We start from the raw sequence: 288358 nt of genomic DNA, 5'->3' as shown, positions 1-288358 counted from the left end.
ACTGAGTTTAACCTGCTGAAGCCATTTGTAACAGTGGGTGATGATTAGCAGTTAACTTCAGTCTTCTAGCATTGGGAGTAAATCTTGTCTTAATGTCAAGAGAGAAAAAAAGAAAAAAAAATGGCCTTTGCTGCTTCACATGAGCTTTCCACATAGCAAAGAAAAACCTGAGATGCGTCGGGAAAAATTGTGTCAGGCCGCTTTATTTTAATGATTGCTTTCAATTCTTGACATTGCAGTTATATGGGGGCGGTGGAGGTGGGTCCTCACGACAAGGATTCCTGAGCGAAGTTTCCGCTGCCTCCGTGTGCTGCCTTGCACGTGTGGACGGGCTTCTCCTGGGCTGCAGCATCCGCGCAGCTTCAGTTCTGCTTCCAGTGTTAGGATTTGCCACTGACTGTGGAAAACGAGTGCTCTCTAGGCACGAGTTTCCCTGGGCAATGCTCAGCTTAGCATTTACAGCCTAATATGCCATGGTGCTTGGTGGGAGCCTCCTGTTGTCGTCCTGGGGAACTGGAGGTGCTGACACGTGTCATGGGATGGGCGATCCATGCTGGAGATCCCGCCTGTGTCTGTAGGAATAAAAAGGCAAAGCAACCAGGCAGCAGTAACGCCTAAATGCAGGTGGGGGCAGAGTCCTGCATGCAGACTGCTTACCTGCTTCTTGCTAATCAACACTTCGGGAGAAGAAGCTTTGATGGTGCTTTTAATTTGGAGCCAAGTGCAATTTCTTACTGTGTTTTGCATTACTGCTTTGAAAGCATCTCTTGTCATGGTTAAAGCATTGCAAAATGATAGCCTCCACCTGCCTTTATTTCTAATTTAGTTATTAGTGGATAACAAGCATAAGGATGTGACTGGCATTGAAATCAAGCATTCCCAAATAGGAAGAGGTACTAAAAATTAGGGTACTAAGAGTTGTACATGCATTTAAGCTCTTAGCTGGGTAGAATTCTTCAGACCTGTGAAAATAGTTGGGTTTTATTTTCTCAGTTAACTGTTTAGATGCTCCTTTATTTTTCAGGGAACAGCAGTGTTGTAGGTTTATATCTCTTTGGAATCCTGTTCAAGTGTCACTTGGTGCAACTTAGCCATTTTCCTGCACTTCCTCTTTACATTGAATATGTGCATGTGACTATACAGTGTGTACAGAATTTTCAAAAAGGGTTTGTAAAAACCGGGTTTTCTTCTTTTTTCGTGGACAATGTGGATGCTGGTAGTCTTTTTTGGGGATGTTCCACTTCTCTCCCTCTATCAGCAGAGGGCAGTGCAAGGCAGAGGATAGTCCTGAGCTGGCAGCTTCTGGACTTCCACTTTTCGGGTTTTCTACCAGCTTTCTGGTTAGCTTTTAAACTGCTGATAGCCCTGCAGTTTCCTAAATCTGTCCACACTCTCTCGGGTATTTAAAAACAGCCTGGCTGCCCATGCTTCTTATGAAGCTTTAAAGAAATTAAAAATGTTGCTTGCAGTACTTTTTTTTTTTTTTTTTTTTTGCTTATCACCTGCAAAAATGTCATCCCAAAGACATGGCCAAAAACAGGACAAGAAAGAAAAGTCAGACGTGGCAGTTGTACTAACAATGTTGCATTAAAAGCCTTAGGAGATCGTCTCCAGTTTTATTCACGAACAGAGCAAACGTGTGGCGTTCTTGTTTGTAATCCTTACTTGTCTAGGCATTTTGATGACTTCTAAGAATTTCTTTAACTGAAAGCTGTGGGTTTTTTGTGATATTTAAGACAACATGACTCAGAGTTTCAGGTTTAGTTAAGCAGTTGAGAAAACTGCCTGAAAATTGACACATTTAATATTTTAAAGATGATTTTAAGATTAATTTAATTCAATGTTTACCCACAGTATGAAGATCTCTTGTATTATCAAGTTGGTGTTATCAAACTGACTTATCTGAAAATATGATTACTTCAAAATTGGGTCCTATTCAAAAACGGCTTGAGTTCTGGTGGATTTTCTTTTAACTTGCATAATCAGTGTTAGATGATCTGCCTCTTGGGTACCTCGGTTCAGTTAAGCACGTGTTTAAAATTAGCCTGGCACCAGTTAAGAGTCAAGAAATCCTGAGATATTACAGATACTAGGAATTTGTTGCTGTTGATACTTATTTTTCCGTGAGCTTCAGTTTAAAATCCTGCGGCCTTCCTACCCACATTTTGCCACGCAGTTTGCCCGCCGGCATGTGCCGTGCTTCCCAGGGCCCTTGCAAGGGGATGCAGTTTTAGCAAAGCGAGTGCCTCGGAGCAGCGCGGTGCCTGGGTCGGTGTGTGCCCTCCTGAGGGCCGCGTGCCGTGCGCGGAGGGAGGCAGATCCGCGGCCTTGCCTGGAAAGGCGCGGCCTAGAGCGTGCGCAGTGTTTAATTTCACATTACAGAGTCCTTCAAACTAACACTGCCTTTTTTTTTTTTAATTGGCACATAAAATTATGCTTTTGTTCTGGTTTCCGAAACCCGTAAATAGCTTATTTTTTCCCTAGACTCTTCATAAAGCCGTGTAAGTGCGACGGGAGGAGCAGAAGCTGCCGGTTGCGGCTGCCTTCCGGAGAGCCTGCCCGGGGCGCGAGGGTGCCGAGGTTGCACCGCGGCAGGGCCGCTGCTGTGGGGACCCCCTCTGTGAAAGCGTTAATGTAAATATATAGGTGCAGTCATTGACCCTAACCCCTGCTAGGCAGTGTTTTGACCCCAGCTAAAAGAGCACATTGAAGCCCACAAGTAGAAGGCAAGCCTGTGTCGTAGGTCCTCCTGGAGAAATACTCTTACAGCTACCTGCACATGCCACCACAAATGGCGTCTTTATATGACAGTTTCCAAGTAATACATGGAAGACTAGCAACTGCTACTGTGACTGCTTCCAAAGAGTCCACATCCTCAGTTTGTGTTTTCCCAAAGTGGAGCCTTGCGGGATGCCTGGTGCAAGGGAGAGCAGCGAGGCCCTACAGAGCCTCAGCATTCGTATGTGGGGAGCTCTGCTCTTTTGGAGCTCTATCTGCTGCTTCACTTCTGAGAAAATACCAGGGAAGAGTCAGAGAAGCCTTGGAGGTTTCCTGATTGCCCTGGCCGTGCAATCCGTACTCCAGGCATCCAGGCCGAGCCTCAGGCCGTGTGGGAATACAACCCACGTGCAGAAACATGTGGATGTGGGCAAGAGGGCAGGGCGACATGTATAAATGTGCATGTATATGCATGCAGAAGATGCTTGTGAACTGAGTGTGCTGATATCACTCAAAAAAGAAAAAAAATGAAACCCTTGATCCTATGATTTAAACCACAGGCACCAGCACTTAAATTTGAACATTATGTTTTTATTGATGTGTACTTAGGATGTGTAAATAGTGTTTAGTCAGTCTGACTCAAACAGAAAAACAATTACCTGAAACAATTTCTTCTTTTTCTCTTGTTCTTAATACTGGCATGTTATGGATAACAAATCCTCATCGGGAGGAGGGAAGGAATGGAACAAAGGGAGGGAGGAGGGAACAGCAGGACTGCATTTCAGTTTGTATTTTGCATTTCTATATAAATAGAGGCATAGAAAACCAATCCAAAATTTCTGTTTTCAGGAAGTTTCATTCAAGCCAGGCCAAATCTGTAACTGAGCTGGAAGTTTCCTTTGCAAACTTTTATAATTGTTTAATTTTTCTATTGTACTGCTCTGTTTGGGGGTTTAGTTATGTATTATTATTATTATTTTATTTAACTGTAGAAAGCTTTCATTGCGTTCAGGATACAACTCAAGTCTTGTTGATGTTTCATTTATTTGTCTATCTGGGTATTAAATTACCAATGAGGAAAAAATTCCTCTGTAATTTTTTGATTTAATAATTACCTTTTATACTCTGATTTTTACATGGCCCTAAATGAGTGCCATGTGTGCGTATGTGCATACTTTATACCTTTCTAATTACCACAGTCATTTGACAAGTTGGAAAATAAAGATATTGGGCACAAGAACTCATCCACGTGTGTGTGGGTGGAGGAGGGAGCCAAAAAAAAAAAAATCTGAGACAGTTATCAGCAATTGTCCGACCATGGAACAGCTGAAAACATGGAAGCAATTTCCTCCCTAATTTGGGCAGATTGGAATGCATCCCCAAAATCCAAACGGAAATAGTAAAATTTAAAAACTTTTTATTAGTACCTAACCCAGCTGCACCTGGCTGGCCTAATTGCCTTCAACCTGGTCATTACTCAAAGGCATGAAGTTTAGCCACCAACAGCACTTATTAATGTATAATAGGAATTTACTTGTAAAACAGAATTATTGGAATGGTGTGATATCATAAAGACTGAGGTGCTGACATTTTAGATTGTTTTATATAGGGACGTTGAGTTATAATTTAAGAGTTGGATATTCTTTGGGTGATTAATCATTCTTAGGTATAATTTAAATGTCTGGTGGATGTACGTAGAATTAGTGTTTGTAATGACCCGCTCGTGAGCATACTTATGTGAATAAGGTCACGTTTTGTTTCTGGACAACCTACTTCTCTAGCATTTTACAAAAGGTTGGTGCCAAACCTAGAAATGCTGAGGCAGCAGATTAATGAAATGTTTCACCAAGACAGCCCCTCACTGATTTCTGTAAAGATGTCAAAGCCTAGGACCATAAAAGTGCCTGCAAATTCTCCCCTTCATATCAATGGTGTGAGAAACTGAATACATTAATTTTGTTGGACCTCAAACTTAGAATCTGTCAATATGATTCCAGTGATTAATGGTTACAGACTTTTACCTACCTCATAAATATAATGTGCCCTGATTACAGAGGCACTGTTAGTGCTGCTATAGTTAGTTATGTCAGCACTTCCATTGTAAACCCTGTTTCTTTAGGGGTTTATAACTCCATCATAAAAATTCACTCTGGGATGAAATTTATACTTCTTCTAGACTGTGAGCAGGTAATTTAAAATACAGATATACTAAACAGTCGGTGGAACAAAGACAAAGAACTTGCTAATTTTTTCATCTGTGCCTGGTATTTCTGTAGCTCAGAAATGGCTTTGCGTCAGAGATAAAAGGTTGCTACCTTTTGCTCCCTAGTGGAATTCAGGCTCTGTGTGTGTGTGAGCTACTGTCATAAATATTTTTAAAACATAGAATGTGTGTGCAATAACTTTAAAAAAAAAATTCTTGTAGTGTTAATACCATGAAGTTTTTATCCACAACATAAACCGACACTAAACACCAATTTATAGATAAAATATAATTGCTGCAATGGAGTGTGAAGGTCAGGGGGAAAGACATTAAAATATATTCAGTTAAATACAGGGATCTGGGCATGATCCTCACGTAGGCTAAGTTTTACTTCAGTAAACGTATACAGAATTCTCCTGGTAAAATACCACTGACCTCAAATGTGATCTTTTTTTAAAGAATCAATTTCTAAAGGCCTGTTTTAAATAGGATATAACATGCTATGTCAAAAAATATGATTACCAACTAGAAGTTTTAATATAATTACCTAGTTTCATATTTCTGGTGTCTAATACAATAGAGCAGACCTAGAAAGTTTTCTGTACTGTTGCTGGATTTTTAAAATTACAATATAGTTTTGAATGCTTTTTAATGGTAAGATTTTAGCGATTAATTCAATATTATTTTTTAAAAAATACATAAAAATATATTTTTTTCTTTTTTAATCACACATTTGAGGCTTGGGCTTTTTTATTCTTTTATGTGCTAGAGCTAGTGTGTGTTTTTCAAACTAAACTGTGGAAATGGCATATGTGGCATATCAAGATTGGTGTTTCTATATTCAAAGCAGACAATATAATAAATACCAATTGAACTATAATATATGAGACATCTTTCTAATATGAATGTACTTACAAATACCTTTTTTAGGCTTATTACCATGTGATTGATTAATGTGTTGTAAGTTTATAAAACTTTTCTTACTGTCCGTGTCACTGAGAAGCTTCTCTGCTTTTCAAAGACTACAGAAAAAAAGGAATAAAAAGTCACTGCTTCTTTCCTCTGTTCTTTCCCATTGTTACAAGTTTAAACAAAATGAAGATGTTTAGCTATTTCTCATTTTTATGAAATGAAGATAGAAATAGCTGGGGAAAAAAAAAGTTATAGGATACATGTTTCACTAAGTACTCAGATACCTTTAAAAAAATCCAGGTGAGGCTGAGATGGTGGTTGCTTCTATTGCTAGGAGTCCTGCTGCTTCAAATATTACCACTTTTGACAAAGAAGTGAGTTTAGCCTTTGTTTCTTCTAATATAAAATTTAACATCATCCAGAAGCCTTTATCTTTTCTTTTTAACTCTGAGTTGTGGCTCACTCTGCTGTTTTTCAGCAGATAATTTTTAGAGAGACTGCCATTTAGGAGCCTACAAGCTTTTGATTACAAGTAGAAGCTGTGAAGAATAGGTTGATTTTCCTCCTCTCTTGCTCCTTCCCCCATCCTATTTGCAAATAAAAAAGACCACTCATCCCCCAAAGCAGCTTGCATATATCAAAGAAGGAACCTGGAATCCTGAATAACTTTATTTATAAAAGGAGAGGGAGTGGGTGGTGGGAAGCTAGCACTAAAACCTTGGAGGGCAGGCATCCGGCTCTCACAGTTTACTTGGCTGGTTGGCTATCGTGAAAGCCTTAATTTAAAAGTCATCTTACAGTCCTTTTTAATTGGCTCCAAAGTAAGTAGTTGTGCATTTGGCCTGATAAGGAGGTTTTTGGCTCTACATGTGCCATAAAATCAGCAAAAAGAGGCATCTGTTTAATACAACAATGATGCTGGGATTTTTTGTTACAAGGGTTTACCCTAAACAGGATTTACCCCTTAAGGCAGCAGTAGCACACCATAAAAAGGCCATTCTTTTACTCTACAGCAGCAAGGTTTTAACTTTGGCTTTCAGATTTTTTTTTAATAGGCAGCAATAACAAGACTTGCATAGGGTGGTTTCTATAAGTACTGTATATGGTGTCTAAGATCAGAATACTTGGCCTACAACGTTTTATTGTCTTTGGTTTATATAGGCCTGGGAAAGAGCATCTAACAAACTTCAAGGTTCAGCTCTTGTTCCTGGAAACTTTTGTGAGTGGGGAGTGCTCAGAGATGGAAAAAAGACACAATCCGGTTTTGATGACTTTTAGATTTTGTTTCAAAATTCTCAGTCAAAACCTTCAGGTGTTTAGGTGGAGTTGAGTTCATCAGTACTTTGGCATTTACGTAGGCTTTTATATTTTATCGAGGGTTTTTGTTTGTTTGTTTTTGTTTTCTAAGGCAATCCCTAAACCCTGAAGACTATTTTGTGTTGTAACGATATTTTGTATTGTAACGAGAAACGAAATACTGAAAGCCAGAAAAATTATTTAAAAATATGGAATTAAATGCTTGGTCTTCTATGCACTATTAACTCTGTTGCTATAGAGATGTCAGCCTTTCTTTGCTCCTCCATATCTATTCATTAAGTAGCTGTGTTTTTATCCGAGGATTTGTTCCTGCTTCCCCGGGAACGTGAAACCCAGTTTACAGCTGTGCAGACACGAGTTGCTGTGTTGTGCCCTGCCCTCGGTTCTTTTCAGCGTCTGCCTTTGCACGAGGTGTTCAGTTTCCTCCTGACAAAGAGTCGACTTTGGCAGGCAGTGTGTAGCGCGCGTAGCGCCGGCCGGGGCCTGTGTAGGGTGACTATGGCGCACAGCTCCGTACAGCGCTGCGGCGTTCGGGGTTACGGGCTGGTGTGCACACAGATGATTTTATGGTGCTTATTCAGCAGGTTGGCTGTGCCTGTTAATTACTTACTCATTAAAATTCCCTTGATAAGCTATGTGCCTAATAAAGAATTAATGTTGTGAGTAGTATGGGTTTAAAACACCGAATTCTGCGATTTGTGCGGAGTTCTGCGGCGCTCCTGGCCCCGCTCGTGCTGCGGGTAGCCAGGTGAAGCGCCTCGAGACGCGGCGGCCGCGCGGGCCGCGCAGCCGGGTGCAGCCGCGCTCGCTCCTGGGCACGGGGGGACCTTTTCCGCTCCCGCTGTGTGAGCCGGACTGCACATGGTGCACTAGATGATACCAATAAAAAGGCAGCTATTTCAAAGGGAAAAGGGACATGTATGACAAAGCGGTCCTGACCCAAGGTCCCCTAGCTGCCGAATAATTCTTAGAAATATTTCCGTTTTCTGCAGGTTATAAGGAAAACATTCTAACTGAAGCTTATTCTTCCCCAGCCTTGTGAAATGTAATTTATAAGAGTGCCTGACTTGTGATGCTCACTTACCCTTCCAGTTTCTCCTGGTTCTTATGCATACTGAGTGATTCAGAAAATCTGACAGACTTTTTCTGAAGATTGAGCTGGGTCGGCTTACTGTCGTGAAGTTCTTTGGAAGGGAGGGTTTGGTTAGCTGAAAAGAAGGACACTGAAACTGGTGCACATGAAGCTATGCGATTTTCCCCTTCTCCAAGGGAAAATTATCCCTCCTTCCCTAACCCTCTTAAGTGTTTGTGCGTTTCCTTTCCTCGCACCGACTCGCAGCAGGGCTTACGCGTGGCTGTGTGGGAAGGGGTGGTTGCATTTATCCTCTGACCACACAACGGCCTTCTTAGGCAGAGGCATTTTGCTTGTACTGCCTGTGTTCTCGTCTCTTTGAAGTGACCTGTGTAACTGAAGGTGCCAGCTTCTCAGGAGAGCCTCTGGCTGCTTGTAGCAGCTCTGTAGGAGTCCTTGTAGCTACAAGGACTCCCCTCTAAGGCTCGGCCTATCTGCTGATAAACCTGCAAGACACCAGAATGAATAGTGCACTTTACTGCTCTGCTAGGGACGAGACGCTTTTTCTTTTACTTCTCTCGTTTTTTCCCCCTCTTCCTCACAGCAGTGTAATTCTGCTGCTGTATCTAGCAACAGAATGGCCTGTCAAAGTGTCTTCTGATGACACTTACTTCAAAAATCACTGCGACATTTGGCATGTAGTATTAACTGTGCGAATTTGAAGAGCGTATCTGAAAGGTCATTTAGATATCTAAACGTGTCAAATCTAATGATCTTTCAGATGATCGTCAGGGGCTCAAAGCATAGGTAGGGAGGTAACCTGGGTGCTCACGATCTTTACAAAGTGCCCAGCTCTGCTGGGGTTGCTTTAATGCCCCGCTTAACCAGGACACTGCGGCTCATTGCAGAACATGTACGTCACCTGGCTGGTGCTAAAACACAGGGGAGGGCTCCAGTGCCTGGAGACTTTTCTTTGTTCACCTTGGGAACGTAGTGTTTTACAGAAGGCAAATGTTTTATTAGCTTGATGTGCTCTTCTGCCATTCTCGACTCAAGAGACTCAAGAGTATATGTGCCCTTTTGCCTTCTCAAAGCTGTTCGTATGCAGTAGGTTCACCACTTTTTACACTCAGTGTTTTCTGGAAAAAAAAAAAAACACTTATTCTTAACATTAAAAGGAATGAGAAAGTTTGTGCCACAGTAAAATTTGGCATATATTGTCAAATGAATAGACAGCACTCTGGACAAAGCTTGTCATACTGCGGTGTCACTGTGTTAAAAAAAGGCAATCAGGAAAAAAATGTTCTCAATACTTTAGGTTTAATTCTGTAACCTGTGAGTCCAGTGCTGGATTTCATGATGAAATTTTCAGATTTCCAGATGATGCCAAGAAATGTTGCAAGTAACTCATGGTCTGGTCAAAGGTCTGCTCAAAGCGTGGGTTAAAGAGGTGAAGGTACAAGGGAGACCCAGGTTTTAATGTGCTAAAGCTACTGCTACTGCAGAGAATAATTAATTTGAGAATAATTTATTTTTATGCCTTTTGGAGAGGGCGACAAAAAGGAATAAGTCACTGCTGCAGAATGCATGGGAGGATACTTCCTGTTGGGGAACCAGCTGAGCACTGGAATAGATCTGGGCAATAGTCTGGGCAATTGATTTCCCATCATGGAATTTTTTTTAGGAGTGTGTTGCCGAACTTTGGTCAGAAGTGGCATCCGATACAGTTGATTCTGTCTGGATCAGGGATGGTCTGAATGATCTCTCAAAATCTCTTGCCATGCTCTGATTCTGGGAGAGCCACAATGTGGAGGCTCCTTGCAGAAGGAAGGGGATGCAAGTGACGGTGTAAATCTGCCCTCTTATGCTTTCTAGATTGGTACTTGAACATTAAAATCGCCCTGTTGCTCCAAGTGATTTTAATGCTGGAGGTAGCAGAGAAAATAATACTTTTTTTTTTTTTTCTTGTCCTGTGCTGCTCAAGGGAAGGACTTGGTTGTTTATTAGCTGTGATGTCTGGGACCAGGCGGGGTTGCAGTAATCCAGCTTGGAGGTGAAAATGTGGTGGCTGTGCTTTTCCTAAAAGCACAAACGCTTTTTAAAAAATTGGAAGATGGAATACTTCATTAAAAACACATCAAGCATGTGGATATTATATTGCAAGAATTTGTTAATGTATTTACCCAGGTACTGTGGACCATAAGAATGTTCCTTGCAATTCTGAAGAGCATTACTGTTCGTGGCACTTCTGAGAGTCAAGCATACTAGCTACTTTAATCGGGATAATAATTTAGAGTGTCAGAAGGCTAGTGTACCTTCTCAGCATTTCCATTTGGTATTATTTTACTCTTTTAATAGTACTTTATAGTCCCCAACCTTTCCTCAATTAGCAGTACTGACAGATGCTAGTTCAGCGTTTTACCTCTAGCCAGCAGGGCTTTCTTTAGAATAAATGTCAGTAATTTTATGTTGCTAATTTGAGGTGATATACCTACATGTAAAATTACATTTTAACTTTCTTGTTACACTTACAGTGAGAGATGGCAGCATAAAGAAATATAAGAGAATGCGCCTGAGAGCGAGCTCGGGACTAGGTTCATTACAGAACTTTTATGGCTCATTTTAAGGTGGCCACAGTTCTTGTTAACTCTTTCTTCCATTACCCATCTTTTTCTTTTGATACGTATCTTCCCTCTTCTGCCTTTTTAAATTTATTTATTTTAAAGCTACTTTATTTCTTCAGAGGTTTGGGAGAAGAGGGACTTGGCAGGGATTTATGAAGATCTTTAGGTGCCATTAATGCCAAATATTGATTCTTTAGTGAAAACAAGACATTTATTGAAAAAAAAAATCTGTATAAGTAGTGCTTATACAGGTAAAGTCAGGAAATTTGATGTTTCTTGAAGTCAAGCAGTCCTTGAGAAAGACTTTAAGAAAACTTGCCTCGATTAGGAGGAGGAAAGCAGAAGGAAGATGCTGGTGAGATGAAAGCTGCTGAGCAAGCACCCGAGTCCTGACAGAACTACTGCCTGGCACCAGCAGACCCCATCAAGAAGAGTCTGCACTTGTGCCTGCTCTCTAGCCACTCGCCCACCACAGGGAGTAACTGGGGAAATGCCGGGAGAAAGCAGAGCTGAAGTTCAAGAGGGAAAGAAATCGCAGTATTAGTTACTCATCAAATTAGTTGTCATTAGTTGTTACAGATTTTGTATTTTTCCTTGTGTAGGTTATGCTCAGTCCTGTCTGGAATGAGAGCTTTTCTCTCAGTTTAGCTTGTACTGCAGATTCTCTCAATTACTGAATTATAATTGTATCTATTTGATGAACAAAATCACCCTTCCCCCCCACCCCCCCCAACACGTACACACACAGCTTGGAAAGGGAGCTAATAATTGCTGCCTAGGAGGAAATAGATGCTTCCTACAGCAATTCAAAAGCCAATATGTCAGATAAAGAATTTGCTGTCTCTTTTTCAGTACATTGTTAGTGTTATACCTAAATAAAATTTTCTAAGGGGTAAAACTCAGAGCTTTATTATAGATAATGTAAAAAAAAAATGTTTTTGTGTTTGAAGCAGGCATGTAAAATTGTTCCCAAGTGTTGTTGTTATAAAGAGTTAACTGACACTGTCATCGCATCGCTGTTTGTACGTAGTCTTTGCTTTACTGTGTGCATGTGTTGACATCAAAGTAATTTTATCATTTCAAACCTTTTTTTTTTTTTTTTTAAGGAAAGCTTAATGCCCTCTCTAATCTACAACCATTCTATGCATGAGAAATTTTCTATAAATTTACCTAATTGACTGTAATTATAATTGAGTTATAGCTGCAAAAATAAACTGTGGTCCAATCTTGAATTCAGGAAGATAGTTATGTTCATAAAGATTTGATTAAAAATAGCAGTAGCATTTTTCACAGAAATGAAGGAAAGTGATTAAAACTTCTTTAATGCTATAATTAATTAGCAATATTTTTTCACACATCTTTCACTACGGATCCAAGAGTTTTAGTATCTTAGCCTGTTTGCATTTCTTTCCCTCATGTTCTTTCCATTTCTTCTCTCCCATTCTATCAAGGTTCTTATTTTTAATATTATGGGAAGGAGAACAGAAGTTAATATAAAAGTAGAAGGTTTTCTACTTGTATCAATTGTTACCGTGCTGAGGTTGAAAGGAACCACTGCTCACTTTTGGGTGGAATGACTGGCACTACCGGTGGTCGTCTAGTATAAAATGGAATTAAATCTGTTGTTTTCAGTAAAAGATGAGTGTTTCTTCCAAAACTGTTCTAGAGACTTTTTTTTAAAGCTAGCTACACAGGTATTTCTCCTCTTCTCTGCCTTGAACTTTTGGCCTTACCCTCAAGTATATGGGTGGTATCTGTTTTAAAATTGATATATTAATGCTGCATTTTTATTGTCACAGTTTCTGTTCGTGCGCCTTTCAAATCCTTCGTTTGTTTGTTTCTGAACTTTGGATGTATCGTAAAAATGTCACCATAGTGGCTGAACATTAAGCACCTTCCCTTTTTGCTCTGGGCCGTTGAAATAAATTTGGACCAGGTGCTCCTCTCATAATAGAGCTCCTTGATGTGCCCTGATAGCGAGGCGGCGAGCGGAAGCTGTCAGCCTTCAGCTGGCCTGAAGAATGCAATTAGAGCCGTTTAATACTGCGGAGGGACCCCATCCAACCAAAGCTGGCTGAGCTGAGCCAAGTCTAGGATCCTAGCCGGGTATTTTAAGCGTCTCAACTTTGTCTTTAGCCGGAATGGATCTGTCGTTCCCACACTTCTGTTTCTTTCTTTATTTTTTTCTTTCTTTCTTTCTTTTTTACTGCTAAAACTACTTCCATCCCTTACCAACTCGCAGTGTTATTTTATCTGTCGGCTTTGTGTTTATGGCATTGTTAATACTGAAGGTTCAAAGCATTAATTGTCAAATTAAGGCTTAAAATGCACTTTTTTAATGCCAGAGGTGCCTATGCCTTTAAACCCTTGATTAGGTAAATTCATAAGCAGTTCCTCACTAGCTTTTCCAGATTGTCCAGTGAAAGAAAAAGGAACATCAGTGTAGACCAGAAAGCATGCAGTATGTAGAAAATATCTAGAAAGTAGCAGATACTGCGACAAGGTGCTATTTTGACTGAAGACTTAGCTGAGAATGAGCTTCCAAAACCGGTGTTAAATGATTCATTAATAACAAAAGAATAAGGTCAGAAAAATTCTGAGTCCATCCTTTTTTCTTCTTCCTTTTTTAATTAGTATTCTTAAGATTGCTTGTTTGAACCCCCTGTTGCTTCCTCCATTTCTTAGTGCTAGGCTTGACTTCCTTGGAATTAATGCTTCCCTGAGGGATTACCCCTCAGCTGGAGTTTCATTTGTTCCCCAGATTTTCCATTGTTAGTGAAGTTGAGGGTCAGTTATCTGTTCTGAGCATCACCAGCTTGCAAAGCAGATAACAAAAGTAGGTAATAAAAATATTTTTTGTGAACCCTGTATATTAGGAATTGTTTTTGTTTGTTTAGTATGATATTGTGCATAGTGAGACTTTTAAGACCTGCATAATGCAAAAAACAACTGCCATCTGCTCTGCTGCTTCAATGGGAAGTTCTGTTTTTTCAGATAAAGGTAGGGAAGGACATGCCGGCAAGCATGGTTTGTGTGGGATTTGATAGACTAAATTGTGCTGATACCTCTTTGGTTACATCAGTGGTATTAGTGGCTTAAAAATGTAATTTTTTCATTACAGATTACAACTGATTAATATGAAAACTGCCAAAATGTAGCATTAACCTACAGCATAAAGGTATTTCCAAGACTTGGTTCTTTGTATACCTGATTGGAAAGTACATTGTGCTAAGTAATGCTCACCTGTTGCAGATATTTAGAAACTAATTTCTCATATATTCACAAATATATATGTTTTTTGATGCACATGTGTTTTTCTAATTGTTTGTTTTACACTGCAGTAAGAAGTGCACAGCAATAACCTTGTATTAACACACGATGGATGTTGCTTCATAGTGGTGTAGGTACACATGATATATTTTAGTGTGTCAAGAGTCAAGAGACACACTGTTTGAAACTGATATGTTTTATGTAAGGTTTTTGGCCTTTTGGCTTTTTTTTTAATATACTAATATTTAAATATGTTGAATATTTGCCCTCTAAGATAACAGATTATCCTTCTGCTATGCAAGAAATACTTGGTGGCGATGGCAGCAAAGAAGCAGAGAGGTAAATGATACAATGTTGTAGGGCTTCCCACAGATAACAAATGATAAACCTCAGATTGATGAGGTTTGGGGTGAGTTCGTGTTTAAGAAGCTCTCGGAATGATCCAGAGGGCCAAACAATTTTAATAGGATGTCTAGGAAAAGAGTGCCGGGAGATGCAAGTTCTCCAGTGAGCTCTTGTAATGGATTGGTAACAGCTTTTAACAGAGAAGTTGGGGATAGCACTTGAGAGAGGGGCTCATACTCTGAATTTCTAACCACAGGAAGGATACATGCAAAGGTAGAGGATAACAGAGGAGTTTGTGGTGGTCCTTGTGTTTCCATTTCTAAGAGGACGTTTTTTCTTAAGTGAGCTTTAGTAAAATTGAAGAGGGGCTGTCAGTCATTGGTGATGCTGGCTAGACTGGCAGCAGCAGCCCAAGCCCAGCAGCCCTGGTGCTCAGTGGGAGTGGAAAGCAGACGTACGCATGGTGCAAAGGCAGAGTGCTTGAAAGGCACAGTTCTTGCTTTAACAGTCTCTGTGTGCGTGGCAAGGGGGGTTGGTTGTTTACTCTTAAGAGCTCAGGCTAGAATTAGAAAGGAGTAGTTTAATAAATACTGAACCAGAGGTCTTTAATCTGGTTTAGCATTTGCAGAACTGGCTGAAGCGGTTTGAGAGTTAGTTATTTCTGGGAATTCGTGGAGGTGAACTTCTGAAAGACTAGAAGAAAGGCCAGCCTCCTGCCTGCTTCTTGAAAGGTTGAAAGGAGCAGTTACAGATGGGCTTTTTCAACTTCAGTTCCTCAGAAGATATTGGAACAAATGATTAAATAATAGGAAGACTAACAGCCGTTTTAGGGATTTATTTGTGACAAACATCTTCTTGCTCTCTGTGGGAAGAATCTCTCCTCCTTGGCTCTTTGGCTTGTCTTGCCCGTGCTAAGACTTTTGACACAGATTATGAGAGGTTGAGAGACATGGAGCAGGTAAAATACCATAAAAGGAAGGCCAAACTCCTTGACGTAGATGCCGAAGTGTAGGCTGGATTCTGCAGAACTTGGTTCTTGACCTAAGCCTTGTTACGTGTTTTCATTTATAATGTAGCAGGAGGTTTCATAATAAATATAGGAAAGAAATTAATAAACTCATTTCTACTATTAGTTCCTACTGTTGTCTTTGCCGTTGATTAATTGTTGACAGTGTCCAGTGTTTTTAGACAACACTGAACCCTGAGGGCTGCAAGCTTGCTGGAAGGCTGCATTTAAAATTCAAAAGGATCTTGACATATTGGGTCTCAAAAATCTTGGGTGCTATTCAGTACCAAAAAGTGAAAAAGGCCTGTGTGAATCAAATTCAAGATTCTGGAAAGGGAACTCTATATTAAGATATATTTTTCAGAAAACGGTCAGGGAGTTCATGGCTCCTCGACTGCACATGAATCAATTGGGTCTTGCCATTTTGAAAGAAGCAAAACTCTTAAGAGAACAGAAATATGCAGGTAGTCTGCAAAACAGTCCTCCTGCTGGTAGTGGTGCTGGGAAGGCCAGAACTGGGCTTGCGCCTCCAGTTTTGGGGACTGTAGTTGATGTCAAGCATGGGCCAAATGAGGCCACTCCAGCTCCTGGGAGAGCACTGAGTGTGTCAGGCAGGAGAAAGGTAGGTAAGGAGAAAAGCTGAAGGCCCTCAGGAAGAAGTTAGTGTCACTCTGCCCTCCCCCAATGCATATAGGATAAATGGTGATCAACTAAGCTAGAGCTGAGAAAGATCCAGACATGATGAGAACAACTTGAGACTGGTATCTCTGTTTCTGGAGGTTAGTCAAAGAGATGCTGGGAATGATAAGGCCGATCCTTCCAGCAGATGAATGGCATAGTTAACCACCTGAAGTCCCCTTTCATCCCATCTCCTGTTAAGCCATGATTCTGCCTATAATAAAAGACGTAAGCTCTCTGATGCTTAGGTGGTATCTAGGTCAGTAACTGGAAGTTGGCCGTGCTGCTTTTGCTCAGGGTGTCAGGGTGTTTTTGGGGAGTGTCTGTGTGTAACCTCCTTACCCTGGGAAAGCTTTTGCAGCTCTGCTCACTCTGCTTCTATTTCACTTTGATGTTTTTTTCGTTTTGTTTGGTCTTTCTTTTCCATCTTTTGGTCAGCTGTAATCAAGTTGGCCAATGGAGGGAAGAGGTCAGAGAGAGATGGCATTAAGGTTTCTGGGGACAGATGCGTTTTATGCCCCCAGGTGGTCGAGCGCCTATGCAGTGACCTGGCACCTTATTTTGACATCCTGTGTAATGGAGAGGTGCTGAGTGCTGCAAACATGGGGAGACTTCAGAAAGGGTTCAGTACCAAAAGGTTAAGTACCCAAAACCAGACAAGCGACATGCTCTCCATACGGATTATGCGCTGTTTGTTCCTCATGTTCACGTTTTAGACGAAACAGGAGAAGAGTCTGTGGGAATTTCTGAGTCTCCCTGCAGTTTGCGAAGCGAGAGCGCTCAGCTCTTCCTTGCAGGGCCCCTGTCCTCCACAAAAACGGCGCCTCGGGCTGCACCACAGCCTTGTCTTGACGCTGCCACGGCAGGCCTAGCGTGGGCAGCGCTGCGAGTGAGGTCACCAGGCCCTTTACAGCCCCTCTGGACTGGGCCTCACCTGGCGCAGGGCCTGGCACGTGTCTGCTGTAGCTCGCGATCCTGCTGTAGAGGTAGCTGTCGAAGCCAGCACGTTGCCCTTAGGCACGGTGCCTAGATCCAGCAAGTGCTATCAATTTCACACACACACACAAAAAAAGTCATGTATTAAAAGTTCATTACATCTCCCTAAAGCAATTATTTTTTAAAGTGTAGAAGTCAGAAATATTTTTTTGTGAGGCTAATATTATTTAAGCAAATATTAAATTAAAGAATGTGATGAATTTCAGACAAGAGTAATATCAAATTTATGCCTAGTTTCTGTGGAAGAAAAAATTACGTGCTGCATTTGACTTGACTTCCTTCACTCCAGTAATTACCGAGTATGTTAAATATGCAAGAGCCGTGTCACATCTGTAATTACAATTATTTGCTTTCTTGATGTATTGAGAATGGTAGAGGTAATGGCTTGACTGCAAATTTAAAGCAGGTTCTGCTGTTTAAGCTTTTTCATCCTCCATGTTGCAGATCTGTCCTTGGCAGCTGTCTGCTGTTTAAAACCAAGCATATTTTTGTCATCACCTGCAAACACTTTAATCGGCCCCAGTGCTATCACTGTGAATTAGGACATTTGCAATGCACGGCAGGCACAAAAGGAGAGGAAAGGGATTGCAGGAAAAAAAAATGGAAATGGTAGAAAAGTCAAAGTAGCTTTGACATGCCAAAATACCAGTTTTTCTGTGCTCTAAAGCAAACAAATTGATAGAGTTGTGTAGCCGGAGGCTCTGCAAACAGAGCAATACACTCAAATTCTGCTGTCAAAACTGTTTCTTAGCAGAAACTGATGGTTGCCAAACTTGTCTGATGCAGAGACAGGGGTGTCCTCCTGCATGGCAGAAAGGAAGAGGACGTCAGGGGAGGCAGGACCTCTGCACCTCCAGGCGAGCTGATGTAGGAAAGCAAAAGAAGAAGAGTTCCTGGCAGAACAGGACCCGCGGCTTGGGGCAGGTGGTGCCGGTCAGGAGGTGACGGGTGCTTACACAGGGCCTTGCTTCCGCGGCGGGGATGGCTCCCGTCCGGCCCACGTGCCCACGTGTGGCGCGGCTGCCTGTTCACTCTTTAATCCATTGCTGGGCTTGAAAGCAGGGAATAGTCTAAGCAGCACTGTGTTTTATGAAGGATATACAGCGAATTAATTACTTAACACTTAGTGCCTTTTCTGTAATAGCAGAAAGTCCTACCAAGCCTGTGGTGACAGCAGAGGTGCTGAGGCTGAGGATGCTCCTCTACCCTGAAGGAGACCAAGCCCAACCATGGGGCAGGCAGGGAAGCTTGTGAGATACAGGGCCAAGGAACCGGGGAGCATAGGATGGTAGGGATCTGAATGAGAGAGAGAAATTCTGGTGTTTGCAGGCAGATCCATATTCAAGTCAAACACTTGCACAGCTTAATGATTATTTTGTATGTAAAATATCAGGAACATGGAAAAAAAAAAAGGTATCAGTTACCAGGCCCAATTAATAAACCAATTAAAATATTAAAGCTTAGGTGTGTGATGCTGTCCTTTAAGCGAGCAGGTCAGCCTCCTCAGTTGCTAAGGAGACCGTTACTGAGAAAATTAGATTAGAATAATTCTCCTCCTATCATGAAATATGACAGGAAAGTAAATGAAAAATGCATAAGGTCAATAAAATGGGCAGGAACAGATGGAATGAGTAGCTGTTTAGAGGATGCTTCACTGAAAGTAATATTTGATAGCTGAGATGGGCCAAATTGTTGTTGTTTTTCTGGACAACCACTTCGACTTGGTTTCCTCTTGAAACGCTAAGATATTGAAATGGTCTTTTTCAGTCTTATTTAATAAAAAAAAGAGCATTTCAAGGAACATAAAGCTAGAGTAAGAGATTAAAAGATTACAAGAATGCATACAGTAAGAAGGTTGAAAAAATATATATTTGTATGTTGGCGATGTGTCGATGCTAAAGAGATGATATGTGATGTTGACAGATGCCACTGAAAAAGGTCAGGCAGTCGTTTTGTGAAAACTGTCAAGAAACTGATTTGAAAATCAGAGGCGTTTCAGGGGATTACATTAGTCATAATAAAATGTTTATTTCCATTTTTCAAAAGATAGACGTTAATTAAAGACATGTTTCTTTGTTACTTATTATAATAATCTGTCTACTTCAGAGTCTTGGAAGTCTCTAAAGTTATTTCAAAATATCAGGAAGTATCAGGCTTGTCAAGATGCATTAAGGTGATAAAGACACTTGAAAGAAATTCAGAAGGAAAGAAAGCCTCAGAGGCAATAAAAGCACAAACATTGGTAAAAGTCCAAATATAGATTGAATGGAGGTACATGTATAAGATCATCACAAGCATGTGTGGACGTGTGGTTTGGTTTGTGATCTACAAGTAAATGCTGTGAATTGGTGCAATCTATGGATTGCCCTTAATCGGAACTTTTGGTAAGCCTCCTAGCAGAAAATGAGATAAAAAGAGGAAAAGGAAACATATGTTGTAACCTTTCATGCAGAATTTACTGGTAGCTTTTACCTGGGAGGAAGTTCTCTAATGCAGAAGGAACAGAGTTGGGGGAGTAGAAAAATTCACTAAAAAGACAGATACTTGCTATCAAATTGTCAGTATTTTAGAGTACTTATTTAATTATTTATTTAAAAATACACTTGGGAGGACTAAAGATGGGTCATTAAGTTCTTGGGGTTTGTTCTGCTGGGTGAACACAACTGTATAAAGCTTCGCTAATAGGCAACCTCCTGCTAAACTACTTTGTTGTTATTTCACGTCTCTCTTGGACAAAAATCAGCTCCCTGTGATGTCTGTTTTTCATTGAGACATTTAGTAGTAATAACGTGTACCAGCTGACTGTCTGGTTTGAACCAGCTAGCTGCTTCTCTGGTGTCACCCATCCATTTTCACCTATTGGGATGGCAAGAATGATAGGGTGGGTATGGATAGGAGGCTTCTGCTTTTTAACCAAGCGTATGTATTCTAATGAAGCTATGAGATTGCTCAGGATTTTATGTAAAAAGCTTTTTGCTGTGGATTTTGGTGTGTGAAGATGGCCTATCATCCTTTGTTTAGACAGGTTTTTTTTGTATTTCACAGCTATCTCAGACTTCAATATTATCTCTATGGTATTGCAGAATCTGATCCTTTTGTTCTCTATGGTAGCACCTATTTCTTCTAAGGAGCTACTGTAGGTAAAGCATTTGGATTTTTTTTTTTTTTTTTTTTTTTTTTGCTGGATGCGGTTTGCACCCAAAATGCATTGTTTTCTTCATAGGTTTTTAGGCACTTTTTGGAGAGCTATTCTTTTTGGGCATAAAATTTCACCGGAGCCTGTATTTAAAACAAGGCTGTTATTCTTGGCTGCCAACTATCACGATTGAAACCCTAAGGGATATCTGGAAAGTGCTAGTCACAATTTCCAAGGTAATAGGATTCATAAATAAACATTTATATGCAGATAAGGACTTAACAAAAATCCATCACTTGAAGGAAAGCTTACTGTGCAGTTCTAAATTGGTGGATCTCAATAGCATGTAAAGGACTACAAAATGCACGTGCCCAGTTCCCCCTGAACAACTAGAAATCCTGATCAGGTTTGATGGGGTTTAGGATGAGAGGGCTGATAAGGCTGGAATGGCGACGTGTGATTGGGGTAGGGGGGAATGTGGCACAGAGTGAATTTTTTTTTTTTTTTTACCTGAAGGTGATGAGCACTTTCTGTGCCTCTTGGACTTCCATCAAAATAACTGTATGTAGCCCTCTGAGAATCAGACTTTAACCAAAATACACCCCCCACACACACACACACACATACACACAAACAAAAATTTTAAGCTTTGCCTAAATTTAAACTCCCATGGTTTTTGATCGTATTTAACTTGTAGATAAACATAAGCTTTCATGTAAGGACAGTACATAGCTAAAGTTGTAACGTTTTATTCTAAACTGCATACTGACTGCTGTAAGAGGGATATTGTAACATTGGGGGGAAAAAAAGATAACTAAGGGGGGACTACTAGAAACGCGGCGATAGAAGCTCGTTTGATCCCCTTGAGGAAAGGTGATGGAAGAAATAGATTCACGGTGCTCTTTTGCCAAGTTTTGCATGGAGAACATGGATACATTTAGTTGGATTCTTCAGCTTTGACAAAATGAGCACCATGAATATTGATTCTCTGCCTACCCAAAATATTGATCCAGAATTAGTCTCACAAGCAATATGCAATTACTTAGCTAAGTAGAAATGAATTGCTTTGGCTAGAAAAACTGATTTGCTGAAGGAAGAATACAGCAAGGTAATGACGTTGCTTGACATGCTAGTCTATGCTCAAGGAGAAAGGGCATCTCTCTGTGTGAGATGAGCCACAAAGGATGCTAAAAAGGTAAACAAAGTAAAAGAGGAAGAGGAGTATTGTTTTGAACTGTTGTCTACTTTAAAATATTTTTAGTGTGGTATGCTGTCTCTTCTCTGCAAGAGTATGCAGTGCTGTGATGTTTTTCAAAAATATATTGATAGCTCTATATACACAGTTGGAATGCATATAGCAAATAAAGCAAATTTTTCTTCCTGACAAAAGCATCATTTCAAAGGCCAAAATTCAGATGCCATCATTTTTGGTATGTTTTGCTTAATGACCCAGTGAGTGCATGAGTTGAGGATGGACTTATCCTTGAGGACACTGATAGAGACCTGCAATGTTTTAAAAACATTTCAGTGTTTTGTACCGCAGCCGTGCTTTGTGCTGCAAACACTGGGGTAGTGTTACAGCCATAAAAACAAGGTGCTCTTTTACTGAAAATAAATCAACGTAAGCTCCTCAAGCCACTGCAGAAAGCCAGTTCAGTGATCTGAATCGGGAGGGAGGTAGCTGGGCTGCTCTAATACCTGTCTTTGGTTGTTCTCTTAGAAGTAATAACCTTAACAGAAATTGCTCAGATTTTTTTCCTAAATATTTAGAAACTGTCTACATATATAAAATTCCAGATGTGTTATTTAATGGCTTTTAATGTATTGTGTGTATAAAAATGCACGTGTGTGTAAACATATTTATTTATTTATTACTTGGAGTTCCTGCTGACTGATAGAGCAGTACAGTTTTTTATTTGAGTTAGACAAAAATAAATGTACTTTAAGTAGCTAAAACACATGTATATTCTTTCAAATATTCCTTGGCATTATTTGGCATAAGTTCCACATATTTATTTATTTATGTATTTTCCTTCTTTGTCTGATCTGTGTCTGTCATTTCATGCTGAAGCCAAACTTTAGTTTAGTTTAGTTCTCTTGAGAGTTTTTTTTCTCTTATTCTGTTTGCCTGAAGTCTAGCTGCATTTGCAGCCCTTTCTGAACGAACATTTTCAAGTTGTTGCTTGCCCCCCCCCTTTTTTTTTTCTCTTTTCCCTCCTCTTCTTCCCTCCCCCCTTACCAAAGATGAATGGACATTGGGCAAAGGGATAACCTTAGCAATTCATTATATCATTTTAACACTGTGTACATCTGCAGTGACTATAAAGATCTCTCTAATTCGTAGGTTGATTTTGTGTGTGTGTGATTTGACTTATTTTGAAAATGTTTCAGCAACTTGTGTAGCATATTTAAACTTTTTCTAATTTTGTTGTACATTAGATATCCAATGCACAATATTTGTTGCAATTTGTAGTACTTAAATATTTATACTACAGAAAATTTTAATTTTATGCTTTACCATGCCAGTAAAATGTGTGTTCTTGCAAGTTCTTCCTTTCATGCTGCCACCGCACCTAAGCCTTGCAAAAATAAAAAACAAAAAACAAAAAAAAAACAATTTTCTTCTTGAATATTGACGCTGTCTTGAGAAGAGATTGTCAAATAGTTCAAATTCTGGCTTCGTTTGCCTGTGTAATCAGTGCTGGGTTTCTGCACTGCAGTCATGGAAGGAAGTTCCCTCCCTTCCTGCCTCTCCTGGATGCTGTCAGCGCAGGGATAACCACAATATTTGAAATACCAAACAAATCCCCCCACTCTGAGGGGCTGGAGGGGAAGGCCGTGATGTTTCAAGGCGGGATGTCCCACGTCCGTGTTCCTACCTGGCTCACGGTGTGGCTGGCCGAGGTTGAACGCAGCCACGCAGGACCTTGCTCGGGGCCTCTGCGTTAGGCTCTGCAGCATCCTGAATTTGTGCTCCATGTCGATAGGAGACGGAGGTGCCCTACAGGATAGCCCCTGTCTTCTGACCCAGTAGAATAAACTGCCTGCCACACGCAGGGCGGATTTCTTGTTCTCCGAAAAATCAAAGTGGATTAACAAGAACAGTGGTTTCATTTGTGTTAGCTAAAATAAGCATTCTTTGTGTGTGTGTGTGGTTTCTGGTATGCCATGTATGATTTCTGAGTAAGCAACTGTATAAACCTTAATTTTTAGATTTTCTCCTTTGCTCTTAAGTTTTAAAAATTATTTTTAACAGAGTATTATCATATATTATGTTTGTTTTTTAAATGGCGAGTCAAACTTTCATGATGTATTTGACCTATACTATTTTCCATATTAAAAAAAAAAGTTAGATTTCTATGTAATATTTTATTCTAAAAAGTCTCCTAATTGGTCAGCTCTCCCTTTTCCTCATGGGAATTGCAAAATTCCTATGTTCTAGGTGATAGTTCAACACTGGGTAAGGTAGGTTTGAAATCATGAGCCCTTGGTCTTTTTGGTATTATTACCGCTGCTCTAATTCCAGATCACAGATGCTGGCTTTTATTCAGTTTTTAATAAATTCACATTTGAAGTTTGATTTTATGGAACATCCTTACGGCCTGGTGAGGTGTATTCGGAAATGTAGACTTAACTTTTGGTGCGTTCCCTATGCCGTCACCTCCTGGTTTCTGGCTTTGGTCTGGGTCTGGCTCCTGGCTCCCTGTGGCCATGCACCCACCCGAGCGCTTGGAGCAGTCTCTGTGAGAAGGGAGGCGCTGTGAGACAACTAGGATCCTCTAAATTCACACCCAGTATGGTGGTTCGGCCTGCACAAGCTCAAAACTGGTATCTTTTATTTCCTTGGGAGGTATTTTCAGTCCATGACAACATATAGTTTGGACCCCATGTTTGAAGGATTGGTGCCTAGGGCTGAGGTGATTGTGGTTGCTCTTGCTTAATTTTATAGTTCCTGAATACTGATACTGGGAGATGAAGAAGAAAGAGCACAGACTTGCATGAAGTGTGGACGACTGGGAGCACTAATTTGAAGGAGGGTTTGGGACGACTTGTACATCCATAATGGCCATAATGCTTTGCCATGGGAAATCCCACCAGAAAAGCAACCGTCGGCCAGCGTTGATGAGTTGTATAGCATTAGCACTAACCTGCTCGCTATTCCAGAGGACGTGGTGACTTACCAGCTTCTAGCTGGGGTGTTTCTTCTCCCTAGGTAAGAAATACTTCCTATCCTGTGACAGAACAGGGCAAACCATGTTTATGGTTCACACATATTTCTCTCCTAAGGAAAAGAACAGACTGATGGTACTAGAAAACAGACACTGGTAAAACCCTTATTAGAAGTAGAAAGCAAGATATGAACCAGGACACCAATGGGAATATAGGTAATTTACAGATTGATGTAAATTGCCATATCCAAATGCGGGTTCCTTATCCATAAACCATATTGGTGTACTGAACAAGATTAAAGGAGTCTAATAATGAAATTACCCCTTTAACAAGCTGTATTTCAATATTAAATGACTCTCCCTTTTCTTTCCACTTCTCCTGAAGGTAAAATTAAAAAGGGTTGAACATTTTCGTTTATGAACAGCTAAATTGCCATAGATTACTGTTAAAGTTTGATATCAAGCCAAAATTCATTTTTTACTTGATGTCTAGTCTTTAAGAACAAGAGATGTCTGATGGGGGGTATCTACTCTTCCTTGAGTGCCTGCCAAATCTTGTATGTCAGCATTCCCTCTGATCTTTTAATGGGGGTTAAAAGGAAAAAACCAGGGTTTTATTACAAGTGGAAAGTAGTTTGCAATAGCGAGATTTAGTTTTCTTTTCGTTATTGTAATGATGGTAGTGCATCAAATACCATTTTATTTTTATAGGAGCTTTTCTCTTTTTTTCTTTTTTTTTTAATCTGAAATATTGTAAGATAAGAGGAAGAGGCAACATATCAGAATTTTTTTTTCTTTTTTTTTAGTTAATGAAAAACTTTATTCTTTGAAGTACAGGAATGAAGGTTAGCCTGAGCTTCACATTGTTTTGGGCTGCCATGGAGGGCAACAGTTGGGCACCTTTTATGAATGCGTTTCTTGGCTCTGGGAATGTGTTGTCTGGCATCCGAGTCCAGGATGTTCACGTGAGCTGCTTGAGCCCTTCAGTGGAACGCGCTGGGAAACGGCAAGTGAGGAGGAATTCAAACCCCTATCGCTGCCTCCTCCCCACTATGGGAAAGCCCTGGGCAGCTTCACAGGGCCTGTGTGTACGTACTAAAAATTGTTATCGTCATCCTGTGGTACTTAGCTCAGATTGCAATCTGGGATTTCGTTATGTGCTCATGGAAAATATAGGCGCCTGCATTATCAGAATGTGTAGTGTGTTTAAACAGCAGGTTTTTCAAAATTAGATCTGAAAAATTGTTTAACCTCAGGAAAAGGATTTACATGTGCCTAGGCTCCTGTGTATTTTGGAAAACATCCACAATTCATAATCATAACAATTATGAAAAAACAGGTGGATTTAAAGAAGTTTAGTTTTGGGGGAATAATTTTTAACTTATATTTTGCAAAGTTTGGGTTTTTTTTGGGGGGTGCTATTTTGGAGTTCATGAAGTTTTTTATTTTCTTTTATTTTTAGGTAAGGTAGGAAAAAATAGCCTGGAATAGCTGGGTTTCCTAAAAATACCATGTACATTGTCATTCTGGTGCATGTGGCTGAGAGCAAGCACGCCAGGTTGCTACAGGAGGGCAGTTCTCATGAGCGTTTTTCATGAGCTTTGGGTACTCCAGCATGGCACGTTGACGTAGGCATTAGATACTACAGGAAACCATTCTGCTAGTTCATCTCTGGTTAATCAGCTTGGACCATCCTTTCCTGTAAAATTTGTGGCTTTGAGAGGACAATATCTGTCATAAGAAGTCTCTTCTAAAATCACGTAGGGTAAGTAGAGAGACTACTAATTTTTCTGTGAACCTTATCAGTCCACGAGGATTAGGGATGCTAAAATACGCCTTCCTATATTTTATGCCTCTACTTAGTGCAATAAATACGCAGTGTAACTTGCATTATGAAAGAGCATGTAATGGTGCTGCTCCTTGATGTCAGGGTGTAGAAGGAGGGCAAGAAGTGAATGCGGGAAGTAAACAGGCGGAGCAGGCCTTGGAAATGCCTTCCTTGGAGGGAAAGGCGCTCCGTTCATTCAGGAGCGGGGCCGTAATTTCCCTAACTGACTATCTGCATGTCTAGCCAGAGTTCACAAAAAGCCTTTTCTGAATAAATAAATAAACAAATAAAAGCTTGGGAAACCTTTTCTTCTTTCCTGGCTCCCTCCGGCTGCCGCTGCGGGCTGGCAGCCCCTCCGGGGGCAGCAGCAGGCGGGCGCAGGCGCCTTTGCCCGTGATCCGCGGTCGCCTCCAAGGCATTCCTGGAAAAGCCGCTCTTCCCGCAGCCCTGCCGAGGAGGGAGGGATTTTCCCTCCCGAGGCAGTCGGGCAGCTGGATGTGGTTTTGCTGGCAGGGAGTGCGGGTGTCTCCCTTTGCTGGTGGATGCGCAGACGAGGGTAGTTTGTGGGGATGGAGAAGAAGACAGAAGCTGTATAAAGTGTGCGGGTGATGTAACATGGGTCAAACCCCTGCAGAAAGAGGTGGCAGAGATGTAATGTTGATTTTATGGGCCCTACTTTTTCTCTGGATGTTGTTCCCATTGTACGAGGTTGGGAGGAGGAGATGCCTAATTTCTAATACGAGCAGTTTACAGCCATTCACAGTTAAACAGTTTATAGGATTCTTGGTAACAAAAGGTGGTCTAATTACAGAGGAAAGGAAAACAATATAGTGAGGATATTTACAATGTGTGACCTATTTGAATTATGATCTTGTTAACTATACAAAAATGACAAAAAGCAGAACCATCACAGTGAATTCAACGTTTAGCCTTTCATTAATGAACTTTTTTAATATAGAAGATATGGAGGAGGTTAATTTTTTCCCCCTTAAGATCAAAAGAAGCTTGCACTTTGGGTGAACCTGTACTTTCTTAAGATTCAGCACACTAGATTTGAAGCTGGAAAAAAATGACAATATTTTTTCTTTACAACTAGCCCACACTAGAGTGTTTAGTTTCTGCCAATAAATCACATGCCAGGGTTTCTAATGCCCCTTTAAATCAATTGAGGGTGCGATTCCCTTCCCTGTGATTTTTGTTGAACTTTCCTTTTGTAGTTGATTTTAATTGTTCGTATTTGCAGGCTTTAAATGTTGATGGACTGTGTCATTTATAACCCTCTTTCATTGCACAGTGACCTTCATTGGGAAATTTCATATACGTTTTCATTGGACTTTGGTTGTGTTTTTTGTTTTATGTATAAAAGTGAAACTGGCAGTAAAAATTAGTATGCAGAAGTACGGCTTTCTGATTAAAGCAATGTTATAAAACATCTGGTTGCACTGTAGATAGAACCGTTTCAAAATGTTTTGCAAACCTATGCCAAAACTGCGCCTACAGAGTTTGCTGAAGGTAATACCTGCAATGAAGGAGGTTGTTTTTTGAAGCACCCCTGTTCCCTACTGCGGAGCCAATGCAACTAACTGAGTTTTGCCTGACTGCTGTGGCCTGACGTGTCACATAGTCACACAGCCACCGGCATCGTCTCACTGCGCCGCTTGGCAGAACCAGTTGCACTGTGTAGAAACTGAGGTGCAAAGAAACCTCGTATCCCAGGCTAGGGAATGTTTTGGTCACCCTGGGAATATAAACACGTTTCATCCAGGACACCCTGTCTCGCCAGTGAAGTTGCTGTCGAGCTGGCAGACGTTTTTCAAGTAGCTCATCTTCTGGTCACCAGATGCAAGCAGACGTGAGCTGGAAAAAAAGCAGATTTGGGCCTTCTGTACTGGATTTGGGGAACAGCTTTCTACCTATTTGGGAGAGAGGTTAACAACCAGCAAAGGGATATATATATATATATATATATATAATTAAAAAAGGACTGAGGGCAGGAAAAGAAAGGATGATGGAGAGAAGGGAATGGAGTTTGTTGCAGTTTGTTTGTTGGAGTTTGTTTGTTTGTCATCTAATCTGTGCAATTTTGGATCATGTAGTTGCACTGTAGGGATTTTCCAGTGAGTAAGGCAGATGGTGGGAAAGCTCCACCCCTTGGAGTAGAGCATTGTAACCAGTGCAAGATTTGTCCTCTTTGCTCAGAGTTGGTAACATCAGTGGCTCATCTCAGGGAAGAAGATGCACTGTCTCCTCTTCCAAAGATCCAATTCAACAGTTTCACGTTGGAAGAAACAGAAGCTAATTTGCTTAGCTCACTTAGGGCTGTACAATAATACAACTTTCTCATCTTAATCTTTCTTTGCTGTACTTCTTAGAAGGCCTTATGGTACAGAGGAACAGATTTCTCCTTTACTTCTAATATTCACAGAAGTCCTTTAGCTTCGCACTCCTCTTTCCCTCCCGGCCATGAGCAATGTTTTCTTTGTGGCAACTCCCATAAAAATCCCACAACATTTTCACTGAGAAAGTTCAATGCACTGCCTGACAATAAATCAGAAATACTGCGATAATTATGCTTTTGCTGCTGAATTTCACACAAAACTACCATGCCAGCAGAAGCCCAGTGCACAGAAGCAGGAACAGACTGCTTAGGCTGCACATTATAAAGAAGTTGTTTTGTTTCTCTCCATGGGCTCCAAACAGGTCTGATCGTGGGCTCCAGCAAGATGGCTGGAGTCGGTAATATTTATTTATGCTGTATAATATAGGATGAAAGACAGATTTTCGTGATTAGATTTAAAAAAAAAATCTGATTTTCTCATGAGGACAAGAAGGAGCTCAGTGAGTTTCAGTGCTTGGCAAAAAGCTACTCAGCAGTAGCAGAAAAAAATATGTGAATGTAAGGAATAAATCTTTGAATTTAAACATGCTTTTATAAGAGTTCTAGTGAAACTCATGGGGGGCTCTTTCCTGCATGTCCCATAGCAGAGTGCTCTCTGAAAGAGACTTCTTGCAGCCACTTTGCTACTGAACAGCTTTGCAGAAACCAATAGGTAGAAAAACACTAAGAATGAAACAAATCCTCCGAATTAAAAGGTCACTTATAAAACTACACTATGTACCATAGATCAGGAAGGGCATACATGTCATAGATCTGGAAATACTATCTGCTAGAGAATATGATGAACATGTACAGATTTGGGTGCTTTCTACCTCAGATTCTTAATTTGGAAGATAAAGGAGTTTTCCCGAAGTGTTAGGTTGGAATAGTTGGTTGAGTTTATTTTAAATGGAATTTCTTTTGCTGCATCCTATAGTGGTGGTGTAATGATACTAAACATGGTCCTACTGGAGAGCCTTTTATGAAACTCAGATTTTTACTGTGGAGTCTTGTACTTAAACTCCAGAACTAAATTGTTGAACCATTCGCAGAAATCACTTTTGCAAAATGTTGACTAGGTATTAGATTTGGACAGAAGATGAAAACCGTGAAATGGAGCTTAATTAGAATTCACTTTGCTGCTGCTTCATATTGAAATTTCTTTGTTTCACTTGTTCTTTGTCACCGCAGTCTGCTGGAGTAGACAAGACCTGAATTTTAAAAGTAGAGTGATGATTTCTCCCACAGCTTTCATCATTTATTTAAAGGATGTGGATAAGAGATTGGTATTTTTTTTCCTCAGCATATTGCTTCTAAAGCTGAAGTCTTAAGGAAGAGAATTGAAGCAGGGGAAAGCCCTGCTATGTCTTGTAGCATAAATAAAACTTCTCATGCAGTCTAGGTGTTCAGCTTCCCCTTCCCCCCAGGTAAGTACTTTTAAATTGTTCTTGTTTGGTGTCTTGATCTGGTGGCTGCCAGTGTCATTCTCTAACTGAAGGGAGCCGTGTGCATGCAGAGCTATGAGGGAATCATCTGCAGCCTCCTCACCTTGGCTTGGGTATCGTCCGGGTTTGTCCTCCCTCGGCAGTTCTGTGTTCCAGCTCCAAAAGGCTGCACTGTTACAAACACGCTGAAAGAAACAGTTGTCGTTTCATATGTCCTTGTTCTGAACTACAGGCGGTGGATGAGGTGCGGGATGAGGACGGGGTGAAAACCGATTAAAAAAAAAAAAAAGATATTATATGGAAGAATTTCTAAATTTTACTGTGGTTGAGCGTTTTGTCCTGTTACGTGTCGGAGCAGGGAGCGTGGCCATGTGCACTTCCACGTAGCCGAGGAACGCGAGCGCTGCCGCGTGCCCTGCCTCACGGGGCAGGCCGGCGCCGCGCAGAGACGCGCCACGGCGTCCCGGGAGGCCGGTCACGCTCCCGCCAACGCGCAGGGAACGAGAGGGGCAGGACAGGCTGTCACCAGCCCTAAGGTTTTGAACGCTGCTCTTTTTGTCTTAGCAGCTGCACTGCAGCAGGCTCTAGAAGGGAATGGAAGAGGGGAAGCCATGTCTGGGTCAAGTCAATATTGATCCTACATCTTCTATGGACCTTGTGGGTAGGGGCATTAATAACCATGGAGATGGTAATTTCCTATCTTGGAAAATGACTAGTAGTTGTTTATACTCTTAGGTTCATTAAAAACCAAATTTTAAGACCTCCAAGTCTCCATTTAATGGCTCTTGAATGTGTTGGATGGTATAAACTTCAATCTGACAGTGGGATGAACTCTCAAAGATGATGAGCGTCAAAGATGCTATTTTCTTTTTTTTTGTTAAGCAGTGAGGGCCTGGGGAGACTGTTGCCTCTGACTAAGTGCCAGGGAGAGCGTTTGGCTTTCCCGTTGTGGTGAGGTGCCTGGCATGCACGGAGTGGGGGAATGGGGCTGTGCCCAGGCCGCCAGTAGCGTGGATGGAGCTGGATATTTAAAGTGTTGGGTGTCTTGGGCCTATGTGTGGAAGCTGAGGACAGGCTATGAGGGACTTGGGGTGCAGGGACAGTGCGGGTTACTCTGCCAGGCAGGGTGGTTAGGCAAGTGGAGAGAAGAGGCGCAAACAACATGCAACAAATCCAAAGGAATCTGGGGCTTGGTTTCTCCAGAAAACAGTTTTCTAAGCTGACTTTTGGGATACAGTTGGGATTCAGGTCAGAGAGGTTTTATTCTAGAAAGAAGCTGTAGGGATACTTCTGAAAGATAATGATGAAAGGGGATGACCTTGGTCTTTGAAACAAAAAACGGGGGACACATTACGAATTTGAAGTACTGTGAAATTCTGCTATTGAGGGATAAAATTGTCCTGCTCAGCTTCGACATAGTACTTGGAAACAATTCATGGTGCTTTTCCCACATAATTGCTAGAGGTCTCTAAAGTAAGATTACTGGTTATATTATTTCTTTAATCAATAACAGAGCTACTGCTTTTTGATTTATAGTTCCCTGGTTCAGATTCCGTTGGAACTAGGCATCTCACCTTTATAGATTATAAGTAACCCGCTGGAGTGAAGTTGATAATTAGTTTTATAGAAGAGAATTTGCCAAGCAGTCTCTTGAGAAGTGCTGGAGTACGGACAGCTACAGAAAACCTGACTCTGTTTGGCCGAGTCCAGGTTTATGATAGCTCATGGGGCAGGTGTCATTGTGAATGTGTTTGTCAACTTCATCAGTGCAGCTGCTATTTCTTACCCTGTTGATATCTGAAGAGATAATGATATGTGATGCTGGTAGTTAGAGAGCTCAGGGCAAGGGAATGCAAAGCACTTCATTAAAACCTGCTGCGCTGATTGCTCTGCTCTTCTACGAGAAAAATGCATAAACGTTTTACTTGAAAATATTTCTTTAAAAAATATTAACTCCCTGAGGAGTGTTGGATGACAAAATTGAGCTGTGACAACTGCATCTATTATTTGACTGTTGAGTGTAGGCATTTCAGTTTAAAATGGCTTCAAATTGAATCCGAGCTACTTCTAGCTTTGCTCATGGTAATAACGGCATCTGACTCCTTCAGAACTTTTATGCAGCTGTTTTAAATAAAATAAATGCAGATTTCCTTTAATAGCCTTCCAATATATTTTACCACTATTAGACTTTTCTGAGGCTTCTTGATGGGAATTTCCCTTGCAGTATCATTAATATAATTGGAACAGGGAATTACAGTCTTTAGTGTTCCCTAAATTGTTTTAATAGCGTTGGAGTATGTGCTTGTTCTTCTCAAAGCTCCAGGTGCCCAAAGAAGGTAGAGATTCAAATCAAGGGAGACTTAATAGCCCTGTAAGTCTCTGCAGCATGATCCAAAGCTGATATAACAGTGCTTGCTGACCTGGGGTTTAAACCAGGCTGCTGATGGACAGCTTATTTTTGCCAGATGGTTTTGCTAGTGTTTTGTGCCTGTGTCATGGTAACAGGTATGAGATTACCTAGACTAGAAAGAGACTTTGCTTATTTGTTATTATAGCATCGTTTCTGAACTTGTTTATATTGCTATACTTTGTGTCACATAATATTTCAGAACAAAATACATCCTTTTGTCCCAGTAGTGTTATGCTTGTCCTCAGTGTGTTACAACTCGGTCTAAAACGATGAAGCTTTGTAATGTTAATGGAGTGAGAAGGGGGAGTGAACAAAGGGATATGGGAGGAAAAGACAGAGGAGAACTTGGTTTTGTGCCGTCTCTTTCTGTGGCTCTTAAAAGCAGATGTCTAACTTGATTTCTCCTTTGTCTGTGTTACGTTATGTCCTTTTAATGCCCTGTCTGCCCTGATTCAATTTGAAGTCTTGAGCTCTGATGTAGAGCAATGATTTTGAAAGAAACGCTAGTAAGAAGCTTTTAACTATTTGTCTGGGAATGTGCAACTTCTTTGAAAATGGAGATAATTTTACCCTTGGGCACTATCTAATACACTTAGGTAACTCTATTCTTTTCTTGAAGAAGAAACTATAATTCCTTTAGATAAGTACTGAGAAACATCATGTTATATGTGTCTGACATGGCTCCTACCACCATTAAATTACAACTCTGCAGCTGATAATATGCATTTCTTTATAACCTATACAGGACAGATTCTTTGGGTCCCCTGACTGTACACATGGCATGTTTCCTCTGCATCATGATTCCTAAAAATGAAGTCTGCTGAGCTTTCTGAAGGGCTGTCATTCCTTCCACGTAGCTGCTTGTGGTCTAGAAGTGGTTGTGTTTGCTCATTGCCAACTTCCTTGAAATGGGTATGTGAGGTATTAATCTTTAATAAAGCCTGATATAAAGAAAAAAGGTATTAATGTGTTATTACTACACATGACTTGGGAGAACAGTTAATGAACTTCTTCAGTATCTAAAACTTAATGAATATGTACATAAAATCACAAGTTATGAAGAACTTAAATATTTTTCTTAATAGTGTTATGAGTTACTGAAATTCAGTTTTTCCAATAATTTTGAGAATTCCATGGGTGTTTAGCTTGTAAATCATAGAAAAGAATTAAATGTGGGACAAGGAGGGAAAAAATATGGAAATAAAACGGGGAAGGCAATAAGCCATGAACCTAAAATAGTAGTTATTTTTTCTTTTAAAAATGTAAAATATGGACACTTATTCTCTGAAATGTTGCTTTTTCCCAAATAAGTGATTTTCAGTACATGTTCTAGCATCTCTAGGTCTAAGGCTGTCTGCCTTTTGAATTGTGTCCAAAAAAAAGTTAACCATTTGAACAATCTTCAATTCATTCCACAAGCTGCTTCATTGCCTTCCCCTCTGCCAAACTGCACCAAAGGTGCAAGCAGAGACTGCCCGATGGCCCCCAGCCGCAAACACGCGAGCTGAGTTGCACGTGCAACTCGCCACACGTGCCCTCTCGCTTCCGCAGAGCTGGTTCTGTTGAACATCTAGTAAGTCGGCAGAGGGGTAAGTATCAAAGCTGGGACAAGCACATCCTCTTTGTGCAGAAATCAAGACCGTGGTAGCTGGTAAGCTCCTAAGTGCTGTGGACGTGCTCCTGTATCTCCTGTAGTAGCCTGCTCTTGTCAGCAACCATTTCCCAACCAAATCATTTTGCTGTGCTGCTGATTTCCTGCTTCTCATAAGAAAACACTTTCTTGCAAGTCTCATCTGCATAACCCCTCACTGCATGTTGTGTAATCACTTAGCACAAATGTGAACAGAGATTAAAACTTTATTTTTCATGTTAGTTGAAGCTCTGAGTAAACTTGAACTCGGAAGCCTGTTCTTGGCAGTGCTGCCCCCCTGTCCTCTGTTAGCCACAATGGATGATGTATCAGAGGTCTTGTTTTTGCCTCATGAACTTTTCACAGAGCAAATTACCATTTATCCGAGGCTTTGCAGGGTACAGTTCCTGCACGCTTCATTTTATCCTAGTTGATAAACTCAGCGATGACAAATTAATTGCTTTCATTTTTGACTGCTTCAGTGGAGAGCTCTGACCCTGAAGTCCTCTCGTGTGACAGCAGTCATATTTTGAAAAGGAAGACCTGAGCTCTCATTCAGTACCTGTTGCCCCATGCAGTCTGCCTGCCTTCCATGAGGGCAGCTGTTTCAGCAGTTGAACTTTTACTACCCAGTTACTTACTCATAGGCTGCAGAGCCGCCTGGCTCGTGGCTGGTGGAGGGAACTGCCCCATTTCCCAGGGCAGCCTCCGTGTGTCCGTCACTCTGGCCGTGATTATTTCAGAGTGGGGCTATCTGGTATGGGCGGCCTCGAACGTCTTAGCCAGTTCGACTCCTCCATTTTCCAGGACTGTTTCCACTTTGGTATCTGTGTCTCTGAATTATTTCATCTCATGACTTACTCCTCAAAGGCAGTAAGATGAAGCTGTGTGAAGAAGGGTTGCAGATTTGAGCTGTTTTTTCTCCTAAGCTTCTGCCAGAGGCTATAGCACATAAACCAAATCCATCTTAATAACTATGTAAAATACAGGGAGGAATTGTTTTGTAAACATCTGCTTCTTTCTTGTATCTCTTACTGTTTGTTTTGCTTTTGAATAGTATTGCTGATCCTGTCACGTCTTAGGCAGGAACAGCAGCAAAAGCAGAGAGAGTTTTCCATGTGATGTGCAAAAATATATCCCTATATATAGCATGCTGTAAATTGAGCTTGCATAGTTACATTCTTTCCAAACTGGTGATGAGGAAAGTATCAAAATCTGAAGAGTTTTTCCATAATTCATTCTGCAGTTTTGAGTCAGCATGGCATACTCTGTGATTGCTTAAGTCATAAGGAGTGAAGGATAAAACCTTATGTTCAACACCAAATTACACACTTCTGTGAGTTTAATTTGGCTTTGCAAAATTATTAAATTTGGGAAACTTTCCCCTCCCACCTCCTTTCCCATTTGTGCTCTTATCTCAGCCTTCAGCTCGTGCAGACTATTCCTGCGCTTTTTGTTCCAGCAGCGCATTTGGTCTGGTTTATCTCCTGAGGAGAAACTGCTGGCCCAGCTGAACAGGAGAGCACTCTGTCCTGGCAGTATTTGAGAGCTAACTGTCTGGACTGCCTTTTGGGGAAGGAATACTGTCATCTGGCAGGTCAGATACAGACCTCAGTTCTGTTACTGCAGACAGTTGTTTTTTTGTTGGACTTGTTTTTTAAGTTATTTTGTCTCTTTTGTCTCCTATCAGTTTTGCTAAAAAAAAGGGCATTGCATTTGGTTTAAAAGGCATTCGGTTGATCTTGATTTGCAGAAGATGAATGAGTGTAGTTGATTTTGATGATAAAAAAGCACGAGATGAGATCAGAAAGCAGGCACATCTTGCTGCCCTTTTGGTCCTGCACTGATTGCTCTTGTCAGCTCTGTCCTTCAAGGAATATTTCAGAATTGTGTGCATAGAGGTGGCTGAAACTGGGTCTCGCAAATGACCAACTCAAGGAGCGCTCTACCAGCTAAAGGAAAAATGGTAGAAAGCCACGAGGGGAAGAGGAGATAAAAACTGATGGTGCAAGGAGCTGCCGTTGACTTGAACTGGGAAATTTTGAGCTGGGAAGAGCTTGGGGAGAGACTTTCAAGAGACTGGTTTCCATTAAATACATAAGGTGGGAAGTCCTCTGGAAGGTTATTCACTCCGCTCTTGCTTCAAAGTGCAGAGTGTATAAAGAAACAGGGTTAAGCAAATATTTGTAAGAGAAGAGTAGAAGGAAAGGCTCTGCTAGATAATATCTGCTTCTGCATTTTTGTTTTCAAGAGGCTCTTTTTTAATCAGTAACACTATTTGTTTATGACAGTTCTCTGTTCTATACCCATGTGACAAACCAATTTTGAAATGTAGAGCCACCTGACTCCCATAAAGCAAGGTGAGAGGAGCTCTCAGTGAGGATTTCCATTTTTTCATAACAAGAACTTTCTTGTTAATTTAGCTTCCATTTCTGAACCATACTTTAACATTTCATGTCATTTTTAAAGGAAATTAGAAAAAAATATGGCTTCCTAATGTTAGAAAAGAGTATCCTTCTTGTTGAGAAGATCTGGACTTTTGTTTTGGAACAAGTTTTGGAATTTAATAAAGGGCAAAGAGCAATCAATTCTATGAAAACCACTCATATGTGGCCAAGTTACCGGTCTCTGAAAATTCCTCATTAATTTTAATTTTGTGATGTTTGTTAGAGATTGTAAATAAACCATTTTTTAAGAAAAAAAAAAGTTTCAAAATTACCAAAAGTTTCTAAAAATTTCAGTTTGCTAAACTGACCTGTCTTCATCATAGGGATTGCAAGAGGACACACTTGCAACTTCACTTCCAGGCTGCTGGAGTCTCTTGGGCTCAGGTTATTGGAGCAGAGACTGTAGGTTTTCTTTTCTTGTTTTTCTGTTTTCATCTGACCAAACCATGCCCATAAATATGAACTGCCTTTATGGACTGCTGACAGGTGAGGAGTGAAGGAGAGGGAAAAAGGGGTTTCAAGCTTAAGTTTAAAGGCAAATGGATGCCGAAGGAACAAGTCAAGGTTTTAATTTAATATAATGCTTTTCAAACCATGATCTTTGACCTTTGTAGGTTCATGAATTTCCAAATGGTGACTGAGCAAGTCTCTGGACACAGTCTCAATCTGTGAAACTTGTAAAGTTGGCTTCACAGGGATAATAAATTTAGAAATCTATCATTTTTTCACTTAACTTTGATTTCTAGATCTGACAAATTGGGGTCAATAAATGAGCTGGGAGGCAATGGCAGAAGATCCTGGTCGGATTAATATTCCTTACTCCCAGCTGACTGCCTAGAAGCACCCAATCCCACCAGTGGTCAAATTAGCTTAAAAGGTCTGATGGTAGAAAAGTACTGATGACCTTGGAAAAGAGAAATATTTTGTGTGTTTGGAATTTATTTATTTATTCTTGCTTAGATGTTAAAGAGTTTGGGGTATTTAAACTCAAGTCCTTTATAAGGTAAGAGATTAAATGCCAAGGGCATATGCTCAGAGCTGTGAGAGACTAAAGTCTTATGCCAAGGAAAGCTTAGATGGTGTTAAGGCTGGAATTGCCACCCTACTGCATATGCATTTCTGGGGAGTTGGCCAGGGTGTGTAAACGTTACCCCCAAATGTTCTTTTACCAGAGATACTTTGTAGTCAGTAACTGCTATTTGCTGTTCCTTATTTGATTGGAATGGTAATTGTTTGGTCCTCTAGGAAACTGGAACATTTGTGGTAACAAATATGTCTATTTAGGAATTACAATTTTTACTAAAAATAGTAATTTAATAATCATAATCCATGATTGATTAGTTATTTTTAGAGGGGTAGCTTCTTTTAACTGAAATTTTGGATGCGTATATATATCTTAGTACAAAAATGAATATTTTTATGAAAATAATGACTTATTAATTTAATATCTGATATTTCTCACTAAAATAAAAAATAAAAATAGTGCCAGCTGCATGCCTTATGTTCCCAGGGTGGTATCAGTATAAAAACAGACTTAGAGCTTTGTCTGATAGTTGATTCCTGCAGTCCTAGGAATCCTTCCTCCACCCCTTTATGCATGCAGAGAGCTACGTGTGGAGCACAGTGCTATGTCTAGCTTGTATGTGCGTCAGGGTAGGAACTGTTAGGTCATCAACATCATGGAGCTCTTTAAAAAAAAAAAAAAAAAAAAGAAAGAAAAAAAAATCCTGCTGTAGTAATCACACAGTGATAGAAAATTAGTTTTTAGCACAGGAGTTCAGTTGACACAAAGAACACACAACGAGTTGCTTATCTGCCTATCTTGCATTCACTGCTTATCAAAGGCAGAATAGACCTTAAAATTCTGAGCAATATACAAACTAATTAAAAAAACCCCACACAACCAGCAGTTCATTTTTCAAAGTCTCCTAGTGTTACGATATTTAATTCTTCTGGTTTTACTTTAAACTCCTCCCTTGAAGGTATTTTTTTTTTCAGTCGGATGCAGTAGGAACACTTCGCAATTTCATGGCAGAGGAAAGTTTATAACATAAAATATAAATCTCCTTTTCCCCCCCAATACCAAATAAATGAAAACTGAAGGTTAGAAGCAATAACACCATTACTTATGCAGACGTATCCATAACAACTAGTACTTACCTCAGTGTTTTCTGCCCAAGGCTGATGAGCCTCTATATACACTGGTTTTTCTCATCAAGGCATACTGTATCCCCTGTGTTTTCATAAAGCACTGTAATTGGAAATAGTCTGACAGAAGCTTTCCAAGTCTTCATCTTGGCAATGAATCTGGCTGCAAAGTGATTCTAGTTGTATGGAGCATTTGAAACTGTTTATCTCTTGCTGCTGGTATTCATTGATTTGTTTGTATTTCTTCAGCGTCTCCTCTAGGTCTATAAAATTCTCTGCAGTGCTTCAGCAGACATTTTGCCAGGAACATGACAGTGAATTCAGACTGAGCCTTCTTTTTGATTATTTTCTGGACTTTTTTTTTTTTGTCTTTTTTCCCTGAATCTTTCTATATTGGGGGCTCTAAGAAGTGGTGGGTGGATTATTTAACATTTGGATGCTGTCGGTGTCTGCAGTTCCATATGTTCACAGGAGAGGATCTCTTGTGTTTTCTCCTCAAGTGTTGCACCTTATGGCTTGACTTCCTTGCATTTTATTTACAGTGGTACACTGTAAAGTATGACTGTCTTAACACTGCTGCTAATAATGTAGGCAGATGGCATTTTGTTTTTGTTGGAGCTGTGAAAAGAAATGTATTTATGGCAAGATCTTTCTTGCCATAAGTGCAGTTACTCTCATGTCCCCCTGTCTGCAGATACTCAGTTGTGCCAGCAAATATAAAGTAACATAAGGAATCTCGCTTTATTTGATGCACAGCAAGGAGAAAAGAGTGGCTGAGGATTAAAAAAATAAAGAAAAAACAAGCATAGAAGATGATTCTTGCAGCAAAACTGTCGATTGAGACTGGTTGTTATGTGAAAGTGCTGTCCCTCTGTTGCCACAGCACATGCCTGGTAATATGTGGCTTTGGGATGAATCTGGGGCATCACTGGTTCCTCTAATTTCAGACATTTTCCTTCTGCTCAGGCAAATGGTTTAAGTGGCAGTTATGGTCTTGGAAAACTAACTGGGCAAACAGATAGAGCAGACAAAAAGATGAAAAGGGAAGGGAGACTTGGTGAACTGAGGAAAAAAAGGAGTTTGTCAGGAGTGCTGAGCAGTTTGTGACTGAGCCGGAAATGGCACTTGTAGACCTTGACTTTTGCCAGTGCAAAACTTTCACTCTGTTTCTTTAAAATTTGGATCAAAATTAATGTTGGAACTTAAGAGTTTTTTTTAAGATGAGCTTTAGCATTAGTGATGCTAAGGTAAAATGATAGTTTGCATGCAATGTTTTTTCCCAGTTGCCTTGTGACAGTTCTTTGTCACCTTTAGTTTAAGCCTGGAGGAATTAAACTGTTCCCACTTACAGGAAGGTCTTTACATCTGGACAGAAAACAATGTCCAGAAAGTAACACTGGAGACCAGGATTGTGTCTGGACTTGCTCTAAGAATCAAAAAAGACATTGCATACTGTGTAATCTCCTAGTTCATTCAACCAAATCCATGAAACTCCCGCATCTGCTTTCCTTCCCTTCTCAGCAGTCCTGTCTTTGGGATATACAGCATAGGTTGATACCATCTCCATCTCCTGTTCCAGGCAATGTGCTAGCTTCAGTAGGCCTCCTTCCTTCCTTCCTTCCTTCCTTCGGTCCTTCTTCCTGTTGGTCATAGCTGGAGTAAGTCCTTGGAAATGGACTGAGTATGGATACTCAAATAAAACTAACTGTGGTTCTTAAACTAATGACATTCATTCAAATTCCATAACCCCTTCCACTTCCCACATTAATCAGTGTCCAAGTCTTAATGAAAGAGCTAATAGTTGCAGCACTTGGTCATTATCCCATGCAGAACCTGAGGAGTCTGCTATGGTCATGGCAAATACTGCAGTCTTCCCTCCCCTGGCCCTCCAAAACTGTACTTACTAACCAGGCCTTGCATAGAGCAGGGATGTAGTTTGTATGGATAACATGTAAGGGGAGCTACAACTGTTGTGAAGCAGTAGAATAAAGTGGGCTAATTCCTTTTTCTCTGATAAAGTGATCAGGTGGAGAATGAGAGACATTTTGGCCTCATGTCAAGAAATAAGATGTGGTCAGCAATAACTTGTCTCATGGCTATGTGAAGAAGAGCTGGGGTCTGAGCTCCCAAGAATATTCTAGTTAGCATGCCCATCCTTTTTAGAGATACTTTGAACTGTATCCCCACTGCTATCTTACCATATCTGCCTTCCCATTCTACTAATTCATGTCAATGCTCTTTAACCTAGGTTTTTACCCAAATGAAATAATAATAAAAAAGGTACATTTTATGCTCCCATTGTAAGGAACAGAGATAAAATCTTTCTTTTAAGAGCTGAATTTCTTCCTTATGGGTCTTACTGGCCTGATCTGTTAATTGAATCACTCAAAAAGGTCTTTCCCAGATCCTGTAACAAAAACTAGGCTTGAAGCAGCTATTCTGTGCCTGTTTAACATTATAGCAAAGTCTCACTGCTGCCTGATACTATTCAGAGGTTCTTTAAAAGGAATTTTTATCTGTTTGTTTTTTTTTTCCCCTCAGCTGCAGTGGCTTTTAATATTTATAATCTTAATATTTATAATCACTGATTTATAATGTTAGCTGTTAGCTACAGAGAGAAGGCCGCTTTTTGCATGGATAGGGAGAGTGCACTATTGTCTTTCCAGTACGCTCCCTCAGGCCCAGGCTGTAATGCAGAGGGCTCTAAGGAAACCTGCACCTCACCCCTGGCGCGCTGCTGATGCCGGCTGATGTTGGAGCGTGTTGTGCCTTTCTGCACCGTCCCTCCGCAGCCCGCTCCACCAGATTTCCATCCGGTCGAATGAAGTGAGATTGCAAGGGGTTGTTGGCGTGCTTGGGTCTCATCCTATCTTGGAATGCGGCCAGACATGCTCTCAGACCTGGAAGTTGTAAAGCAGTCTCTTTCAGTTATCCTCACAATAGGAAAACTTGCATTTGGGCAGCTTGTAATGAATTCTGCTTACCAAACCAATCACTGGGGGTGTTGACAGCTGTCAGTCTGTTGCATTTAATTGGTACTGAATTTAGTAATTTTCAAGCATATAATGATAGAGGTAGGTATACCTCTGCAGTGATATACCTTGCAATGATATACCTTGGTAGATACACCTTGCAATGATAGCAACCTCAGCAGAGTGGCAAGCTTGGTTTCTGAGTTGATGCACTGAAGAACCTTCGGTAAGTGGTGCCTGAAGCTTTTATGATTCAGGCAAATTGGATGACAGTGTTACCCTTTAAAATTTTTTTTTTAAATCCAGCATTTAAAATTAGCACTTGGCATGGGCATGTCCATCTAGCAGAAAAAGCAGATTTCTTTGGATTTCTTTTTAATTATTTGAATTTAGCCCCCCTCTCCCCCCCAATAAAAGGACAGAAAAAGCTATTAATGTTTCTGGCTTCAGAGATGGTGCTGACATGGGAACTCTGGAACAATACGCAGCTTTTTCTTTGTTACAGAGCTTTTCTGAGTTTCTTGTTTGGAGTACGTTGGCAGACAGTGTCAGTCTCCCACTGAGGTGCTTTGTTTAAGGTGTTTATTTCCATACTCTTAACTCATGCCACCTTCCCCACAGTTTTCTGTCATAGAAGATACTTGTCTTCATTTTGACTTCGTTATTAGGTTGCCTAATGACTGAAGGGAAAAGCTTTTGAGCTAGAATAAATTACAGAGGAGTTACTAGGCATTTTTCTTTGCTTCTCACTGCAAATCAATACCACTCCACAGAGCAAGGGGTGAACACAATGACACTGCATTAAGGAATTAATATTAAAAGCTCCTAAAATAGAATGGAATGGAGAGGGAGAGCTTTCACTTAGCTGTAGTAGAAGGATTTAGAACCAGAGCTAAGTAAAGGCATACAGGGAGGAGGAACTTCGGGGTTGGAAGGAGAGTATTCTCCCTGGTGGTCTTGATTTCTCTTGCAATCCAAATACCATGCTTATTTACTCCATGCTAGTCCTGAATACAAAAAGAGTTCAAAGCAACCTTAGTGAAATACCTTGAATTAATCTGAGCAGGAATGCATTTATATTGTCCTGAAGCCGATGTGCAGGTGTCTCTTGAACTAAGATAAAGACTTTGTTGCCAATTTTATTAGTTTGTTTTGAAGCAGCAAACTAAATTCTTTCTCTGAACAAGTATCCTTTTTAATAATCTTACTTTTTTTTAAAATTAAATAATCTATAAGAATGTAGCTGCTGTTAGATGTAGTAACACATTTAGAAAGCTGATGCTATTTTTTAATGTGCATGCAATTACACATGAATGATTATTACTGAAATACATTTTGAGAAAGAAGTACTATGTTTGAAATTGTCTTTCTGTAGATTAGTAACCCAGATTATTTAATACACCTGAGAGAATTTTCAAATTTGTTTAAAAATAATCATAATTTAATAATCCTAGTTAGTTATAATAATAATAAAAAAACAGAGCTAATATCACTGATACTTTGGCAATTCCAAATAATCCATTTTTTCCACACTACTGCTGCTCTGTCAATACAGGAAATTGAAAGAGCATTTTTTGAAAGAAAGCGGGATTAACCTTTTGAAGCTGTACTGAAGCGGGAATGAGGCAATGCCTTTCTGCATCTAATGGGACATCAGTATTACACAAGTCCATGTGTGCAAAAATGAGTAAATAGATTTTCTTCAGACATAGTTCAGTGCTAGGAGAAGATCTACTGTGTGTAGGACATGTTCATTTTTTGTATAATGTAACTGCATATTAACCTAATGTAAGTGACATAGGATTTGGGGGAAAAGGGGAGCATTTCTGTGTTTATGTTAGTGCTCAATCATTTTAGGTGTTTCTAAGCAGGAAATACTTTCTCTGACAAGAAACCCGAAATAGTTTATCTTCCACATAAAACTGTTCTATAGCCCGAGTGCAGCTTTGAGCTACCAACTGTAGTGGCCTGCTGTCGCTTTCTATTATATGGTAACAGTAAGGAAATGCAGAGACATCAGCATATGTGAATGTCAGGAAAAACTTCAGAAGCCAAGAAAACGAGTGGGATGTTTTGTCAGCATCTTTAGTGAAGTCTCCCTGTTGTTTTCATTGTAAATAGTCAGTGTGTTTTAATATATTCAGCAATTTAACTTAGTATTCATTGGCGCGACTATGTGAGTGACAACCCACTATTCAAATTATCCGTGGAGCCATAACGATTGCTATAAATTCAAAGGAACGGGCGACTTGTTCTCCTTTGCCTTAAGAAACATTGGTCGGGGCGGCCGGGAAATGGCGGCGGGAGCGCGGCCGCCGCCTCAGCCCGTCGCGCCGCGCGCGGCCGCCGGGTGTCGCCCTGGCACCGCCGCCGGCGCCGCAGCCCTGCCCGTCATGGCGGCGCTGCCGCCCGCCTCGGCCGGCGCTCGCCCTACAAGAACTGGGGGGCTGCTGTGCTCCCCCTGCGCCCGAGCGGCTCGTGAGGAGCAGGGCTCGCGGCCCAGTACTGCACGGAGACCGCGCGGAGCAGTGGCCCTCAGGATAGGCTTCCTATAGTAACCGTAATGAGCCCCAAGATAAGGATGCTTTAAAATTGCTTGTAATGCAACCCATGCTTCAAAAACAAACCCCAAAAAAGCAAACAAAAAAAACCCCACACCTCCCCCAGCCAGCTAACACAAAAAGCAGTGTTTGCACAGGAGTGAAGACACCATAAACAACTCCTGGTACAAGCCTTTCCTTTTTGATTCTGCTAAAGATGAAGAGGTTTAACTTGTGAAATAATAGCTGCCCTGCCTTAGGGATTTGTTCTAGAGATTCAAGCCAAAATTAGAAGTGGCCTGTTTTCAATGACACCTGAAAATTTAGTGTAATGCTGATGGTCTGAAATGAAGACCTTCTGACTTTGCAGATGAAATATGTGCCACCAAAGTTCAGTTGTGGTTTAGCTGGCCATGGAATTGGGGTATAATTATATTATTTTAACTCCTGGAGATCATTACTACTTTGGGAAATAAAACCCCAAGCATCAGAACTGTCAAGGTATATATTTTGAACTTTTATTTAAAAAGTAATGCTAGGTTTTATTTATTTTGGAATGTTTCACCAGGTTTTCATTATTAAAACTAGACTGGAACAAGGATTTGAGTATTTGAGCAATAATAATAAAGAAGAAAAACACAAACCTATAAATTTTCCCTTTTTTTTTAAATCTGAAAACTGTTTTGAAACAACTGTCTTATGCAAAACAGTTTATCCTAGAATATGGGTTTAAACATGGGCCCAGCTTTCATTCCTGATTTGAAAAAGCGGCTATCTTGTGGTTCTTTTTTGTTGTTTTTTCTTTTCTTTGTAAAAATTCCTCTTCTACCACTTCTACCTGGTCGTGCTCAAAAAAGACCAATGGATTTGCCTAGGCCACCCCACTCAGCTGAACCCTAAATCAGGCTGAGCCAACTAGCCAACCCCGAGAATAGTTTCCTCATAGTTTTTGGTTGCCTGAGCACCTAGACTATTCATTTCCAGGACAAGGTCTCTCTTGGAAAGCTCCCCCCGGCCCCATTTTCCCTTTCTCTCCAGCCTGTCGGTCCATGGAGAGAAAAATGCTTTCACCTGACAGACATCCCCATACCAGCTTGGCCCTGTGGTGGTCCCAGCTATGCTGGCAGTGCCTGGTGTGTCACTTGCAAGGTGACAACACAGCTATGTCAACAGAAGTCCTCCTGATGTGCAATTGCTGTGTCCCCATTAGAGGGCTCTGCCAAAGGACCTATGTTGTTAGAGCGGGTGCTGGGAGGTCCGTTCAGGACCCTTCAGTGATTAAAAACACCGTCACGCTGACCTGTGATGAGAGAGGAAGATGAAACAGAGTGAGTCGAAAAGCTTGGCTCCTCATTATTTCCAAACAGAATAATATCCCCAAATTATGAACTCTTTTTGTTGTTGTTGTTTTGGGGTGAAATTGGGGGATGCTTCACATTTGGGCCAGGTGAAATTGAGTGCCTTTCTACACTATGTGTTTTTCTAAAACTCTTAAACAAAAGAAATTTATCATAGTGTAGCAAGGAATAAAAATGTTCACTTCATCATTGAAATGTGATTATTTTAGAAAGTGCTAATATTTTGTGTTATGTTCTGTGTGCTTATTTGACTGTAAAGTGAGAATGGACCTCTTATTTTAACACTCTTCAGTGGCACCTCATGCGATTATTTGACTTGAATTAAATGCTGGAAATTTAGTGAAAATGGCACTCTAATTTTTCTGTATTTCAAGCTTCATTGAGTATATTTGCACTTAGAAGTTGCAAGCAAGATGTTAACATTTCAAATGCTTAAGAATGGAATACATTTCACCCTTAAAAAGTGAAATAAAATGCCGGCAGACTCATTTTCTATTCCATCCCGAAGGGACCTTTACAACACTGCACTGGTCTCTTGTTGATTTGATTAATGGATATTTTACACATCAGAAAGAAAAAACATTAATTATTGCGTTTGGTTGCAGCAATAATTATATGTTTCAAATAAAAACTAATTAATACATGGAAAAGCATCATAGCACACGAAGTGTGCTTGCAGTTCACTTCATCTAACAGATCACGAGTTGCCTTTCTGACATTTGTAGCTCTGCAGCTAGTTACCAGCAATTACGTTCCATTTGAAAAAAAATAAGTACCTGATTTACAGCATTAGCTATTATAATGTGAGACATGAGCTACTGAGACTATTATGCTGTAATCACAGTGGGTAGTAATACTCTTACATAGAGTCTACACAGCTCTTCAGTAGTTGTCACTGGAATTTTGGATTTTTTTTGAAAAGGAGATGCAAGGGAAATGCATTAAAATTGCATTAAAATTGAGGTAAAATAATTGCATTAAATGCATTAAAAATACATTAAAATTGGGGTGGTAAAGTGCCCTCACGCATGGGAGGGAGGCGCAACCCACGCTTCAGCCTGTGCTGTGGGCCTGAGGAGGGTTTTAGCATGTTCATTACTATCTAACCGTGGTTAATGCATATTTCTGGCCAGGAAAAACACTTAAGATTGTTGGTAATAAGGACCACAAGAGTAACACAGGAATATATTTTGAGGGAAAAAAATGAAGACATGACTAAGTTGATGAAATGTTTGGGTTGAGAACTTCTGTCCTGATTTTTGTTTGTGTGTTGTGTTATTTATAAATAATAGATGACCTGGAAAGTTGGGCACACTCTCATTTTTCACTTTAATTGCCTATTTGAAGACAATATGACAGATGCAAAGGTTGCTTTTAGCTATATAGTTACAACTAAGGAGCACTGTAGTCACTTCCCAGTGTGCAATAATTAACTTAATTGCAGAAATTTGAACTTTTTAAAACTATCAGAATCCATGATTGGACTCCATGCATTCTTTTTCTTTTCTGTTGTCTAAATCTCAAATTTCTTACAGTTATATTATAGGGGTTTTTTAATAAAAAAGATACTTTTAAGATTTGCAAATCTTTGTATTTATTTACATGGCAATTGGTTTTTATATTAAAACCTGAAAATGTCAGTTAATGTGCTCAGTTGTGTTGCTCAAATACTATTTTAATCATGAAATCCTTGACTTGATGTTATTGCTTGGTCCGATTCCTGCAAATTTTGTTGCTTTAATTACAATAGACTGTTTCCGAGCTAATATCTCCTCCTCTTCCCTCAGTCCTCCTTGCAGTGATACCCTGGTCTGTGCCTGAGCATTGCAGGTTCTTCAGTGATAACATTAAGTGAAGTAAAAATGCCGAAGTGGTGTCCTGGCTATAAGGGGTCTTTTACGCAAAGGCACTTTGCAGTTGTTAAGATTTTTATTGACTTTGTTGTGTCAGCAAGCCTTAGGAAAGTGCCACAGTTGTTGTATCCCTTGTATCTGTGCTGAGCTGTGTACTTGCATCCAGACACATCTGAATTCTCAGATGTTTTTACTACGCCAGAATTAACCACTAGGCCGCACATGGTTGCCATTAGGCCTGGGTTTTGCGTACATGGAGTCTTTGGCACAGTTTAGTTTTGGCTGTGACCTCTGCTGCCTTACCTGGGCCTTGGGGCTGCGTTACCCTCCTGCTGTGACGCAGCTATCGCCGTCGGTTGGTGGCCCAGTTGAAAGTATGTGCTCCAGGCCTGAGCACAAGGCTGCCCGAACTGCAATGTAAAGCTGTCTCCTGTGGAGGAAAGGACTGAAATTTCTTGCCCTTTCTGTAATGTTTATGTGGCCTGTGCCTTTCAGGGTCTTTTTTTTTTTTTTTTTTTTTTTTGTGGCTTCATGCAGTTACAAGCAATCTGACAGGGAAAATAAACTGTTGGCAGCTGAGAAGTTTTTGTGAGTCTTGAATAAATCAAATGGGGGGAGAATTTAGTGCTAAAAGAATAGTTTGGACCTACGGTATTTGTTGGAACGTAAAAGTTGAAATAGATGCAGTGTTTTCTTGTTTGAACTTGCTCCGCATGTCAATAGATGAATCTGTAAATGTGGAAGAGTCTGGTATCTAACCTGGCTTCCATGTTTTGATAAGTCCATCTCTGTGGCATTCAGCACCCTGATCTTGGAAAGAACTTAAACTATGCACAAGAATTAATGTATACTTGAAGACAGGTAGGTGTAAAACTTTTGTAGAATCATGGTAGGCATTTTACCTCTGATGTTTTGTCGTTGGGGTGCACCGTTTCCTGAGATAAAGGAAAAGGGCTCCTAGTGAATGGAGCCCATGGTGTGCAGCAGTCCCTGCCAGGTTCTGAGTGCACTCTTAAATAAGTAAACATGGAATGCATATGCCATAGTCTGAAAAGCTAAATAGACTTTTTTCTATCGATAATATTACTGTAGGATCATGTTAATTATCTGTAAAATCATAGTTGTCAGCTATCTTGAAATTCATAAGAAGACCAGAATAACACTGCATCTGGAATTAAAACTGTGAAATTCATAGTGGCTTCCTTGTAATGGAAATTCCAGGTTGGGGACTGTTTCCAGTAATGTTGAATTTATCTGTTTCTGGCTTTTTAAGCTACATCCATATAAGAACAATTGTGGACTTTGGAGGAAGCCAACAGAAATGTTTGCCTTGGCACCCTTTGTGAAGCAAGCTAGGTTCTAGGGAAATGTAGGGTTTAATTAATTAGCTGAGCTGACTTACATCTGCCAGTTTCTAAGGCCAAGGGAAATAGAGCACAGACACTTGGAGAACTTGGTGGTGGGTGAGAGGAATGTGTGTGTGAATGCAGTAATGAAGCACGTGGTGAATTCGAAGAACCTTTGTGTGTTGGTAGTTCAGCGCTGTGTCATTTTGTTTACACACACTGATTTTGCACAGAATGGTGAGATGATCATGAACATCTTCAGGTGACCAGAGAAAAGACAGTACTGAAAGACCTTGATCCTTGTGAATATGAGTTACACTGTGGGTGTTTTGTTACTCTTTTTAAGATTAAACAGGAAGAGGCAGGTAATGCGATTGGGATGGAAAGGGGATTTCTATTTTTTTGCTGTTGTTGCAACTCTTCTGCTTAATTAATGGTGTGGCTGATAGTAGATATATTTTTCAAACCCCAGTTTTTAGATAACGTATTGATCTTTTCTTTTTTTCTTTCCAGAAATGTAGTATCTACAACTTCAGTGAAATCTGTTGGAGTGTAACAGGTACCGAACAATCTTGAAAATCCAGTCACGTCATTTCTATGTGAACAGGGATTCAGATGCCCTTTTTGGGCAGTCTTGACATCAGCTTCTGCCTATTCAGTGGTAGTGCAGGGGGGTAGAGACAGTACTGGGTGCATCAGTCCTGATGGGCTGTTCAAGAGATTGCAGAGTGGTTTAAATTTTACCTCTTTTAAATTAAAATATTTTCTTGTTAGCTTCTCTTTACTGATGAGCACCTTTCTTGTGACTGTAAGAAAACTTGGCAGTTGTAAAAATTTGGTGGCACTTTGCTGCCTGTTCTTTATAGGTGAAAAGTGACTTTTCATTGTGAGTTAAATGCAGCACCTTTTATGTAAAAAAAAAAAAAAAACTATAATAATTTTCCTGCATAGTCATATGGCAAAACGAATATCTCCATATATTATAAGGAAGATATGGTGTGTGTTCTATACAGAAATCCTCATGCAAAAGAAAACTAGGGCATTACGGAGACAGTGCTTAAGCAGGATGAGTATTCTTTTTTGCTGTTGTCATTTTTTTTCCTTTAAAATAATTTGCCAGTTTAGGATTTGGCAGTATTCTCAAGTTGCAAGCTTTTTCTGTTTAGTGTGGTGCAATTTAGAAATATTTGTGTAGTTCAATAGCGATTCATTTTGTTAGAACACCACTGAAAATAGCTGGCTTCATCAGAACACTTCAAAAATGGCACAGTGCAGTTTCTAGTCTTAGTCTTAATTATTCATATTTCTTGTCTGGTTGTCAGTATGAAACATGGTGTGGATGTGAGAAATGGAAGCATGCCTAATCCTGTGGAGGATTAGTTGGGTAGTGGGAATGTTTACACCTACATTTTAGTAGTAACACAGGGGAGTGGGTACCCAAAACCCATAACCCATTCCATTCACATAGAATTCTATTCATCTAGAATATCTGAAATCTGAAAAGTCATTATTATAGCTCCTTTTGAAAAAAGGAGGGAAAAAATGCAGGTTTCCAATATTTAACATCATAGTAAAATAAGAGAGTAACTCAAAAAAAAGAAAAAAATCCCAGTGTTACAGAATGTACATAATGTTTTCTCTCTTTTCTTTGTAAAATAAACACATTGGAAGGTGATGATTAAAAAAAGAAACGAGTAGTGAAGGCAGCTAGTATACAGTGGGTGATGATGTGTTTTACTAGATTTAAGGTGATTCGATATATGGAAAAAATAATGAAGTAGTGAGTCTTAAATATCCCATGATAATTCAAGAAGGTAGTTTAACTTAGAAGTTAAATATCCCATTCTAGTTCAATAAATAGTTAATAAGTAATACGTTTGCAGAACCCACTGTTGATCAAAACAAAATCTATAGTTGTTTTGATGTGCACTGACTGTGGATATTTTTCTTCCCTTGTAAGACCAAGGGAGCCCAGCTCAGCCCTAGGTTGTGTTGCTTAAACCCTTTTCAAGGGGGAGATTTGTCATCTGTGGATATGTTTAATCCATTATAGGTGTCTATTTGGAAACTATTTAGGCTACTTGGGCTGACTTGACCATCTTTGAAGAAACAGTGAGCAAATCGTTTACAGAGCTATTTTTGGAGTCTGAGAAAAGATCAAAAGTTGTCTGATACCCCGCAGAGCAGGAAGTTATGCAGCATTTCTTTAAAAAAAAGTGCTTTTGGGTGCCATCAGCTACTTCAGAAACCGTGGCTTTGTGTGTCATTAAAACCCAGCTGTGTCTGTGGGGATGTCCTTAGGTTTGAGGGAGCAGTGCCCTGTCAGCCTAGGTTCAAAGATTCAGCATCAGGGAACAGGGCTACTTCGTCTCACCACGGGTACATCAACTGTCCTAAAAGAGACAATGTGCTGACTCTTTTTCTGTCTTGTTTTTTTTCCCCAAAAAAATGGTAGTGATCGCTAGTAGTTACCAGCAATGCACGTTTGCTCTGTGCTTGAAAGTGTGCTAACATCCAGAAAATTAAGTAGAGACTGTCTGAAATGAAGGCAAGATACGATGAGAAGAAAAACAAAAGTCAAGAGTAGCAGGGAAACTGGTGCGAAGGACAGTGGAGGGAAAAAGCTACGTGTGTGTACTCTGCAACACGGGGTGACCAAGTGGTTATGCACATCTCTGGTGTTTGACTTGTTTATATGTCAGGACATTTTGAGGCGAGGGCAGCAGGCTGGCTGACAGCAAGGGCAGGAGCGAAGGGCAAGGAAGGAAGGACAAGTAGAACAAAAGGCGTTTTGTGAGGGGCAGACGTGAAGGAAAGGACAGGAGAGGGAAGGGTCCTGGCTGAGGGTCGGCATACAAAGGTAGGATGAGCACAGAGAGGCAGGAAGGAACAAACTGGTGGCATTTTAAGAGGGTGACAGAAAAGCGGGTCGTGGTGAGCACCACCGCGAGGTGCTGAGCAGGAACAAGTCTCTTGTCAGAACAGGGAGGCACTAAGGAAAGTAACTGGAGTTTTCCTTCGAGTCCACTGAAATTTTTGAGGACCCCAAGTTTGAAAAATGAATGTGGGTTTGATCATCCTTACTGCCCTCTGTTGTCGAAGCTGGAAGCCTTCTGTATTTCTAGAAATCGAAAAAGCAAAAGTGTTTTTCAGGTTTAATGGGAATCCTTCACACCTGTTCGATGCGCACCGCATGAGTGGCCTCTGTGCCCTCCTCGTGGCAGCTTTCTGGGCCCGTGCGGGCTGGCACGCGTGTGGCTAGTGCCACTGCTGCTCCCAGTGCCCTCCTGTGCTGGCCTCGCAGCGTAACTGCTTCTTTGTGGTTTCTGAGCTTTCCTTTTCCACAGTGTCTGTGATGGAGAGAAGGCCGCGTCGCAGGCTGCCGTGGCTCCTCAGATGGCGCGATACTGGGTGCAGGCAGCCGTGGTGGTGCACGTGGGCGCGTGGTTCCTGCCAGCAAGGAGAGAGTCCTCTTGACCCCACTGAGAAAGGAGCCTGGGGCTGAACTGGCCTGCTGTGGTCCGCGGGGCTGTGGACCAGGAGCAGAGAGCCAGCAATGCCAGCGAGGGAGACTGGTGGTTATAGCTGGGGAAGAACATTAGCATCTCAGGTATTAGGTAGCTCCTTGTTGTGGTGCGAAAGGGAAGGCAACGTTCTCACGACTGGCAGCCCACAAGGTGGCTGCGTCAGGAAGAAAAACGTGTGAAGCATTTTGAGTGCTGAGTTCACGCTAGATTTCCTTGCCCATCTTCCTGGCTCATTTTTTGGTAGGCTGGGGGATGTGCCATGACTGACTTGCAGTCCAAGTGCAATCTGATATGTGGACGGGGGGATAGAGACCGAGTGTCAGACAGCACCGGCTGCAGGAGACGGAGGCGCCGCTTCGTGCAGGTGCCAGCTGACACAGACAGTGTCTCTGTGCTGTGACAACATCCTCCTCCGAGGAGCATGGGCTTCCCTAATGCTTGGCTGGCGCCGGGATGGGCTGCTAGGAGGCAGGAGGCTGCTGCGCTCTTCACATGAGCTTCCCCTTGGGCTCTGATGTAAACCAGGCCCAGCTTTGCCTCACTGGGTTGCAGAAACTATTCTTCATAGACGGAGGTTAATCCCATTTAAGAACTGGATTAGCAGAGACGTAGGCACTTAACCACAGAAGTGGCTGAAGCAGATAGTCCTGTCTGGGATTAATGCTCTGCAGACTTTCTGTGTCAGGCAGTTTCGTGTCAGGCCTTGCACCACGGCAGTGTGAATCTGTAACAGAGCTCCCACGATGGCCTGCTAAATGACTGCAGGCTTGGTAGAGACAAAGATGAGTAAAAGGTCTTTGTGTGGTGCAAACTGAGCTTCCTCCAAGAAGCAAATTATAAAGATAACGCAAAAGTCACCTGATGCTTTGCTAGCACTTACTGCAGATCTTCCTCGGGGACGGGAAAGGTCTGCGTCTCTGGAGGGTAACAGGCTTTGGGTTTTCATTTGTCTTGGTGCTTTGGGTTATCACTTGTCTTGGCACTTGGACTTTTATGGCTGTTCTCTGTACTTCCTTAAAGGTATTTATCTTTGTGTGGGCATATTGATAAGGCTTGGGAACAGCTCCTGCAGCCTGAGCTTCGTGGGAACAAATGCAGGAAGGAAGATGAGCTCTGTGTGGAACTGGGGGATGCTCCCTATAACGGCAGTACCCTGACTCCTGTACCTGCCCCAAGTCTGGTCCCCATTCACTCCAAATTAAAATCTTCCTTAAGGCAGGGCAGCAGGGGCAAGTTCCATAATTGTCTGGGATTTTTGTTTTCTTTTGCATTTTTAAAACAACTAATGACATCAAACAAATGTGGCTGTCAGGTTCATGAGCTTTTCACCCTTAACATTGGTTAAAGTTGTAGGATGAAGTCAGAGCAGTCTAAAATACAGATCTGACTGTGGGGTTTTTGCTTGTTGCTTTGTTCTTGGTTTGTCTTTGCCCCCAACTCAAAGTAGATGCATTCTCAGAAATAGAAGATGGATAACAGTAGTGCTATAGAGAGCCATTTATTAAAAAGTGTCTTTTTTATTCTTTATAGTTAAAAAGTAAAAGTTGCTCCCAGAATTCTTTTAAAGTCTTGCATAAAGTATGTAGTTAATGACTGTATAGTATTATGCACCTGCATGATACACATTTTCCATTGAGAGATTTTGAAAACTGTTTATAGTTAATGCTTAAAGGTGCATTTCTGTGATGTGGAGCTGCATTGTATTTGGAAGCCCAAGAAAATCCTATTTTTTGTATTTTTTAAAAAAATCTACTTAAATATAGTTATACTGCTCTGTTTTTGGCTTCAGAAACTTGAACTAAGTCTGCTTCTTTGCTAGATAAAAGCAAAAATTAACTGAGAAGGGATGAAGAAAAATAGGGATTTAAATCATGTTCTTTCACTTGAATGAGGAGGTTGGTACTAGAGGGAACTGGGCGATGTTTGCTTCAGGGCTTTCAGTAAGCAATGCTCTGCTGGGCAGGCATTTTGCTTCAGGTGTGTTTTTGTATGACTTTTCTGACTGAGAACTTCAAAAAAATAAGCTTTAGAGAAGGCAGGAAGCAAAAACTGAGATGCAGAAGAAAAATATCAAATCCCAAGCAAGGAGATTTAGTCACTCTTGATATGCCTCAGAACACGTCGACCCAATTTAGAAATTGCTACATTGAAAAAAGAAGAAAGCCTAATTCTTTTAACACTGTAAATCATGAGAACCAGTGAAAACTAATATTTATGAGAGAGATTGTCGAAGTTTGTGTGACAGTTGGAAATCATATCCCTATTGATGTTTGAAATTTCTGTGTAACGTAATGCAATGCTGTGTTTATGAATGAATGAATAAATGATTGTGCAGTGTTAAGCAGGTTCTGTTATTATAAACCTGGCTGAGCCATTTTATATCTCTTGTCTTGACTTAAGTTACTTTGCAGTATACAGTCCCATATATTTCAGTATGAATGCCAAAACCTCAAATATACTCATTTATTTTTATTCTTTGCAGATACAGACCCACGTGTATTAGAGAAACAAGAACTTCAACAGCCAACATATGTTGCTCTAAGTTATATTAACAGGTAAGCATGCTTTTTTTCAGGTGTAGCTGATCATGGTTTGCACAACCTGTATATAAATGCAGATATCAGAATGGTATGACCATGTGTGTTTTAGTTGTTTCATACTGTATGACACAGTGATGACACATGTTTCGCAAAGACAGCTGAATTAAAACCTGACTAAATTATTTGTCACTATTATAAAGGGCACAAGCAGCAGCTTAGTTGTGCTGCTCAGGCCCCTTGGGGATGAGATTTTACCCTTTTATGTTGCAACTAACTCTTTTGCAAAATGGGATAATTTGTCTTTGTGCTTTTGTGTGTGTGTGTTTTAACTTTCTTATAATGAAAGAGTTACTTTTATGGAACAATGCTGCTTCTTCAGACTTCTTTTTTTTATGGTCAAACCATGTTTTAATCCTCAATAAACATTACACTTGTAGTATAACTCACTCAAAATCTTCTTTTCTTCATCTAGGTAAATCAGCATGTTGCTGTTGTAGAGTTAATGTGCCTTCCTTTGCATACTATTTTTGATAGCTGTACTATGCTTGAATGTTACTCAGTTGCTTTCTGCAAATGGATTTATATGAAAATATTCCTGGTGAGGTTATTGGCTTTTATGCATGGAATGCCAATATGCTTTTGAAACTTTGTTCTAAAGGAGAAGACTCACAAACCCGGAAGATTAACACAAATTTAACTCAGAATAGCCTTAATTAATTTGAACTTTCATGAGTCATACATAGAATTTTTCATTTTAATTCTACTTCATGTTAAAAATGAAAAAAAAACCCACAAACTTTAATCCTCCATTGGTTTTGTGTCATATCCACTGTAGAAAAAGGGTTCCAGTGAGGAAGAAAATGATCTTGAGGCAAGAACTGATGTTCACTTGGTGAGGTAAATTTTCTCTGCTCTATGAGACCAAGTATGGTTGAGAAGAGCTGGTATTGACACGATCTCCTATTTGGCTGTAACAGTTGTTTTTCCTGGAGACGAAACCTCACCCTTGAAAGCATATTTGGAAATTAACACAACCCTTTTTAACACTTCTGTCTGTTGATCTCATCTAATGTGTGAAAAAAAAAGAAAATTGGCAATGTGCAGACATGGTATGTTATCATGGACATTGCTATGTTTCACTCTTTCCATTATATACTTGGACATTTTCTGTTGCTGCTTCTGTGATTTTTTTGAAGGCAAGGAAAGCTGCTTGAAAACGGGGGAAAAGCTCATGTAGGACAACAGCAAGACCCTCCAGATTTGTTTGGCTCAGAATTCAAAAGCTCTTTTAAAGCAGTTTGAAAGTGATGCCTTGTCTGGCTTTCAAGATTTTGGTGTCCTTTCTAATTTAATTCCATGTGATTGGAGCAGTTCTAGTCAGTTGCTATGTATTTTACCCAAACTTTATTCCCTTTTTAATTTTGAGAAACAAATCTGTGGAATTGATTTTATTTATTTATTTATTTTTTTAAGAAAAAGGGTTCAAACCAAAGTAAACAAAATCTTCAGCTGAAGATTTTATTTTCATCAATTTCAGTGATATTTTATTTAAACCAGCCTGCTGTATTTAATTGCTCTTTTAATAGTTTTTTAATTTTTTTCTGAAGTGCTTATGCCTTTCACTGAACCACCTGCTCTCCACAGCTCACGCTCTTGAGGCAGCAGCAATATCCATTACACTCTGTGCATGCCTTTCTATTTCCCACTACATATGCCAGAGCTTGAGTTCTGCTTTGTTGTCCCAGGCTATGAACTCAGATTTTGTAGCCTAATACATGTCATAAACATGTTGCATACTGTTAAGTATCAAACACCAGATACTGCTGCTCTTTTTTTAAACCCCTGCTTTTATGGTTTCCAAGTAGAACAGAACTGTAGCTTGGTTCCTGCTGTGAGTTCCAGACCTTAAAACAATCTTCCTCCACACTTTTGTGTATTCAATATGTTCTGTGTGAGCCGTACGTTCTCATGGAGTTGGGGAAAAGAGGGACTTCTGATTTTCAGCAATTGTCAAATTGGATGATAAGATACTTAATAATATAGATGTTATGATAGAGAAAAAAATACAGAATGATTAGGTAGAAATGCTTCATGCTGCACCCATTGCCCTGTAGCGCAGCGGCCGTTATGCACTAAAACAAAGCAACATAAATCTGGGTCATCTGGTTTGCTAACTGAGAGGATAAAGTGTCAGTAAACCAGATAGTAGGGAAAGAAAAGTATTTTTGATTCCAATCTGGAAACATGTTCTTGTTTCCATTTCCCATCTACTCACACATTTTCTCAGCCTTATTCATATGGCAATATCATGTATGCGCTGCAGTTCGGAAACAGCCCTCAAATTGTGGACATCTGAATCTTTAAGACTGAGTCTCTGTCTCTGCCGAAGATTTACTGCAATTACAGCCTTCAGTAACTACACACAGATGGAGTTTCCATAGTGTGTGATCCTCATGCAGACAGATAACATTCCTTTTTAAACCAATGGATGAAATATAAATTATAGCTCATAATGGTTTATGATCTCCACATCAAACACTTGTACCAGTGATTGGCAGAAGCGCAACAAATCCTTCCCTCAGCTTAGCACAGCCATAGCGCGCTTGCCAGTACCGCTGGTTGTTTCCTATTTACTTTGCTCCTTACTTATTTAGAAGTCAAAATTGGACTCAGTAGGGTAGAGCCCTGCCAAAGCAGATGCCGCTCATGTGCTCCCATCCTATAAACACAGGAGCAGTTTGTCTGCTCCATGTTCAGCAGTGCTACCCTGCAAATGGGGTTCTGCCTGCGGCCTGGCAGGAGCAGCTGGCCGGAGGGCTCATTTGCAACATCCTCCAGCACTTCTTGGAGATGTTTCCTTCGCGGAGGGATCGAGACACCTGTTTCCTATTGCTCGGAAATGCAGTGAATTCTGGCAGTAATTTACTTTGGTTATGTCTTGTATTTATAGCTTTAAGTTAATTAGCATTGTTACAAGTAAAGACCATTTTGCTTGGTCTTTATTGGAACATCCTCACTTACATAATGTTGTTAGTGCTCTGGGACTGTTAGGCCGGGACTTCGGTGGAGATGGCTCTTGAGTTTGCCATATCATTTTCTTTAAAAACAAAGTGAAACTCCCGGCATTATTAGAATATATGAAAAGACAGGTGAAAGCATACAAAAACACAAGAGTTCTCTGTGCCTAAAAAGACAGTGCAAATTAGGGCATTAAAAAAAAAAAGCTTCAATTTCAAAACTTAATTGTAAAGAATTTTCCCCTCATTTGTGGTATAAAGGAGGTATTCTTTTTCTTTGGGATGCAATGGATCAGCAATAGGAAGCCAATTAGGATGCACTTGCAACTGAAATAAAACTTTGTGAGTTGTATAGTGTTCTATTGCAAATCACATAAAGCTTGTATGGGGGAATTGTAAGCAAAGTTTAAAAATAAGTTTCAGAGGCTACCAAAATACTTTTAATATGCATTAACCCTTGCTTCTTTTAATGGTGATTTCCCGTTGGTTTCCCGTTGGATAACACAGTAAAGATTTCAATAAAAGAGTTTCTAACATAAATCTTGAAAGCATTTAGAGACCATTAAGATGAATATTTTTAGTGATGTCTCTGGGCTGTCTATGGATGAGGTTGTTGAATATCTTTAAAGTTTATTCCTGTGGAAACTGGAGCACGAATAAGACCTGTGATCAAACCTGAACATCATTCTTGGGTGAAAGATTTTCCTTTTTGTGTGTGTGCTTTATTTAAATTCCTGTTAACGAGGAAACACATCTCTCAGCAATTCTTGACATTTTTGCTCCTCTCTTCCTCTTTTAACTAGCAAGATTTTTGCCTCGCTGCTGCCATAAACTACAGTGGGCTCCAGGCTTCTTCTCCCCTTCTCTTCTCCTCTCAGTGACCATTTGACTTCTCAAAAACAATTTACCCAACTCAGCTTTCCTTGTAATATTGTTGGAAGCAAAATCAGTAATTTCCATGAACGTATGCATCTGTGAAAATAATTAATTGTATATAAAAGTAAAACTGCAGACTGTCCACATGTCTTATCTAGCTCACTAATTTTGCTTCTGCTGTTAATTGTTTTTCCAGAAGTAAAATTAATAGCTAATGTCACAGGACTTCATCGTGCTCATTTGAAAGTTATTTTTAAAAGTGGTAAGTATTTTGGTAGTGATATATTTAATATACAGTATGTTACTAATGGAATAACATGAAGAACGTTTGGGATTTGAAGGCGTTGGTTTGTGGACTATGTCTGCATGGTTTCTTAGCAGAGCACCCAAGCCCCCTGTACTTACGGGTCTTGTATTTCTTTGGCACTGCCCTTTACCTTTTTGTGAAGTTACTAGGCTTGGTGGTGGACAGAAATTTCAAGTGCTGCTGCTTCCAGTCTAAGGAGGACTTTTGCAGCCAGTCACCCACAGCCATATCCATTCTTTTGCTGCTTAGCAAGATCTTCAACTTTTCCAACACAGTGGGTATTTTTCTGTGTCCTGCTATGATGGATCTCTCTGCAGTAGGTTACCAGCATCCTGTCTTCTCAGTGGCAGTACAGAGCTCTCAGCAGCGCTATACGGCTTCTCTTGCACCCCACATCAGTACTGCCAGTGCGTTAACAGTGTCCTTATACTTGTACCTCAACATCCCACTAAAATAACTTACCCTATTGATATATTTTTACTCAAAGCTACCATAGCCATTTTGAATGACTAGCTGTCCCGAGCAATAGTGATGACAATAGGTAAATAAATTATATTTTATGTCACATTTCTGGCTTTCCCCTAAAACTTAACATCTTTGTTCTTCTGATACCAGCTGGTGACTTCTCCCTTTTTCTTAAAGCAATGCTGCCCTTCCTTCTGAATCAATATTTAAATTATCCAGAGGATAAAGAAAAAAGTGCCTTGGGAAAGGAGAGCAACTCATTTTTATCAGTCTGTTACTCCCTCTTAAGTATTATTTGAGTTCTGGCTTTATTTATTTAAATACGATGGTGTCAGGAGAAAGCCTAGGGGCGAGGGCTTGGCCGCGTAGAGGAATGACCTACCGCAGGCTTACTGAGAGCAGACGAAGCAGAGGGCCAAGTCCTGGAGATGGTTTTTACTCATGAACTTCGTGAAAAAACTGTTTTCTGTTGAGAACAAGACAAAAGCTGCTTCAGGGTCACCAAACTTGCTCCCAACTTGACTTTCTATTAAAATGCAACATTTTCTAAAGTATTTGTTTTATTTGGTAGCGTGTAATTTGGAAAGCTTTTTCAGAAAACATATGAAAAATGGAGCAATTCTGGAACAGTGCGCATACTTGCTCTAAAATAAATAACTGCTACAGCATTCAGTTGTTAAGCAGGAGAACAGACTTTAAATCGAGTCTTATTAATTCAGGCCTTAGGTTTCAACATTGCTGATATTATTGGTGGCGCTTTCTGGATGTGTGGTGGCATCCTGCAAGGAAATATATAAAAACACAGGAAAGCTGATTGCAGTCTGAAATTTTAAATGAAATTTGACTTTTTGAATGAAAAGGCAATTAGAAAGTGGAAGTAACTAAAAGATAAACTTTCCTTTGCTGTACCATCTGTTGAGATTTGTAACTTTTTCAGTGTTTAGCACCACAGGTTTTGTCCTTTGTGTTGTTTTTTTCCTTGTAACATAATGTTGTATTAAGTATCGCGGCTCTGCTGAGGTATGGTGATCCCATCAGAGTATTGATCCTCCCTGCATGGAAGCTGCCTGCCGAAGCTTCCAGTAGCTGCAGGACTGAATCCTTGTGACAGAATACAGAAACAAAGGGATCAAAGTAACATGTCACTTGGCAGATAATATTTTTCTGTCTCGGCGTATTTTTATGTTTGCAGTGCCCAAGTTGGTCATGTGTTTTTATTCATGTAGGCATATCTTTATGCTCTGCTGTTTGACTTGTTCTGGAGATGGAACAAGACAAACTTCAGATGATAATTCAAACAAGATGTGCAGAAATGAATTTTATTCGGGGTGAGGGGAATGCCTTTTGGTTTGGAAGGATTTACGCTTTTGGCTTTGTTTTCTCTCTCTCTTTTCATCAGTTTGAAGCTAAACGAAACTGAAGATTTATACAATGTACAGCTTTTTATTTCATGTCAGCAGTAAAGATCAAAAAGCGGATTGGCATTTTAAGGAAAAACTCAAATGCCATGCCCTGAAATAAAAGTTGTAAGATGAATTGAAATGCGTAGGGCACTGAAAGAATGCACCGAGGTTGGTGGGTTGGTTTTTGTTACTAATTGAGAGGTGACTAGCTCCCCTCCAAGCAATGCTCGTATGGAAAACTCGGAGACGGGGGGAGAAGAATACCAATCTTGTGAACTGGTTACGCACAAAAGTTGCGGATGACGGGAAAGCTGTCAGCTTGGCTGCCCTCCCTGGGAGCGCGTGCGTGCCCACCTGTACGTGTGTGCAGCTGGCTAAACACTACAGCCGTCGGGCTACAAGCCACGCAGGGGTCCCAGGATTCTTGTCTCTATCAGTATTTTGTTTTCCTCTTGTCAACATGGCAGCCAAAACCGAGCGGAAAAATCACCTCGTGCTTTTGGCACTGGCTTTGTCTTGGCAGCTTCCAGCTCAGTTCCCAGTTTTTTGCATGCATTTCCCATTACTCTCGCACAGGTCACTTCGTTTTGCAGGAAGAGAGGAGAAATTCTTCACTTTCCCTCCCACTATCAAATGGAAAAAATTATCTTCTTGCCTCTTAAAATAAGTGTGTTTAAATTTGCCTGTGAGCAGAGGAGTGGCACTTTCAGAAGGGCTGTATCTTTGCTGTAGGAAGAGTTTGTGTCCAGATATTTCATTGTCAGCTCTGTGGGGTATTAACCCTCGCAATAACATTTCTTCATCTGTTAGCTTAATGGGGCCCTAATTCATAGTACACTGCGGTGTAATAATGCCGTTAACTGCAGCATAAATAGGGAACTTGCCTTATTTAATGTACTCATGGAGCTACTTTAAAAAGACACTAAAGCACCAGTTTTATATCCTCTGCGGCAAGAAGTATTTGTGGAGACTTTTTTCCTTTGGTTTCAGAGTGAAGCTTTTACGCTGCTGTGTTAGTGTGTCTTCAAGTACAGTCTGAGATGAACTGGCCTGAACCCCATTTGCTCTTCCTGTCTGTATCAGCCGTGACGTGGCTGCTCTGCACAGCTCCCATCCTGGTACACCAGGCGTTTTGTTTGGTTTGTTTAAAGCGCCATGAATAACAGCAACAAAACGTGACATAGGAAGGGGAAATTACAGATTGCATCGATAACATTCTAGGAAGGTTCCTTTCTTTCCAAGGTTTTGCTAAAAGCTGGTCTTGACCATTTCAGCCAATATAACGATTTACAGATTAGGAAGTTTAGCACCCCTGGCATCCTGTGACTATCCAGTCCAGCCCCTTGGAGAACTCACTGGCTGCGACCTCACCTTTTCCTTTTTTTGTTTTGTTTTGTTTTTGTTTTTATAACATAAAGTTTGCTTACCGTAAAGTTTCCTTACCATATAAAGTGATAAATAACTGCTATCTTTTACAAGAGCTCTATTTCTACTTTAGTTGGTTTACTAAAAAATACCTGTCTTAAGGCCATGCTATCTAATTAGGTTTTGCTGTGAAAAGTCATGCGGGGCAGCCTGCAGTAAGACTAAAAATGAGATGTTCAAGTAAATCTAGTTGCTCAAAGTACAAAGTGTTGCATTACATATTTTCATACATATTTCATATATTAGGCTTAGATATGTCAATATGTTGCACTAATGAACTAATTTGTAATTTTTTGAAGAGTATCAAACTACTTTCCTGAATAATTCCTGACGTGTCTGTGAGTGCTTAATGTTTCCCTCCCCTGCGCCTCTACTCTTATTTTTGCATTTAATGCATCCCAGTGAGGACTCTTCATCTAGCACTCCCAGTCGGGTTAGTGTGTAACGGGGCACGGGGGCTCTTGGCATTAACAAGTTCCAGCAGAAGCGAGCTGTGAGGCAGCGTGTGTCTGTGCATGGGGCTGCACACATTGAGACGCGTGGCTGCAGCTGCTATGCAGACATTGCCCATGTCCTGCTCCAGGGCAGCCTAGGCTAGAGGTTAGGGGCACAGAAGGGAATATACTCGGTGGCAGACAGCTTGGTTCATGAGGGAGGGGATGTTGATGTCGTCTTCCGCTACATAAGATTTACTCGAAAAGCTCAGTTTCAGCCTTAATTTTTGTGGCATTTTTTCGTGGTTGGGAGTGACCTGTCAAGAAGGTTGCGTATCCTGCAAGGATGCGTTCAGTCCCTCGAAATGGAGAGCACGTGTAGAGCTGACAGAATTTGCTTCTTCCTTTGCATCACAGAGGGAGTTTGCAGGCCCCAGCTAAATGAGAGAACCAGAGAGGGTTCTCTGAGACCTGTGGCTGGAAGAGCAGAGGCTGTAGCAGGCACCAGACACCTTTAATACATAGCTCAAAGAAACCTTTGATGTGGACCGTAATCCCTGTGGCCTTGATGCCGTGGAAATACAAAGCAAAAGGTTAAAACTGAAGTCAACTGATGGATACAAATGTTAAAGAGAGAGCAATGGGAATATATATTATGGCAAGGAATTAGTGAAGCTTGGTTGTCTTGGTAGTATGTTCACAGTAAAGGAATGCTTAGTGTGATCAAAACACAGTTATTAGAAAGGCTTCTATATGACAGAATTTTCATTGACTTTGGATCTGCTCTCAGGAATGTCAAGGTGCTCCCAATGCTGAGAGGATGAAAGGAAGCCCTGGCACACTATCCTTGAAAGGAGTTTTTTTGGTCTCGTTATTTTGGGTACGATACTATGCTATAACTGATCAAAAAAGATTCTTTTCCATCAAGTTGAGACACATGAATATCATGGGATTAACTTTTTACCTGAATGCAAAACCAAGGAATTTACTGCTGTGACCTCACCCTTGTTGAGCTTCATTTTTTAAAGCTTCTTGCCCACATCCCAGCACCCTTCAGGGTATAAACGTGAACAATCTGCATGGAAAGCAGAAATGTGCTTCCAGAGCTGGAACCTAAAAAGCGAATATTTAAGTACTGCAGTTGAAATTTTCAAATGGATGTGCACATATGTACTCAGGTGCACGTACACAGGGCACACCTGCACAAGGGTATGTGTGAAAGGTGTCTGTGAATTCAGGTGGGCAGATATGAGTCTCTGGAAGTCTAAAATCTAATTCAATGCATTTTAGCAATAGCTGTTTTGTGTGTTGGAATTGCACATTGTTCAGGTGACCTGTGCGGGATTTTGGTGGCCTGAAACAGTTAGACAAATAGCTCGGTTCAGCAAGCAAACACTATTGAAAGGAGACTCTATTCGATTAACTTGGCTCAGCTACAGTGCAGTTAACCAGCCTGCTTTAATACTTCCACAATTCTGGTTTCCCTGAAACAAGTAATTTAAGGGTACTAGATTTCTTGTTCTAGTTTCCCAGAGAATTGAGAGAGCTTGTTGTTCTTGTTGTTGGGTTTTTGTTTCTCTCTTTAAATCAGACATCTTTTTTTTTTCCCAAAAAAGTGGCACATAAGGAAATGAGGAGACAGCAATAACTTGGTAGATGGAATTAGGTTGGTGTAAACACTCCTGTCCTCGATCTGCAGAGACACCATGGTAGGTTTGCCTTGTTCTGCAGTTTAATATCTAATAATATCTAGTCATCTCATTGCTAATTAGAAGACCTTGTGCAATGATGCTAAAGACACCATAACAGGGAAGGAGGTAGATGTAAATAAGTACACACTGTGTAGCAGTGGAATAGGCAACTGTGCCACCCTGGAGACGTCTTCTGGCAAGAGCAGCCTCAACATCCTGAGTTTGCAGCCCATGCAAACTCTCTCTCCTGTAATAGGTGACTTTTCTTTTTCGATATAACATATTTCTTTAGTAGCTGCTGCCGTGGTATGCCGCAGACAATATTGTGTTTTAATGGTCTTAGACTGAGATTTAGTTTGTGTTTTGAGGGTTTTCTAATTTGTTATGATTTCCTGTTCCTTTAGTCTTTTTTGGCCTTTCTTAAGGTCAGGCATGTTAATCTATATTTCTAATGAATAGCCCCAATATGCCTGCAGGATGTGTTATATCTAATAGCGAAGCCTGGCGGTCCTTAAAACTTTGCAGGCAGCTCTTGCTACCGCCATCCTCTCCGTTCCTCTTGCCCCAGCCTCTTGTGGCTTCTGTTATGGTTTCTTCTCCCTCTCTGCTGCTGGCTGGGACTGCCTCTGGGAATGAGCCGGGAGGTAGGGAGAATCCAGGTTGCCCTTACAGACTTGGTCTTTCCTTGCCACCTGTGGTGCAGCAGCAGCAGCAGGTTAATCCACACCTACAGAGGAAACACTGCTTTGACCCCATCAGTGTGGGGCTGGTGAGGGTCGACCTTGTATTCTGAATCTATGAGCTGCCCAACAACTTTGGGGCTGGGGGAATTTTGGGTTGTATACCCTGCTTTTGCAGTGTAGCTAGCAAGACAGCTCCTGCTAACAGAGGAGCTGTGGTCACCCCTAGCTCCTCTGGTGCTGGTGCATTCCCTGGCAGCTTGTGGTTGTAGGTTCCCCTGCTGCTACCTACAATGTAAAGTAATTTCAACAAAAATAAAGTTAACAAGCAATTTCCTTCCCCCACTAACCTTCAATGTGAAGCACTTTGAAGAAATGATGTTTTTTTTTTTTTTTTAAAAAAAAAAGCTCTCTTCAGGAAAGTGAGTCTTTGCATTTATTTGTGACCTCTTTTTCTGCTGTCTCTTATTTCATTTGCTCACTGTGCCATTTCTGTAACGTCTTTACCAAAAGTTGTTTGGCAGTTAACATAAGATCAGTTGGGTCACCCTTTTTGCAAAAGGGAGCTGGAGAGTTTCTGTCCCATGTATAGGTGATTATCAGGGTTTATGTGGACTTTGACTGCGGAGCTGGCATGCAAGAGCCTTACTTGAATGCTTCCAACACTGGAACTTTGAGCTCATTTTAACGTGGGCTTTGGGATCTAACTGAAGAAATACTATATCTTAGCTATGCTGGGAGCCTTGAAATGCCCTGAATTTTTACCCAGTGGCATTACAACAACTCCTCCATAAAAAGAAAAAATAGGAGTGTTACTATTTTAAATAATGAGAGAACATCTTTTGCTAAATATAATTCTGATCATATGCTAGGAATATCAATGAATGCCCTTTTTTGGTGAGGGGGAAGGGATTTGCAGTACATGGAAGGGAGTAGTTTGGTTTCCTACTCGCATTAGCTTTGACTTGGAAAATGTATTCTGATAGTTTTTATAATTTTCAGAATGAAAATGATTTCTCTTTCACAGTTTTCATTCATTATATACCCAGACATTGGCCACTATTTTATTATTCACTCTTTAATGTAGGAAGGTGGAAAAAATGTTTGTAGAAACCTACTGTGTGGTAATATGAAATACATGTATTATTCTATGAACTATTAGCGGAAATATACAATTAATAAGTAATGACTACTATTTTTTTTGATATGCTGCAGAGTGTAAGTGCACTTACTGTTACTGGTGTCCATGCACCTAATCAGTCCTTTGCATCATACGTTTTAGGGACCAGGGAAATGCTGCTGTGTCTGCTGAAGGCTGTGGGTTTAACCTGGTCCATGTGGTTCAGTGTAGCTGAAGCTCAGAGCACAGTCAGGTTTGAAATCGTACACAGGACCACTGCTGGAAACCAATGTATTTTCAGTAAATAACCATCTCCCATTCCAGGCCGTGTGGTGCTGCGATCACTTCAGGTGGATCAGCCTCGAAACCTGTGGCAGGCGGGTTGCACTTCTGGATCGACTTCCTCTGCAAATCACATCTGTGCGAGTGGGACTAACTTCACCAGTCGCAGCAGAGCTGCGCTGTGTGAGAGGGCAGAGCTGACTATCTTCTGTCTTCTGTAGTTTCTTTATGACTTGAGCCATTAGTATTTTGGTGCTTATTTTTTCTTTAACAATATTTTTATGCAGGGATTAAGCCATCCCCAACAGTGAGTATAGCAGATGTTTTGTGCTGATATCAGACTACAAATTTTACAAGATTTTGCCTGTTTGACGTAATATAAGAAAACAACCCACATCCCTTCCCAAATGTATAATAGGATTTTTTTATTGTTAGGAAAAGATCTTCTGTGTTCAATGAGCTAGTCAGTTAAGTGCATTTTGGCATTGCATCCATGCGATCCATGAAAGATGTTCAGAGCTTCCTCATTATTATTTTTCCTTTCCCAGTTTTTCCCTCAGTGATGTTTAATATAGAGGCAGAAAATACCGCTTGACCAAACTGGGCCAAAAATTAGTTGACGGTTTAGTTAGTTCGCATCTCAAATATCTAGAAAGCTTGCTGGGGCTTTTGTGCATGTGTTGTGATGAAAAGACTTAAAATTTATTGGTGAATGATTATGGTGTTTAGCAAAAAAAAAGTTAAAGCACAGAGGTATTTCATCCACATTTATTGAGTTTCTTGGCAAAAAAAAATAATAAAGTAGAAATCCATTAACTGCAAATGATTTTTGATTTGTAACAGCAGTAATTGTCTGCATACTGCTTGTAAGTGCATGTTCTCACATATGGTATAAAACTAAAACATTGCTATCTGAAAAGTTGCTCTTTTTTGCTGATGTCCTCATTCTGTTTGAGACCTTGTTTATTGGGGCAACATGTAGGGCACAGAAACTTTCACGATGAAACCTGAAACTGGATGAAACAAACCTGAAGGTTGGATCAAGTTCACAAGAACATTTACCGAGGTTTGTAAGTCTGGGAGGAATTTGCCGCCAATCTGTGCTCACTTACTGTGTTGAGAGAACCAGAAGGAATGTAGTGGTTTCATGTGCTCGCGGCCTCCACTCATTTCACACCACTGGTGACTTCAGTGAGACACAGACTTTGCTCGTTCTGAGCCCAAACGGAAGTGAGCTGAGTTCTGTCTGTAGCAGGTCAGGTTTGCCTTGTGGCTTGAGAGGAGCCGGGCAGGAAGGAGGAGGCAGAAGGCAGGGGCTGTTGCACAGCCGGTGTAGGCAGGATTCCCCGTCGTCCCTGAGAAACTCCCGCTTGGTTAGTGTTGGGCTGCAGTGCCGTGTCTGGCATTGGACGTTATGTGTAAGGTGGGTTTTGTTGGAAGATGAGGGAGGACAGGGAAAAGCCAGCTTAGAAAAGTGCAGATCATTTCCTTTCACAGAAACGAACGTGGAAATTCTCCTGTTTTGGCTCTTTAGCGGTCAGTGCAAGTGGCCCTGTGCTTCTCCTCGAAGGCTTATGTCTGGGTACTGGGTGTCAGTCAAGGTCTGGAAGCTGTTTTTGACTAAGCCTAGAGTAGAGGTCTCAAAGTTGAGTAGGATCAAATAAGTTACTGGTTGGACAAGAAGGACCCAAGTCAAGGTTTTCCGCATTGGTCAGGGAACGCTCTTAAGTGCTGTCTGGCAGCGCAGCTCTGAGGTGGCTTTGGCTGGTGGCAGTTTCAATAAAGCAGGTGTCCACTGGTTTTGCTGGTAATTTGTTTTCTGTTCGTAGCACTTAAAGCAAAAAGCCTCCTGTGGCCTTCTGCTTGGCAGTGTCTCAGTAAAACCTACAGCTACTGGTTAGCCCTAGAGCAACTGTGTGATTTTGTGATAACTCTGTGAGTACCTATGAGAGGTTCAGATCAGGGGCAGACGTAATGAACACCATGAGTCACAAGCAGTTCTAGAGAGACCTAATCATCGTGATTATCCAAGATCTCCCAAATTAAACCTTCCTATTCAGCCTGTTTGAGACCTGTGTCCCTGAAGGTCCTGGGTGCTGCAGACAAGAGCCCATAAAGTATGAGGAGCTGAAATTAGGACTGGGAACTTGCTGTGGCCTTGTCAGAGAATGGTATCAAAAAGGAGGAATTCCAGCACTCTGGAGCAGAGGGTCTTCAGAGCCATGTGTGCTTACGTCATTTCTAGCCAAAAAATTATGCTGGCTTACAAAAGCTTGTCCACAGTACTGGAAAGATGACCCCAGTTTGCAAAGCCCAAAGTGTATTTACTCAAAGAGGGCATATTGAGAAGCCACATGAGCACAACAGTTCAGAAAGTAGGATCTTCGTGATCACATCTGGAGAGAATAAAACCAGGTAGTTTTTCAGCAAAAGTGGCTCTCAGTTGTATGACCTGGCCACCATTAGCACTGTAGTTCTGCCCACTGTAGGCAGCCCAAACGCATACATGTATTTTTTTTTCTCCTCCTGATTTCTAGTGAAAATGAAATTAATGCAACTCAGGCTGTATCTCTGTATTATTTTTTTCTCTGTGTTCCTTTAGAGCCTGATACTTGCTTTTATTAGGTACAGCAAGGGGAAGGATTCTTAAGCCTGACAGTGTTCCTGCAAGCCTTGTGACGAAAGAGAAGAGTGTGTCTAATTGTACAAAAACTGCCATGTGCTTTTTAAAAAATTACCGGAGAATACATGTTCAGTGCATGCCCTGAACCTCAGAAAAGCTTCATGCTTTCTGAAACTTTCATGTTTTCTGAAATTCCAGAGTTGGACTGTTGTAAAATACGTATCCCAGTTACAAGATATGTGTCCAGTTGGTTTAGTTTGTTACCTGAACTCCATGTTCGTTCTTGGAGTAATAGCGGTGGTTGTTTCTTAGTGGTAGGTGCATGAATGTGATGCTGGAAATCCTTTGTTAATCTGTGAGTCAGGATAAAGCAAAATCATGGGAGAAGGGAACTTTATGTAATGGTTTACATTCATTTAATGACTGAAATGAGTAGAAGAGTATTATAGATAACTTGGGGCTGCTAGTATATCATAAACTTTTATATCATGGTTTAACAGCATCACTTGTTACGAGGCAAGTCCAGGTGCATTTTTTCATACCGTCTTTATTTCTTTTCTAGATGGTTGCCATTCCTAAGAACTGGCTGTCTGTAAGGTTAAGAACAATGCATAGATCCTCGCTGGCATCCATGCCCAGTCAGTGGCTTGGATGTAAAGCGTTCTCCTCTATCATCAATTCTCATGGCTGTGGGGAAATTTGGCCCTAAATCTTATAACAGTCTTGGTTTTAGGATTTATTTTTCTCAGGGTAAGCATTAAAGTGGTAGGAACAGAGCTGATGTCTCAGAGTTGATGTCAGAATTGGGGAGCTGATGTGTTGTGTCAGGATATTTAAGAGGAGGTGTTAGGGTATCATTAGGGTATCCTCACTGCAGGGAGGATGAACACAGGATCTTCCTGGAGAGGGGAAGAGAATGGAAGGAGAAGAGGTCTGAGGGAGGCCATGTTCATTCTTCACCCCTGTTTGTGCATTATAACTTTGAGACTGATAATATGTGTTTTTAGAGCTCTACAAGGTAAGCTGCAAAGGAAGGAATGTGGTTTGCATGAAATACCTTCTGTTGTACCTCTGTGTTTTGAAAACCCTCTTTAAATCACTGCTATTTTGTGATCTCAGGTGAGTCATTTTTCTGCTCTTGCGTCACTTCCTAATCTGCCTGATGCTCTTGCTGGATTTTGACAGATTTCTCCATAGCTTTGAGGAGCAGCACTTAATATCAGGCAGGTGGTGGTGTCAGCTGCATTTCTCTCGTCGCTGCCTGCTTCTGCAGCATATTGCGAATTACAGCTAATAAGCTCATCAGATACAAGTATGCTAAAGTAACATCTGCCTCACTGAAATTAAATTAAGTTCCTTAATGCATAACATAGAGATTAATTTTTCAACATTAGACAAGGTGGGCAATTTGGTGTGGATTAACTAGAGAAGTCTCCACAAACTTGTGTGAACACTGATGTGCTTTATAAGGCTTTGGTGAGCTGTTCTTCCTTCAACTGCAATTATCCTACGCATCTCTCCTGCTCTTGTGCTGTGGCTTAAACTGATACAAAATCAGGGAGGTTGCCTCGTCCAAGGCTGCTTCCGAGGAGCACCCTGCAGAGAAACAGGCAGTGCTGGCCACTCTCTGAAAATGTTTAGGAAGCCTGAAGTTGTTGGAATAAGCATAAGCCAACAAATTCCTAGGTGTTGTCTTCTTTTAAAGTACTGGATGGCTGATACAGCAATTGCTGTTTGAAGATTCAGATTGTAATTTAAAACATTGTCATTTGAATAAAATTGCTTGTATTTGGTATTCACGGAAAAAAGAGCTTAGATTTGTTGGCTTCCTGCACTTGCCTTTTGTCATAAAATGGGCATTTATGAACTTGAATGTATGATATTTATAAAATACAGCTAAAATTAGCCTAAAATTATACTCTAAGGAAATGCCAATGTTATTTTATAGTCTCTTCTGATCTTTCCATGGATTTTTTTTTCTTGTTACTTGATTATATACTTAATGGCCTTAAATACCATTGTCCATACTTAATATATACCTTTAGTTCTGTGGAATTGGTGGGTTTAAAATCGTACTGACAGTATTTTAGGCCAGATGGGCTCAGCTTTGTATAATTTACCTTTTAATTTACCTTGCCAGCTGGGACAACTTTGCTTTGGGTGACATTTGCATTGCATATTTGCTAGATATTTGCTACGCGCCTGGAAAGAAAAGTGTGAGCGAGTTATGGCTTCTGCTAATACTTTGCTAATGCACATGCTGCTGCTAAAGCAGCAACAGAGGAGAATTACACTTTTCACTTGTTCTCAGCAGCTAAATGAGTATAAAGATTAGAAAGTTTTCAGTGAGCTCTTCAGTACTGCTGAAGCAGGAAGTGCTTTAATTATGAAATGGGTTCACCTTGTTAAAAGACTGCAGTCCTTGTTGAACAAATTAAGTTGTAAAGTACTGAATATGTGAACCAGGCCTTTCCAGACTTCAAATAAATTTTCAGACAAAATAAACTAAAACTTTGTGGGAATTCACTTTTTAATGCTTGTTTTTATTCTAGTTCTGTTAGAGTAGTTTTAAAAGATTAGATTTTGCTGGTTCTAAAGCGGTGCCACGCTATTCTTGTAAATGTCCCAGTAACAACAATAATTAATATCCCCACATTTGCATTTTAAGTCACTCTATTTCCCCAGTCATCTATTACTTGGACGTAAAAATTCATTTCTAGTCAAAACTTGGCACACAACGTCAGAATTCCATACTTTTTACCAGATGTAAAAATAAAAGTGAAAGAATTCAACTTTTTTTTTCCCCAATTAAAGGGTTCAATAGTGTATGAATTTTTCCTTGTTTTGATAAATTGCTTTCAATTTTGAAATTTCAAAATAGCTCTGATTAAAAGAAAAAAAAGTAGGTGGGATCTGGCTCAAAATGCTGTAACAACGTGAAGGAAGATACTGTTGTTCAGCAGGCAGAACCCCCATAGTTTCTTGCTGCTTTCAGAGGAGCAATCACTTTATACAGCTGAAAACTGTAGGAAAACAGTCATCTATTCAGGGAGCCCTGGTCACCTTCTCCATTTGGCCCCTACTGAATGGGTCACAAAGTCTCAGCTTGTGTAGGGTGCTGCTAATCATCCCGGCTTGAAGTGGATACTGATTGCTTCAGAATAACATATGTTCTTGTCCGCTTTGAGAAAGCTACAAGATTTTTTCACCTATGTGTGTTTCTTAGGAAGCTTGTGGTTTACCCAAACCAGAACTTTCTACTGGACTTTCAAGAGGAAGCTTTCAGGTCCAGGCTGAAATTTCTGAATATTCAGAGAGAGATTCGCTAAATAAATGATCTAAGATTATCCTTCATAAGATGCAGGGGTTTATTCTCTATTGCTTTTGGTTCTTTAATTTTAGAAGGTCTCCTTTTCATTGGGAAAAGGTTGGAAATGTTGAGAATCTTCATTAAAAAGGCAAATGTTTTCCTGTTCGGGTTAGTGGCTCCAAAAAAGCCTACCAGAACCCTACACGATGACCTTGTGGAAGTGTGGTTGGGCGGTTGGCTCATGTAGAGCCAAGTAGCCTTTTTTTTTCCTTCCAGATTGGTAAAGCTTTGTTACTACTGAGGAATTATTAGTATAAGTGTTATCAGAGATGAAAAAATAGTATTATTATAAGATGAAGAAGTGAATGAACTCAAATACTCATTTTTCTCTTCAGTTACTGTCCATTTTCACCATCACCCGAAGCGGCTGGGACAAACAATTCTGTGCAACAACCAGGCCCCATTTGGAGCCTTCTCTCAGTCAAAGCAGTTTCTCGCACACATATCGAATTGGGGCTATTTTGGCCTTATTCCAAATGGAGGTGAGGTTTCAGGTGTATCTTTGAAAGTGGTATTTTTGAAAACCATAATCACATGGCCGTACTACCCATGGCATCTGTGGTAGGAAGAGCAGAGAGAAACAGGGTGTCATCGTGGGCTTCGGGAAGGACGTTTTCCCTGTGTGCGCTCTCTGCTTTGACAGTGGAAGAGAGCACAGGTCTGCCAGGGCTGTGTTATATTGGCACAGCCATAGCCAGAGTAAAATATTCATTAGCTTGAGTGGATGAGGGATTAGGCTGACACTGAGGGGAAAAAAAATCCCCCTAAATATGTAAATATTGGCATACAGGCATAGTCTCTTAAAATTTATCACAGAAGAGAGAGTAGTTTGCAAGGCGGTGCCCTGTCAGAATGACAAAAGAGCAGGCATGTTATGTAACTCGAACCTCAGGATTCCTTCCCATTTCTGTCTCCAGTGGTTAGAATTCTTCACTCTTGCTAGCTTACAAGTCCATGGGGACTTTTAAAACTACTTATTCAGACTTTACTGTTTTGGATGTACAAGAGTTAGTTGCATTAAGCTGTAGCTTGGAAAAAAAAATGAAACCATTTTTATAGGATTTTTAAAATAACTTTATTGAAGGATAGCATAAAAGATCACAGTTTCTCTGTTTTTACAGCTCTGCTTTGAAAAGATAATAAAGCTACTACATGGGACATGTAACAGAGAGAAACATTAATCACCAGCCTAATACAGCCCCAAATACTCTGACGCCTGCTGTAGATTGGCGTGAATGCAAACGTCACATAACGAAGCAGCCAGGGAGGAGTGCAGTGCAAGGGAAATCCTGCCCAGTAGCCTCTCCCTGGATAACATTTCACAGGTAGCAGCTCGGGCTGACTTTTTTTGCCTTCCTTATGGAGATCTCTCAATACTTATTAACACCAAAGAGGGGCACTGGATGGAGGAGTTGATAGAGCCAGACCTTGGCAGGGAGCTGCAGTTTGCGGCTTGCGGAAGACAATGGTGGAAGCTTTAAATTAATTCTTCAAGGACTTTGCAGCAGTCACAGTACTTTAAGAACTTGGCTATAAAATATGATCCAGCTTGCATATCTAAATAAATGTTGCCACTGGAAAGTTTGGCTTATCATGTGAGCATGCTGTTTGCTTCTGAACTGATACTCTTGTGACACAGAGTGTAGAAACGTGTTCATTTCTACATGCCCTGATTCTTCCTCGTGGATGGGCTTCAGCAAGTTTTGGGCAGTGCTTCTTGTTTGGTTCCGGATTTGTTTTCCTCCCAGTGTGTCTTTTCTGCAAGTGCCCAGTTGCAGGTCGGATTTGACATCTCCAAAGTTGAGCAGATCACTGTGGCCTGCTTCTGTTTCCTAAAATACTCTGAGGCCCAGTCTTTTGATCTAAAAACAGTGACTTGTGGAGCTCAGGGAAATGCTAAAACAACCTCACTTCCCTCCAAGGAGAGGGGGGTCTGTTCTCTTTTAGACTCACAGAATAATTTAAATTGGAAGGGATCCTGGCAGGCTTTATAGTGGGTTCCCTGCTCAAAGTAGGGTTAACCTCCAAGTTAGATGAGGTTGCTCAGGACTTTGTCTCCTTGGGCGGCCTTTTTCAGAGCTCAGTTGCCCTTATTGTGCATTTTTTTTTCTATATACCATTGAAGTTCCCTGTGCCACCAGTTCTGGCCATTGGCTTTTGTCCCTTAGCAGTGCACGTACCTCTGAGTACAGCCCTGCTTGACCTTCTAGGCCCATTGCCTTCCTCCCATCTCTCATGCCCCGACCCCTTAGCTATCCTGGCTGCCCTCTGCTGGGCACACTTCCATTTATCTCTTCCCCCTTTTTAGACATTGGAAAAATGGGCAGATTCCTCCAGCTCCATCCTTATGAGTGCTACACGGAGAGAAGTCCGTCTTTTTTCACCCTGCTGGCTACAGTCTGAATGCAGCCTGGGTCACGATAGCCTCCAGGGCCACGGATGCCGCTGGCTCATTTTCGTGTCCTCGGCCATGAGGCTCCCAAGGGTGCTTTCCTATCCAGTTAGCCCACAGCCTGTGAGTTAGCACAGGGCTAATCCGTGCCAGATGTCAGACTTTATGCGGAGCAGGGATGGCATTCCTGCCCCAGGATACCTGCTGCGCTCCAGGGAGGGGCAGGCTCTCCCAGGAGAAATCGCACCCTTTGGTGGAAGACAAGGCTATGGTTGTGTGAGAGGCTGTGATAGTGTTTTTATAAAAGTTCCCAAGTCCTGTGCTGCTGCAGAGGGTCTCCAAGCACAACTGCGGCTTTTCCGACTCTCACGGAAAGCTCTGCGTGCAGCAAAGGAAAGCTGTGACTTTCAGCTGGAGGTGGCTGCTGCAGGGCTGCGTTCGGCTCCCTTTTTCTGCTTGAAAGGAGGAGAATGTTGAATCTTACATAGTGCCAAGATGCTTCTGTTCCATTGTCAATTTTCTGCTGGGAAGGGGTGTTTTGGGGAGCCTTTCTCACTGCTGCGAGCTCTATAGTAGCACTGCTGGACTTCTACGGAATAAAACCTGGAAGCCCAGGCAGGGATGGGGCAGGGGTAGGTGCCGGGCTGTCTCTTGGATGTGGCTGCTCAGCACTGGCAGCCAGGCTGTTAGTTGCCACGTTTCCAGCTCTCTGCTAAGCCAGGGCTTGTGTGTGAGACATTTTGCTTTCGTGGCTACTGGAGTTTACTGTAAAGAACAGCTCAGGTAAATGTAGACTCATTAGGCTATCTAAATTAAGGATACAACAGCTAAATATTTTAATAAGTTTATCACTAACAGTTTAAAACTACAGGAGAAGAAGTGCCATGTGTTCCCTTAGGCTGTGAACTTAACAGCATTTTGCTATAAAAAATCTGTTTTTTTTTGTTTTGTTCGTAACCTGCTGCCGCCTCTCAGCAAAAGCGGGGTTCTGCAGAGCAGATCTGCCGGGGAGGTGTGTGGTCTGAAGCAGCACGGGAGGAGCAGGTCAAAGGCAAACTCACATCTGCGCTGCGCCAGGGTGGGGAAGGGAAGGGTAAAGCAGCAGAGGACGCTGCCCCTCTGGGTGCCCTTCTGCAGTCCCCCTGCGTCCCCCCTGCCCCTGCAAGAGGCCGGGGCAGCACGAGCTGCAGTCTGTGCGAGGGAGCCCTGGAGCAGGGCCCACGCTGCCGGGTTTGGTGCCTGAGGTGCATTACGTGGGGTACAACCACCACCACGCTGGCTGCATGCAGCATGCTGTGTGTAAAAACCTAAGGGAAGCAGTGAGAGGAACAGCATGGTGCTTTCTGGATGGATCAGCACTTGTAGATGCCAAGCGTGGTTGTGATAATCTCATCGTTCAGGAGTGCAGAGTGAAACCTGACTCAAGCCTAACCTGACAGTAGGGCCTATTTTAATTGATGCAGCTACAGTTTGCTGGGCGAACTTTGCACTTAGCTGTGTGGTGATATGCAAGGCATCTTCATCATTGCATATGAATGGGTAAATGCTTAAGCGAAAAAAGAGCAGGGCAGTACCCTTAGATCTTTGCTCATCTTGCAGATGGGTGTGCTTTCAGTGACAGTGTCAATGATGCCCAACTTCCATACATTTTTACATTGAATGGTTTTGTAGTCTCTCTTCTAATATTTTGGAGTCAACTATGCTGAACTATTATTACAGTAACTAGTTGGCCTCCAAAGAACAAAGAGTAATTCTGTTTTTATGCCAGAAGGCAAAATAACATGAATCTTCTAGGTGGTATTCAGCTTGATCTCTAATTTAAAGTGCGATGGTTGTGCTTGCTCACATCTACAGCTAGGGAACACAGCCAGGAGTTCAGACAATTAGACAACCATTAAAGAGCAAGTCAAGAACATTCTCTTTACAGGGAAACAACGAATACTTATAAAGGATGAGCACTAAAGGTTAAGTGCAGCCTGAAGGAAAATCGGGCCGTGTAGAACTTGTGAAACGCTTGATTTCAATATTTGCTATACTAATTTGACATCCTCTTGGCATAAACATCAGTTCATTACGCTGAACTCACTTATGAAGTAAGAAATAATATCGTGCTGAAATATCTTCCTCCAAAGCTTTTAATGTCTTTTTTTCAAAGGTTTTGGAGTCATTTCATTCCATATACAGCTGGGATTGCAATCTCCTTGCTTCATTTCAGAGTAGCAGCATGTCTGAAATATTCCTCTCTGCTGTGAGACTGTGTCAGAGGATATGTTACTGGAAGAATGTTATGCAACTTCATATAGACACTTGAATTTGTTCCATCTTCTTGATTTAGAAACTGACTCACTCCTCACAAGTTTTTCATATGTTGTAAGATAGACTAGTGTTTCTCAGCATTTGGAATCATTTAACTGAGCAAGGAACTTAACCTACAAAGCAGGATGGTCCTGGAGGCTAAGCTGTGTTGGACTGTATTTCAGTTTTTCTTCTTCAGTGTGAATGTCAGCTGTCAGTCCGTTATGATCTCTAATCCTGCAGCATGTTGTTTCTGTAAGTGCTTTATATGCTGAAGATTAAAAAATAGAGAACTTAGAGTTCCTCTACCATGGACACAGTGACAGTCAGAATATGGTTGAAGGAATATGTAACAAAATATGTATGTTTGCCTATCAGAGATTTTTCTTAAACTCACATGTTTATTGCCTTTTTTTCCCCACATATTTCATAGATTTCCTATATGCCCTGTAAGCTTTCTTTTCTCTTTCTCTCTGTTGTATATGGTAGGAAAAGAAACGATATTTTACCTTGTTGCCATTTACTTTGAAGTCAGTCCAAAGTATTCATTGATCTTTCACTTTATTCAAGAACGAGCGAATTTCATCCACTTCAGAGCAGCAAACGCCTTTTGGAGATTGGTTGGATAACACATGGTTAAACTGAGACACTTTTTTGCCCTTTTCATTTTTCTTCATGGTGCACGCTCCTTTTGCAGGAGCTGATGACACGGGAGTGCCGTTTGTCAGAGTTGCATGGAAGTATCTTCCCAGAGAGTAAGGCATGATCAGAGTTTAGCCCTTTTTTGCTGTTTAAACAGCCATTCCCTTGGTAACAAGTCTGTAGGAGCCCACAGCTCAGTGTGCACTCTCCAAAAAACGCTTGCTCCATGCAACTGAGAAAAGCCTAAGTACATTCTGTGCCTAAACTGAGCTTTTAGAGGTAAACTACGTTACCGAGCAAATATGCATCAACTTCTTAAATGACAGGGCTTTAATTGCTGCTGCCTCCTGCAGAGCCCGGTGCTTCTGCTCCTTTGCTTTTACCAACTGCAGCCAGCCAGAAGGTAGCTGGAATGGAGGGACTAGCAGACTTTTCCCATTTCAAATCTCTAGTGCAACATCTGTGAGTGTGTAAGCTTTCTGGATGACCTTCCAGTATTGGGGTCCTTCAAAAGGTCTGAGGGAGACTGAGTCGTCCCGCACAATTTTGAACTGATTCTCTCTGTTTGCTACTGGTTTGCCTTATTTGTGTGTGTATAATATTTTAATGGATTTTCTGCCAGCTGTGGTGGGCTGTGCAGGTTGGGAGCAGGATGGTCCTGGAGGCTAAGCTGTGTTTATCTACAAACTGCCTGTACGCACAGGCAGAAGCATCTTGCAGGATCTTAGTTCTGTTAGATAATCTCTGTGTTTTCCCTGCAGTTCTTTATGTCTGCCTCAGGACGTTGCCAAGGGTAGATATCCTACAGTCTGGATCCTGTTTTCACCTGTGGGATCTCAGTTCTGATTAAGGTTTATAGCAGGGAGTTTTGTGATGCTTTCATCTCATTGATGAGCTTCTATGGAGAGTGAAGGAGACTACTGTTGTGTATATATACATTTAATTTATATACATGCACACATCTAATTTATATGCATCTATAGTCTATGTGCATGCGTATAAAATAAATTCCCGCGTCTCTTGAAAAACAAATGATGAACATCATGCTGAAAAGGAAAAGCAGAGGCTGGAGACTCTCATCCCGCAGGTCAAACCCCCGTTGCTGTCCTCTTGGGCTGCCAAGGGGCTGCTAACCCGGCCACCCGCCTGACCTGGGGGTCCGGCAGCGGGGACGGTCAATAAGAGATATCCCAATTAACGGGGCCGGTTGATCTCCCACGGCCTGGAACTGCACGGGATAATTGTCTGGTAGTGGGAGCGCCGCCGTGCCGAGCTTTATCATTTTGTCAGTTTGCTAATAAAAGGTCACAGAAGGTATGGAGAATCGGAGATTTACATACGGCAGATAAGGAAGCACTATGGGAAGGCTGCTTTTGAGAGGGGCCTGGGCGTTTGTCGCCATTGACACCCATGCTGTGATTCCATAATTGACAAGAAAGGCTATTGCTAAGCGGATCTGCTGAGATAATTAGGATTCAGGGTTGCATTTTTAATCTGACTTGAGTCAGATAATTTATCACAGCAGTAGCAAGCTGTCAGGGTCACACAATAAATACTGATTACGGTTGAATAAAGATTAAGTGCAGCTTGCAAAAAATTAGGCCAAGTAGTACTTAAGAAACATTTTATTTCAATATTTACCATGCTAATTCAGTGTAATATTGGCAAAAACATCATGTCTCTAAAATTAGCTTATTTATGAAAGAAGATAATGCTGTGCAGGAGTGTCTGTACTCAGTTTCTGTTTAAGTCTTAGAAGTCTTAAGTTTCATTCCTAATTGATTGCAGAGAATTATTAATTTTGAAAAGCTGATTTACCATGACTGTTCCATTCCTATCACTACTGTCGTAATTTGACACTTTAAAGAGAGAAATGTTCTATCTTGAAGGCAGGCCTAATTTGTTAGCATTAGTAAGATACTGCACTTTTAATTTAACACAACCCTTGTTTTTGGTTCACACATGGACAGTTTGTGGCATTTTCATTTAATTAAAGAAACCCATTTATTAAAATATGTAACTTTTAAAAATGATTTTGAAAGCCACTTATAAACCAGGACATTAAGAATTCAGGCCACTTGTGTACTCACTTAGAGCTTCTTAAGGGTACAAAAACATCAGCTTCTATGAATATAGTATATTTTCTTGGAAAAAAAAAGCACAAAAGTTCTTTTTTTAGATTGGACTAACAGAATTAGATTGTATTGGAAAAACGATTTTCCAGAGCTGCTGAAATGCAGTGGCTACCTATAGAATATTTTTCTCCCAGGCAAGCATCTCATGCACAAAGCAGCTTTCGCAGCAGTGTTCAGGAGGTGCGTGCTGCTCATTATACTGCTTGCTTTTGCTCCAGGAAGACCTCAAGTTGCTATTTCTGTCTGTAAGAACTTCTTACCCAGATAGTGCATTACTGCTGAGTTAAACCAGTAAGCTGGGGAGAAAAAAAAAAAAGTTTTGAAATTCTCAAGCTTTTTTTTTTTTTTTTTTTTTTGTGACAGTGAAAATTCTAGGTAGGAGGCTGGTCTTTTCATTTTCCCTCAGCAGCATTCAAGGCAGACTCGTTATTTTGCTGGATACACAGTTTGTGGTTCTTTTTTGTGGTAGGACTCTAATATTCTTTGCTTTAAGAAGAACACTAAATACTCTAAAACTCCCCTGAGTGAAATTTTGAGATATTGATATTTTAATTTTTAAAATGTTACCAAATTGATGTATTTTGAGAGCCCCTGTAGTGAATGTAAAATATGTCTCTAGTTCCAGAAAGCAAAATGTTTTTTAATTGTTAAAAGTCTTACTGATCTTTAATGTTTTCTTTTAAAATTCATTATGTGTGATTTTTTTTGTTTGTTTGTTTTGGGGTTTTTTGGAAAGAGAATCTCTGCCCTTGGCTATAAAGAAGAGGGAAAGGGAGGTGTTACTGTTGCTGTGTTACTGCTTGGGAGCACTGCTTGGATTAGGGATCTATTCTGAAAAAAAAAAAAAAAAAAAAAAAAAGCTTGCAATATAGACTCTTAGGAATAGTTAGAAGTTTCCTCTTTGGTTTCCTCTTGATACCATGAAAATGAACATGGTTTTTGGTAGAACAGAACGGCGTGGCGCAGACGGCACTGATGTTGCTGCAGGCCGAGGCCTGCTCTCCTCAACAAGGCTGGGTAGACTTTCCCAGTGAGCTTTATTAATGTATTGTTAATTTGTATGTTAATAATGTTAAAAAAAAAAAAAATCCTGGGAAGGTGTGAGCTTAAACTCTCCGCGGTGCAAGAGCTGTGTTTGCAAGCAGGTTGGGAATCGTGTCTGCTCAGAGGGCATTATTTAGGAATTTGGTTTCCAATAGTGCCTTTCACACTCTAAGTACAAGGGACAGTGGCTGGAGTCGTGCCTGGAATAAAATCGGAAGGAGAAGGGAGGCGCCTCCCCGGGATCCTGGCAGAGCCGCGCGGGGCCGCGCGCCTGCGTTCACTGCCGAGGAGCCCGGCAGGCCGAGCGCGGCGCCGAGGCCTGCGCGGCGGGGGCCGGGTTCCGCTAGATCCCCAGGGAACCTTTGGGACCCCCTGCCCATCCTCGCTGTGCCCGGGGCAGGGGGCTCTGGATGCCCCAGTGCAGGGAGAGTCATCTCCCAGGACGGCCCGTGCGTCCGATGGTGGCGTCAGGCGCGCGGGCCTCCGCAGGGGCGGAGGCGGGCGCCTTGGGGCCTGTGCTGGGCATGGTCTCCATGCGAGCCGGGTTTGACAGCGGGACGTGTGGCAGCTGCCAAACTGGGCGACTCGCAGAACCTGTCCCATAGCAGTACGGGTGGAGGATGTGCTATCACCCCTTTCTGCAATGATTGTCTCTTCATAATGTGCTCCACGAATGCTGCTACGGCATTTGTGTGTCCATTGGTCCAAAGTGTTGCTTGGGTTATATCTTGTTCATTTACAAACAAGGAAAGAAAAATGGGTTTTGCTGGGTCAGGGGCAGAGGTGACATTTTTGTGTCTTCTGTCGTGGTCTCATGCTGATTAACTGGTTAAACCAGTTTCAGTGGGCTGAAACTTGCCCACTACCATGTGTTACGACAAATTAATTCCTTAAATAATAGGAGAACAAAATAAAAAACAACTTGAGCATTCTCATGGCCCTCCTGAGCAGGACCAGACCTTAAGCGTGTATGGTCTGGTTGCCCTACACTGTAGCATTTGATGCAAGTATGCAAGTCATAAAAAGGTCAAATGTGATGTGTTAGAAGAGGGATTTCCAGGAGGAGGAGGGAAATATTAATGCTGGTGCACTGGGTTTTGAGATACATTTATAGTTTCAGAGAGGCAGGAGAAGGCGCTATGTGTTTCTGGTCATCTACGCCTAAAGGAGAAGGTGTAACACCTCCAAGGAAAAGGCCGGTTCTCCACAGACAGCAAAGACGTGTATAGTGTATATGCAATATATATATAGAGAGAAAGAGAGCAAGAGAAGATTAGAAGAGTCCAATTTATTTCAAGACAAACAGAGGCTGAGAGAGCTCAGTTTAGTTTCTGTAAACACTGTATGGAAACCAAGCAGAAAGGAGAACTTCCCGAGTTCTGCAGTTAGCAGAGCAAATGGGTGCAAATTGTTCCTGGGTGTATTGGGGCTGGAAACTGGAGGAAAGCCCCTAGCTGCAAGAATTTTAGTAACCTTGATATTTCACTTATTAAGAAAATAGAACTTCTGCATTTGAGTAAACTTGTGTGCTCCAAAACTTCACCGACAGTGGCTTGGTTAGACAATATGTCACAATATTTTTAAATGCTCTTACAGAATCTCAGCTGTGCTGTATTTGAAATACAACACAACTTAATTATGGAGTGGAAAAATCAGGAGTATTAATGTATTTTGCAGTTGAACCCACGCCCTTTGATTCATACAGTACTGTCAGCTGTATGGAAACCTAAATGTGAATAAATATGTATTAGGATTTGCTTTGCCAACACTCAAGCCATGAAGAAATACTGTACTACAATTTTATATAATGCATGTTACAGCTGTATAAATATAAGGATGGAATCTGTAACATCTTGGGTAACTCTTGCAGTGTTTTAGATGGGCCTTAGGTGGTGCTGTTGCATTTTTTTGCTGTCAGCTGCTGCTGTTTTTAGACCTTCAATCATTTACATTCTGCTTTGCTTTTTAAACCATGCTAGGAAACTAGGAATAGTTTACTATATCAATATTTGTAAAATTTACCAAGGTGGAATACTAAAATGTAACCACTTGTAGGTGAATTTCATTTCCTAATTTGAAACAGTTTAGCACCTTTATATAAGAACCAAGTAATACTGAACTAAGCTTATAGCATAAGGAATATCTTGTTCTATGTATGTTATTTCACCTAACGGTGTATATAAGTGAGTATAAAAATAAATTAAAGACACAGGATTGAGTAAAGCCTCTCCGAAATTAAGCCCAACATGTGGAATTGATGCTGTTAGTTTGCAAGTCTTTCAACTTTCCATATGGCTAATTAAAATTTTAAAAAGTGGCTGATTTTTAGGAAAGAAATGTGTATGTCATATTGGCAACTCGCAGAGTGCCTCCTCTGTTAAAGGACCTATGCACAAGCTTTACATCCAATTTCCTGCCCTTATCTTCCTTATGCCAGCTCACAGTGTGGTTCATTGGGAAACAGTTTGCTTTTTTTTCTTTCCCCCCCTCTTTTTCTTTTTTTCACAACATAAAAAAAATTCCCATGAAGGTTTTTTCCACTACAACTGCCTACCCTTTATGTTCTGCAGTCTGCCAAGCTTGCCAAAACTCAGCAGGTAGCCCACATGGTATGCATGTCTGTGTGAGAACGCTCCCCTGATGTGGACAAGATGTTGGTTGTAAAATGAAGCCAACATCTTGTCCACAAGTGTGCAAAAAAATATCGTCAGTCTGGACAGACGTGTTTTTGTAGGCTGAATGCATTGGTTGTACTAATTCAAAGACTAAACCTTTTAAAAACAGCGAAAAATGATTATACAGTTACAGTACCAATAATCCTATCAGTAGTAGTAAACTGCAGACATATTTGTTCATCTGAGACCATTTGGTTAGACTTTTACTGTCCCTGTATTTACAGTAAATCTATTGGCATCCGTAACTTCGGGTTTTTTTAATCATTTCTATTTTTAATCTCCACAACCTGAGCAGCTAATGTAACCCCAGATTTTGTGCTAGCAAAGAAAAAATTATACTGCAAGTAAGTGGAGAGATGTCGTAGCTTCAGTCTGCAGTTAGCCCAGATTTCCTTTCTGGGCGGATATTTTTCCTTTGAAGGATGATGCCTTGATAGAAAGTGTAGTAGCAACAGATAATCTTAAACCAATTTCCCATGCTCCAAACTCTGACATAAATGCTTGAGGCAAAACTGGTTGCATAACCAAAATATAAACAAACAAACAAAATCCCTACAGGATTATTGAAGGAGGGGAGAAGGGACAGATAATGAGTTCTCCCTCAAACTGTGTATGCTTCATATTTTCCAAACTAAAATTGTCAAATTGTTTAGAACTTGGAAGTGTAAAAGTTAGGTTTTCTTATGTGAAAAAAGAAGATTTTTAGCCTGAGCTTTTGTGATTTCACTTATTTTAGGCTGAATGATGGCACAAGATAAGATTCAGTTTAGTTTTCGCTTAACCTTCTCAGTTCAGGTTGGTGATTTAAGCTTTTTTTTTTTTTGAGCTATCTGATTTTGAGTGTTTTTATAAGTTGAAGGTATTTTGAATACCCCAGTTCTATTTAAAACCCCAGTTCTGTTTAAAACTGTGTTTTTTCACTGGCCTATGCTATGAATTTCCTGCTACTTTCTCAGAAATTTCATACATCACACATTACATTACACTAAATGGTGCCCATTGTGATTAGGTTGCTTGTACGCTCCAAATCAAGACCAAAAGTGCTGCTGATCCGGATCCGTGCATCTTGCTTGCTGAGCCCCACAGGGTGGGAACCCCACAGGATGCTCTCTGTGCATTAAAAGGCATCTTTCCATATGGCTCAATAGCCCAAATCCACACACATCTCTACTCGTAGAGTAGCCCAAATTCACACATCTCTACCTGTGGGGTTTTACTTGCACCTGGATTATTCCAGGGCCCTGCCTTTGCAGAAAGCAGAACCAATGTGCTTCCCTTTGAGGTTCGTGCTGGAGCTTGGGGATATTTAGCATATCTGAGCGTTACCAGTAAGACAGTCTTGTCGCACTTATTTCAGTCATTTAATTTCAATTTAGCAAGGTGGCTAAAAAAAGTTACTCGCTTTTTTACCCGAAAAAGCATACATTGTGTGTTCTCCCGTGTTACTTAAAAATTAAATTTCAGCATAACTTTTTAGTGTGAAGACTAGTTTAGGTAGAAGATTGCTTTTCATTTATATATTAGGAATTTTTTTTTATGTTTAGTTTATGTCTAGGATGTGCAGATGTTCATTCTTTTAAAAGATCTTCCTTGATGCAGTATTACGAATTACTGCATACTAGCATTCAATATGCAAAAAAAAAAAATTATGGTGCATATACCCTTTTGTAAAGTTCTCCTTGATCTTGTCTGACATTGCACCATTTATGAACTCTGGCAACCAAGAGTAATCTGTATTTAAGCACATAATTGTTCTTGGCAGGCAGGTATTTCAAAACACAAAACTTCAACTTTCTCCTACTCTTGGTTTACAGAAAATTGTGTGCTGTGCTGATTCTCATGTTGGAAGAGGACTTTTTCATTTTTCTTCATAAATGTCAATTTTGAAGTTTCATTTCAGTGTATTACAGGTGAATGTGGCTCATAATTTATGTGTTACACTGACAGACTACAAATAATAATGTCTCTTGCAAGAACAAGTCAGAAAATCACTGAGCATATTAATTATAATAATCAGACGATGACTGTTCATAAATTTGATATCAAAGACCCAGGATTCTTAAAAAAAAGCATCTTAAAATACTTCATTAAGATTTTTGACCTTGAAATTGCATGCCTATAGTCTGTAGTAAAATACAGCAGCAATTTCCCCAGTAGAAAATAATCGTTTTAGATTTTAACTTTTTGTTACCCAACCAATACAAGAATTCTATACCTATGTGTTGATAACAATATATCATTGAAGTTCGCAGTTGAATTTGGTTATTCAGAAGCCTCTGAAAACCTTAACACGGCCAAGAAAAGGGCAGTGACTGGGTGAGCTCTACGTGGGGTGTATGGGCCGGGGTGGCTCAGACCTGGTGGCCTCTGCCCCTGTTTGCCTTCGCAACTCTGAGTGCCTTTGCAAAGGCCTCATTTCCAGGGAATAGCACTGTTTTCTGAAAATGAGGCCCCTTCCAGAGCTTTGAAAGTCAGTGTGGTATAGGGAGCATTTAAAGATTTGTCTGAGGTGCCAGTCATGAATGAATGGGCTATAAATGCAGTGACAGGATATATCACATTTAAATTTTGGTGTGGTAGAATTGGGCAGCGGTATCTAAGAATGAAGGTTGAAATGCAGAGTTATGGCAGTGAGCATCTGAGTACATGATGGGCAGGATGGGATGTGGTGGCAACTTGGGAAGCTGTGGGAGAAGCTGAGGGAGCAGCTTGTGAAATGGGTCACAGAAGAAAGGAAGGATGAGATGGGGGGGACTTGCAGAAGACACGGGAGGAGCTGGTGTTTACTGCAGTAGGAAGTCGTAAGGAAGTGGGCTGCATGTCCTCAGGAAATCCAGCCTCATTAGTTTTGATCTCTCCATAACTTCTTAATTAAAGCTGGATGGGTAGTGAACTCACAACTGGGGAATGACGTAGTTACAAACAGCTTTGGGGCTTTTGCACGCTTGAAGTCCCTTCCTTTTCTCCAGTGTATCTTAGAAAATGCTAACATGATGTACTCCCAGCCTGATGTCTGGATTAGTATATGGAAACAAGCAGTGGAAATGCTTTTCATGCCAGAGTTTTTTCTTTGTAGTATCTTTCTTTTCTGTCTCTGTGTTCAATAATGATAGTGTCACTGATTTCTGACATTTAATGTTGATAGCAGAATTCTTGACCTTACTTTTTAGTTTGGTTTGGTTTGTGCCACAAGAACAGTCCTTTGGCATTTACACTGGTCCGGACATCCATTAAAAGGGTTGGAGAGCTTGGAGCCCAGTTAAACCAGTGCACTGAGCTAATCTGTGGGAGCTGCGTGAAACTGACTCGGTTGTTCCCTGTGCGATTACCAGCATCAGGAGGAGATTGCTTTTAGCTTTTACTGAGAGAAATTAGATTAAAATAGGTAATGTGCTGTAAAAATCTGTTGTAGTATGTACAGATGTTATCTCTTACCTGGATTCGGGGTATACCTTTTGGCTTTTGTGAACGTGTGTGCGTATTAAACTTAGCATTAGCTTCGAAATGCAAACTTACCCTCTCATGATTTGGGATCCCAAACCTATTTCAGGGTTTTTCATGTTATTAACCAAGATGCAAAGACTCAAATGCACTAGAACAAGATACTAATCAAACTCGTAGTACAGTTAGTTTTCCTCATTATGTACTTTGACAGCAATGCACGATACAAATCACAGCACAGATATCTTCCCCTCTTTAGAAGACACGAGCTGACAACAGGTTGGAGTTACTGGTGGCACAACCGTTGACTATTGGAACCATTCTTATGTAAGGGAGAGTTTCCTGTGGCCTGGATGGTTTTTAGAAGAAATGGCCACACGTAACATCTGCAGGGATTGGATCTGGGACCTGGCAGGGCTTGAGATTTCATTAGTTTTGATTATCTCATTATGATTACGGGTGGAAGGCTATGGCAAAATCCTAAATCTCCATATATAACCTCGTGGAAACCTAAGAGTTAACAATATTAGTGTTGATTACATAGGCATGTAATTTTCCCATTTTATTTTTGGAAGACGAGGTAGCGAAGTGTGAGACTGGCTCTGGAAGTCTATCACCTGTTTTCAGCTCTTCTTGAGTGCCTTTTTGCAGGCTTTCTGCTGTGCTGTCTGCCAAGTAGATTGGCAATCATGAAGCGGCCTTGACCAGTAGCAAAGATGCTGAAGGAGAGGAGGAAACACCAACACTAACACAGTTCATAAAAATAGCTTTGTTCGGCCTGTTTTTCAGCCATATCCCCAAGTTGCATAGAGGTCTTTGAGAGCTGGGCAGCTGGTACTTGTTTATAGGATGTTCTTCAAGCTCTTCAGAAATGTAACTAAGAGGGAGAGGCAGAGACAGTCCGAGTTGTGCTGTCACCTTGCCCTCGTTCTTCCTCATGTGAATGGTTCCTTGTGACTAGTAAAGCTGCTTCTCCTTGTTCTTCCTGGAAATATTTGGGAGCCTGGAAAACCAGTTTGGGTTTGGCCAACCTGATGGCTGTGTGGCAGGGAGAGTGGTGCCGTGCTCTGGGTAGATGGAGGACCACGAGGACAACTCGAGGAGCAACCTGAGAACTGAAAAGGAAAATACCATTGCCCAGCTCCAGATGCGATTTATAACATATGAGAATAATCAAGTCCTGAAAGGGTAAAAGTAGAATGAGAGTTCTCCTCGCCTCCTTTATGGAAATCCGTTGTTAGTTTGGTCTTTAGTGTGTAAATAGCTGAGGGGTTCTAGCTGGGAAGCTCTCTACTTAAAAGCCAAATAAAATCTGTTGTATTGGATTAGGCTAAAATGTACTAAAAGCAGCCCCTGTTAGAATTATGTTTTATTTCTCATTAGAGTGTAAATTGTACAGGATTGCCAGCAATAAAATTGGAGTTAGCTTGATAAAAGGCATCTCCTACAACTTGTGAAATCTAATAAAATTCATTAATACGCCATGATTCAAGATTTCTGTAAAGGTTAAGTAAAATATGGCTAAACCTAAATAAAATATTATTAATCATGTGTTTATCCTAGACTTAAGCTATGTTAGCAATTATATTTTCACTTCATTGTTCAACAGTTTCAAACATACCAGAGAAATATTGGCAGAAGACTTCTGCTTAAGTGAAAACAGATAGCCTTAAACTTAAGAAAGACCTGAAGAAAAGTTCTTTAACTGTTAAATATATAAATAGTGCCATTAACATTAGGAAGAGAAGTCAAATGACTTTTTTTCAGACTGTTATGACCTTGCAATAAAATGTGTGATTTTAAAAACTACAGATAAACTGTTTTGTGCCTGCAAGAATCCTGGCTTGAAGGCCAAGGCTATATCTGAAAAAAGCATGTTATTTGGGCCTCAAGCTTGTTGCCATTAAAGGCTACAATGTTTTTGATGTGTATTTTGCCTTTTTGGCTTTCGAGAGAAATCTTTCTAGTTGTGTGTGTGTAGCTGCCGATCTCTAGAAGCAGAGCGCTCTACGGAAGAGCCACACAAAACCTAGAACTGTATGAATAAATGCTTGTTAGTTGTCTGCTTTGACAACAGCAGTGCGAAAGCCCATAGCCACCCCAGAAAAGCACCCGAGTGGGTTTTTACTGAAACAAACGGATGAAGCAGTGGGCATCCGTGAGGGGCGAGTGGGCTGGCTCGCGCCCGCAGCCTGCACTCGCTGCACTGCTGTGGAGCGTCGAATTAGCCGGCCTAAGACCAACGGGTAGGAAAGGTGGGTCTGGTCGCTCTCTTGCCCAAAGTAATAGCTGTAAGTAACTAAAGTAGGAACCAGCTTTGTTTCAAGCACCAGTGAGGGCGGTGGGAAGGGCTTCTCTAGTGAAAACCAAGTCAGCTGCTGTTTTCTCTGAGCTGGCATTTCTGCTGTGAGGGATGACCCTGTTTCGTTAGTGTGTGAGAAGAGAAACCAAGAATTTCCCAGACTCTGCTTAACCTCTACACCAAAACTTCAAACTAGTCTTTCCTTTTTTTTTTTTTTTTTTTCCTTCTCTCCTCAGAGTTTTGTGTCATGTTTTTAATTATTTTATTTTATTTTATTTATTTATGGTATCTCTTGAAGTGAAAGGTGGTGGTTATCCCAACAGAGAAACCAGTTGTTGGCTCTTTCATCAGTTCCTGGACTATAGTAATAGAGGAATGGGAAAAATACATTCCGATTCAGCTGTTTATTCCCACATGTAGTTACTAGTTTCTTAGTGATGTTGGTTTCCTTGACTGAGAATTGCAAAACGAAGAACAACAATGGTGAAAGAGCCAGAACATTTGAAAGCGCTTTATTCCAAAGCGGAAATATGTAAGACATGAACAGACCTAAATCTTTACAGTTCTTCCTGCAGATTGCTTTGATTAACCCCAGGTTTTTGATTAAAAAAAACCCTAAAACTCACATAATTACTTAAACGGGGCATGTTTTATAAAAGGCTAGCTTGTTACGTGTAGACATGTGAACAAAAAGAAAATGCATTGAAGAATGCATTGAAAATGTAAAGAGAACTGCAGTGTTGTTGTAGTTGCATCTTTTATGTTCTGCAATTTACCTTTTGGAATGAAAATTCTTACTGTATGTTTCTGGGGTAGAGCAATCTCACTGTGATTTGCTTGAAGAGGGAAAAAATAGGGCCTCTTCTTTCCAGTGATGCAGGTGCTGTTTGTGGGCTAGAGGGAATATACCAAGTGGCAAATTCTTGCTCTGAAGAGCTTACGCAGTATAAAGGACAGAAGGAGGTGTCATTTGTAGGTAAGCTAAGAATTTGCAGAAAAACTGTGGTTTCTGTCAGCTCCCTTGATCACTGACCCTTCTTTCGCCTGCAGAATTGAAGAGGTCTTTGTAAGGTTTTTTTGGTTGTGAAGGATGGATACGTTCATATTAGTTTGCCTCTGGAGCTTTAACATTAAAAAACCAATTCTCCATTCCCCTAGGAAAATGCTCCAGATTTCTCTTAGCAGAATTGTCAGACTAATCATTCCTTTTTGCTCTATAGAATTCTACTTTTTCCTGAGTATCTGATAGCAGGGAGATATTTGGAATATATCAAATGGAATAAGCCGCATCAAGCAACGTACGTTTTAGAGGCTGTCACATTGTAGACTTTAGCTATGGTGATACTTGCTGCTTTTTTTATGTATCTATAACATGATTTGGGAGCAGCACGGGCAAGGCCGTGCCCTTGCTGCGCTGTGCAGGAGTTTGCTGCTTGGCCGTGTGGATGGATATAGCCCAAGCTCTGTTGCCTGTAATTTGAAGCAGAGCATATGCTTTAGCAAAACATCCAGGATTGGTTTGAAGCCAAACGACAAACTGCTTCACTTGATAATTTTTCCTTACTGCTAACTCTTTTTTTTTTTTTTAATTTGAAGTCAGAATGTTTCCAATTCCTGTGCATTATTGTTATTCCTTTTTCTATTTAAATATAAGAGTGTTTATATATCTTAATAAGCCACAATGAATGGCTTCTTTAGTTAATTCTTGGAAAAGTTGAGAGTTATTTTATCAATGTATATTTTCAGATTCATTCTGTGGCTGTTGTGCTTGCATGCTCTGGAGAAGAGTCTTTTGTTTAATAGGTAAAAATTATGAAGAGTTATTTTCCAATTTCTGACTTGTTGCAATAGCCAAAGGCTTAAGGCGACAAGTCAACCACTGCATCAACTCTTGGAAAGGAAATCAGGAGAACATGTCTATCTGGTTTAGCACCAGGTTTTGGCAGCAAGGGAGCATTCTCAGTAATAAACCAATCAATATGGACGATAATCTTTAGCTCTTGGATAGATTTTTTTTTTCCTGTTTCTGGAGGGTTGCAAACCAAGAGTCATCAATTCATTGGTGAAATGAGCCCTTCAGCTTTCTGTTTCCATCTCTATTTCTGTTTTGTGCACTCGGATGATTGTTAATGTGATAATGACCAGATTGTGTTTGATAGCCTGATGTCATCGTTGATTGAACCGTCCGTTCTGTTCCTTCCATCAGCTCTCGTCTGCTCCTTAGTGCCAATGCGCAGACGGAGCAGCTTCCCTCCTTGGCTCCTCCACTGGTTGTGCGGGCTGGGGGACAGGACAGGGAGTGTTCAGGCCTTTCTAGTTCTTATTTTTATTTTATTTTTCTGTTTTCTCCTTGCCTCTTCTGAGAGAGTTTTAAATTTTATGCTTTTCGCGTGCGTGTTTCTGCCATTAAACCACGGCAGCGGCATGCAGCTATGCTGCAGCTGGGCACATTGTATTTTCTCTCGGTCCTTATCACCCATCCTCTCCTCTCCCTTATCCTGAAAGCAGGAAGCGTCGGCATGGTGGGGAACAGTGCCCCGGCGCAGAACAATTAAGCGGCAGCCCCTCCAGAAGGCTGGGGAGCTGTCTGGAAGTGCATCCAGGCCATCAGCCCCCCAACACGGCAGCCATGGGGAGCTCCAGGACGCTGACCCCCCAACACGGCAGCCATGGGGAGCTCCAGGACACTTAACCCCCCAACATGGCAGCGGCGGGGAGCTCCAGGATGCTGGTCCCCTTACACGGCAGCTGTGGGGTGCTCCAGGACACTGACCCCCCAACATGGCAGCCATAGGGAGCTCCAGGCCGTTAGCCCTCTAACACGGCAGCTGTGGGGTGCTCCAGGACACTAACCCCCCAACACGGCAGCCACGGGGAGCTCCAGGCCGTTAGCCCTCTGACATGGCAGCCGTGGGGAACTCCAGGACGCTGACCCCCTCACAGGGCAGCTGTGGGGAGCTCCAGGCCGTTAGCCCCCCAACACAGCAGCTGTGGGGAGCTCCAGGACGCTGACCCCCCAAAATGGCAGCCGCAGGGAGCTCCAGGACGCTGACCCCCCAACACAGCAGCTGTGGGGAGCTCCAGGACGCTGACCCCCCCAACACGGCAGCTGTGGGGAGCTCCTGGTCGTTAGCCCTCTAATGCGGCAGCCGTGGGGGGCTCCACGGCTCACATGCCCCACGCTGGGACAGGGTGTGGGCAGCGCTTCCCTCGCAGCTGCCCAGCGCTGTGTGGGCCCGCGCGTGAGCGGGAAGGGGTCACCAGAGCCACGCAGTGCCTGGCCAGAGGAGGTTCCCTTGGCGAGTTTATAGGCACATACAGACCCACCAGGGGCTGTTTTTAACTAGAGCATTGGGCAATGTCTTACTGATCTTGATGACTTGGGGACAGTTATATGAGGCTAGTTGTCTGGAATGAGAATGTCATTTTATCTCATTGTTTAATAGCATTGAGCTTCCACTGGAGTAGCAGTTGAGCTTTAACCAGCTCTCTTTTTCCATTAATTGCAAGTGATGACACCCAGCCTCGCAGTCCTGCTGTCCCTGAGCTCACTTCTGTTCTCTCCAGCCACGTTGTCACTTGCTGCTCCAAACTGCTGTGTACGAGGAGGTTCCTGAGGCCGTTCATGGCAGTGCTGCCGTCTCCCTCCCCTCGCCCTGGCTCGCAATCAGGACCTGTGGCAGCCCCCACGGTTTCGTTGTGCCACGCGCGGCACTCGCGGCATCCTGCTGGAGTTCACAAGCTGCTGAGCACCTCTTGCAAGTGGTTTCAATTAGGCAAGTGTCAGCGGGAGATGATAATCAAAATGGTGCTGAGCAGCTCCAGCGAGTTGCTGCTCTGCTGCCACGGCACATAGATCAGCCCGTAGCACTGCTCATTATCCAGGAGGCAAGGACTTGGATTTTGGTTGAAGGAGGAGGGAGTATTTCTCTAAGTGGTTTGGTGCCAAGTCTAAGTTTTTTTTTTTTTACTGCAAATACACCCTTCTCAATTTTTCTTCTTCATTTTTTGTCAACCTGAAGTGCTTTGCAGTTATTTACAGGAAAAGTAGATAAAAATGTTACATCTGCTTGGTCTGAGGACTCTGCTAGGGTAAAGAACACTGCTCTTCAGTAGCATGTTCAGTAGTGTACAACTTCATTTTGATGTGTTTAATCTGAAGATCTCATTTGGGTTATCAAGGTAGGGTCAAGTGTTTGACTGCTTTGCAATCACTCTGCAGCTCTTGAAAAATTCACTGAATCTGTAAGGTTTTAAGGGATGGTTTGGGCTTTCAGACTATACAGAAAATAAATTTACATTTTTCATAGTTAAGTGATAGTCTGAATCTTTTAATATTCAGAGCTTCATAGTTTCCATTAAAATTTGTATTTTTCATTAAATTCACATTTTACCTTTTTAAATTTCAGAACTGTTTTAATAAGGGTGGGATGCTCAATATAGTGTTTCACTATTCCTTCCTCTCAGTTTTAGTGTGCTTTGGACATTACTTATAATGAGAGAGAAAATAACTTATTTAAATATCATAATTTATATGTGAGCCATCACTTAGTACTCACATAGGAAAATACTATCACAGCAATTTCAAAATTCTTCCATTTGTAGAAAGAGCTCTATATCAAGGGTAAGCCTATTTAAGTGATCTTGAAAATGGCTTAAAATGGCTTAAAAATTATCAATTAAAATTGGCTGGAAAATGCTGTTCCTATATTGTTTAGTGGTGCCATGAGTTAATAATAAAGAAGTAGCAGTTCAAGTAAACATTAAGTTCCATGAAATTAAAAGTATTTTATAAAATTGTTTTTGATTAGAAAATCAGAGCGTAACTTTCTCGCACATCTTCATCACACATCATCAACAACATTCATCATACATCTTTTGCATTTACAGGTGAGAAACAAAAATCCTTTTTCCTTTGAAAGCACTTGAAGTGTCATTGTTTGCTTGACCTCTTCTACCTTTAAAAGATGGGTCGGAACTATTTTTCTAAATTTCTATGAAGTCAACTCCAAGAAATATTATGCAATGTAGTTTATTATAGTGGTATTTGAACATTCCGAATGTATTTCAAGATTAAACACTCTTGCCTGAAGATGTGCAACAGGCAGTGTTTTGTGCCAGTGCAGCATGGAAAATGAGAAGCATCCAAGGTAGCTGCTACTGCCCCGGGGATGCTGGCGGTGCCAAGGATGCTTCTGTGGAGTTTTTTCAGAGAAGGGTAGGGAGCAAAGGCCTTGCCCGGAGCCTGCCCACCAGGACCGTGGTTCTGCAGCGTCACAGCTCAGTGGTTCTCCAGCATCACGGCTCAGCAGTCCAGAATCAACACCCCTATTTTCCTCAACCCATAATGCACTGAATCTTTCCCTCCGCCCTCTAATGAAGTGCTGTTTAATATAATTTTGGAGACCATCAAGGAACCACTAAGCATAGCCCTGTGGGAACCACTGTGCTAGCGGACAAGGCCGGAGGTTTCATAACCTGGCAGTCAGTCAGGTCTGCTGTTAAAACGCAGCTAATGCCTATACAGAGGTTGTTGATGTGCTTTCAGATCTCTGTATGACAAGCAGAAATTTGAATTTAAAGCATTTCAATAGACTGTCTTTTTCAAACAGAAAGGAGTGTCAGTACTTACTGAAGGTAGTGTGGCTTCAGCACTGAGTGAAGAATGGAGATGGTTGATTGGGTTGGAGGCTGTGGCTGGAGTTGCCTTTTTATCACTGATAAAAGCGTTTTTCTGTAAGCAGAGAAGGGGGATGTTATGTCTGCATGGTAATGGGCCTCACTACTGACAACCTCAGAAACGCAAAATTCACATGATAACTGATTATTAGCTCTGATCTTTTCTAGAACAGTGGTAAGTGGAGATATTGGTGCAAATTAACCAAAAAAAGAAAATGCAGATGATTGAGAGAAAACTTTTGTTTAATTATCTTGACTTTCTCTTAGGGCAGTGTGATCTTACCACATCAGTAACCGGAAAGATCGAGAGAGTGGGTAAAGTATATGCCTTAGTGTGTGTGCGCCCGCACACACACACAAAATGGCACCAGCAATCCCTGGGTAATAGTTAGGAGTTTGAGATGAAGCAGACATAGCTTTATGTAGCATAAAAACATAAACATACATATTGGTGTTTTTTTGTGTGTGTAGGAAGATGCATTTTGTCTTTCAACATTTGCAAACAGCTGTGGGGAGGATGTAAAGAAGATGGCACCAAACTCTTCTTGGTAGTGGCCAGCATTAGGACAAAAGGTAATGAGTACAAACTGAAACACTAAGTTTCATCTCCTTGTGATGAAGAACTTCTTTACTGGGTAAAGAGTGCTCTGTGCACCCCAGACAGAGCCCTGCACTGTCTGGGGTGACAGAGCCCTGCAACAGGCTGCCCAAACAGGTTGTAGAATCTCCTTCTCTGGAGATCTTCAAAACCCGCCTGGATGCCCTCCTGTGCCATGTGCTCTAGGTGTCCCTGCTGGAGCAGGGGGTTGGACTAGAAGTCCAACAAGACTGGAGGTCCCTTCCAACCTCAACCATTCTGTGATTCTTTGAAGTAAGCGTTTGTCAGTGCTTCTGAACTTCTGCGCTACCTGGCCATGCCAGGTAGAACAGTTTTTCTGTTCTCGTTGTGGTGGTTGATGTTTCTGAAATGGGTTAGAATGTGAAATGGCTCATTGAGAATTAGGAGTCAGAAAGTTTTTAGGTTTTGTTCTATGTTACTGATGCAGCATTTGACACTGACAGAATTGTGCAGGGTCACATTATCTAGAGCTTCCTTCTCTTCTCTTCAGCTATGCATCAGCATGTTTTTATGGTGTGTGTTGACTGCCACGAGGAGCAAAGGCAGGAGAGGCCTATCAGGGATCGCCTAGAAGACCCAATCCTCTTCTCTCCTCTTCAACGGTCTCATAAATCCAGAGAGTGACCACTTCAGTGCATTGCCTTGCCTGTACTGGGTCTTGAACCAGCAGGCAGGGCGAATCTCCTCAGCGGAGGGTTAACGGGCCACTTTTTTTGGAGTACTCTGGGCTTAGGTCAGAGGAAGCGCCACACACCTTGGGAGGTGGCTGAGGAGCCGGTGGGACGGCAGAGGGCTCTGCTACACCGCGTTTGCCGGGCCGAATACGGTAGGTGGTGGAAGGGGGAAGGGAGCACAGGCCTGACGCGTCCAAGAGTCTGGCCTCGGTCTGGTAAACAGACCAGGAATTGTGGGCTAAGTCCTTTTCCTCAGGCTTTGCACCAAGCCTGAGATCAGATGACTCAGTCCGGACTCATTATTTTAATAGCCTACAGCTAGTTCACATAGCAGCAGGAGTCCACAAAAAAGGCATTTAATTGTTGAAACTCAAACTGGTACATTGTAACTGCAGATTATAGTATTCGGATTTAAGTGATTCAAGTAATTTATAAAGCTTTTGCACAAGCAAGCTGAAAGTTAAAATGCTGATATTGTAGTAAAAAGTAAATAAAACATACTTTTGTACATTAAGACCCAATTAAAGGGCATGATTTCATTTAACAAACTTAAAATGGGCAGGTGATATTTGCCAACATTACTACAGCTGTGTTTTACATTAGGAAATTAATTAAAATAGTCATTTATACTTTTTTTCCACCTATGAGTCTTAGACCTCTCTGTGTTACACCGCGTACTCTCTCCAGTCGCCGTGGAGCTTAGCAGGCTGCCTCTGCCTTGTCCTTGTCCTGGAACCCAGGAGAAAACTCCCTTTCCGCCAGAGCGCTGGAGGAGCCCATGAGACAGCGCTGAGGAGCCGTCCCCTCCGGCAGCCTCTCCACTGAGTAATGGGACATGGGAGTTACTCTTTATCCACAGGGACATTTCCTCCCCCCACCTAAACTACAAATGCAGTGATCATATAATGAGGGATTACATAATGTAGGTGCATCGCACATTGGTCCTTCAGGCAAATTAGCTTAGTGTGGAAAGTTGCCTTGGTAAAAGAGCATGCTGTTACGGAAATGTGAGTTTCCTCATCCTTCTGTATGAAAGAACAAAAAGGTATAGGTATACATTGGTCATCTCCTTCCTCCTTCTCCTTGCCGTGTCTACTGCCCTGAACTTCCTTGCCTTTTATCGGGAATCCTCCATGTCAGCCGCTTTAGAGATGAGTGACTCACTGGCAGCAGAGCACGAAGGGCCAGGGCGGCTCCGTGTGCCTTGCAGGGAGGCTGGCTCGCTAGGAAGTTGCTATCATCCTTCCAAACAACGCACGACGCCTGAAGATTCGGTTTATTAAGACCAGACATTTCACATTCCTAATGTTAAGATTGCTGCAATTTTCCGTTATAAGCTTCACCCCACCCAGTCCTCTGAATACAGCTTTATAAATCGGTTCTAAAAAATGTTTTTTCCAGCTAAGTCTTTGCTTATGCTTTAAGCTTGGGGGAGAGCATCTTTAGAACTGAATGTTCTTTACATTGGGAGTTTCTCGGTTGAGGGGCTCATGTTTTGGGTGGATGCAGGACCTTTCTCCAAGACAGATGCAAAGCTTGTTTAAAAATAAATCAAATGATAAATGCACAGACTCTGTAGTCTGTGCATTAAGAAGAGAATCAGCATTTAGCAGGATTTAAGAATTTATTTATTATGCAGGTTAATGCTGCTTTTTTGCCATATTTTTGTGAATGGGTCTTCCGCCATAGGAGCCAGGTAGACAGTGTGTGATGCATTTCTGAAAGAGTGGAAAATACGTTGGTTAACGTGTTTGACTAATACTACGTAAAATGTCAAAGATCTCCTTATTTGTGCAGGTTGATCCTGGGCACCCATGGAGTTAATAATCAATGCTTTGTGATAATGTCGGTATTCAAATTCTTGCTTGATGAATCTGTCTTTGGGTGTTGACTTAAATTCTCTAAAGAACTTGGTATGAAATGACACAAGAATACCCTGACATAAATGGAACATTACCGAAATAAAATATGTGACATTTCGGCTCCCTCCTTCTTAAAGTTAGAAATCCTTCAGGCCTCAATAAAAGCAAACCAAGGCCAACAATTAAAGTGGATGTCATGCATACACAGATCTGCTTCTGTGTGGGACTGAGCAAAAGAAATTGTTTTTATGTGAGTAGTTATAATAGGCTCTTCAAGAAGGAAAGAGGGCGGACAAGCAATGGAAAAAAATATGATATTTTAGGCTAAACACATCTGAAAGTAAACGTCCTACTGGAACTAGGCAATTTGACAATACTCAAGCCTGTGCAGAGAGCCAGAGCAGGGCTGGTACACTACTTAAGTTCCACATGAGAACTATTTTGAGCTTCAAGTCAAATTTAGGAGATATAGACCCTTTGTTTTTATGCTATGAGTGGATTGATTTTACCCTCTGCAAGGTGACTGGGAATTCAATAAAGTTTCCCCAAATAAAAACGCAAGTATAATTCAACTCCCCCACTCTTACCTCACAATAAAATAAATTTTAGAGTTATACTCTGCCTTTGAGAACTTTACACTTAGCTTGTGTTAAAGCACAGAGTATTCTAATAAGTCAACAAATGCTATGTGAAAATCAATAAAATACTTTAATATCTAATTTGTTAGAGTATTACTGAAAAGGTACTATCAGTACTATCATGAAGACTGTCTTCATGAGTGATGGTTTTTAGTCAACATAGCAACTTTTACACTAAGCAGATGAATTTGGGGCTTTTGTATATGTGATGCAAATTTGAACAATGATTTTTAAAACTGTTTAAAAATGATTTAAATGTACAAATATTATTTACTGAAAAACTCCTACTAATAGAAGATATTTTTTCACATTACTGAAATCTTAGTCTTCTTGAGTCTTAAGTCTTATTTTGAGTCTTATTTTAGGCTCTGTTACATTTTATTGCTGTGAACCATTACATTATTTGTGTGTATTAACAAGGATATGAGCCGAAATGTAAGGATTCATGAAGTTCTGCCCACCAATTAATTAAGCAGTATTCCATGCAGTATCTGTTGTAGCAGCAGGCAAGGACTGCTTTGTTCCTTAATGACCCTGAGCATGAATGAGCCAGCATAATTAGCATTTGGGTAGCATATGCTTGAAAGGATCATCACAGATTTGTGTATTCTTATTTATATATAATAGAGGTGACAGTAGCATGCCAAGAAGTGGTTGCCTTCCTGCAAAGTATGTCTTTAAACTGTCTCTCTTGCTTAACTATTGCCTGTTGTTCCAGGCAAATTATTACAGAATTGTGAAGGTGCAGAGAAGTTATAGTTCCTTTCCTGAGCTCACCCATTGCTTCAAAATGGGGAAGGAAAAAAATGAGAAGAGATTTGGGAGGAAGGAGAACTTAGAAATAAGTTTCTAATGGTTTGGAAATTAAAGTTGTTTTCTGTGAGCTCTGATTTTGTTTCTTTTAAATAAAGCAATACCATTTGTTTCTTTTACCTAGTCAAGAGGATAAGGGAGGGATTTTCATTACAAGTGGAACATGCCAAATAAGGCTGCATCTTCCCTGATTACATTATCGATCTAGTGCTTTCCATGTGGTGCACACTTTTTTCTGTCAATGTTTAAAAAAAGAAAATCAAGTCTTAGGTTCTGCAATCATTGCATGACCTACATGAACTCAAGGAAACACAACTCAAGGAAACACGAACTCAAGGAAAAGGCAAAAGTACCTTTTGAAAAATACATCTTGATAAGATTCAGAACATTTATTTTTAAGTAAATAGTTATTTTATGGTACTAGGCAATGCATACAACATATTGATTTAAATGATTAAAGACAACATTGGCACTGCGTGCAAGGAAATCAGGAAGCTGATACAGTAAAATAGGTCTTAGTGTGGTAGTTGCAGAATAGGACAAAAAAAAAACAGAAGAAATCTTTGTGGAACAGAAAATATTCGTGGAGGAAAATGGGAAGGTAGGGGTTTTGTCCAGTGTTGTGCACCCAAATGTGGCATGTAATTCACAATGAAGCTTTTATTTATGGATTCATGAAATTCAGAGAGAGACTAAATTCCTCCCCAGTACTTCTGATGCTTATTCATTGGTGAAAAATGAATAAACCTGTATGTGTTACTGTGGGCAAGTATGTGATTTGGGATACTTAGATAAATAGCTTTATTTGTTTTGAGTAATAATGGTTTACTTGGAGTGTCACCATCCATTGCCTCCACTTGCATATGTTTAAACATGAAATTACTCAATTTTCTGAATGATTTTTCCATGCTAGAAGCACAAAGCATCTATTTTGTAATTATTTTATTGTATCTTTTCAGAACGCATGGTGATCTGAGAATTGAAGAAACCCACTGAATTCTCGTTCATATTGAATAGGCTTGAAGTTGCACCCTTGAATTTACTGATATCAGTGTGAATGTGACTGCATGTTGTGTTCGAGTTTGTCACCGATGGGGCAGAAATGCAGTGTGGAGTCTGCTTAACTTTTAGTCTGCTCGTGTGTGTATCCTGGTCATCTTTAATACAATAGGAAGATGAACGCGTTCAGAAAAATGTGCGTGTTGGGTATTTGTATCTGATTTTGTGTTGATAATAATTTCTCGTCTTGAGAAAACACATTGAATAATAGAAATGAAAGAATTGTACCAACAGCAGCACTGGTCTTATTCTTAAGGCTAATGGTAAAATGAAATCTAACCCTGTTCCTCTGTGCCTGAGATGCTCCTCTGTTTGCCGTAAGGATTCTTATATAAGACGTTGTCAAGAGCATCAGTAGACTAATCTCAGTAAGACTGGTCCTGAGAAGGAACATTTGAGTTCCTTTGTTAGGCCTGATTTCCCAATTTCAGAAGAACTTGCCATGTTGAAGCCCAACTTACGTGCATGGTGTGCCTGGAAAAGTTCTTTCCAGAAGCTTAAAAATGCCTTTAATGATTTGTTTTGTCTGGTTCAGCCCTGTCATGAAATGTGATATAGGTTTTGGGAAACAATCAAGTGTGGGTTCTTATTTTGGAGTGTTTCTGCCATACTTGTTGGAGGGTTTTTTGTGAAAACAGAAAAAAAAAAAAAAGTGGAAGGAAGTTTGGTATAAATGGAATGTTTTAGCACTAAGCTAATACTCCATAATCTAAAGAGTGTGGGGAAGTGCATGTGGCTGTGCACACCTCTCTGCTGGGCGCTGGCCCACCCGCTTTCCATGCCGGAGCTCTGCTCACGTTCTGGGAAGTTCTCTAGAAAAGGGACCAACAGCTTCTGCACAGCAGCAGCAGCGACTCTGTCCGCGCGGCAGAGCTCCCTGCTTCCCCCCACTGCAGAGGAGGGCACGTGAAACCCCTCCAGGGTGTTCCGGGAGCGATTCCTGTTGGTGGTGGGTAGGAAACTTACTCATGGATTTCATTGCTCATTATCACATAAGGCATGGGGCAAGGCATGGCTGGGGGGACACTGACTGGCTTTGCTTTGACCCAGTTCTGTGAAGTTCAGAAGAATCTTTCACCCTGCCCAGGAGACGAGACTGCAGGCTGCTGAGCTCCACCAGATTATATTTCACCACATTTATACTTAACCCAGCAGTGACGCAACTTAATAGTTGTCTTTTCTGTCCAGGACCCAACCAAGTTGTTTTGCCTTGGCTTGTGAAGGCACCAAGGGAGAGGGTGATGTTTCTGGGTTGACAGAATCCTGAGCTGCCAAATTGGGATCCTGCCTTGAAAATGGATCTGCCACCATCCTCCTCAACACAGAGGCCGCCTGTGGCTTTCACATATTGTATAACTAGAGGTTAACTGCTAACCTAGTCTTTTGGTTTCCCTCCAAAAGCTGCTAATGTGATGAGGAAGTTTGGAAGCTAAACCTACCATCCCAAACACTTCTTCCTCTTGATGCAGAAGTGACAAAAAAAACATGTAGAAACATCTCAGCACAAAAGTGGAAGAAGGATTGGAAGGGGAAACAGATAAAACTAGCACTTTGCTCTGATAGTTGTACAGAGGAGCAGGAGAACAAATAGGTGGCTTTTAATATGTAGTTGAACTGCAAGTTGAAGTGCAAGTGGTGGAAGCTCATGCTTTGGAGTAGACGGCAGCCTTTTCTCTGCACAGCTTACCCAAATGAGGCTAACGTGAAGATGAGCTGGATGTCACTAGTGATGCTTTTCCACAGCCGTCCGTAGGATGGTGAGAAGAGGGGTCAGCATTCATTCTGCCGCCTTGTGGCCTGGCACCACTTGCCGGCATGAGCCCAAGGCCGTGGCATGTTGCTGCAAGGTAGTTGTCCCATTTTTGTAAGCCCACGCGCAAGTGGGCAGTGCTGGGAGCGACCCTGGACCTTGCAGCGCGTTCTGCAAGCTGAGGATAGTGCCCTTGCCCGCGCTGCCGAGGCGGGGGCAGTACGTGGCGAACGAGGCTTGCGGTTGCTACATCTCTCCTGTCGGCCTATGCTTTAGAGATTAGGTCATGAAGAGACCAAATGGAACAAATAAACATTGTGAGTCAACACGGAAGCAGCGACAGGCTCCTTTGGCTCTTTGCGCAAAGGTCTGTGCGCGTGAGGGTAGATGTGGCCACGCTGCCCTCGGCTGCTGCCTCAGCAAGCTGGAGCCGGCCGGACGCGGAAAGGCTCCTCCCACCCAGGTCTGGCTGCTCCCGTGTCTGGAGCTGCCGCGTGTTAGGCGGATATACAGATACATCCCTTTAATAAGAGCAGCTTCCTTGCTTGTGTTTTCTTCTTTTAAGCTAGTTCTCAAGTATAGCTTTTCAGTTCATTTGCAAATCTTTTTTTTTTTAATAACCAGCTAGCCCTCAATGTGGGTGCATGAGCGCAGACGTTTCTAGGGCGCTGCAAAGCTCTCGGAACTGCGTGTGATAGGAGTTTTATCATCAACTAACGCTGACATCACCATGGGAGTCACCCTGGGACACGATCCTGGGACAGTTGGTGCACGCCGGTTGGTTGTGGCAGTGTAGGGGAGTTGGGGGCGGGTGAGGAGAGGGGACACTCCGCTCCTCTTCCTTCTTGGTTCGTTCCAGTGTCCTTCTCCCTCCCTTTCTTTTATTTTAACCTACAATTTTTGCAACGGTTGCATTTTAAGAGACGTTTTAATTTGACCCTCACCTCTACGAGTTTTCGTGTGACTTTATGTTAGTAACAACAGTGAATGCTGTTTGTATTATATTACCACCTATATTGAAGGTTGTGCAACACTTTCCATTATAAGACTGTTTCAGTTGCTTATTATGTTGCCAACATTCAGCTGTTTGGGCTGAAATTTTCCATGCTGAGTGTCTCCTTCAGGCTGAATTTCTTGGGAAAGTTTCAATAAAAATATTTGAACCATTCCAGGGAATGAGAGGAGGGGGAAATACTATATTTTGCTCATGTTTATTAAAGTTGCTGCAAGCACTTGATTCAGAAATCATTGCACCTACGTGTTTTGGAGCAGGGAGCTCAACTATTGGGAAAGTGAAAGAAGGAGGAAAGAAAAAGTGGGGGTGGGAGAGGTGGAGAAGGTTTTTATTATTTTCGTTTTCATAATGGAATGGGCTCCTCCCCATCGTTATGAACGGGGCGCGAGGAAGCCCGCGGAGCTGTTGCAACAGGGCCAGGGAATGGCTGAGGCCCGACGGCTTCTCTCTGTTCTGCTGCATCCGCAGGACACGATGGGTGTGTGGAGAGGTTCAGTCCTCATTCCACCATGGCCATTGCTGAGACCTTGATGTTGCAACCAGAATGTACTTACAACAAGAAAATAAAAATCTTAGTCAGTGATGTTTTTCTGTACCCATCATCACATGCTCAAGGCGTAGGCTTGGAGAAACACCACCATCGTTTGGCACAGTTAAATTGAAATGATTTAAATCCCAATTTTCTGTTGAAGAGCATTACCCTGCCAAACATGTCGGGGACTATTTGTATGTGAAAAGGTTAATTTCATACTTCAGATCTCAGAAACCACGCTTGTCCAAAGAGTCCTCTTCCGTTTTCCTGGTGTTTCTGGTGCAGATCATAAGTGATATTTTGGAATATATCCAATGTGCTTAGCCCAAATGGGAGCGAGTTAATAGGACAAAGAGAAGTTTCAGCTATAACTTTGATTTTTCCTGTTTTTTTACAGGCTTCAACCAGACTGCTTATGGCTCAGTATTATTTTAACTCTGTTATTTGTGGCTGAGTTTATTAAATAGGAGTATTCATGCTGCTGCTGTTAACATCTCACGCTTCAGGTTATCATCCAAATTTTAAAGGTTTTTTTAATGTTGCCCTAATATTTTCTTAAGGAATAAGACTTCCTATCCAGGAACAAGCATACATAGCAATACAAATTCCAAAAATAAGTGAAGTAGAAGGTTCCTATTTAAAATAAATTTAAAAGAAATTTTAAAAAGAAAGTATGTGTTGGTTGTCCATTTTATAAAATACCTTTTACTTGCATTTTTCTTCAGTTAAATTTCTATCTGGGGAGGGTTTTGCCAATAATATCTATACCCTGGAGGCAGGAAACAGGGCTGTCTGTCTTACATCGCCATTCTGCAGACGCTGTGGCGTATGTTACATATATGAGACCTCCTGAGATCTGATGGGCACTGGCAGTGCCGAACTTGTCAGAGCATCCCTGTTTGGGGATGTTACGTTACCCCTCCTTGCACCTTTCTTCATTCTCTTTCTCCTTCCTTCCTTCCTTCCTTCCTTCCTTCCTTTCCTTCCTTTCCTTCCTTTCCTTCCTTTCCTTCCTTTCCTTCCTTTCCTTCCTTTCCTTCCTTTCCTTCCTTTCCTTCCTTTCCTTCCTTTCCTTCCTTTCCTTCCTTTCCTTCCTTTCCTTCCTTTCCTTCCTTCCTTCCTTCCTTCCTTCCTTCCTTCCTTCCTTCCTTCCTTCCTTCCTTCCTTCCTTCCTTCCTTCCTTCCTTCCTTCCTTCCTTCCTTCCTTCCTTCCTTCCTTCCTTCCTTCCTTCCTTCCTTCCTTCTTTTCCTTCCTTCTTTTCCTTCCTTCCTTCCTTCTTTTCCTTCTTTTCCTTCTTTCCTTCCTTCTTTTCCTTCTTTTCCTTCCTTCTTTTCCTTCCTTCTTTCCCCTTTTCTTTTTCTTTTCTCATATCATAAAAAGGACAGAAGAATCAGTTTCTCCAGGCTATGGCCTGTGCCTTTGAATAACATCAAGAGTTGAGTGTGACCCAGGTGGCAGGTCTCTACTGCCTCCTTTCCCCCACAATCTGCTCCTCTCCTCAGGAGCTGAACGCAGATCTACCAGCCCTGTATTAGGTGCTTTCTGGACACATATCGAGGGCTGGTGTCGAGTTAAGAGCTATGCAGGCTTCCTAGGGAGATGCATGTGTCCTTCACAATTTGTTGAGGCCCAAAATTTAAAGCTTGTGGCTTAGCTATAAAATCTGACTTACTCTGATCTAAGTTAGACAAGTGTCTGAGTACAACTAAAACGTTGTTTGCATTACATGTGCTAGCATGTACTGCCAGGTCAAATAAAAGCATGGAATAGTTTGTATTTGAAGGAGAGAAGACTGTCCAGGCAAGGAGATTTATTCCAGGTTGTGCTTTTCAGGAGTCTTTCTGATGAGTACTTGGACAGCAGAGAGGGAGAAGAAAGGCAGAGGAGGACTGAAATATCCTCTGAGGACTCGGTGCCTGGAGTCGGTGTCAAATGAGGGTTGATAGAGGTGCCAGCAGTGGTGCCTTGAAAGTCAATTATGTTAATGATTCTATTATTTTAAAAAAGAAAGAAAAAGAAAATAAATAGCTTCCTGTGAATATGTCTATTCTAGGGTTTTGCTGAAATGTGGGGTGCAGCGAGTGGGGTGAGGTTTGTCCATGCACGCTGTTCCTGGAGAGTTGTGTTGGATGGTGCAGCATGAGGTGCTCTGGTGTGGCCCTCCTTTACCACCAGTGTGGTCTTTTTCACTAAAATTGTTCTGGTTTTGAAGGGATAAAAGTAAAAATGAAAAAGGTTACTTTTATCCAAGTGAGAAATCCTCGAAAAAAGCGGCTTGGGTAGAATTCCTGCTATAATTCTTGCACCGTCCTAGCGAGATTTCCTCTTACCATCCCGCGGAGACGAACCTCGAGTTGTGCTGAGCCTTTGCCTACCCAAGTCCTGCTGAGAGGCGACATTTGGTTTTCAAGAACTGGGAGCTCCCGTTTGAGGAATTACAGTGTAATTGGACATCTCCTGTGACAGGCAACACTGCTTAAAAACCTTCAGAGCAAAGGTGTGATTATGCCAAGCTGGCAGGAATGCAGCCTGACGGTGTAATTCACATCACCTCTTTGATTGACCTTCAGATTCCATGTTTGCCACCAACATTTGTCTCCATTATAGCTACTCGACTGCCTTTTCCTGAAGGTTTGCAGTAGTTGCCATAACACCATTTGCACTGTTCAACTCTGGTTGGAGATTTAAAAAGTTTGTGTGCATGATGCAGTGGTCTAAAGTAAATTATCTCAAAATTGGAAGCAAATGCCCCAGATCTTGAACTCGATGTGAATAAGCTGTTGGTGGAGGAGTTTGTAATCTATATATGTGTGTTGCAGAGAGCTTGTCATAGCTGAGTTTGAAGCTCGCTTCAGTCCCTGAGAGCAAAAAATATTTATTGTGCCTTTACCTAAGCTTGCTTGCTGTCAGCGTGTCAGGCCTCTCATCCTTGTGATTGCCCTTGTTCTAGATTTATGACCGATGCAGCTCGACGCGAGCAGGAATCTTTGAAGAAAAAGATTCAGCCGAAACTCTCTCTGACTTTGTCAAGCACAGTGTCCCGTGGGAATGTATCTACTCCACCTCGCCACAGCAGTGGAAGCCTTACTCCCCCCGTCACCCCTCCAATCACTCCATCCTCTTCATTCCGCAGTAGCACACCTACAGGTAAGCACCGGCTCGCTCCTTCCTCCGGAAAGCCGCTCCGGCTTTGCTCTGCGCCTCTGGCGCGGTGGGAAGCGCTGGGAAGAACCGCTCTGGTGAGCAAAACAGCAAAGCTTGGGGCTTCTTCTGTTTACCTTTTGGTTTTTAACATCTAAAATGTGTTCGGGCGTTTGCGTCCAGACTGTTCCCCAAATTACAGTGAACATTAACTTTAAAGATGGAAGCTAAGATTATTAAGCAAGGAAATCGATCTTGAGAGAAAGCACTAAATATGGCAAGATCCCTGATATAAAAGTAATAGAGCTCCTGACGTGGTACAGTGCCAGGGTAAAATAAAGTCAAAAGTGCACTCCATTTTTTTTATTCTTTCCTTTTATTTTTTAACTGAATTCATAACTAGCTTTTTTCACAAAGGCTGTCGGATGAATAAATGTTGACCATTTTCATTTTCTCTTAATTGGCATTATTAACTTTCTGCTTAGTCTACCCAGTGGTTTTCATGAACTGTGAAGCCTTTACAATTTTGATTGAAGTTAGCCCAGAAATTTAATTTATCAGGAGTGCGTTGGGAGTAGCGTTCAACTCCTGACTTCCTAGAGGCTCAGTTTCCTTTAGGAAGCTAAGTTTAAAAAGATATACATACATACATACGTACATACATATATATATATATATATGGTCTGTATTTTGTTTAAAAACATCTTTTACTGGTTTTCCCAGGTATGAAAAGTACACATTTTTGCACTGATTAAAGAAATTGAAAATTGCCTTCTGTGTTGAACCAGATCTCTTGGCCCATGTACATCAGGCTGGCTTACATTAGGCAGAGATCTTGTCCATAAAGTCTGATGAACTTCAGATTAAATGCAGATACTTCCTTCTAAAAAGACAAATGCATATCTATGCTATTTTGTAATAAACGGACTCAATATATTCCTTTTAGTAGGAAATAATAACGTGAGCATCCCTGCCCTGATAAGCTGCAGTGCCATATGGTTTCCATAAGTTATTTAGTGTTCCGGAATTAGTGATGAAATGGAAAAGTTGGAGCTGTCCTTGTGACTGGCTGTCTGGAAGTTGTGCAGTGGGTAGACTGCTTGGTAGGACCCTGCCTATGACAAAGTGAAGCATGTGGAGGACACCTAAATGATAAAGTCCTAATGCAATAAGGCAAATTCTAGAAGTAAAATTTTCTCAATTATCTCATATTTGGAACAAATTACTTCCTGTGATAAAGATGTCAAGGAATTACTGCTTTTATTTATTTTATTTTATTTTACTTTATTTTATTTTACTTTATTTTACTTTACTTTTTGTTTGATCCCTACTGAGAAGGGCCTGGCTATGTACTAGTCAGGTACTATAACTTCACATCTCTGTCAAGAACACTGGTTAACTATCTACTCTTTGAAACACATTTCATCAAACTTTTTTTATTTTTAATGCAGTCTACTGAAATACTTTTATATATTTTTCAAACATTCAAAAATATTCAAAATGTTGTTTTACCTGTAGTTAGGAGGACCAGCTTTTTTTGGCTAGTTTCTGGGACTCCTGCTTGCCAGGTTATAAATAATACCAGCTTCCCCGTTCCACATTCTGAATTCTCTGTTTCAAGTTCCACATTCAGGCTGTATTCCAAGATCAGACTTTGTAACAACCGAGTAGCAAAATTCGTATATAAAACAGATCTTCTTTCTTGGAGAATTTTGTTATATTAACTCACAACTGAGTTACGTTTCAGCAGCCTCACCCCAGAATTTCCATATTTGTCATCCTAAAAGCTTTTCTGGATCTCAAGAAAGTGTTGAGATTCTTCTGATAACTACGGAAATATTGCCAGTGTTTGCTTGGCGTAGGATTTTGTTCTCCTTGATGACTATAACATATACAGAAGAGGTGCCGTGAGTCATGCAGTGGCTGCGTTTCTCTTTCTTTCCCTCTATGCACTGCCTGCAGCGGGAGCCCAGGAGAGCCAACAGGTTGATTGTAGATAGGCAGCCTATGTATGTATTTTTGCCTGACATGATACCTTGATGTACAAATGTATATGGTAATACCACTAGCAAGGTGATTTGTACCCCTAGCAAAGTGCTTGAAGTGCAAACAACTGGGTTGAGCTGATTTCAGAAGCTAAAGTGAATGTTTCTCCTTAGATTGTCTAAAAGAATGTAATGAGGGTTGATGTTAAATCCTTGCTTTAATTTCCAGTTCCCATGTGGTCTTTCTGAGCACACTGTGCCATATAGGGTGCACTAATGTAAAGAACCAATTTTCCCCAATCCCACTTTCTTCTTCATCTCTTACCTATATCTCTTGTTTCAATGTTAAATTTTCTTTTAACCTATTAATTCCTTCCTACATTTAAAATCATCATTTAGGCTGTTCTTTACTTGGACTCAAGGAGCACTAGTTCTTCAGTTGTGAGAATAAAAGCCAAAATATTTTAGTCCTCTGCTTAAAATAGATAAATGATTGTATATACATATATATATATATTTATAATGGATGTGTATACACATATGTGTGTAAATACACACACACACTTTTTTTGCACCATATCTGTCTTGTTATGTTGTGTTCCCAACCAAGAGCTTGATAGTTCCCCCTTCATCATCAGAATTTCTGTTCAGATATGACTGCGAGTTACTGGAAGGCACCTGCCTTGCTCCTCTTTCAGATTCAATAAACCATTCAAGCACCTCACTGGGAACTGAGCTTTGCTGTGGTTCTTTTTTCCTGTCTCCGCTGAGCATTTTTCCCAGCTGCCCTTCTTGCCTCTTCCTGAGCTTCAGAACAGATACATGCTCATTCCTTTTATCCAGTGTGTCTCCTTCCTCACCTTGATGAACTTTCCTATTCATACTTCTAGCAGTGCTTTTTGGTTTTTGTTCCATCAACTATCTGCAGTGTCAATCAGGATGCATTTATTTACGTACCTTTTTTTTTCACTTTTTTTTTTCTGTCCTATTCTCCATTAGTGCCATTTGCATAGCATTGACCAGTAGACAGAGGTGTGTTTGGGTAGCTGCCCTATTAGTTTCCTTTTTTGATTTTAGGCTTAGTACTGTGGAGTTCTGCAACGCACCCCCCTAAGTTTTATCTCGTGACCAGGCACTTAGTGACATTCAAGCTTTTGCTATGATTCTAAGCTCAAGCCTTCTGCTCTAGAAGGCCACATTCAGATAGAAAAGCCGACAAGAAGAGTGCTGGGGTCTGATCCCCATGAGTGCTTGGAGATTTGCAGTTGCTCCTTGCTCATTGCCAGAAGTCTGGCAATATTATTATGGAAACACACATAAGTAGCACAAGGTAGAAGTCCAGGGTGCTGCAGATTTAGATAGGAGAGAGCACATCTTATAAGCCATTGAGCCAGCATGCAAATAGAAATACAAAGTCTTGTATAAATATAAATACAAAGTCTTGTATAAATACAAATATCTTAGTGAAAGAATTCTGAAATCTCACAGCTCTTTAGGGTCCCATTTTTCATTTAACGTTCTCCATGGAAGTTTGCTGCGCTTCTCCTGGCTTTGTTAGGTATAGCAGCCCTATCTTGGGTGAGACCAGCAGCTGCCTGAATCCCAGTCATCTCTGTATGTCCTTAAAGCTGAGCCCTGCCCTTTCCTGATGCTCCAGAGCCACCGTCATCATTTTTCAGCAAAGCCTAATTTCATATAATCATCTCCCATCTACACATCGACCAGACTGGAACCCACTCAGCTTGTGAAATTTGATAAGAAACAGCTCGAGGTGGTTTGGCTGCCGAGCATGTTTGTTAGGTTTTTGTAGTAAAAATGTGTGCCAAAAGACTGCAGGCCAAGTGCGGAGACAGAGGCGAGCGGCTTCCAGACTGACACCCGTAACCGGCTGCAAACGCTGCGCGCGTGTGTGTGCTCAGCACCTTCTCTCTGCAAATGAGATTAGTCACCTAGAAGCAGACATAGTCTGCACAGAAGGGTGCTCTTCAGGGCTCTTCTCAGGTAATGAGGTGGACATATATTTATCTGAAAGCTCTGTATGTGCTAGGCCCCTGAAACGGCCCTTCTGTGGTTTTGGTGGGAAGCAGAAATCCAGCAGTTAATTTTCTCTGCCTCCCCGCTGTTCCCTCAGGGATGACTGGCATGTGCTCCCTGCGTGCATTTGGCTTGCTGCTCACGCTCTTGTAACAAGTCTTCTCTTCTGAAGACCTACATCCTCTAATAATTGCATAATTTCATATTTTAAAAAATGCGACTTTCTTTGCTTTAACAATAGCGTCTCCTCGGAGGCTGTGTTTAGTAGCCCTAAATGTGCTCATTAGAATTTGCAGGCAGGACTCAGCAGAAGAAATGACTTCCATCAGGAATGCAAAATCTTTAGAGTGATAGAGAAATGCAGCTGAGTAACGTCAGCACCGAACTTACTTTGGAAGGGCGTTAGCCTTCTACATACATTGAAATGACTCCTTATTTAAGGAGTGCTGAATTAAGACCCTAAAATATACGTGGCCTTTATTCTTAAACGTAAATTTTAAATCCACAAAGCTAATGAGCTCTGGTTATGGATAAAAATTGGGCTGACGTTGCATCTTTGACATGCGCTGTTAATTTTTTTAAACATTTTTAATGCATCTGTGTGGCTTGCAGATGAAATTTCCACTCCTAATTTCCAGGCGTTTGGGGTTAAGTCACAGCATTAACATTCCTTTGAAAATGATGATATCTCTTCATTCTGAAAAGCCTTTCAAAAGATTCGGTGATAGCAACTTATTGGCAAATCATTATTAAAATAACCTGGTCCCAATTTTGGTTAAGAAAATATTTCATAGTAATGATTCTCAGGCTTAAAAAATAAAAGAAAACCACTTTTACATTAAAGGAGTGCCAGAAATCATCTGAAACCACTGTTTTGTGTTTGTTTTGTTTTGTTTTTTTCTGTATTTTGACTTTTTTTAATAATTTCAAGTCTAGGATAGTAAATTTCAGCCCAGAGTGATTTTTTGGTCTTGTTATAAACCCTAAAGCAAGAGTTTAAAACTACTGACCTGCTTTTTAATGGCTCAACTCTACAGCTCTTTTTTTCATTCCTTTCTTCCCCTCCTCTTCGCCCTCTCCTCCGCTCCAAAAAAGGGCTGGAATATTTGAAAAACTCGAAATGAGCATTACACCTTGCTCTACAAAAACTAGCACTCAGACCTTCCTTCCCGTTTATTTTGATTTTAATAGATTACAAGTTACACAGTTCATGTAGGTTTATCGCCACAGGTGACCGCGCGGCAGCGGGGCCGCCAGGGCCAGCCGGGAGCTCCGCGGATGCCGCGGTGGGAAGAGCAGCTCCCTCTGCCCGTCCGCCCTTCCACTTGGAAAGGGAGTGAGAGGGTGAAACTTGCAAGATCAGTTTTCATCATTTAAATAGCTGGCTGGCATCTGGATTATCCATGGATTCGATACTGCATTCCCAAATGCATTCCCAAATGCAAAAAGTTACAAGAATGTAGGAGTGATGCCTTATTGACCAGCAGAAAACCGTTAATTTTTCAGCCTCCTCCATCTCAACGGATGTAGAAAAACCATTATTCTAAGTGCTTTGCTTTGTGTGTGTGTGTGTGTTTTGCTTTTTGTTTAATAAAACCTGCAAGTGATAATTAATTTTAACTTGGAGGTAGAATACTTTATAGAATTGCCCATAACATGTCAGGAGTCTAAGGTCTAAAGTGAAAGAGGTGCTACTGTAATCAAATATGCTTAAAAAATTCAGTACAGCAATATATAAATATTTTAATTCTTTAATATTTAAAGAAAGAAATCTCAGATTGAGGCTTTCGGATTAGTACCTTGATATAGAAATCATTGCATCTGCCATCTATGGGTGCCGTTTGAACAATGATTTAGTAGGTCTCTAGGAATTGAGTAGTCTGCAGAAATATCGAGCATATTTTAAAGTTGAAATCCAGACTGCTTTGTAGCTTTCTCAGTAATCCTGAAGCAGTTTCAGCCAGTTAGACCATATTGTGTGAAGTGAGTCAATTTTTTTGTAATAAATCACACCAGTGGTGAACCATGACTTTACATAATGTCATGTTTGATTTAAAGACAGAGAGCAAAATTTAATATATTTTTAGTTTTAAAAAATCAGTCTTCAGCTGGTGTGTATTTTGAGACCTTGTTGTAATTAAAAGTACTTTTGATACATAACATGACTGCATCTTCAGTCAGCACAATGCTTTAAAATGGGTTTGCTGTAGTTTTTAGATTGTTTTAAAAAGCATCGCATCATTACGGCATCTCTTTTAAGATTAAAATAGTATATATAAACTTACTCAGTAAAATAGATTCTTGCAACTCATACTGTTATTTTTCCCCTTATTCAGCTGGATTTTATTTGGTATTCAAATGCAACTACTGGCAAAGCAGAGACCAAAAAGTAATAGCTTCCTTCTCGTGTTACTGAGTATTTTTGCTACTGATGAAATCATCTAGAGCCGCGTTGTCCCCTCTTGGGGTGGCTGGTCTAAAGCGGAGGCCACTCTCTCCGTGCTACGGAGGGGGGCGGCTTTTCCTCCTCCTCCCGAAGGCTGTTGGGATTTGGACCTGGATCCACAAGGACCCGCCTTGCGTCTGGCCCGTGCAAAGGTGTCTGTGGTGAGAGCTTTGCTTTGGGGGAGATTCCCAAGCCCTGGGTGGGTTTGGGAGCTTCCCTAACAAACATTTTTATCAGCGACATGAGATATAATTCATATAATTCATATAATTCATGCATGGCATTTTTCTTCAGGAATAACTCGCGAGGGAATCCCAAGGGCCTTCCCTGCAACTGTTCTGTTTTCTCGATGGGGAAAGCAGCCGTTGCAGGCAAGCCACGCTCTGTTTGCTGGTAACAGCAATCAAAAACACAGCAGTAACCAGCCGTGAGAATGAGGCATTGAAATACAGTAACAGGCATGCCAGACACTAATGTACTTCAGATTCAAAATGCGTGTTGAGTTTTTGTTGCTTTAAATTGTTTAAAAAAATACGTTCCCTTTCAGTAATGCAAAAGCTCATTCCCCTTCCTAGGTATCAAAGCAGCTAACGTTTTAGTGCATTTTCCATATGTGATGCTTTCAACAATGAAGTAATGGTATGGCACAGGCAGCTGTTGTGCAGAGCACCCTAACAGCTCGGTAGAGAGAATCCAGCAAAAAAAAAGAAATCAGCTCCACAAAGCGACACTTCCATTGCCTACTTGAAATCTAAAACGTAAAACTACATTTTTTTTTCCCCCGGGTGAGTTAAGGGTTGAGAGGAGGGAGAACTAGGTGCTTATAGACTTTTTTGATTGTTTCTTTATGGATGTGCTTTCCAGCAGTAGCAGAATTAATCTGAATTTGTAGCAGAGCTGCTATTGATAGGAGAAGCGGGGTTTCTGTCAGCAGGTGGGATTTCTGTGCTCCGCGCTAGGTCGGATCCGAGGCGGCTGCGAACGCCATTGATCAGATGGGCTGCAGGAGCCCTCCCTCTGGGGGCCACCTCGGTATCGATGCGAGCAGAGAGCGCCTGCTTGTTTCTGATGGGCTCCTTTTTAGGAGCTAGGGCATTGCAAAATATCGTGTGACGGCGATTTTTAAGGATGCCTCAAATTAGCCATGAAAGCCAGGGCAGTTCAAGTCAGTGGAAACAAGGAGACGTTCGTCTTTTTTTAAATCTTGCCCCAGTTTCAGGCTATGTGAATATGTGAACGTCTGACTGAGCGCTTAAGTGTTTCCTCAGACTAAAAGAAGACTTGAGAGAGTTGCAGTTTGAAGAGCGTAGGGATGCGCAAAAACCTAATGGTAACCATCTGTTTTTTAAAAATCTTCACCTGCTTAAGTGCATTTAAAATGCTTAGGTTTAATTCTCACACCTTGTGTTCATGTAGAATAGTTTTGTGTAGATTGCATTGAAAAAAAGTAGAAATATGAGATTGAATCCTAGGGCTCTTTTATTACATCTGTGCTCAGAAGTGTTCTGAAAGTGCCACATTTTTATGTGTGTGACTTATGGGGTGTCTAGCACAGTAAAGCACCACTCAACCAAGTCCTACTGTAGCTCCAAAAAGTCACACTTTCAAATATGGGAGGAACTGTCTCATTAGTTCAGGTTGACACAAGCTTCTACTTGCTAATTGCCTGCTTGGTGACTGAAGAACTTGTATGCTATGTTTTTATTAAAAAAAATAAAAATGTAGACCAACTCCTGTATAAACAGTATGGGCAAATAAGTGAGCCATGCTTCCTAAAATGAGGACCAAATTCTGTTCCCAACATAACGAAAGCTTAAATGCTTTTGATATTTCAGGCCAGGAGGGTCTTGAGGCAACTCCATAAGGACTTTGCTAGTGCTAGTTTTCTATACATTTTCTATACAGATGACTGATTTTTGTTTATAGTGATTGCAGCCAAAATGGTTCTAATTGAAGGGCCAGGGGCCTGTGTTAGTACTGCATGTTAATTAATCTATACATGTGTTCACCCAGCATTTCCAGTCTGAGGAGGCCTCTATTCTAATAGAGCCCTGTGGGTGTTCTTGTAAAAATAAATACATAAATAATAATTGAAAAAATAATGAAGAGCATTGTTCTGCCATGGTACAAACAGTGGATCTGCACAGGAGTTAACGGAAATACCCATGTGTACTCGGAATCGGTACGAGATTTTAGGAGCTTTTGTCTGAGGTTGAGAGCGAGCAGGAATAACAAGCAAAATCTGTGGAAATTTCCAGTTTCTGCCTTAAGGAACAAAGTAATGGCAGGAGGTTTCCAATAACAATGAAAAATACGTGTGAGTGCGGTTATTTCCTCTAGCCGTTTTCTTAGCGTGGGTGGTGTTTATTCTCAGGCACAGCTAGAGGATAGTTTTTCAGTGCTGGACACCACGTTTCCCTGGGTGCCTGGGAGCCAGGCTTTACCTGCTCCCCCGGCCAGCTCCTGGCCAGGCAGCCGGAGTGGGAAGGGAGCACGTGCTCATCCCTGCGCTTGGCTGCGCGCTCCGGAAGCGGAGCCGCCTTTTCCAGCAGCCGTTTGCCGTCCATTGACCATCCGAGCTCCTCGGAGGTCCTTAGGTCTTGCACCGTGTGGGTTACTTCCTGACAAAACTCACCCAAAACAAGGAATTGCAGCCCCAGAAGTAACTTGGAAGATCTCTGGGGCAAAGATATCTGCTCTTGTGTGCTCAGCAGTAACGCTATTATCAAATGACTGTGTGGCAACCAATAACGAGTGATTTAGAGCTCCAATGTGAACAACTTGCAGTGTGGTGAAGACCAAGGGCATTGTTTTTGTCCAGCCTGCCTGGCTTAGCACAGGTTGGTGGCTCAGCCGTTTCCGAGAAGGCCTGTGCTGTACGGAAGCAGCTCCATCTGGATGCCCTCCTCCGGGGAGCACATCCCAGGACCGTTTGCATTGGTCTGAAAGTGTCTAGCAGTGGGTGGCATGTGCTAGTGCTATGAAAAACCTGTTCGTCTTCCATTTCTATCATTCCCATCCTTGGATGTTCTTTTTCCTTCTTCCCAGCTGCAGTTCAGTTCTTCCCCGCTCCAATTTTCTACTCTTTTGTCCTCCAAGAAGCAAGGCTGATCTCTGTAAGCACATAGCAAGGATGAGGGGCAGCTTCTCCATGGAACGAGAAGATGGGAATTCTCCTCAGCTTTCCCCAGGGACACAGATGATAACCATTCCTGTTTAGCCCTCTTTTAACTCGAATTAGCTAATGGGCTGTTCTACATACCTAAGATTATTTTAAATCGGTGTCTATAATAATTGAAGTGATTTTTCAGGAAGTTATAAATGTACATATAAGAAAGTCAGAATGAGGTAAATAGATGATGAGGGACAGTTGTGATACAGGAAAATAATTGAAGAGGTTTTTTTTTTTTTTAATCACAGTTCTCCTAGCTTTTCTCTGCATCTTCTGCTGTTGTTCTTCCCTCTCCTGCTTTTTGTGGATACATATCCCTTATAATTCAATTAAATTTCTCCTCTGCTCTTTAACATGGCCACAGAAACATGTTGAGGCCCATTCGCTATAAAAACACGTACTAGGAAACCAACAGATTGACTCAGTGTCTTCTCTAGAGGAACTCTGAGGAAATGCCTCAAAAATTTAACCTTACATGGTTGTACATCTTCTGTCTTCCTTCAGAGCATTCTCGTTTAGTACCAAGATAAAACACACCAGCAATTCCAAAGAAACTGCACTGTAAAATTTGTATTTAAGTTGCATATACTTACTATATAGCAATTAATTGCATAGGAATTTTCACAGTACTCTCCCCAAGGAGTAATTTCATTGAAAATTAACCATGGTGTCTAGACTGTAACAACTCATAAAGTCATCACTAGTTTTGATTGTTGAGCTACAAAGCAGCAGTAGCAACACAGCTGATTGATAGTTTCAAAGTCCTTCCAAGTGCAGGGATTGCTTTATAATCCCCATTTTAGTAATCTAACCTGGCTTTTTTTTTTTTTAATCAGAGTCCAGAACAGAAGATGTCCAAGCTAAAATAAAGCTTCTCTCTGTGTTAGTGTGCCACAGCACTGCGTGGTGTGGGAGCACCCCGCTGCACGCTCCCACGTGGGTGGCAGCTGGTGTGAGGTTGGGATAGTCCGAAGCTCAGGAGCGCCCGGCAGCGGCTCCGGGAACGGCGCAGGCGGCCGTGTTTGCTGGGAGCATCTGTGGTGCTGACGGTCACTGGCTTGCACAGTAACATGCTAGGCACATGGCAGATTACTGAAGGAAAGTACAAATGTTTTCCAGAAAGCTGATGGCGTTACTTGGGCCCATGGAGCTTTTAGGTGCTTATTTTAATCATATTTATATATATATATGAAATATATATATATTGATATATATATCCATGTAAGTTTTTGTATTATATGTGCACTGCAAAGCTGAATGGGATTTATTTGTATCATTGTAGGGTCTCAAGGCCTGAAACAAATCGGCCTCGGTAGACCAGTACTGCACGTCTGCGTATCAGAAACAGCCATGGTTTTCAAAAGGCTTAGTGCCTGTCAGAGAAAAACCTACTTCTTTAGGCCAGCACTGCAATGTGCCAAAGATGGTGAAACCTAACCAAATGTTGGAGTTTTCCTTGTGCTGTAGCCAAAGCAAATTACAAGTGAGAAAAAAAAAAAAAAAAAAAAAAAAAGGCAAGGACCATTTCACACTTGAGGATTTAAAACGCAGGGAGTTTTATTTGACAGGGGAAAAGTTGTGCCTTGAATTGATGTGAGCTAGTCCATGACGACTGAAATGATGTAAAATCCTAGGAAGGAAGACACTGTGGATTGCAACCGGGTGAGGCGGAGGCTACAAAACACTTGCTGGGTCCAAAACTACGTGTTTTTTTCTAGGCTTTGTAGGCTGGTGCACTTGCTGCTGAAGGTAAGGCCTGGTGCTTCGTCCGTGCTGGAATAGGCTCCTCCTTGCAAGGTTTTTCCACATATAGGCAAACACCACTTAGAGCAGTTTCTCAACACTTCTGCCCCTCCTGCCAAAGGATGCAAGAAGCCAAGGAGCACTGGAAAATAGCAGCTTGGAAAGTGCTCTCCTCTCAACAGCGGTCCCTGCTGTCACCCGCAGCAGCGCACACCTGGCAGCGGGTGTTGGAGACACCGAGGGAAGCTGGGATGGCCTCCCCGAGGGGCTCCTGACAACATACCTAGAGCAGTGCAGGGTTGGGTGTTGGGTTTTTTTTTAATCACAATCTTTCTTTTTAATAAGAGAGGAGACAGCTCCTAATGCATTCTTCTATTTGGATGTTAGAAAGGGTGTTTTCCTTTCTCAGAAATACAGTGTAAGATTAGTTTTGAACTGTAACGGTTCTTTCCTACAGAATTTGTGCATAGGCAGATGACAAAACCCGTAATCCCGCCTCATAAATCGGTAGATATCATTTTAGCCCATGCTGCTGATTCAGAATATTCTTGTCAGACTTATCTTGTGGGCGCCAGGTTTCAACCCGCGTGTGCCTGAGACCCTCAGGCGGAGCCCGGGATCATCCCGAAAATCCCCGCGTCGCTCAGCCCGCCTCAGTTCAAGGCACCCAACGGCCTGCACGGCCACAGCAACTTGCAGCCTGGCAATGCAGCATCCTCTTTGGGTTATAATAAATGCAAAGCAAATAACAGCAAGGACAGGTGAGTGCTACATGCATTACGAGTTTTATGGCCTGTGCTCTAAGTGGCTGAATGGCTTTTGTACAGCTGTAAAGCATGTTTAACCTGGTGTTATAAAACACGTCTCAAATGCATTTTCATAGCTTCATAAAGTGTAGTTCATTTGTGTAGGTACTTTTTATTGTAATCCTTTATCTTAAACATGAAACTGTTTCCTCGTAGTGTTGGTACTTTTTTTCCTTTTTTTATGAAAAAAAAGAAAAGTGGGGAGAAGACAAGAAAGACTGCCCTTTTGTTATATGCATCAGGAGAGTCCTTAAGTATAGTAATGGTGCCCTGAGCTTGTATTTTTGCCTTTCCATCCCCAGAATGCAGGCCAGCAACTAAGGAGCCAAAATAGCACTAATTGTGCGTGTTCTTCATCATGGTTTTTGGAGTTGAAGTCCGGAACAGATGTTGGGGGGGCGGAGAGGAAGGATGGATCGTTTCCTTTTTTCAGCCCCAACTGGTTTTAATTCTTGAACATTTTGAGAATATCTTTAAACATATGCCAGAGCTCAGTTAACATCCCGTGACTAAAGGTAGAAAATGTCCCACTTTGTTTTTCTTTAAACATATACCTGCTCATGCCACAGCCAGAGAAAGAAAGGATTCCAGCTGGCACAGGGTTTATGACTGTCAAATTAATTCTCAGGCTAAGCTTCAAGGTGGGAGGGGTCTGTGTGGGATTTATTTATTTACTTTTTTATTTTCATGATTTAAAAAAAATGCTGTGTAAAACACTGTCATTTAATGACAGGAAGCAAATGCTCTCTTTTTGGCGAGTGTTTCATAGCTTATTCTTGTTTATATGAAGTTGTAGAAATCTTGTTTTAAAATACGCTTAAAGTAGAGATTGTGTTCTTGGGTTTATCATGTTTTTCCTGTACTGTGTATACACAGAAGATTGTACATTATTGAAAGCCCTTTTTTTTTGTGGAAAACAGGATTGGGAAAAAGAGGTTTATGTAAGAATGCAAAATAACTTCCCGAGACTATTGGCACAGAGTGACCATAAAACCTCAACAGCACATTGTGCAGTGACATTGTAACAATTTGCTTTAGCACCTTTGCAGCCTTCTCAGAAAGCCCTGCTCCACAGAACACATGGCGTGGTATCAGTTGACTGTTTTTTTCCAGAATCAGTTCTTTACATGCATGTTTTTGTGATTAGCTGCTGTTGCACAATTAATTGAAACTGAAGATTTGCTTTGTATTTAGCTTTTTACGTGTATATTTTTGTCTGCATATATTTAATACATTCCAAAACTTAGAAAATTACAGTCTGCATGGGTGTGCAAGCTATTTGTTTTATAGCCTGTGCATTGGGATTCTCTGCATTTTAGTTTTAGCTGGTGTTCTTTTGATACACATTTACCAAGAGTCACTTGTGTCGAGGTAGGGAGCGGAGTGTACATGCTGCTAAGGAAGGGCAGAATCCAGCTGCGCTGCCCATTCCTTCACGGACCCTCGAGGATTTTTTCTTAGCTTTGATTTTGTTAGTTTTGATTCTCTTATAGCCCAGAATATCAAGCAGATCTAATGTGTAAGTAGTTCCTAATGTTGCTGACAGTGAGTAAGAATGCAAAATGCTTGATCTCATGTTGATGGTGCTCCCACGGTGCCCGGTGCTTCGTTCCATAGCTGGGTTAGCTCTGCCACAGGGCTGTGGGGATGATTTGCCATGTGGGTTTGCTCAGCCAAAATCCTTCTGCCAAAATACAGATTTTTAGTTCTGTGGTTTACCTATGGCATCAGCAGCCTCTCTGTGGTTTGTGAAGGGGATTCAACGACCCATCTCGGCTCAGGGTCCAGGCACAGGCAGTGGGAATCAGCAGCAGCTCCGGAGCAGCTCGGTGCTCCATGCTCGATCCTGGGTCGGTGTTGAAGAGGCCTCGGAGGCTTCTCCAGAGGTCGCTTTTCCGGCCCGATCCTGCCCTGACCAGCGTCTCACAGCGCCGTCCTTGGAGCGCCCGTCCTGGGAGCACCCGGCAGCGTGCAGCCCTAACCCTGCGTCCGTGGCCCTTCCGTCATCGTGGAGAGGGAGGAGGTCTCTGCCAGCCCCACAAGTGCCCCTTGGCCAACCGTAACCATCCCAGGCAGCTCCCTCCAGACACGCGGAGCTGCCAGGCATTCAGCTGCCTTGGAAAAGGGATTTGTGTTTCCTCCCTCAGGAGGGAGGTCCAGGGAGACGGACTGGAGTAAGGGAGAAAACTCCTGGCAGAGTTTCCTGTGCCCAGCGGCCGCAGAACGGGCTCAGCCCTTGCAGCGATGAGCCAGATACCCCAAGGAGTGCTCAGTGCTCACCCAGAGGTTCCTTTAGGGGCTAAAGCACAACCACTCCGTTAGGCTTTTTGTTTTTTTTTACTTTATATTGTCTGTGGATACAGGTTGTATAAATACTGTTTTAAATGAAAAAATGAATCTGAATGGACCCCTCGCTCAAAACAAGGAGACAAATTAAAAACCCCAGGATCTGGGATTTGTTGCCAGCGTTTCCCAAGCCCAGCAGGTTGTGCCACCCACAGCAGCTCCTGCTCGTGGCACATGCTGTTCAAGTGCTTGGTGCTTCACCGCTCCGAGCATCCATCTCCTGCGCTTTATACAGGGGAAGGATATTTCATTTTGAATGACTTGATGTGCCCTTGGGTCAGCAGTGAGCAAGAGCTGTGGGATCAGCCCCGTGCCTGCTGGCGAGGGCGGAGGAGAGCGTGTGCGGACACATCCCCGCGCCGGGAGAAGCTGCAATGAACCCGTGTGCGTGTCGCAGCGCTGCGCCCGCGCTCACACGGTACCAGTGATTCACTCGCTCGTTCTTCTGGTGTCAAGGAAGCCGTCGCAGTACATAGAGGGGCAAAATTCTTAACATAAGAAGTGCTCTCGTAAAACTGTTTTCATGAAATACAAACTGCTGTCCCACACGGGACAAAGTGTGAAGCTGGTTTTTTATGGGCGATCATTGGAACTACCGTGAACTTTGGGTGACACTGGCAGTGCCGGTTCCCACTGCAGGAGCTGATCCCTTTGCGCATTCACAGCGCGCCCGAACACGTGCGTTCTGGTCACAGAAATAACTGGCGAGGGTGTTTTGGGGTTTGGATTTACTTTCATGGGAGGAGAAAGGAAGAGCTCGTCATGTTCTTAATCGTAGTTCAAAATACTCCCTGTAATGGTACACGCAGCTCCTGGTGTTTCTAATCAGCCTTGTCCTTTCCATATTCCCAAGCACAGCATAGGAGGCTTTCGGCTTAGCAAGTTAAGTAACTGCTAATGATGTGCACCTGCTAGAACCGAGATTCATTTAAAGTTGAGGGGAAAAAAAAAATACTCTGCAGCTCTCATGGTGGAAGGAACTGCCTGCACCCACAGGGAGGAATGTGATCCCGCTTGCAGCGGCATGTGTGCAGCTCCAGACCTGCAGCAGTGTAACTGGGAAGTTGTCTGTCCTAGAATGTCAAACGATTAAGTAAGTCCCTGTAAAATGTTTCTGAGCTATTTGACTTGCTGCCTTAATCTGCTGGAAAAAGAAGAGGCAGTGGAGAAGTCAGATCCCCGCTTTGGGGCTCAGTGAGTTTCTCACTGACTTCACTAGCAAAACTGGCTGGAAAAAAGCAGTAGAAAAACTCCTTATGGTGCAACTTGGCTTTTTATCATGCCACAAAGACCTTTTAGTACTCAGGCAGCGATCGTAATCCCTTTCCATGCATGTGTTTTCTTTTGGCAAATACTGCTGTGATGCAGCCAGCCTGCTAACATGCGATGGCTCCTCTTCAGAGGCAGCAAAAAATGCAGAGAAGTGACTTGCCAGGTGCTTTTGTGACCTCGTGTGTCTTTGCTTGCCCGTTCTTTAACTGGCAGTTTGAGGTGACACGTGGATAGGTGACATAGGATGGTGTTTTCCATAGGGGATGAGCGTAGCGTTGTCCCTTTCCAGCGCATCCCTGCCTTGGAGCCCACCTTGCCCTTGAGGGCCAGGGCACGGGCTCTGCATGGAACATTCCCGGAGGACAGTGGAGAAACAGCTGGTGTTCTCTGCTTGCCTGTGTTTTATTTTGACTTTGAATCTACCGGGGCAGCATAGATGAAGTATGGCCTGCAAGGGCCATGCGGGTAAATGGTGTTTACCCCTTTGGAAGATACTGCCTGGACTCGAGGCCAGGCCAGGTGGAAGTGCATAGGGCCTGGGAATGAAAGCCAGATGATGAAACTGGATACGGCAAAAAGCCCTGAGCCAGCAAGGAGATGCAGGATAAACCGTCGTTGCCAACGGCGAGGGAGGTGAAGGCAGCACTCTGCAACTGCAGACCCCGTGTTGAGTTACAACCATAACAGCGCGTGTTTGTGCCACACCGTGCGGGGAGCGTGCGTTGCGCCAGGAGCCGTTCCCTTGCAGGGGCTGGGACACTTCATCTGAGGGAGGTGAGCCGAGCCTGGGGGACTCGGTATTGCTCTTCAGGCTTCTGAAGGCTCAGTCACATCTATACGTGTATGTGTATATATATATATTTAAAAAATACGTATTTTGTTTTTCCTTCTTCGCCTGGGTACCAATTGGGCAACCTGGGCGTGCTGGGAGCGCCCCGCGGGCTGCGCTCCGGGCTTTTCCCACCTTTCCTCCACGCGGACGGGGAGGCACCGCGCGGGCTGCTCCTGGGCACTGACAGCCCCGGAAATTAAACCCGGAAGGGGAACCGGTTAAAAGCCCGACTAAATCAATGTTGTTTTTCTATGGCAACTGAAACAACATAATTGTTTAAGGGATAAATTTTTATTGCTAATGATTTTTTTAAGACAGAAAGTTTTTACATTGTTTATACCGCAAGCCTTTTAAATGTATCTCTTTTTTTAAGGGAGCAGAAGCAGCTGAGCTCAGTTGAACGCGGTTAGAGGAGAGGAGCGATGGCCTCGGAACGCCCAGTCCGTATAAAGCAGCGTGTCCTTAACAGCATTACTGTTTTGCAGGAAGAGAAGTTTCTGTGGCCAGTCGTATCTGAAATAGTATTTACGAAATAGCAAGTGCACCCGGGGTTAGGAAGTGAAAAACGGACAAAAGCTGCTGTAGAGTTGGACCTTCTGGTGCAAAGTTATTAGAAGGATTTCAAAGGACACCTTCGAAGTAGAGGAACCCCTATGGAAATGTATAATTATAATGATTACATGCTCTCCCTACCACTCTAAGTATCTTTTTCCCTTATAAAACTTAATATGGAGTATGGCATAGAGAGCACGAATTGCTATCATAGCAAATCCTAAAATCCTAGGATCCTAAAAGTACGTGTATCCTTCGTGGCTGTTAAACAGCCTTAGATGATATTTTCTTGGGCGGGATACAGAGCTATTTGTGAGGGAGATTTGGGTTTCTTCTTTTTTGGGGGGTGATTGTGAGGGCAGAAATGTCTAGGATTCCTGGCCGTGTCTAGGATTCCTGTGTGTTTTGTCATCCAAGAAACGCATACGTGGAGTTACAGTGGGTTTTGCTATTGCGTTTGTTTAAAAAACAAAACAGGGCTGAAGGGCTTGCAAGGGGCAGCTTGAGGAATTTTTTCCACTGAGATACAATCAAGGGCAGGAAATCATGGAAGCGGAGCTGTGGTTTTGCCTCCATGTTTTCGTCAGTTAATTAATGGGTAGCAGCTCCTCTCTCCAGTGCAGGTTAGCCGTTCCCGGAGCTCGGGATCCTGTAAGAGGTCACTCGCGCTTCCTTTGGCCTGCGGTCATTCCGTGAGGATGGGAGCGCCGGGGATGCCGAGCCGCCTTCCCGGATGTCGCGTGGGAAACGGCCCGGCCTCCCGCTCGGCTGCAGAGCCGCCCGGAAGGACGGGAGCTGCCCCAGCGCTCCCGGCTCCGGCATCTTCCAGCGGGAAGGATCCAGCCGAGCAGAGCGGGGGACTCGGCTCGCGCTCCCCCAAGCAATCCCGCCCTCTCCCTCTGCGTCTGTATTTTCTTTTTAATCAGCCGGGGCTCTTCCCTCCCCTGCTTTTTTACTGTATTTTTATAGTTGGAATTCTGCTTTCCTAATTTCTCTTGTTTCACATTTAACTTCTTCAGAGAATTTCATTAATAGCTGTTGCAATTAAAAATCATAAATAAACTCAGCACCAGCTGCCCAAGTGGCTGGCGTGGTGTATCTGGAACATAATGTGGTCTGTTCAGGGCAGCAGCACAATGCAATTTATCCCCACACCTGAGGGAATGAATTTCACAACTATAATTGCCACAATATAATTCTTATTAATGTTGTGCTATAATTCCTATTAATTCCAAAGGGCTAGTAAATGCATTAGGACTTGTCAACATATTATTTTACACTGTTTATGGTCTGTAGAATTACGCTCTTCAGTATTGTATTGCATAAAGAAAAGCCTTAAAATTGCCTTTAATTGCAGGAGGGAAAAAAAAATAAACATTTTCTGTTCAGGCACTGCGAAAGAAGGAAGGATCCTGTTGTTTGAGGACCAATGAAATTGAATTTTAAATCAGTCCTTTGAACATTCTGCCACGCAACAAGCTGTTTATGAAAATATGTAAATGTCTGTCTTGGTCACTATAAAACGAACCACTGGTGTCTTTCTGTAGGAATAAATCACTGTAACCAAGACAGCTTTATACAATTAAAAATAACCGTCTTCCCACAAAGTAAGGCAAAAGTAGGGAAATTGCAACAAATACAGAATGTGTCGGCTTGCTGCACTCTTACTTTATCCTTGCCTTACGTCGCTACCCTGCTCTTCCAGGCAGTGAATATGATGAAGAGGAAGTAGACTATGAGGAGTCGGACAGCGACGAGTCCTGGACTACGGAAAGTGCCATCAGCTCCGAAGCCATCCTCAGTTCCATGTGCATGAACGGCGGGGATGAGAAACCTTTTGCCTGTCCTGTTCCTGGATGTAAAAAAAGATACAAGGTAAGCAGCCATGCAGAGCTACCCTGTCTCCAGCTGCTGCGCTGAGGGGAGGAAAAACAAGCCTCTAAAATCAATTTATGCCTTCCTCATTTAATAGACTTTCCACATGTATTTTTGTGGTATTTTAGTGTCATATGTGTTCTGCTCACTGTGTTCCTCTCAAGCACAGCCAAGATGAAAAGTTTTATGAAGAATGTCGTATTTTGCATCTCTGTCTGTCGAGAGAGGTTACAAATTGTGACTGTTTTAAGACGTTTGCCTGACGCATTTTAACGAGCTTTCCCCTATGCAGACAAATGAGCTGCAGAAGGCAGGCGGCTGCCGCAGCCGCAGTGACCTCGGCCCCATCCCGGAGCCGCGCGTCGCTCCCGAAGCGGGAATGTGCCCGTGGTACCTTCTTCTGGCAGAGCTGGTGGCTGGAAAATGGGGTTTCATGTTTGGAAAGCCCGAGGTGGCCTTGCCAAGGCCAAACCTTGCGAGATCCTGGCCCGGCTCCGCTCTGAGACCTGCACCGGTCTGTCCGGGCTGGAGCGCTGGGCTCGACCCCTCAGCTTGGACGGTCTGGGGGCTTGTATTAGCCTCCGTCCTGAAGGATTCTGCCCGCTTATGGGAGTGAAACCTCCTTGGCTTTGAGCCTCGAGGCGGCTCCGCGGAGCACTCGGGGCTGCTGCCGCACCGGAGCCAGCGTGGGCAAGAGAGAAATTGCAGTGTCCATCTCTGCAGTACTCCGGAGCCATGGAAATTTGGGATCTGAAGTAGCATATTGACCTTAGGGAACAAAAGGGAACCAAAATGTGAAAGAGAATTACAGGAAGACTAATAATGTTTGAGATGAATCAGTTGTGACAACAACAGACGGTTCATGGAAACGTGTGGTTGATGGGAACGTGCCTGAGAGGTCTCCTGCTCCTGCGCCAGGAGCACCGGAAAGGGTCGTGGAGATGGATTAGTGCTACAAGAGTCCCCTAAACCTGGGCAACGAAACGTGTCCGTGTGTGGAAGGGCCCCAAATCCCTTGTGCCGCGGCGAGGCCGGATCACAAGGAAGGCTGAGCGCAGCCTTGGGCAGAGGGAGAGGCTTTGGGGAATGGCTTTGGGCCACCCTGCTCGGATTGATGCTTTCCTCGCGTGCAGCAGGAGCTGCGTGGGAGGAAGGTACAGGGTGAAAGCTAAATCCCTAGCTGGGGAAGCAAGCAGGCCGTGGTGGGAGTTAGAAGTCCCTGTGCCCGCAGGGCACTGGGGCAGCGCAGAAAATGTTTGTTTAATGTGAAGGCTCCAAGGAGAAGCCTGTGATTTGCTGCATATCCTGCCTGTTCCTTGTGTGACCACCAGCCCCTCTACCTTTTATTGCCCCAATAACCCAGGCTGCTGCTGCCTGCGCTGCCTCCGTGCTGAGCGTGGGGCTGTCTGGGGACACCTTGTGAACCCCTGATGCCACAACAGCCACGTGGGGAATGGATCCGTGACCCACAGAGGGGCCGGCAGGCAGAGAGCAGCAGCAGAGAAAAAGGACCGTATCTTGCTGCGAGACTCGCCCTGTTCAGGCCAGATAGGAAAAGACATTTCCTTTAGCTCAGCCTCACCTCATCTCTCTTCTCAGTCACTTCTGTTTCCTCCCTTTTTTCAGTCTAATTTGTATGTGTATATGTATATTCTTTGTGTTTTTGTCTTTGTTTCCTTCCTGTTTGGTCGTATCTCGGCTGTGTTTCTTGTTTCCTGTTCACCTTCCCCCTCTTCGCCTGCGTGGGAGCCCCGGGATCTCCTGGTGGGCGCCGGGTGCTCGCGGCCCGGGCTCTGGAACCGGCTTTATTTTATTAACATACACAACCTCTCGCCTGCGAAAACGCGTCGGTGCCGAGCGCTCTGCATGGTGTGGCACGGATTTTTCTTGATGGGCCAAAGTTTCTGGAAGAAAAAGACTTACTTTTTTGTTTTTTAATGGCTTGTAAATGTGTTTGGGCTATTCAAAACCAGCTGAAATCTGGAGTACGCTGACGGGAGGCTTCAAACAGAGCTCTCTGAACTAATTTCTGGACCTTCCTTTATTTTTTTCCCTCTAATTATGGCTACTGAGAGCAAAAATGATAGGTATTTTGCAGTTCGCTATTTAAAGCTTTTGTTGTTGACATCGTTTGCATTAGAAGCCTTAAAGCTGATGTTTGGAGAACCACCCTTGTTACTCAAGGGACCTGAGATGCATTTTGCTTCTCACGAGCCTCCGGCAGCACGGTTGGGCCGTGCGGGTTCGCCCTGCGCCCCGCTCCGCGGGGAGCCCTCGCTGTCCTGTGGCAGTGAGGGGCGGCTCAGCAGGTCGGTGACAGGTCGCCGTGGGGTAAATACTGCCCCTTATTGAATCCGCCTGTTGTTGGGCTGTGTTGTGCAATGGGAGCCATGGGAGGAGGGCCCAGGTGTAGCTTCAGCACCAGTTTGCTTTGGCAGAGCCGTGGGCCGCCACCTCGGACACGCGGGAGCTGCCCTGTTTCCCCAACCGCCCCTTGACCAGTTAGTTCCACCCAGGTTTGTGTTTCAGAGCTTCCGTATCCTTATCTGCCTGGACTCCTCCCCCGCCAGGAGGGTGTTTTCCACACGTGAGGTCCTTCAGGATGCAGCAGTGTCGGTGTCACGATGGCCGGGGGGGGGAGCCCCTAACACCTGCTGTAGTCTGAGGGACCCCCAGAGCGATCGCTCCTAAAAACTAAGGGTCTAAACAGACTTCTGCTCAGACCTCCAGAATAAACACGGGTTTGGGGGAGCGGGGGGGTTACTTTATTTTTACAATTTCACTGCCGTGACAGCAGACTAGCAGCTCACCCCCTCCTGGAAGACCCGTGTCCCTGGCAGTGCTTGGATGTTGCCGAATGCCCTACGGCAAACGCAGTGACATCTCGTGTCACCTAGTGCCACCCCAGCAGCGACCGGCTAGTCCGTCGGGCGCGAGCGCTCCTGCACTGCCTGTGTGACAGCCGCGACGCGCGGCCCCAGGATCTCAGGTAACGGGCAGGGGTTTCCCCAGCAGCTCCGGAAGGTTCTCGAAGGCCACACTGCGGCCTCTCCCCACAGCACAACTTGCTACCACAACTTCGTTCTCAGCACCCTCAGCCGAGAAGCAGCCGGCGCTAAAGGCTCCTATTGGTCTGTGACCCGTGTTGGGGGCTCCACAGACTCATGTCCCACAGCTCCATGGGGCGGAGCAGGAACAGGGCCTGTGAGCAGTCACCAAACAGGCCGTGTCTGTCTGTGAGGAGGTGCAGCAGTCTGGGCTGCACCTTTGCCCTCGTGGCCCCCGAGTGCGCGAGTGATGAGCGACAGGGCTGGATTTTGCAGGGCAGGAGGGGAGCCTGGCGGCTGTGCAGGAGCTGGGGGTGGTTCCTGCAGTTCTGCCCATCCTGGGGCTCTGTGAGCTGCTCCCATTGCTGCCGCCCACGCCGTGGTGTGACCTGACGTGAGCGCAGACCTGGGTTGACACGAGCCGGGGACGCCATCTCAGGAGCCTGCAACAAAACTTGAGATTCTCTCTGAGTAAATCCCATCAGGAGATGGGGGAGAAGAAAAGGAGGCGTTTACCAGAGAGTGGTGTCGAACATGTGACGTTCAGGTCTTCTCTGAAGTTTCCTTTGTGGTGGAGGAAGAGTCTCCTGAGGGTGAAACGGTTGTCGCTGTGTGCACGTTGGGGAGGGTGGTTTTAGGTAGCACCTTGTCTGATTCCTCCGATGGCCTCAAGTCCTGGGGAGCTGCTGCTGCGGAACCTGCGGATCCCTGTGAGTGAAGGTGGAGCCGGCCGGGAGAGCCGGGCGCCCTGTGCTGGGAACAGCAGTGCTCGGCAAGGGCAGAACCCTGGAAACACCCTGAAAATAGAGTGGGTTAGGGTCACCCCTGTTAACCAGTTTTAATTGTTGTAGCTTAAAAACATGAGAGAGAAGTACCTAGAAGGTGCAGAGAGGACACGGCCGAGCCACAGAGCAGCTTTTTTGTTTGTTTTCCTGGAGAGCCCTGGAACAGGCTGCCCAGGGAGGCTGTGCAGTCTCCTTCTCTGGAGCTCTTCCAAACCCACGTGGATGCCACCCTGTGCCACGTGTCCCTGCTGGAGCAGGGCTGGGGTTGGACTAGGTGATCTCTAGAGGTCCCTTCTGGCCTCAACCGTTCTGTGATTCTGTGATTGCACTAGTGAAAGCCCTATCCTATTTATCCCCAAATCCAAACTGTTTGAACGAAAGCAACAAAATACTCTGGGAAGGAGACAGTAGTTGAGATGAATCTTAACGTCACTACGAGGTAGACCACAACACTTTGTTCCATTCTTGCCAGAAAAATGTGGAAAAAGGAGGAGAGTGGTAAGATTTGGACCCTGTGCAGTGCCATGGTGTTGGTCCATGTGCCAGAGCGTTGCTCGGTGACGGTGCTGGTGTCACCGTGGGGTCCTCAGAGCGCTGGCGCCTGCTCTCCCTCGCCCCGCTGCAGCAGAGCCGAGGTCATGTCTGATCCTGTTAAATGGTAATTTTGGAAGTGCGACACACAGGAACTAGAGGTGTTGCCACCTTGTCTCACGCTTAAGTAAGTAAGTAAAAAAAAAATCTTGCATGTCTAGCACAGAGCCAGTTTCTAACCAACACTGTCCATTTTGCCCATAATACTGTCAATTTTGGGGCACGCAGCAGAAGCCAGAGCGTTCCCAGCCGGCCTGCCAGCTCACGTGTCCCTTTCTTGCCCGCAGAATGTGAACGGTATCAAGTACCACGCCAAGAACGGCCACCGAACGCAGATCCGCGTACGCAAACCCTTCAAATGCCGCTGCGGGAAGAGTTACAAGACAGCTCAGGGCCTGCGGCACCACACAATCAATTTCCACCCCCCCGTGTCTGCCGAGATCATCAGGAAGATGCAGCAATAACAGGCTGGTCACAAACGTGCCAAGAAACCCTCACCAGCAGTTGCTGATTTTGAGAACAGCCACCTTTTTTTCAGGGGAAGCACTCAGCAACCCTTTAAAGAATTAAATGCATGCTTTAAAAATTTTCTGTAATTTTGGAATGATGTATCTTTGTAGAGTTAATGATTTTGTACATTTGCACATGTAATCATCATACCCATTTTCATTACTTCTTTGAGATTAAGGTGCTAAAGAAAAAAGAAAAAAAGAAAAAAAAAAAAAAAGCTATACGTTCTTCAGAACATTTTTCTCCAAAACAAAAACCGAGGCAGGGGGGGCGTCGCGTGTCTAGTTGTACCGAAGCGGTGACGAGGAGGAGAGCTTGGCACTGACCTGATTTCAAGATTGTAACGTCATGAAGACTTTCACTGCATCTGTCAATGCGTGTGCAAAACCAAAACGATCCCACCCTTGTCCGACTCTCGTGAACATGCCTTACATAACGGAGTTATCAGTGGGGTAGCAAGTCGTGTAGGTAATGGAAATATAAATAAGAAAGAATGTTTAACATAATATGCTAAAAATATTTTCATACTTAAATAACATACATAAAAAGTGTGCTTGCTGTATTTTATATTATCTTGCAAATCTTTTTTTTTTTTTCTCCTCTTGAAATGCTGAAACTCTTGCCATTTGAACTAGTAAACAATCACTTTAGTGTTAGGAATTTTTTTTTTTACAAGATGTCATATTACATTCATGCCCATCAAACTTTTGAGGACCAATATCCCAGTCCAACTAAACATCTCCCCCTGAACTATCAGAAAGACACTTGGAAAAACTTAAGTGCAAATTTGTGTGTGTGTGAGAAACAATTCTCTTCATCTCGGATGAAGGTTTAAAGCACTTTGTAGTTCTCTATTGCCAACAGATTTAATGTTGTATGTGTTGCCAACTCTTGCAACTTACTGTACGAGCATGTGCCTGTGGTTGCAAATAAAAATCAAGAATCCACCCGTGGTTTAAGGAGGTCCCTTATTTGCGCTGGGGCGTTTCTGCTGCCTCTCCTTCCTGCTCGCTGCGCTGCGAGCTTCACCTTTGTACTTTGCTGTTGCCTCTCGGGGCGGCCGCTGCCCTCCAGGGGCTGTGCTGGGAGCTCCGGCCCCAGCGGAGGCTCCGGCGCTGCCGCCTGGGCTGGCTCCTCTCCCCGGTGCCGGCCCTGCAGCTGGAGGCAGCCCCGGCCCTGCGCGACCCCCTCCTCAGCCCCTGCCCCCAACAACCCCCTTCTGCAGAAAGGGGGAGGGAGGAAGTCATGGTTTTAGGTACCATAATCAATGCTCATTAGTTCCTGTAATTACAAGAGCAAGCTCCTGTCTATGAGAAATAAGCTTTCCCTTTATTTTTTTCCTAAGGCTTTAAAAGAAAACTTTGTAAATATGACAATTACCTAGTCTCCAGCGGAGCAAAAAAATCTCTTTAAATTATTTGGGTCCTCCTAGGGTGTTTTTTTAAACACTTGGGTGTTTAGAGAGACCTCCACTTTTCCCAACCCTGGTGCGGTGCCAGTGGCTGCTCTGCACCACACGGGCAGCTGGGGTGAAGGATGATGCAGACAGGAGAGTTAGTGGCACCCAGAGGCGCCCCCTTCTCCCTGGTGCAGTTTTGGCAACAGATCTGGTAAGCGAAACACATTCTGGCTCTGCTCCTAGTGCAAGAAACTACGGGCTGGGTAAGTTAGTTCAACAGCTAAACAGTTGTAAAGTGTCATTGTTGCATGTGAAGCCCTTGCAGCTATAAAAACGAAATTCCAGTTTCTATTTACCTATTCCTTGTGACAGTATTATTAAACAGGTAAAGATGGGACTATTTTGTTATACTGTGTATAGTGAATGTATTGTACTGTGTCTGTGAAAAGTGTGCTTTAAATTATATTTTCATATGTTTTGTTGGGGACAAAGTACTTTAAGTTTGAAAGTGACAGAGGTTTGTTATAGAACTGAAGGCAACTTAATGAATTCCTGTCAAGAAAGCTGCTTATAAATGTAAATCAAATCACATTTAAAATAAACTGCCTCTGACCTAACCTGACTCCTCTTCACTTGTCACTAACCTGGGGCATTAAAAGTCCTGGTGCTGGGCAGGATCTTGGGTATTTCCCTTTGCTAGCAAACTCCTCCTAGTCAGTAACGAGCTGCAGTAACTTAACACATAGTTTACATGGGGCACTACAAAAGCAAAATCAGGTTTCACAGGTTGTTTCCATGCCCATCAGAGCCCAGTTCAGCCTGCTGACATGGACCTGATACTCATGGCCCGGAGCCCCTCCTGTAGTGGCAGGACATGAGCTTCCTCTTCGGGGTTTTCTAAAGGAGAAATCACTAAAACCAAGGTGTGGATTCCACCTTTGAGGCTATTTCACCAGAGGCAGCCAAAAGAAAGGACCACCGACTCCATGAATAATTCTGCTTTTAATGTAACAAGACTATTGTACAACAGGTGGAAAGCAAATTTACTTACTACATTTATTATAAAATATTTAGATATACACACATGTTACTGGAAAGAAATATGCAAAGTTAAAAAGCAAGTTTGAAAGCCCAAATCCGAAAGGAACACAATTCACTGCTGTGAAAAACGTAACCACGTTTTCTACTGAATGCAAGTGCAGCAAAACAGCAATGATTTTAAACAGTTATTTTCCAGGCATTCTAAGCAGAGCAGTTTCTTTCTACTCAAAAACACAGCCCTAAAGCGTAACGTACTTCAGGTTACTCCTTAAGGCAGGTGTCTCACGTGTGAAACGCAGGTGCCCGTCCTCCCTGCTGCATTTCAAAGTGAACTAGGAAACTACGTTCTCATGGGGTGGGTTATGTAACTTTGATTTAACTGTCACTCAAAGAAAAACTACACAAATTTACTGTGTGAAACATCTGCTTATTGCGATTTTAGTCATGCCTCAGTTAGTCAAGAGAAACCTCAGGAGATTTATTATTATATTTTTTTTACAGCTAAAAGCATCATGAAGCTGGTCTCATTGTGAGGCTAAGGTAATTCCTATGCCCTTAACAGATTCCACTAAATAAGGGAATAAATAGATACAGACACAACCAAGTCTTGAGCATAATGTTAGCTGAGGAGAGAGGACAACCCACTAGCAGCTTGCGGCCAAGATGTGTCACGGCTCCGTGAGGTGCAAGAGCTTTAATCCCAAGTCTGCCTTGTTCCAGGCAGGCTGCACTGTTTTTGTTCTACAGGTGGACTACTCATTTGAAGGTGCTTCTTTTTAAGCTACACTGCAAAACAAAGTATTTAATCAAAATTTAAAACATTCTGATCGAAGTGAGTCTGCACGTGCCTCTCAAATCCCTGCTGATCGTAGTCGGGTGGGAACTGCTCGCTGCACATGGGGCAGACCTTCCAGTGGCTCTCGACGTGCTCCTCAAACTTGCTCTGGTCGTAGTTGGGCGGGAACATCACGTCACAGAGAGGGCACTTCTTGTGCAAGTCAAAACTGCACGAGAGGAGGAGAAGAAAATTCAGTTCACTGAAGAGAAGCTTTACTATGAGTTTAAGTTTGAGCAGACCTTGGATATGTAGGAGAGTATCATGCTGTTAATTAAGTCTCAGCTGAAAATGAGCAATATCCTTAAAGCAGTTCTACTCAGCACTTTCTGAATAAGGCAGCGTTGAGGAAGCTGCATCATTTTGACATAATTCCAGCTACCACTGAACACAGATCTATACAGTCTTAATGGCCAAGGAGTTTCATGGGAAACCACGCTCCGTGCTCATAAATGCTTGCTCTTAGCAAACATAACACTTTATAAAAGCTCTAAACTTAGCTTCACAATTAGGTTGCAAAGAGGGAGGAAAAACTGAAGTTTTTCATTTGCTTTCTGAAAATATTGCCCACGGTCAGTCAAAATGAGCTACAGCACAGGGAGTCCCCCCAGTCCAAGCTAACTGTAAAGCAAACCCGCTCTGAGAACACTTCCCTCCTCACCCAACGCCCCAGCCCCACTCAGGGTGGCGCAGTCCAGCGTCCCAGGAACCCGTCTGGGCCGTTACACAGCAACAGGAGACAAACATTCACCTGGAGTCAAAGCAAAAACCTGTTCCACGTTCATGCAGAAGGAGACTCGGAGGATCAGGAGCAGAGGGCACGGTGTTGTCATCATCCTATCAAAAAGGACAAACCAAGGATGTTTAATACCAGCTAAGGACAGATTTTTCTCCCCGCGCGGCACCGCGGAGGCGCCCAGCGGCGCCCGCCCGCCGCCCGCTCCTGGCAAGGGCCTCAGTGCCACATCCCTGAGCTGGAAAACGAAGAAACCCCCAGTGGTTCTTTAGGCAGTAACAAACTGCATTTTACAGCGTCTGCGTTCTGCTCTGCAAACGGGTAGGACAGCACAAACCTACTCAGCAAAACTAGGGGCCAACAAGACCTTTGAAAATATCAACACTTGAGTTTCGTAGATCAGTTTGCTTCCTGTTGGAAGGAGGCAGCGCACACAGGAATTAGGGATGATTTAGCTGACGCACATCCATCAGAAACACGCAAGCATGTGCCAGGAGCCACGTGCACCAGCATCCGTACCATGGCTTATGCAGACAGCCAGTATATTCACACACATTTGGAGCTGGGGCTAACATGCTTTGGTCTTGTGAAGGGAGAACGGCCGCACAGGAACATCCCTCAGTGCTTCCCTTCTCCTGCCAACAGCTGTTTGGTCTCAACCATTTACAGCTGCATTAAGCAGCCAGCGGCCTCACTGTGACAGCTGCTGGCAACAGAGACTCCTGTCTGACCTGCTTGCTTTGCACCTGCAGCAAAGAGGGCACCTGGTTTTGAAATATGACTCATTTCTTCCATCGTGAAAGAGGAGGCAGGCATAAAGAGGAAAAACTGAAGTACTGGGGAGCTATAACATAGTAGTTCAGGCAGTACCAGAAACAGGACAAACTAGCTGGACTACCAGACCCTAAGCACATGTAGAACTAAGAAAATGAATGCACGTCCTTCTTCCAAAAACAGTTCTGTTACAAAGACAGGCCTAACTTAAATGCAATTCCCTTAGAACAGACTTTCTTATAATCCTTTTCTGTCTGTCACTCAATTACTCCGTGGCCAGAGGGCACTTTTTGCCCAACACAAATATTAGGCAACAATTGGTGAGGTGGAGAGACACTGGCCCAGGGCACGGGCTCCTCAGGCTCACGCCCCACGGCTGCGCTTTGCTCAGGGCACGGCAACACCCGCAGAGGAACAGCAGCACTTGAGGACTCAGTAGCCTGGGAGGATCTCGCTGCTATTCTGAGGGCAGGTGACTGCCACATACTGCTGCTGAGGAGGCTGAGCTGAACACAACAACCGCTAAGAAAATCCTCTTTCCTTAACTTGCAGCAGGAAGGCAGGAGATGTTTTACTCTACTGACAGAAATCTATTTGTGCCCATTCAGACGGGGAGGACTCCTAAAACGTCCCAATCAACTGGGAGCCACACAAGGACAGACAGTTCTGGCTTGGTTCACAGCCACTTAGTGCCGGTTTCTCCCAGTTAGTCTAAGCAAATATTCTTTATTCACCTGGATGATACCAGCTTGAAAAGCTCAGGTAATATTTTAAGAAGGTTTGCTCTCTCACAGCAGAACAAACTCGCAGCGCAGACGAGACAAGCGGGTTGAGGGACTGCACAGCGAGAGGCCCCCGGAGCAAGGCCCGTCCCGCAGACCCTGCGGAGGAGCCGTCGAGCCGGTCCCTGTGCCCAGGCAGCCCCGCGGCGCCTCTCCTGCCCCCGGAGCCTGCGCTCGGCTGCGCGTGTTCAGCCAGGCCGACCGCGTCCCGCAGCGACAGGCACAGGCAAACACGGGGCCTCGCCTGGAGAGGGGACCTGGGCACCTGGATACGGTTTTCTCCTTTCATGCCTATCCTATAGACCAGTAGTTGGCAGCAAAAATAATTTGCATGAGCAAGTGGAAAGCTAGCGCTAAGGCAAGGAGGGCAGGTCCTTACAGAGCCCACTGCTCTGCGTGACATCCCCCGGGGTGCTTCCTCCTCGGCATAATAAACAGAGCAGCTCGTCCCTCTCCGGGATCATGGTCACAGGACACTGAAGCCCAAGCTATGAAGAGTTCTGGAAAGGCTCTCAGGGCTCTTGGTCAAACCTGATGGTTCTTCATGGCAGCCAAACACACGGACATGTCCTGCTCCCAGGGAACGAGGTTTCAGGAGAAAACGGAATACAAAATGCAACCTCCAGTAGAAGTTTATATGCATTTGCACATGACTACGTAGGTCACAATTATCATCAACTCAGACTAACCAAGACAGGAAAAAAAAAAAAAAAAGCCAAAGGCAGGAAAGTCAGTGCAAGTTTCAGCATAACAGGAATGTAACCATCACCTGATCTCATTCTTTGCTAGCCAAGATAATCACCAGTAATAAAAATATCTCTCTCCACAGAGAAGTAGAAATAAAAGCTTACTGCTCGGAAATATGAGCAGGCTTGGGAATGCGAGCAAACATCACTCTCCTTAGGAACGTGGGAAACGGGCTCAGGTCACGCTGGGGACAAATGTCTCAGCAGAAGGATCATCTCAATCGTGACCTGGAGAATTTGCAACTCGGACGTAGGAGAGACAGTAACTGCGTGGAGGAGGCGCAGAGCGGGGCGGCTGCCGCGCGCTGCACTGAGCCCCAGGCACCGCCGCATCCCGAGGACAACTGGTGGCTGCATCCTGGGGAGGACGGGGAGCTCCCGCAGCTACCCAAGGCGCTGGGGAAGCCCTTCCTTCCTTCCCCAAGGGAAGGACGCCCCAACAGCCACGGGCTACGCAAACCCCCCTCTCCTCGCACCGAGCGCGCACCGAGCAGGGCACCCACCTGGCAGGGGAATAGAGCGCAGCAGCAAAGCACCAGACACTGGACTAGTACCCAATTTTGGCCCATATCCAGCCCAAAGGATAGTTAGTGTCTGGTATTACCTCTTGTCAATATAATGTAAAGACTGTCAAAGTTTCTGCTTGTGACAGGAAGATCATCTGAGTAGCAGCCCAGGTAGACTAAGAGTTGTATTGCTAAAGTGCATGACAGTAACATCAGCTCCACATGCTGACAGTGTCTTCACTGAGAGAGGAAACCAAGAGAAATGCTTTTCTGTTGATGAACAAGACTGATTTTAACCCTCTTACTGAGGAATTTCTAATGCTAACAAAATATGTAAAAAAAAAAAAAAAAAAAAAAAAAAAAAAAAAAAACACCCACACACCCAAACTTTTCCATATAGTGGAAAGAAAATACGATAGGTAGATCTTTTTCGTTACATAAGATGAAAACACATAAATAAATGATTACCCAGGAGTACAAAATTCATCTCGAGAGGTAGAAATTTGGTCTGTCAAATCTGTTCCACCACTGATAAACCACACAGATACAGACCAAGTCTGCAGGAAAAATGAACTTTATGAGAACTTCTGCGAAGGAGGAAGCTCCTGACTGGACTGAACGGGTGCGAGAGACCCGACTTCCCCCGACCTGCGTCTGCCGTTCCCAGACTCCTGCCCCCCATCATCTCCTGTCCTCTTCCCGGGTAGTTAAATTAATGGCCGGTTTGCAGCTACATTCAGGCTTACTGGCCAGCTGTTTGCTGCCTGCTAGAGTAGATAAGGAAAAAGCTGCTGTAATTTTTCCTTACCACAAGAATTTATATAGGTCTCTCTCTTCTGCCAAGTAATCCCTCAAACCTATAGGGAATCAGTATCTTTAAGACCTCCATAACATGCCAGATATGGCTGAAATTGGCAGCAGAAAACAAAAGCAGTATGCAGAAAGAAATAAAAATAGTGGCAGGAAGACAAACTGCAATCTCAGTACAGGGGAAGGAATTCCATCCTGAACGAACACCCAGCGCAGGGGACGTTACCAACTCACAGCAAAGCTCTAAGGAAGCTGTATAAATTGCAGGAGTGCTGGAATGGTTCCGGGAAGGCTTTAAACTCCAAGCACCACCAGCCTGCCCAGTGGAAACGCGCACATGGACAAATGCTCACAAGCAAATCCGAGATCTTTCCCCAACTTTGGGGAAGGGGCATCATAGCTGGAAACAGAACATCGTAACCTTTACAGGGGAAGAAGGTCAGCATGATGCAGGGGCAGGGATGTGTTTATAGGTTTGCAGTGGTTCTATCTAATCCTGTGCCAGAAAGCACTGCTGGGAGACGCATTCGCAATTTCTCCTCCATCTTCTACGTTGGCATTTACAAATTCTCACACTCAGTGGCACAGGAATGTAAACAGCAGCTGCAGGAGGCAGAGGCTCCACTCCAGGAGCTCTCCCAGCTGGATGGACTCTTCCGTGGGCTGCACGGGTATCTAAAATGAGGAGGAGTCCCATTTCTGACCTCAGCGCAAGCAGCAAAGCTTCTTCTACACGAACACACACACACATGCCTCATTTACCCCCTCTTGTCCCACAGATTGGAAAAGCCTACTTTGATCATTTTTGGAAAGTCCACCTACTTTTTTGGGTGTATACAACTTCTATTTAATTCTTCTATGTACTGTAATGTTTACCTTGGATCTTAAATAACTGCCATCTTAGATAAATAACGCAGACAAGTTCATCACTGTATCTGAAGCACTGCCAATATAAGCACTTGCACCAAAATAAGCACTTTCGTCTTCTCACAGTGAAAATAACGACAATTCCCTTAGGTTCTACACACAATATAAAGCTGTAGCTACTGGAGCGCAAAGTGGCAGATCACAGTAGTCCATACAATGACACACTTTCAAACAAGGCAGCAAGAATACCCATGTTTTTCCTCTGGAGGGAACAAAAGGGCCTAGGCCTTCCTGGTTGAAAAATATGTAGAACTGTATGTTATATAATTCATTTTTAGAAACAAATAGAACGAATGGCAGCTATTCATATTTATTCTATATTTTCTGTTTCTTTTGTGGAAATGGTATGTTCCCCTTCATTACAACTACCTATTTTCATGGAAATTTTCCCTGCTTATTTACTTATTTAAATATTGTGTCAAAATATGAATCTTTTTAGCATACTACTAAGTCACTCTAGAAGGATTACTGAATTATGTGTAATATCTGCCCACTCTACGCACACATCTGTTTTAGGGAAAAAGAAGCAAATGATTCTCCTTTGAAAGTCAAAGAATAAGGATATAAATTAATGATTTAAAGGCACCTTTTCTGATGTTGGACTTTGAGCCTGCTATATTCTTCCTATATCACTACGGAAAACATCTAAGCTGTGTCAGCAAATGAGCACAAGACTCTGGCACTTTCTTGGGTTTGCAAGAGGGCAAAGCACACAGACCAGGAAGAGCACCCTGCTAATTAAACTGAAGCAGACGCCCAAGGAAGAGAAGAGCTTGTCACATGCAGCGCCTACGTCAGGAACGACCAGACTAAATATGCAAGATGTGAAGTAAAGGTGGGCAACAGCGTTAGGCTCAGATTCTAGATCTTAAAGAGGCTGCAAAAGTTCTGACAGCTTCTCTAATTATTCTCAGTAATGGACACTGGGGGCAAAAGGCAGGAGGGAGAAATACATTTTTCTCCATTATAGGTGCTCAGCACCAGGGCTAAAATCATGCCTGTCTGAACACTGATCAGCTTCTGCAAAGGTTAATAGCAATTAAATGTGGCAAACTAGACTAAATGAGAAACAGGTCATGATACCAATGGTACTTGCAAAGAGCATAGTGCTTTGCAGAAAAGTATTTCTCGTTTAACATTTTTAAAGAAGCAAGAGGACTTAGAATAAGGAACAGTAGTATGCCTGTTCCTGTTCAAATGAAGACATATGGTACAATTTAGTACAGAAGCCAAATTACTGATACCATTTTTCCTCTTATATCAGAATATGCCTGAGAGCCGTATGTGTTAAAAAGCTAACCAGTTCCCACTTAAAACATACGAAGCCCTAAAAAGGAAATTAGTGAAGATCTGTCATTTTCAGTTTGATCAACTTTAAATAAGTCAATTAGCTCTTCCAGAGACATGTCTTCCAGTTAAAAAAAAAATCAAAATGAAAATTAATAAATGCAGATTTGTAAAACACAAGGCAAAAGATTAACGCGTCAGAATGAAATATTTAATACTACAGGCATTTTCATTCAGCATTTAACTGAACACACTTATCAGAATCCTTCAAATTTTGATTCATTCCATTACAGTTCAGCTTACATTTGAGCCTTCACTCTGTAACACACAGAGGTGAAATACCAAAATTAGATGAGATTATTTGGATTTTTTCCTTCTTAGTATTTTTTAAAAAATAGGTAGCTATAGTCCAGTAATGAGAAGAACCAGCAGTTAACTCAAGAGAGCAGAGGAACAAGTATATATTAATCATTGTTGATTGAGTTTTCTCCTTCACAAAAAGGAAAGTCACTTAAAATATTTTTCAGGGAAGATGATGAACTTCACATTTAATTGAAACAGGCTTAATAGAACCCAAAACTTCTGTCAGTTCTTGATTATTCATAAAAAAATAAAATAAAATAACAACACACACACAAGCAGAACAGTGACTTACGTTGCTGTCCTCAGGATCTTCCAAACCATCAGGCCGGCTAAGGTTGCGTGAAGGCTGACTGCAGACCACATCATCCTCCAGCTCCCAAAACGAAGTTCTCACTGGTGGTCTTTGGATCTCATCGGGATTAAAAGCCCCATCTGCTCCATCTGAAGAAAAGTCAGGAAAAACAGCGGGAGCAGTTTTTGGTCAGCAGAGTTGGTATTTTGAGATTACAGGTGTACTGCCTTAAAAAAGAAGCCTTCCCACATTTTCAGTTCAGCCAAGAAAAACCAACAGAAAAGATGTTCTTCAAAGCATATCTCTAAAGCTTGGCTCACCTTTGCAAACCTCACTGCTTCTCATAAAGACACTGTCTATTAGTGTATAGATTGATCGTACTTACTCATTTCTTAAAAAAAACAGCAAGATACAAATTATACCAAAGAAAAAAAAAAAATATCTACTGACCTCTCCTTTCCTGAATTGCATACGGGTTTCCATATTGCAATACTGGCAATCTACTAGGCACTGCAGGAATTGGTCCGTTTTCCTCCGAATACGGATTGCGAAAATGTAATGTCTGTTGTGAAATGTGTCCTTCCATCATCCTTCCATTTTGATTCCCTGGCGCCCTGCCAAGTTCCTGAATAATACAAAGTTCCCAATGTAGTTATAATCCATGCAATCACAGTAAAAGGTTTACATTTTTACTAAACTAAGGATTTAAAAAAAAAAAAAAAAAAAACTTGAAACAACTAAATCTGCTAAACTTGCTACTTGTTAATCTGCCAGCTGACCAGAGATGATGTTCCACTTAAAATTATCAGGAATACTGTTTTTTTTTTGTTTTTTTTTTTTGAAGGGAGAGAAGAAAAGGCAGCATTTGGTTTTGACGCTGAGTAGCAGTTTGTAGCTTGCAGTAACTGAAGGCACAAGAACACCTCAGACCTTCAAGAACTAGAACTAGAGGAGTAGGAACCTTCTTGTTCTTACGTTAGAAAGTGGACAGACCGACAATAAAAATGAGACAGGCTAAGCAGTAGTCTACATAAATAGCATGAAGCTGTCAGCTTCTAAGAAAGCATAAAGGGAATAGTAGTTAACAAGACCATTCCCAAGAGAATATTTTTGCTCAGTAGTTATTTATAGAATCTCTCTTTAAAACAGCATGGAAAATATATTTTCAAATAGGCATGTAATAGAAAAGTGACAACGTGTAGTCTTGGGAATCAACTGATGGGGTATGAACAGCAAAGGACAGAAAATAGATGATAGGCGGAGAAAGACCTGGAGAGAACCCTGAAAACAGGACAAGTAACTTATAATAAATGCAGTAAAGAAGGTGGAAGTAGAGGGTGGCAGTGAAAACAGTGCTGGAAAATGCTGCATGTGAAATGAAAATGGAAATGGAAAATGCTGCATGGGAATGAAAAGCAAGCAAGGGAATTCTCCAGTCAAGATCATAAGGTGCTTCAGCAAGTGGGACAATTCTATCCCAATTCCAGGCAAGATTTTTGACGTCAAAGATGGCTAGAAAAGACCATACTGCAGATAGTTTATATTGAAAGGACTTCAGCAAACACCTTGATGACAATAATTTTGAAAAGGGTCAAGTTAAAAATAGTTTGCAGTATCGCTCCGGCCCATAACCAGGGAGCGGCAGGCACGGCCACCAGGAATGACACCGAGGCCCCTGAACACACGTTCTGCACCAGCAGGGCAAGTGATTCACCAGGTCTCTCTCACACTCACTTCCTTATCTTTGACAGAATGTAGACACATTTTATAGACTAACAGCATTCCAGAAAGACAAAGTATTACTCAATGTTGGTGCTTTCTTCTTGTGTTAGTTATTAGAAATCAGTGCTAATTTTCACAACTGTTCAGCCAGCCAAGGTTATTCATTTAAAGCAACAATTATACTATCACACGAAACAAAAGCGCACTGGCACATCTGTCCAATTCCAGACAAATGGACTTTAAATCCATTTGTATTTCAATCCAAATTTAAATTTGGAGAGCTGCAGTTTCACATACAGCTTGCAAAGTAACTAAACATCCTGTGAGAAACAATTTGTCCTCTATGAATATAGTGGTTAAAAAAAAAAGTTCACATCTGTTTTGTAAACAGAGAGAATAAGGAAAAAGGAAAAAAGAAAAAAAAATTCATGCCTACTTTTTACATCTGCATTCTTGCAGTTTGGCAGAGGTACGTGTGTTTATCCAGAACCAAAAAATGCTGGATTTCTCAAGCAACTTAGAGGACCTGCCTTATTTAATTGTTGGTTAAATCCCCATATCAGAAAGCCAATTCATTCTTTCAGAAAAGTTAAAGCAGAACTCTTCAAAATATTCATCTACTTAAAAGTCTGAAATTTTTGCATATAGGCTGTGTAGATAGTAATTATTGAAGACTACTAAATAATTTTTATAAACATATACAGGCTCAGAGTTTCAATGGCTTATATATTAAGGGCCAGGAATTAAAATAATTTAAGTGCAGTCAGGGCATCAGCTGTACTTCTTGCCTGCCTTTACTAAAGCAGATTAAGGAAGAAAAAAATAAAACAGAACAAGATAGCATGTATGTCAACACCCAAAGGAATATGCGATTTACAATTATGAACAAAACAAAAACAATATCATGGGGGGACAGGGGGGAAGGAAAAAAGGAAACAGGTATGTTTTTTTAACCAATTTTCATTCTGGTAAACATTTCCTTGGGGGTACTTTGAGGTTTATTGATGCAATAACGTTTTCAAATACAGAAGCATGCCTTCTGCAAAAACCTTAAAGCAAAAACTTTAAACCTAAGCTTTGACTAGTTTAACTATGTGAGAAATCAAGTGCCTTGATTATTAAAAAGAACGCAGCGTATTTTTCATACAGCACAGCACAATTTCTGCAAAACACCTTCGAAGTAAAATATCCTCCTATAGATAGGCTAGAAAACTATGCTAACTTTACTTTAGATTTTAGATGGACCAAAATGCATACATGATTGAAATGCTTAGGGTTAAATGGTTAGGAGACTGTCTTAAAACTTTCCTAAGTGGACAAAATATAAATAATTATCTTTGTTAAATACAAAGCAGGAACTATTAATTATTAGTGAAGTTGGGATTTTCCTTTTTAAAATCAATTTCTTCTGCAATATGGAAGCAGTTTAGAAAAAGAGGCTTTAATTTTAACATCACATAAGATGAAAACAAAATGTAGATCAAAGTGACTGTAAAAGGTGCTGTAAAATAGTCTTAGCCAGAAGTCGGACAGCTATGGTAGAGACCGATTAAAAATCAAAGGCTATACAAGTATGTAAATAAAATAGAAACCAAGTAACTTTATAGGTTTGAAGAGACTGCAAATGAACATTTTTAGCATGCTATGTTTGGTGACATTTATAAACAAACACTGATAATGGAGTATAAATTGAAAAGCTGTTTACTATACTGTGCTTAACCTTTTAAATCATGGTTCCAGTCTAGCAAAGCACTTTGATTCTTCTTTGTAATGTAAATATCCATAAATTTGGTAGACACAGTTCCAAGCTTTTATAAGCTTCATACAATATTATTACAGTTGCTCTCCTTCTTATGTGTGTTGTTTAAAATTACTCCTTCCAGCTAGACTAATCAAAATTCAACTTTTATTTCATTTTATTTTGAATTATAAGAAAATAACAGAGATTTATTAAAAATTTAAGTCTTTGACCTTTCTGGGTAAAAATATTAGTGGACTTAAATACCAGTTATTTTTGAATCTAGAATTTTGCAAAACATTAATTGATTTAATATGCAATTAGTTTGTAATTTCAACTGATTGGTGTGCAATTTCATGTTTTCAATACATATATGTTTCTACTTTTTGTTTCACAGCACGTGGCTCTAAGTAATCGGGACAATCGTAACTTTTCTACCGTATCATATAGGCAATACTATCTGAATATAATAAAGACATTTTATTATTTCAGCTTTCTGTATAACAGTTTTGATAAATGTCCACATAACATTAATGTTCTAATGCTGAAAGCCCTTCTAGCATTAGTATTTCAGAATTAATCTGCTGTAACAGTAATGGCAACAGATTTGATTAGACAATAAACTCCTGAAAGCAGCAGTTCATTTTCTATCATATATTTAAAAATCAGAGAACTGTTTGCCTATCTTTATCTCTTTTCCGATAAAGATCTTTTTATAGTTGTACATCACAGAAGTCACTACTGCCATGTAAGTCGAGCTGCTGTATTACAAGCAGTCAATGAGGGAACTGCAGATGTTGAAAGGATTTGGAAAAATCTTAACCAGTGCTGAGGGCTGGGGAAGCTGTGAAGATACAAATGTATCATTCACCCTCAATGCCAAGCTTTATACTAATTGTGCTGCCTGTCAGCTTCCTTTGCCAGGAACTCCTGAGAACACCACAGAGAATTAACTACATCCAAAAAATGGACGTGCTGCCAGGTTTGTAACTGATGCTCTGTTAAAAGGAACAGCAACAGCACGAGCTCAATGATTATCAATAATTACTGGTGTGGGTTGGCCGAACAGCACACACACTAAGTGGGCACCAGCCTCCAGCCATCGCAGGGCTAAGGAAGGAGCAGAGGAAGGAGGAGGCTGAAAATTCACTGAAAACCTGCAGAAGAGCCATGGAGCTACTGAGATTAGAAGAAATATAGGACCAAGGTTGCAAGAATTCTCATGTTCTGTGAACTCTCACTCTATTAACTTCCACAGTATTATTTCTATCTCTGGCAAGATAAATAAATAAATATTTGTAGCCTGCAGAAATTATTCTAGAACATGATCACAGAATAATAAACTACAATATTTTTCAAAGTTGAGTCAATTTTGATGAGGTTGTCTATTAGTTCACATTTTAAAACAATTACTAGTAGAAGTTTCCCTGTGTTTTACAGTGATAGTTCAGTTTACCAAAGTATTTGAATATGGAAAACCACGTTTCAATAGTAAACAAAATTTTACTTGAAAATAAATTACAGTTCCTCAAATCTAAGAACCCCACAAGCGCTAGCTTGCAATATTTAGCAGTACCTTTTCACTGGTAAAGAGTTCCAAATGCGATGTCAGCTCCTTTATTTGTCTTTCTTTTTCTGCCAGCTGAACCTAAATGAAAATATGTTTATAGTCCCTGTAGTAATGAATAGGCATTACTTCCCTACACGTTATATAGTGAAAAACGTAACACTCAACAATTTTAAATCATCTAGTACTACCACAAAACATCAGAACTAGAAAAGCAACAGTTCTCTGTCAATTCACCTACTGTATAATAGCAACATGTTGAAAGCCTGTCAGCTTCCACCTATGGGAGGATAAAATCCTAGGTAAAAGCAGGATGTGTACTAACGGTGATGCTAAGGGCAGGCAGAACAGCACTCCAGAAAGAGTTGCAATCTGAAAGCTTCATCACACTAGTCCTAAGGAATCTGCTCTAAGTTCTTCAGGGATTTCTTTCATTCACTTCTCTCAAACTCATAAGAAAAAATAACAGAGAATCAAACTCTCTCTCAAATAAACCAAGTTTATCTTAGACATATATACCTACCATGTCTTTCTGTTGTGTATTTCAGAAGGCAAGGGATGCAACAGCCTATACAAGATTCCTCCTTGCTTCCAAATGATTATTTAAACTGCCTGACACTCCACATGCTGATGAAGCATATTGTAGAATAATGCCATATTTTATAAAAGTAAAATTGCTGTAATTTTTCAATGAGAATGTGTTTAAGTGTTACAAGAATGTGTTGTTTCTACACTGCAAAACACATTTTCTGTTTATTGTAGAAAATAAGCTTCTCCTACAAAAACTGTTTAGTATTTGAACTATTGAAAATAAGCAACAATGTTAAGAACAGGATAGCATTTATGATCTGAAAAAAAGGGGCGGAAGAAAAAGAAAGAAAAAATGGCTTACTTTATACTGATCCTCCATTGCTGCTAGATGTAATTTCATACCCTCATTGATTTTCACCTGTTCTTTCCACTTCAGCTCCAGTTTAGCTAGTTCATCAGCATAAACACTGCATTTCATCTTCTCATCCTAAAGTAATACACACCATGGCATGAAACTCTTAACACTTTAAGAGCTATCATTATTTGAAAAACACAATTAGATCATTAACTATATGTTTTTAGAATTAGACAATTTAAGTCTTGCCCAACAACAAGGCTTTGAAGAGAACAGGGCTGCTGCGCACTGTACAACTAGCATTCAATATATATTTATTTCTGCTTGAGTTTTCAATAAGCTCCAACCCCTCTTCTACTGTTTAAGTTTCTCTGTGTAAACACAATGATAAGCGCTGTAATCAGGATGATTATTTTCAGTGTCTCACTTCACAACAAAACTTTTCTCCCTGTTCTTTTTAAAATCAGACCAAGTATCTTTCATCCAGAAGGTCAAAGGTGAAGCTTTCCTCAAATGATGCCTAGGGAGGAAACAGCCACCCGAAGACAACGAAGGCCCTACGGAATGTCATGGCGGTCATTACCACCTGGGAAGCACGTTTGAACAGGCTGCTTGTGATAAGAAACAAGGTGGTAAGCTGAATTCAAGGAAGTTTCTCAACATATTTTTGCTTATTTGAGGTTAAATCACATGAGGGCAGGAAAAAAAAAAGTCCCTGACAAAATACTTCATCTTCTTACACACATCCAAGCTGGTTACATGAAGATGAAGCGGGGGCTGACGGCTGTGAACAAGCTCAGAGGCGACACGACTGTGGCTAGCAATGCTGCCGGGGCCAAGTGGGGCCTGGACACTACAGTAACGTACGTGCTGCTCAGGGCCTGTCCCTGAGCCTGGGCTAGCAAACATCACCAACTCGGATGTCTAAGCACTGTGCAACTTCAAGACTTTCAGGCATGGAAGGAATTATTACCCTTGAACACCAGATCAGAAAAACACTGCTATGCTTGTTCCACACATCAGCCGGTTCATAGCAACATACTATGTTTGATTTACTAATGTAATTATATTTAGAGATATCTAAAATAATAAATAACTTGGAACCTTAAGAACAGAAGCAGTAGCAGTATCTTTTTTCCTTATCCAGGTTAACCTGAAGGGTCTGTCTTTCAGGTAACTGTGAGCTTACAACATAAAACTGTCTTTTAAAGTTAAAATTTCTACTATAATCATGTTGCGTTACCCAAACAAGTAGCAAGGCAATTCAGCCGGGTAAGTTTTTTATTTCCAAGATATAGTGCCTACAGCTTTTTGTTCAAATTTCTGAAGCAGCTGTTTACTTACTGCCAACATTTGCTTGCATTTCTTATATTTTTCTGTTTTCTCAGCAATTTCTTTATTCATCTCACGTACTTGCTCCTTTACCACGAATTCCGAAACTATATCAGATGAAATGGGGCTAACTGTGAACATCGAAAAAAAAAATGTTTTTTGATTCTTTCTCCATAAGTAACATCTGTTTTAAGGAAACGACAGGCCAAATTTGACAGTGCATCAGGAACACAGAGCGCATGTTATCCAAGTAGATATTTATTCAGAATTGCCCCCCACAGTAACTAGTGATTAGTGATTCTTAAGATAAGTAGTTATAGGAGCAGCATTTTCTCACATACCAAAGATGAACACAAATAAAGAATATGCATATTCTACAGACCAGTATTAAAAAATGCAAATAATCCTCTGCCTTAAGCTCCCAAGAAGATAACTAACCAAATATGCATCTTACAATATGATACTACATATTTTATTCTTCTACAAAAACATCTAACTTAGCAGTCTACTTCATCCAACCATATATCACAAGGGGCTTGCCAAAATTATACTTATTTACAACCCATGGAGTGAAAGAGAATATGAATTAAGAGGATAAATATTTTAAAAATAAGTATTTTATTAGCATTTATCAGTGAATACTAAACCAGGCTTAGTTATAACCTATTTTGTTTAAATTTTAGGTTACTTTTCTGGGAAGCCTAATACCTAATTAAAACTACAACCTAGTTAATCTAGTTACACTTTCTCTAACAAACCATTAAGAGAATGGCCCATAGTCTTGACTTTGTCATCAAATCATCATACCTTCTCAGTAGATATGATTTTACAGTAGAATGCTGTAAATAAATAGCTATTATGATCGCAGAATTAACATGGTAACTGGGGAGCAAGTTTTTAAATGAAATCCCTCATTAGCCCAGCAAAATCAGCATTAACTATCAAGCAAAAAATCAAAGATTAATCCTTAAAAAAAGTTAATTGAATCCCTTTGAAAAGATGCAATGAAATTGCTTATGAATACTATTGATTTGAAAAAACAGCTTTTTGGATGAATCATTTTTCTCATTATTGCTCTGTTTTACTTAAAGTAAATGCTAACTCCTACTAGCTCATGGTGAAAATGCAGTTGTAGATACTTGACATAAACAGTACTTTCAGGCTGATATAAAACAGTCAAAATTAAAGCTGGTGATACCTGGAGATGCAGACTTTTTGTCTGTCATGATGGCAGAAGCTGTCTGAATGTTGGGTGCATCTGTCAGTTTCTGTGGATTTCCTGCAATTTTCTTTTTGAAAAGAAACTTTGTTTTGATATTTTATTAAATGAAAACCAAAGCACAAAGAAACATCTCTTGCACTAACCACTCCTCTAATATTGGACTAGGCAGAATTCCTTATTAAATTGAGAGAATGATAACATACAATGATATTATTCTAACAACACTGAAAAAATCTTAAATTATATTTTTTAATAATTGCATTATCAAAAATTTTTTGCACTGGAAATTTAGTTTTTATAAAAATCCGTTCAAACATTACAGATTATTATGAAAATTAAGAAATGAAATTTTGGCTTCGTATCAGATGTACCACATGGTCCAACACGTGAAAGCTTTTAAGGAAAGGCCACAGGCATTATGATATGACGCCTCATTCACCACTGACCTTCTGGATGATAAGACAAAAGTAACCTATATCTCAAAACTGGGTTAGGTTCCCACTTCTTCTGTGGGCAGCAGAAATACTGTCTGTTTTTCCAGGGATTGTGTTTGTATATCTCGCCTTTACTCACACTCTCTCATTTCTGCAACGTGAGCCTTTCTTTTCTCCTCAATTACAGACTGTGAGACAGTTTCACAGACTTCTGGAGAGCTTTGAGAATTGCTTAAAGTTGTTTAAACTTTGTTGACAGGTTTAGTTACTAGGCAGCATAAGGCCGACATCATGGTTGTATACACCTCATTTATTAAAAAAAGCTTAAAAATTGACCGGAATATCAATAGCTTTCTTCCCACCATCCTTTGAAGCCTTCTTCCATTTCCTCCACTACTACTTAAAAAAAAAAAAAAAAAAAAAAAAAAAAAAAAAGGGCAACTAATCATGCGGTTTAGTCACAAAATTCTGCCTTGAGCATAACAATTATTATAGGTTCAACTAGACCCCGCAAGCTTCCTACATCCATGCTCGTCACCGCTTTCACAAAAATCACCTAAGTAATTTAACTTTACAGAAGAAAGTAAGAAATGAAAGAGTCTCTGCTCAGCACATATTTTAATCCTTTTTAAAAGCACTTTCCTTGGCAAAATGAAAATAAATAGGTGCTAAAACGCCACAGCAAGTACATGCAATTTCTCCAGTCTACTTACTGCCTGTTCTGTAAATTTGTTCACTTGTTTTTGAAGTTTTTGACACTCTTTGAATTTCTCCTTGTAATGGTCAGCAGCCATTTGCAGGCGAAGCTTCAGATCTTCAACTTCTCTGCGTAGCTCATGCTCTACTGTGCTGGAAGTTTCCTTAAAAAATAAGAAAGGAAGAAATAAAACAATCAGAAGCTGTTCACTCTTTTATTCAAAACAATTTCCTGAGTACTATTTTCCGAAAGGCCTTTTCTTTTTCAAATGAATGCAAACAAAATCCTCTAAAGTTTTCTGTACAAGTGTGAAGGAAGCCTATGCTTTCTTGTGAGAAACAAAGGAATAGAGAAGCAAAGCAAAGATATAATCAATGTCTGTGCTAAACTAACAGATACCAAAAATCTAAATTCAATTCTTCTAAAGAAAGTGCTCATGCGTAGCCAGAGGGCAAAACCAGGCAGACCTCAGCTATAATACAGAACACTCACTCTATCTCTACCACAGGTGCTTCAGATGAACTGTAAAACTGGTACATGAAAACAGTAAATCAATTTGGACAACAAATTCTGAAAGACTCCTGAGAATCATAGAAATTCCATCAATGAGGAGAGAATGTTAAAAAACAAACAAAACACACCACACTAGCCTACACCCACAATTTTTCTATCCGCATGAGTTTTCATGCTACTATAGTTCACTCAGGATTAGGAAAGGTAGTAGATTTAAAACAATATTGCATTAGTTCTTGAAAATAAATCAGGCAAGGGGTGGCAAAAAAGTTACTATAAGAGGTAGAAACTTCCTTTTTTTACAAACCTTCCAATTAAGCTGACATACATTTGACTAAAGGTAGTATCCTGAGTGTCGGGAGATCATTTGTTAATAATTATTCAAACACCTAATTATTTCTCAATTTTAGCAAAATCATCTCTGAGAGATTTTGTGAATACAGTTTCAGTATTAAGAAGCAACAATTTACCTGTTCATTTTTCACAGTTGTGATCTTCTTGATTTCATCTAAAGCATCAGCAAGCTGCTTTTTCAGCTTCTCGTTCTCAAGACGAGCACTATGAAGATCTGCCATCGTCTTATCTCGCACGTTTACTGCGTCACTCAGCTCTTTTGACATTAGGACAGCTTCTTGTTTACTAGCCTGGATCTGATCTTCAGCTTTTCGAAGCTGTTCTTTCAAAATACTTGCATCCTCCTGCAAAAGAGAGGAGAGAGGAGAAATCAATCACCTTTGAATTCAAAAAGTTCAAACGAAGTTTGCTATGAATCTGGGAAAATTTGCAAGAGAAATTAAGTTTAGCTTGAGAGAAAGAAAAATAAATAAAATAAAACAGTGAGGTTGCACAGGAGTATCATTTTCTCCATACATTTTGTCTGCTAATGAGTGTGTACAATCATATTTCACCATGATATAAATGGCTGTGAGCAATCAATACCTCAAAACACAGACTTAAATGTTACTTTACCTATTCTATGTTTTTGTTGAATTTTCAGATTTAATTTTAAGCACCAATAAGATAAACAATCATCCAATTTCAAAACCAAAGTTCATTTCCCGGTAAGACAGTGCAGGCCACAACAGAATAAAAGGCCTTAAAATGCCTACAATGGCATTATGTAAGATTCCTTAGTGCAGACACTGTGCAAAAGAGCTTTGGGAGGTTGTTCATACAACTCCATTTCCCAAGATCTTGCTCAACAAGCTTTCCAAGACAGCTGAGAGCACAAAGCAAGGGTGTGAACTGCAGCATGAAGCACTAACACCCTCACGGTCACGGCAGCCCGTAGGGCAGCCCAAGGATCCACTGACCAAGCTGCACTTCGGCCTCTTATCCCTCACAAAAGCCCAGGATCACAAAAAGAAAAAGCTGCTACAAGCCACTCTCAGTCCCTCAGTCTCCTGAAGGCATAGTAATCTCATATTCTTACTCCAGACATAACTTCAGGTATTCCTGGTGTGCTCCCTGTTAATTTTTTGAATTACATAGCAGGTTGTCCAGTGGAATACTAATGTACTTTGCAAACATTTATGCAGGTAGATGGACTAGGAGACTTCTGGAAGTCCCATCCCCTTCCTATTTTCCATGGCAGACTACACATCAGTTGCATTTCAGCAGATATAATTGGCTTCATAATGCAAGACTGATAGATTTTTGCTTGTTTCAATTCTGGCACACACATTATAAGTTTTTTATTTTGAAGTATTGTAGCAGTTTAACATGTCAAATCAAAAGCAAAAGACAAAAAGAATGTGTTCTAATTTAGAGCACTGAGTTCTTACTATTTTAATTCTCAATAGCACTACTTTACTACTACAATTTTATATTCATAATTCACATTGCTTTAATGCAATTTCTATTCCTTTAAGATCTAAATTACTTTTCCAGCAAGCAGACTGACAAGATACACAAGTCAGCAGTAAAAGGCAGTCTGCACAGTCCGACTTTTCTTTGCTGACCCAGCAAAGGCTATGCCTAAATTAGCTCTCTAGCTCAGATTACAGCACATTTGTGGAGCAAATCCCCCAGCAATGCCACCTTGTCACACTTCACATCACAGAACAGTCTCAGGGCACAGGGACTGGTTTCCATTGGGGGAAACTGAACAAAGTTAACACGACTAACAGAGATCCAATCTCTGGAACGCCCCACCCTGGAACACGGACAGTGCAGACACTGTGCCTTCAGCACCTGCATTTCTCATTTGCTTTTATCCATTTATGTGGTATCTTATACTTCTTGAGGTTTTACATTTTATTATTGATGGCACACTCACCTAACATTTGCCCTTCAGCACATCTTTCAACATCTCCGCTTTTCTCCTTAACCTCTACAAGTTCAGTGTGGCTACATCCTTTACTTTTCCTCACTGTCCTTTTTCATGAAGGTGTAACAACTCACAGAAACACACCATCTTCCTGAATTTACAAATTAATTCTTTACACCTGGCTTGCCTCACCTGTCTTACCTTCTCATATATCAAACTCTTCTTAACATGCTCAGAATGAGCAAAACTAATTCACTTTCTTCTTTGCTCATTTTCTGTATTTGCTGAGGAAACAATCATCCTCCTACCTCCCAGCCTGTTCCTTCAAATTCCTCCTTTCTTTCATCAGAGACTTTAAAAATTTACGGACTTTAGATTTATTTTTAACCAGGCCAATTACAATACCAATGCTTACCTTGTTAGATGAGGAGAGCAAAAAAGCTTTCTTCATATTTTCTTTCTCTGCTACAAATAGCTGTAATCTGCCAACCTCCTCTTTATAATACGTTATCATGTTTTCTTTGTTTGCATCTGAATTCTTAAGCATCTGGATCTCTTTCACTAGTTTGGTGTTTTCTATTTCTGTATTCTTCAAGTGTATCTGCAATGATGCTAAAAAATGTCAAATTCTTCTTCCACATTATAAAGGCCACTACCTGTCCAATTAAGTGCTTACTATATTTTAACTCATCTCAGAAGGATTAGAATACGTAAAGAGAAAAATTAAACATTTAACAATATCACTATTCTCGCAATACAAATTTTCTGTCCAGAATCCTTTCAGAAGGATCTTCAACTCACAGTTCCACTCCACAACTAGAAGTTCAGACCCTGATTTTAGTCCACATCAAACTTGACTTTTGAAAATTAGCTCCTCTCTTCACAAATGAAGAACACTAACACCCAGCAAAATGATTGCAAGAAAGCTAAAAAGAAATTAATCTTCTAGTAGTATCTATTTACAATCATCTAAGCAAACAGGATTACACAGCAATATGCACTTCTAAAAAAAGCTGTCTTTAAGATGTCACCAAGTCTACTTTATTATGCATAGTAAACAAGAATTGTTGTACGTCAGTCTTCTCCACTCAAAAACTAAAAGACTTGTACCACTCACAAAGGGATTCCACCCTTGAGAAAAAGTTTTGAAATTTTAATATGACTTCGGAAGCAAATCTAACTTTGCCACATAAAGGCTTTCTCCTACGAAGGCAAGTAATCCTTTCGATAAGCCTAAACTGCTTCAGAACTTAAAAAGTTTAATCATACTAGCATATAAACCAAAAATAATGAAAAAAAGAGCAGTAATATGAAAGTAACAGTTATCGACTCAGGTCCGATTAGGGGTAACATTTCCTGAACAGCTTCTTCAGCTACTTTTCTAAGCAAAGGGTCGCATCAAATTGGACAGACTAGTACAAGAGGTCGATATATACAAATGCGCATATTTATATACACAGAAATAAATATACATGTTTACTGTGCTCAGAGTGGTTCTATTAGCTCACTTCAAATAGTCCAAAGAAAGTCCACTTCAAGATTACTTGCGAGATTATTTTTGTAATAGGACTGCTTCCCAATATCAGCAAAAGGAGCCTGCTATACTATTAAATCAATGCAACATAGATCCTGATAAAGTTTCTCAGCTATGCACCAGACTCAAAGAATACGGATCCAGAAAACATATCCTGGAGAAAGTTATAATAATAAAAAGTAATTTTCTTTTTCACAGCTACGTTAAGACAATTACCAGGTGATGCATTGTAGAATTAAAGAACCATCCAGCTAACATCTATTACTTTAGGTTACTGTGCCTGCATTTTAAAAAGTAGTTATGTATCCTCTTCCTTAGGACATTTTTATATCCTTGCAGAAATTCAAATGCTATTTTCCTCATTCATTTTTATCTAACAGCATTTGTAACTATCTTAAAAAAGTGTTCACAGAAACGACCCATTTCCTTTCTTCCTCAACATCCAATTTATCACACCTCTCTATAAAATGTTATTACCCTTATTTCAAGTCACTTTATTTCAGTGTATACGGGGAGATGGAAAAAATTACCTTATAAAGTTCTTTTTCATCCTTTTCAGTCTTTAACACACATTCAAGCTGCTCCTTCTCAAGGCTTACTTTCTTCAGTTTGTCCTTCAGACTAAGAAATTAACAAATTAATAGTAGAGAATTGTTACCAAAGGAAATTAATTCATATATGCGTATACCTTAAAAGAACTAGTGGAAAGAAAAAGTAAAACTTGGAAGGTAAGGGAGAAATGACTAAATACCTGTCTAGCTCTGTTTCTTTTGCAATGGCTTTTTGTGTAACAGTCATGATATCTTCTTCAAGCTGGAGAACTTTTGAAGCAGCCTCATCATGCTTCTTTTTCAGATCATCATTTTCAGTCTTAAGAGCTTCTGATGTTTGAATATTAGTCTTAAAAAAATTGCAAGTACACATCATTTAAGAATACACATCTTCAGAACAACAAAATGTTATCTGAATGAATGCTAAAATACAGAGACACTGCTTTCATTTCAGAGCACATGTAAAGTTATAATATAAAGGAAGATAGTCATTAGGTTTCCTCTATTCTCTAAAAAGCATGACAAGCCCTTTTCAAACTGCCAATCTGGTATAAAAATATGCTAAACATGCTATGTATATTCATTTTTTCTATCTTTGAATGATGCCAATTACCTACAACACACGCTTTACCCTTAAAGGGCACCAGAAAGAGAGAAAAGACATAAGAAAAGACTAAGAGGATAAGCAGTCAAGATCGAGATACATAAGAGGAAGATGTATTCTGAGAATGTGAGCCAAAAAAAAAATTAATTAGATGAGAATATATTTGAAAAACACAACTCATTCTTGCTTGGTATGAAGCACAGCTGGGGGACAATCAGTGGAACGTAATATCTCACCTCCTTCTACAGTTAAAAGTGCTAAAATACTGTTCTTCACTGCCACAGGTTTCACTATGTATTTTCTAATGGGGAAAGAAGAGAACAAAACATATGGGAACAAAACAACTATTGAAGAGACCAAAAAGGATGCCAGAGAAGGACAGGAGAACTTTGGGAAAGAAGCTCTTCAGATGAAAAGATTGTTTGCAAATCCAAACCGTAAATGCTAGAGTTTTAGACAACTACTGAAAAAACAAGCAGTGTACAAACACAAAGGACAAGAGGCTCAGTAAGGAGTTCCTGATTTGGCACAAGCACCCAGTTACGCACAGACTACCAAAGACTTCAGAGTGCAAGATAAAAAAAGACAACTCAAATTTCTTGGCCGCCTCTCTGTGAGCTAGGCGCAGTTCATCTGGCTTAAAACACCTGAACAACATCTACTTTGGTTTGTAGACTTTTACTCAACTTTTACCTGAAATCAGAGTTTGCATTTGAGCAGGTAGCTAATTTAGTCAAGCCACAGCTAAGACAGCTGCAGGAAAAATGAGAGAAAAATGGAAATAAAGGCGTTTCTGGTGATGAAGAGCTAGATCAAACGTTTGGAAAGTGTGATAATGAAATGTATTACAGCACTAGTGTCTTAGAGAACAGAAGCTTCTAAGATGTAACCTATAGCAGCACAGCCAGTTTGGTTTTGAGTATCTCCAGGGATGGAGACTCCATAACGTCTTTGGGCAACCAGCTTCAGTGTTCAACCAAGCTCACAGGAAAGAGGTGTTTCCTTAGTTCAGATGACATTTCCTGTGTTTATGTTTGCACTTCTTGTCCTGTCACTGGGCATCGCTTGGAGCTTGTCCACCAGGATCCTTTGGTCATTTCCCTGCAAAAGTGCTATGTAAAGGACCCCCCCAGGAGGTACCGGTGTATGCGGCTGTTCCAGCTGCAAGGACTCCACACTTTGCTTCATGAGGTTCCTCTCTGCCCATTTCTCCAGTCTGTCAAGGTCCCTCCAAATGGCGGCACAGCTATCTGCTATACCAGCCAGCCCTGCCAGCTTTCTGTCACCTGTGAACTTGCTCCCTCTCATCCAGGTCAGTATTCAAGATGTTAAACAGCACTGGCCTTAGCACTGATCCTGGGGGTATCACTACTGCCCAGCCTCCAGCCAGACTTTCTGTCACTGATCACAACCCTCAGTTGAGCCAGTTTTCAATCCACCTTACTGATCACTAGCCCACATTTCACCAGTTTGTCTGTGAGGATGTTAGAGGAGACAGTGTTAAAAGCTTTGCTAGAGTCAAGGTAAACAACATCCAGTGCTCTCCTCATCCACTGACCCATTCTTCTCATCGCAGAAGTCCAAAACCACCCCAAAGTTACTTCCTTTTCAATGCTGCTTTGTTTGAAAAATGACACATGTGAAGCCACTGCAACTGCATCACTCACTATTCTTACTGCTGCAGTGGTGTCCCCTGCCCAGAACAGTCAACACTTAGTGCTGAGTGTCCTGGGCAGGGGACAGTTAAAAGTTGTTTCCATCACAGTAAAAATCACTGATTATCTTAAATAACCCTGCATAGTTATTTTAATATAATGCTACTTTCTTGAGAAAAGTTAACACTGGAGTGCAGCACACACAACAAGGCTATGTGTTACTACTTTTGGTATCAAAACTCGGCGAAGTTCAACTTCGTATCAACTATGACAGTGGTATGAATCAAAGCATAAACAAGGTCAAGACAGACTGACCACTGTGACAGACTACAACACGACCTACAGAGTTTGTGCTGACACTAAAGGTACAAGTTGTCTTTTTACTTTACATTTGGAAGATTAAAGCACTAGTTTGTTACTCATTTTTAAACAAAGCTCAATGCCCCAAGGCAACAGAACTGTACTGGTTCCTCAGGAGAAACTGCATGAACCAGAGCTCATGGAGAACCCCTACTGGCCAGATTCTGACTTAACTAACCATGTTTTAAGTACAATAAAATATAATGAGAACTGTTTTTACTCATTAATTGTCAAAAATATGCTGTTAGCAAGTGTAATTAAGCCCTGCTTTTACAAGCAGCTAAACAGAAGTTCAGGCATTATGATTTCTTTTGGTGAGGTAATTGCTAGGGTGGCAAATGTAACTGATCTGATGTCTCAACTACTTCCTGCACTTTACACTAGCACACCATGCACATTTTAATTTTTGTTACCTATACTACTTAAAAGGAAAGACGACTAATCCACTCCAACTATCTGAACTCAAAATTGCTCTACAGACTTCTCAGAATCGCTAGCACTTAAAGCATATACTACTAAAGAACTCTGTGAAGAAAGGCACTATGAATGCCTGCTTTGTTGAGAACAATGTTGGAGCTGAAGACACACAATTTTTGAAAGGTTTTTTTTTGGAAAAGCTATCAATTTCCTGCAACCAAAACACATTACTTCGGAGTAGGGAAGGCAGCATATTTTAATTAAAGTCAGTATTCCAGGGAAACCTTGCCATATAACCAGCAGTAACAACACACACTAGAACTGCCTCCTTTCCCCTGTGCAGTGGAGACTAATTATTTGTCCCTGTTTTGAAAGCAGTATAGTAAAAAGTCTCTTTCAATGCATATCTGTGTTTTCTCTAAACACCACTTGGGCATAACTGTAGCCGTTGTAACCCAAGTGCCTTCAAAAGAATTTAATCTGATACATTATATATACAAACTGTACAAACAGTTCAAACAGCCTGCCAAAGGTAACATATATTAAAAGGAATTAATAGCCTGAAAAAATACACTCCACAAACAGCATTACAATTGATGCTGCTTTGCTAGTTATTCTAGAGGGACATGGCATTAAAATGTAAAAATTCCACACTTAACAGATTCTCACCTAATAAACTTGTTTAGATACAAATAAAGCCTACAGTTTTGAGAGAGGATTATTTTTTTAGAAACGACTTGTTATTCTACAGCATTTTTAGCAATTCAATTTAGATGCTGCAATCCTAGTCTCTTACACTCTCATTACAGTGGTTCCAGAGCCTGTAAAATTTAAAATAAGTGCTCTTAGACTACTTTATTTGCACAGGGAACTATATTTTAGGAGGAGTCAAAAGTGGAAGAATATAAAAACCACACTAACTATATGTACAACCTCTAATACACAGAAAAGATGATTAAAAATGAAGCAAACAGTAATTTAAACTACTTGCAAAGCAATATATGTATTCAATACATGTATATTATATTCTATAAAGTACTACACATTATATACTCATTCTAATCTCTCCTTCCACTCTCGTAACAGAAAAAAAAAAAGAGTACAGATCATTTTAATGATCTGGCTTAAGAACATCTGACAATCTTAACACTATTTTCTCTTTGGATCATTTCTTTAATCCAAGTTACAAATACAGCACCTGAAATGGTATTATGGGTAGATTAAGGGGTAGGGAACGAAACTGCATAGCATGGACCAGAATAAGGCGCCAGAAATTACTTTACTCAGTTTCACTACTGCAAAACAAAAGCTCCCAGAACAAAAAATCCTAATCATTATTAGGAGCCTTTATCTTCATGACCATGATTGGCAATAGAAAAACTGCTTTAAAAACCACACACCACACACACAAACCCAGTCCTTTTAGCGTCTTTCATGACAGGCTATATTTATGACATTTAAACGGATGAGGTGGAAAAGGCTGCAGGATCTGGCAGAAAAGGTAGTTCTGGTTTTGAAATCACAAAATAAGTCTTTAAAAGAAGTAGTGTTTTGAATGCAAGGATGTTTTGATTATGGTGCAAGAGACTGAGGAATAAAGCCTCTGTCTCTCAACAGTAAAAACAAGTCATCGTTTTCCATGAAAAAAGTAAATATATTTCTGAAAGATATCTTCATAGATCAGAGTGCTTCTACAGATGCTGAAAAGCAAGAGTTTATGATGAAAATGGAGTTTAATGTTCATGATTTTAGAAGTGGCAATTAGTATTCCAAAAATCTAACAGAATCACACTTAACAGCTACAGCAGTAACATGAATATGTTAGTCCAGTCAACTAACACTGTTAAACAGAATAAATACTGTATGCTTGATTTCAGATTTAGGCTAAACTCTGCAAACGTTCATCTAAGTGGCATCTGTCATCTTTTAGTGTCGCAGCAGTTACAAACATGCAAATATTCTGCAAGAGGCAGACAATACTGCACATCTACAGAAACACTGACTACGATTTTACTGCATTTGCATTCCAAGATGTAAATTTCTTAAAACTTTTTATAATTCCTACAGAATACTATAACTTTTTCAAATGGTCAAAACAATAAACAATAAATCACTTGAACTAAAAGTTAGGCTAAGCAGGATGCCTATCCAAAACATTTCATGATATCCCAAACAGGCCAACTACCCAGTGAAATAAATTTCATTAAATCTATTTTAAAAGTTTTTAAAACAAAACAAGCACATTTAAAATACTAACACAGCAAATTCGGATTCTCTCTTCATAGGATGTTTGCAGCAACGTGAGGGGCTATAATTGTTGGTGTCAGCACAAGTAATTGAGTTTTGATTTGTGCATTTAAATCGTTATCATTTTATGTCCTCCATGATAAAAAAAACAAAAAAACAAACAAACCCAAAAAGAGATGCTGACCATTACTTTTTAGGATAAGCACTATCCAAAAAGCCTCCACATCTTGATTTTAAAGAGCAGATTAAAATGTTTGATTTATTTTTATGCATATAGTCTGAACACTTACAGTCATACAAACATATGACACTGCACAACATCTGTAACAGTCTAGCCAGAGGAACACTCCTTATAAAACAGCATCAGGAGTCAACTCGAATGGATGCCTGATATTTGAATAAAACTAGTAAATAGCGGACACATCACCTAAGGAGTACCTGAATTTACATGATACCCTATCAATAGTACTTATCAGATAGATAAATTGACCAATTAAAAAAAGTCAAATGGCATAACTAACTTTGAAAGAGATGATGAAAGAAAAGTTTCTAAAGCCAGCAAATTCATTTCTGCCCCAACTTATGCCAACATCATGCACATGGAAACATTATCCAAATACCTGCAGGGCAGGTAATCTGTAACCTGGCTCCTTTTAATCTATGTTAAACATTTAAGAAAGCCACTAAAGCACTAAGAAGACTTGGCACCACTGTAACATTATAGGAAACAGCTCAGAAGTATCTTTTGCCCACTAGAGGGAGGCAGCTGACTGCAAACGGATCAGATTTGCAAACTCCACTCCTTCTACAGAAATACAAAAGCTGTATTTACAAAGTTCTGTAGCAATACAGTGTCAGAAGAGCAAATGGATGAAAGACCAACACCATGATTAGAGAGTGTTCTTTTCCTTCAAGATAGTAACACTAAACCTTAAAAATTGCAGGCAAGGGCACTTGGAGCTTACACATAGTTTGAGTATCCATCTTAAAACTGTTATGTATAAAGACTAAAAAAACCTGCCGCCTTTGTCTTTACACTAACAAGTATTATATACACATAATGCAGTGTATAAAACATTACATATACTTATCTTATGTAACGATACATGCATTTATACATATATGCGCACACACATAAAAATAATACTTAAATTTTGCTTTCTGTTTTCTTCACCTTTTCTAAAAGATCAAACCCTTAGAGACAAGAAGTGACTGCAATGCTGGCACGCAAGACCCAGAAGCAGCGTTTCTGCAACCCTAACAATATAGAACTACTTTATGCCCTGAATTAATTTGATCCTCGGCCCAACTTTGGCATGACATCATGTAAGAATGAAATAAAAAATTGCACATCCCTGAACAGCAACATCAAAGAGCCACTTACAAAGCATTGCAGCTAGGCAAAACCCAGAACGGAGGACAGCCCAACTACTGCCCAGTGCTCTGCCAGCAGCTACACGGGGGAAGGAAGCAAAAACATCAAGCATGGGAGGAAATCCGCAATTTGGATAGAGCTGGATCTGCCTGTGGCTACCTGTGCTAGGGAGTCTCCCATTCTACATTTCTCAAACACTTCCGACTTATTTGCAAAACAAAGAGGTTGGAAAGAAAAAGGAGGAAAGAAAGCTGCCCTGTATTTCTTAGGGAGGTTCATGTCTCCAAGCCTTCAGAACAAACATAATAAGAAAGAGCAGTCGCTAACACACTAGCGGTGGAAGCAGCTTTGCACTCACACAGAATAAAACACACGTCTAAACAAACACCCATGTCCTTCACTCATACAAATTCTGCTATTTAAATACAATACTTTGCACTAGTGTCATATTTTATAGGGCCTTTTGGTCAAACAGAAATATTTGCGCATTTCTTGGCAAAAAGTTGCATAAATAATAATATGCTTGTAACAGATAGTCTATGAAGTCTTTATGAAAGACTTTTAAAAAATTAGTTTATTTCAATATAGAACTCCAAATATATAAAGGCTTTAAAACACATCTTTCAATATATTTCAGGGAACACTAGGTTAATGGCAAACATTTATTAAAGCAAAATGGTACATATAAGAAAACAGAGTAATTACAAACACTAAATACCATTTCCTTTTTAGTTTAAGAAGAAACTGTAAGTATTGGATCTTAATTTCTATTAAAATAAAAGTACACTGTATTTGAAGTCTTTCGTGACCTAGCACCACTTTTTATTCTATTTACTTAACAGAATTTAGAGCATAACTAAAAAAAAAAAAAAATCAATGTGCATACAAAAAGAGAGCACTGACAAAAGGTTATAACAATTGTTCTTTAACTTAATGGCTTAAATAAACAAAAAAAAAAAGCAGTCCACCTCACACTAAGCACAGGGTAGGGGAATGTTCTGCGGTCATACAGATTTTAACTGTATTTTGATTATTTAGGATGTCTTTCTTTTTTGCTTTTTAAATGGCTGAATTAATGCATTAAGTCTATTACAAGTCTATACTTATGTCATATGGAGCTTACCAGTCTGCTTAAATATATAAATAAAAAACATGAAGAAAATAAAGCCTGGTTATTTTCATTACGTAGTATATAATTGCAGTTCAGGAATATTTATGTTCCTAGCAAAGACAAAACATATATTCCCTTCATCTGAAGCTAAACTAAGTATCGATAGAGGGAGGTAAGGGTAAAGGAGGAAGACAGACAGTCATCTTCAGGTTTGGAAGGGTTCAATAGAAAGCTATATATATATATATTTTTTTTTTTTTTTAAATAACTTGCTCCATATTAGAGTTTACTCTGCCTGATTTAGTGAAATTAAATTTTGGTTGTTCAAGAGCGACACAAGATTTCTATTTTGCTTATTAAGGTAAATGAAAGAAAAGTTTCAACTAAGAAAAACCTTCAAAAGGTCAAAACAGACTGGAATGCAAAAGGAAGCAATCTGTCAGAGATTTGAGACATGTAAAGGAAAAGTATAAATAAAATCACAACCCTGCAGCAGCAAAATCCTACTGTCTTGTAGATAGATGAAGGGTAGTAGTAGCTAGTCTTCCCTCTGACATTTGCTTACCTGAACCATAAGCAGAAGTTCATCACAATACATCACCATTTGAACAAAACACCAGCCCACAACAAGCCATAAAATATTCCTGCAGTTAAATTCCGATTTTTTTTTAAGTTCTAAAAAACTCATAGGTAAGCACAACATAGTATGCATCTTGCTCTTATGCAGCCTGTCTGTATATGATATACTGCTGGCCAGCTTGCAAAATTCAATTTATCAAGTTGTTTCTTAAAATGAGTAGTAGAGATAATGTGTATTAGAAATCACAATTTATTTACACAAATTGTTTTTTTTAAATTAGAACCTCAGATGACAGCCAAACTCATTCAGTTTTACCCCTCAAGCTCCCTATTGGAACATCAAGCAAATACACAAAACGCACATTAGGATTTAATTCTAGTGTTGCTGATCTAAACTAGCCCTCACACATTCTTGAAATTAAAATAATTCTTTTACAAGCAAGATTTGCACTTGAATATGCATATATATATATATATATATATGGATCTCAGTCTTTTCTTTCCCTTATCTACCATTGTAGATACAAAGTTTTAACAGTTTCTAATTCCTACAAATCCCTTCCTTTTAAAGGTGTATCTTGCAGAACTGCTGACATATACATACTAGCATTTAGAAATAGCCTATTAACTCCTGTCCACAGCTAAATTATATAGGCTTCATTACTTCAAATTTGTTCATGTCACCACCTCCCTCCCACATGTTTTCAATCTTCTCCTAAAAGTTGTTTTTTTTCAAAAGGAGCAGCTTAAAAATGGATTAGGTCTGACTTTTGTATACCTTTCACTACGGTATTAGATTTCCTCCTTACCAGATGTAAGGTACCAAATTAAACTTGCTCTAGTTTTAGCTACATTTATATTTCCACTACCAATTAACACTAACTTAATTTTTCAGTATTTTCTTCAGTCCCCCCTAGGAAATCTTCAGACTTTTGTGAAGCCTTTTAGGGAAGTCACAAGTTGCTCTTTACATTCTATATACTCTGGCAGGAGCATTCTTTGTTGAGTCTTAATGTTGTTTTATAGTTCCAAAATTTTTCCTCCCTATTCCCAAAACTGTGTATTCTTATATAATTATTTCTTAATGGGCGTTATTTAAAAAGCCTTCCTCCAGTTTTAACTAAAAAGCCTTCCTCCAGTTTTAACTAATGTAAGCAAACTTTAAACTATCAACTACTTTCCACTATGAATTCCACAATTAAATGTCAAACATCTGGTAACAGCTGTCATCGATTATCTTACCAAGCCTGGTACCAAAAGCCTTAAATATTTTAAGCATTTTACGACATAAAAGGAATAGTGGCAGGAGGTTAATAGGAACTGACCTATTCTAGTGTAAATGTCTATCCAACTGCTGAGGGTTTTTGATAGCTGATTTTCACCCAGTTTAATTGGTTCTTAAAAAAGGAGGATTACAGACATTATGCATCAGCTTTAATCAGTTATACAACTAACCTTTTGCTCTGTTTGCAGTTGCTCACATCTCTGTTTTTCATGGTTAAGTTCTTTTTCCAGTCTTTCAACTTCATCTCTGAGTTGTGCAGTTTCCTTTTCCAGAACAGCAGTTACCTTTAATAGCTCTTCTTTTTCTTTTATTATTTTTTCAATTTTAAACTGTAAAAAGAAAAACATTCTTTTTTTGATAATTTTTCTCCCCAGGATTCCTATTAAACAAATGGAGAACTAGTTACTCCTACATTTAAGCAGAACCACAAAGCACATGCATTCTCCGGCTAGAGTATTTCAGCTTTATTCTTCCTCCATTTCTGAAATTTCATTCTTTTAACTGATTAGTACTACATCACCATTAGACAGCACATTTTGTAGTGTCTTTATTTATACTCAAGTTTTCCTCCTTAAGTGAGTGCTTTTACTGTTCCCAAGTGACCACAACTGTGGAAGAGCTAATTAAGATGATGACAGCTTGGTGAGAAAAGGCTGTTGAGTGTAGACATGCACATTAAAACAATGTTTGAGTAATTTCATGAAATACTGAATGCACACATATCCAGAAGTAAGGAGAAGCACATCAACAGGGACAGTCACAAGGGTTTGGAAAAGTCTTTCTTCAGTTTTAGCACTGAAATCTATACTCCCAAGACTGGAGAAGCAAAAATAATCCAGCTATATCTCTGCACAGAGTCTCTTGTCTTTAAATTTTGAAAGCTATAAATGAAATGTGTTATATACGTGCATAAAGGGAACTGAAAGAATAACATCTGATAGCAAACTTAAGAGCAATTTTCTGAAAAACAACTCTCACAAACATTTTTAAAGGAGGTTTCAGCCTATGAAACTCCAAGCAGTTGGAACTGTCTTGACTCTAGATGCAAGTATGCAAGTCTACGCACATCAAATCAGCAAAGACAAAGGCAGAATAGGCAGAAAACTACTTGAAAAAAATGAGCTATTCTAACTCATTTAGGCACCTGCAATTACTCAGCTCAGCTATCAGGACTCCTCAGTTGCATACAAATAAGAGCATAGGAGTTAACTCAATTCTTCTGCCCTTCAATGAGCACCGTTTCACACAAAAGATATCTTCTTTTCCCACTCCCCTCCAAACAGAAAGCTATATTTGAAATACTGGCCTATTTACTTAGTACAGTGGCCAGTGTAGATGGGGAAGCTGAGCAACTCCCATGGCTTCCCAGTCTATCCTCAGTGCAATACCATATCTGTAACCACCTTAAACATTTACTCGCTTAACCTGCAAGTGGTCTGCTGGCTCATCTATCAAATATTAAACAAAAAGCTAGAAATATGCATAATAAGCAGATGGGTAACATTTTGTGAACTGGTGAATCAAACCTCGAGTAGTCCAGCTTTTGTCGTCACCACTAACATATCAGAGTTTCCTTCATCTTCCATAGTGAGCAACTCTTCAACAGGGGACGAGGTCCGAAACTGAAAGGGAGTACTTGCTCCACGGATCTCGCCTTTATGCGTCACGTAACAGAACTGGTAAAATTCCCCATCATCATTTGGCAGATAATATCCTATCAAAATAAATTTGTATTTAAAGAATCATTTTACACAAAAATAGATTTATTATGCAATTCCCCATCTTGAAATATATTATTAGATCACATATGACTTAGGCTTTCACATTCAGCACAAAAACTGTCAAATGGTAGAAGGTAAAGCCACCACATTTAGTCCCTCTCCTCCCTGTGTCCTCACTTTTATTATTATAGAACATGAAGGCCTAGAAAAAAAAATCAGGTAAAAGGTGCTATATATAAACATCACCTTATAACACATTAGATAATAGCTGAATATGTGCATATGAAGTAGATTTAGTCATCAGCAATGAAAAATCCTTAAGTTTTATAAGTGGATCAGGACTGATTATGCAACTGCTGTGCAAACACAGAAAAAATATTCCTAGTACCCTTCCAACCACTTTATAGAATCAAAACAACAACTAAAGACAGAATAAAAATAAGACAAGAAGTCTGCAACTTTACCAGGTTCAAGGTAAAGGTCCTATTTTACATGTTTGAATGGAATAAAAAATAAACACACACACACCACTATTGCATTAGGTGCCAAAACAAGGAACTCCTCTGAATGGTCAGAGGAGTGATCCTCCTCTGAATGGATCACGTCATGTGATCCATTCTGCAAGCACCGACAGAAAACTAAATTAAATAAAAAGGCTTAACTAAGAGTTTTCTGAAAAACTGAATTAAATAAAAAAGCTTAATTAAGAGTTTGTTTTCTGAAATCAAGAAAAACTAGAGCAAAAGGTTTTTCTTAAAGAAAGAATGAATTGCCTTTCTTATATACATAATACTACATACACCAATTAGCAATTATTTCAGGGTGACTATTGAATTCAACTGTTGCCCACTATATCTTCGAAGCCCCTTACAACACTTGAATTCACATGCTTGTGGGTGTTAAATCATTTCTAGAACTACTGACATTTTTACCTTTATTAGTTAATACAAGGAAGTACATGCTACTCAATTTAATGCTAAAAAACCCGCCCAGCTTAATTTAGAATGCTGAATTATCAGACACCCTAAATAGCTTAGGGAAGATTCCAGCATACTAAATCCCCACCTAACATTTGACCTACTGAGTCCACTTTATTTTTAAATAAATATTCAGTGGCAGGTGCTGTTATCCACATCTGTCCATATTTCACCATGATTTAATCCATTTATTTACCCTTCCATTACCGTTCTTATCATTAAATTCCATTCACTAACTAAATGCCCAGTACTTCCAGAAACAGATGTTGAATACCACAAAAATTTAAAGAGTGTTTTGTCATGAGTATCTTTTTATTCTCTCTCTCTCTCTTTCTCTCTCTCTCTCTCACACACACACACACACACACACACACACACACACACACACCCCACTCTCTTTCCTCATTCTATCAGGTTACGTAATTCATTTTGCCCATTATCAGAGACGAGAAAGATACCAAAAATGCCCGAATGCATAATATACATTTCTAAAGTCACTTTTAACTGCCACCAAAATAATGAAATCTAAATATAAGTAAATTAACCAAAAACTTCTCTAGACCACAAGAAAAAAAAAAAAAAAAAAACTCTATTTTAATTAGATATTCAACTTATATTCCAGACACCCTAAAGGTTTTTCACAGTACTCTTACCTACTTTTTTAACAAATGGAAAAATTCACTGCATGGACAGCACAGATATTACACAATACTTCATTTTCATTGGCTCTTCTACTTTATTAAATGTAGCTCAGTGAAGAACAGGTTACTATGGCATTCTGTACTTTTGGACCCGACTACATTCTCCTACATATGACTGCACTTTTAAGTCCCTTTTACGCAATTCGAAGTTTAAATAAGGCAGAGCTACACAGAACAATTAACTCAGAACAATCTATCCTGCAGCTCTAGAAAGTTTTTTAGCTGGTTCAAGTTGATTTTTAAAATCTTTTCTCTGGTATCAAAGATGTACCGGAGAGAACACACTCCTGTATTTTTTTTCCCTCAGCATACCTATTTGATCATACAAAGATAGTTAAAACATGCTATACAGGAGTCTCATTTATCTCAGATAATGAATCTCCTGTAAGCTTTAAGTAGTCCTAAAATATTTCAAACACAACAGGAAGGTTGTTTGAATGGAAATCTGGCAGCTCCATAAAAGAGATGGACTTTGAGCAAAGAAGGTAACAGATGACACCACACACAAGCTATAGCACACAGAAAAACACTGGATAACCCAAAGGAACTGATAAGAGGATGTAAAGCCCTTGGTTTCTACATGACTTGTAGTCCCAAGTCCAACCCAGTGTCATTCATTAATAGCCAGAACATTTTTGATAACTGTAGAAAAATGGATGAGTTTCTCAGCCTCTAGAGGAGAAATATATGTTTGACAGGATTTAAAGTTACTCACATGATCTGACTATTTTCTGACCATTTTATATGATTATCATCAAAGCTAACAGAAAACCTGTCTAGAAGGCAAGAGAAAGAACAGTAGATCAACTCAAGCTATTATTATTTGCAGCTGTAGACAAAACCATAATTTTTAATAAGTCAACCAACCAATCCAGTAGCCCTTCTGGACTTCAGTACTGTATTACATTGAGACACACACACACACACACACACACACGTACATATATAAAGTGTAAAGCCAACTGTAGGGAGGGGGGAGGTGCTTTTTTAAAATGCAGGTTTGTAGACCTATAGGCATGTGTAGATCCATAATACACAGAAAATTCTACACATCGGCTTTATAAAAGTACCACCTCTATCTCCGTTTGAACCTGTCACCTGGTATTGACAGCTCCTACTACTTAAAAATTAATAATAAACACCATAATCCACTTATCTTACAGCCTTTTTTCATATCTAAAATTAGAATAAACTCAACACAGGTGACACAACAACAACAAAGCACACTGAAGACATACATGCAAAAATCTCTCCCAATCTGTGTTTTTAAAAACCTTAAACTGTTACACGGCATTTTAACCTATAGTCTTATAGATCAGTGAAAGCTAGCAAATAGAGGCTGATGCTGCATTCTTTCATTACCTTGAAATACCAGCACACAATTAACAGTCGATCCTTCCACATAATTTTCTGGCATAGGTGACCAAACAAACGTGTAATAATCTCTTGAAGTACTCCAGCCAACCTACAATAAACCACAACAAAAAAGAAAACATTAAGGAGAAGAATTCATTATACACAGCTAGGATAGCAGGATCTGACCTTTACGACATACTGTAATATGTGTATTTCAGCTTCAGCATGCAATAAAAATATATTTAACAATGTTTAGAAATCAAGAATATTTTAACAAGCCTGCTAAGATTTAGCATGAATTTTATTAAGCTTGTTACCTGAGGCAATAAATGGGTCTAAGGCAATAAAAGGGTCTATATAAATTAAAACACCAGACAGTTTTCATTGTATATTAAGCTACTATTTGGTACAATATATTTAATTTTTTCTATAAAGATACATTAGTATGCAGAAAAACTAGAAAGATTAATTCAGAAGTTAGTACTAAGATGTTCATAAACATCTTATGCAAGTTCTGCCATGTTGTCTGCTTTGTGAACATAACCCAACACGAAGATGAGAAAAAAAAAAGCTTTTAATGAAAAGGATGGAGCAGACAGCTATTTTTTTTGAAGTTAAAAGGCCAAATTTGACAGGCCTGTAAGACTAGCACTATTTTAAAAACTTCTGAAATGCAGCATGCACTGAAATGCTAACTCTTCCTTACATACATTAAGTCTGCAGGAACACATATGTATGTGTATACTTAATATAAGTGGGCTATTGGCAAAAACACAGCTATGGTACCTCAACAGCTTGGGGACAACACCTTGAGTAGTCTACCTGGCACATTTTCTCCAGCAAACCCTGGTCCTCTGCCATCCAACATCTGCTTTCCCTACTATATCTCCCCTCCTCCCCATCTTCTACTGTTTCGATTCCTACAATACCTTTATTCCTGAATACACAACATTCAAGTTATCTGAGCATGTGAATTACCCCATGGCTTTTTTCAAATTAGTAAGATTTCAAGAGACACTGATCTATGGGGTATATATGTGAAAATGCGACACTGCAAAGAAGAAAACATGAAGAAACTGCATCTTTCTTGTGGCTGCAAAAATTTAAAATGGGATTGAGTAGTGTTGCTAACGCAACTCACTGCTGCAGAACACACAAGGTCCTTGCTGAGTAATGACAAGCAACAATCAGCTTCCACAGGAAGGATGAAAATGAAAACATGGTGAGAAGACAGACAGAAATAAGCAGTGGATGTTCTAGATTTAGATTTAGCTCTTCAAATATTTTAACTAAAGCTTTCGGTACTTTAAATCTTTTGTAACAGCATTTTCTTTCTAAACTAAATCTGAAGTATCTTATTGGAATTTAAAAATAAGAATTACTCTTACATGATCATAACCTCCTTTATGGCAAGACACTATAATGTCACAGATAAAAAGGCTAAAAAAAACATGCTGAATGGCTCAGGAGTGATCTAGAGGTGCTTTTTGATAAATATACTTTTTCATCTCTTTAAAAAAATAGTTGTATCAAAATATGGGTAATACTAAAAGAAATTAAGACTGCTCAAGAGAAAGGAAATTAAAAACTGAGATAAAGCACAAGATAAAGTCAGTGGCACAGGCCAGAGGAAACCAGAGCAAAAATGAAGAGAAAGATGAGGATGCTGGTTAGCAAGCCCACAGTTTACTTCAGCAAAAACAAAACTGTAGCTCTGGAAACAAAATTTATAGCATCCTTCCCATCAAGCATGCTGGCTTGCAGAAAACACTTTCCTTTTAATGAAAGGCACCAGAAAAGCAAGTCTCCTTCTCTGACTGCTAATCAGCACAACACAACTTATTCCAATCACAACAGATACAGACTATCCAGGCCACATCAGCTGGCACAAAGGGGTGGTACAGGAGGGAAGGAAGTGTCGGAATTTCTCTCAAGGATTCATTTGTTGTGATACCACACAAGGTATCTCAAGGATCCATTTGCCGGATACCTTTTCAGTGCAACATAAAAGGGGCTGCGCTGCAAGGCGTAGGAGACCACTTAGCCCGGGGTTCAATAGCTGGCATAGACCGGGCTACTTCCACACTGGATTCCCCTTAAGAGCAGCTCTTCCCGTCTCTCTTATCTGCACTACACTTAAAGAAATTTCTACTTGAGGTAAAAGTGAACCCAGGTCATCCTTCTTTAAGATAAAATGTTGATAATAAGAAAGAGACATAATATTAAAAAAAAGGGTGCATGGAAACTTGTTTTGGGTGCAAGTTGAAGGTCTCCTTGTAAACACAACAATTTGTATTTTGTTCATCTTCCTAGGTTTAGTATCAGACCCCAAAGGTCATATGGTTCAACAGGGAGCTGTTGTTAAATGGCATAGTAACTCCTAATTACTTTAGTATCAATCAGGAGTGCATACCAGAGAAAACCTGAGGGGCTTTTTAAAGAAAATATATTACTTACAACTTTCACAGAAAATGGCCATTTAAATAACTAAAGGCATGCAGTAAGATTTGAAAGTGATTTTGAAGCTCAGACTAAAACACGGAGCTTTCTAGCCAAAATATTCCTTAATTTTGAAGTATAAATAAAACTTACATTTTGATTCTTAAATAATAATTTTAAAAATCAGCCCACATGTTCAATTTTGAGAAGCAGTTGAGTAGCTGATAAAGATTATCCCATCTGCCTGCAAAACCCTTTACAGCCGATGCTCCACTTCTTGGGGTGACTCAGCACCTTCAATCCTGTTGTTTTTATACTGATACAGCAAGAGTCAGGGTGGGTGGGTGGATATATATATATATATATATATATATATATATATATATATATATATATGTATATATCCCTTATCCTAAATCAATTTTGACTCTTCAAATCTTCAACCCTATCTATGCAGGAGAACCCAGGAAAATCCCCAAAGAGAGAAAGAGCATTAACACACATCTTTAAGACCTGAAAATTACCATAGCAGGTAGAAGCACAGAAATCCCATTACATTCAGGAAACTTTCTGCACAAAAATAAAAGGAAATAGGATTTGTTCCTGTAATTCCTACTGAAATTCCCTCTAGTAGCTTTCTGGAACTGCAAAATGCAATGCATGTTTGATGTAATTTCATGTGCTATGTAAATTCCATAGATACTCAACTGAACTTTTACCACAGAAATTCATGGCAATTATTCTCTCCTGTTTCACCTAATTCAAATTCTAGCTGCCCAAGATTTAAGAAAACTGTCAATAATTTCACACCAAAGCAGCAAATAGAAATATGTGGTTAAGTGTTTAATTTGCTAGCATCTTTTTATTCATTTGTCTTTAATAAATGCATAGTTCTCATATCAGTTTAAAAAGTAAACACACTATCCACCGCTAAACATAAAAGCAAGGTGCCACTGAAACATTACATTTGAAGTGAAAACACACACGTACACAGACTTGTTAGACTAATTTAAAGAACTTGGGATTAGTCAAAGCAGACATTAAAAGACCCATATCCTAGCACACACACATTATGAAATACTTAAGAATCCTACAGCAAAACCTTGTGAAGTTAGAGGAGGAAAAAAAAAACAACCCTTCAAACAAAGTACAGGACTTGCAGTTAACTCTTAACTAGTTCATCATGTGTCCCTGTCAATATCACTATTTTGTAAGCAAATCATCCAAAATTCTTAAATATTTTGTTTGCAGATTTAACCCCCATGCACAAAATCCCAACTTCTTAGACAAAAAAGAAGTCTTAAATTATAGATCGTGAGTTTTTTAACTGCACTGATAATGAGTTATTTGCATTAACTTCAAACAATTAACTATTATTAACTATCGAGTAACTATTAACCCAGCCTGTCAACCTCTCCATTCTTCTACATTTAATTCCCCAAAATCATTTTCAGAAAGCCATTTCTAAAATGGAAAGCTGACAATGTATTCCAACCCCCTTGCTTTCCAATGATTAACAGCCCAGAATGCTTCAAAAAATCCTTTCTTCCATCTACTCAAGCCATTCTATTAAACAAAAATATGAAGTGTATGACTACACATCACATATCATATCCAGATTATGCTACCATGTACAAACAACGTTACTCAAAAATCCTCACTATTTAACTCATTTTCTTTCCATAAAATAGAAAACTTTAGTAAGACATTATGGAATAATCCATTTACTGTATTTCAGCTTCCTACTGAAGCTGAAGTTTTGTTATCTTGGGAGCACTCTGCATTTCAAAGCAATCAGACTTATTGCAGCTTAAGATATTTCGAACTACTTGTTTTGTTACATATGCACCTATTTAGATGTGAAAAGTATCTGTAGGCACAGGGGAAGTGTTGAAGACCAGAAGTTTTAGATGCCCAACGCTGAGCAGTTCTTCAGTTTGGCTAGGAACTGAGAACGACTCCACTGCCCACAACACTAATCAGACTGCACCTCCTTCTCCTGATAGGTTTTCAGTCACCATGAAAGCTTTCTCATATTCAGTGAGGTCCCTGGACCTATTCTCACCAAAATGGCCCACATTCAATTAATTTAGTCATATTTACATTTTACTCGCAGCATACGTCTCCAAAAAAAAAAAAAAAAAAAAAAAAAAAAAAAAAAGCTAGGAAAAATACAGCTGACTAGCAAACTAAATGATGCAAAACAAAAAACAAAAACACACAACCACCAAACACACACACCTGGGAATCATCTGCATGTCAATGAGTTATCAAATAAATATTTGAGGAAAAATAATGAAAAACATTTTATTTTGCTGTTCCTCCTTTAGTATCTATTTGATTTAGTCTTACACAAAATGCAAGTTTTCCAGGATACAAACTCCCTTATAACTGTACAGTGCTTATCACATATAAACAAGTTCCACTTTCATTTTTAATTTATTGAACTAAAGGTGAAAGTGGAACTTTTTAAAAAAAAAAAAAGGCTAACAAACAAAACAACATCTAGAATTCAGTGACACCTTGTGAATTACTTATTCAATCTGCTTCAATTCCCTTCACCTCAAACCGCCATTCTAGGTATTTACAAACCAGGAGGAAAGAAGGAATAAGTTTTTTTTTCTTTAATTTCTTTCGTATTTTACTCATTTTCTCTCTTTTTATAATGCCTTGACAAAGTCAGCTGACAACCTTCAGTGTGATTGCCTTAACTATTCCAGGTTTAGTCAAGGGCAGTTATCACTTTCTTCCTTGGCTTCAAAAAGTTTTTATGCAATGTTTTTATGCAACGGGAAGGACTGCCGTTTTCATCACGCTGCATTAAGAATATCTTATCTATACAAAACATGCTCTAACAACTGAACGAAGAGGTAAACCCAGGAAACACTTGTTTAGTTGAATCAATTTTAACTTATTCAGTGGGCCTTTCTTGTAAATCCCTAACATTATTACCCAATTCTAAAACAGGCTACAACACACACTCTTCAGGAAGTTTCACTAAGTTTTGCCTTTTTTAGTATTTCAAGAGAAAAAATACGTAGTTTAGACCGTAATTCTGCAAAGCACTCCAAGTACTGTAAATGTACAATAGCTCTGAAAGAAGCAACGTTACAGACAATAAACAGCATTTGCACACACATGAACACACTATAATTACTATTAACAAAAACTAGAGTGACCAGCCCTTACATTTTTTTAAAAAGTAGTTGTTTCAATCCAAAGCACAGAGAATACAAATGCTGAGAGAAAATGCAATGGGGCCAAGTATCCTCAGAAGCGATTTCTTCACCACAATAGGGCAAATCCTTGTTTGCGCCATAACCGAGTTTTGTTTGTGCTATAACTGAGTTGAAGTAACATTACTCATCAGTCCCAGCAGTGCCACTGTGGCTACAGCAACTCTACTAAGGGCAAATTTGTATGGGAGAGGTAAAAATTTCTTAGGAGCTGTTTAACAGCTGGAGAAAAAGAAAAAAAAAAAAAAAAAAAAAAAAAAAGAGAGAGACACCTGAGGGCAGTGAAGCCCTTACTGGGCAAAATTACCCACTGGAGGTTGACGAATAGTGCGTTATGTTCAAAAGTCTATCACATCAATAGCATGACAGTGCTACTATCAAATACTGATGCTTAGATGCCAATTGTAGAAGGGACAACTACACAACAAGAACACTATCAAAAATATATTACAAGACGGACCTGAAGAAAAACTCTTTTAAAATGATTGTATTTTGGTTACATTAAGGTAGATATTTCAAAATAAGTGAATACTGAAGTCAGAGACACATCTTTATTTTTATTAATATTTCTAAGAACACTTTATATGACATGCAATTTTGACTTGCATCAGTCCCAGTCATTAAAGACTTTATCTCAGAGATGGTATCACTGTTCACAATGAGATAAGCATTTTTGTACAGCAAGAGCCCAAAGGTTAAACCTTTGGTTCAGGTAGAAGGTAGAAGATGGCTGCAAGGTCCTCAACTGGATCTCAGCTTTCGTAACGTTATGATGTTCTCACATGTCTGTGCCCAAGGAGGCCCATCTCTGCTGAGTGTTATGAACACGCACAACCAATCTTTTAATCCAGGCTATTGCGAACATATGGTACTTGTTGCTGTATCAAGGTACTATCAGAATCCTAACCTATTACCATCTCGGCAGTTTATTTCCATCGCATGGTTCAGAGGAATTTGCCAACATGACATTGACATAGGGTGCCTAGACCACAGGGGACTTTCTCCCTTACGAAGCATCAATCAAAATGAGAATGGAAACAATATGAACTCTTTAAAAGACAACTTGGTACATGTGTAAAGGACTGTCCAAAGAAGTGTTATGACAGATCAAAGAGTAACAGAGTTACTGTTTACTTTAAGAGATAAGCATGAAAACGTAGTAAAAAAATAGGGTGGGTGGAGGGAAAGATTAATTTATTATCACATTTCATGAAACTATAAATTAGTATAATTTTTTTCTTCCAAAATTGTTACCAGCTACTGACCTTTTCGTTACATCACTCCTTTCTTTCATCACACAAACCTACTACAGTAAATATTATTAGAAAATTCATGACACTTTGACAAGAAGTACTACGACATTTAAGTCACAGTTAATATCAGATAAGACTAGATTATTTTCATCCTGCTTAGAGACGTTAAAGAACATTGTTCATTTTCTGCATGAAAATGAAGAGGGCTTAAAAAACAAAATAAACAAACAAAAAAAAGCAGGTATTTTAGATTTGCCTTTCCTAAGGCAGCAAATCAGAAAACAGCAAATTCTGTCTACTTTGTGAACAGAGTAATCCCCAAAATATTCCAAATTCCTAAACCAAACCAAACCAAAAAAAAAAAAAAAACACCACCACAAACACCAAATCAAATCTCTTCTCCCGGCCATTTTAAAACATTACATGCTGTCCCCATTATGTCTGCTATGCGGTGACAATCTGAAAATTTTTTTTTCCGATATGTGCCTAGTTGATACATATCTAGTTGATGTCCTGTACTCCATACATGGAGTGATCTGTAGATGCAGATACAGGTGATCTGTAGATACAGAAGCAATGAATAGCCGAGACAGCTGTCTACAAAAGTAGGACAGTGAAACTGCTCACACAAAGTATAGCCTTATTTGTGATTCAAAAGCTAAACAGCTCTGAACAGTGTGTACATATATATAAATAAACCTATAGTCTTGTCTTGATACAACACAGCAACTAAGCTATTTGCTACCTTATCAATTAAATCCACTATTAAATTCTGTTACAGGACTTTGAGCATAAACAAGCCAATTCTGAGGTTAACTGTAAATCACAATTTCTGCCTCTTCAATGCATTATGTTGCATATAAATACATGTACTGTACTGATGCACGAACAGCAGCTTCAAGCTCACAGAACAAGCCTGAAATTCCTGTGCTCAAATAATCTACTAAAATCTTCCCAACACTGGTTACTCATTTTTTTCCCAATGTTAGGCTAGCAGAAAATCAGATCGCCATAATTAATTGCAGATATTAAAAATGAATTTCCTTTTCTTCTCTAGAGGCACATACTCAATCCCAGAGTATGTGTAACATTCTTATGGTATGACTTTAATTGTAAAGTAGCCTACATAGAAAAATACACCAATTAGAACTCAAGAACACAAAAGCTCTGATGGACTAATAACGACAAAAAAACAAAACCATTCTTTTAATATAGGTAAAAGTTACTTGCTTATAATGTCTTTCCAGCACGTTGGCCTCAGCAAAAATTGTAGGTCTCAAAGCTTCAGAAATCTAAAAAATACATTATGCACAAACCACTCTACTCACTTCAAGTGGAGGATTTCACTGTGTTTTTGAAATGTATAGTAAACCAGACTCTACTAGACACTAAATATCTGTCAATCCTATTCACACACAAATGCCCTAGACAGAGAAGCAATCACTTTTTCCTAAAAGCCAAATAGATCTTTTCAAACACTTCTGCAAATCTGGCCAATATGCATTAATAATGAGAAAACACAAAACAAAACAAAAAAGCTACACACGCCAAAAAAAAAAAAAAAAAAAAAATCACATGACAATATGATTATTTCACTTTATGGAGAAATAATCACAAGCTGTAGAGTTCCCCATAGAGAGCTTAGGATCACCTCTCGGCCACACAATTTTTGCAACCAAATGTAGCACATATCAACTGTTCCTCCTGGCTTCAAAGGTTTTGATCTGCATTACTCAAAGGGTCTCTCCAAATTTAGGTTAATCGGAGAGAAGAGGACGGAAAGAACAAGGGAATAGCTGGCTCAGATTATTCTGTGAGTAGAGATCCTCTATGAAATCCATCACAAATGATAAACTTTCTCCCTCTCTGGCTCCACATCAGGAACATCGAGTCCTGTCATCTACACTTCCCTCACTACAGGGAAAGATCTCAATTCTGGTTGCAATAAAAGAGCAGGACAGATTCGGGCTCAGTAAGAATATGCCGAGCACTAGACCAGTACTACCAAAACTGTGTTTTCTGTTTCAGGTTTACTTCCCAACATGGTAGCACAAGCAAGGACAGAGGTTAACAATCAAGACCTTTTGGAGTTTGATTACAGATAGACTTTGACCCTCCAGAACATCAAAAATTAAGAAACAGCAACAATGAAAGATAAGAGTCAAAAATTGTTTTCTAATCTTTCCTTGGAAAGAAAAAAGGGAACACACAGAAATCACCATACAGTCAAAATTTCTTCTCATATGATGTTACTGATGTTTTTTGTCTTCATTAATGTACTTTGTATCGTACTGAAATTCACAGTCTAGTAAGGAGTGCACATCTTTTAGATACGTATGTATGAAAATGGTGTGATTGGAATATTCTCCTTTGTCCCATAATTCACTGCATAGGCAACACTATCCCTATGGTTATGAGCACTAGGCTTGCTTTTATCTAAACAATAAAATAATTTGGAAAGTTTTAAATTTTGACCTTGTGCCCAGAAGCTCTGTTTGCCTGTTTATTCGGCATTACAAAAGACCAACATTTAGCAACTTAAATCACACTGGAGATCATTAAAAAGTTTCATCTACGGTCTATTAAGCTCTTTTCAGCTGTATTAAGCAGCTAAACTTCAGCAGCATTGCTATTGTTTGGAGACTTGTTTAGTTCTTTGTAATAATGCTGTATGCCACAGACCCTTAGCTCAGAGTGAGGTCCTAGTCTACATCCCAACAAGACATATCAAACACTAGGCCAATTAAAAAAATAATAATAATAAATAAATAAAAAAAACTTAGAACTATCTTTTCAATCCTAACTACACCAGAACTACCAGCTACAGTAATAAGCACATTTTTCTGATAGTCAGTAGATTGTAGCTTAGGAGTTATCTTCCATGTAGTATCACAACTCAACTCCCAAATAAGACACAAGGCCTACAAGGCACTTTTTGATAACCTCTGCTAGGCAACAGTGAGACAGAAAATTATCTTACTTCGGCTCCTCTAAGTTGCTTTTTCTAGATATCTTCCTTGCAAGAATATTTCAAAAGGCAATGACAAACCTTCAGCTTTCACTGAAGGCACTACTGCATACTACAAAACAGAAGTGATGAAAACTGAATACTGAGGTACAGAAAACATGGAAGGAGGGCAGAAAACTCAGAGGGGGCAGAAGCAGAAAGAACCTGCATAAAGAAAAAATACAGCACCTGAAAGAAAAAAGTATACTAGATGGAAGAAAAAGATGAAATGCAGAGCAAAAAGAATTTTCTGTATAAAAATAAACACAATAAAACATACAGAAATAAACTCTTACAATCAATTTATTCCCCTTAACAATAAATCCATTACTAGCATCACTTTTCATGCAAGCTACACAACACTAGAGCACTTAACAGAATCACAGAATAACTGAGGTTGGAAGGGACATCCCTGCACAGGCAGCCACCTTGCACAGGACATTGCAGCACACTGCACAGGATCACGACCAGGCAGGTTTTGAATATTTCCAGGGAAGGAGATTCCACAACCTCTCCAAGCAACCTGCTCCAGCGCTCTGCCACCCTCGCAGTCAAGAAGATTTTCTTTAAATTAAGGCAGAGCTTCCTGCGCTTCAGTTTGTGGTCGTTGCCTCTTGTCCTGTCACTGGCCACCACTGAAGAGTCTGGCGCCATCCTCTTGCCACCCTCCCTTAAGGTTTTTATACACACTGGTAAGGTCACCCCTCGGCCTTCTCTTCTTCAGGCTGCACAGGCCCCACTCTCTCAGCCTCTCCTCGTAGGACAGATGTTCCAGCCCCCTGATCACCTTTGCAGCCCTGTGCTGACTCCCTCCAGCAGACCCCTGACTCCCTCCAGCAGTTCCATGTCCCTCTCATACTGGGGAGCCCAGGGACACCAGGGCTGAGTGGAGGGGCAGGACCACCTCCTGGGACCTGCTGGCAGCACTCCTCCTGACGCACCCCAAGACCATGGGCCTTCTTGTGGCACTGTTGGCCCATGGCCAGCCTGCAGTCCACCAGCATCCCCAGGCCCTTCTCCACAGAACAGGTCACCCCCAGCCTGCACTGGTGCCTGGGGTTGTTCTTGCCTGCACACAGGCCCCAGCACTTGCCATGGCTGAGCTTCAGGAGAGTCCTCCCCACCCATCTCTCCAGCTTGTCCAGGTCTCTGTGAATGTCAGTATGGCTCTCATGTAGCAGCCATGACTGCCAGTTTCATATCCTCAGCAAACATGCTGAGAGTGCTCTCTGTCCCTTCATCCAGGTCACTGATGACTACACTGCACCCTGGGGGACACCACTAAGCCTCCAACCAGACTGCGCCACTGATCACAACCCTTTAAGCTCTGCTCTTCGGTCAGTTCTCAATCCACCTCACTGTCCACTCACCTAACCCACGCTTCCTGAGCTTCCCTATGAGGATGTTATGGGAGGCAGTTTCAAGAGCCCTGCTGAAGTCAAGGTAAACAATATCCACTGCTCTCCCCTCATCTACCCAGCCAGTCATTCCATCACAGAAGGCTATCAGATTGGTTAAGCATGATATTCGATAAATAAAAGCAGTTTTCCCCCTCTTCCGATTTGTAAAACACGTGAATCGGATCCCTAAAAGCTGCTCTTCAAAACAGAACTTTAAAAAAGTTTAAAGAAAAACTTATACCATTTTTTCCCATTAAGCAGCCATTTCAGTCAGGTAGGCCTAGCCCTTCACTCCCTCCTTGCCAGATCACTTTCGTCTCAATCACAGTGCTGGCAGCTCACTCGCCTGTTACCCCACACAGCCAAACTGGGACACTAAACTAGCTGGGAAATAAGGTGATGAAAGCAGGAACCATAGAGGGTAGGTGTTTCTCAGGCAGATCACTTCCCTGCTCCAGTTCGCTGTACAAACAGCTGCACTAGCAAAACAAGCAGGATGGTACAAGGCTGCATGCTTACATGTGTGTGCATGCACATATATGAGAATGTGTGTATACAGGTGTTATATGCATATATATGTGTATACATGAGAGGATGTGTGTGTGTATGTGCACATATATACATACATATAAGGATATATATTTGTACAAATATAAATACATACAACCAATACCTACTTAAGACATCACTGCTGCCAAAGAAAATGCACTTGGACTTGCAACATAAGTGAAAAACACTCACTTAAAGGTCCTTATAAAATTGTTCAGTACAATAAAAAAAGTTCTTAGCTAACACAGCTGAAGCTGCCGTCATCTAAGATGGAACAAAAATCAGCATTAAAAACACTAATAATAACGTTCATAAGAAAAAAAAAATCTTAGCCTCTACTTTTAATTTTTTATGCTAATCTGAAATTATCACTAGACTTTTTTTTTTCCCCCAGATAGAGGAAAGCATCTATTCCAAATATTGACTATTACAACATGAATAACTTTGTGGTAATCCGGGCAAAGGTTAAAAAATGCTATTTTAAACATGTTTGTTTTCTAAAAAGTTTATTCCCTCAGTGAGACGAGGTGGACTTCTAGTCCCCCTACACAGTCACTGAATTGATGCTTTGACGCTTACAGAAGCGTAGTTTTCCCTACCTACTAGGCCAATACAGAAGGCTACTAATCCTCGTTCCCACCTAATTAGTCAAGAATTCCTTGTTGCTTAATGCTGAAAATCACTTTTCTAGGCATACATCGCATCCTAAGTATGTGATGATACCACCCCGACACGTTTCATTAGTTTACAAAGCACCTCAAGCTGGATGGATGATTATCCTGTAATAGTAGTTTTCTTGAAGTTAGTCATTTTTACACCCAGATCACAGTATATACAACTTTTGTCTGAAATATCTATCGCAAGAAAAATGAGTTTTTTTACTTTACTGTAAACATTACCCATGCGCATACATATTCATATGTACAGATATGGCTGGACAACTGGCTTCATTCAACTCATTGTACTGTAACTATGTTAAAACTGGATGCCCAGCACTAGTTAGGATAAACTGACAGAGCCGAAGAAAGCTATTTCCATCCTTTTCCCCATCTCACGATGTTTCTTTTCTTTGAACTCAGACAAGGAATTTAATTAAAAAAACAATTCTGTCTCTAAAAAGTTGGTTTTAACTCAATCAATTCCCTGATGTGGTTCATAACACAACAGCTTGTTTTACATAACGCAGAGGAAGCAGGAGAAAAAAAGCCACTTGAACAGAAGAAGGAACAGCAGCAGGACTAACTAATGCCAGCTTAAAGTGTTCCTCATCTGACTGCCAAATCTGTATTAGCTGACATTGCCAACGTAGAACAAAAACCTCATACATCAATAATTTACTACATCTATCATCACAATCAAGAGGAGATCAAAGGGAAAGATATCTGTATTATGTACACAGCATTTCATATAATCACTGAAAAATCCCTAATTAGAGATTTTGGGTTCCCACCAACTGCCTCCCTCTCTCAGATCCACACACACAAAGCCACAGTATTCATTTCTCAAAGTATATTTAAATAACTTCAAAATATTTATGTGTAATATGAGCAACACCAACTCTTGAACGCTTTGTCAGTCATGTTAACGGAACTCAAATCTTTACTAAAACATTAAAGTTGCTGAGTCACACCATTGGTTTGAACTTTCCAGATAACCAAAATTCACAGACATATTTAGGAAACCTCACATCAATAACATCTGCTTGTAGTTAGTGCCTCCCTTGCGCAATTTGGGGACTGTACAGTCATTGCATGTAGCATTTAAATGACTAGAGTACTTGTACTTTGGCAGAAGTCACTTGGCTTGCAAAAGACTAACAGTTCATTGGTCATCTGCCACTGGTGACATGACAAGAAGTCATGTATTCTTAAACTAAGAGCAGGCAGTTTCTGAGGCAAAGGTTCTTCAGTAATAGATGATTTGTTACTCCTATCCACTGCCAAGGTATTCTGAAGCCCTTTATCAAAACATCCTTTAAATGCTCAAATACCTTACTGAACTATGATCTATTAAGAGCTATATTGACAATAAAGCATACAAGTACTCTTGAATAGGAATAGATAAAAGATGTAATCCATTTCTAATCCCAGGAAAGAGACTTATTAACCTTTAAAAATTAGCAGGGTAAGTGTCTTCAGCAAACCTCTAAACTTACAAAAAGAAATATTACAGCTCTTTTTTAGTTCTTGCAAGAAGTGGTTGCAACTTTTGTGATTAAATTCTTGGTCTGAAATTGCACGTTCTTTGAAACCTAGTGTTCTCAAAGTGGTTCTGTTCAGAACAAGAGAATACAACTTAAATTTTTAATCACATCATGCAGGTAGGAGTCCCTTGGATCAGGCTGGAACAGATTATGAAATAAATAAATGAGAGTTCCACAGATGGTTAAATTTTTGTTTTTACTGCAGCACAGCCCGTTTAACACATTGCCTGTTCCTCCCTCCAGTCACACCCACTCAGTCACACTAACAAAATGTTTTGCGCAGCTCAAAGCACACCAAAGCAGTGATACAAAGCAGTTTGTTTGGCCCCACTCCTTCCCTTTTTAATTTTTTTTTCTCCTCAAAACAACAATGAATTTTAGTAATCTCTACTGTTCTGCCTGGCATAGCAACAAAAATGAGCCAGGAACATGGGTCATAATCTCTCCAGCTTGACTTTTTTCATTCCACACATATTTTACATTTACTTTGGCTCATATTTTTCGTAACTTCGGTCCGACTCCAACTGAACTCTTTGCCTACACTCCTCTTCCCAAATTATCTCCATTTAGCTGTGCATCCCATGACCTCATCACAGCTTCCCTCTACTCCAGCAGAGTTTACTCATTTCTCCAATTTTGTCCTCCAATTCCACCTCTTGGTTAAAAAAAAAAAAAAAAAAAAAAAAAAAAAAACCTCCAAGGACTCATATAGCAGCAACTAACACATTTGTTTTATTTCACTCAGAATGCTAGCAAACAAGCAGCAATTACTTTGAGCTTACATGTGTTTAGTTTGGATGGGGTAAAATGAAGTATTCCACTTTACAGGACAGTTTTTATAGCTGTTGGAATTTTTAAAACTAGTAAGAGAAAACAAGAGGGAATATCTGGAAAATGGAAATAGAACAAGCTTTGCTTACCTTGAAAATGCCAACCCAGTCCTTCTGATGAGGATGGATATACTGGGTCAGTGTATAGTGACATTCAAGGTGCGCGTTTGGAAGATAACTTTTTGCCACATTTTGAAAAATCACATGTGCAAAATTGGATGTCTGCAAAGCATTAGCTGAAGATGGAACTTCTTGAAAGGATGACATGGCTGATCTGTAACAAAATGTTAGAAGTTACTACTAAAATACAGTGGAAGAATTTGGTTATAAAAGAATCTATTTGAAATGCACAAGATAGAAACTTAAGAATTAATTCCACTCTTCCAAAACCAGACTGAAATAGGCCAAGTTCTCCCAAGCGCAGTGCCTCAGCATCACTCCAAAACAATCATCTCTTATAATGAAAGAGCATCCACTTCAGTGAGGACACAGAAGAAGAAAAGGCATCACTGGGCTGAATGGCCCTAACATTACATCTCAAAAATAGCAGGAGAAAGTGGCGGAAAAAAAACGTGATGAAGGGAAAAAAACAATTTCCTCATTTCTCCTGAGGAAGATAGAAGTGAGAGAGCATCTTGCACTGTTCTACAAGCCCCTCATCCTGCAGATTTAGTTTTACTACCATGAACTGTAGACTTCATTGATAGTGAGAACATTTAGGTGCATATGCAGTTTGATGGATTAACACTGAATTCAACTGGATTGTACAAGCACTACTGCACTTTCTGTTCAGGTCCTCATTCAGGTTACATTTCACTGAAACCTACAGAAATGAAAGAGACGCTTCACAACCAGACCAAGAACATCCCTTCCTTAGATCGAACAACTCTGTCAGAAAGCTAAATTTAAATAAGTTTCAACTGGCAAGTTTCAACTATCAGATTTTAGTCTGCCATCACAAGTTTGTCAGAACATTGAGTATGAGAGGATTGAGGGCTTATTTCTGGCAAGAAGAGCTCATATTTCCTAAAATAAAATGTGCTCAGGACTAAACAGTTATTCATCTGAACAAGTAAGAAACAGAGATGTTTTTGGTTAAGCCTTCAATATTTTAAGCGCATTATCATCTGACTCAATGTAATTGAGGCACATACGGACACCAAGAAACACAAGCCAAAAAAAAAAAAAAAAAAACCCTTAATAGTGAAAACTAGGAAATATAGAAACTAGGTAAGAATTTACAAAACCAAAAAACTGAATAAACATTAAAAGATTTTCTTTAGGGACAAGGAGGAGTACATCTTTGGAGAATACAAATAAATCCCATCTGTTATAGAACTTCAAGATCTACAGGCATATAACAGGTTTTAGAGCCTACAACTCTGAAAATTCTCACCCCCCTCAAAAGAGAAAGTTATACTCATGATACCTCTCAAAATCACCCCAAACCATAGAACTTTAAGAAAAAGTTTTTTTTTTAAATAAACAACTCTCCCTCTCAAAAAAAAAAATAGTCACAACTTTCTTCCAAGTTTAACTAACGCATTCATTTTTAATAGCTTTATGGTATCTGAGGCAAAGCCAAATACTATCGGCATGAAACAGAATATCACTTTTTGTTAGCCAGAATAATGAAATAAAAATGCAAAGCATTAACAACAAAAACAACGGGATTTAACATTTTCTTGAAACAGACTTATTTCAGAAACTGGGAAATTCCTTACGACAGCCTCTTAGAGCAGGCAAAGGCCAAGCACTCGGTTTTGGTCTGTCAGCCAAGCGTGGCTTTACTGGAAACGCCAGCAAAGGGGCTCTGCTTCCCCAGGGCGAGAGAGAGCTCCAAGTCTGCCCGCGCGCAGGGCAGCAGGGATTAGCGCTGGGCAGCAGCAAAATCCGCGGGGCTTAGGTGAAGCCGAGACCTACTTACGGGTCCAGGATAGCTGCGGGGACGCTGAGTGCTCACTCCCTAAGGGCGAAGCTCGCAGGGCGAACAGGGAGCACAAGGAAAAGCTGCGTGAGGCCACGGACGTGCCAGGCCCCGCGCGGGGCGGCCGCTCGCCGCGCGGAAAAGCCCCGCGGGGCGCCGAGCTCGCCAGGCAGGAAGCACCAGAACGGGCCGGGCCGGGCCGGGCCGCCCGCACGGCTCCTCCCGCTGCACCTGACACCGCCGGGCCCTCCCTGCCAGGGCCCATGGCGGCCCGACCTGGCACCGACCACCTCTGCCCTCGGCCTGGCCGCGGCGGCCATGAAGGCGGGGGAAGGGAGCAACGGCCGCCCCAACGGCTACGGCCCCCCAGCTGGGTGGGCGGCCCCCAGGTGGCGCAGAACAGTCGCCCCCGTTTCAGAGGTGCCGCGGCGGGAGGAAGAGGAGAGCAGCGACGCGGGGAGAAAGCGCCGAGCCCACCCGCCCCGCTCCGGCCGGCGCCGCGGGCCCCTTACCTCGGAGGACGCCGGGGACATCAACACGGGGCCTCCGCCATGGACTCCTCGCCGCGCCGCCTCCCGCTCGCGTCACTTCCAGAGCCGCCCCCCCGCGCGGGGCGGGCCGCTCACTGGAACCGGCTGGAGCCGGCGCGGGCACGGGCGGCCGCGGCGGCCTCGTCGCGGGGCTCCTCGGAGCTGCCTCCGCCTTCGCACCCGCCCTGGGGCGCTCCTGCCCGCCGGGGTCTCAGCCGTGAGGCCCGGCTGGCCCTGGGGCCGGCGCTTGACCCACAGCTTCATTACCGAGACTTGTGTAACAATCCCATAGCCCAGTTTCATCGCCTCCTTCCGCACCCAAAATGCAGTTATTTGCACCTCTCTCACGGTGATTCATCCCCCAGCCACAGCAGGTCTTTACAAAGCAGCCACTGGGTGAGACAGGAGTGAAACCAAATACGTAGTAGATACAGCTCTTCTACTTGCCTAAATCGGCCTACCTTCATTTAAAGTACATTACCCAGTAAATACACCGATTCTGCTTGCTCTTCTGTCTCCCACAGTCTAGCGTTAGGTCACATAACCAGAATAATGGGGCTGCGAATAACAAATACTGATCCATAATCGTCATTGCTATGCGGACTTCTGCCAGCACCCTGACTATTGATCACTACTGATCAATCACTGTCTTGAAAATCACCTTTACCTCTTCACTGTCCACTGTTTCTTCTATATTTTCATGTATTTCCTCAACAGATTATTTGAAGAGACATGATATTGTGATAAAATTACTGACTCACCATAGGCCTTACTTTTGACAAAATTTCTGTGGTCATGGATTTTCATGGCTTTTTAGTGGTCAGTCCTAACAGAAATTAAACTGGACCATAGCGATTGTCATTTCAAGTAATTAAAATTAATAATTTTATTTGCCTCTGTTCAGCAGCTTCTTATGTCTGAAAATAATCTTAAATATTATTCTAGGCCTTCATTGCTACCATAGGTTATTATGCAAGTAATCCTTTCAAGTTAACCTAGAATTTGTAATTCTTACATTGAACACAAATTCCACTACCCCTGGAAAGCAGTAAATCTCTTGTATTTTACTTGCAGCCCCTTTTAGAAGACACACGAGGTGTAAGTGAAGTCATCTTCTCTTTTAAGACCAGATGATCTTTTTGCAAGGGAAAATGAAACTGATAGGTTAATCAGAAAAGCAATAAATAGGCAGGAACAGCTAGTTTTTCTTATCTCTGTCCCCCCCTCACGCTCTTTGCACCGCATGATGTGTGACACAGGGCTGTTTAAGAGCCTCGAGCCACTGTTCTCCAGTAGTCCAGTACACAGAAAGAACTGAGATTTTACAGTAACTAGCTGGGAAGTATAAATGTTGATGAGACAAACGAGCAGTTTTGCTTTCACTTAACGTCATCATAATGCTAAGTTTATGGGAATATAATGGGTACCCCAAAATAAAGGTGTTCCTTAGTAGCTAGTGTATTTTTTTACAGTATCCGGGGAAAAAAAAAAAAAAAAAAAAAAACTTCCTAATTAAAAAAATGTATCCTCAATTGTGATTTTTAAGGAATCTTGATATATTTCTGTAGTCAATTCAAACATGTACATTCAGCCAAAAGAGTTACTGCTTAGTAACAATTCAGTATTGAGTTATTACTTCTGTTGCTAAATGCATGCGTAAGGAGACAAAACAAACTATTGTCACACATATAATTTAAACTAAGAGAAAATAGGAATACTGGCTTTTCTTTGACTTACAGCCACAATTTAAAAAAAAATATATAATTTCCTAAACTATCTTAGCCATGTAAGTCTAAAACTGGTCCCTCTGTTTAGATCAGAAGAGTTTTTACTGAAATAACTGCATGAGTTAAAGAGCATTATTTAGTTTAGATACCCTCATGATAGAGTCATAAATATCCTACATAGAAATTGCCTAGAAAACCTGTGTACCTCAACCTATATGCATGTAATGGTACGAGATAAAGGTTCGCACCAATAAAATTGTGATTGGCTCCAATTAAATTTGTACTTGGTCTTAGAACTAATGGTTAAATGTCTTAGTCTGAACTTTCTGGACTGGGTACATTAGATACTATCTCCTGAAATTAATCCACATGACGTAAGTATTTTGGAAAATGTACTCTTGAGTATCAGAACATTGTTACTCTGTTTTTACCTACTTTTATAGTAAAATACTTTTAAGTTTGATATCACCATTTCTGGGGAGTCAGGTGAAAGTCTCCAATACACTAATTCAACTAGAAAAGCTTGTTATAGAAAAGATGGCAGTAATCCTGTCTCAAATTTTGGCTTGACTTTCACCTTTTCCAGCACACAGATTTAAATAAGAACACAGGAGGAGGTAGTTGTCAATCAAGCTAGTATTTTACAGCAAAAAACATGTTCAATATGTACTCTAAGCATCTAGAATCGTGTTTGCCCAATATTTTGATTTTTTTTTAAAAGGAAAAATCAGTGAATGTCAAGTAGCATTTGATGAGGTTCACTCATCAAAACAGTTTTTCCTCTTTTTATGTACACATAGATATATAATTCCTAAAGAATATATTTGTCATTTTGCTGGTGAAAAATATTTCACCAGGGTATTTATTCAGAAATACAGAGCTGGTCTAAATTTCAGAAGCTTGTAAATCTGAGGATAGAAAAACAATGGCAAGTTGGTCATCGTGGTTTTGATAGAAGTATTAAATAAGGTAAAAATATATGTGAATCCAGTTTTTGGATCTCAAAATTACTGGATTTTGAAAAGTCTTGAAATTTAGACCAGGACTTAGACAACATAAAAATCCGACTGCTGCGTAATGAAACCGAGGCTTCCTTTGTCAGGATGAAATCTGCACAAGTCCCTTCTCAGGCTCGAATAAGTGAGGAATAAAAACTGAACTAAACCAGAATTGCCAGAGGAAGTGGAGAGCATGCTGTAGTCTCTTGGGGAACAGGCTTTTTCGAAAATTTGGAAATCATTTACTTTTTGCATTCTTACAGTGTGTTTTTAAAACTACAAGCTCCTTTAGCAATTTATATTCTTCAAAGTAGGAATGGGTCCCCCTCAAGACTGGCTATATTTGAACATGAGCTCAGATTCAGATTTCTGTTTAATAACCGTATTATGACCTGAACCAAAGCCATGAGGAGTTTTGAATCCAGATCTCAGTTTTTCCCTTGAGGCCCATCTCTGCTTTGTATGAGTGACAGACAAATTATATATTTATACTTTTTAGTACCTGAGAAAAGCACTTTATGTTGTAGATATTCAGTGTATTTGCATGACATGGTGATATTGATGAAGTGTGGTAAGGAAATGCTCAGGTTCTAATGATTTTATTTCATTTTGGTTTGACTCCTATTTCAGCACTCCCAACTTTTAAAAGTATGGGCCATGTGAGATATAAAATCTATGTATCAATGTCACTAATCGGAAGCTCTTTCTGGTCACGTTGTAAAGCACACTTAATCAACTTCTTTAAGATCACGTTACAGAAAACTATTAACTGTACTCTTGAAGCAGTTAAACAGTTATAAATAATGTTTTATATTATGGCTGACAACCCTGAATTGCTCAGCATTTAGGGAAGTGTAATCACAGGGCATACAGACTTTGCCTTTCAGAAGATGGAGTGGCAAACCTTTGGAACGTATTAGAAATCACATGCTGCTGGTAACATTTCCTATTAAGGAGAAAGTCTCTCTCTGTGTATTTTGGATTCCTTTTCCAACACTTAATTGCAACTGATGAAGAAAAGCTATTCAAAGCTGCCAGGATTTTTAAATCTGAAAGAGTGAGATTGATGAAATTTGTGGTTTTTCCCAAAAGAGCATAGGTGAGAGCAGACATGTAAATTTTGTGTGTGTGTGCATGCATAGAAGTGACACGGAGAGGAGAGAGCAAGAGCTTATTCCTGAGGTGTGAGACTTGGCAGCATTGCACTCTACAATGGGCATAAGAAACCGCATGTCTGTAAATGACCACATTTGAATTGCTGTTATTTCACTGTTAGGTTACTGTATTGTTAAAATGAAAAGGAATGTTTTTAATAAATGCAAATAATGAATTAAATGCTTGCACATACTGAGGCTTTACTCTCTGGTGTATAATTAATATATGTGCGCTGGAGCCCAAGGTCTGGGGGAGTGTTTCATTTCTTATTTATGATGTTTGCAAGGTGTTTTTTTTAACTTGTAGCATACCTCTTCCTGGCGTATACAGAACTGCATGTAAATGACCACTGAGTAGGTGTCATTTAAATTTGAGCAGATATAAAACAGGTAAATACCTTCGTTTTGTACTCTGTGGTTGATTTACTGTTTCTCCCAGCCTTTTATCTTTGCTATCAGAAAGTAATTGGACGCTCCCAAATGACCAACATTTTGTTTTCAGGGGCAGGAAAACTGCACGTGGCAGGAGAGAAACAAGCAAAGAGATTTCGGCGCTCCCATACTTCAGGGTTTGGGTTTAACCCTTCCGGATGGAAAGCGGGAAGACACTTCCCATGGCTACACAGGGCGCTTTACCGGCCTCCCCTCCAGGCTCCCCTCGGCACTGGCTGCCTCCACCAGCAGGATACAGAAATACCTGCAGACTGGATCCGTGTGGAGCTTGGCAGCTTGCCTGTTTTCTCAGCAAGGCTTGTGTTTTTCCTGAAGGCTTGGAAGTTGTAAGCCCTCATCTTAATGCTGTCACCTGCTCCCCAGTTTTGTCTCCATGCCACCTGATTGATGCAGGACTGTGTCCTAACACTTGATTCAGCACCACAAAGAAAGGAGACACTGCTAGGTCACTCGGTGCACCCCAGGGGTGTCCCCAGTGATGTGACACTAATGGTGACAATCTGCTTTACTCCAAAGCCCCACAGTCACTTTGGAGATGGGTCCAACCTGCTCTGTTCCTGTCTGCGTGGAAAACTTCCCAGTCAATGATCCATTGGTCTGGACTCCTACATTCTCTTGCTGTTTGAATTCTTAAATTCCTATATAGGAGCTCTTGAATTCCATGGAAAAATAACAACCATATGATAACATATATTATTTGCAAATAAATTACTAGGCAGCTAGGAAATGCAGTGCTAAAATTAAACTACAAGTTTAGTTAATTCCCCTGATTGTTACTCTCTTGTGTATTACTGTCTATTAACATCGTATGGAGTATAATAGGCTGGATCTGCTGTGCAAATTTATATGCAGAAAGCAATGCAGTCCTGTTTTTATTGGATTAGCACAAGTTCACCCGGAAATACAGACTAAATTACACTGTGCTCCTATCATATTTTGGAAAACTTTTATACCTTTTCTTGTTTTCCAAGTACCTTTCCTTAAATTTTCCAATCCCTTTCTCCCTGTATCTAGATTAACACCATATGGTGTCTTAGTAGATCATCTGCAAAATTATGAACAGATGAATATGGAATCAGAGTGAAACCTGTTTCAGAATGTTAAGTGTAGTGTTTGCTATTAACAGTGACTATAAAAAAGCAGAATACTTACAGTGCTTACATTTTTACACCTTTGTACAAGAAGAAATAAATGACCCTCCTTCTTGCTAATAAATATTTTACTTTATAAGGTAGTAAAGTTAGCAATTTTGTCCCAAATGTGCTTATGTGGCGTTGTGTTTTGGAACTGGCCTCACTCAATCAAAATATAATTTACATTATTAATGCACATAACAACCATTACCTTTTAAAAAAACCCTATAATGTCACAGCCATGACATATGGCCATGTAGTCATGGCAAAGGATTTGTGGGCCTATAATATTGTTTTGTATACAAACACAATGGTTAGAATCTACTTTTATAATGTGCTTTTCAGTTACCTTTACTGGGATGTGTCATGAGGGCAACTAAATTTTGTAGGTACCATGTTTTTGCCAAAGGGGACTTCTTAAGGCTTTAAAAAACTACTTGCTAAAAGCTACCACTGAGACCTTACTGAGCTTGTCAACACTATCTGTTTTCAGAACACACCTGTGAGTAATGCACCATTTCCTTAAAACAGAGCAAAATAGGTGTCGAAGCATCTCTGAAAGACAGCAAATGAATCTTCAGATAACTTGAAAGTTTTTGAAAACTTCAACCAGAATAAGTAGCAGACATACATACTTATTTTAGCGTTCCCAGAATCCAGGGGACCCTGTTAGAAGAAATGCCAAAAGCCAAGTCAGGATGTAGCTCCATCTCTCCTTCCCAGACCTTTGCTGACTTGCAGTCTCCATTAGTCAACTGCCAAGGGAGAGTTCATTGGCTCTATGTCCTTCTTTGTCCTCTTTTGAGTACAAACATATTTTGCTTTTTGATTATGCTGCATTACTCACAGCATCACTGGGCCAAATTCAGCTTATTTGCCAATCGGAATTTGCACCAGTTTTCAAGTGGGGTGATTTTTTCCCCAGAAAAGAGCAAAATTATTAAACACACTATTCAGATAATAACAGAATTATTAAACACACTAATCAAATGTCTAGCATCATCTTATTTTTCTATTTGCATATTGTTTTTTGATTGCTTTACACTCGTTTTTTAACTTAGAAATCACTTATATCACCACTGTACTTGGCCCTTGGTATTATTAGGTAGCATGAAATATACTCAGTGATGGTATGAAAGTTATTTCCAATAGGGCTTATGAAGAACAGCTGAGCAAGTATGACCTGCTGACCTCGAAGTGTTTGTTTACTGGGAACTATATTCCAGTTCTCCACATTTAATCTGTCTTGGACCAGGCTAACATTCCCTGGCTAGATTTATTATATCTCTAAAGGCCATTACAAACACAACATTGTCACTGCTTATCTAGTAAAATGATAATAGAATTACATTAATGATAATTACACATTTATGTACATTTTTAATAGTAACAAACCAAAGTTTGATTTCATATCCACTGAAGATAATGTGTTTCTGAAGGGAAGAAAAAAAACCTTTGAAACGTATTTTCCCTTCAGACAAACCCAGTCATGGAAAATATTTTTTATTCCATCTTACTTGGAAATCGGAGCTTCAGTTTCTATGTGTAAGTATGCATCCTACACCAGTTTTCTAGAATCAGTGCTAATGAGGAAATCAGACTGACTCAGAAAAAAATTGATTTCCCCAGATCAGCAACTCTGGATTTTTGGAAACTTGTCATGATGTTTTTACTTCTGCATCTTTTCCTAGAATTAGTCAGATATTGAAAGGCATTCACAACAGACCAGATTTGCATTTCAATTATACTTAATTATACTCAAGGAGGCCACAGTAAATTCATTAAGATTATGATGGTACTAATTATTAGTAGTGGTCTTACTATAATGAATATCATGCCCAAATTTTATTTTACTATTGTGCGTGAGACTCTTAAATAAATGTTTGGGTTATCTGTAAACAGTTTAGTGTAATCAATGTATCTCTGTGTAATGCACCTTCTTATTTTATCTCGCAGCCCAGACAACAAAAATTAAAATAACTGTCCTAAATTGTACATTAACAAAATGATTACATTTTTGCAATTTATTTTAGAAAAGCAAATTAGTGTGATTTTTTTCTGTATCATACTGACACTATTTAGGCTGATATTTAGGAAAAGATCCTGTTGTTTTGGTGACTAATGCCCTAGTTACTCCATTTTATTGGAATCTGTATCACAAATTGTACAAATGAAGCATACATCACTTGTGAACAACAGCATGTTCCTTCTAAAAAGTGTTGTTATCTAAAAAGTGTTGTTTCTTCAGCACTTTTCCACTGTAAGTGACTATTACTTTCCTTAGGTGGCACTTCTCAGAAGTGACCTACAAGAATAGTCTGCAGTAGGGAAATCAATTAACATTTAGCACAGACATAATACAAAATTATTAAGAAACAAGCTCTTCCATAGATCTATGCGCTACATAATAAAATTATAGCACTACACTGAAACCGTGTGCTGTATATTCAGAATTCTTAAAGTGTATTCATCTTACTTTTGCAGTAGGGCAGAATGGATTTTTTTAATACACATTCTCTAAGTAATTGCCCAATGTGGGTATACAGTATAAAACTTTTATTACAAGCTCAATTACAAATCTTGGAGTGGACAATATAGTTTAGACAATACAGACAATACAGCAACATAATAACCCCAGTGGTTTTGTCTTTGTATTGAATAGAGGAGGTGTGTTGACCCACCTTGGCTTATATCCTGTGATGTCCTAATGAGAATATGAAATATCTTACTTAATATGCTTAATATGCTTGCTCCTTGTAAAGTCTTACTCTGTCATTCTGCCCATGAAGCATACGTATCATCTGTAGAGCAAAAAATCCGAAGGAATTCATTAGTAATTGCATTCATGAAAAATATAAAACTGAGTCCAAATTTTACATCCAAGAACAGGAAATACTTGTCTTGAAGCTGGTGGGGTTTTTTTGTTTTTTTTTTCCTGTGTTCAATTATGCTGCTTAAGCAACAGTGTCCCTGTTTTCAGAAGTCAATCAGCTCAAGGGACTGTTCTCTTGAGCAGCAGTAGGTTATGTTCCCTGACACTAACTCATTTCACAAGGCTGTGATTACGAATTTCCCCCAGTGTGCCTTATTCCTCCAGGGACCTGATGTCACTCCCACTGAAATCAGGGGCAAATTCCCAAGAATGTCAGTGTGAGCAAGGTCACCTCCCATTTTGGCAAAAGCAAGATTTGGCTCAGGAGCACACTACACACAGAAAATGTTCTAAAGCAGTGCGCTTTACAATTTTTTTTTTTTTGTAGGAGAACCCAAGGACTGAGTTATTGCCAGCATTCCTCTTTTATATCACAGCGAGGCTAGTTTGGGATTTTAGCACTGTAATGTGAAGTTCATACTTTTGGAGTGATTTATGCTCTCTGGAAAAAAATGCAGCTTTTTTCCTTAGCAACAGTTACCTCATCCTTTCTTGACTCCGCTATGTTTGAAATCAGCTCCTGTGTTGCATTTATCTTCATTTCTTCTATATTAATTTTCTTCTTTTATCTCAGAATCTCACGGCTGATAGAAGGGCACAGGCTGACTGTTTTCTGCAGTTCTCCCCACCAATTATTATGATCAGTATGCAGTGTGCAGGTAGAAATTGAAATAAAATGGCGATACTTGATCTTAAACATATGACATGAATAACGTGTTTTTTTCCTGCCTTACCTGCTTTTGCAAATCCTTTATCCAAACAGGAACCAAAGTCATCCTCTCCTTTGCATATCTATGTCATCTGAAATAAGCATGTAGAAAATAAGCCACACAAACACTAACAGATCCTATCCAGAACAACTCCTACTTGTGGTTATTTGAAAAAGAGTCTCAGTAATAGCAACTGAAGTTGCTCATACTCAGTACTTCAACATGTTCTGCTTAGCAAAAAAATGTTTGAAGGGATGTGTTCAGCAGTACATTGTCCCATGAATTTCAGCCAGATTAAGTATCTCTGTTGCATTTTACTTGGGTGGAATTTTGCAGGGAATTTGAAGGAGGTACTTTAATTCTCACGAGAAATAAATAAATATTTTCAGCTGTTCTGAAAAACCCAGTCAGCACAGTCTATCCTAAACACCCTATCTGGATTTATCAGAGGTAAGTAGAGGGCAAAACTTCAGCACTTGAATTTTACATAAATTAATACATATATGAATGTTTTGATACCCTTATGTAACATGCACAATTCAACATTTGCCTGATGTCCAAGTAAGATGCAACTGCATTCCAAAATAAAATAAAAATTCCTGAGACAAAACAGACAATAAGTATTCATATCAAAAAATGAAATTTCAGCATTCCCCCAGGACACTACATTCCCATAGAAGCCTTGAATTTGCTTGTATGTACATATGTATGTACAATATTCAGAATATTGCCCATTCGGCCTGTGATTCATTTGATTACACAGCACTGCAGAATGTATCACACAATTCAGAATTAAATCATTTCAAAACACACAAGTCTTGTATTTACTTTAATACTGGCAGCAAAAATAACCACTTGCATTGCTGCTCATATGTTCCAGTTATCTAATAAAATGCACATAACTAGGAAATGAAGGAAATGAGTACTGCTCTGAAAGGCCTAACTCTAGCATCTAGAAGTATCAAGAATGTCATTCTAAGTTGGACCCAAGGGCCCTCTAGCAAAATAATCTGTCTCCAACAATGGCCAGAGCAGATAACAGAGGAAGTATGCAGGGATTTTTCTCTGGAATGTTCTTCCAACTCCAGCAATTTGCAGCTCAGGAATTCCTGAGCAGTATTACTGCACTTCTCATGTATTTTTCAAACATTCTGAAAGCTCTTCAAAGTAAAGAAGTAAACACAGCAAATGCAACATGAAAGATTAGAACGAGGAATAAACACTTTTGTGGTCTTGGGTGACAATTCATTTTGAAACTCAAATGTGCTGTTGTATCCCTGTATATTCTTTTGGCTGAATCAGGTAGCATTAATGTTGAATTTAAGTATCACTATGCAGTCAGGGTCCCTTTTTACAGATGTTGCATGCCCATAACTCTCACTAAATCAGTGAAAATTGTGCAGTTATCAGCCCAGGCTATAGGACTCTCATGTCCTGAAAAGGAAACCTCTCCAATAGGGAACTACCTAAAAATGTGATCAACTGTATTATCCACATTAGTAGAGCCGAGTCAGAGGTAGGTTCAGAGAATCCTTAGCATAATTTACTGTAGTGCATACGCTTTCCTTTGCTTGTGAAGGTTATTACAAAAAAAAAATCCTTAAATCTAAGAAAATGCACATTGGCAATAGTAAATAATAAAATAGTAGAACTGTCCTGTATTTTTATTTTTTCTTTATATTTTGCCTTTCTGTATCACATCCTAAGGCAGACTTAAATGGCTATGCTTTCCACATCATGAATAAAGAAAGCATCCTTCTTTATTTTATGCAATTTTACATGACTTGGAATTCAGCAGACACAACATACCAACAGGTAGGCAATTTCCATCAACAGCAGCTGCTTTGTTTTGTGAGAGCTCTGCCATTTCTTACGCCTTAGTGTCCATGTTACAGTGTCAAAAGTGCTATAAACCACACATAAGGTCTACACATTTCTTGCAGTGTAAGAAAATAAAATTCAGCTACTTAAAAACAAAGTTTTTGATGTAAAAAGTCACTGAGGACTCATGAGGTACTGTACAATAATCTATAAAGTTTTGGATGATCTAATAAACAGTGATAATATGGCAGGGGCTAGAGTACTGTATTGTAAAAAAGGTGCTGAATCTTCTGTGTATTTCTCAAGTTCCTGGAGAAATCAGACAGCAGCAGCAGTCCATCAAACAAGATGATATGGTATCTATTCATTAATGATGGCAAGGCAATATGGCTTAAGGAACAATGGTAATAATAGTGATGATACAGTTTCATGGTAATGATAGTCAAGAAAGTTGCAGAGTTGCACTTTTTTTTATCTTTTCTATCACTGTCCTGATATATGACACTTTTTAATCTTGTTTTTTGAGGCATTTGTTGAGGCAGATTGTAAAATGAATGACTGAAAGGAGTGAGTTCACAACGGCTCCATTGGCGGAAGTGGGAAGACAGTAAACTGCAACACGGAGACAGGGATGAGCAGCTGGGGCAAAGGCAGTGGGGATTTTTTTTTTTAATTTCAACTCATTTCAGATCCAGTACAGAAAACTGTAAAAAAAAAAAAAAAAAAAAAAAGGCAATTTAACTGACTGAACTGATAGGAGGTAGGAGGGCAACCTCCAGGATATACCTCCCTAGGTGTGGGGTTCAAAAATGACTAAGCTGTGCAGGAAAATAGGAGATTATTTCTTATGATGACATCTGTACTCTCTTCTGATAAAGCACTATGAGATTACTGATCAAAACAGGTAGATACTGCTGCTTGGTATCTTACTACTTGGCATCCTCATATCTAATTTTTATGCTTTTTGCTGTATTGTACAAAACAAACTGCTTACACTACTGCAACAAGTAGGGTAGCAACTTACTTCTTCCTGAAGAAAATAGGCGCTTCCTGTCATCGTTGGTCAGATATTTTGAGGTCCCCTCTCATGCCTAAATCATAAGGTTGGTATTACTGCTTTTAGATTGGTGCTACTGCTTTTAAGATACAATGCACCATTGATAGAACAAAACTTTAAAGCCAATTAAATGTTGGCAATCCTCCTACTACTTGGCAAAGTAACACTTATTAACAGTTCCCCTTTGTGACATGCTCGCAGTGTAATCACTGATTTCTGGAAAGCTTTTTTGGCACTTCAAGATATTTTGGAGTATCTAATGAATTTATTTTTATAGACAGTCTAAGACCTTACTCATATGACTTTAGAGCACTCCACTTAAAAAGTTGCATTTTTTGCACCCAAATGAAGTACTTTTAACACAAAAACATTTTTAATTGGTACAACCTAGCCATACAGGTAATAATATATATATAATAATATATAATAATGTATAATCATTTTAACTAGTTAGCAGTTTCAGAGATCATCACAGAAATTTTTACTTAGTAGGTGTAAGGAGATACTGCTACTCTTTTGAATAAACCAGAACATTTAAATCCTGCATTTTAATGTAAGTAAATGCTTTCATAGCTTACTTAAAAGTATTTTGAAATTAATAAGGCTGTTTTTCTTCATTTTGTGTGGAAAGAATGTGATTAAGTTGGCAAAAAGATGAGAAACATACACAAAATAAAATTAACCAGGAAGACGTAATTTATAGAAAGATAAACTTTTATGAAAGGCAAAATTATTTTTAACAGAATGAGCTAACTCTATTATAAGCCAGCCGAAAGTTGAAATATCACTAAAGGGCATTCTGAAAAAAAAAAGAGCGAGAGAAAAGGAAAAATACTTTCCATTTGCTTTTCTCTCTTCTCTTACAAATATTCTGCAGTATAGAGCAGTCCTGCAACTGCTTCCTTCTTATGCTCAAATGCATGACGTCCTCCGTACAAAAGCTGTATTAAAAGTAATTTAACAGTGGACATGTCTGTAAAAAGAGAGTCTATTTACGTCAGCTGGACTGGCAAAGAGTTCTGAGACTATGTTGATAATACTTTTTTCATTTCTGTTAGACAGGATTCTCCCTTTGCCAGTTTCTCTTGCTTTGCTTGGGAGTGATGGCAGTGTACTTTTATTATGCTGTTACAAACCGGAATTCTCACACAAGTATTTAAAAAGGAATATTTTATTTATACCTATGTAAATGCTGTTAGGGCATAGGTCTAGAAAAGAACATAGTTATACAGGCAGAGCTTCATCTGTTAATAGGAGATAAAAATCAGAAGCCTAACATTGCATTATATTCTGCTTATTTGTTCCACCTATCCATTTGTGCACAATGAACACCAAATTAATCATTGCAGTCACTCAGATTTAATAACAGTCTACAGCCAGTTGCAAAAGCGTAAACAACTCTATGAAGCTGTAAAATGGAGAATTAGGCTGAGAGGGAAAAAAATCACACTTTCAAGCAGAGTTAAAGATGTATGTGATGATGTGTAAAATTCAGGTTTGAATTACCTCCAAAGGCCTCATTTGGCTCACTACAGAGTTCTGTCAGCCTAGTTGCATTGATGGGAATCACACCTCCTCCTCCCAACAAAGTTTGTGCTCGAGATGGTTGTCGGCTCTGTCACCACTGAGGAGAAAAGTAAACATGGCTCAGTAGCCTCGTTCACTTAGTGTCGTCAGAGGCACAGTGGAAGAGACAAGTGAGCTTATGGAAATACTGGTATATACAAGTCTCTGCACCCACAAATGTTTGGTAACATGCTGGCAAATGAAAGTATTTCTCATCTTGTGTGTCTCTTTCCAGTGCCTTTGCTACAGAGATTTTGTTGTCTCCCGAAGTTTCACTGTCTCACTGCTCAGCAGAAGGGCACTGAGAGAAACCCAGCAGGGTGCGGGTGCAGGTTCAGCCCGTCCTGTTGAGCAGCAGCACTCACGCGTGCCAGCACCACACACAGCTGTTACATAACCATGTTTTCTGCCCACAAAACTCCTTTCTGCCGAGCTGCTGCGTGGGTTGGCTCAGCTGGGTCCACCCAGCGTGTCTCGGAGGGGAACGTGCACAGGTTTACTATGGCACAGGGAGAAAAGTCAGAGAGGGCAAATCCTTGCTGCGTTGGCCTAAGAGTGAGCAAACGGAAGCCGACTCCTGGGCATCTCAGATCTGTTCCTCATAATTATGTTTTCCGTTAAGTGCATAAATAGCACTACGTAACAGCTACAAAAGTAACCTAAAGACACAGGGTGCGGCCACCACTGCCTCATGATGGCCGCACCACACGCTAAGGCAACTTTGTCTCTGTAGAGAGCAGCCCTTTTGCTCGAGGGAGGGATATTTGCCCGCAGGGGCCCGAACGGACCCTTTCCCCGGAGGCGCCGCGTCCCGCCCGCTCCCTGGCGCCCCGGCTGGCCGGGAAGCTCCCGCCGGGCAGCTCTCCCCGAGGGCAGCTCCCGGGGTCAGGCGGACCCGCGGCTGCTCCGTCAGACCCCTGACAGGCCGCTCAGGTCCGGGCCCGCCCGTGGCGCCCGCCGCCCAGCGCCGACGGCCGAAGGGCTCCGCGCCAGAGGCAGCCCGGCCGCGCACGAGACCCCGCACGAGCCGAGCCGAGCCGAGCCGAGCCGCCGCCTCCCCGAGGCGCCCCCGGCTTTCGGCGCCGCCTGCCCCAATAGGGCGCCCCGCACCACCCCGGCCCCCGCCGCGCCCGCCCCGTCCGTCAGGGGGGCGCGGGGCGGTGCCGGCGGGTCAGGGCGGCGGAGCGCGCGCTCCCATTGGCCGGCGGCGGCCGGGGCGCGGCGCCCATTGGCTGCGGCAGCCGCCGCTCGGGGCGCGGGCGGGGCGCGGCGGTGCCGTGCCGTGCCGTGCCGTGCCGTGCCGTGCCGTGCCGGAGGTCACCGTGCGCAGCATGGCCGCGGCGGCGGGGCTCGGGGCGCGCGCGGGCTGGTGGCGCTGGCAGCGCCGGGCGCGCGCGGCCCGCGCGGCGACCGGTAAGAGCGGCCCCTCCGCGCGGCTCCCGCCCCCCGCGCTGCGCCGCCGCCTGCGGGCGGGCCCCGCGCGCCCCTTTCGCGCTGCGGGGCCCCGCGCGTGACCGGCCCCGCGCAGCCGCCGCGCGTGCGCGGGCCGGGCCGGACCGGGCCGGGCTGGGCCGGGCCGGGCCTGGCCTCGTGCGGCGGAGGTGGCGCCGGCGGCAGCGCTGTCACTGCGCTGCGGCCGGGTCTGCGGGGAAAACGGGGAGCCCCCGGGGCCGTTGCCGCGGCCGTGACCTGCATTTGCGCCCTGCAGCCCTCCCAGAGAGGGTGCCCTTCCCCGGGGCAGCGCTTCCTCCCGCGGGGGTTCCTGTTCCCCGGGGCGGGTTCGTTCGTGCGCGTTCACACGCGCGCGCTGCTCACGTGCAGCGAAAGCGGCGGGCGCGTTTGAACGTCCCGTGTGCGCGAAGGGAAAGGACAGCGTGTTGGCAGGGCTGGAGGCCGGGCCTTGCCCTTCTCTGGGTCTTGACACTGCACGGCCGTTGGAAACTGCCTCTCCTGCAGAAGCCGAGACCTGGAGATACATCCTCAGCAGGGTTTTGAGGAAATCCTCATCCTCAGCGGGGTTTTGAGTGCCATTTTTGATAACCATCTGCTGCTCATGTTGTCCCATTAACATGTCAGCTCCCCCCCCCCCCAGCAAACAAATGCACGAAAATTTATCATGTGGCAAAGCGGAAGGAATATAAGAATATATTATTCACAGTGCTTAGTGATTCTAAAATGAACCTTGAGAGCAGCGTTCAGAGATTACTTACTCATTTCCAAGTAAGATAGTTGAAAAATTGTAATTCTCCTTTAAACTGATCTATAAAATGTGTCTAACACTTTGTTTCAAAACTAGTTCTCAGGGCTAGTTGTGTATGACTGCTTCTCTCCCACTAATGCATGAAATACATGGTGGCAGCTCTGCTTTTGTGCTTGCAGCTCAGGTGCTTGGTCACATGCTAGCAAAGTTAAATAAAAGGAACCTGTTTGTGTATTTAGTAACTTCTGTGATACCACAGTTTGAGCAGCAGTAGCTTTCAAAATATTTTGCTTTTTTTGTGCATCTAGACTTCAAATATTTTTTTAAGAACTTTGAAATCTGCTGTTTGGGTCAATATTTAGGTGTTTGCATTTAATGTAGAGACGATGGAGGGATTCAGTTTCTTGCCAAGGAAGACGGGTGCCAAAAGCTAAACAAAACACTACACTTGCCCAGAAAGTTGAAAAAATACACGTTTTTTTCTTTACCTGAAGGCCCGAGTGAGAAACTGTGACTATGAGAAGGTGCGACCCTCACAGGCGACTGCCACAGAACAGAAATTCACCCCATGTTGAAGCTCTGACTTACCTAGTAGCGACTGTTCTGAAAATGCTGTTGGCTCTGAGAAGTGTTTATGGGATGAGCGTCAGTGCATTAAGACTTCTTACCTGTTAAAGGTTGACCTCCTTGGTCACATGTCAAGGTTTCCACACCTCTCATGTATTTATTTGGCTTGCCATCATTTTCATTAATCTTGAGTAATCTAGAATTTGTCTTTTTGTGCAGCGATTTCATTGTCCATCATCCTGAGCGAAACACTGTAGTGGTGAAGAAACTGGCAGCTGTGACAGAGCTGTCACTGGTGACAGAGCTGCCCAACATGACAACTGTTCGTGGTCCTTCGTCGTTCACTTAATGTTACTCAAATTAAACACTTGGTTGCTTGCTCAGTTGTTACTTGCAGCTGGCAAGCCATGATGGATTGAGTCTTTTATACACACACACACACACACACACACACACACACACACGCTGTTAAATCTCTTAGGAGGAGAATAGCCAAGGAGAGATTTCAAGGACACATCTTGGATGTGTATGTTTATGTATGAGCAAGCTGAACAGTTTGGGAGGGAGCGACTGTCTTGTGATCTGAAGCTGAACTGCTGGCAAAGGTGCTTCCGAGGGAGAGATGTATGGCCTACTTTAAAACACATCTTTCATGGGGACTGCTGGTGGGGTGGAGGTGGGCTGATAGGGTATGTTTACATACCATACCTTTTGGTGAGATGAGAAGGGAAGACTTGCTGGTGAATGAAGGTTTGTCACTTGAGGGGGCTGTTTGTCAAAGAAGACAGGACCTGCTGAAGAGCCACATGTGGCTGTCCTCGCAAATAGTTCTGTGTGAATAATGGTGACCCATCCAATTAATAGCTCAGTTGTGCTTCTGTTGGTGCACTGCTGTTTGGCTGCTCTAAGCCCAGCTCTTTATTGAAGTCCAGCCCCTTAATTAAGAGGCCGAGTGTATGCTTTCTGTTTATTTCAGAGAAAAAGCACTTGCCACATTCTTGTTCTATTTAATGCATTAGCAAACATTTAATGAGGTATAGCTACAAGTAAGAAAAATGAAAGGAGACTCTGTCCCTTAAGAGCTACCATGCCTATTTTTCATCAGCAGACCTTTAGAGAGGCAAGGAGAATCAAGTGGGACATTTTTGATATAGAATGACCAAATTCAGAGTCTTGGAATCACCTTAAATTATCCCTTTCCTTTGGCAGAGTGCAGTGCTCAGAATCACTGTGTAACCTGCATGTGCCTGCAATTTAGATTCCATTGGCAGAAGCTTCTAGGAGCAGGAAGCCCTGTTTCTGTATCTATACAGCTGGCTATCCTCTGTGCTTCTCCATTTGTTTTTCCCCAGAATCCATCTCAGAAGTATCTTTCTGAGTTTTCAAAGAAAGTAGATGCTTTCTTTCGAAGCCAGAAGGAGAAATAGGATGGGGTCTTCCGCGGTACCAGAACTTTATGCTATTTCAGTGCTAGATCAGTGACAGGCCTTCATTTAGTGGCACATACTGAACTGTCATCATATCTACCTCTCCTTGAGAAGACACTCCATATTCACCTGCAACTTATCATGAAATTCTAAGCAAAAACGCAAAGTTTAGTGTCTGAGCTTCCCCTCACTATAGGCATTTTCCCACACTCCTGTTAAATCTCTGGTATTAGATGGAAAAGAGCTCAAGACTTACTGGTCAGAGAGAGCAAGATGATTTGCAGCCAGTCTGATTAGGGCTCTCTCACAGGGGACCAGAATATGTGGGTTCTTATCCGTTGTGTCAAATGCATTGATGCCACCTGGCTGCAGAGAACAGATGTTCTTAAAGTTTTGGTCATTATTTGGTCATTGATCCATTTCAAATGTTCTTAACATTAAGACTTTTTCTGTACTTGAGTACCTGGGGATCTGGATGCTTTTCAAAGCTGTTAATCAAATTGTATCATTTTAATGTTGCTAATTTGACGTCGTGCTGCTACTCTAGAAATTAAACCAAACATTTGGGAAGTCAAAAACTGGATTGGTGCTCTAAATAAAGTCCCATTTTCAGTGCATCTGAATGTGTTTTAATTAGCACGGAGTAGAAAATGGTCCCTGACTCAAACTTTTAAACCAATAAACAATCAACAGAGACAAAGGGGACAATAGCAGAATGCAGTAACATGAAACTAATAAAACTGATCAGCATCTTGCCTCATCTGCCAGCCTCACTGTTGCTAAGCATTTTGTGGATATTGCAAAATAAAGATTTTAAAAGAAGGCCTTAGAGTAGAGGAATGAGTTAGTTCCGTGAGTATTTACATAGTGAAGAGCCTTAGAGAATGCATTGTGTCTCTCATGGTCCAGTTACCTGTGGGTTTTGATAGCTTACTTACTAGTCTGTCTTACTATAGCATGTCTTAATTAATAAGAATAGCATGTCTTACTACTAGTAAGACATGTCGCTGAGCTGTGGGACATATGTAACTCTTGTGAATCCCAGTGACCAGTTCCTCCAAATGTTGAAGTTGTTCTGAGTGGCAGCCCTGCCCTCCCCTTTGCCAGCCACTGCACTCAGTTTGATGCTACCCGTGGATTTGCTGAGGGTGCTGGTGATCTTCCATCAACAAAGTCATCGAGGAGGTTTTAAACAACAGCAACCCCAGTGCTGACATACGAGAAGGACCCCTCGTACCTGGCTGCTGCTGGGCTTTGACCACGTAAGCCCTGCAGTGCAGCAAATATTTCTTCTAGCCTGTAGTCTACCTATCTGGTGCATATGTCCTCCATTTGGCTATCAGGACTAGAGAAGGTTGTTTTGAAAGCTTCACTGAGGTCAAGGTAAATAAGCTTCATTGGTTTTAAGGAAGAAGGATGCCCAAGACCAAGATTTGAACCTTTGCAGGAAGCTGGAAGCTTCTGGCTAATAAAAGGAACAGTTTGAGATTAATATGAATGTGCTGGGGAAGACTGACTCACAGAAACTATGAGAAGAAAATACTTCAGGATGGTGATTATGGCCGATGATGGTGTTTGAAGCTCATTTATTTGTTTCCTATATTTGACATGTAACACTTCTTAAAAAAGCAATGTACCCTTTTTATGACTTATCTCAGTTTGCACTAAGCATTTTCCCAGTGCATTTTTCTTTTAAATCATGCTACTTCTCTAGCTATGTAATTGCTGTATGCAGCTGTGGAAACTATCTCAGACCAAAGTTCTCTCAACAAATGTGATTTATTGAACGTGGCACTTCCAAAATAGTGCTACAGATGAAAGAGCATGACCATTGCTGGCTAAGAAGGAGCTTAAAGTCAGAAGACTTTAAAATGATTAATCAAGTGTTATTGGCCTAGAGAGGATTCTCTGCTAAGCAGTGAGACCTCTCTGAATCTGGATCCAGGTTATGCACTTTTTCTGTAGGCGTACTCCTGAGTTATGGAAGTTTAGTATTATCCGTGTTTCTGGCTGCTCAGTCGCCACGTGTCTTAGTGTTTATTCCAAATCACTTTTTCCTTTGCCATAAAGGAAAAATTGTATTACATAATTGGCAGAGAAATCCAGGAACTGCCAAATTTGTGCTGATATTAGGTTAGGGCTCTTCAGAGTGATGAGATGGTCATTACACGATGTACAGCCTACAGCACTACTTGCTACTTAGCATTTGATGTTGCCCAGCTACTCATGAAAAGCGACTGATTGAAATTGTGCTGTTTTCTACAAATTGTAGATTGGGGTGTATAGTTTTCTTATGGTAGTACAGCAAATAAGAGCACAGCAGTTACTCCGATAAAAACTTGCTCATGGTGTGATTTGTTCCAGTTTTAAGGGCTTCCTTTTAGATTGTAGTGCAAGTGATTACATGGCTTAAAGGATTGGTAATGGTATTAGGGCAACTTTCACCTTTAGGTTAGTAGTTTACTGGCTGCAGGGTGAGAAGTGTCCAGCTATTATCTGTGAGGGGCTGCATGAAATAGATTGGCAGCCTCAGCCTATTTCTAGAGTGCAGGTGTTTTATCCCAGGACTGTAGCCCAAGTTAGCTCTTGCTTCAAGTAGGCAGTCTATAATATATATATATAACTTGATTTTTCTCATCCAATTTAGGTTTGAGATGCCTAACAAAACCCCTGCAAGCTTGTATTTTTTAAGCCAGTGTTTGATTTCATTTGTGATTGAACCTAAGACCTTATTTTTCAGGGCATTGCTCAAGCTTACTTATTACTATACTTTTTGAAACACCCATTATTTTTCTAGTTAAAATCATTTCCTTTGCTAGATGGGAAAATCATTCTGATGTGCTATTTGTGGTGCAATATAAGCTATAACTTGAGGTTTAAATTATGTGGAATAAGATTCACACTTATGCACTTTTTCAAGTGCATATTTTAAATATTTTAATTGTCTAAATCAGTGCAAACAGATTACATGATAGCTTTTATTGCATCATTGTTATGCATTTATCTAAAATATGAATTTATTGATGTTTGTTGTTTTGAAATCAGTGTGTTCTAGGGCAATGGCTTCCAAAACTCCAGTTGGATTCATTGGCCTGGGTAACATGGGAAATCCAATGGCAAAAAACCTGATAAAACATGGATACCCGGTTATTGCATACGATGTGTTCCCAGAAGCTTGCAAAGAATTTCAAGACTTGGGTGCTCAGGTAACCAACATTCTCTATTCTAACAATAACTTTATGCATTGAATGGTTCTTGCATGTGATTTTTTTTAAAGTAGGCTATTTTTTTCTCGCACATTCAAAAATAAAAACATCCGAACGTCTGAATCTGTGGGGTCCTACATAAAGCATAGACATGGTTTCACCCTGAGTCTTTGTCATGCTGTTAACCAGAACTGCCACTTTGCTGCACCTCAGTAGCTTTTTTCCTTCTTTCTTTTTATGAGACCAGATCAACAGCCTGTTCTTTCACCTCCTGCTTTCCCTACTTCCTCCTCCCCCAGGTCTAGAGGGTTTGTGGGCTGCTTCTCATCTGGTTCCTACTTTGACCTTTTCAGACTGGGTGACCCTAGTTAAAGATTCCTGCTGGCACAGCCATGAGGGGCACAGGGATGTACGAGCTTCCCTGCTGCTTCAAGGTGCAGTCCTCAGGGGCAGAGGAAAAATCCAATTATTTCAGTGGCTATTCTCTTGGAGGTGAGGAAGCTTATGGTGAGAGAAAAGGAAGGAATGAAAAGGCAAAGAGAGGGGAGGAAATTGGTCACATTAAGGAGGTTTACCCTCCTGCTAGATATACATATATATATAGCTCGTGAAATCTTGGCCCCATTCCAGTCAGTGGTACTGCTTTTGTTGACTGGTTAATAGATCCAGAAACCCATTCAGTTGCCCACATGGTTCTGACTGTCTTTTCTGAGTGTCTGAAGCTTATTCATATGTTTCTGACATACTTTAAAGCTTTAGAAATTTAAACAGTTGCTGTTACTTATTGGTGGCTGGAGAGGTAGATAAGACAGTGAAACAAAAGAATATGCAAGAGTAGTGCTCAGCTCTGACTGTGTAGAAGATAGAAGGAATTTATCCAGCAGGAGATTGCAGCTAGCCAGAGATAGAACTGTTTATCTTCAAAGTCTGAGCTGTTGGAGCTAGTGGCAACTGTATTGAATGAGGAGATAATACCAAGATTTGTGGGGGAAAAAAAAAGATATTGTGCATTTACTGATAATTTATTGAAGCTCCCCTTGACTAATTACAGATTTTTTTTGCCTTAGTAAGTGGAAAAGTAAGCTTTACAGCTTGCTTTCCTGCCTATTGTATTTATGAATAAGCAGCTGAGGCCCTGAGGCGTGAAGCAGATCTCTGGATTAAGAGGTTATGCAAATAGAATAGAAGTTTGAACAATTAGTTGTATTTTTAATTCCATTTCTGCGGTGGGATCCCTTCGTTGTGCCTGGTGATTTGGATACCCTATTATTGCCTTGGTAATAGAGTCTTCGGCATCCACTGCTAGGCTTAATGTGATATTAAAGGCAAACTGTAATGCTTTTAAAAATAAAGCCAAAAGCCTGTTCTAAGATTGTAAATCACTAAGAGAATACACGGGTAGGCTTAAATACAAATAAAACACACTTAAAGTAAATATTTGAACATAACTTCCTTTTCTTGATCTATAGGTGTAAATCCTACCCCAGTAGCTTTTGCAGGGCTTGAAAACTTGTGGGCCCAGGGGGCCTTGTAGAAACTGCTGTAGAAGCAACATTGGGCTCCATGGGCTGCTTTTCCTTCCGTCTGACATCAGTGTTGCAAGGGTGAGCAGATACCCCAGGCGACAGCAAATGTTGCCACGTACCCTTTGCTTAAGGCAGCGCTGCTACCGGGTCTGTGGAGGGTGAGAGGTGTTTGCCTGTAGGCCTGCACATCCCGTGGCTCCGTCTGCTGTAGCCCCAGAAGCAGAGAGGAGCAGTGGGAGGCGTGAGGCTTCCAGCCTTCCTGCTGCTGGCGTGCAGGGTCAAACAGGCCGAGCACATATGGAATCAGCTGGGGTGAAAGAGAAGGTTGTAAGGTTAGTGAAAAGTGAAAGGTGCTGAGAGCAAGTAGCCTCCTCTGCCCGCTTTCTGTATGGTTTTCTGCCTGTCCTGCACAGTTACCATTTTTTTCCTTGCACAGTAAGGTGTGGGTATGTTACTCAGTTACTGTGTTCAGGTGTGGGTATCTTTGAGAGCTTGGGAGTCTGAGTGCTACTGAAGCCGTCTGGTGTGTAAAACTCAGAGCTTTCTACCAGTGTGTTCAGTGAGAATGGGATTTCAGGGAAGCAGAATTATTAATTTACCAATAGTAAATGTAAAGAAAAAAATAAGCATTTTGGAATAAATCTAAGCATATATGCATATTGGAGAGCATAAACCAGTAGCAGTATAAAGAAAAGTTTCCCATATCCCATTTCTTGTTGTAAAAGTTTGCCCAATCCGCTTAATATCAGAACAGACGCTGAACTTGATGGGCTGCTACTAAAACTCAGTAGGATCCATGTTAGTAATTTGCTGTCATTTTCTAGTATTTGGGCATGGTTTTTACATGTGTGTAGGCATTCTTAATGCCTTTTAATGCTTGATATTTCTTAATAGCTTTCAGACCATTTATTTCTGACACAGAGATTTAAAAAAAATATATATGCTGCTTATTGAGCCACGTAGAGGGGTTTCCCCTGGCATTATCAGTTATGTTTGTTACAGTATCAAAGGCACAAGAATGACATTTCCCACTTTAGCATACAGCCTACTTCAACACAGTAAAAGGCTTTCCTTTATATGGTTATGGAAGTACTGTCACAATCTGTGTGCTTTTTAAATCTCATTTTCTTAATTGAAAAAGACTGACACTATTTTGCAAGACATGGGTGGAATGAATGCATTTCTGTACAGCCGATTACTGTACTATGCCTCTGTACAACTGTGTTGCTTTAGGTGTTATTTAAATCTGTTAGACAACAGTAAAACAACTATCCACAGCAAAATAAAAACATAAGGCTTCCATGGCTTTCCAGTTGTGTGACCAGTGTAATGTTCTTCAGCTTCTGGTTCAGAGATAGAAATGAGCCACAGAAATCTTAGCTGGTAACTTGCAAACCTTTGAGAATATTGGAGATAATATTCTCCCATCAGAAGATGTATATAAATCCAGGCTCCAATTACATGCTTCCTCTCTACTCCTTTAATAACACACTTTGGGACTGAACTGAACCAGAGGTCCTCACAACTACAGACATAGGTGTCATGCTCCTCTGTGAAGAGCTGGGTTCTCCCTCTCCAGGGAAGTCAGTCATGAAATGAACCCATCAGGTATACAAGCTGTTCTGCTTATAATTGCTTCATTTATTCTGTCTAATTTTTATTTCCATTCGGATTTGGATATGTTTCCTTGTACAACTGTTCATTATACCAGATGTGTTATGTAGTATTAACCTTTTCTTTCAAAACAAAAACTACATGTTCTAAGTCCCAAGCCAATTTGTCCTCTGTTTTTATTCATGCAATAGATTTGTTCAGTGAATATTAACAGTCTTCCCATGCTTATTGTAAGTAGCTTCCTGGACTACTCAGCTTTTAGCCTGGGGAGAAAAGTACTTACTCAGTTTAGCTCTTTCTTTCTTCTTTTTGTTTTTAATTTAGACAGTTTCAAGTGACTTAATCTTTTAATTTGTCTATGTCTTGTTAGCAGAAGTCTTACTGGAGCTGAGTTTTTGAGTCATTTGGTACCAGATATGTTGCAGGTTTGTTTCATGAACTGCAGTGCCTAATTACACAGATGTGGTTGTCCTGGTGCTAGTTTAAATGGTGTAAACCACAAATGATTTTTTTTTCAGTAATACTTTAATTTGAATAATCTTATTATTGCCTTCCACTTTTTCTTTTTTCTTTATTATTTTTGTTAATTTATTAATGTCAACAAATAACATTGGAGTAATAATAAAGTCATTGGTCTTGACAGAATCAAGAAAGTATGTGTTTTTTGGAACAAACTTATCTGGACTTAATGAGAAAGCTGTAATGAATGCCTAATTTCTAATCATGCCATTGGTAGCCTCATTTTGCATGTTCAAAAAAATCCTGAATTTTGATCTGTCACAAAATGAATTATTTTGTGAGGCAGCCCTCTTTTGCCACTTCATGCCTTTTAACGTCTATTAGTTCCCGTATTTCATTAAATTCCAAGTTTGGCTGGCTTTTACTTTCAAAAAAGCTTTTTTCAATACCTGTTTCCCATTTCACAAAATGCCTTGGAATTTGGAAGCCTTGTTGACAGGCAGGTAGCCAGAATGTGTGTACGTGACCGCTAATCTACTCCTGGTAATGTCAGATACATATTGCGGGTAGCCTTAATTTTTCCATGTAAGAAAGGCTTTTCTTGTGCTGGACATAGCAGGACTTGGTAGGCAGGCATCCAGGAGAGCTGGTTCCTTAGTGTTGTCCATCCTTAGGGACACGTTGTGGAGGGATCAGAGGCACGGCTTGGAGTAAACTGAAAAGTTGTGAGTGAGTTGGTGCTTGCATGAGCATTGATGAACATTCTGCAGGAGCTTCCATGACAGGATGTCTTTTCTCTTTCCACTTTTTCATTAAGAGAGCAGAGTTTGTCTTTTGTTCTGTTTTTTTTTTTTGTTGTTGTTGTTGTTCTTGTTGTTTTGTTTTGTTTTGTTTTCAGTAGCTTAATTGTGACTAAGGTCTTGCAAGTGATTTTTATTTTTCCAGAAGCATAAGATTACATAAAATTTTCTTTTTTCTTTCTTTAAAAGGTAATGGATTCTCCAGCAGATGTAGCAGAAAGAGCAGATAGAATTATCACCATGTTGCCTTCCAGTCCCAATGCAAAAGAAGTTTACACAGGAGCAAATGGAATTCTCAAGTAAGGATGCGCTCTAGTCTGGAGAATTCGTACTTGGACTCAAGGCTGTATTACATTGGTTATCAAATGATCCCTGTTACTTTAACTCTATTGCTGTGCATTTGGTTAGTGCATTTGACATGATGCTGTCCTGTTTGTCACTATTGTTGTTTCTGAGTACAAGACTTTTCTTAAACTGTGATTGATTTTGAATTGTTTTGGCTAATATTGTATTTTATTTTCAGTAGAATAATAGTAAATTTGACAGCAGTGACTATCATCTAACATCTTAGCTACGTATTTCTTTTTCTATAGTGTATATAGATGTATCTAGTGTATAGAGATGTTTTAGCAACAGAGAAGTATAACTAGAATATTTGCTGGCAATAATTATTTGTTCAAAAGCTTTTTTCCTATGATTTGAAATTCTATAAATAAATGTTCTGAAGAGATGTCATTGAATCTCATAGTACTGAAATACAGTTATAAAATAGCTGACAAAGCTTTAATTGATTTCTACTCCTAATGTCTCTTGTCTTCACAGACACATTACTGTTGATAAAGGGATTCTAAGGCTTGTAGTTAAAAGTAAGTTTTAAGGATTGTTAAACATTCAGAACCATTGATGTATCTAATGTTTTATTTAACCTGAAGCCAAATTCTCCTATTGGATACACAATCCTGTCTATGTCTGCTCATACCAAGAATGAAGGTCAATAGCACAGCCCACCCCTTGCTTTATTAGACATAATAGGCATTTCTTTTTCTGTGGATATAGTTATTTGTCTTACAAAATAGGGGAAAATATTTATCAAAACAGTTTGTTTAAAAACTCCATTTTGCTTTTTTCAAATTTGGGTAGGTTTTAATCTTGAGTTTTGGGGAAAAATACTGCTTCACTTTGGTATTTTCTTCCCTGTTTATTATGCAAGAAAATATCTAGAGTTTATTTAATTTAAGAGACTGTTTTTTAACTTTTGTGGAGAGATTTCCACAGAGCTTAAATCCATTATTTGCAGAATTCTAATAGTGGAAATGCACAGAGCTTATGAACTTGCCAAATTAATAAGTAGTATTCGAAATGCTCTTCGACTACTGATGTGTTACTCTTAGCAGAACGCCTGCAGCTACTAGATACATTTGAGGATCCTGTAAGATATTATTGATATCCAGCATTATTAAAATAAAAAATAAACATTGCTCTATATTGGAAGAGCAAAGTATAGTAGCTTGTCTAAAACTGTTGAGAGCTCTACTAGTAGTTTATTGTGGGAGTTTAAAGTGCAGTGATTTGAAAATGAAACAGGAAAGGGATGTTCTGTTCTCCTTTCAGTGCAATTACTAATTGACTTCCTCTATTATGTCCTTAGTTTAATTCCTCACAAAGCAGGACTGAGCTGATCTAAGTATGTGCAGCTTAGACTCTTCAGGGAAGGAGGGTAATTGGATGAGCCCTGCAAAGGCTGGCACACGGCTGTGGGAGAGGGTGCCATCCAGGATGGCAGCGCTCTGGAGACCGATTGGCAGTGCTGTCTCCTGTAATAAAGCCAGTTAATCTGGGGGGCTCCTAGGTTTGAAAAACACTGAGTAGAGCAAAGGCCATGAAAAGCAGTCAGGTGCTTCTGCAGGAAGAACATCCCTTTTTGTTGTTGTTCAGGTTTGATCATGTTTGAAACATTCAAAACTGTCCTGTATCATGGCTTTTCAGAGTAATAATTGGAGTGTCAGATCTTGTTCAGTAGAATTTAAATCTTTGTGTTTATTGGTGTACCAGAAAGTATCTGCATTGTTACCATGCTGAGGAAAGCCGCTGCCATGCTCAGAGCTGCAAGTGTTCTAAGCTACAAATACTTAATAATAATTAATCTTTGTTTCAGGAAAGTGAAGAAAGGCTCATTGTTAATAGATTCCAGTACTATTGACCCTGCAGTTTCAAAAGAATTAGCTAAAGCAGTTGAAAAAATGGGAGCTGTATTCATGGATGCTCCAGTTTCTGGAGGTAAGTCTTAATTAACAGTTTACTTCATATTGAACTGGTCATCTTTTTGTTAATGATTCTAGCCACCAGTTTGTACCCTTGCTGGTACAAGTTGCTTTTCTTCACCATACATATATTATTTTTTCTTTGCTCTGTTACATATAAAAGGTAAGAAAAGACTGCCTGTTTTCTTTGTGACATGGACATATGTTTACCTCTGTATGAATAGCTTGATGCTTTCCAGGAATCAAGGAACAGTACCGCTTGTAACCACTTGGTTAAAAGCAGGGAGAAAAAAAAAAGCAGTAGAAAAAAAGACAGCTTAGACTAATAAGCCTCATGTTTCAGTGCTGTGTGTTTTTGACTCTCTCTTTCAGCTGCATTGAACACTCTTTATGGAGCAGCTGAGGAAGGCTGGTGTTATTTAAGAAGCTACTTGTTATTTTAGGAATATTTTTAGGCTTTAGAAATATGCTTTTGTGTCAGACATGGAGAAATGGAAATTTGACATGGCATGATATAATCGTCCTGTTAATTTAGCTTCTTTTGGAAAGCCATATCATTACGTGGGTATTCATGTCTCTTCAGGTTCCATATGTTTCTTTCTGCTAGGGGTAGACTAGCTTGAGAATTTGGATTGCTGTTAATAAGTTCTATTGCTTTTTAGTTAATTAAAAAAGAGAGAAGGAAGGGAGGAAGAAAGCAGCATGCTGTGAAGAGATGGCCGGTTGGGTTAGAAGCTTTCCACGGTTTTTGTAACAGTTGAAAAATGTGCATGTGAATATTTGTTCTTGAAGTTGGAGGCTAGTAATCACTGGTTTTTGAGTATTGCATCTCTCATAAAAAAAGAACTGAGATCAGGCAAGTCTCTAATTTTGTGGATGGAAGAGAACAGAAGCATAAAATTAAGGTTTTGAAAACAAAACCATAGCTGATTGCTAATACTGTTGAACTCTTGTCTAAAACTCCCAGAATTGGAGGTCAAGGAAAGCAAATTTGTCTGAGAAAGTCCTGGATTATTTTATCTTCCACTTTAAAAAATAGTTTAAATGCTACTATGAGATAGCCTTCTTTTTTTTTACTGTCTTCTTGAGTTAATTTGGATAGTTACACCTTAAGAGAATAAAGATGCAAACAGTAGGGGAGCATTTGACCATATAGAGTTTATCAAAGGCATGATGTATGAGCTAGGAAGCTTGAATTTCAAATCAGTAAGGTAAGCATAGATAAGGCATCAAAGTCATTATTTTTCTTTGGTTTTCAGCTGAAAACTCAGGAAGGTTTGGCAACATGTGAGAAGCCAAAGTTTTCATCCAAGTTGTAATGTGAACAGCAGGCAGGAAAACCCTGAGGATACTGAGGGATGTCACGGGGAAGTCAGGATTCTTGATTCCCAGCCAAAATATTAGTTCATGTTTTGTGCAGTTAGATAACTTGGTAGCCTGGGAATAAAACACACTGGAAAAAATGTTGTGGGTGCAGGATATATCTGATCTTTTTCTAAACATAGCATGGCCTTCCACTTACCCTTCGGGCGGTGCTGACATCTTTTATGTGGTTCTCCTCAACATCTATTCCTCCAAATAGGTTTTTACCTGAGGGCATTATTTACCTTTTGGAAATTCTATAATTTATTTTTACCCAGAAATTTTTGCTTAAAGGCTGACTATGCTTTAACTACAAAAAAGAAGAAAAAAAGATTGCAAAACAACTAGCTGTTCTTTGGGTTTTCTTTCCTTAGAAAGTGATAATGCTGAGACTGGGTTAATATGATAACATACAGTTGGCTAGTCTGAATACAAATGACTGTTTCGGTGTTTAGTGATCTGAATACAAACTATTTGGGGTTTAATATGAATTACAGATTGAATGATACTCTGAAAAAGGAGGAAAGAATTCATGTTTAGTTTGCTAGTAGATAATATGTTTGTGAATACCAGTTAACATTCCACATAACATAACATAATACATTATGACTTGCTAGTCATGCCTAAAGCAGACAGACTATTAATAACTTGCAAAATGAAGTATGGTAGGAGAATACAAGATAGAACTTCAGTGTTTGGTTTGTTTTTATATCTTTTATGATGTAACATGTCATGACTTTGGAGTATTTTCATATATCCTGGTTCTGTTATTGGGCATTTGTTAAAACACTAAATGGAGATACTTGCTCAGCTCTCTGTAAGTTGACAGACACTGTTCTGTGGCTGTGAGCTGCAATGTAGCTGGTGGAGTTTGGGAGTGAGGGTGTTTGTGGGAGGAAGGGAGAAAGGGAAGAGGAAAAGCAGCAGCATTTCCCAGCTGTCATCCTTAGACCTGTGCGTTTACTGGCTGTTACTGGCAGATTGATTCACTTCTGGTTTGGGGTATTAATGGACATCAATATTTGTCTACCCCGCGAATAGGTTATTTCACAAATTAAGCAGTATTTTGAAAGTTGCTTGGTCTGTAAACCTTACGGAGAAGATACTGGTGATTTTAATCTTGCCCTCACATTGCAAATGGAATTTGGTAAGGCCAGGGGTTGATGCCAGACTTTGGGGTTTTTTTTGCACCCATACTACTGAAAGATTCTTTTTCAGAATGGGTCTGTGCTGCCAGATAGCCATGCTGTGTTTTCAGTATGGTTGGCCTAAAACACAGGCAACAACATTACAACAGAGACAACATTAAGTAAGTGTGAGTTAATGCACCAAGTTGCTACCGTGTTATTTGGTATTAACTAATTTTGGAAAATACTTCTTATCCTTGCAGTAGCATTCAGCTTATGCTGTTAATGCTCTCTAGAGAGAGCAATCGCTTTACCCCAGGATTAGGATCACTTGCAGGTCCACATGAGAAAGTTATGTTACAGTTCCCAGTGTTGCTCTGGCTTTGTGAGCAGTTTGTGATCACATGGAAAATGAGGAATTGTCTTCAAAATTCATTTATTTTTGACTTTTTCCCTCCCTAAATCTAGAGGAGTAAACTAAACTTTTTCAGATTTTGAATCTTTATATGAATAAAAGGCCTTTAAAAGACAAATTTCCACAGAAGCACAGAGAACAAACTGTTAACACTGAATGGAGTAGTAGCTGAGCAAGGGGTCTAAAGTAAGGCTTAGGAATTTAGGTCAAGCTTTTCCTCCTGATCTCACTGAAAGGGTAATACAGATTTTCACCCTTCAGAGCAAACTTTACTAGTAATTTCACTGATGCCGTTGTCACATTTATCTCTTTGGGATTTAGTGTACAAAAGATGCATTTTTTAAATTACTGTGGGCAGAACTATTTTTTTTTTAATTTCCGATGTGATGTATTGCTCTTTGTAAGTGTTGCAAGTGTTCAGATATTAGCTTCTCAATTAAGCTTTTTTTTCCCTCCACTGACTCTTGGCATCATAGCAGCTCCTCTTCTGCTCAAGTGCTGTTGTGCTGCATCCTGCTGGAAGTCCCCAAAAGGGGGCATCAGCCTCTTCTTCTGTGTGGTTTTGAGTTACAAATAAAGTGCTTTCAGTTCTATTGAAAGTATGGTGCCAAAGATCTGATTATGAAATTTAAGTAGGTCTTTCTGTTCACTGTCTAATGTAGCCAATAGTAGTCAGTATAAAAGTCAGTCTGCTAATAATTAACAAGAGCTGTTGTGTAGAGAACTGCAGTCATTTAGTCATGCTAACATGGTGCTAACCACTAGGATAAAACATCTTTTATATGGAATTTTAGGTTGGAGCTGGTTAAGGGGCTGAAGTTTCTATTCCAGCTGTCATTTCAAACATTTCATCTTACGGTAGTACTCCCACCAGCTCCAGCTAACTGTTAAGTGATTGAAAGAGTATTTCCACTACCACTGGCAAATTGAGACTTCTGCTCTTGGATAATGGATTGAACATGAACCCCTGATGAGTGAACTGCAGACTTATTCCCTGTGCACTCAGGTTTGTCCTCTACATGAAGCAAAGAAAAAGAGCATTTAGATCTGCTGTGAAGGTCTTTTCCTTCATTTGCTTTCAAAGAGCAATGTGTTGCATGGTTCCAGCTTAAAAAAAAAGAAAGAGAAGAGCTTTTCAGAACTGGAGAGGTGAGCGTATTTCCATAGCATGATCACAGATTGATAACAGATACAAAAAGGCCCAATGGGATAATGGGTGAATGTGATGCGCTTAGCAGGATGCTGAAGGTCTAGTGCAGCGTCTTTTACAAGAGAAGCAGAGGAGAGCCCCATAGCAGAGTTAGCTCTGATACTACTCTGTGTCTGTGCTCACCAATGCTTGCAAATATGACTTCAAAGATGTTTCAAGATATGGCTAGATAATAAAAGTTGCTAATAAGTGGTTCAAATGTTGCAGCGTCTAGTTTCTAGTGAGGAAGCATCATCAATGTCTGTGAATACTAGACCTCTCCTTTGTTGCAGAGTCTTTTCTAGAACTATATCTTCACCGGCTATTCCAGGCTGCATCTGCTTTGTGCGTTTCTGTCTTTTTTAGAGAAATAAAATCTTACCACTTCAATGGCGGGTAAATGTTGGTTGTTTGTTTCACCATCTCTAATGTGAGAAGTTATGTGCTTTTTTAATGTACAGAAAGCATGAAATACAGGATCTTCTTATTCAACGGTGTGGAATTTTCTGTTGTTTTTGCTTTTTTGCCTCCTAAATAAAGATATTTGATTTTTTCGTACATGTTAGAATCATCATCATGAAGAAGAAAGAACTTCATGAACTTAAACATAATTATCCTGTTTCTCTCAAGACCTTCTTGTAGATGAGGAAAAGATGGTCCTAAATTCATTGCACTGTTTGCTGTTATTTCTAGGTGTATGCTTTATTTTTAAAGCCTGAATGGATATACTCAGCCATCAAGTCAGCTGGTCACAACGTTCTCTATGCTCCTGATACTGGGTATAGCCTTTTCACCTCACCCCTTCCTCTGCCCCTCCTAGTCATTTCATGTCTTACTTTATTTTTTATTTGCTGTTCTTATTTCCTCAGTTTATGTTTTTGCAGAATCCATCTGATCATACTATTTTTCAAAAAAAAATAGCCTGCTTTTTTTAAAAAAAAGCCTTTTTTGAAAAGCTCTAGGGAAAGTATCCGGTGAACTGTGATTTAAAGAAGAAAAGGAAAAGAAGAAATACTTTGAAATTTTGGGGTGCTTAAAATGCTTCCGAGTATTAATAACTTTAAATGTTTGAAAATCTTTGTCAAGACATGGAATGGTAGGGAGCTCTTGAAAATATTAATTATCCTTTGACAAAATTGCACGTTGTGACGTCCTGGGGAGGGAGGCAGTGTAAACCCCGCATGGACATCACTAGGTTGGCAGCAGCTGCTGTTGCGGAAAGATAAGATAGTGCATTTACTGATAAACTGACTTTGTGAGAGTTTTTTCTTTGGCGAGTGTGTTTTGCTCTTTTATTTTTATGGAGAACACAAAAGGTAGTGGGAGTCTGTGCAAGGATAAACAGATTTGTTGAGACTGTTGATCACTGGGGTGGAGACAATTGTTCCTACCATGACTAAAAGGGTGGAATGACTGATTTTATTAAGTATAATGTATATTTTGGCTATAAAACTATGTATAGTCTAGCCAACTAATGACCAATGTGTAGGGAAACATATCTGTCTTCATTTACTCGAAGGTGTAAAGATGAGTTATTCAGGCAGGCCCAATGGGATGTAAGTAGGAATAATAGGCTGGAAATTATTAAGGAGAGAAAAATGCACACTGTGTCTACCAGGAAAAACTTCCTAACAACATTCTTAATACACTGTGGAATAATTTTCCAAAGGGGATGGCTGAAGCCAAATATCTTGACATGCTTTAAACTCTACTGGGCAAAGTGCTAGGAACTATTCTGCAGGGAAAAATCTTTCACTGGCAGGAGGATGGCTACATGATCTAATAGGTCTTTTCCATCTCTAATTTCTACAATTCTATTGTGTTCTCACACATGGCGTTCAAAAAAAGTTAAAGGAAAGTTGTCCAGATGGAAGTTAAAAATCCCCATGGCACTCTTTGTAAAAGAGTAAGGGATAACTGTAGAATTATGGCCAACATTCCTTTTCTCAGTAAAACTGGTCCTAATATCCATAGCTGTATGTGAGCTGTTACTGAATTCCTAATAGCTGCTCTTTTGCTTGTGGCTGCATTATAGCTGGTATCTTGCTCATCCCTTCAAGTATTCTGTGATACAGAGGAAGATCTTCAGATTTTAGTCTGTCATAAATTCTAGGAAAAAAAGCTTAATTTTTTTTTGATTGCTTCTTCTAGAGAGCTTTAAAAGTTAAGGAGATGGAGGTGGTGACTGGAAATGTTTCTGGAAAGTAATGATGGCTTTGAAGCTTTCTACAAGGTTTGTTTTGTTTTTCAGTGTTCATGTTTCTCTCTTGTTTCTTCAGGCAGCTGTTGCGCTGCGGACAGGAGGGTCCATCCACAGCAGAACTTAGTAACTCCCTGACACCTCCTGAGTCTTGTTTCCCTCTTGTGCTGGTCGTGGGTGCCACATTCACACGCATTTCCACCCCAAGCTCAATCCTGCAGCACATGAGAGCAGAAGCTACGAGCTGGAGTAGGCAGCCCAAGGAAGGCACCAAGGCTGCACAAGAGCCCTTGTTGCTGGGAGGGATTTCCACTGGCTGAAAGACACTAGAGCTGCTGCTGGGGAAAATCCGTCTTGATCTGAATCTGGATGCAAAGCGGTTGTGCTTGCAACTCAGCGTTACCTCAGACATACATTTTAATTTGCAGGTGCAATTTTCTGTTGATTAAAATAATAAACAAAACAATCCATTCACTAGAGCGAATTGGCCCGTTCTAGTTATAAAACTACAGTTTAAAATTTATCTCTTACTTGGCAGGGCACATCAGAGAAGAAACAAGCTCTTAGGTGTATGAACCAAGGTCCTAGGAAACATTAATGCAAATTATTCTGTGTCGAAGAATTTTGCAGGTCTGTTAAATGCTTAAATAATTTCAAAGGAGAAAAAGCAGGGGAAGCTTTGCAGGCAGGGACAACTGCAGGGGCCTTTGAGGCAAGCTACTGGCAGCTGTTTATTGATCCTCTAAATGACTGAATCCAAGATCAATAGAAATGAAAGATGATATTTTATTGGTTCCCATCTGGATGATGTTAATATTCTGGGTTATTTCTGTTTCTTTCTTAAAATCACAGTAATGGGTTGGACACGGGTGACATGGAAGCATCAGTCATACAGACAGAGCTGCGCCAAGTTGCTGGCTTGGTGCAGAAAGTTGTCTTGTAGTGAAGGGCGTCTTTATGTTTTGACTAACTGACTCTTAAGTTGTGTTCATAAAAAGGGGGGAAAATAATAATTCAGCAGAAATCTCTCTCTGTATTTTAAACAAATACCTGGGGAAGGTTGTTCAGTTTTTAGATTTCTTGCCTTAATATCGCCAGATTTGAGACTATTCAACAGCTTGAGCTTTTTGTTCTTAGCTAGACTGATCTTGGTTAATCTGCACAGTCCACATACAAATATCAAGATTTCATAAATCCTTCTCCTCCAGTCACATTTAATGAATCCATGATTTGCATGACTAAATGAAAATGTAAGGGAAACAATACAGCCTCCTATCTCTGATATGCATTCAGAATTGAGCTGTAAGCATACAAATGACACGAAAGTTCAAATTTCAGTTTGTCCAACAGTATTTGCTCACCACTTCAGGCTGCAGAGGACAGTTGAGGGTCATGCAGTGTCCTTCCTGAGCTGAATTGGAAAAAAAAAATACTGCACTGTATTTAATCAGCAACTTTAACTCTTAAAATGCCTTTTTTATTGCTTGCCTGTTTCTGTTGTTAATTTAGCAGGATGCAGTGTATGGAACTTACTTTCTAAAGCTTAGACAACTTTAACCTATATGTTTGCAAGAGTTAAGGGATGGCTTGACTGTAACAGAGTAACACATAAAACCTCACTCTGATCCTAACCCCTCAGTTTCTATTCCTGATTCTGCAGGCAGTTGTATTTTAATTATTTAGTGGAAGAATGTTAAATTCGTTCTTAGTAAAATGGAGGAGGGAAAGTGAGAAAAACTCTATGATATTTTATTAAAGCTTTTACATATTTTAGGTAAAGCAACGTACTGATTCGATGGTTTCCCTTTATGCTACTCAACTGTTGGTAAACATGTGATTTAGGTCACTGGCAATAATATTAATCTGACATTAATTAACCATCCCCTTGCTCTACTTGACAAGAGATGCCCCAGACTGTGTAAGATGACAGCTACACGGTTACCTATATAGTTTAACCACAAGCAGTCAAAACCAACAGGCGTTTTTGCCCTCGTTTTGTTCGCAATGGACGTGCTTTCCTTGCTTTAGGAGAACGCGTCGTGGGGATGCATGGCTTGTGCCTGCTCGTGCCAGCGGAGCGCGGAAGGCTCCGCTTTGGAGCCTCTCGCAGCTCTGGCTAAGGAACAGGATCCTCACGTCTTGGTTGTGTTAGATTTCCTGCCTTAAAATCCTGACCCTCCAGAGCTGGGTTGTAGCTGTAGATAATCTGCATATGTGTGACTATAAACAGTTATCTCTTCAAACTTCACTGATACGTGGAGATGGCCTTTTTGTTTTTTTCATACCTAACTGTTTCCTAAATTTTCTAAAATTGTCAGTAGCCTGAAAGCAGCATCTGATTGATTCGAAGGCAAACAAATGCTCTTCTCTTGAAAAGGCATTTCAGAGCAAGTACACTGGAAGAACATTGATTTCAAAGCACTCTTTTCACTTCAGCGTAGATTTAGCGGAGTAACTTAGAGCAAACTAAGAGTATAGCTTTTTTATTTCTGGAGATACTCATCTTGAAAATTACATTAGCAAAGAGTTAGGGGTGATGCTGGGGCAGTGGGAAGCTTTTATAACGGAAGTACTAAATGAGAAGCTGATGTGAATTTGGCAAGCAGGCGAATTTCCCGAATTAGAGCATCTTCTTCACAGCCGTGGCCTGAATCCTGGCTCCCTCTGAGGGCTCCCACCCTGTCCAAAATGGAAGTTCCCACAGAGAGCACTAACAGTATCACTCGCTGCGAAACAATGGACTAAATTCCCCTCAGGAAAAATGAACATCCTCAGGCACCCAAATGCATCATTCCTGTACTAAAATAGACTGCATGATAGCATTTTTGCTAAGGGTCTAGTGACTGACAGACCTCATAAAGAAGAAGGTGATTAATCTGACACTGTTCGCTTACACTTTTTTTTCTCCCTGCTGTATTCATACGTTTAGCTGTTCTTAATACAGAATATGACTGAGTGTGCTTACTCAGTATGTTGTTTTCCTCAGCAGACAGTTATGGCCAACTTGAATAGAGCAATCTTTGGTAACTGGGTTAAAGGATTCTTTGAAGATTGAAACAGTAGGCAGCAAAGCTTGTTAAGGCATTTTTATTTTACAAGCCCTCAAGAATTCAGAATATGGCTTGCTTACTACTTAAAAAAATTCAAAAGTCCCTTATAGACTCCAGTTCGGAGCCAGCATCAAATCTGTGCTATACTTGTCTTAAAATCCAAACATGCCCTTTTGGTCATTACTGTTTACTGAATCAGAACCCTACTGTTTCCACTTGCACTGTATCTAATTTATGGTAAGGTGACCACAAAAACTAAAATTATTTATATGTTGGCACCTAACAGCTCCACTATAGTTAAGGTCTGTTGGCATTTCCATTATAAACCTTCCCTTTGAGAAGTTTATAACTTGGCGGGTTTACTTTTGCTTCAGGCTCAAATATGCCATTTTCATCCAAGCACAAATTCTTTTACAGAATTTCATTTAAATCAGTTTGGCCATTATTTATTTTAGAGTGTGTATGGTGGGGAGCGGATGGGAACGTAGTGCTTAATTTTGGTTTCAGAACCTTTTTAGTCAGACTGCATAATGAAAGAAAAATGGTGCTTTTTATTTTATTTTGAGGGCACTTAACCCTTGCTTGGACGTGTTGAAGTTACTAAAACCATGTTTTTTCAAATCACTCCCAACGCACATGTGCCACCCACCTGTCCACCCAACCTTTCTTACCCAGTGAGATATCGTGAGGAAGCAGCAGCCATGTCCTGCCTTCTGCCAATGGAAGCTTTTAAGGAGTGCGCACAAAAACATATAGTGGATGTTCTATAGAAAGGGCTATAGATGGCCAGTGCAACTGAGGAAATCTGTTTCTTGTGGGTTATGTGTAAATTGCTACTTGGGTACCATAATCCTCTGAGTCCAAAAGTGGCTTGAGGTGCAGTTTTCCTTTGCTCCTGAATGCCAACCCGCAAAGGATTATCTCTTTTTAGTCATGAATTCTTACCATGGTACTGTATTATTGTGCTGAATAAGTTCTGCCACACAAACAGTACCTATCTGTAATGTTTGAGTACCGATCGCGGTAACATGGTAACAGTGTAATTTTACATGGTGCATTAAGGATACAAAGAAAGGAAGTTGTGTTTAGAAGGTTTTATTAGGCCAGATAATACAGTTGAAAAGAGCAGGTAAGTTTCTGAGTCAGCTCTTTAATTGCATTTGTCAAGAAGCAGTAAAATACAACACCTTTTTTTTTTTTTTTTTTTCTTCCAATTGCTGCTGAGTTATTTAGAAGAAAAAGGTATTTGATGGAAAGCAAAATGGGGAGAGACTAAATTGTTTGGCACCTCCTGTGTACTTAACATTTTGAGATGTTCTATTTTTGTGTTGTTCGCAGATTTGTGGAGTAGCTTGGTGATTAGACAAATAATTTACTAAATCTGCTGTGTTATATTTTGTCTTCCGTTATTGCCGAGAGAGAGAGAACAAGTTTAACTGTGGAGGTGGTTCTCAATAGATTGTTGGACCGCAGAGCTCTAGGTGCCATTGAAGCAATTGAAAATTTTCTCTCTTGCATATTTTCTTAGCTCTTGAATAAAGACAACACATTTTTATGTTATTTATTTATTTTTAACTTGTTGACATGAGAATTTACGTAGCACTGAGAGCTAAATCTTTAATAAATACTAAAACACATTCTTTGCAGTTCTGGACTCAGGAAGCAGAAGTTTTCAGAAATAGCCACTATCACAGGGAACTTGATTAAATCAGCCCATCACTATCACATCTTTAATTTACATACTATTCTCACTGATATCCCTTTATTGCTGAGGATGGAGAATTTAAATTATATGCAGGCACAGGAAAGTGTTATCTTTAGAAGTAGCTACTCATTAGCTCATAACATCTATAGGGCTCCAATTCGACATAAAGCATTTTAATATCTTGAAAGAGCCTGAGTGGTTTTGTTGCTGTTTTCTAAGTAGACCAGCAACATGGAGATCACGTGTATCTAACTTTGTAAATTATTTTGAAACATTGTTCACGTTTACTATGTCTGAAGTAAACCTAAAAGTTTTGTTATTTAGTGTCACGTAAGTTCAAGGATATATTATTTTCTACTTTCAATATCTAATTTTGTTGAAATATAGTATATCAAAATGATTTCTACTTCTTTCTGGCTTTAATAGAAAGGAGATGGTATTAAGTTAATAAGTTTATGGTTATTTTCAAAGCAGTGTCTTCTACAAACATGATCTTGAGGCAGAGTTATGTTTTTAGACTTTGCATGTTTTAATTACCACTGTATTCGTGTCTCTTCTTCACAGTGGCTGACTCATTTTTAGTGATGTCCCTCATTTTCTAACCCTCCAACTGAAGCAGACAACCCAGGTTTCCCCATCCCCTGTAGTTCGTGCACTGCTGTTTCTAATGAGGTATCAGCTGGGAATGAGCATTCTTGAATCTTTATCACTAGGTCCTGTAACAACTTGAATATCTTCCACACTGGTTGATGAATAAAACACATTTTCTAAATTCCAATTGTTGCCCTGGGTTTCTAGTGACAAAATATATGGGATTCTGTGGGGAAGGAAAGTAGAGAAGGTTTATTAGCTGCAAGGTAGTTCTCTGTAAGTACCTGGCATAGAGTGCAGCTGCAAAGGGAGCTAACAGGAGAGTTTCGTTTATTAGTGTGTAACTTTACTGTAGCATTTTTACTATTTTTAATGCTTTTGTAGGTTGCTGGAAACACTGGACTTTGTCCTTAACTTTGTTATTTGAGTATGTAGCTATTTTGGTACCTTCCTGGAGAAGAGTTGTCTACCTTGTGCTGTTCACCTGCGTGGGGTGTTCCAGCCGAAGGTGTCGCATGGCTTGTTCTGAGCTTACCCTACCAAACTGACAGATGTGGCTGAGGGTAAGATAACTTGCATACCATAAACTGGGGAAGCTCATTTATGTAGCCCTTAATTAATTTGCCTCCCTAATAAGGAGGGAAAGGCAACAGATTGAATTTTTAATGTGAAGAAGTTCTTACTGTGGTGAGATGGAGTTCCATTATTTTTATATACTTAAACAGACTGCATGGAAATCAAAGGTAGGGAGGGGGGAAAATAAGGCTGGAGACATTATGGTCAGCTCTGCTTTATTTTTCTTAAAAGACGTACAAAACCAACCAAACTAAAAATGAATAGAAAGATGTAAAGATGCTCAAAAATTAGTTTTATTTTCCTGTGCTGATTTTCACCTGTTCATGGAAACCGATCATTTTTTCTCAGTATTTACAACTTAAAATATTTGCTCACAGTTACCTGATTGATCTACCTGTGTTATAGTTTTCATATTCATTATAGAAGGACTTTGAAAATAGAATGAAATAGAATACATGCAAGTGTTTTTGTTTATTCAAACAGAAGATTATTTCTCAAAATATGACTTGTGGGTTAAAACTGAACTTTAGAGGAAAGACAAATAATAAACCTGTGAATTTAATTGGCAGTAATGGAAATGCCCCTTCTGAAATAGAAGGGAAAGCATAATTTGTATTAATAGAACAATACAGTATAATCATATGAAGCATATAAAGTGTAATATTTTGGTCTTTAACTGTTAATATTTGAATGTTTTACTTTATACAAGCAATGAATTTATCTCTAATTTGAGTAATTAATAATAACTCTAATTGAGTTATTATCTCTAATTTGAGTAATTCCAGGTTAATCAACCTGGAATTTCTTATTGTCAGCAGAGATGTTACAAAATGAGTTTATGGACTTTTTCCTGTTTTCCCCAGTAGTGCAGTATCTTTTAGACCTCTTATTTTTGTAGAAAAGTAAGCAAGAATTTAATTGCAGCTCTCTGCTCAATGCTAAGCCAAATACTTGGCAGACAACTGTCATAAGGGTTTCTTTTCTTTGCCTTGCAATGACCTTTGCTTGACCTAAAACGACTAGTTTCTGTAGGGATGGCAATGGCTTAAGCTGTTTCTGAAGGTCTTCAGGAAAGTTCTTGTCTGTAGTAACCTGGTCATTGTGTGTGTGTTTCTGTATGTGTTTTAAATTGTCTAGATTATCAGTTTCCAATAAAGACAGAAATAACTAGTTCCACATTATTTTAATGTGGTTTGCAGTAAACTGCTTCCATAAACTTGGTGGGACTGCAAAGACATCTAGATACCAGCTTTTTCTGTTAAATAATACGGAAAATCTAGTAGCTTTAAGATATCTGTCTGTTTCATTATAAATCCATTTAAAATACTAATCGTGATTCATGTTCCTTCATTCTTTCCACATTTAGGGGTGTTACCTGGGTTTGGAACAGCCAGCTGTCTCAAACCCGCTATCCGCATTTTTGAAGGAATAAGAAGTCTTGGCAGACACTGGAGCAATTAATTGGCTTTTTCAGCCAAGTCAGGTTAGGAAAGTATTTTGAGGGGAGGGGGTTGGGTGGGAGGGGAATACTACCTTCTGGTTTCAAGCTTGAGTTCTCTTAACCCTTTAGGAGAGGCAGGCAGAGTTTCTCTCAGCACACTTCTCTGTCTCGCATGTGTGAAACTGATTCCTTAAGTAAAAAGATGCTAAAATATTGATACTTAGGATGGCTGGGGTGAGATGACGCCTGCTGATTTTAAGTTGTGATGGATTTAAAAGTCCCTGAGGTAGAATCAGCATCTGAATTTGCATTGAAGCACCCTAAGCTGCTGTGTATGTGTGTTCAGATGGAAGAGCAGGAAAGTGCTACTGAAGCACAGGATAACTTACCTTCCTTTTTGAGTTAGGATAAAGTACTTGGGCTTGTTCTCTGCATTCAACACGTTGCCCTGATTAGGAATACTTGGTTAGTATCTAATTTCCAGCTCTACAGCTCTGCTTATTTTCACTCTGAAAGTAGAACAGGTACTGAATACAAAATTTAAATGGTATGTATGACCTCGCATGCCTGCAGCATTTTGTCTGAAATATCAGAATTGCTGCACAGTCTGCTCTTTCACAGTTTGGTGTACCTTTTTGTGCCGATGGATCGCTTTATGGCAAAGGATTTTCAGAGCAGTTGCTTTTAACAGTTGGATGCTCTTGTTCAGAGGCTTTGTTTGTTTGTTTCAATTGTCCTTTATGGGGCAAACTGCTAGTAGTTTGGGCTGGAAACTGTAAAGTTAAACTTTTTGGAGTCGTTACTGCCCCAAGTGGGAATATAAACCATATTGAACAAAATTTATTTAGCCTATTAAAAAGTCAGCCTAAAACTACATTTAATTAGTTTACACTATTACATCACTTCTAGTGGGGACTAGAACTAATGCAGAGTAAAAGGAGCTCTATCAGGTGAGCTGACTGTGGCCCATATGGGGCTTTAAGATAATGATGAGTTTAAATTTCCTCTTAGAGCTAAGTGAGAATAAAACTGGAGGCAATAAATACTCTTGGCCAAAGCCATTAAATGAAAAAGCTGGGAATTCTCCAGCTCTTGACTTAAATTGTTTGTTTATCAGCTGGCGCCTAGTCTGGAGTCAAGAGCTGGAGATTTCTATCTGTGACAGAACTTTGAAACTCTTGCAGGACACTTTCATTTTAACTTAAGGTAACTTGAGTTTATAGCTTTGGCTTTAAAGATTACTAATGATTTACTCATTTCCTTACCATTTAACCAGAGAGGACTTTTTCCCAGGAAGGGATCTGTGTTTATTTAGGGCCTTTGTCTGCGGAGGGATTAAAAGGCAGCCCACCAGCATTGTGAACTTGATGGTAATAAAAGGTCACCAACACACACCATAAAAACATTCTTACTATGGAATTAATTATACAGTGTAATTTTACAAAGCATTTCAGTAACCTTCCTTTTAGACTTCTGATGCATTTGGTTTTTCCTCAAATGGGGGAAAATTCATCTTTTCGGTCTGCAAGATAGACTCACAGTCCGTGTACAGCTGTATACACTGTAACACACGGAGCTGCAAGTTCAACTTGAAAAATTTAAAACAATTAAAAAATCCTGGCCAAAGTTGGATCTCAGGGTGTGAACTTTAAAACTTAACCGTAATACTGCACACTGAAAGCAACAGTGTAAAAGAGACTTGCGGAGTAAGAGATGCAAATGATTTACTTAAACATTGTTGCTATGTTTGGTATTTTTATAGAATATTGCGTATTTTCCAAGCCTTTAAGCACTCTTCAGAGTCCTGTTATTTTTTCTAAGCCACCAGGTGGCATTGCAGCCCAGTCTGCCTAAAATAGGTAAGTGAGGGATTTGCAGAGATTTCTGCAGAAAACGTCGGGCTCCCCACCCCACGAATTTTCTCCAGCTTTTCAGGCTTAATTTAGAATATCTAAATCACCGTCATGATAGTGATAATTAATCGCTATTAATTGATCATGGTACATTAGTTATCATATATCATGCTAATTAATATTCCTAGAAAACAGGTGATTTTAATTCTAGATGTTGTTTACAATGAGAAGTAAAGACTTAAAATTGCCATATTGGTGTGTTTCCAAGTAGTATATTTGCTTTGGTAAGGTGGTAACAACAGAATTAAAATTTAATTCCAATTTAACTTTATTAATAAGCCCAGGTTCACCCACTTCAAAGTTCAAAATATGTTCTTAAAAATATGGAATGGGTAAACAGAAGAATATAGAGAAGAATCCATGTGGTTTCCCATGTCAAGTGCAAAGTCATCTTGCTGTATTCAAAGTAAAATTGAAAAGTACAATTGTTATTATTTTTTCTTCCTCTGTTTTTCTTATTTTTCTTAAAAAGATGTATTTCCTGCTTTTCCAGTTGTCAGTGCACACCGCTGCCTTGTACAAATGGACAAAGGAAAGCACATGCCCATTAGAAATAACTATAAAATCATCTTTCACGATTTAAGTAAATTTTTAAATAACTAGGAGCATGTCGTGTGGCCTATTTAACAAATTTAACACAGTAACACATTCAAAATTTTAGCAGATTTGTAGTTTGAGTAAGGGGACATTTTCTCCCTGTTTTACATGTTCTTGGAATGTGTGCTTTTTATGCTTTCAGCTCATATGGGTGAATCTAAAGCAGTACTGTGGTGCTTCAGCTGCAGTTTCACTAAGCGCCACCCGTCTTGTGCCACTGCGCTTTTTCTTAGGCCATTTAATGTGCGTAGCCCATTCTAAGAAATGTATATGTTTTCAAAGTAAATGTCTCTGACCTCCCACCTTGCTGAAGTACAAACGTCTACATTTTGCCCTTGTCTGAGTGTCTGAGATGCAGCATAACCAAAATACCAAAAATACCTTCTGAGGGAAGAAGGAAAACCCCGTGTGATAATTGAGGTAACGTTTTAAGCGAGTCATACTTAAAACTAACTTCACTAAGAAACGTAGTAGTAGAATAGGTAATTGAGGCTTTTGACCCGGGATATTAAGCTTTTAAACTTGATACAACAGTCTGCCTCTGAGCTTTGTTGTACACTGATATTGCTAGTTACTTAACATCAAAAAGCTGTGGTAGTTTGCCTTTATAGATTGTGCCTGTGTTCTGGAATTGCCTCCTGCTGTCCTTGAACTATTTCTTGGTTTAACGTGTTAGATTTTCTCATCAAAGCTTTTAAGCACGACATATAGTTAACACTTGTTCTATCAAATCTAATACAGTAAGCTGGTTTGGACTAAAACTGCTCTTTTCATTAACAAACATTATAGTTTGACAAGCCCCTTTCCCAGGACATCACGCTTTTGCACATGCAGATTTTACATTGCATGTAATCTTTATATTTTCCCTTTTTGCAGTCATTGCTTTAGGACTAGAGTAAATGACTGTTTTTTGCCAAGATTCCAAAAGTAAGCTGGCCTCATTAAAAATAATGGTTGCTGAGAAAAGCATCTCTGCAAGGTAGAGTGCTTTGCTAAGAGACCCTAGTCGTAAGGCAGCTTTGATTCTGTGTCTAGAAGTTCAGCTCAGAATGATACCAGTGGTAATGAGAGCTGGAATGGGAAGCACAGCACAGAGGTGAGAAACAGGAATGTCTGTATTAAAAGAAAAAAAAGAAGAGCTGTACACATTTAAGACCTGATGCATTGGTTGAGCTAGCTAGATAAAAATTGGGGAACAGGGAATAGGGAAGGACGATCTAATAAATGTCTTTTAAAGAATCCAGAAAACAGAATTCTCTTTGCCTTTTCTTTTAATTCGAATAATATGTGTGTATGCAAATTGTGTCAAAATCATGCTAATATCCTATGTTGTTTTGCACATTTTAAAAGTGATTTTAGAAATAGATTTTTAAAATAGAAAATTCAATAAAAGGGTATAATGAGAATGCTTAATTACTGTAATCACTTACAGCTACAGCCATTTTCGAGCGGCAGAACTTTATAGTATTGTATACTTACTGCTTTAAACTTTACAAGAGTTATTTCCTATATAGACACTTCTGATTTTTTTTTTGCCTTTCTTCTGTTTGTAAATGTTCTTGGCGTGGGACACTAAAAATGGAAATACTTAAATATGTGGCATATGATGTTTAGAAAATTTGAAAAGTGGCTACTTTGTCAGAAGTTTTTTTGAAGATGCATTTACAAGTATACAAGGGATATGACTGTGTATATGTTTTTTTGCAGTTAGAGTTCCTAGTAATATTTTTACTAAAATCAAAGTTCAAGAAGTACAGAAATGCCTTTTTTTTAAGGGGAAAAAAGAGTTTCTGGATACTGCTGAAGACTCTCAGATTTATAGGAGCTATGCTGGGATCTTGCTGCTAAAACAATATCTGTTTTTTTTTTTGTTCATTTATTTGTTTTGTTTTTCAAAATAATTAGTGGCAAAGTAAAGATCCCACATTAATGGTAATACTCGAAACTTCTAACTTCTGGTTTCAACTCCAGCTGATACTTGCTTGGAAGTAAATGTAGAGGAAGAAATTAAAACCGTCTCTATAGAAAGTACCCTCATGCTTTTAGAGTAAATGCCCAAGACTATTGGTTTGATGAATTTGAGGAAACAGAGGATCGTAATGTGGTAAAGTAGAGGTAAAATACGCAAGTAAGGAGTGATCATAGAGTAAAACTTCAGAAGCCCCTAATAGTAGCAAAAATGAAAATGCGGAATCCCCTTTAGAAGCCGAATTCCCACCTGGCATGTGTTAGATAAAGGAGCAGGAGTGCGAACAGTTAGGAACGGTATCTGAAAGGAGTGTAGTCACTTTTCAAAGGTCAGTCCTGTTACTCATTTCAAAAGACTTTCTCCTGTAGTTACACTTTCCTGTACCTTTGTTCAGGGCTGTACCTAACTGGAAAAACTGCAGAGAAATTGCAGAACTTCTTCCTTCCAGGACACTATAATCAAATTTCTATACCTGACTGTGTTTTTTAATTGGAAATGGATTATTTTTCCTTGATAGTGAAAGTGATTAGATGAAGTCTCTCACAAAACACTGAAGGCAAGGGAAGAAATGAATGATATCACAGAATGATGTGTTAGCAAACTGCCCTGCTTCTGATTGCTAACTTTTTCTTTACAATGCAGAAACAGAAATACTGTCTGTGCAGGAGGAGTAAAGAAAGTAGAAATGCAGAGAAAAAAAAAGTGGTGTGATGAAGTGAGATGTAGGTTGGAGTGTTAGTAAAACAGAAGTGGGCAGGAATAGATTGAATAGTGAAGGAAAGATGGTTATCAGAACAAAAAACAGCAACTTGAATATAAAATTCTACTTTTTTCTAATTTTCTTATGGTGGTCTTCATTTGAACAAGCAAGAGGGGATGAAAGCTGTGAGAGAAAGTTTTTCTCTATCAATTTATTTTGTTGTGTCTCAAAGCATTACTCTGTTAAAAGAATTTTAAAAATATTGATTAGAGCAAGAGGCAGGGGATTTCTTCTGTGATTCCTCAGTTCTAGGATAATATGGCATTTCTGGCTTTTTCTGGCTTGTTAATAATATAACTTTAAAATAGTTTTGTTGTTTTCTTTCCTTAAAACAACAAATAAGGTGCTATCAGTGACTGAAAAATTGTCATCTCAAGTTGCATTTCAAGTACATAATTGCATGTTTGTCTTTGATTTTTTTTTTAATATTGGGTTCAGAAATAGTATTTCAAGCAAGAAATAGTTCACATAAGATGTTAAAAGTCTCACCAGTGGACTGTATTTTTTGTGGTGCTAGTAGATAGGAAACATGTTAAAGTATGTACATATATACATTTAAGTCCTTGTTCTTTTCTCTTATCTTGCAATGCCCAACCTTATATATGAGAAATGACCCAATAAAATGAGCAACAAAAAGTATAAAATTTCCTTACAACAACATGAACCTAAAATAACCACTTTATAATGCCAGTGAGGTGGATGAGTGTGTGTATTACTGGGTAATAATATATTATCTGATATGTTTACTGCATTCAGCCTGCGCCCAGTTATGTACTGAAGTCATAAAATGGCAGTAATTGTAGTAGATACACTTTGACTTTTCACTGAATTATTTCTGTTACATTAATGATTATCCAGTGAATTAATTTTGCTGCAACAGTAAACCTTCTATAGAAAGGATATGATAGATTTAAGTTTGTCAGTAGCTCAGTTATGTTATGATCTCAAATTTTATATCTATGCGAAACCTTTTAATGATCAAAAATTACTGTACTGCGATATCTCACCAGACAGAGAGAGGACTTTGTACTAATTTTTTTTCCTAAAAATATTACAAACTCTCAGTGCCGTCTCAATAGACGGATGTACGTGTTTGTGTGTATGTGTGTATATTTACATACCCATAGATGTACCCATATGGCATCATAGGAAATTCTAATAATAATAATGTAACGGAGAAAGGAAAAAACAGGCTGTGAAAAATTATTTGTAACTATTTTGTGATAAACTGACCCTTTTTTTGTAATAGCTTTTTGTTACAGGCAGCATTTTGAATAAGGAGTGTTTATGTGCTCAGTATACTGACAACACTTTCTTTAACAGAATAGATTTGATAGTGTTTTTAGTTTGAAATGAAAGCAAAAAAAAGTAAGTTTTGGACCGTAGGAAACTTGATATCAGTATGCTTTTTTTAAGAAAAATTCCAGCATAGTACAGATTTTATCGATTAGAAATATAACCACGTTTTTGTAGAAGCTACATTTTCTTACTGAATTAGACTTTATTATATAAGACTTGGCGATATTCCTGTTGTTTTTCAAGGCTGAATGACCTGATTGTAGAATGTGTCTCTGCTCCTCTGTTAGCTTTGAATGATGCACTTAGTTGGGTTCCTATATGATGGCAGTAACCTGTGTACTCTGAGAACGGGTGAAGAACAGGAACTTGTAACTGAGTTGCGTGTGTCAGGCAACGAGATTGCAGCTGAGAGCCATAAGCACTGAATGACTATGAACCACTGAGCAATGTGTTTTCTTTTTTTCTTTTTTTTCCTAGCAGCAAGTCATTTTGAATGACACTACTATTACGTTCTGATGATATGGACAATATTTTGTGGGAAAAAAAAATGAGTATGGAATGCTAGGTGCTCTCCAGTAAGAGTGGTAAGACAAGTAAGGTGGTGGAAAGTGTTTCAGAGGAAGAACATTTCTCTGAAGAAAAGAAGTTGCAAGGAGAGGAGATGGAAGGTCAGCCTGACTGACCTGAAAGTTCTGACTTAACTTAGGGGGCAGTTTTCTCATAAAACTGCTTAGGCTGGGGATGAGACACTTGGAAGGGTTTGGAGGGTTTTTTTTTTTTTTTTAAGGGCGCGAACAGCATTCTGGAGGTGCTGCTTTGCTTCACTTCTTTCATGTAGTCACTGAAGCCTGCAGTTCTCCTGGACAGGTGGACTCTGAAGTATTTATGTAGAAAATTGTGATGAGAGTGTAGGGGAGAGTACTGCAGTGGTTTCAGCAGACTGTGGTACGCCCAAGAAAAAGCTGAAGTGTCATCCACACAGAAAGAACCGGAGTTACTAGCTGGAACCAGGGAAGAGAGTAGACCGTAAGCATGTGGAATTAAATGGCTGTGTTAAATAGCAGTTGTTGGGTGCTGGCTTGTGCAAGAGGTCTATACTGATAAACACACACACACACAAAAAAAAAAAAAAAAGAAACGGGAGTCTGTGTGTCTTTCTCTGAATGAAGAATAAGGAGCTTTTATGTCTTGTTTTTGTGGAAGGAGTTGGTGTGAATGAATATATTGTGCGATAAAGGAATGATTGGTTAATGTTGCTTGCTTTGGCCAGTAGAAAAGCCATAAACCTATTGGATGAAAAATACAATTTCCTCAAGGACATAAAGCCTAAACTTGGGGACAGGCAACCTAAGAAAACTGCAAAACTAAAAAGCCATTACACACTCTGGTTTGCAAAATCTCCAGCAAGTGCCTGCAGGCCATGGCTGTTCTGAGCTCTGGTATGTTCTCTGTGACTCCTTGGGAAGGAAATAGCTGTGCACTGTTCTGGTGTCTCATTTTTAGAGAAGTCGTTATTGAAAGGGACTTAGGGTTGTCATGTAGTGCACCTTCCTGCCCTTTGAAGAAGCTAAAGTTGGATAGTGTAGACTGTGGCTTCATCTTGCCAAGTCTTCAGTGCCTTCAGGACTGGAGATCCTACCAGCTGCCTGCATGAACAACTCCAGTGTTGCAAAGGCCTCCTGGCAAAGTTATGTAGGAAGTGGGGAGGGCTCAGATACAGATGCTGGAGTCAGACCTCAAAATGCTAGAGAAAATAAGTATTTGAGAGAATGGAAACCCCTCCCAGATATGCCATTCTAGGTGGTCCTGATATTTTTGAGATACGACAGACTTAACATTTTTGTGTCTTGTTTAATGAACGCTGTGCCTTGTATGTCCTGTTGGAATTTTAATGTAATAGCTTTGATTGTCATAGTTTGAATGTAATAGTTCAGTATTGGTCTTAGCATACTAAACAGTTCCAGTGATCCAAAAACACGTGTAGCTGAATTTCACATTCTTATGATCTAAGTAGTCTTCTAAGTAGGCTTTTTATGTCAAGTTGTGTTGGGATCTAGAAGATGAGTCGATGCACATTCCCACAATTTCTGCAGGTGTGTGGTTTTCGCTATGTGGATTCGGTCACAAATTTGGTGGCATGTCTTTGGGTAGAGAGACAGTAACAAATGCTAACAGAAAGTAAATACACAATATATGGTTCTTTTTCCAAGTCTGCAGCCTGGAAGACACTGTTGACATATTTAGTCAATCACCTCTTCGGATGGCTCTGTGAAAATGATACGATTAGGGCATCTATTAAAAAGAAAATGACAAAACAGTTAAGTGTTGGTTTATTGTTTGATCATGTGCATTCCTTTTCTTAGAGGTGGGTCATCTCATCACAGTGAAAAGGACTTCTCCGCTCCTGTCAGCTGTTTTGCTGTGTGTTCGCCCTAATATGTCTCAGGAATTCCAAAAGACTAGAAGCCTAATAATTATCTCTTTGCTGTCAAAGAGCTAGTCTAGTTGACGCTTCGTTTTTGCAATGTCTAATGTCAAGGTTCTATACCAGTAATTAGTACCAACACTTCCCACATATTGGATTTATGGCACTGTGACCACATTTTTACATATGTTGAGGGGATACTTGAGTAACCCTCTTAACATGAGCATATTAAGAAATAAGCTATGTTATCTCTCCCTAGAAATCTAGTTTGCTGCCCTTTTTTTTTTTTTTTTTTTTTTTTTTTTTGCTGTCTGGCAGCAATTGTAATGAGATCAGATAGTATTATTCTGCAGTGCTTTCTACATAATTATCCACAGTATTCAAAGAAAGGGACTTACCATGCTGCCAGTATAATCTGAAAATACTAAATAACTGCTGTTGAAGGCTTTTTTTGACTGTTGGAAGATATTACAGTGGTAGATAAAGCAAAAATGCTGTCCTAGAGGCTTTCCAGATTGCAACTAAGCTATTGACATTGCATCTTTGACCTTACGGTATTCCAAGAATGGACTTTCTGTTATTTTATTTTCGTAGGATTATAATCTATAATCTTGGAGTGACTTCCATAAAACTTTCACACCTTGCATAAATATATCTGTTGGTCGGCGCAGACTGTATTTGTTGGAGGCTGTATTTATCAATGGAAGGGAACATCTCTTGGGTAGCTGATGTGCCTGAGGTTTAGCTAGATTTCTACACTGACTGGAACACAAACACCATGCTTGGTGTAACTCATGCATTTTACTAGAAGAGCTAAGTTGATTCTACTGAAAATCATCTGCACACCCCTATGGAAGCTGTGGAGATGTTTATGGAAATATTCCTGTTGCTTCCTTTCTGCCATTGTCTCAACTTTAACGTCAAGATGAGCACTGTTAACTTCTAAGCATTAAATGTGAGTGAAATCTGTTGATATTTTGGAATCTTGCTGTCAAGGAAGAGGGGACATTAGTAATTAGGAAAAAAAAAAGTACATTTCAGTCTCCATTCTTGCCAAGAGTGCTGGAGTATAGGAGAGCAGTTTTTTCAAGAGATAGTTGCCCTTTTGCGCTTGCTGTAGCTGCTAGAGCATCCAGTGTAGCTGTGGGGCCCGGTGAGAGAAGCTGAGCATAACCCTCAGGTAACAGAGCTAGAGCAGATGCTTGACCAGCATAAACAGGAGAAGACAGGGAAGATGTGGTGCTTCTGGTGACATCGTGGTGATACGGGACCACTGTTCCCGTGGGGCTATCCCAGGAGAGAGAGGTCTGGGGAGGAATTGCAGGAGACAGGCACCTGGTTTGTGCATGCTACTTCTGTCCCAAATCGATGACCCACAGTCTGCGTGTTCAGCAGGACTTCAAAAGGGAATGTATTAAGTGGCAATAAATTTAATACGATGCTTCCTGCTTTGAAGCTAAGATGAGCCTGCTGTAGGACTTCATATTGCTTGGAAACTGCTGCAGCAGCCTGTGCCCTGCTGCAGAGTGGAAGCAGCCAGAGTAGAAAAACAGATTATAGTATGTGAAAAGCCAGCTGTGAAGAAGCCATTCAAGGGACTGCAAGGAAACTTTCTGTATCAAGAATGACTGAAAACTGACTAAAACCTTCCTGCCTTATCATTCCACAAGATTAAATTCTCTACTCCACTCTTCTTTTTTCCTTCTACTGGGTTATCTTATCTGTGTTATAGCTATCGCTTTGATGGTTTAATTGTATCTGCCTCTTGACCTTTTTAATGATAGCCCTCTGCCAGCCCATTCCTACCTGCCCTGACCAGGTGGCCATATGGCTTCATCTTAACTTCCTTCAGTGAAATGTTTCAAGTAAAAGTGCTTCTCCCAGGCAAGAACAACATCCTATAGTGTAAATCTGTCTCCTTGCTCTCCTTGGGCCTGCTATTTGCCTTTGTATCTCTGCACTTTTCATCTTCCAGTCTCCATGTGTATATCTGCGTAAAGCCATCTCTGTAGTTTGCTGTCCTGTTTTATTCCTGATGTTTGTTTCCTCATTCATAATTTTTTGTGACTTACGACTTGGCCAGAGCTAACTGTGTATCCATCACATTATAACGTGGCTGAAACGGAACAGACAGATTTATGATTCCCACCAGCCAGATGACCGGGTGAAGCATCATTTGTCCTTTAATTTTCATCAAGGTTACAGTGATTCTTGGTTGAATTTAAGAATGCTTTCGTATCTCCTGAATTTGGGTGTTTTGTGTTTTGATTGGAATTACATTTTTCTCAAGGTGATTGCAGCATATTTCATGAGAAACATCGTAGGTGGATTATATTATTGGTAATAGTCTAAAGCTGTATTTACATGTCAGGCTGTGTTCTGCTATAGAAATGAGTTAGCTGTAAAAGGGAGTAGGAGTTTTATGTTACACTGTTTCTGTTACCTGCCTTAGTTCATTTTATAGTTGGTTTGTTTATTTGACCTGAAGTGCTTGCTGTGCTGTAGATGTTTTCAATGGGGAATTTTAGTAACAGTATCACAAAGTTAAAAACTGAAAAATAGTTCATTGTGATTTTGTGATAATTACTTCGTTATCCATTCGTCATAATATATTAATGTAAAGTTGATGGGCAGAGTTGAAAGAAACTGAAACTCTGTATATTGAGTGAACTTGCATGTATATTGTTTTGCTCAGACTTCCTTTTAAAAGGCAATAGAAATGCTGTATTATTGCATGTCAAAATTATACAACTAGAAATTCAGGACGAGGACAGAAATGTTCTCAATATTGTTAGGCAAATCTACATCAACAGAGTGCATTTTTATTAAGTAGCTACTGCTAATACAGTCTATATCATGAAACATGCTGCAGTGATGGTGGTGTAGTAAATGTTCTTCTACCTCTGTGGCTTAGTCTTTTTAAATGCTTGTTTTTTGTAGGTAGAATGGATGGGAAAAGTTGAATTTTATAGAAAAAAATACGCTGAAAAAATCTTTCCCTTGTACCTAATAATAAGGTGAAAGCAATATTCTTCTTCATAATAGAAATTTATACATATTTTGGAAGGAGTCATTGTTTTTGCTATCTTAACTGCACTATCTAAAGAGGGTTTGGCCATTACCAGTACTGGAAAGGTTAAGCAAAATCCTTGCCTATGCTTGTAAAATATATATTTTTTTATTTCTATAGGTCATCTTTGGCAAGTTGTATGAAATGTTGGGAAGTCTTTGTCTTTCATTCTTTTGGTTATATCACATGCATTAATAAGCTTGCTTATTATATGCTTTTATATATATATATATATATATATATATATGCTTGCTTATAAGCTTGCAGATAAGCTATATTTGGGTTTTCTAGTTTGAGTTGGATAGAAGCTTACTATATGGAAATAAATGTTCCCATCTGTTTGGGAATAAATTACTTGTCATAGTATCTTCAGAAGGTGAATGCTTGTCCGAGGCATCCTTCTGTTTCTGACTTGATTATATTTCTGACTTGACCACTTCAGTTTTCAGAGAACTTGAAAACTGCTGAAAAATAACCTTACAGGCTCCACTATTAATCTCACCTACCTAAAGGAAGGACTTTGAAAGAGTGGTTTCAACACTCTGTAATAGCAAAATGCATGTGTATGTATGTATATGTATATATATATATAGTAAATTAGGTAGGTAATGTTACCAACAGGTGTATTCTTCCTTTCCCTTCTGCACTTTTCACTGCTTGCTACCATTGAATCTACAAATATTATAGGAAGTAGAGCACGCTCCATATCTTATCCCCATGTTATGACCAGGTTATGTGGAAGAAATTTATCTTTTATGAGGTCTTCAACATTATTTTGGTTGCTAGAGAGTAGAGAAGCTGAAGATACATTCCATGGTTGGCTTTTTCAGGATATGATGACAAATAAATTCAAATAAATCATAAGGCAACAAACAGAGATACATGATCAAGTAGCATGGAGTCTGATGCATCTCAGTGTTGATAGAGTCATACACACTGAGGAGAAAAACACTTGATTAACTTCTTATTGCTTGATGATTTTAAATTAACTGAATGCACTTAAGTTTATTTTAAGCCACTCTGTTTATCCTTGCATGCTAACTAGTGAAAGTTTCTGTTTAATGTGAAGCAGCATGCAAAACAAATAAATATTAGAGTATATGAGAAACATGTCTGAAAAATAATATTAAAATGTAATTCCAGTATAGGAATGAGTGGTGTGCCACACCAGCTTTATAGATACCATGTTCTGGTTGCACTGCTTTCACAAGGATGCAGGTAGAATGGAAGAGACTCTTGAATTGGAATTTGAAACAATGGTTGAAAATAATAATAGCTTCCTTTTTAAAATTAGGCCTCAAGAAGGAGGCCGTGGCAGAGGCATACAGTGGAATGTTATAGATAGAATAAAGAACCCATCCGTGTTTGGCTTTTCTTGAGTTATGATGATGAAGAGACATTCAGTAAAATCGTAAGGCAACAAATTAAGAATGAGAAGTAAGAGCACATTTTTTTCTTTTTATAATGCAGTGCAGGATTAAACTGTGGAATTAAAGTAATTGCATAAATTATCACTTAGGGCAGAAGCTTGTTAGGATTGAATTAAAGGATTAAATCAATACATATATCTACCAGGAATGCCTACAACTTGATTAGACACAATAAACAAAATTCTAAGAGGAATGTACATTTCTTCACTTCACAACCTAAGACTCCTAGGAAGCAAAAGAAAGAATAAATCATTTTCATTTTACGCTACTGTAGGAATACTGATTGTCAATGTAGAAAAAAATAGATGAATAAAAATTCCTGACTATTTTTGACCGGTATTTTTGAGTGTGTGCATGGTGGAGACTGCGAACCATTTAATGTGAACCTTGAGCAGTGTCAGCTTTAAAATTTCTCTCTCATATGAAATATCAACACAGAATTTTATATAATCTGGGAACGTGACTTGTCCTAAAAATTCCTCGGAGCAGACTTGATGATTGGGAGATACTCGGAACCTGACTGGACGTGGTCAGTCAGGGCAGTTCCGCTGGGTTCCTGCTCTAGCTGAACCTGCTTGAGAGGGGGCGATTGCACCAGGTGATCTTCAGAGGCCCACTGCAACCTCAACTGTTCAGTGATTTGGTGACTTGTCTGACATTCTTGATGAAAGCAAAGCCACAGCACTTTATCACTTGGTCTAGAAGTACCTATGTGGTTCAGTTCTTATTCAGGTAGAGAGCAAGAAATTGAGATGAAAGAGCAAACAAAAGGCATCCGTTTCATCCTGTGTCCTGGCATCCAAACTACTGGTGAGGGTTGCAGCCTTTCTGAAGCAAGACACTGAACAACCAGTTAAGAGCTTGGCTGTCAGTTTGGCCAGTAAGCTGAGCCCAGACTTTGTGACTAAGGAATACAGAAAGTCAATTTACTTGTTGATATATTTGGAGTGGTTCAGTACTGGGTGCACAAAGTAGTGCAATCCTGTTGCCTTCAGAGTACTTCTCATGTGGCCAAGGGGTGGCATTAGGTTTGCTCAGTTGTGTTGAAATATGTATCTTTGATTTTCTGTTCATGTCTTGCTGGCTAATTAAGTGTGGGCTGGTGTTGCTTTTTTAATTTCTTTAGTCTTACAATGATCTGCAATAAATAAATATTGATGTCACATAGACATTATAGAAGGCAGAGAAAGATAGACCAAGTCTGACATCAATAGTATTTGCATTGTTGGTATGGAAAGTTTGTGGTAAGGCTGATTTGGTTTTGGTTTTGTTAGGCAGTAACAGCCTGGGGGTAATGTCATTAGAGCTGTCCATATTGTTTCCTTTGGAAGGTGTCATTCAGGATGACTTCAATGAAACAGAATTTTCCCAGCCTGCTAATTTATCCCTGAATAGGGGTATTGTGTTTTTCACTGATAGAAAGTATATGTATGTCTAGGTAGAATAAAACCTGTCCTAGTTTCTCATTTAAAAAGAAATAAAAAAGCTCTTTTTTATGCTACTCTTTAAGGTGAAGAGTTAAATCAGTTAGATTTCACAACAATATATTCAACTTCATTAGGAGCAAGACTCTAAAAGCTTCTTCAAAAGCCATGCTCCTAAATCAAAACCAGATGTGCCAGTGATGTGCATTTCTATTCTACTTCTCTTTCTCAGTTTTACCCATTTTCCCCCTGCTCAAATCAATAACAAAAAAAAAAATTTCTTTGGGACTAGTAGTCTTTCTCTCTTCTTTTGGTTTCTTTAAACCATTTATAAGGATCCTTCAGTAAGCCTGTTAAGTTTTTCCCTAAGTTAACTTGCTTTTAAACTGAGTAGAAAATAACGTTTAGGTAACTTTTTAAAAATTGAAGCGTAAACATGAAACTTTTTCAAAATCACTTTTTCTGACTCTTAGCTGTTCTGTTCTGAATTCAATATCCATTTTCTAATGTACCTACATATCTGATTTATTTTCTTTGTTTATCTTTTGCTCTGTTTGTCAAAAATATCTGTCTTCCTTCCATTTTAACAGTCTTAGAAAGCTTTTGCTGTTCTGTAATTTGTCAGCTGTATTTCTCCCCTCACTAATACACTTCTCAAGCACACTCCAGTCCCACAATCATATTTGACTTTTGTTTCTGTTTTTTTTTTTTTCCTGAGAAGCTCAGTATGTTGTAAGTCTTGCTGATGTTTCACTTATATTTGTTTTAAAACCTTACTATGCTATTGATATGACCTTGTTCCATGACCCAGTTATCTCAGGCCTTGACTATTGCACTTTTAACTTCTCCCTGGCCGCTTGTGATCTTTTGTCTCCCAGCTAACATCTTTCACCTAACGTCTTCATTTCATGCCCTTGGCTGTAAATGTTTTCCTGGAATCCCTTTCTTCATTTCTGATCTCTGTCTGCATCATATATTCTCACCTTTCAAGACTTCACACAGCAATGCCTCTCCCACGTACGTCTTTCTTCCCATCTTCCTATGCCAAGCATTCTGCCAACATGGTGTGCTTTGCCAGTTTTCCAGCTTTTCCCAAAGCTTGACTCATACCTTCCTTCACAACAGCTCAGGTTCCTAGACATTAATCAACTCATCATCATCTGATCCTATCTTAAGAGTTTTTCCCCACACTCTTCCAACACATTCCTTTTTATTGATTTGCTTAGCAGTCACTTCTAGGACAAGAGCTTCTGAATGTAAATGTTAAGTTTCTGAAGTAAATTTCCTCACAAATCCTTTTCTTTTTAAGTCCCAAACCCAATTCTAAAATGAGTCAAGAAAAATAATCAACACTTAGAAAGACAACTTCATTTCTGTGAGGAGTGAGGTGATGAGGTTGAAGAGACTTGGCTTGATTTGTTATCATTTGCCCTGTTACCTGAATTAGTTGAAGTACTTACCTTCACATATTGTAAACCAGAGTGAATATTGATCAAGCTGAATAGCCATGCTGTAGCTTTATACATATTTGCATTATCTGGTTTAGAAACCCTCCTATAACAGTATTTTTTTGCTTTGTAGTAGTTTGAGATACATAAATACTTTAAAATCCACTTTTATGCTAGATACAGATACTTAAACTAGTTTCTTCCATCTGACCATGTGTTATCTCCTAAAATTTTCCGTGTCAGATTTTGAATAATTTTACCAAGTGAAATCATGCAATTTCAGAGCAGTATTTTGAGTGAAAACTTTTACTGATATACTGAATCAACAGTGGAATGTTTATTTAACTCTTTCTTTGTAAATATTCACTAATTGTCTTTCAGTGTTGTTAAAATTACATGATGAATTCTTTAAATAAACTCTTTCATATCTCTACCAATAGCTCAGACTGCTTTTAAATTAGGGTAAGTGAATAAGTATGTGGAAGAAGTCAGTGATCACTGTTACAGCCATCCCGCTAACTGAGCAAATCTAAATACCGGTGTGCTAGATACAAAAGGAAATCTTGCTTTTCATAACCTACATCCCCTTGCTAAGGCAGTGCCTGCAACACAATTCCCCGCTTTCCTGGATATTCTGTGCCAGTTTGTGTTTGTTTTTAAAACAGTCGTCTGATGATGCAGAATTTTGTCAAAAGTTTTATGTTTTCTATTACTCATAGAAAATTATGTAGCTAGCGTGGCTTTAATAAGATCACGTTTGATCTTACGCTGTATGTTTTTAAATTAATTTCTCTCCAAGCTCTTTGGGAGGAATAGTAGCCCACTGCAGAGAGGTTACACTACTGTGGACTTTGTCTGTTCCGCCTTAATGATACAAGGGAATAGTCGAGCAAGAATAAATGAGGTACTTTCGTTGGGTAAAAATGTGAGCTGACTGTCAGTGTGAGATTGGTTCTAGGAGCAGTTAGCCAGCAGTAATAGGGCACACTTGAGTAATTGAATTTGCATAACAAGGCCTGCTGAAGAGCTCTGACAGGCCCGGAGATTTGTCTGGCTGGAGATCTCCAGATGGACGTGACCACACAGCAGCTGGGTGGCACGTTGCTCAGCATGGTCAGCAACACCCAGACTGTCAGCTGGCCCCTGCGGTTGCGAAGCCCTGGCAGGCCAGCTGGTGGCTTCTGACAGCCAGTGGCCCCGTTAGAGAATCTTTTCATTCTGCCTGTCAGGGTACGGGACCTGCAGGGACCAGTGGTAAGATGTAACAAGTCACCAGTGAGAGCTGTTAAGATGCTTCAGAAACCTGCTTCTGTTAAATAGCTGCTGCTTTACCGCTGAGAGTGAACCTTCCAAAAGCTTTTTCCATCCTTTAACAAGGACAGGACAAACCTGTTCTTCAGCGTTTTGTTTGGAAATCTATCGCTTGGTGTTAGTTTCTACATGTGTAGTTCCTATACCAATATTTATACCTCTAACCATGCATAGCCAGTGACAGAAATGCATTTTTATGGGCTTTGTACCTTTGTAAAACAAAATACTCTTAATGCTTTTCTCCTGTATTCCTTCCATCTGTACTAACATTGCTGTAGATGTAACAGGTTCAGTTAAAGGGAACGGTTTATGGAAATTCACTGTAAAGGAGAGTGTTAGTTACAGTCTAAGCAACAACTGTTGTACTTGAATAGCATGCACAAATATTCTGTATAGGTAGGAAAAGAACATGCCTTATACTGGAAATAGCTTCCTCTCTCGTTCCCTAAGAAATGTTTTAAAAAATCATCTTCAAAAGTGTGTCCCTTTATTGTCCCAAGTTGCTTAGTTCTAACAACCCTGAACCTCAGGCTCTAGGCATTAAACTGCTGGCTTTAAACCCCCTCTGCTTCCCAAACTTGGAAAAGTTCCTGTTCCGTAGGAATTTAGAATCCATGTCTTTCCACTCCCAAAGAAGTAAGGAAACCACTAAAGACATCTGTGTACTGTTACACTTATTCTCTCTGTCCCCACTGGATGTTATATTACCTGTTCACAAGGTGACAGAGCTGAAGCAGGTAGGTGCCTGCTCTCTACTGTATAGGCTTGCTATTTGGGCATTCTGTTTTCTGATGGGTGCAAACCCCCCACAGACTGATGATACTAAGATTATTCTTTTAAGATGTTGCGCTTAGTAGAATCCCTGAATGTCCCAGTTTCTTAAGGTCCTTGTTTTGCTTTGCCACATCTACCGCTTTCTTCAGAGAAAGATGGAGAAGAGACCTGTTCTTCAAGTATCAGTGTCAATATTGCTCCTTTGGGGTTGTCATCCATAGATTTCTGCCAAACCAATGGTCTTTTACCTTTTCTTTTGAAAAATACTGTCCGAGTTGGATATTAGTCTTTTCCTTTTTTATTCTGTTCCCTCTCTTTCTAGAAAATAATGTTTTCTGCTTGACCAGTGGGCTCTGGCTCCATGTTTTCTGCCTTCCTCACGTGATTAGTCCTCTGACCTATGCTTAGAACTTACCGTACCGTGAACTGTATCCACTGCCTATTTTCTACATTTGAAAGCGTCAGCACTGTTAACGTTCATGCCAAATCCTACTATAGCCATTTTCTGTTAGCAAGCTCGAGTCATGGCAATCTGGCTCTAGGCTCTTCTCATCCAAATGGTAATTTGAAGGTAACATAAGACTGTCCACTAACTTAATGAATCATATTTCTGCAGGTAGGCTGGAATTCCCTGCCTGGACTTCTGCAGCCTGGCTTTAGTCAGGCGGGAGTCTGTCTTTGATGGAGAAGGACCTAGCACCCAACTGAGCTCAGCACACTTGGTAGCAGCAAGGGCCTCCTTGCCCCCACAGGACTGTATTGGCTAGAGGAGTTTGAAATAGCCTCATGAAGCATCCTATTCGGCCCATCTCTGAGGCTCTGAGTCACTTTAATGCTGAATCCCCATTTTATCTCTCTGTAGGCAGGCTGGAATTCCCTGTCTGAACTGTGGGGTCCTGGTTTTAGCAGGCGGGTGCCCTTCTGGCAGTGTCTGGTATCCGCTGTACAACATTCTATTGTGATTTATTTATGGTTTAATCCATCTTTGACTGTTGCAGGATGTATGTGTTCTCTTTTGCCTCAAGAAAATTGTAATTTGACTATTAAGATCAAAAACGTTAAGAATTATTTCTATCTTTTTATGAAGAACACTTTGATACCACCTCAGAGACCGTCCAGAAAGGGTTCTCTGTTAGAAAAGAACTCCACATGAATGAAGAATGAGCAAGAGAAATTGTCAAAGTAAATGCCGATTCGGTTATTTTCTGGGCTTTAAACATTCTTAGATGTATTTTTTTCTTATCGGCTATAATAAATGCTCAGTATGCAATAAGTCATCTAGAAGAACTATTGTTGAAAGAAGTGGAAAGATGCCATTAAGCCTTTTAATTAATTTTAATATCTATTCATCAGGGAAAGCTGAAATAACAAGTTAAAAATTTTGCTGAATCCTATGATGCTGTAATGTAAAGCTTAAAAGATTTGGCTTGTAGAATGGTAATCTCTAAGTATTTCTGTTCAAAAAGCAATGATGACTGAATAAATCATTAGTTTATGTCCATCAGATTAAAAAATAGCCATGTAGAGAATATATTTGGCAAAACTGTCTCCTTTTGCCACCTTGCATTTTTGCTACATGTATGTATTGCATGGACGGGAGGAGTATTTTAAGTCTGATGTGGATATAGTTCCTGTAATTCTCCATGCTAAATAAGCAGGCATTTTTCAGTGCACTTTTTCTGGTTCTAGAATTGTGGTTTTTTTTTTTTTTTTTTACTTAGGTTCTTGCCATTAATATAAATACATTATTATTGAGAAATATCATGGATCAACCATTCTTTCCTGGCACAGTAGTGTACATATCTAATCAAAATACTGAACAACTATCTCAAGAAAAAACACTTGCCAGCATTTTGAGATGCTTACATAATCTTTTTACTGTTTAGTAGATTAGGTACAGTTCCAGCTAACCCTTGATAGAAATTAGCTTTTAAAACAAAAGTGCTGCACCTTTGCTTCCTGTGGGTGATTCTGACCTATTTTTTTTTCCTTTGGGTGTACGTGTGTGTTTTAAACAAAGAAATGTTGTACTTGAGATGAGTGTAGAGGACACATGGGTACAAGAAATGTAGTTTGAAGAATTGTACTCTGCACATAAGAACAGCTGCTGAAATGCAAAACTCTATCTTAAAAGTTTAGTCTAAGGTGATTAAGGAGTTGGCATTTCAAAAGTTGTGGCAGGTATGTTTAGCTTCCCTGATAGAAGTGCATTTAACGGCTGCATTAGGCAGATCTGACTATTGCCAGTTAGCTGTGCTAACTGTAGCTATTTCTGACACAGATGCTTTGCTTATGTGCTAGGTGCTTGGCATGTTAAGCACTGGCTTGGTCAGATTTCTGTATTTTGCCTCTGAGAGCTATAAGAAAAGGATGCAGAGAGAGCCAGAGCCACACTTGGTGTACATCAGCTCTTCGATTAATCTAAGGGAGGAAATAATGTGCAAAAATCAGGAAGACTTTGCTGTTTAAAGATGCTTGTTAGAATGAGCCCTATGTTCTGAAATGAATTGCTGTAGTTGTGCTCGAGCAAGACCGGAGGGATGTTAGAATTATTCTTCCCAGTTTCCTTACTGCTCTTTGCAAATGAAAGCCCGAAACTCTGAGGTGCTGCATTGAGGGAAGAAAAAAACATGCTTTCTAGTTGCCTATTCTGCGACCAGAGTTAGCACAGAGGAGTTGAGAATAACCTCTTAAAAAACATATTTTCAATATTTGTATCAAGTGCAGTTCTTTCTTCAACTTCACTCCGCAATGTTAAAATGTTAACTTTGAAACTGTAATGACATGCCCCTAGGAAGACAAATATATTTTTTTCTTTTGACTTAAAACTTTTTAAAAGACTGTTTAACGGTAAAAGAGATGCTAGCCACTGTTTCTGTCTTGCTAACATTTCAGAATTATCTTAGGCATTTCATAGATAGCTATAAGCCAAGAAGAAGAAATGCCAAATTACACTGTTTGTTCCAGGTTCTTGTTTCCTCACAAAATTTTCATGCATGAGGAGGAAAAAATGGTCTCAGTGTATTGAACTAATTATGTGCGTGCCAAAATATTTTAGAGAATGCTTAAAAATGAGAAGTTTTGAACTGCTGTCTGGCTTATTTTATCAGCAGTGACAATAATACCATCATTTAACTGCGTGTGTGATCCCAGGTATTCAATCTGATTTGTGTAAAATTTGATGTTAGAAAATAAATACTGCTCAAGATGAGAAAATAGTTTGTCCTAAAGTTTGGTTATTTCTTTCCTTGTTTTCTAAAACAAGTTACTTATTTTGATGTTGATGCTACTATCCTCCTCTTAAGAATGGAGGTTTCTATGCTCTTGTTGGCTGCCTTTTCCTCATTGGTTTGGTTGCACTGCACAGTGATGACCAGTTCTCACGCACTCTTGACTCATCATTTCCTATGCCTTGGGCCTGTTTTTGTTGTTGTTGTTTATTTGTTTTGTTATTTGGGTTTTTTGGTTACTGATTTAGGTACATTTTTTATTTCTCTCATTTACTGTTATTGAACTTCCTTCATTTAGGTTGCTTTTTTATCTCATAGTAATGGACTGTTTTCATATGATGTAAATCAACTTGAGATTCTATACTTCCAACTAGTCATCTTTCTCAACTTTACTTTGACATCTGTGGGTGCGTGTATGTGTACATGCATGTGCAGACATCATTAACAGTTCAGTGTGAGATCCCATCTGATCCTTTAAACTTTCAACACTATTTAATTTTACTTAGGAATAGCCTTTGGCACACCTCCATCTCCCAAATTCTCTAATTTCTGCTTCATTTTAGTCTTTGCTTTCAACTAAATTTCTAGGGTCCAATTCTGTCCTTCATCTACAACACACCTTATAAATGAACTTGTCTCCCCGCCTTTGCGTAGACGAAACTCTCTTCCAAACCCTAGTTATCCTCTTCCTTGATGACTGCAAGCACCTTCTCTCTAGCCTTGCTATCTGAAAATTTACTGAATTGATTTGTGGTGCTGGAGCTGCACATGCCTTTTTTTCTGGTTGATTTATTCTCCTGACCTCCCTCTGGAGTGCTGTGTCTGGAGCATTCTGGGCTTCCCGGTTCAGATGTGGGTTTCCTGTAATGAGTCCGAGGAAAGGCCACAATAAGGGACAGGAACATCTCTCATCTGAGGAGAAGCTGAGAGAGCTGCGACTGTCCATCTTGAAGAAGAGTCTGATGGGGATCTTATCAATATATATTAATATCCAGTGGGAGGCTGTCAAGAGGATGGAGTCAGACTTTTCTCAGTGGTGTCCAGTGACAGGACAAGGGTAGAGGGCCCTAAATGAAACATGGGAAATTCCACTTGGATGCAAGGAAACACCACTTTACTATGAGGGTGGTTCAATACTGAAACAGCTTGCCCATTGAGGTCATGGAGTCTCCATCCTTGGGGATACTCAAAATCCAACTGGATGTGGTCCTGGGCAACCTACCCTAGCTGGCCTTCCTTGAACAGCAAGCAGGTTTGGACTAAGTGATCTCCAGGGGTCCCTTCCAACCCCAAATGTTCTGTGGAATGATGAGGAAGAGTAGAAACCAAACAAAGTAACAAGGTAATTAAGTGGATTGAACTACAGAGGGTTCCAAAATTTTTAATTGGTTGTCATCTGCCTGCCATCAGACAAGAATGGCATTTCACCATTTTCTGCAAACTTACTGACGCTACCTTCCATATTGCCCTTATTGTGGTAAGCCGCTGCCACCTGCAAGTCACTTCTAAGACAGTTTGAGGACCCTGTTTGGTGTAGGGATTCTGGTCAAATTGTTACATAGTACATGTCGTGTCTTGGACAGCCTGGTTGCATGCAGAATCTGCCACATACAGACGTGGCTTGTAGTATCTGCCCAACACAGTGGGGATTATGGAGGGTTTTTACCTTAGTTTGAATGGGCTGTTCTTTTACCAAACTCTCGTGGTGTTAGGGAGACTCATTTCTTGATAAAACCAGGAAAAACAAGTCCCTGCTGCAACTGCCTTCTGCCTCTCCAAGAGGCAAAAGTGAGGAAAATGGAGTTTATTCAAACACAACCAAGATGACTGTGGTAAGCGGAGTTTTTAAAAGCGCTCATAGAATAAGTGGACAGTGATGAATCACTGAGATAAGGGACCTTTGGGTGGTGGAAGAGGACTACATGGCTTTAGAGCTGAGGATCCAACTGAACTGCAGGGCTTTGGTAAGCCACTCTGTGAAAGAGTAAGAGGGGCTACATGACCTGGAAGATGCCCAAGAGCTACAGGTAAAGCAGCCTGGAGATCCCAGCAGACAGGTTTACAATTCGTGCTCGACAGAGACCTAAATACAGCTTCTCAGGATGAACCCTTCCAGACAGGCCCGAGCTTCCACAAGTGAGCGCCATGGCTGTGCTTCTGTATGGTGAACTCCTGTTTCTCACTGCACATAGGGAGGAGGGTTGCAGAGGAGGATTTAAACTGCTATCAGATGCTACAAAGCAGTTACACACACTGCATCTAACAGTGCTTGCTACATAGGACAGCCTTTGCAAAATGAGCCAGCACTTACTAGTCAACTGGCACTTAGTAGTCAACTGGCATTCACGAACTTTCTGGTTTCTGAATGGAAAAGCAAAGCTTAAACATATGGCTGTGCTGGCAACATAAATTATTTTCCTGCTTAAGTGTCCAGAATTGCTTTATTCCTTCTTTACATTTCCAGAAGAGCTCTTAACTGGGAGTTCAGACATCAGGGTTCTTGTTTTGTCCAAGTTTTAGTCAAGTCTGTTTGACATGTTCCTCTTTCCTTGGCTGCCAGTTGTTATAAGTTAATACTTGGAATGAGCTTTCGCTTGTCTCACCCACAGTCATTCCATTCATATGTGGACACTTTGGGGGATTTTAGTCACAGCTCTTTTCCAGTTCCTTGTCCTGAAAATCCCTTAACCCTTTTGATACCATTGGACAACAATACAAAGTGAGAGGTAAAACAATTGTGTTACTCATTAATGGGGGGGAAAAAGCATAGCAGTTCTCACCTATTTTGCAATACTGTTGTAACATTAAACAGTAGCAGAAATTATGTTTGTGTCAGCTAATATAATTTTACAGATAAATGGCATCTAGTCTTACTAGCTTCAAGGTAGGTTGTTTGTAAACTGTGGCATTCAGACTCCCGAAAAGCTGGTGTACAGCTTTCAGAATTTTTATCAGGCTCTTCGACAGATTAAATCAGCAAGATACCAAGAAGATTCAGCAAAATCTTACCAGTTTCACTGCAACTGGTAAATGTTGCTTCTTTTTTTTTTTTTTTTACTTTTAGTCCATGGAGAAAAGATAAATTCATAAAAAAAAAAAAAAAAGATGAATGGAGCTATACCATGGCTTTGAATTATGTAGGAAAAAATCTTCACTATAAATGAATAAAATGTGGTTTTCCCCCTTCTATTCATAAATATAATGAACAGAAGTTATTAATTAATTCATATTCCATTCATATTAATTCCAAGTTGGTTGGACTTATTAGGCTCAGGTAACTTTCTTCTATGAACCATGCAGCATCACTTGTACAAACTGTTTCCTATTTACCAATGAGTATTTTTATTGCCTCGTTGACCTTAAAAAAGCAAGAACAATTTCTGATCATTTCTTGATAGAAATTGACAGTAGCAAGTTCTGCAGTAGCATATTCTAGTTTTTCCTATTTGTATCAACCTGGGGTTTGTATTTGGACAGCCATTTTGAAGTGTTTCACTGTACATCAAAATAATAGGTCCTAATGGATTGCTTCCTGCTTGACTAGACAAACATTTATTTTAAAAATATTTTCTTCGGTACCTTAGCAAGTTTAAAGGAAACAAAAGAGCAAAATAAAGCAGATTTCCTTTTAATGGCTTTGCTTGATCAGATATTTATATTCCGTGTATGGTTTTATTATATATTAAATTCTGACAATAAGGTAGCTTTTCCTCTCCGAGGTCAGCAGTGTTCAGATTAATCAGGCTGACATTTCATGCCGGTGGGTCATGAACTGTTGATAATAGCATTAAATGGTGATTCACTTGCTGCGGGGAGCACAGCTCATTATCCAGTCACTGTATTAAATCATTGCCACAAACAGCTCGGAGCTTGCGTGTGTGCATGCGCGCCTGTATGTACACTCGCACCCACCCACGCACGCACACAAACACGCACAGTCGCTCACCCGTGCACAGGAAAACCAAAGGTGAGCGCTCGGCCCTGCACTCTCTGCTTCTCTCCAGCAATTGGTAAAGCTGTTTCCAGCATGGGAGCGCGATGGACTTCGCCCCAGCTGAGAGGCTCCGATAGTTCTTCATGAAAAATCTCTTCTTATATGAAGCAGGACTGTGCGATTTATTTTCTAGCATCTCTCTGATAAAGGGACGTTATTTTTGTAGCCAGTCCGTCGTAGACAAAAGCAAAGAAAAATACATGTACATCCCTTCTGCAATGCTCATGCCTGAAAATACAGCCAAGTGCAGCATGAGAAGAATTGAAATCTAAGTTGCTTGAATTCATTGAGTATAGATTTTTGTCTAAGACTGTGTTTGAGGGGCTTCTGTATTCATTTCATAGAATCATAGAATCTATTTCAGATATGCTTAAAATCTATGCTTATATCTATTTCAGGTATGCTTAAAATATTCTTAGGTTTATTTTTTATTATCTTTTTAGCCACCATCCTATTGCAAGAAAAAATGTGCATCATAATGGAAAATGACAAAATAAAAGACCTTCTACATAGCTTACAAGTACATTAGTTATGTTGAGTAGGGGGCGATTCTGCTTTTTTATGCTTAAAAGATTTTGTAATTTAATACCAGCCTCTCTTCAAGTTAAGTTTCATTCTTCTGCAATGATATTCATATTACGGATGTTGCAAGGCATCTTCTAAGCAGTTAATATGAAATGTGGGGAGTTTGTTTCCTACTTGGAGCAGAACTGGGGTGTCTTCTCCCTCCTCATCCTCAGCCTGTGCGCCGGTGCCGTAGGTTTTAGTGCAGAAGTGACCCTTGTCCAGAGGCAGCACCCAGAGGCTCTTCACCTCACATTGCCCACGTTTCCAAATGGCACGAGCATCTCCCAGCTTTTGGACTGACCCTGGCTAAATGAAAGCTTTTACAGTTCCAAAAGACACAATGTTAATCAGTGTGCGTATGAGCATTAATTAGCATGAAAGCCGTCTTAGCCTCAGTATTAACTTTAAAACCAAAAAGGGTTTAAAACCAACAAGGGTGCAACCCCAATTTGCATTTATAACTGAATGGAAAGCATAGAAGGGGAGACCGTTCTGTGAAACAACAGCATACTATATATTTTAAGAGAAGTTTTTTTCTAAAAAAAAAAAAAAAAAAAAAAGGTAAGAAGGGAGACCTTTTTGAGTCCCGAAAATGGCCCTTTCCTTGTTGTTGCTGCTCGGTATCAGCGCGGAGCCGCAGGCCGCTAGAGGTCACTGTGCGGTAATCAACCTCTAATGAACCAGAACTGTCGCCAAGGCCAATAAATTACGCTGTGGATTTTTCTAATTATGAATTCCTATTTAATCACTCACTGACAAGTTAACTGTGGCAGTGCTTCTATGTACTTTGCATACACAGTTATGTTAATGTACTATTATATTTCGCAAGACGGAGGTCCTCCATCATTAGAGCAGTTCATTACCAAAGACTCTCTTATCTAATCATAATTACTGATTATGAGAAATAATTAACTTTGTTACCCTCTTGATTCTGTTCATAGGCAAAATGCAGAGTTTTTCTTTTGTTTCCTTTTTTTTTTTTTTTTTGGAAGAGCAGGGCATGTACTGACTTCAGAAACCTTCTATTAAAGAAAAGATTTAGTTTGTTTTTTGCCAAATAGTTGGAGTTGTAGTGTTGGAATTGTTACAGTTGGTGAGGGGGGAAGAAAAAGAGACACACAAATTATTTTTCAGTGGTCTCTCTAAGCCGTGATTCAGTACAGCTAAATATGAAAATATGCTTTGTTTCGGGACAGTGCAGCATTTGGAGCATATAAATATTTGTGAATTTAAACCATATAATTGCATTTTTGTCCTTTATGAAATAATAAAATTATTAATAACCGGTAATATGGCTTTTTATACTTAGAAGTAATGCAGCGTGAAGAAGTATGTCTTGAAATTACAAGGATTTGAACTCACTGAATATGTGGCATCAAATAAATTTGAGAAGTAAAATACATTAAATTTTAGGCTAGAGGTCAATACGAAACATGGCTGTATGAAAGAGATGCATTATCTGTTTTGCAAAGGAATAATAACAGAATTATGCAGAGGAAACAGATACGAGAAAGGTCTTGATATGGAGGGATTCCTTAAAGAGAAGGTCTGTATCTGTGTATGTTGCTTTTGAAGCAGTTGTCATCTTGCATTTTTTCACTACTAGGCTTTTTCAGTAAAAAGCTTCTGGAATTAACTGAGTGTGCTGAAATTATGCAGGAGAAAATGCTTTATTGCTTTGTGAATGCCAAGTTAGGCATGCTTAAAACGAGCCTGTATTTTAAAGCAGAGGCTGAAAGGGAGAGGATAGATTGTACGTGTGTGCTGCTCACTGCGTCCTGCAGCAAGAGCCAATAATTAAAACAGTCGGGTGAAAGGGTAGCCGTATCTAAAGCACTGTCATGGTAGTTCAGATTATCCCCAAAATTCATGATCCCCATTCTGCTGACGACCATTTAAGGGGCAGTTGTTCAAAAACGTACAATGCAGTCTTCAGTCCTGTTGGGTTTTTTAAAGCTTTCTTTCTTATTTCATGTAACAAAATGCTATCAATTTTACTCTCACAGACTGTCCCCTACATAGCTAAAACTGAAACTATCAGCTGGGGAAGCGTCCAGCAGAAAGTAGTAGAGATGGATTTCTTTAAAATGACTTGTCTGATGTTTTCTTTTTGGCCATATTGTTGCTGGGTTTTTTGGGGATTTTCGTTATATTGCAGCTCTTAGATAGTAGACGATTTTAAAATGTTGCAAATATAAATATGCTCATACTGCTTTTCTTCTGGGGACGTTTGAGAGTTGCTACATCTTTAGCTCTTAAGTTAACCAGAAATGATAGGAGTAGCTATGTTCCTATTACCATCCTATTCCTTTCCACCCCTTTTTAATGCTTTTTATTTTCTGTGTTTATATTTTTGTTTGCTTAAATAACAAGGAAGAGCTAATGGATGCTTCAATAGAAATTTACCTTTTGTGACTTGAGGCATCTGCAGCTGGCTTTCCAAAAAAGAACCTTAAGCAGAGCACTTGAACCATTACCTGTTGAGCAATGCAGTTTAAGTACATACCTCGGGGTAATTTCTTTCTCCAGCTATGTTTAGTACCTTCTTTATTCAACAGAAAAAAAAAAAAAAAAAAACACGATGCAGTTTTGTTGGTTTGGAGGGGGCCTATGTGAGAGTGAGGAAAGAAGTATAAAGCACTAAAGTGTGCAGGTAATTTTGTTATAATTGCCTATATATTCCACAATGATGTGTAAAAAGAGTCCCATTTAGCTTGGGACTAAGGTAAAATGCTTGAGTATTTCAAACGTTCTAGATAGAGGCATTCAAGCCCAACCAGCAAAATCTGCAAATGTCGTGGCTTGCAATTACCTGTATTTTGTAATTTGGGTCGTGAATTTGCACAGCAACAGTATGTTGCTCAGTGAAGACATATGAGAGCCAAAGCCAAGGTGGGCTTCCCTTTCTGTTTGTGCTGTTCCTCACCAATTTTGTGCCTTGGGGAGTTTTTTTTATTTATTTGTTTGTTTTGGTATTATTTGTAGATCGTTATTAGAGCAGATAGTACAGCCAGCCGGTAGCTGCTCAGATGCCTTGGTGTTTCTCCTGGATGTTGCAATGACTAGAAGTGAATGTGGTGCTTTAAAAAACTGCTGCAGGCAGAACAATCTTGTCAGGCCTTTCTTTCAGCTTGCACTTCTGAAAAAGTTACAGTACCTTCTGTGTGTATTTGCCTTTAGTGACTTATTTTCTTTGGCTAATCATTTTGGAGGTGTCGCTTACTACTTAATAGAATCTCGTAAAATTTTCGTGATGCATTCCCTTCATATTAAACTTCCTGGACCACGGCTTCTGCTCCGCTTTTGTATGATTTTCTAAGAGGGTGTATTGTTTTCTGTGTTTTGGCGTCCTTCTGTGATAGATCTAAATTAGGTTGAAGTTTTATTATTTCTGCTCTGGTGTCCATAGCCAAGTTCAAGTACTAATCCCTATAGAATTGCACTCAACACTTCCATTAAAAGCATAAATCTCCTCATTACCATTTTGCTTTTTTTTTTTTTTTCTTTCCTAGCCAGTTCCTTATGCAGCCATCTGCACTACCTTCTACCTTCAGTTCCTGATGATGGTTAAGTCACTACTTCTGTGCCCAAAAGTCATATCCGGTGGTACTGCAGCACATGCACGTACCTATGGTTTGTATACATATAACCTCATGAGTCAGGTACCTTTAGTATATCCCCCATAAGGCCCCTGAGGAGTGTGTACAGCAGCACTTCTCGGCTTGCCTCGTGGGACTGGAGAGTCTGGTACCCTCTTTTGTAGCACCTCGCACAACAGGGAGCCAGCCCGGACTGCAGCGTAGGTGTCAGAGAATGGGTATGACAGTGCTCTCATCTGTATCTTCTTTCTTTGTGCTATTACAGGCAGCAAAATTCATTTAATTACTCTTTCTCACACTGGGCTATCGGAAGCAGGTAGCCTATTGTGCAGCTCTTCTGCACCTCTCTGTTTATGCTCCTGCTATGGAGCATTGCTGCTGATGGGCACAGTCTGGTCCACTCTTCCTCCTTCCTGCAGGTGCTTGTGGGAAGCAGGAGTGAGGGGGAGGAGGGAATTATTATTCTGCTGCAGACACAAGGAGAATGAGAGTGGCTTGATGCAACAGAAGATTATGTTCCCTGAGGATAAACAAACAGAAGGAGATAAATTAGGAGAGAAGATAATCCTGTTAATATGTGCATTCCTTAATTCTGATTCCATTTTTGAAAATGTACAGTTTCACAGAGTTTAGACATTTAATTAATACCTGTAAGCCTCGCTCTCAAAGTTTACCTTTTAGATTATGGAGTAATGCTTCGGGTTGGCGTTTGAAATGCCCGCATACAGCAGTTGTGGGTCGTTAATGTGGTGGGAGGAAGGACCAATAAGGTGCCCATCTCCATGTCTTTCTCAATTAAAAAAATAAAAATAGAAATAATAACTTTGATTCTGCTGACTTTCCCCAATCCTGTTTGTTAGCGAGTCAGAGCAGCTCATTCCTTGTAGCATTCTGTTGCTTTTTCAGCAGAAGCAGGGCCATTGTGGTATCTATCTGAATTCAAACAAGGCTAATTAAAAGAGCTGCTGACAGTTGTTGTGATCTGACTTTGACTGGAGCTTGATGGTCATTATGGGTAAATAATGAACCAGGTCTGCAAATGTAGCAGCTGCCAACTTGGGATAGAAGAGCAGCTATTGCGTCCAATTTAAGGATCTATCGACCGCTTCCTTGCTCCCTGCAGATCTTCTTCCTAGCAGAAAACTAATGTTTTGTACCGCTTTGTTTTGTGGCTTCAGCTCTTTCTGATACAGCCTATAATTTCCTCTTAAATATTTAACCTACTCCATTATTAGCTTTCAGAGTTAACAACTTTTCCATTGGGCTTTCTTTGAATTTTTATTTTGTTTTGGTTTTGCAGTTTGTTTTTATGTACAAAGTAAATGCTTAAATAATTATGATAATGTGGATTTAATTTGCCTGTTGCTGCAGAATAAAAATCCACTAGTTTTTTTTTTCCTTTGCACAGCTGTAATTTAGCAAATTGTGTAATTGGATTATGCTGCACTAGAGATGTCTTTACTTCCTTAAGCTTGCTTTTTCTTCCAGCATACTATCAAATAGTCATATAAATTTTCAAAGCAGTGACCTGAAGCTCCCTTTCCGTTTTTGTTCCAACACCGGGGGTTTATGAGCTATGGTGATGCAAAGCTCTATTTATCAGGATGGGGGATTTGCGCTGACTTTCATTAAGGTGCACTTGCAAGTGCGATGCCGCTTCATCACGAGCTTCCTCTTGTCCCATTAGCGAGCAAGAACAGGTCCGTTACAGGGAAAAAGGTACATTTTAATAGTAGATTAATTTAACTTCCATCTCAAATCCCTGCCATTATAAATGCAGCACAGACATTTAAAAGTCACCACAGAATTTTATATGCCCAAGAACACACCGCATCTCCCCTGCATTTGCTCAGCTGCCATTAAAACAGGCTGCGCGCATTATGTAAAACGTTCGGACGTGCTTGTGCCTAGTGCGTAATGCGGCACAACTAGGGATCTTGCTGGGAAGAAATGATCCCGAGCGTGCCCCTAAAAGACAAGCCTGGCTTTGAGATATAATGATGAAAAATTGCCCATTTATTTGTGCCTTTGTGTTTCAGCAAAACCCAAACTTTGCATCGTGGCCGTCAGCAGCGCTTGGCGCACGTACGCGCGCTCCGGCCTGCGTTCTCCCGGCCTTGCTCGGCAAAGGCCGGCCGCACGTTAACAAGGGGTTATGTTATGCTGCTTTATGTTAAACCAGATCACCCCCTAACATGTGCAGAGCCATTCATCTGTGTCACCAAAACCCAAGAGAACATCTGACATGGACTTCGAAACAGAAACAGTGATCACTTACAAATCAAACATGGCACGCTCTAAACCGATTGTGCACGGCAATCTTTTCCAGAAAGGACAACTAATTGAACATGATAAAGTGTAAAGTTAATTAACACCCTTAAATTTGTTGATTACTTTCACGGGATTATATTGTTCGGTGAGTAGCAGCTTTCTGCCCCAGCTGTCGCCTTTTTAGCGAATGTCGCTGGTAAACAATAGAGACACCATAACAAGTCGTAAATGGTCCCTGTGACAGCAGCCCCTTGTGAGGCGGCATCTGTAGAAAATGATTAGAACAATTGCATTTTAAAGACGGCTCACATTGCAGCCCGGTCCCATCGGCCCTCTTCTTTATCTCTGCTGATGGCAGGCTGCTTAAAACATTTAAGTTCTTTTGAGCAAATTAAGTGATTTACTGGGTTTTCCCATCTACGGCACTAGGGCAGCCTCATACGGCTACCTTTGATGCTGATTTTATAACAGGGAGAAACAAGGTCCCGTTGAGCAGGTTTTTTTCCGAGCCTGTTCTGTTTACTTGGGCCCAGGAAATAGATTTGAGGATGTCAGGCTGTCTGTGAAGCAAGTAGAAGAAAATGATGCTCTATGCATACGTCTGCTCCTGCTTGCTTTAAATTTATAGTGTAATTTTAAATAACCTGCTTTTGTTTCCAGTAGGGATTTGTAGCTGCTGTTGCCTATACGTGCCTTTTAATTGGTTTGAGCTTTATATGTGTAGCGAAACAATAGTAACCTTTTCAGTTAATCTTTCTTTGTGTATCTTGATTTAACTTCTAGTGAGTTGCAAAAGACAAAGTATTTCCTGGGAACTGGCAGATATTTAGAATTGGTTAGTCCTGTAAAAGACCATGCCTCACGCGCGCACCCCTGTGCGTGTGTGCACACATGCACACAGGTTCTTGAGTTCAGCCTGCCTGAAAGGGAGCAAACATGGCAAGAAACTGCTTGTCTGAGGCTACTATAGTCACTGAAACTGCATTTCTGCAAAAGTCTTGGAGTAAAGGACCAGGGTTTTCTTGCACTTCCCAAAGCATAACAGGGAGAGCTTCAACTCTTGCACTGCAAGAAGGTACAAGATTGTAAAATGGAAAATTGGAACTTTAACCCTTTTTTTTTCTGTTTGTTTTTACATCTATTTGAGATCATAGATTAGTTTTTAAAATTCTGCCTTGCTCAATATCCTGTATGTTGAATAAACAATGAGAGAATTTTTGTGTTTTCTTTAAGATGTCCCAGCTCTTAAGTTTCAGCTAGTCTTTTGGAGTCTCTGAAGCAGGTAAACATGGCTGTAGGTTGACATTCACTTTTACTTTTCCTCTCACCTTTGTCAGCAGCACTCTTTTGTATTGGTAGGTGCAATACAACAGTGATTTAAATATAAAAAAGGTAATAAAACCTTAACTAGTGGCAGACACTTTACATGTACATCTGATTAACATCATTTTCTAGCAATTTGTAGTCCTACTAGTAAGAAAACCATAACCCAGCTGCCTTTACTGATACAGCTACAGAGGTGAGACCTTTGATTTTGGAACTGGAATCAGTAACAGATTACAGTACTTTTTCCAGGATTTTATACGCTGTAGGACTTGCAAAATCAGCAAAGCAAAGTGAATTTGGAAGGGAAGGCTGGCTACTGAACGAGGTTGTCAGGCTGAGAACCTAAAACTTGAGGTCATCTGCCCCTGCACGGCTTTGACTATTGTCATATGAATTTTCCTGAGCCTCCATTCATGTTTTCACCTAAAATTCAGACTAAGGAGTCCTAGCACCTCAGTTTCACTGATTTCTTTACAGGCAGTAATTCGTAGGCATCATGTGGACTGAACAGTCTTGTCCTGCAGTTACTTGTCCCATGCGTAACTCAGCCAGACATGATGGGACACATTTTGAGGAACCATTTCATAGGTACCTCTTCTCGCTGCAGGGGGAAGGAATGCTCTCTCCAGACCTTGGTCGAAAACCTGTTAGTACCTGAGCAGGAAACCAGTCTGTGTTGCGCCAGGCTCTGCAGTCCTTCCTTCTTCCTGCTACTCTAGAACTTTTCACTGTGCTTCTTTCAGGATTCATTTTCTGCATCCTGACGTGCGTTTTTGCTAACGTGTTCCTGACAATGTAGAAATCTGGAAATTTTCTGATAAATGCCTTGAAACAAGAAGTGCTTTTTGATTCCTCTTTGGATTTCCTGAACAATTCCCACATTTAAAAGCACCTAAACTCCCCAGAACATGTATTTCTCTTTTTCTGGATGTCTCGTTGGCTGCTATTTTTTGGCATATACCCAAGGGGTAAGTCTTTGGTGCTCATTACTTTCTGTCCAGTCTCCTCAGCTCGCCTTTAGGCTACAGTGTGCTTACACTGTAGCCTCAGCCTGTGGTAAGGAAACTACCTTAATGTTTTAGATGAGGGTTATTGACACTTCTTTTTTTCTTTTTTTGTCCTTACAGTAAAAGCTCCAAATATTTGCATAGTCCTGTTGTCTTTTACTTGCGTAATAAAATAAGGAAAGAAAAGCAGAAGTCAAACAGAGTGTTACAATCTACTGACTAACTTTTGACTTGTTTGTAAAACCTGCTCACACGGCACCCTTAAGCAGTTCGCGGGGGATCGTCCTGGGGAAATGCAGTGTAGGGCTGCAGCCGTGGGCTCGAGCAGTCTGGCTTTGTGGAAGAGCAAATCCTACAGTTAGTTGCTAATCACAAATACAGTTTCTTTGAAACCGTTCTTTAACCATGGGGAGGTTTTATGTTGGAGGAAGAGCAAATGGCTTCTGAAGGTTTTCTGGAGTCTCGACCCTGACCTGCAGTGGTACAATAAGCACTATTTTAGGTAGGCAAGAAGATACCTTTAAAAAAATGAAAATTTGAAATATAATCATTGCTCTTTTTGTTATCTTAAGCTGCTCTGCCTTCTCCCTTGTTGTCTTTTTTTAGTGGTTTGAGCTGTCAATGTTTTACTGATCTGTGTTGTCAGCATGGAATCTGTGATTGTGAAGTAAAGCTATGCGTATTTGTCTGATAAATTTTTACTTCTATTTTCAGCTGAAATTCTTGTGCTCCTAGACTCCCCGCCAAAACTTTCAGAAATTGCTAGTGTTAAGGATTTGTTGCACTGCTTGTTTAATTCGGATAAAATAGCTGGTAGTTGGCAAGGACTCTAGATAATAAAATGCACCATGAAGTAAACAGGTTTTTGTTTTTAAAAATAGAAATTTCCAAGGCTCCTGCATTATACAACAAATTGCCCCTTTTTTCTACTTAACTAATTTATTTTTTTCTACTTGAAATGTAAGTGCTTGAACAAGTGAGAGAGTGCAGCTGTCAGAAGATTAACCAGCTGAAAACTATTGTCAGCATTAATTTTGCTCTAATAAATGACTCTCTGAAGCTATTTAGCAGTCTGTAATCTAGATACAAGGCTATTGACCTATGATGGATAGTACTGGATTTTGTTTGTAAGCTTTGACTTAAATTGTCTACTTAATTTGCTGCAGGTCAGATCACAGGATTAGTGGTAAAGGCCATTATGTGGTTTGAATAAAAATAGCTGGAGGAATGGAGTGAAAATCATTGTGTTTATTAATGTAGCAATCTTTGCGGTCATGTACGTAGTAAATTGGTAGCCAACAAGATGACAATGTCCTGTTTGTATTAGCTCTAAATCGAGGCTTTGCTCTTAGCCCGGTTCCTGGGATTTACCGACGAGTTCCTAGGGAGGAGTCATACAACTGAGATCAAGGATTGGCTGCAAATAGGGTGTCTCTTAACCTGAGAAGGAAGATGTTTTTACCACACTTCTTCAGTGTCTCAGGAATGTGTTGTTGTAGGAGCAGCAATGTTATATATAGACTTTTTTATTATTTTTTTTTCCCCTAGCTCTGGCTATGGGGTGAGGAGTTCTGGATGCTTCAGGGTTTAACACAGGTTAAGCATCTGCTTCATTTATTTTTAGTGGGACTCTCCTTCCCCTACTCGTTTGGCTATTTTGACAAAACTGGTAGAAGCTTGCTGGGTTTTTCTAGGCCTTAATCTGTCAAACTGTTGTGAAATTTTTCAGTGAATTCAAGACACAGTGCAGACTGAGTGGCAGGATGGAGGGGAGAAATACATAACAGATACAGAAAGCGGCGTTTGCAGCCAGGCACTCCCAGGGCAGGAACCTGAATTTCTAGTAGCTTCATGCTGAACTGAGAAATAGTGAGGAGTGTGGGGTGCTCAGGCTTCTTGCAGGAAGGGTTGATTCTTTCTCCATGTGAAACTATAAAAGTGATATTGCCAAAAGTTCTCTGAATTTCTGTGTCCTGCTATTCTTGAAGTTGCCTTCTTCCCTACCAGTAGGTGGTCTTATCTTGATTGAATGTTCCAGAGTCTTTGATCCTGTAAGTGCTAGGGCTGTATGTTTCCATAGTAATAATAAACTTTGGGGAGATTCATCATGGGTGAAGTACTGAGCACATAAATTTTACATGATTAGAACATAATTGGTAAGATGGGGTTCTTTTCTTAAAAAAATGCTGGTATTAAATCCAGTGTTATCTTGATGCAGGCGTTGGTGCTGCTCGAGCTGGAAACCTTACTTTCATGGTTGGTGGAGTGGAGCAAGAGTTTGATGCTGCCAAAGAGTTACTGACGTGTATGGGCTCTAACGTGGTCTACTGTGGAGAGGTCGGAACCGGGCAGGTAATGATTGCTGAGGACTTACCAGTTATTTCAGTCTTTCTTTTCTGTTCCTTTATTTGTCTTTCATGAAACCCATTTTTTATTCCAGAACCAAATGTCCTATATTATCTTCTCTTTGTTTGCTCATTGTTCAACCATGTGTATGTAAAATACTGTCCTAGGACTGTAGTGCCTGGTCCTTCCCCAGATTGTGTTGGAGGATTCAGATTTTTATTTTGTTTCTTCTAAGTTTAGTCTCTATGATGTAAAGGGCAAAAAGCCCCTAAATGTAATGCATACTAACTGAACTCCTGCACCAAGGGGAAAAAAAGAAAAGTTTCCTGATCTCTGAAAGAACCATAGGTCAGCTGTACTGGTGCTACTTTTAGAAAACAGCTATCTGAAGGTATTTGATCATAGCTATAGTGGGCCTAGTTAAAAAAGATACCTATGTGTTAGCTCTATCAAAACTCAGAAGCTGATTGACTATTTGACTTATTTTCAGGCGGCAAAGATCTGCAATAACATGCTCTTGGCAATCAGTATGATTGGAACTGCTGAGGCTATGAATCTGGGCATCAGGTTGGTCTGTTTTTTATTTTCCGTGTTAACAGTTCTTGTATTTTGCCGTTGTTTTTTCCTGAGACAGCAATGATTAGATGGTGTAGATAAAATTTGGCTAGAAATTCTCTTGTAAAAGCCTTTAACACTCTAAAGAGATTATTTAACTAAGGCAAGACTCTTGAGAACAGGAATATTTTCTTGTAATGGCTGTATATAGATCATTACATTCTGCAACTCAAATAAGAGTTTATTTGCTCTGTTACAGTGCATTGTACAATAATGTTTATTTTTAAATCTAAACATGCAGAGATAATATAGAGATACCTTTTTGTTTGTATTCGAAGTTAGTGTACATTGTATTTTGAGTATTATACTCCCTTATGGCTCTGGATGGCTTTGTTAAATTGTTCCCAAATGTTGTAAAGTAGAACTTCTAACATGGTGTGCATCTCAAGTCAGAATTAAAGGATAAAAAAGGCATAGACCTTTCTGTCGAACCTGTTCATCATGGTTTGTCCCAATTGACAGAACTCTTTCTTTTTCAAAAAAATCAGAATATGTTCCACTGCACTCCTTCCCTTTCTTTTATAGAAGGTGATATATATGACATGTAAGTGGCAGTATATTCAAATGAAGCGATTTTTCTTCTCCAGTTGAAGCCTATTTTTTTTGTTCTGGTTTTTGAGATTTTGTTTCGTGTTCCCATTGAGTGTGTGCAAACACCAGTTCAGCTTCACAGTATTTGAACCTTCCTGAATTCTCTTAACCAGATCTAAAGCTTTTTGAAGATTATACACAAAAAAATATATATTCTGTGTCTGAATAAATTATCTTGCAATTACATATCTTCTGAGGGCTCTATGCGTTATACATCTGTCCAAGTCACACCCTTATGATTGGGCTGCTAAAACTGCACATATTCTAGGTATTTATCAACTGAACTCTAGACTGTGTGCTCCTGTAGATTTGATATAATACAAAAACAGCATCAAATACTTCAAATAAATAAATAAATAAAAGAGCACCCACATGTGCGCACATACACAAGCAGTGTAATGGATTCACATTTCCCCTTAATTACCATATCAAGATGCAGTTGTTTTATTGAATTGCCCTTGTCTCAGATGTTAGACTATCTTGACCTATTAAGTTGTCATGTTGTAATTGAGATAAAAGAGGAATTTGCTTTGCATCAGTGCTAATTGGTTTATCAATATCCTGTACCATTTACATTTTAAAATTGAGCGTCTGTAAGATAGTGAAGCATATCTGTATCAAGCCGTAATAAAAGCAATAGCATCGTATGCAACTGTTGTAATCCAGTGTGGTGTAAAGCTGGCACCAGGGTCTGTGTTAGGTCATGGCTCACTTAGTAGAGCATATGCAACTGATGTTCTCATTATGTTTTTGTCCACATATGTAAGGGTGATTACGGTTAAAATTAAAAATAGAGTAAATTCAAAAGGTTTGGAACACATACTTTGGGCATATGAAGCTTGTGCAAAATAAATTTGTGTCTGCAGTCACTGTAGCTTGAAAGGATTTAGACTTTTCATAGTTCATTTTATCCCTTTCCAGATGAGATTTTGACTGACTCTGTGTTTTGAAATGTCTGAAATGTTTGCTCAGAGATGTCTGAGCAAAACCGAAAGTGACAATATACAAAGCTGTCTACCCCTCAGTGCTGGTAATCAAGAAGGAACTATATTTATTGTAGAAGAAACCTGCTAGTTGTAACCTGGATGTTATGAAGAGCAGAATCTCATCTAGTACAAAACTGCATGGAGTTTGATATAAACAGTAATTCAAAGCCTTATGAAGTAATTTAGAACCTCTGCATTGATTTTAATGTGCTTTGATTTAAATCCTGGAGAAAATGACTTCTGCTTATAGCTAGAATAAGAACTTTATAATTTTTGCATGTACCAATTTCTAATATACAAGGTATAGTTATTAACTATTGAAAGATAATCATTAAAAGACTCACTAATAATTTGGTTATTTTTTCATGTGTAAATGGTCCAAAAGTTAACATAATGCATTATTACCTAGCATACTCAAAGTAGTGTTTGACCAGTGGTTCTTTTGGTGCACAATCTCAGGATGCTTTGACTGCCAAGATCAGAGAGAGCAGGATACAACCTCATTCATTAGATGGAAGTGTCTCAGGCAAAGAAAGCCTATCACTGACTAATAATCAGTAAAGGATGCTGAAAATCTAAAAAGTTAATGATAAAAATGGTGGAACTTGGACATATTCTTAACTTTTAGATAGACTATAAAGTGTCCTCATGTCATGCACAGCATACATCTGTTCATTATTTAAGTCTGGAGGTTTTATGGACTTTGAATAATTCAGAAACTGTTCTTGTCTGTGAACTAGACGTGAGTAAAAGTCAAATGACAGTGCCTTGCAGAAACTAGCATATACTCTGCCTAAACATTTGAAGCAATGTGATGTTAGATGCTAATTATGAAGTACTGCCTCTATTGTTTTAACACACCACGCAGCCTAAACTTTCATTTTTTGAAGCAGAGAGATAATTTCATTCACTTCAGATTTTTAAATGATCTCTGCTATTGTTTTCTTTCTTTTATATTTGATATAGTAGATTTTTTCCAAATTCCAGTCTAACTAGCCAATGATGAACAGGCAGGACACCTGGCATCAGTGAGAAAAAATTCCACATTAAACCCCCAGAAAAGCCAGCAGTCCCGTGCGAATGTTGTGTTTCATTCCCTTTGTTTTTCATTTGACTATATCATCATCAGTTACTAATGATGTCCATGTTCACTGGAAGGGCTTGGGTTTAGTTTCCATACTGTAATTTAGAAAAAATGCCAGCCTGAGTTCCAGTTGAAATGTTTTTTATGTTTTGTTTTGTTTTTTAATTAATTTAATGGTGCTTTATGAATGTTGCTACCAAAAGGTGTTGGAGGTGTGGCAGACATTCTCAAAATGAATTTACATTTTCTTTTGCATTTTTTTTCCAGCTTGGTAGTGCAAGAGGAAAAAAATCTCCTGAGTAGATTCTGGTTTTGTTTTTATTGACAACGTGTATATTGCAAAATACTATAGGGAATTAGTATGCCAAAAGAATAACACCGAGTGCATCTGAATTTCACTAATGAGAAATAAAAACATGTATTGATACTGTCCACAATCACAGATGATTTTTCTTTTTGCTGATCGTCTCAGTGGCAGTAAGCCTTCGTACTGAGCTCCCAGTTCCATGGCAGCAATGCCTCGTGCTAGCAGGGCAAAGATGGAAATTAAACATTGCTGATACCTCATTTGTGTTTCGGTCAGGTGGAAGTCGCTGCCTGTCAGGCACTTGGCAGTCCCTTCCGAGGCCGCCTGCAAGACCGAGCGAGTGGATTATGTGGTGCCGTGAGACAGGACAAGACTGTTTAATATGGCTGGGAAAGAACCAGGATAGAAAGATTAATGCCAGTGACCTTGGTGTAAAATCATTTTTGTACTTCTGTCAGCAGAGAAGGTCTCTTGTCTGCCGGGAGGGGCTGCAGTAGCTCCCAGACTTGTGTTTCAAACACTGATGGTAAAGCCACTTTCAGCTGTGGTGGAAAGGTCCCAAGATTCTGCTTCAATACCTATTTGCAGCTTCAAATGGTATTTATCCATAACACCCTGAGCTGAAAATCTCTCCGCAGTTTAGCCACTGCAGTCTGTCTACTCAAAATAAGATGAGCGAGAAACTTTTTTGTGAGATGCCATTTCAGCTTTACTCTCCATTGCAAACAAAACTCTGGGAGGAGTGTGTGAACATTTCACTACGTTACTTTATCAAAACTCAGCAAAACTGGAGTTTTGAGCAGTGGCTTGAAGTGTTCCTATTTTAAGCGTTTTTTTGTGTGTCTTGCTTATTTTCTGCTTCAGTACATTAGGGATATTATTGAAGAAGCACTAATTTGAGGCAGCAGATTGTTCTTGTGCTCTATTATAACTGCAGTTAATACATGGGCTGCTTTTTCGTGTGTTATTTTCGGGGTAGTAAATCCACATGCACATGCACATGCTTCTGCCACATCCAATGGCAAGTTGTTCCGGGGACTGGCAGACTGTCATCGTTTTGATAGCTTGAGCCGTATATCTCTCGAGCAGCAATGGAGCTCTTATGCAGAAGGTATCATATGTTCCCAGCCAATTTACAGGGAAACAGCAATAACATTTTATCATGGTTGAGAGCCCAGTAGCTGCTTCCTATTAAACTTGCCCTTTCAGATACCTGTCTTGGATTAATTTGTTGATTTCAAATGGAAACTCAGTCTTCTCCACTGAAGCATGACTTTCCAGGATAGACTCTCACTGAATGACAATTACTGTATATTCTAGCCGGTTTCAGACCATTACAAGCTTTGGGCGCAGTGGAAGACAGAGGACTTCTTCAGTAACTGATTTTAATATATGTCTAATTTTAACTGTCAGTTATATATGCACCAGTGGATGAATCCTCAGAAAGATGAAATGCAAAGCACTTCTAACTTGCTCTTATTAATGATACACTTGCTGCAAAAGAGAAAAAAAAGTAGTTTCAGGTCTCCTAAAGAGAATCTGCATGGTGTTTAAGAGCACCCAAGTTTGAAAAAAGCAGGGATTTAAACTGACACCATCTTCCTATTTCCTTCCCTAGAGCAAAAATATGATAGATCTACTGCAGACAATATTTTACATATCTGTAGAACATAAAGATATCATTTAAAATATATTTTAACAGAGAGGTAGCTGTAATATTGTGAGAAGAGGGGTTTTGGGGAGGGTTATTTGCATTTTGAAATAATAACCTCAATGTCTTCTGGTATAAATGCTACTCGCAGCTGTAATTAGGGGCCTCTGCATGCAGCTAGATATGGCACAAGCAAGTGCTGCACTGCTAAAAATACTGTTCTGGATGTAATAACAATAAGGCAACAAACAAATCAAGAGACTTATTTTGGCCATAACACACAACTTTATGTTAAAAATTCAGTTGTCTGCTTTCAATATGCTCTCTGTGTGACAGCAATTAAAGCACATTTATTCAGAGTGCCTCTTGGTGAGGACTTTGCACTGGGTATGATAAAAAGTGTGATTAAAATATTGTAGAAATGTATTAGAAATGGGAAATATATGTGTGTGTGTGTGTGTGTACATATATATATGTATGTATGTATGTGTGCATTTAATGGCAATTGAAAAACCTTCAGTTGAGACAGTGTTGCAAAATGGGGAGGAGAAGAAGACTTTTGCCATAAGTAAGACTGCACAACAGTAATGCTAAAAATCTACCTTTTCAATACAAAAAAATTATTTTGTTTTGTATTTGCCAGGAAGAATGGCAGAGATGTGTCATTGTGGGAGAAAGAACCATACTATCGGGCCCACTGCTCTAAAATAATTTTAAAAATCTTTCAATGTCTGCTAGAATAAACACATAGAAAATTTAGCAATTATTTCATTGGTAATGAGCTTTACCCACGTACAGATTAAAACCTTGAGTACTATGGAGTCTGGAAGTGGTGTTAGGGTCATTATGACTGTGCATGACTGTTGCAGAAAATCCTAGGTAAGAGCTAGTGTTGATTTATAGCACTCTTAAAAGAAAAAAGTTTAAAAAAAAAAAAAAGTAAAGCACAGTTAGAGCACACTTTTTTTGGTGGTGAGTGCAACTCAACATTTTTTTGAAGAGCTCATGTAAACTGCTGCTGCTTATTGTTGGTATAAATGCAGTTGGTATAAAATTGCAACTTAGTATGATATGAATCCATAGATATGAATCCATAAGAGGGTTCATTTTCTGTAATGTTGAAGTATCTTTAGGGTCCCTGTTGAGCAGCAGTTTATGCCATCAGCTCTGTGATAGAACAAATGATGTTTCTACTCGGCCAACCTTTGTTTTATCAGGATCAGTAACCTTATCAGCAGTTGACCCAGAACTATAATGTATGTTTGTGAAAGGATAGCATATGTCATAGTGCAAGGCAGGCCTGCTTCATAAGCAAGAGTTCCTAATAAAGATTTAATAAAAACGAAGCAAGGAACATGCAGATGTGTACAGTGGCATTATTTTTTAAAAATAGTAGCAGCTTTGATCACTGCTATTGTTAGTGCAGGATCACTTTGCATTGTCTTGTTATATCAAAAAATACATAAATGCACACGTATAAATGCATCACAGGTATTTTCACACTCCCTCTCTCGCTTTTGAATTCTTTTCTTTGTTCAGCTTCAGAGAATATAGTTTTGATATGAAGAACAAGTATGTGCTCTAGTAGGTAGCAGAACAGAGAATGCCTTTCAGTAATTGGCATACAAGAGAACTGCTGTTCTCAGAGGACCCTTATTTTGCTTGCACTTTCAAAATTGCTAGGTGAAGGGGCTTTGCGTAGTGTAAAAGGAACAAGCTTTGAAATCCTGCTGCTTAAATGGTAGATTGATGTTCTTTAATTTAAAATACAGCATCCCCACCCCCAATATCAATACTATGTCATTTTTCATGACTTATAATAAAGGGAGAGAAATGGTGGTTGGGTCCTAAGATATAAAACAAGTCACCCATGTCTTGTGCATTTTGATGTTAACACTTCTCTTCCTTGACCTTTGACAGATTAGGGCTTGACCCAAAGCTGCTGGCCAAAATCCTAAATATGAGCTCAGGTCGTTGTTGGTCAAGCGACACATACAATCCTGTTCCAGGAGTGATGGAAGGAGTACCATCTGCTAATAATTACCAAGGTGGCTTTGGAGCAACACTCATGGCTAAGGTACATGGCACTTGCATGTAACGCTACGGTTGATTCTTGCTGGATTTCTAGCAAACAGCCTTCTCAGTGAAAATTAATTATTACGGGGAAATGAATGTGCGTGAGCAGAAGGGGCCCCAGCCTTTTATTGTAGCTCTGAATTACTGAGTAGGCTGGAGGGCTTCACATCAACCTCAGCTCTCTTCCTCACTACTCTTTCTGCAAAACCACTCAGTGATGTTTCATGCACTTTTTTTGAGTACTGACTTAATCCAGGAGCACCTGTTCCTGTGAGGTTTGTCTTTACAGCAAATATTCTGCAAGCCATTTTGTGTTTTTCACATGACTTATCTATAATATAGGAGCCTAACCTCAAGACAGTACTTTAGGAAAGTCCTGCTGATCTAATTAGGTGCAAAAGATGGAATAGACACTTAACATTTTTTGCCCAATCTCTTTCAGATACTGTAAGCTGTGGTAGTGGACATGCCCTGTAGCATCCCACTCTGCTCAGCCAACAGCTTAGGTGTTTGTCTTTCTGCCTAGTGTCATTCTGAAGGCAGAAAATGGACATCCCTTGAAATAATTCCTTCTGTAGACTCCAATTTTCTGGGGTCCTTGCACCATGCTGTGGCTGCTCTTGCATTGTTTTTGTTCGTGGCAGCACTGCTTCTTATGAGTAAAAATGTAGAAATCTGAATCTCTTGTCTACTAAGTGAGAGATCTGGGGTTTAGGTTCTTTTCAGCCTGGGGAAGTTGTAACCTACAGCTGTCTTATCCCAGGAGAGTGCTCTTACTGCCATGCCCTTGGCTATTCTAGGAAAAGTACTGGCCTGAGTCATCTGTGGTCAGGAAAGCAAAACTCTTAGAGGCCAGAGGAGAGTAGGCAAGGAGGTCAGGGCTCTGCATCCTCATGAAGACGATACACAGCTCTGGAGGAAGGAGTCACAGGACTCTGACTCTTGAACTACTGCTTTTAGCACAGTGATTGCCTAAGATAAATTACAAAAGTGGTCCTGGAAGAGATCTACCATCTGACCATGTAAGTGCTGGAAACCATTTCACACTTTGAATATCACTTAAGTAGAGATGCTGTCCTGAAGGAGGTATTTAAGTTCATACAGGATTTTAGACCTGCTAGTTTGTGAGTCTTCCCTATTGGCTTGCCATTTTGGCCTTTTTCAGTAAGTTTCACTTTCATTTAAGTCTAGTTACTTAACTCTTCCCATGTACAGTGTGAATAGAAAATAAATCAAGCACTTAATAATAAAAGAAAATTATTAGAGCAGGGATCAAACCTGGATATTGCAGTGCACCTTGTGGTTCACCTCTTCTAAGTATGCCTCTCCTTCCTTTGTTCTTCAGGTAGTAGGCTGCCTTCTTCAAGCTTGAATCCTCAACAGGGAGGAGAGACAGTAGATTCTTCTGTTATTCAATACAGATGGAAAATTTTTGGAATAATTAGCCAAAAGAGAGCTGTTCATGTTCAGGATATTATTTGGTGCAGTGGTGACTTTTTTTTAAGACATGGTACCTTATTTTGTGGAAAGGCTTTTTCTATTATTACTTTCCTCTTGGTAGATGATGTATCACGTAGTTTGTGAATTGTTTGATTTGGGGACTTCTTTTCTGAGCAATACAAAACGCGCTTTTGTAATTCAAGAAGAAAAAAAGAAAAAATGTATTGCAAAGAAATCCAGGTACAATCCTGAGGTGGAAGAGAGCTACAATGAATCACATCTAGGAGTGGCTCAGGAAGGCAGTCATTCAGCAGTAACTTAGCTTTAGATTACTACTCAGGTGTCAGATGTGGTAGAAGTTGAAGCTAATCTCTCAAACAAACCCAGAGAATCCCAATTTTAGCTGCTTGGGAAGGAAAGCTTTGTCAGAAGCTCCTCAGTCTTGAAACCTAGAGTTTAGACAACTTAATATAAAAACTACTACAAAGGTTTTACACTAAAAAATAAAGCATAGTATTACCCCTTGCAGGCCAGAAGTTCCATCTTACATTTACAACACAATCTTCTTTGGATCCTTAGAAGAGCTAGATTGAGATCATACTGTTTTTGACTCTTGGCAGTAAGCATTTGAGTTTTATTCTGAATGGCAGAATTTCATTTAGATCAACTGCAAAATAGACTTAAGTAACTGCATTTTCATAGTGAGCCTTTTTTTTCTTTAAAAAATATTTGACAACTGTCTCCCAAAAGAGAGTCTTTCTCCACCATTCTAGGCTGAGAAAAAGCAGTTACAGTAGTCAGTATAGTGAGACGTCTGGAAAACGTCAATTCCAAAGAGGAAGAGAGAACCAGTAAGATATGGTCTGATTTTTACCTTTCCAAGAAGATCAGCAAAAGGCAAATTTAAGTCAGAACTGTTTTGTATTGCTTCACTCAGGAAATCTCCAGCTTCAAAAGAAAAGGTGCAAAACACTTCACAACTTGAAGCTGACACTAAGCTTTATTTTATTTATTTTCTTTATTTTCTCTTCAAAGCTCCAGTTTATAGGATGTGAGAAAAGGAAGGAAAAGGACTCCTGCATTTTGGAGTTAGGGTCCATTTATTATTACAATGTTGTCTAAAATTTCAGCCGTCTTGGAGCTGGGGTCTTGAAGTAGTTGCTTTGAAGACTTGCTTTATGAAATTCCACTGTGGGAGCAGTCTTCAGAATCCTCAAGGATTGCTTCTGTGATTTCCCCCTCAGAAAGAAAAGTAGAGCAGCACTGTGAAAATCAACCATGCAAGTTTGGAGTAGGATGATTTTGCCATTTGGCTATTCCATGATGTGAATTAAATTTTGGTGAAAGAAATGGACAACATGGCAACAGATTTCACAAAGAAGGCTTATATGAGGCTAGGAATATGTCATGGAATACCTTCCTGTAAGTCAGGTTAGCATAACTATTCCTGGATTTCTCAGACGGTGAGTCTTTCAGTATAACTGCTACACACGAAGCAGATGAAGAATATTTTTGATTCTGTGGCATCTGATATGTATATTTTCCCACTTTCCTAAATATTGGAGTCATTCAAGGGTAATAAGAAGAGTAACTGTGATTCTGATTTGTATCAGAATGACCTTTATAGAGCCGATTTACAGATCGAAGTGACATTTAGAGTGCGGAGTAAGATCGTGAATTTTCTTGTGCTAATTCAAATCCAGATGCACAGGAAGTAAAGACCTGTCTTGTAAGTCAGCCCTGAGGAGCTGAAGGTTCTCTCACCAGTATTACTGCTCTCAGATCTTCTGTATCAAAGATTCGTTGCAGGAGAAATATATATATATATATATATATATATATATATATATATACTGCCGTTCTATATACAGTCCTGGGTGGACAGCAAATCTAGACACTTCTTAGTGACACTTGAGAGGTTCTTCTGCAACCTTCTTGAAATGTGATACTCAAAACTGAGTGTCTGAGTGTTCTTCTCTAGCAAGGCCTTTACATCTTCAGACTCGTGTTTGATTTTCTGTCTCTGATTGCCCGTCTCTGGTTCAACTTGGGATTCGAGGCATCCTCCAGCCTAGCTCACAATTCTTTGTGCAGTCAGCTACTTTTAGCCAGCTAGAACTAGCTATAGTACATGGTACTTGCCTTTGTTAGTTGTGTCCTGTATATTTCAGATTCTAACTCTAGTCGACAAGGGCTCATAGAGGACAGGTTTCCAATTCTTCTTCTTCTTGGCAAGCTCACTTCTTTTTATGCCCCAAACTAAGTGTCTGAAGACACAGTGGAAGCACTCTCTGTATTCTTTTATCTTCAGTCATTAAAGCAAATTTGGAATTGCAGCAGACTCATGAGAGTCCCCTAGGGAATCCTTTAATATGTTCTTCTACTTAGACTGTGAACCATTCATATTCACAAAGTGGCCTGAGCCTATCATTTTTTCATTAATCACATGGTTACTTTAAAGTAAATGTGCATATGCTAAGTGACTTCAATTTTGTTGATGTTTTCCAGCTTCATTTTTATCCTGTTTTAGAACACAAGGTGTCCTCTCACCCAAATAGAGAAGTGGTGCTATTAAAACACATGAGAGATGCTTAAGTGAATAGCTCGGGGAATCTTATGGAGGTGACATAACAGAGGGGGGAAAGTCTTGCTTACAGATTGTGTAGTGATCTGGAATCTCAAAATTCCTCTGATCCTGAAAGAGGGTGTCTGCCTTGAGCCGATTTTTTAAAAAACAAAAAATTAAACAAGACTCCCTTCTTCCTCAAATGGAATTTAAGGCTGGAGTATTGCATTTGTTGGCAGTACACTTTTCTTTACAATGGAAGCCAAATAGCCTATAGTATGTACATAGCTATTTATATCCTTGTTGTTTCTTCACCAACGTCTTTTCCTTCCCTTCTTCCTCTGCCCTCTTTCTCCCTCTTCCCCCTCCACCAGGATCTTGGCCTGGCCCAGATTTCAGCCACCAACACCAAGACACCAGTCCCTTTGGGGTCCCAGGCACATCAGATCTACAGGATGATGTGTGCAAAGGGCTATGCCCTGAAAGACTTCTCGTCTGTGTTCCAGTTTTTACGTGAGGAGGAAACTTTGTGAGCTCCCTTCAGCAATGGACATGATAGCAGAACACATTTTTGTTGTTGTTTTATTCCTTATAGCTCATTTGAGAAATATGTGCATTTAATCAAATACTGTGCATTGTGATCCCATACAAGATGACTATCTTTGGTTGTCTAGATCACAACAAACTCCAGTATTTTTTCATCAGTTCTTGAAAAAGGAAATCAAAGGAAGCCCTTTTTTGGCAATTAGCCAGACAGGTTTTTTTTTTTTTTTTTTTTTTTTTAAGAACCATTAAAGGTTTTTTTTTCACTAAAGGCAATAAATAAATATTTTTTTATTAAAATGCTAGATTGTTTGCATATAAAATAAAAGACATTATGGCAACAAACTTAAGAGAATCTTGAACAGTAAGCGAAAGATATAGAGTGATTTAAGGATACATATAGTGATTTATTAAAATTAAAAAATAATTCTTTACGTAAAAAGGGAAGATCTGTTCAATCTTGAAGATTGAAGAAATGCAGCTTGAGATGGATTTTTTTCCCCCATGGAACTACTAGCTTTGGGTTGATGACTAGTGATTTTTTCCTGGGATTCAGGTTGCAGTTTAAGGTTATAGGCATATATAACTACTTGGAATGCTGTTACAGCATGTTTAACTGATAGACTTAGTTAAAATAACATAATATGTGTGTCCCTCTTGTAAAGTTCCATTATTGTATTTTGCTAACCCAATTTTATATTTTCTTCCTGTATTCTGTCACACATTTTCAGAATTCAAGAATAGCACCTACTGGAAATTCTAACAAAGGGTACATTTGCATTATTCAGTATTATAAACCTAAGGAAACCCTATTATTTTGAAAAGAAATAAAAAACTATACTGGTAAATACTTGCTATATTGTTATTTGCTTTTTATTTTAGTGCAGTCTTGTAAACACAAATACAAGTTTGTACTTATTTTTTATTTTTAAATTGCTTGGTTTTCTACAGATTGTCTTGCAAAAGCAAGATCTTGAAGAACTCTTATTGTGAAATGAATAAGGTAATATATTTGCATATACATTTCATTAACCAAATGGTCACCAACTCCTTCAACTCACAAGTGTACAGGTGCGTGCTTAGTTTTATGAAGATAAGTAGTCCGAATTATTTCAGTGGAGCTAGTCATTCATGCTTAACTTGGGGCTTAGTGATCAATTAAGCATTTTACATTCCTATTTTTGGAATTCAGGTTGTATGACAGTACCTTTTATATATGCATATACAAATAGCAACATTGTGTGCTTGAATTAGCTCAAAAAGTGTGTGAATAATCCGAGAACTTGGACATTAACTTTTAACACATTAGTAACATTATACAAAAATCATTAAACAGTACTGATAGATCAGTTCTCTTTTCAGTTTGTTCTAAAAATATATACTTTTCTAGGTCAATCAGAGATTTGAGGTTCTTTATATGTGAGTATAGCACTATAGGGAGCAAACTTTAAAAAAATGTTCATCTTTAATGAAACTACTGTTTCTACAGAGTTGAATTCCTTCTTTGAAATTAGATTAAAAGCTTCAATAAATACTATTAAACTTGTAAAGTCAACCACTCAAGTGCTGGAAAACACAGAAATATACAACCATTAACTCATGGCAAACTGTGAGCTCAACCTTGAAATACATGATCACATAGTTTTTTTTTTTTTTCTGTGGAACTCTAATCTCAGATAAATTAAAAAAAAAGGTGACTAAAAGTCTCATGATGAACTTGGGACCATGTAACAAAGGATGTTTTTGCCTATAGGACCCTTGTTGCTTAGGGCATTGTATAGTGAATGAGGTGAGGGATTGCAAAAGAGGCCTGTTTATGTCGCCTGCTGTGTATTTGGCTTGGGGAGGTGGCTGACATTAGTAGGACTGCTGAGAGGTGCTTCCTTCTAGTGTCCAACTCCACCTGAGAGCAGCTAAGAGCAGTCACTATGACTGTGCTGGCCTGTAACCCCCTTGTTTGCTTTTGGAAGGTGATCCGTGTGCACACAGGAATGCCATGGGCCATGAGGGAAGGGAACATGCTCAGTGAGGCAGCCTCTTTGAAGATTTTAGCTTCTGAAATCATAAAGTTCCAGTTAAACGTGTGGAAAGTTTGTTGTTATCTTTATTTTTCTCCCGAAGGTTTGTAGTTTAGGCACATTTGAACAAACTTTCCTGGGGAAACATAAGGCTCGTTTCTTCTCCGCCATTACTTCTGATCAAATTTTAAGTATCTGCTCCAAAGCGCAGGGGTTTTCAAGCTGCAGTAAAGGCTGCCAGATGTAATTTTGGCAAACCAACAAAATGTTCTCTGGTCTCCTTATTGGAGGAGGATTTTGGCTTAAATTGAAAACGAGAAACAAAAAGAAAAAGAAAAAAAAGGGAGCTTGAGGGCAGCCAGCCAGCATGTAGAGTTTTAGACCAAACAGTTTGGCAAAGTTAGAAACAACTCTTTTAAAAGTCTTATTATAGAAGGTGTCTTGAAATGTTTAATAACCTACAATACCTGAAGCCAATAATGCAATTCATATTAGAAAACACATTTTTTCCTAATTCTGAAGGAAGTATTGTGTAACTGGGCACATATCCTAGTGGTGGTATTAATAGTAGCTTCATCTGTTCTGCATATACATATCTATATAATGTATCTTTTTGCTCTGCCTAGGGCAAGCTTCCTGTCTGTGGAAATTAAGCAAGCACTAAAACTATTGTCACCACCAGAAACAGGTGTTGAAAACAGTGATTTGTTGAGCTGAACAGAAAGATTGTAAAATTGGTTGAATTTCTGCACTAATGACCTCCCAGTATATACACACAAATTAGGTGCAACAAATTAACTGCATATTTTGTAAATGTCCCAAAGGGAAGCTTGAGGTAACTTATTTTTAAATTAGTTTGAATGTTAAACTAGCCCTCCCATCATGCTTACTTTGGAAACTCACCTATATCAAATACATTTATTGACTAACAGGAAAACATTGACAACTAATAAAAGTAGTGATGGTTTAAAAAAAAAATCCTAAGCAAGCTTCTCTCGTTTATGATTCAGTATAACCTGTCTTAAACAACTATTTTTGGTGGTCGTTTAACAGAGGAGGCCTTCTATTAAAACTGCTGAGTACTATATTGCTTTAACTTTATTTATGGCTCTTACAAGCCTCAGGAGGAAGAGGAGGCGTTCTGACCAAGTGAAAGTATTATACGTGGTATTCTGGCTCTGTTTTAATCAGTGGGAATTTTGCCATCAACTGCAATACTGCCAAGATTTTTCTCCGTGTTTTTTTTTTCGGAATGACCACGTGATTCCAGCACAGATGTGGCCAAGCTGCAGTTCCCGCACAGCTCGAGCATGTCTCTCGGGCAGGGATCGTGCCGCATTGTTGGCACCAGGGTGGTGATGGGGAGAGGAAGGGACTCGGCAGGAGCTGCTGTAGTTGATATTGCTGCTCTCTATCCCAGCCTTGTCCCATGGTGGCTGATAGAGCTGCTGGAGGAGACAGAATAGCTGCTGTCATTTCCTGCCTGGGAACAGAGCTACATCTTGTCAGCTGTCTAAATCTTAGGGCTCTTGCTCACATCAAGATTTTATTAAATGGTTTATGGAGCAGGAAGATTGGTTCTGCTCCTGGAGCAAGCAAAGGAGGGCTGCTGTCATATGAGGGCTACTGATTTTGTACAGTAGTTGTCTTTCTGTGCTTTTAGTCTACCCTCTCTGATTCAAAAGACCAGAATTATCCAGAAACAGCTCTGAGGCTATTAATTTGACTGGTAGTGATACCTGCTGCTTCTGTTTTGGCTCCACATCTTCCACATCGTCTTCTGCTCCCCCACATAACAATGTAATTTAACTTTGCTGGAGAAAGCTTGAGAATATGGCCTGGCTTTTCAACAAGAGCTGGTCTAACAATATTGTGTGGAAAGTTTGATGCAGTTTAGAAGCCTCTACTGTGTTTCCTTGGTGCACTGAAACAACATGTGGAGCTAGGGTTCTCTCAAGTATTTTCAGATTTGTGATCTGACCCTCTTAAAGTCAGGGGAAGCCTTTTCGTTCACTTCATTATCATTAGAACTCTTGCTGCAAGCTTTGCAAAACTGAAAAGTAGTGGGACTAGCTTAGGTAAGGTCTGAAAATTATAATAAACACTGCTTCTGAAAAGCTCAAACTTAAAATAGCAGAGACATCTTTGCCAGTCAGTGCAATAGTGTAATGGATAAATGGTCTTTAAAGGCTACTGGTATTTTAAAGATTTGTGGCTTTCCACATATGAGTTGTCACAGCCTGTCCTGCTTGCAGCACAGTCCCCCTTTTTTTTTTCTTTTTTTTGTTTCCAATATGTAATAGTAAAAATTACTTTTTTTTTTTTTTAGGTGGACAGAAAATTAATATTGTTATGGTTGGTATGTTCAATAGATACATAGTTTGGAACAAAGTAGATATATGGCAGTGTGGGTTTTTTTCTGGTTGGTTGATTTAGGGTTTTATGCATTCATCATGGATTGTAATCACTTGGGATAAATTGACACAGGTAGATAAACCTTTTAAAAGTACTAAATGTCTCATTGTAACTATTGTGTAATTAAAAGTCTGACTTTTCTTTTTGCGTTAACTCCCAACTCCTCTTTTTGGCCTTGACCCTGAGATGGGAACTTGCTTTTCATTTACGGTCAGATGACAGGGTTCTGTTTGTTAAAGTAAATGTCATGTCTGAAAATAATTAATATGCTAACATATCTTTGTTGAAGTTCACTGATTTCAAAAAGACTTGAAGCACTGGACATATACTTCTGAAATACAACTGATAAAAAGGTAAGTTTACTCATACTTGAAATATAGCTACACTGGAAAGAAATCCAAATGATGTTATGAGACAAATACAACAATGCAAAGTGTTACTGTTGTGTTCACAGAAATGAGTATCATCTCATTTGAGATTCATGACCGAACTAGTTCAGATTTCAGAGCTACTCGCTTATAGCTCCAGCAGCTGTAGGGAAGCAAGTGATCCAGAAAATAACATAAAGAATACTTCTCAAAATCTCTTTGTGCGCTTAGTGCTTGGTCCTTGGTTTCTTCCCAGCAATTTACAGTGTTAACTGGGCTGTAGTAACTGCTTGCAGACATAACCTGAGCCAGCTGTAAGCTTGTCTGCTTGCACAACTGCAGCTCTCTAGTCCCAGCGACATTCCTGGGAGGCTGGGTGACTGCTTGGGCACTAGCCTGAACGGAGTGCTGTGTAGATTGGCTGTTTCCAGTACCTAGTGTGTGGCTAGCAACAATACCCTGTTTTTGCATTTTACATTCTCTGTGGCTATAAAGCCTGGAAGCTTTTGATGACAAATATTTAGTGGATGTTGTTGCTGGATCAGACTTATTTAGCAGTCTTACGACCTGCTATTTCTTCCTCTGTTTGCACAATGCTGAGGACAAGTCCCCTGCCTGATGGTTTAATTGGTAGTTCTTAGCATTCCCTCACATTCCCCCCTGGGTTTCACGCTATCCTCTTCCATTTCAAATCCCTACCTCTCATTGTATTCCCAACATATTCTGTATAGCCTTACATAAAACTGGAGCATATTTGACTAGGCATTCTCTTCAGCCCCATTCTTCTCCACAGGTTTTAGTGCAAAAAAAGTCTTCTGTCATGGAAGTGATAATTTTCAGTGTCATTATATGTGTGTATCTATAGCTATATATTTCCATGTGTGACAGGGTTTTGCAGTTTGAAGATTTGTTGTATGTTACCTGTAATTCTGATGTGAATTCTTGGAGGTATTTGATAGTGGTAGTCACTGCCTTTTGATTGTACTCTGAGCTTCATTCAGATGCATGGATTTGAGACACAATTGGACTCCTGTGCAGTCGGTAATTATACAAGGTCTATCTCATTAGAACTGATATATTGGAACCAAGAGGTATGTATGGATGTATATATACCAGGATACCAGCTGGCTGGTTATTTCTTCCACTTTGCAGTAAGCTTTCTGCAGAGAGTCCAGTCCTGCTACGAGCTCTGCTGCAGACACTTAACCAGGGCTATTAATGTTGCTCTGTCACTACACTGAACTGTGTTTATACAGAACCGTGTTTGCTCTTAATGCTCTGAAATAGCCAATGCTAGTCCCTGCCAGGAGAAGGGGAGAAAAACACTGTTAAAGAAAATGAGATCAGCAAGTTGTGAGCTGTCACAGGAGCTAATGCCAAAATGTTTCTCTTGTACAGACATTGGATTTTGTGCCCACTTCCCATTGCTATGCCTTTTTTCCCTCTGCTTGTCCTTGGATAGGTACTGGGTTAGCTTATGTGGATGCAAAATGATTCCTGTGTTAAACAGAGAAGAACTAGGCAGAATCTTACACTGTGTTTTGCTAGGCCTAACAGGGAAGGATGGTTATGTGTTTAGACAGATAAGGGAGCTGCAATCTGCTCCTGCTGGTACCGTGAGCAAGATGGAGACACTGAGCCCACAGTTATCTTTAGATATCACTGCTAAAGTTGCAGGCAGCAGAAAGCGGTTCCTGTCCCACATTACACCACCCAGCACTGAAGTCTGAGCAATAAACATCACACCAGCCTCTCCAAATTCTCCCTGGGGCCACTTGTGGCTGTAGTGTTGGCAGCTTTGTCTGGCTTGGCCCTGGCTGCCTGGAATCTACTTCTGCACTTCCTCCTGAAAATTCCTTTTTCAGTTCTGTGCCTGAGCTAACTGTAGGCCTTCAGTGTGTGTGCAAATAAGATGTTAGGTCTTACTTGCTTTCCATGTGCTCCCAATAGTGCCAGAAAGCATATAATGAATGTGTCTCCCTTGTTTTTTCCAGGCTTAATAAGTAAACGGAGCTATAAACAGTAAGCCAAGAGGATGGGGATGGTAGGCATTTATGGGGTAATAGGAATTTGTTCATTGAACTGGTCGTTGTGCTACTTCATGACTGTGGTATCTCAGCTTTAGCTGAGAGCAGGAGTGATGTGTATCTCTTTCATATGAACATGAGCCAAAACTGGCTCTTTCCACAGAACTGTGGCTGTCATTTTGAAAGAGGCTCATTATTTACATTTACAGTAAAAATGAGAAATGGCCATTTTCATACATTAAGTTGCAGCTGTTTTGCTTTGTTTTTTAAAATCCATTTCCCGTAAATGGATGTCCTAATCTCTTTGTTTGTGTTTTGTTTCCTTACCCATCTATGTAACGGACTGTATGCTAAAGGCTACACGTAACATCTAAAACCACATTCAGGAATCTATGAGAAATTTAGTCGGTCTTGAGGTAACTCTGCCATGGTGCTGTTAGTAACACATTGCAAACAAGAAAGTAGTAAGTGGAAATAATGCACTCATTTAGAAGTAATAAATCCTTTGATCTTTCTTTGAAGCAAGGGTATATGCTTAAACTACCAATTCAGGGACAACCAGATGCCCATAAAGAATGGTTCTTTGCTTTGATAGAAAATCACTGAGGCCTGCCCAGCAGCTCTGGTCTGTAAACAGATTAGTTAAGTGCTCATCAGCTCTGATTTACATAGGACAGTCTTTGAGCACAAACCCGACTTCCAACATTAATGAGCTATTTACTTACAGGAAAGCTACTGGGCTCCTTTTAGTTAGAAATCACAGCAGATAATTGTTCCATAAGAAGGGTCAGAATAACGATTTAGAAATGAAGGCCTCTCCGCTGCTCAGACGTTAATAGGAAATTGGTGACTGACAGTTTGCCATGTTTACTTAAGATCCTAAATGCCATATTGTGAGAATTAGATCATATTTGGAAATTTGGAGGGGAGAAAGATGTTGCTCTCTCTGCTCATTTATAGCTTTCATCATCAGTTTGATAAAGAGCATACATGGGAGGAGATTGCAAAATAGACCTTTGTGTTTGGAGAGAGTAGGATCCCTGAGCAAAGTGTTCACCAAAGAGAGTTAAATAGGCTGTAGAATACTCATCACCTTAAAATAAAAATAAATGCCTTTTGGATGCTCGCTGTCTTGTGTGTGACCTGCAAATTAGGCAGTTACATCTTCTCTGTTTAAACTTCTTTTAATGCGCAGAGTTACTTTTGTCTGATGCAAAGGGAGGTCAGTCTTTCTTAGCCACAAACATAGCAGATGGTGAGGTTCACCCTAGAGTATTGAAAATCTACAGTACTTCACTGCCTTTTGCATTTTGAAGGACATGACTTCTCCACTGATTTCCATCTGGCCAATGGTTTGCTTTTTATCTGAATCAAGAAAGCAACTCTTTTTTTCTAGTAGGGAGACACAAACAGAAAAAATGGAGGGGAAAAAAAAAAGAAGAATTACTGGAACTAGCATGAGAGGTTTCTGAGCAAACCTGCAGCTGGAAAGATCTTAAAAATGATAGTCTAAATTCTTTCTGTATTTATGATCCCACAAACTTAGCGGTGGCAGCTTTAGAAATAAGGATGGGTAGGTAGGGGTGTATAGTTCAAAACAGAATACCAGTGTTAAATACAGGGAGATTAACTATGTAATTCTGTCTTAACCAAAAAAGAAATGGTTTTAATTTGTTTTTTCACCACGTACGCTATTTCCATTCTGTGTCCCCATTTGTTTGAAGAATAAAGTGTATTTGCTTTCCATCACAGCTCTGCTGTCTTTGTTCCTGCAAAAGTAGGGTGGGAGAATGGCCTGAGGAAAATACATGTTCCGGGCAAGCTAAATACTCTTTTCTTTGTAAATTCCTGTTTGAATTTTATTTATTTATTTCTCCAACCGGATGCTGTGTTTTCACTTAGGCTATGATAAGAACACTACCAAAATACTTCCTCAAAAAAATAAAATCTACATTATTACAGGGTGATCTGTACTAGTCCATCAGCCTTCTGCCTTTGAAGGCTTGTGTTCAGCCCCTCAGTTTTATAGTGCCAAGATTCAAATATGGGATTACTAGAGGAAATTAATTACTAGTAAATGTAGAACAAAGGAACAAACCTGCAATTTCACACCATGTAAAACACCTTTTGGAATTCTTTGCTCTCTTCTTGGAAGCCAGTGTGTCAAATTCTTGGAATTATTTTAAAGGGCTGGGTAAAATATGTACGTATCCGACAAGCTGTAATGAAATCTAATACTTACGGATATAAATAGCAGGCAGAAAATTATTCTGTCTCTAGGTACTGTAGACCATGCCTGTTGCAATGTCTGCGTTTGCAAGGCACTGTAGAGCCTCCTGTGCCGAGTCTCTGGATGTTGAGTATGACTGAGTGCAAAGGGTGGACCCGAGACCTGATGGAACAAAGTTGCAATCCAGAGGGCCAAATTCTAAGTTCCTTTGCCTTATCCCTGATCTCTACAGCTGTTGCCACATTTCCTTTCAGCCCAGCTCCCACTAAAGGCCAGCAAAGGACAGCAGCGACCTCAAGTCCTGCATGGCTCTACACATCAGTTGTCCCACGTATTGAGCAATACCCCAAAACATGCATCTTTGAGAACTTTCTGAAATTCTCTCTTCTGTCTTCACCCACCTCTTTTGTGTCTGCTCATGCTGCTTCACCACCACCAAGTGAACAAAGCAACCCCTTCAACTCCATATAAACCTATGCTTTTTACCATTTCTCTTGCTGCTGTTTTTCATTTTCCCCTGATAGTTCTCTTTTGCTTATTGCCTCCAGATCAAGTTCTGTAGAGTCTCGGACTTGCATCCTCCCACAGTCTTCCTTGAATTGTTTTTTTGCCTTGAGCATCAAATGTTCTCTCACTTCTTCAAAAACAGCTGAAACAACAGTCTTTAAGGTTAAATACTAAACTGGGGATCTCATCCAGAGCAGGAACTTGCTTTAAAGCATGTTTTCTGACCATCCCCATTTGCCACACACCAGTTCATGTTGCAGTGTGGGAGCTGAGTTTCTTTGAGAAGAAACAAAACATAAGGGTGTGCAGGTCTGTCCCATGCACTCAAACTGGCTCATGGGCATGCAGTCCACAAGATCACACTGCAGCTAGTCCAGAGAAGACTCCCATGTATAGAACATATGTGTGGGCACTGGCTCCTTAATACCAACTACTTTGCTCTGTAGATCTGTTCCTACCGTGCTGCAGAGTTTGCAGATGTATACATAACCTGTCCTTTCAAAAGAGCTGATTTTTCACAGTCATTGGAGACCAGTGTTTATCGCTGCAATATTTGTGAACTATCTGTCCACAAATGATCCTACCGCATCAGATCAGTGTTTGGTTACAAGCCTTAGCCTTCTAGCTGATTGTTTTCTTCCTGACACTGATTTCTTGTCCAAGCACATTCATGGACTTCTGTGGGGAATTCTCTTAACATCTTATAAATGAGATCAGAAGTGAGATCTAGATTAAAATATAGTTTTTAATTTGTGAAATGCCATGGCCATATTCTGCACATTGTAAATGCTCGCTCTGGGAAGCATACTGCTACTGGTTTAAATACAAATCAGTTGCTTTGCTAGTACAAGGTCTGTAATGCAGAGTTAGCTTTGTATTCTTATGGAGATGGCCAGGTTATTATTGTGGAAACTAGG

The 288358-nt window shown here is 40.2% G+C and overlaps 3 protein-coding genes across 4 annotated transcripts; 2 read left to right on the top strand and 1 right to left on the bottom strand.

Annotated features, from left to right (window-relative positions):
• The first annotated feature begins 52586 nt into the window (after nucleotides 1–52586).
• JAZF1 (JAZF zinc finger 1) lies at nucleotides 52587–131366 on the top strand. Its single transcript, XM_088537670.1, has 6 exons — nucleotides 52587–52723; nucleotides 53348–53489; nucleotides 54761–54882; nucleotides 107079–107275; nucleotides 126163–126332; nucleotides 131043–131366. Exons 1-6 carry the CDS (start codon nucleotides 52587–52589, stop codon nucleotides 131217–131219), a joined length of 945 nt encoding a protein of 314 aa, XP_088393796.1. The 3' UTR covers nucleotides 131220–131366.
• A 2730-nt stretch (nucleotides 131367–134096) lies between these two features.
• TAX1BP1 (Tax1 binding protein 1) lies at nucleotides 134097–188065 on the bottom strand. Of its 2 annotated transcripts, XM_088537671.1 has the most exons (18): nucleotides 187973–188065; nucleotides 185624–185807; nucleotides 170623–170725; nucleotides 167388–167575; nucleotides 166032–166190; nucleotides 156429–156577; nucleotides 156208–156298; nucleotides 154559–154744; nucleotides 152345–152572; nucleotides 151378–151524; nucleotides 150207–150297; nucleotides 149021–149139; nucleotides 147683–147808; nucleotides 146800–146871; nucleotides 142214–142388; nucleotides 141764–141912; nucleotides 135292–135377; nucleotides 134097–134709 (listed from the first exon to the last, which is right to left on the bottom strand). In XM_088537671.1, exons 2-18 carry the CDS (start codon nucleotides 185798–185800, stop codon nucleotides 134508–134510), a joined length of 2448 nt encoding a protein of 815 aa, XP_088393797.1. In that variant the 5' UTR covers nucleotides 185801–185807; nucleotides 187973–188065; the 3' UTR covers nucleotides 134097–134507. The 2 variants fall into 2 exon arrangements, with proteins under 2 accessions (XP_088393797.1, XP_088393798.1); XM_088537672.1 differs by lacking the exons at nucleotides 149021–149139; nucleotides 150207–150297.
• Nucleotides 188066–202857: 14792 nt separating this feature from the next.
• HIBADH (3-hydroxyisobutyrate dehydrogenase) lies at nucleotides 202858–278032 on the top strand. The gene is made up of 8 exons (XM_088537674.1): nucleotides 202858–202954; nucleotides 208781–208941; nucleotides 213530–213639; nucleotides 215496–215617; nucleotides 265890–266023; nucleotides 266508–266584; nucleotides 273172–273328; nucleotides 277708–278032. Exons 1-8 carry the CDS (start codon nucleotides 202873–202875, stop codon nucleotides 277864–277866), a joined length of 1002 nt encoding a protein of 333 aa, XP_088393800.1. The 5' UTR covers nucleotides 202858–202872; the 3' UTR covers nucleotides 277867–278032.
• The last annotated feature ends 10326 nt before the right edge of the window (nucleotides 278033–288358 follow it).

Source organism: Tinamus guttatus, unplaced genomic scaffold, assembly GCF_059628265.1.
Source record: "Tinamus guttatus ecotype Peru unplaced genomic scaffold, ASM5962826v1 Tinamus_guttatus_pri_ptg000843l, whole genome shotgun sequence".
NCBI lineage: Eukaryota > Metazoa > Chordata > Aves > Tinamiformes > Tinamidae > Tinamus > Tinamus guttatus.
This window is presented reverse-complemented; position numbering and strand designations above follow the sequence as displayed.

Coding starts and splice junctions, on each gene's coding strand:
- JAZF1 (XM_088537670.1), top strand. CDS start 52,587: ATGACTGACTTGCAGTCCAAGTGCAATCTGATATGTGGACGGGGGGAT. Junction 53,490..54,760: donor ACGGCAGTACCCTGACTCCT/GTACCTGCCCCA, acceptor CATATATTTCAG/TATGAATGCCAAAACCTCAA. Junction 54,883..107,078: donor GCTCTAAGTTATATTAACAG/GTAAGCATGCTT, acceptor CCCTTGTTCTAG/ATTTATGACCGATGCAGCTC.
- TAX1BP1 (XM_088537671.1), bottom strand. CDS start 185,800: ATGTCATCCTTTCAAGAAGTTCCATCTTCAGCTAATGCTTTGCAGACA. Junction 170,726..185,623: donor ACTGGGTTGGCATTTTCAAG/GTAAGCAAAGCT, acceptor GGTTTATTGTAG/GTTGGCTGGAGTACTTCAAG. Junction 147,809..149,020: donor AATGCAAGCAAATGTTGGCA/GTAAGTAAACAG, acceptor GTATTACTTTAG/GATGAGAAGATGAAATGCAG.
- HIBADH (XM_088537674.1), top strand. CDS start 202,873: ATGGCCGCGGCGGCGGGGCTCGGGGCGCGCGCGGGCTGGTGGCGCTGG. Junction 202,955..208,780: donor CGCGGCCCGCGCGGCGACCG/GTAAGAGCGGCC, acceptor TTTTGAAATCAG/TGTGTTCTAGGGCAATGGCT. Junction 266,024..266,507: donor GAGAGGTCGGAACCGGGCAG/GTAATGATTGCT, acceptor ACTTATTTTCAG/GCGGCAAAGATCTGCAATAA.